The sequence below is a fragment of the Euleptes europaea genome, chromosome 7, assembly GCF_029931775.1.
Source record: "Euleptes europaea isolate rEulEur1 chromosome 7, rEulEur1.hap1, whole genome shotgun sequence".
In the NCBI taxonomy this organism is placed as follows: Eukaryota; Metazoa; Chordata; class Lepidosauria; order Squamata; family Sphaerodactylidae; genus Euleptes; species Euleptes europaea.
The window spans coordinates 10,544,545-10,787,673 of NC_079318.1; the positions used below are offsets into that span (position 1 = coordinate 10,544,545).

Here is a 243,129-nt window from a genome sequence, read left to right on the forward strand (position 1 = left end):
CAAGCGCAGATCTAGTGGCCGCACAAAGCTCACGAAAAGGGGCGGGCTTCTGGTCGGAACAAAAAAAGAACCCTTAGCCAATAGCCGCCCCTGTGGGTGGGAAGACGTAGGAGAGGGAGGAGACATTTGCCAGGGTGGGTGGGGAGAAGAAATCTGACTCCAGGGAGTTTTTCATGGGACCCTCCGGCAGAAAGGGCGGGGCAAAGGGAAAGATCGTAGCAACACAGGTTTGAGTTGCTGCTGGGATGCTGCAAATTTTATGGGCCAATTCACGGCAGCTGGGAAAAATCAAAAATAAGGTCCGGAGCAACAAAGCATGGAAACCGCAGCAAACAGCCATGAATAAATGACCACAGATAACCTCAGCCTTTTATGCATAGGTTGCTTCCGTCATGATCGTCCCCCCCACCCAATTACTCTGGCACTTCGTTTTCAATATGCACGTCTTTCCTGATCTTTAGAAGTAATTTTGCTGTTTACCCACGTTTTCCCCTCGTTTTCTGAATGCTGTTTCTGGCAGCATCCAGAAAATGCAGGGGAAATGCAAGGAGAGAACAAAGTGACTTCTAAAGTTTGGGAAAGATGTGCATAACGAAAACAAAGCCCCGAAGTAGTTGGGGGGGGGGGGTGATCGCTGTGGAAACAACCCATGCATAAAAGGCCTTCTGTTGTGGTTTTCTTTGGAAAATATGCCATTTTTCCTTCTTAGTGGCAGTGCTCAAGTGTTTTTGTTAGACCGAAATTTATAGAGCGTTGAACAATATGGTGATGTCACTTCTGGTGATGTTCCTAGCCAGAAATGACATCACAGAATTGTGCAATGCTGCTGCTGTCCCCCCATTTCTTCCCTTCCACTCCATTGCCCACTGTCCTCCCCATGGAGGGGACGGGGAGTGCTGGAGGGGGTTTCCCCACCAGTACCATGAATCTGGCAACTCTAATTGGGAGGCAGCAGACCTCCGTCTCTTGTACACACAGCATGCCTTGGAATGGATCCCCTGAGAATGGTGCACTGTATCAGTCTGGAAACAAAGCATGCAGTGTTCAGACAAGCACTCCAGCTAGTAACCAGGCCTGGTCAGTTACAGACCCAACTTTGCCCTAGGGGATACCAGATTTAATTCTGAGACTGGGCTAAATAGCCATAAGATGCAAAAGCCTGACCCTGTAGCACAAAGAGCAACTGTGCAGTGTGGCGAATTTTGAGATGAACTTTGCCAGGGAACATCAAGATGTTCTCATCAGTAGGTTGCCTTTTGCATACAACTGAGGGAGTTTGAGCAAGTTAAGTTAACCTGGTGATCATGTCAAAAGTCACAGCATGTCTGGTTGGTAGTGGGCACTGCCAAATCACTCTGGCCCTTTGAATTAGGCACCTTGTGACTCCTGCTTCCTACTGTGATGAAGCAGCCACAGTAGGAGGGGCAGACAACTTCTTAGCTGAAAACAGCTGCTTGGGCCAATTTCACACTTAATTGTTTGCTATTCAAGAATGGATGAGCTTGCGACAGCAGTGGAAAGCCCAGGCAGCAGTGATATAGTTGGCAAACTCATTATGCTGTGGATTTCATGAATGTTAAACAGAATCTGAGAGATGTATAAAAGCCTCTCAGTGGCACAAAAACAGACTCCAAGTAGTCACCAGACAATAAACAAGAGCCTTATTCAGGCAAACTTTATATTGTCCAAACGCAAGTGTCCCTTTGATACACGCACAACAGATGCTTGAGCGCTGGGCAGTTGGTGTGGAAAATCTGAAGCAATTCTCCAAAGCAGAGGGGGCAGCTGTTGCATGCAATTGATCAGAAGCAACTAACGAAATATTACTTTTAGTTGATCAACTGGCTTTTAAGTGATTAAACAAGTCCAAGAGCTGCCAGTATTATAGAAAATCCAGAAAGGCAAATGGAAATGGATTGCAACAGAGCGCTCTCCAGTTCAGTGGCCTGCAGTGCTTGCTGTTAGGGGGGAATGGAAGCCATGACAGCTTTCCCATGAGAGGAAGAGGGCATCAAATACAAACTGGAAGGGGAAACTATCTTGAAGTTTTGGGTTTTATCAAACCTGGTACAGATTTAAAACTATGGCCTCTAGGCAGAGCTGGTTGTGTTTGGTCATTCCTCAAGAAGGCAAAACAGGAATTTAGGATAGGATGAAGCCTGGTAGAGGAAGGAAACCAAGTTGATCACCATAGTTTTTAGTGGGTGGAGATCATCCAAGCATGACTTATTTCAGAAAAGAATCATCTGGTGGATATTGGAGTGCCCCTCTTACTCAGCCAAAGCTGCTGCAGTGAGAGCACAACGAGATCCACGTCCACTGCAAAAAAGCAGGGTTTCCAGCTCCACTTCATTATCTTTGCATTTTGTCAAAGAGGAAAACTGTTTTTCATGTGGCTTATAGGATTTATTTCCTCTCTATTCCATGAGAAATGAAATTGCTGTAAGGGTAGAAGTACAGTTAATGAAAACGGAAGGCCAGTCTCAAAGAGTTTTTGAAGGTTGAAAAATAGTTCATACTTCTATACTGCCAAATTAGGGTCATGGATTTTTTTTTTTTTTGGTAAATTTCAGGTTTGGGTTTATTGGGCCTGATTGTTTTAGGCAAACCTGTAATAAGCCAAATACTCATACCGGTAAATATGGGTATTCAGCTTATTTCCGGATTTACTGAAAAAATTCAGGCCCATTATAGTCTATGGGGATTTCCCCCCGAAGCTCCTGTGGGGGCATTTTTGGAGTCACCAAATTTGGAGTGTGGCTGCAAGAGACTCTCCTTAGACAGTCACCAAAGCTTGGTGAACTTTGGGATAGGGGATTCAATTTTATGGGCCCACAAAGGGGTCGCCCCCATCCTCCAGACATTTGCAAGCCGAGCTGTCCATTGGTTTTCAGGTGGAAAGAGCCAATTGGCAGGCTGGCACCTCAAAATCTGCGGGCTCCCTTCGTATCTGGGGCACATAGCATGATGTCCATGCAGATTAGCTTCCAAACTAAGAAAAACAGCTTAAATGCAAGAAAAATAAGGCACGGAAAACATTTATTTTGGTGGCAAATGACATACTGTGAACAGTCCTTTATTATAGTCATCAAAAGTCTGGTTTCAAGAGGTGTTCACAGTGTGGGGAAACGAAGCCACTATTTGGGGCGACCTACTTTTTGAAAGCAGGTTTTCATGGGGGGGGGGATGATATCAAAGCCAGCCGAAGTCTTGACCACATGGGGCTGTTCTGAAGGAGACTGCTTATCCATGTGGGTGAGAGAGTCTCCTTTGGAAGCCTGGTGGTATAAGCAGCTGTCAAAGCCAGTTCTTTTTAGTTGGAGGGTACATCCCTCCCGAAGGGACTGGGTGAGCCCCATCTTTTAAATAACCCTTATGCTTGATCCAGATTAACCCACTGAAAGGTGGTGGTTGGTCAGACCAAGTTGGCTCTGATTACACAAGCCCTACCTCAAAAGAGCCTCAACTATGGGGACCTAACAAAACCAGTCAAATATAGAAAAATGGGAGAAAGCACAGAGCCATGCATCTGAGCAAAGGTGAACACCCAAACCTGAAAACTCTGAATATTTATTCGGTTTTTTGGGAATCGCCTATTCAGCTTCAGACAGATTCCTAGGTTTTGGAATTCGGTCTACCCAAAACCCTAGTATTGCTGAAATGGCTAATTTCAGGTTTATTTTCGGTTCGGGTATATCGATATGCACAACCCTATGCCAAATTCATGTTTTGAACTGAACAAAAGATGAAAGGTGTTCAAAAGTGTTCAAAGCAGGGTCAGAAGTTTGCATAGAATCTGTGAGAAATCGAAGTTTAATTTTCTCAGGCAGTACATCCATTGAACATATCTATATCCATACACAGATCCCCAAGATGATTTCACAAGAAACTCATGCCAGCAGGAATCCACATTCCAGTTCTTTGGTTCTTTCCAAAGACTTACCTTCAATCTACACAAATTGGCCACATAAAGCTTTTGGTTACACGTGTGTCGGTTCCCCAGATGCCAGGCATGCTGCATCTCCAGGAGGGCAACAGTCCAGCCATAGGCCATAGTTTGGTAAAGTTCAAAATACAGGATTAGAAGTTTACATAGTCAAGAGATTGTCCCTGGACATAGGTTACCAAGCTCCTAGTGGGATCTGAAAATCGCCCTGCTCACAGCTAGACAATACCATATTTTGGTATTTTATAAGCTGTTTTCGATCCCCTTGGGGAGAAAAGCAGAATAAAAATGCCTAAATAAAGATACAATATAGCATGAAAGTCACAGGTTGCTAAAGCAGGATCCACTAGAGAGACTTTAAAAAGTCTCTTATACTAACTTTCCAAGAGTGTTCCACAGCTGACCTTTAGTGGAAGGCTCTAAGGGCCAAAGTGGACTTTGCAGCATCCTTGTGGCCACCGCAAGGACACTGCTGCCATTTTAAAGCAGTTTTAAAATGCCATGAGGGCTCTCATGCCTTTTAAAGTGTAAAAACAGCTGTGGGGGTGGGGAATGTAACCATTTTGGCACTTGATAAGTTGAAAGTGGAGGAAACAAGAGTCCCTCAGCCTGCTGTGTTACAAACCAGATCAGGATCAAGCCCTTATGGCATTTTAAAATCACTTTAAAATGGTGACAGCTTGGCGGCTACAAGGATGCTGTCCCATCTAGCTTGGCCCTAGGTTTCCAGCTCCTTCGGAAGAAAGATAGGAGGTCTGCACAGAGGCATGATACTTTGACCTAGACAAGGGGAGCATAATCAGTGGCATGAATAACTAGAGATGAGAAGATAGAGGTGCACGTATTTGAGGAGAAGTTTCCTCCCTGGCTTCCAAAAAGTCCTATTAAATTTCAGAGATGGCAATCATGTGAAACCCCGGCCAGGGGTGATCTTAACCACTGGGCATCTGGGGCAGTTGTCCCAGGCCCTGTGCTGGAGGGCCCACTGGCTCCCTGAGCCAGCTGCCCCTCCTACTATTGCCCTAAAGCCCCTGCCACTGTGGCAGTAACTTCACTCAGCTGGCTAGATCTGGCCACAGCCGAACCCACATGAAGCTTGAGACTCCAGAAGCATAGGCAGGAACAATCAGCTGTAGAACGAGGGGCGGGAGGGGGGACACGAGCCAGCAACCTGAGCAGGCCTGAGGTTGTCTACCCAAGTCAAGACCCATGTTGTGCAGGGAGAAGTGTGGCAGGCAGGCAGGCCAGCTGACTCTCCCTCCATTCTTCTCTCCTTTGGGGGAGAAGGGCCCTATTGCCATGCCACACTGCCCAACACTGGGGGGAAGGCTATCAGATTAGGGGGTGGGGTCTGCCCTCCCTGATCTTGCCACTTTGTCTCAGGTGGGGAGCACCACCCTACAGCCATGACTCCTGAGGCTCTGGATTTGTGGTGGCAGCCTGGGGGAATGGAGCCCCCAGTGATTATGCCCCTCAAGATCTGAAGACCACCCTTGGAACAGAACTATAAACAAGGGTGTGGCTACCTTGACATTCCCATCACAACTTCCAGCAACAGAGAGCCTAGCAAGAAAACTCCCTGGGTTAAATATGCCCTAGAAGAGTGATGGCGAACCTTTTAGAGACTGAGTGCCCAAACTGCAACCTAAAACCCACTTATTTATCCCCAAGTGCCAATACGGCAATTTAACCTGAATACTGAGGTTTTAGTTTAGAAAAAAACAACTCATACATTCACATATTTTGTGTTAAAAGAAAAACACAATAACAGAGCTTTCAATGATACAAACAACTTTTTATTGAAAGGTAAAAGTTTGCATTTGGCATGCATCTCTCCAGGACTCGTCCTCTGCTCAGCCACCAGACATTATTGTACATAAGGAAACAATTATACTGTGCCTGAACCTCCTCAAGAAGTGCTTGAAACTGTCGACAATTCAGAGCACGGGCCATGATGTAATTCACCATTTTTGTGACATCTTTGAGGACATTGTCAAAATATTTGAACAATTAATGTGATTTTTGCTGTTGTGTGCATGCTGATAATTTGTCTACCCTTGGCTCATACTTTGTAAGTTTGAGAGCAACACATGCAGCACTCAGGTCATCTGTTAGCCTGTTTCTGGTATCAGATTTGATATAATTCAAAGCTGAAAACAGCTGCTCACAAGCATAAGATGATCCAAACAAAGTAAGGAAAGCAATCCCAAGTGCTTTCATTGACTTAAAATTATTTGGCAGAGAATTCCACACTTTAAGGATTTCATTTTCAGAACTAACTGTGCTATCCTTTGTCACCCCTTCTATCTTCTCAAGTGTTTCACGCAGGTCATAGAATTTATTTTTCCAGACAGAGCTTTCTTGAAATTCTATTAGCTCCATTTCCAGATTTTCTAAATCTAACCAGTGTAGGCAGGAAAGATCAAGTTCTTCAAATTTGGCTTTATCTGGAGAAGTAAGAAAACACAGGGTTGTCTCCATCTTACGGAACTGTAAAAATCTGTTACTAAAATTCACCTTTGCAGCTGCTACAATGCTAGAAAATTCCTTGTAGATTTCCTGATGGCTTGTAGGATTGTCTGCAAATGTTGCAGAATTTTCTAAATGCTTTTTTAGACAGGTGGGGCCCCAGACAAACTGAAGACGGGCGGGCCCCGGACAAACAGCTGAGCTGCCCTGCAGCTCAGCGGAGAGGGGGGGCGTGGCAAGGTGCTTGGCCACAGCTTCCCGGTCCAAACTGAAGATGGGCGGGGCACCCCGACAAACAGCTGAGCTGCGGCCTGAGAGAGAGGGAGGGGCTTGCCCCGGGTGCAAGGAGAGGGAGGGCGCCAGCGCAGGCTTGGGGAGCATGGGCTTGGGGAGAAGGAGCACCGCCCTCAGGCCCTCACCACGGCAACACTGCACTGCCCTAGGCAGACGCGAGGGGTCCGTGCGTGCCCACAGAGAGGGCTCAGTGTGCCGGCTGCGGCACGCGTCCCATAGGTTCACCAACACTGCCCTAGAATAATCCCAGGGTACACAAGCGAGTGAAATTGTTCCTCCTTTCTCATCTGCAAGTGTAATTCCACTGAGAAGAGGATTTGGTTTCATGCCCTTGCCCCACCCCACTCCAGCCCACCAACCCACACAACTGGTTCTCTATATAGATTCCATAACCTCAGGAATTATATTTTGAGAGGTCAGAAGGGGTTGCAGGAACAGAGAAGAGTGTGGGGAAATGTCTTTGCATGGATGGTTGGGGGCATGCCAGCGCCGTTAACATTTATGTAGTGCTGCTGCTTGTTCTGATTTCAGAGTGCTTCACATAATGTCTGCAGGATTCAAACACTAAAAGAGTTATGAGTTTTGTGGGGTCATGTTTTTATTACGTTTTACTTTCTAAACTGCCTTGAGCAGGCTCTCTGTTGTAGAGATCATCAATCAATTAATAAACACTATCATCCTATTTTCAAGGGTGTTGCGAGCTTTTCGTTTTCAGACAGGCCCCACCCCCACATGTCATGTGGCAAAGTGTTTTTGACACTGAGAGAACTCGTTTTGTGAGACGGTATGGGTATAAAAGAATAAAAGCCAAAACTCCTACAGGGCATACCTTACCCGTTAGGTATACCTAAAGTAACTCTTTGAAATCTGGCCTTTATCTAAGCAACTTTTACAGCAATCTTGCCAAGTAGTCCATTCTCATCATCTTCATCATCATATGCTAGTAGGGTTGCCAGGTCCCTCTTTTGGGGCAGAGCCTGAGGAGGGCGGGGTCTGGGGAGGTGAAGGACTTCAATGCCGTAGAGTCCAATTGCCAAAGCAGCCATTTTCTTCAGGTGAACTGATCTGTATCTGCTGGAGATCAGTTGTAGTAGCAGGAGATCTCCAGCTAGTACCTGCAGGTTGGCAACCCTCTATGCCAGGCTGAGGCTTAATGGCTTGCCTAAGGCCCCCATGAAATGACATTCAGACCAGGGTCTTCCTGATTCCTACCCTAATAGCCACTATACGATACTAGTTCTGTAATAGTCACCAAGGTATATCTTCCACCCTTCTTCTTGTTTATGATCTATCCCCCCACCCTTGTGCTTCTTATTCTGCTCTTGCCAGTGCCAGGTCTTGAGCATTTTTCAGAAGTGGGATGTGAAATTAGTAAACACTTTATTTGATTCAACATATGTTAAGGAAGTGGAAACAGCTGGGTGCTCAAACACGCTGAAAGGATAGTTGGCAAGGCAGGCTGTTATTTGAAGGCAGAGGGGTCAGTGCCGCCTGCTTGCGTAGAGGCTGATACAATGCCAGGCCTGGAGTCTTCACAATTTCTCTGATCAGTCCCCCCGGCCACCCCGCCTTTGTTCATTGTAATGTGACTACCAGCACATTTGCTCGCTGTGATCAGTTACGCAGAGGGCTTTGCCTTAGTTTCTCCTCCACTCTCCATGCTTTTCTTTTCCCGTTCTTTTTGAATGGCTGTCACCTTTGTTTGGGGTATCAAGCAGACACAATAGCTGTGAAAGGGAAAGAAAAGGCTCTCCCGTTTCACTTTTGTCTCCAGCCCATTCAGCTCTGATATAAATCAGAAGGGGCAGGGTCCCTGCAAACACTGGTCCAAAGCAAGGGAGGGGGGGGAGAGAGAGAGAAAGCATCTGGGCCATCCAATCTGTGCCAAATTCAGAAAAGCAAACCAAGCATGAATTCAGATGAGGAGACTGAAGTATTGGGACTGGGGGGAAGGGAAGTGGGATGTCAAAGGTTACTCAGCAAATGGGTTGACTGGTCTGGTGGAATAACAATGGAGGAAAATTAAACGTCCCCCACCCCCAGGTTTGTTTTTAGCATGGGTGATTAAGAGAAGTGGGAGATTCAAGAATGTCTTGACATGAAAGGGGGGGGGGGAGTTTCAAGTGCTGTTACTGTGTATTTTTAACAAACCTAATGCCAGGGAGAGGGCCCAAGAGAGTCTTTTAACCTGAAATGTGTATTCTGCTCCATATAGTTTTTTTTTTAATATTCACATCACACTGGCTCAACATGACATCATTTGCCTTCAAGAAACCTGGTCTAAAGACTTACTGTCTGTAGATCACTGGTTCCCAACCAGGGGTCCGTGGACCTCCAGGGGTCTGCGAGAACTAAATTAAGGTCCGCGAAACAAAGTTATAAACCCATAATAAATTAATATTTTCAATTAAAAGTTCTCTATTATAAAAATATATATTCAAATATTATTCTAAGTTTAATGTTTAACTAACAGTTATAATTAAAGTTTATTTTCAAATTCTCGGAATTTTTATTTTGAACCTTGGGGTCCCTGCGCCGAACAAAAAAGTCCTAGTGGTCCCTGGTCAAAAAAAGGTTGGGAACCACTGCTGTAGATAGATTGATCAACCTTTCAGCTACTTCAGGAGAATGGAAAGGAAGGGCTAAGGGAGGCCCAGTTCTTATAACAACCCGATTGTCGGTATCGGTCACCCCGCTGACATCATATGAACACTGGGCACAGGCCGGCACAGTCCCACTTAGGAAACAAAACCTCTTAATCATAAATGTTTATTTACGTTCTTATGACACCAGACAACGGGTACACAAAATTTGGTCCACGTTTGAGCTATATTTAGACTGGCTGCTCCTGTCTTCCTTAAAAGCATCTCTTGTGATTGCAGGAGATTTCAATGCCAGACTTGGACCTTTTGACATCTTATCATTTGCTTAGCTATAATGTGTATTTAGAAGTAGGAACGTGACAAGATAGTGACCACCTCCTAACCACCAAGATCCAGATCTTAGTATCCATAATCTATCAGTATGCATTTCTGAGCCGTTTAATGATGTCTTAGAACCAATACCAAGTTACCGAAGTTTAGGTTGGTCTGAGAAAGTACCTTATCAATGCCAAAAAGTATTTTACTTCAGACAAAGCAGCTCAGCTTTGAAATGATGTGATTTTGGCCGATTCTACATAGTGATTTCATCATGCCAGCAAATTACACTGATGTATACAAACCTAAGGAAACCTTATGATCATAGCATCCAACCATCAAAGAAAAGTAAATCGAAGGAATGGTTTGATGCAGACTGCTATGCAGCGAAAAAGTATATGGTGGCCAAATTTCAGCAGAATAAGCCAAGTAATGCATCCACAATTTCTCCTGAGCTTAAAATCTTAAACCAGTGCTATAAAAATATTTTAATGGAGAAAAAACAAATAACACAAAGGGACATCTGGACTAGGATGAGCCAAGCTTATAAATCAAATAAATCATTGGTTTTGGGGCACCTAATTAGGGATGAGCTCCATTTAGAACCTCTTAAAATAAACTTCAATATTTAATCCCGCCTTTGAGAATCTTATTTCCATATTTCCATATGCTCTATTTCTCTGACACAGCCACAAACATATGTTTTGAGAAGCAATTATGAACCCTTCCGGCATGACTACTGGTATCAGTTAACTAAGTTAAAAGATTAATTAACTGAGATCTAGTAAGGCTCCTGGGAACGATATCCTCAGTGGTGATAAAATTAAATATTGATTGGTGGGCCCCAATGCTCGCTGCACTTTTTACTCATAACAACCATTCTGCTCATATCCCCAAAGACGTAGGCCTTGCAATTATTGTTCCAATATATAAGAAAGGAGAAAAGTCGAATCCTGCCAACCAATTAGCCCCCTTAGTGTCTTTAGTAAACTGTACTCTAGACACTTATATTGGACATTTCTCAACTGGTTGGATAGAGAAAAAATACTGATAGATGAACAGGCAGGTTTTAGAGCTGGTTGTTCCACCATAGACCAGTGCTTGATTTTGCATCATCTTGCAAGAAGTATTGCTCTGAGACTAATGGGGCACTTCATGCTGCTTTCGTGGACTTTAAAGCAGCTTTTGATAGTATCCTCATGCTTTGGGCAAAGCTCAAGAACTTCTCAACAGACCGAGGACTTTATATACTTATCCACTTGCTCCACAAAGGAAATTCCTTAGAGGTAAGATGCAGTCCTCAAGGCCACCTTTCCAATCAGATACCTCTTGACAAAAGAGTTAAACAGGGTTGCATTCCCCACCCCCAACTTTTTAATTTTTACATCAACTCCCTGGTGCAACACTTAAGAAACCCAAGTTTCCATTCTCCAAAACTTGCAGATAAAACTATTCCTGCTCTATTATATACAGATACTCACATCACTGACTTTGGAAATGTTAAAGGTTCCTTTATTGTCACATGTGAAAGACCACTAAAGGGTCTAGCTGTGTGTGTGTGTGAAGTGCCGTCAAGTCAGAGGAGGGCTTGGCCACAAGGATGAAGATCCCTTGTTCTCTTACTGGGAGCTGTCTTGCTCCTGAGCTCCATTGCAATGGTCGCCATGACAGCTTACTTGTTTACTCTGAAGTAAGTCCCAATGAGTTAAATGGGGCTTGCTCCTAAATAAGCATGCTGGAAGAGCAACTCAACATTCAAGACAGGACCTGTGTTAGGGGCAAAAGTAAGTGTTGCCTGTTTTATTTTTCCTTCTGCTTGAACGGGCTTTAAAAGTTCACTTGAAACCAGTCACCTCTCATTTCCGGTAACGAACGAACCCAAGCAGATAAGCATCCTGTTGCCTGTCAAGTGTAAATCCCCTGTAATGTAGGTCAAGCAAACAGATATACTTGGCCTTAATTAAAGCTGGCAACAAGGAGCCACTCCACTGACATTGTTCCCTGCATCTTTATTACAGCCATTAAAGGTCTGAGCCAACTGGGAAGCTCAGGGTACTCTGGCTGAAAACTCTGCCCCAATTATTTCATTACAGTGCGTGTTGGTTCTTGTCTTTATCACTCACTATTTCCAAAAAACCTCACACACTAATCACATCTTTAGCTACTGTGTAAGATTCTGTAACTTAATGCTATGTTTCAGAAAATAAAAGAAGGAAAGGTGAAATACAGCACAGCACAAAACCTTGGATGTCTTCCTCACTTGGGGTTTGTGGTCCAAATGTGAACAGTTCTTTGTGTTTACTGCTCCAATAAATTTACAGCCAGAGCACTTGCCCAAAGAATTGTCTGCAGGTCTGAAGCTGTTCATGCCACCTCCTTCAAAAACCTACACTCTGTGGCATTGAAGTCCCTCCCCAAACCCCACCCTCCTCAGGCTCTGCCCCCAAAATCGCCAGGTATTTCCCAGCCCAGAGCTGGCAACCCCAATGCTGGGAGTGGTGGTGGGGGGCTGGCGGGCTGCAGTTAGGATATCAGGAGCTGCAGCAGACCCAGCAGCAGCAGCTGCCACAAAGGCCACCTGGTTTGGACCGTGCCTGGGAGAAGGCCGTCCTACATTGGGGGCAGCCACAGAGGGCTGCTTGTTGCCGATGCCACTGCGGGTGGCCCCGCAAGGCCCACTATAGTGGGCAAGGATGGGGGCAGAGGTTCCTTGGCCCCTGGACAGCCCCACTACTGCCAGCTACCATGGTGAAGATGGGGGAGGCAGCCTGGGTCCCAGTGGTGACTGCCCCACTGTCGGGAGTTTCCCAGAATGCAGCGGGAGTAGTTGTAATAGCAGGAGATCTCTAGCTAGTACCTGGATGTTGGCAACCCTAAGTGGGGTTGGGGGGTGGGGCTGAGTCCTGCTTGAAATGGGAGGGGGTATTAAACCCTTCAATGTATTTTTTAATGTTTTCAGATTTTTCTGACACCCCCAGCAATGCCCTGAAGTCATTTCCAGGTGCATGAGGAGTGACATCAGTGCATCACTGGGGATGTCATTATGTCACTGGCAAGGACCCCCACCCATGGTAAGTGCTCTCACTGGTGGGTTCCTCTCTCCACCCATTACCCTAATCTTTCTTTTGTCTTCACACATGAAAACATGAAGCTGCTTTATACTGAGTCAGACCATTCATCTGGCAAGTTCAGTATGTCAACTCTGACTAGAAATGGCACACTCCAGGTTTTCAAACTGAGGTCTTTCACATCACCTACTACCTGATCTTTTAAACTGGAGATGCTGGAGGTGCTGAGACCAGCGAACCGCAGCTCTTACCTCTCCAACGTGGTGTAGTGGTTAAAAGCAGTGGTTTGGAGCGGTGGAGTTTGGTCTGGAGAACTGGGCTTGATTCCCCACTCCTCCACATGAGTGGTGGAGACTAATCTGGTGAAGTGGATTTGTTTCCCCACTCCTACACATGAAGCCAGCTGGCTGACCTTGGGCCAGTCACACTTTCTCAGGGTGTCTGTTGTGGGGAGGGGAAGGGAAGGAGATTGTATGCCAGTTTGAGTCTCCCTTAAGTGGTAGAGAAAGTCGGCATATAAAAACCAACTCTTTCTCTTCCTCTTCTTCTTCCAGCATGGTGTAGTGGTTAAGAGCAGCGGACTCTAATCTGGAGAACCAAGTCTGATTCCCAAAGCCTCCACATGCAGCCTGCTGGGTGACCTTGGGCCAATCACAGTTCTCCCAGAACTCTCTCAGCCCCACCTACCTCACTACGCGCCTGTTGTGAGGAGAGGAAGGGAAAGTGATTCTAAGCTGCTTTGAAACTCCTTAAGGTAGAATAAAGTGGGGTATAAAAACCAACTCTTCTTCTTCTTCCTTGGCTCCGAAAGCCACCTACAGTTGCCTCACCGCATACCCTGGTCCTTCCATGCATCGCATCGTAGCTAAGTTATAGCGGCACTCGGTGCCTCATTTTCCAGCCTGTAAAATTCAAATAGTAATGCTCTTTTCATGAATTTCACAGGTGCCGTTAAAAGAATGAAAGAGATAAGGATCAAACAGCACTATTTATAATCACAGGTAGTGAAGTTATCTCTAAGCTACAGATTGTTTGCTGGAGATACATGTGGTCTACATTGATAATAGTCTTGTGAGCCATATTGTTAAAGTGTTTTCTTCATGAGCTTGGCACGGCATAATAGATTCTTTCACGTGTTTTGAATGTGAGCCTCACAGACACGATTGCCAGGTTCAAGGCCAGAGACCAGTTTTGTTTGCCAGAATGTGTGCAAGAGAAGCTGAATGGCAGCTAAACACCGACTTGCATTTGAGGAGGAAAATGGGGATCTCATGCACGGTGCTTATACCTGGATCCATATACCAATGTCTATTTAAGCTACGGATGTGTCAACGAAGCCATTATTGCATAGACATCATAAGCTTCCTGTGCTCTCTATTGCAAATGTAACCTATCTTGTAGATCCCCCACCATTGCAGAAAGAGGGAGAGGAAAACAATATGCTATCTTTTGAAAGAATATCAGTCTGGGATCATTTCTTCAGAAGAGTGAATTTAACTTCCCCCTTAGATTATCCAGAACTGTTCCTGTTTTCCTATTGTTTCCTGTGGCAAAATTAGTTCTCTTTTGTCATCTGAATAGATGCAATTTGGAGGGGGTGGGGCGGGCACACATTCACATGACACATTTCCTGCCCTGCTGCTACTGTTTGTGTAGCCTGAAAGGCATATCTCAGGATATGTCTTTTCCAGTTCCTCCAGCAATTCTTTCAGTCTTATGTCCTTGAATAACTAAGTAAACGTGTTTACAACTTTTTTCAGCAACTCCTGCTTAAGCAAGTGGACTTTTTACTTCCCGCAACAAGGACTGTAAGGGGGGGGGGAAACCTATGGACAAACATTAAGCACATAGATGGTAAGGAAGTAGGAGAGAACTCCAGTCATTCCTTGCATAAAGAATTGATGAAAGCTAATTTTGCTTGGGACCGGGCCAATTCAGTCAAAGATGTGTTATTGTTCCCCATCAAATGAAAGAGAGATGGGGCTTAAAACTCCTGTGTACAAATTGTTGACGGCATCTCCATGAACTTGCCAAGTACTCATTCATCTGCCTGTTTGAATCTTGTTTAATCAGGCCTTTCCTCTTCCAGCTGGACCACTGAGTACCCCTCCAAGCAAACCTATTTTGTCCAGATTGGGCTTAAGTATTTACACATTAGTGAATCTGGCATTGACATAACCTCACCTGGTGATGATGAAAAGAAAAATAGTGTTGGGCATCATCCGGACACTGATGAAACTAAAATTGGCCTGGATGACCTCTCTCTAGTGATTCCACGTGTACATAACAAAAAGCATGAGTGACCGAACTAACCACCCTACAAGGAACCACACAGGGTAATTCCTATGAGGAGTCCCCTCAAAACTAACATCCGGACTCTGCCTCCTAGAGGGTAGTGGAACCACTGAAAAGACATGCCTTAACCTAAATTCTCGAAGATGTTCCAGAAAAGTGCCATGGTTTCTATTACTGAAACCCCCCGAGAGATCAAGAAGGAGCAGAGTCACATTTGCTGCTTCTTTCTTAGATGATCTACAAAGGCAACTTTGTTCCAAAACCTGGCTTAAATGCCGAAAACCATAATTTGATATCTCTTTAGATAATACTATTTTAATTCTGCCTACATTTCTGTGGGTGGAGGGAGTGGGGTTTTTTTCACTGACTCCCCCTCCTGCAGGGGAGCCTCTGTTCCTCCCGAACTCTTCCTGGGGTTTCCCAAACCTCGAGGAACAGTATTTCGGGGGTGGGGGTGGGGCTTCCATAGGACAGGGGAATCAGCAAAAACCACCCTCTCCCTATACCAAGGGAAATCTATGGGAGATCCAAACCTTTGGTTAGTGTGGCCTTTAAATTTTTATCCTTCCTTTCCTCCAAGAAGATCAGGATGGCATATGTGGTATTCCCTACCTCTATTTCCACAACAGCTCTGTGAAGTACACGAGGCTAAGAAAACATGACTGGCTCAAGGTCAATGACCTTTTATGGCTGAATGAGAATTTGAACCAGGATTTCTCAGGTCCTAGTTCAACACTCAAATCACTATATATACCACACTGGCTAACAACTGTTGTCTAAGATGTTTTAATCCTTATGATGCCAGATAAATTTATTATGTTTTAGCTAATTGGTTTTATAGTAAGTTTTGCATCTATTTTATGTAAGTCACTTTGGGGGGCTGTTGGTTGAGATGTAAAGATGAAGATAATGGTGGGTTGGGATAATAATGAGCTACTAAACAGCATTATTGTTGCGAGGGCTGATCATGATAATAATTATAAAGCATGCAGCCTGTTACAGGTCAAAGCCCATCTTTTAAATTAAGCCTTTGACTTAATTCCTTAGTATGTATCATCAACTCAACTGAAACCAGGAATATGAAACAGTATTTGCTTGTATGCATCCATTATTTGTCCTTGCTTTTGCTCCCTTTGTGTCTTCTTCCTTCTATTCCTTCTGTGAACTTCCATATATTAATTAAAATTGTTAGCTCCTTAGGGTAAGGTCTTTAACTTATGTTACTCTATAAACACAAATGATTTATATATACATGCATAACTTCAAAATGCTGTGTGATTGACGGATGATTTGAATAATCTAGTAAATGAAACCATAACCAATCATTCTGCACTGGAAGGATATCTCTCAGGAACCACTCTGTATAGTTTCCATATTTAGCTCTTGCAGGGATTTTTTTCCTAGCAGGAAACCCCGGTCAGACATATGGCATCTGATCTTAGGGCTTCATAAAACAGAGCACTAGATGCAGCTGCATTTCCATGCCCAGATTAGAAAAGTTTAGAAGCTCAGCATTTCTCACAGGGCTTTGCCTGTTCTATTAATATCATGGCACGTATAGAACAATAACCATCTTCTTGGCGCTGAACTTAGCATCATAAATTTAGAAGTATCTAGCCTATACTATCATTTTGGTTACTGCCTGAAGATTAGCATAAATACGTATTATTATTGGTATTCATCATTTTAACAGTACTCACCCATGGACACAACTCTTCACAATTCTCTCATTTATAATATTTCAGTATTGAAAATATTTGATCTCAATTATTGTTGAGTAATAGAACAGGGCGGATCCATTCCAATCACACTCCAAGGAGCCTTCCTCCAGTCTAAGGTCATTTATGCATGGTCGCTTTAACCTCCTTTAGTCCCCGTTTCAGCCAGGATCAAAGTAACCCGGTTTGGGGAAAACCATATGCATTGGCTGTAATGATCAGGGACGAAACTGTGTGCTAATGCTGGCATGAATACAGAAAAGCAGTCTCCCAAGTTCAAATCAAGTCCCACCCCTTTAAATGCTGCTCTGTAATTGGCTGACTTCGCAGTACTCACCCTGAGAGAAGATTTCCTTCCCACCCAACTGCCACATAAAAAAGCATTTTAAGAACAAAAAACAAAAAATGGAGGGGGAAGAAGGGGGGGGGAGAGAAATCCAAGCCTCGTTTTTAAAAAGCCTCTTTTTTGCTCAGAAAGAGCTCGGAGGAAGCAGGAAGCACTTGAATCCCTGCCTCTTTACACACTGCTTTGTGATTGGCTGTGAGAGAAGTCAATCTTCTGTGCTTCCCCTGTTTGGCTATCTGCATGCTGCCTTGAAGAGGGGTTTGGGAAAGGGTGGGGTGAAGCTTAACCCGAGAACGGAGTATGCACGCTCTGTGACTCTGGAATGAGCCAGGATGAATGGCTTAATTCGGGCCAGAAGAGGAATGGGAAAAGCTGGTTTTGTTTTGGGTTGAAACAGCATTGAGCTTCCAAGGAATGAGGTGTTGTGCATACTGAAAAATTTGACCCTGGCTGAAACAGGGATTAAAGGAGGATAAAGCGATCATACATATATGACCTAAGAAGACTTTCTTCAACTTAAGTGGCTCTTCCTCCCCAGAAAAGCCACTTAAATTGGAGGAAGCATCCTTAGGCTGGAGGAAGGCTTCAAACTTTGCTCAATTGAGTTGAAGGATAGGGGTAGGATCTACCCCACTATTTCAAACAACCAGCAGTGGTGTTCCTTGAGTCGAACTAAGTGTCTTCCTTTCCTTTGACAGTACTTCTATATCATTAATTTTATTAATACAGTGGGAAATACTGTCTAGCATGGCAGTCTTGTCACTTCTGCCCTAACAATCAAGCCAGATCCAACCGTGCTCACAGTGGGGCTACCACTGCCATCAAACCCTTTGAAGCCCTTAGCCAGGTCTTGGGCATGTCCTGTGGCCTCCCTCTACCCAGAAGCCTCATGGAGGGACCAATATAGCCTCCTGAGCCATTTCTGTCTTGTTACTCCCGTTCCCCACCCCCAGGGTCGAACTTCCCAACATCTGACAGACAGACAGCTGTCAAAGGGCTAGCTTTCAGTGTGTGCCTGAGGTCCAGCTGCCATTGATCAGCTGGCTGGTATGCACTGGTATACTGGTTAAGAGGAGTGGACTCTAATCTGGAGAACAGGGTTCCCCCCCCCCCACTCCTACACATGAAACCAGCTGGGGGACCTTGGGCTAGTCACAGTTCTCTGTGTACCCCCCCCACACACACACCTACCTCACAAGCTATCCATTGTGGGGAGGGGAAGGGAAGGTGATTGTAAGCTGGTTTGATTCTCCTTAAAAGGTAGAGAAAGTTGGCATATAAAAACCAACTCTTCTTCTTCATCCCCCTCCTCCTCTTCTTCCCCCTCCTCCTCCTCTTCTTCCTCTTCCTCTTCTCCTCTTCCTCCTTCTCCTCTTCCTCCTCCTCTTCTTTTCTTCCTCCTCCTCCGTCACCCCACTGGGCGTGGTGGATGCTGGGCTTGACCCTGTGGGGGGCTGAGAAGGAGGTGCTGTCTCCCCAACAAGAGGCTCAAATTAGACCAGATGCTGTAAGATCAGTGACAGGATCTTTAGCATGTTTTATTCATTACTCAATAGCAGCTGTGGAGAAGAAGTTTGTATTTGTGGGGGAATGGAGTGTACTTGTTCCACTTACATGGTTTTCCCAGTTGCAAATGCCCCCCCCCCTTTAGCAGCCGTTTGGCCCACTGGGGGAAACATAGTGGCAACATAAGGCACTTCCCCCAACCTCAACAAGGCAGATAGCGCCACTGAGAGGCCCAGAAGATATTGAGGAAATGGTGGGGAAAGAGTTAAACCTCCCTTCCTGCAGTGCAGCTCCAATCAAAATCAGCTCCCCCACCCAATTCTGACTATAATTCCTAGGTATAGTTTGACCTTGAGGAACCAGGCCAGAGAAGCAGCTTTGGTCATCTGATCTCTGCTAAGTTGGTTTGTGGTCATCTGTGTGATGGTCCTGCAGTGTGGCAGTGAAGAGTCCACAAAAACATAAGAAGTGACCTGCTGGATCAGACCAGTGGCCCAGAGTCCTTAAGAACATAAAAACATAAGATGAGACCTGCTGAATCAGACAGGTGGTCCATCTAGTCCAGCATCCTGTCTCACCCAGTGGCCAACCGGTTCCTCTGGAGGGCCGTTGGATCAGAAAGGTGGTCCATCTAGTCCAGCATCCTGTCTCACACAGTGGCCAACCAGTTGCTATGGAGGTACAACAGCAGGACACAGAGGCTGAGGTCTTCCCCTGATGTTGCCTCCTGGCACTGGTATTTGGAGGTTTACTGCGTCTGAAAGTGGAAGTTCCCTTTAGTCACTATGGCTAGTAGCCACTGACAGACCTGTCCTCCATGAATCTGTCTAATCCACTTTTAAAGTTTTCTATGCCTGTGGCCATCACTACATCCTCTGGCACTGAATTCCTAATTTTAATTACTCATTGTGTAAAGAGGTATTTCCTTTTATCCATCCTAATTCTACTGCCCATCAGCTTCATTGGATGCCCTCAAGTTCTAGTATTTTGGGAGAGGGAGAAAATGTACTTTTGTCAATTCTCTCCACCCTATGCATCATTTTATAAACCTCTATCATGTCCCCCCCTTAGTAGTCTCCTTTATAAACCAACAAGTTCCAGACTCTTCAGCCTTTCCTAATAGAAATGTGCTCCGACCCGTTAATCATCTTGGTTTGCTCCTTCTGCACTTTTTCCAACTTTGCAATGTCCTTTTGAGATAAGGTGACCAGAACTGCACACGGTATTTCAAGTGAGGCCATGCCATAGATCTATGCAGAGGCATTGTAATATTGGCTGTTTTATTTTCAATCCCTTTCCTAATAATAGGAAACTGATGCAGAACACTGGGTTGACACTTTTATTGCGCTATCTACTACGACCCCAAGATCCTTTTCCCTCTCAGTTTCAGCAAGTTCAGACCCCATTAGCCTATACTTGAAGTTGGGTCATTTGTTCCAATGTGCATCACTTACCAACACTGGACTTCAGTTGCTACATTATCACCCACTCACCCAATTTGTGGAAATACTCCTGGAGCTCTTCAAAGTCAGCTTTGGTTTTCACCATCCTGAATAATGTTGTGTCATCTGCAGAGTTGGCCACTGTACACCTACAGTTCTAGGTAATTTATTAACAAATTAAATAGCACCAGCTCTTTGTGGGACCCCACTGCTTACTTCCCTCCATTGTGAAAACTATCCATTTATTCCTACTCTTTGTTTCCTGACATTTAACCAATTTTTTAACCATAAGAGAATTTGTCCTCTTATCCCATGACTACTAAATTTACTCGAGAGTCTTTGGTGAGGTACCTTGTCAAAAGCCTTTTGAAAGTCCAAGTATATAATGTCTACCGGGTCACCATTATCTACATGCTTGTTCACTTTCTCAAAGAACTCCAAAGGTTGGAGAAGCAGGACCTCCCTTTGCAGAAACCATGCTGATTTTCCCACAGGAGGCTTTGTTCCTCCATGCGCCCAACAATCCTGTCTTTGGTTAGTTTCTACTAATTTGCCTGGGACAGGCTTTAGGCTCTCTCCTCAGGCAAGCTGCCATGGTAGCTTAGAGGTAAAGCTCCTGGGTCCTTGATAAACTTCTGGTATGTTGTTCGAGCTTGGTGTTGTATAGAACCTGGAAGTGACATGTGAACATCCCCCCGCAAGGAATTTCAATCTAGAAAATAAAAAAGGGGGATGACCAGTGGTTGTCACAGATTCACACATTTATTATTATCGGTATGCTAGGAATACCAACCTGTTAGCAGCAGCTGCTGTGAGCGAACTTTTGGTCCTTGGTCATGATGAACTAAAATGTGGGGAAACGTTGGGGACATTCCCAGAGCAGAATGTGACATATTTACTCATTAAATGTGTTCCATACATTGATGTAAACAGCTGCTTCCATTTGTTCAAGCTGCTTTGTATAAATGTTCGGTATTCTCCTGCAGTGCAACAGCAGTATCTCATTAAGGGACAAAGAGACATGGACTAGGGGGGGGGGGAATCCTACAGGCAATCTGAATGATCGGCTTTAAAAGCAGCTCTTCCGTGTACTTATTTAGCAGATTTGGCACCCCATCGGCAGTAGTGAGTGGTTTCAAATTCCACTCAAGTTGTTGCCAGATTAGCATTTATACAGTGTGTCTTTTGGAGAAACAGTTTGGAGTTTGGCTCGACTTTACACATAAGCTAATGCAAAACACAATCAGCTTGAGTGCTTTCATGTGAGCGCCTGATGAGAGGCCACAACTGCCAAAGGCATGTGCTGTCTTTTTTGCTTTGCTTGGTAGGGGAGAGCAGGCAAACAGTTACTGGAAATGGAGAAATGTCTCTGTGGGATGATACGGTGAAAGAATGTTGCTTTCCCCCACATGATGCTGCTTAAGGCTTTCATAGGGATCAGTACGCTTGACTGAGTCCTACATTATCAATGTATTAGGAGTGGTAGCGGATCTTGGCATCAGTCTTCTTCTCTTAGGTTAAATGGATTGTTAGATAAATATAATGACCTGAAATGGTGCATACAGTCGTTATCTGTTTATTCACTCAGTGAACAACATGAATGCCAATATATAAAAAGAAGGTTGGACCAGAACCAACGGGTTAAAATTAAATCAGAAGAGTTTCCATCTAGACATTAGGAAGAATTTTCTAACAGTCAGAGCGGTTCCTCAGTGGAACAGGCTTCCTCGGGAGGTGGTAAGTGCTCCTTCCCTGGAGGTTTTTAAGTAGAGGCTAGATGGCCATCTGTCAGCAATGCTGTTTCTATGAACTTAGGCTGTTCATGAGAGGGAGGGCATCTTGGCCATCTTCTGGGCACTGTGTGTGTGTGTGTGGGGGGGTAGTTGTGAATTTCCTGCATTGTGCAGGGGGTTGGACTAGATGACCCTGGTGGTCCCTTCCAACTCTATGATTCTATGATTCTAACTATAAATCAAACATATAAACCAGCCAGTAAAAACAGAGTAAATAGAAATCAATGGAACCATACATGGCCACAATATATTTTTTAAGTCTTACAGAGCTTACAGTAAAAAAGAGCGAGAGTCCAGTAGCACCTTAAAGACTAACAACATTTCTGGCAGGGTGTGAGCTTTTGTGAGTCACAGCTCACTTCTTCAGATACTTCAGAGCTTACAAAAGATCTTCAGACTTGGGCTTTAATGAGCCTCTAGGTCAGTGGTTCTCAACCTGGGGGTCGGGACCCCCAAGGGGGTCGCGAAGTGTTTTCTGGGGGGTCGCTGCGCAACAGGTGGTAGTACCGTTTGCTTGTTTGTTTTAAACTTTAAAATTTAAAGTAATTATATATATGGATACCCTGGACTGCCAAAAAAAACAAATGTGTTTTCTTTATCCTATTGAAAATGTCATTTATGCAAATTTATGCAAATTTATGCAAATGTGACAAGGGTTGCAGGTTACTTGGCAATTGTAAAAGGGGGTCGCGACTCGAAAAAGGTTGAGAACCACTGCTCTAGGTCATCTTCAGCTGAAGGGCCAGTGTTGAATGAATACACTTTTTGTAACCTCACATTTCTATTTGGCGTTTTGGGTACTAAACTTAAATGAACATTAACTCTTAGGACATCAACTAAAACTGGTTTATCAGTCTTTCCCTCTTTCTTGAGGGATAGAGAATGGGAGGGTGGGATCAGAATCAAATGGAAAACTCTCAGTGTATCATCAAACTACAATTCCCAGGATTTTTTTGGGAAGCCATGACAGTTATGTTATATAAAATAATATAAACTTGTAGCATGTGAATATGCCCACAACAGAACAGTGTGGGACAAAAGAGTGGCGATGGGCTTCAGAGATGCTGGTCTGAAGTCCTTGTTCTTCATCTTCAACTCCACGGCTACTTACTTCAGACTCAGTCAGCAGTGCTTCTTTTTGTTCTTTCATAAATGTCCTTTCGATGCACAAGTGCTGAGATCTGCTGCTGGCTTCTCTGCTCAGTGATTATTCTGGGGCTGGTGTTGTATTTTCAGGTTGTTCTTGCTCCCTGTGGGTGTGCCCTGGACTCCTCTGCAACAATTATCCTTGATGAATGCACAGACGCCTACTAGTGATGGGAGTGATCTCTTCCAGACATGCCTGCTGACTAAATCTAACCCAACAAAGCAGTCACGAATCCAACAGATGTTTCTGCTTTCTTCCTCATCTGGCCAGTTAAAAACTTTTATGTCTTCCAGTCACCATGGCAATTTAACATCTTCCCCTCCTGAAAAATGAAGGTTAGAATGACCCTTTCCTCGGACAAGAGACGAACATACATTCATCACTGGGTGACTCAGGCATATGAGTTTAAAACTAACACAGAACAGAAGTTGTATATGGTTGGTTTAGGACAATGGCAAATTTTCCTACCCTTCCAGGAATGGGAAGATCCCTGACCCTGATTGGTGGTGACGGGGAAAGGATGAAAGAGAGGCTGCAGAAAATGTAGCTCTAAGGACTGCCTGCCCCCCATGCAGCAGTTGATCTCCTCACTGCTCTGTAGAGGCAAAGGGTGAACACAGTGGTGAAGGTTGCCAAAGAGGCTCCCAAACCCTCCTGAGACAAGCTAGAAACAGTGGCGGGGGGGGGGGGGAGCATGCACAACCTGCTGTGATAGCTTCAACAGGGCCTGGGAGGGGACTGATGAAGCTTCGTGACGGTCCAGCGACACATGCAATGGGAGCTTTGTGCCTCCCAGATGCACACTTGACTCTTTTCTGTTTGCAACGACAGCAGGCAGGGAGACAGGGCTGTAGCCTCCTCCCCTGCTGTTTTCACACCTTCAGACAGCCCCATTGAGCAGCTAGTGATCCCACTGTAAAAACCACGTTTCACAAAGGAGCTAATTGCAGGTTCCAGGGCTGTTTGCAACAACAGCAGGGAGGAGAAGCTACAGCTGATCCTGTCTGCCTGCTGTAGTTGCTCACAGAGAAGGGCCGGTGTGCGTCTGGGAGGTACAAAACTCCCCCTACATCTGTGCTTCAATCTAGCCGGTGTTTTAAAAACAGAAATGGTAGCTATTTGGTGTGTGTATGTGGGGGGGGGGGGGACAGTTGAGGTTTGAAAGGAATTTTTTTTTTTTGCAAAGAAAAAAGACAGGCACGCTTTCTTCGCCCGTCTCCTTTCCAAAGCTAATAACAGTTGGGGGAAGGAGTCAAAACTGTGTTTCCAGTAAGGTTCATTCTGACAGTCTTTGCTCATTCCTAGCTCAAGGCCCTAAAAAGGAAGTGTTTCTAAATTCTATCATTGCAACATCCCAATAGGAATTCCAGTAACTGTGTATGAAGGTATTCTAGGACAGCGGTTCTCAACCCTTCATATCTTATGTCCCACCAGTCACTCAATAAAGAACGTGGTTCCAACCATGTTAGAAACTAAAAAGGCCACTTTTTCTTTTTTATATAAATATTTTTATTGACTTTTAACAATAAGTAAGTGTACAAAAAGAAAAAAGGAATAGGGGGGAAAAGAGCAAAAAAAACAAGCAGTAAATTATTCAGCTAATATTTAACAGTATAGCGCTTTGCGCTACCCTCAAGATTTTTTTTTATTAATACAGTTATTTTCTAATAAAGTGGATAAAAACTCCACCTTGGGTCTATTGTAATTCTTGAAGTTTTATTATTATTTTTTTGTTGCCATATAGTCATAGAAAGAAAATAGAATTTGTCTCTAATTTGCTTTTGATTATTCATTTGCAAGGATTCAGTCAGATGTGCCATTGTTATATATTCATAAGACTTATCCATCCAGGTCTCTATGGTAGGAATTTTGTTTGTTTTCCATAAAGATGCCAATACTACTCTTGCCGCTGTGATTAAGTATTTCAGCATATTCTGTTGATCTTTGTTAATATTCTCCGGAGTTTTACTTAGTAGAAATAATTTGGGGTCATATAATATACCTTGACCGATAATGAAAAGGCCACTTTTTCAAGAAAAACATGTACATGTTTACAGGCATTCTGTTATATTTATCACATATGGAAAGTTTTAAGAATATTTTTTAAAAGGAGCAGCACAATAGATAATCCCTGGCAGGTGGAGTCATAAGGAAGTGGCACTTCAAAAACACTTGATGAGGGTCAGGGGGAACAAGAGATTAAGAGAACATCCAGTGCCCAGAGTTACAACTAGCATGCCAAATAGTAACAAATGGGTAATCCATAACAGGTAGGGTCTGCAGGAAATGGCATGCCACACTTGCAGGTAGTCAGGGAGACTGAAAGAATTCTTTGTCATTGTTATGAAAACCCTGCGTCCCACCAAGACTACTGCAGGGCACCACCAGTGGTAACCACACCACCAGTTCAGAACCACTGTTCTAAGAGACAATTTCATAATCTACTTAATATCAATAAAATAATAAGAATAAATAACTGATTAATCATACTGTAATGTTATAATTGCATCTCACTTTTATTAAAAACACTCTGCTTCGAGGAATGGATATGTCATACAAATAGGGTTGCCAGGTCCCTCTTCTCAACCGGCGGGAGATTTTGGGGGCGGAGCCTAAAGGTTTGGGGAGGGGAGGGACGTCAATGCCATAGAGTTCAATTGCCAAAGCGGCCATTTTTCTCCAGGGGATCTGGAGGGAGGGATTCAAATTTTTCTTTCCAAATTCGTTCCTTCTCCAACTGTAACACTAAATATTGCATTTATTGTCTCTTATGCCCCTGCCAATTAATTTATGTGGGCCCTAGCATTAGACCTATTAAAACACGGATATTAGAGCATAGGTCCCGCATCAGGGCGGGCATAACTTCTGCGCCGGTCGTAGAACACTTCCTCCACTTTAAACAGTGAGAATGACTTGAGATTCTTTGTAATTTGGAAGCTAAATCCTAAGAAATTCAATAGAAATGACAATGAAAAGCTGTTAAGGTGTAAAGAATCATACTTCATACACACATTGAACACCATTACTCCTCATGGGTTGAATTTAGAAAATGATTTGTCATGTTTTTTGCAATAAGTGTGATATTTCTTTAAGGCACAGATGCATCAGCTGAGTTCTGCATTTCCCACACACCTGCTAGGTATTTAACTTATGTGCTTTGCAATAGAAATGAAGCCTTTTTCTGACCTTACCCTTAGAGGAAGGAACTTTGAATTTTACCCTGCTTGGGATATTTTGATATTGCAATACTTTGGCAACCTTACCCTAAGGGGGTTGTGCAACATGGATGATAACATAGGAATTTATGAGACTTCTGTTATGTAAGTAAAAAAATTGTTATATATTTATTTATTGATTTTTAATGGTGCTGCAGGAAAATAGCAATTGTTGGATGTATTTGTTGTGATATGCAGGAAGGACTGATGAAGATTTGAATTTTGAGACTTCGAAACGATCGTATCCTCTTGATGAACTTTTGTCCATTGATATCCTTTCGTCCATACAAACCTGCTCCTGTGTAAAAAGAAACATAGAAAGATTATTGACTGAAGCGTACTCACCCTGTTTATTACCCACTTTTTGTGTCTGATGCATGTTGCGTTTTGTATGTTGATGATCAACGTGACTATTTTTGTAATATATATGTGTGTAGTCACAATAAGAATTTGTTGATTTCTAATAATATTCGCCCCTGTACTGATTTTCTTATCCCCTGGATATTTGTACAGAGGTGTCTTTTTTCCTCCTCCACTACCTGGCACCCCTATATACAAAGGTGCTTCAGACAAAGTCAACTTCGCTGAATGAGCACCCATGATGCCCACAAGCCATGTAAGGACTCTGTGTGTGTTTGTTTATTAGATTTTTTATCCCTCCCTTCTTTCAAGGAGCTCAGTGGTACCCTCTCTAAATATAGCCTGTAAGCCAGGTGAGGCTGAGAGAGTGTGACTGGCTCAAGATCACCAAGTGTGTTTCATGCATGATTGCCAACCCTGGGTTTGGAAATGCCTGGAGATTTGAGAATGGAGTTTAGGAGAGTGGGGTTTAGGGAGGGGAGAGACCTTGGTAGGGTATAATGCCATGCTGTGCTCCTCCCAAAGCAGCCATTTTCTCCATAAGAAGTGGAATAAATGTTATAAATAAATAACTATATTATTTGCGGCTAGTATGCCAGATAAAACAGGTAAACATAAATAATAAGCAATTTATGTTGTCTGGAGATCAGCTGTAATTCCATGAGATCTCCAGGCCCCACCTGGAGGTTGGCAACCCTAGTTCCATGGCAGAGTGTGGCTTTGAATGTGGGCCTCCCCAGCCAAGATATGGGAAACATAAGATGGCTATTGCCAGTGGAACCATCCAAGAGTTCAAAATCTTCATGTAACTTGTAACCAATCTGCTGCTGAGTGAAGAATCAAGTGTTCATATCACATCACATGCACAGACTGTGGACCACCACACCATTTGAATTCCATGTTTACATTTCTTCATACAAAATTTTGTTTTTCTTTGAAGAGAAGCAATCGCTTGGCATAACCGTGGTCTGGCAGGTATAATCTCAGACCCTGAGTCTTCCTGGTTGTTGTCATACCCCTTATGCTTTTGATTTAATCGCCTTTTTTGTGTGAACGAAAAGGAGATGCATTAGCACAATTGCAGCTGCACTTTATTGATTTTCTTAAAATTCTAATATGTAGTGTCAAGATTGTGCAAATCTACCAAGCAGAAATATTTGCAGAAGGAACAGGGAGGACTGGGGGCAAAGAAAAATAGTACAAAGTAGGAAGAGTTTGGCCACCTAAAATCAGTCATAAGGGAAACTATTATTCACACCTAGCACCTTTCGCTGAATGTAAGAGCCTTTAACATTTTGAAAGAGAAAAGCTATGTCTCCAAAGAAGATAAAAACAGAAAAAAAGTCTTCTCTTTTTTTAAATAGTCACTGCAGTTTAGAAAATCTGCCAGCGCCTACAATAATGCCTGATCTACATCCAGCAGTTTGTCTCCATCTGCAGTGCATGGAACATACCTCTGTCATTTTAAGTGCAATTTTTGCCCTGTTCTGCTTTCTTTGTTAGAGTGATATTGAAGTTTTGGCTTTGAATCATACTGAAGTCTCAACAGAGAAAGATGTCGTGTGTCTGGATTTTGAATCATGATTACACATTCCTGTTTATGTGTGGTTCATTCAGAAATTCCTCTGGACTGCCAACTGGTATATTTTCTGAACCAAAAGAGTGCCAAAGGACAGACAGACATATTAACGTAGATCAGATGTTTGATCTCATGTGCACACATTTCTGGAAGTGGAGACTAAAAACTGACTACACTGTGCCTTAATCGAAAACATACAAATATGATGGACATGTAAATCAGGCAAAGGAAGGATGGCTGTTTGGCGAGTTAAGAAAGAGAAGATGTAAGGAACCTTTTATATGTACTTGTCAAGGAAACATCTGTTTTGGTCATTTAGTCAGAAGTATTGCCCTCTTTTAATAGTTCTGCAAGTATCCAGATTCCTTCTTAACTAGGAGGGAGCAAGTATATGAAGGAAAAGCTGATGAAAATATGGTAACGTCAATTGCACAGGGGACCTTTACCTTACCTTTACACAGGAAATAATGTTTTCTGTGAGAACAGGGTCTCTTGGAGTGTTACGGTATCCTGAATTACACAGACTACATGATGAGAACAAGGAGGAAATCTGACAGCCAGATATCCACAAATACAGCTGGAGCACCTGAAAAGAGCAAAGTTGAAGGAAAGTAGTTGTATAGTTGATAGAAATCTGGTTATCGAGTTCACATTTAAAAGGTAAGAAGGGTAGCAGAGCAAAAACACAACCTGAGTCCAACAGGAGGTAGGTGATGATGGGATGTGGAAAATAGAAACAATTGAAATATACAATTTTTCCTCTTTCAGGGCCAACTAGATGTAATGGGGAAACAGTTGGTGAAGTTGCCTTGGGGCCTAATCAAAAAGGACATCCAACTAGCAAACCCTTCAGCTTCCAAGAAGGAATATGATCTAACCAAGAGCTAGCCACCTGTTTGACAACATCACTGCAATCAGCACAACAAAGTAGATTCCTGGTGGAGGTTGGGAAAACCCTTCAGAGTAACCTCAACCCTCATTCCTACACAAAGATGCTGCTGAATAGTATCCCCCTGGGTAAAATAATTACATAGGTTTAATTCAGTGACAATAAGCTATTAGATCATTAGATCCAACGGATCTGGCCAACTACCATCCAGTTTCAAATTTACCATTCCTGGATAAGGTAGTGGAGAGAGGTGGCTGAGCAGCTTCAGGCATTCCTGGATGACACGTCAGCTCTCGACCCATTCCAAACTGGCATCCAGGCCAGCTATGGAGTGGTGAACACTCTGGTTGCCCTCATGGATCATCTCCATTGACAACTGGATCAAGGCTGGTCGACACTGCTGTTGTTACTTAGTGGCATTCAACATGGTCAGCCATGATCTTCTGACCAGCACCTCGCCACCATTGGACTTTGAGGGACAGCCTTGCAAAGGCTGATCTCATTCCTCCAAGGTCAAGGACAGGAAGCCCTTGGTGTGTGGGATTCCTCAGGGGGTGATCCTCTCCCCAGTGCTTTTAATATCTATGTGACCCCTTATCCAGCTAATCAGAAGTTCTGGGCTGGGATATCATCAATACCAATATGCAAATAACACCTAGCTTTATCTGTTGATGGATGTCAGCCAGGGGTTATCCCTGATACCCTGGTTGAATGCCTGGAGGCTGTAGTGAAATGGTTGAAACAGAGCCGACTGAAATTAAATCTATCAAAGATGGAAGTCCTATGACTGGGTCAGAAAGGGATGGAACAGGAGAGCCTGATCCCAACCCTTGATAGGACACAACTGGTGCCATTTTCGTCCATCAGGAGCCTGGAGGTAATCTTGGATACCTCCCTCACATTAGAGAGGCAAATTACAAATGTGGCTGGGATGACTTTTTTCCCTTTCACCATGCCTGGCAATTAGTGCCCTATCTGTCCCACTCCAACCTAGCCCCAACGATCAATGCAACAGTAACCTCCAGGTTAGACTACTGTAACTTGCTCTATGCACGGTTGTCCTTGAGGTTGCTGCAGAAACTGCAACTGGTCCAAAATGTAGCTGCATGGATCCTTACAGGGACCCAGTGGAAGGCACACATGCAACCACTGCTCTGCCAGTTTCATTGGCTCCAAGTTGGTTTCTGGATCAAGTTCAAGGTGCTGGTGCTTACCTTTAAAGCCCTAAATGGTCTGGGGTCTTTGTACCTTTGGGACCACCTCTCCCATTACATCCCCCCAAGAACATTACGTTCTTCGACTAGCAATCTCCTGGTCATCCTTGGCCTAAAGTCTATCTGGCTGTCCTTGGAAAGGGTCAGGGCCTTTTTGGCAGTAGCCCCTCCCTGGTGGAACTGTCTGTCTGAAGAGACTCAGGCTCTGAGGGACCTTGTTCATTTCAGCAGGGCCTGTAAGACGAGATGTTTCACCAGATTTATCATTGAGGTCAGCGACAATTACCATCTGACCACTGGCCCTGCGCACTGGCCCTGCGCACTGAACCCTGCCCCTCCCATTTCCATTTCATTACATCTCCATTCTTAGTTCATCCTTGGTTATCTCTATTATCTGGGGTTCTTTATTCTATTCTTATACTCCACTCTACCAAGGGAAGGAGAAGACTGTGTACTAGCATTGCCATTAGTACAAATGATTTTGGAACATGGGATTTAATCAAATTTTAGACTGACTATGGTTGTAAATTGTTGTTGCTGATTTGTTGGAATTGTAGTATGTTGTTGCTGAATTGTAACCCACCATGATCCCTGCTTTGGTGGGGGGAAGGTGGGATAGAAATATTGTAATGTTGCTGGATTCCAAAATAAGAGACCAAAGGCATGAGGAGTAGTTCAAACAGCTTTAATCTGAGAAGCAACTCCAACAGGTTCATGCAAGCATTCTCATCTAACTGAACTGCCTATGTGAACATGTGACTTTAGGGAAGGTCTTCAAATTAACACACCAGACTAACATAATGGAACGTCTTGAAATTATAAATTATATCACAACAAATATGGTTAAATAAATACATAAATGATTTATTAGTCATATTGCACTCATGTGGGAGGCATTTTATGATATTTATCTTCTGAGGTAGGTAGCAATTATCTCACTTTAAAACACAGTGAATAGGAGCGACTTGTCTCAGGCCACCCAGTGAGTCCATGGCTGAGCTGGAATGTGAAACCTGGCTTCCTTGGCTCAGCTTCAATGCTCTGTCCATGATGAGTGACCACCCTGTCTCTCATAGCAGTTAGTGGTTTGGGTCTGGAGTGACAACTGGAGACAAGAGATGGATAGGGTAGCTCTGGGGAAACCTGACCTGTCCTCCAGACACTGAGCTCTAAAGTTAGCTAATGGTTCTAGTGTTAACTGATCTTAGCTTATACAATGATTAACCTGTTTGGGGTGTAATTTACACTTTCTTTTTTAATTTTTATTATTATTGTTTTTTAGGGTACAAAATTAAAAGGAAAATAGGGGGAGAAGGGAAAAACAGTAAGGAGTAATATTACATAGTTTGCATACCTTGTAACCCTTCTACAGTTTGGAACAAAACTTTACATTTAAGTCAGGTGTTTCCTTCTTATAAACCATACTAAATTACAGCATAACGCTTTTCATTTAAATCAAGTATTTCTTTTTTTATAAACTATTGACCATCTAAGGCTCATCAAGTTATACTACTTTATATCTTTTACTATTCTTCTACACTTAACTATAACTCAAAGTTGGTACTTTTCATGATAATATTATAATCAAGTCTGAAATGAAAACACTGTCAACCATACATAATATAAAACAGTTGCCATTTCTGTTGGTGCTCTTCATTCTGTTTTCCTTGTAATTGATTAGTAAGCCTTGCCATTGCAGCAAATCCCATCATTTTTGTAATCCATTCCGTTAGTTTAGGCGTCTCTTTATTTTTCCAATATCTTGCAGATAAAACCCTCGCTGCAGTAACTGCATACTGAAAAAGTTCCTTCTGAATAGCTTGGAGTTGAGTTGGGATCATCCCTAGAAGCATGAATTTGGGATTAAAATCAAATTCCACCTGGAGTATTGCCATAATCTCTTTGTGAATTTGCTTCCAATATCTCTGGGCCTTTTTACAAGTCCACCATTGATGATAAAAAGTCCCTTCAGCCTCTGAACACTTCCAACAACTTGCTTGATTAGATTTGTACATTTTTTGTAAGTCTTTAGGTGCAAAATACCATCTGTAGAACATTTTGTACCAATTTTCTCAAACGTCCTGGGATCTTGAAAATTTTATTCCAGTTTTCCACATTTTCTCCCATTCACACATTGGAATCATTTCACCAAAGTTCTGCATCCATTTTATCATACATGTCATGACTTGTTCCTCAGCTGTCTCCATGTCTAACAACAGCTTGTAAATTTTTGAAAGTAAGTGATCTTGTGATTTCACCACCAATTGTTCAAAACTCGTTGGTTTATCTGATGTTTGATGGTCTATTTTTAGTCCATGTACAACTTGATGATATGCCAACCATGTAATCTAATGTTTTCTTCTCTTAGTTCTTCGATTTAGTCTGGCCATCTTTTTCATTAAATCTCCGTACGTCAGATAGTCATTGGATTTTTTACTCGCGAAGTCCATGTACGCTTCCATTGGAGACATCAGTTTGGGTGCTCTCGGACTTACCAATGATTTTAGTGAATTCCATATTTTTATCAAATGAAAAGTTGTCGATGTTTAGGTATTGTCTTTAAAGCCTTTGACCATAACCAGTAGTGAAATTCTTTTTGCAATAAAGCCTTTTCCAGCCTGATTTCTCGACTCTCTGGTTGTAGTATCCAATCTGTAACAGCCACAAGTGCGGCAGCTTGATAGTATAAAAGTAGGTTGGGTAATGAAAGACCTCCTCTCTCTTTGGCATCTTGTAAAACCGCAAATCTGACTCTAGGCTTCTTCCCTCTCCAAACAAATTTGTTAATGATTCTTTGCCATTTGGTTAGCATCGTTTTACTGATGTCAGTTGGAAGTGTTCGAAATAGAAAGTTCATTCGCGGTAGGACATTCATTTTGATTGTTGAAATGCGACCTAGCCAAGAAATTTGGAGTCTACCCCATCTTTCCAAGTCTTTTTCAATTTTGGTCCACGTCTCTTTATAGTTCAGATCAAATAGTGAATCATTTCCAGTTGGGATTTTGATTCCTAAATACTTAACACTTTTTTTCGGAGTTGAACATTGTAAGAAGTCTGAAAGCTCCCATTTTTCTTTTTTGGACAGATTGAGGAGAATCATATTGGTTTTTTGTCTGTTTAATTTATATCCTGAGAAATAACTAAATTGGTCGATTTGATGTTTTATTTCTGTCATAGAGGATTTTGGATCTTGACATATCAACACCACGTCATCTGCATAACTTCTGATTTTGTACTCCTGGTCCTCGAATTTAAGTCCTTTAATTTTGTCACTTGATCTTATTTTGTTGGCCAAGGCTTCCATGGCTAAGTTGAATAGTGGAGGTGATAGAGGACAGTCTTGTCTTGTTCCTTTTTGGATTTCAAATTTGTTAGTTAGCATTCCATTGATTAACAGTCTTGCGTTCTGTAATTTATATATTCCCTTGATTGCCGTCAGAAATTCCGTCCCACAGTCTATTTGATGTAGTACAGCTATTAAAAATTCCATGACACGTTATCAAACGCTTTTTCTGCATCCAAGAATATCACAGCCGTCTTCTTCTTACTGACTTTAGTGTAGTTCATAGCTGCTAGTACCACTCTCATATTATCTCTCAATTGTCTTTTGGGGATAAATCCTGTTTGGTCTGGGTGTATTATTTTGTGAACACATTTTTTAAGTCTCTCAGTTAGAATAGATGTTAGAATTTTATAATCCACATTTAATAAAGATATGGGTCTGTATGCCTTTGGTGATTGTTTCTCTCGTTTGTCTTCGGAGATGAGCGTAATATGAGCTTCTTCCCAGGAACTTGGTATTTGACCTTCTGAGATTATGTCATTGTAGACTCTTTTGAGATGTGGCATCAATATATCTTGGAATGCTCAGTAATATTTTGCTGTCCAACCATCTGGGCCTGGAGCTTTGTCTAACTTCAGTTTTTTAAAAGCTTCCACTATTTCATGAGTTGAAATCCTTTGATTTAATATTTGCCGGTCCTCATCTGAAAATTTCTGAAAATTGGCAGTGTTGATGTACTCTTCTAGTCCTATTTGTTCAGTATCTGTATTTTGCTAAAGTTCTTCATAAAAAGTCCGGAAAATATCATGAATTTCTTCTTTGTTGGAAAGACCATTTCCCTTTGAGACCTCCAGAATTCTTCTCCTCTCCGATTCTCGCTTTAGCATACTCGCTAATAGTTTACAGGTTTTATTAGCTTGTTCAAAGTATTTCTGTTTGACAAATCTGAGCTTTTTTGCATTTCTTCGGATACTTCCTTTGCAATTCGGAGTTTCAACTTGGAAATTTCTTGAAAAATCCGTGAATCACCTGATTCATGATGTTCCTCTTCTAGTTGGCGTCGTTGTTGGTATAGGTTATTTAATACATGTTCTCTTACTTTTTCAACTTAGATGTTATTGCTATTAATTTTCCTATCATGTAAACTTTGCTTGCATCCTATACAATTCTTTGTGCTGGTCCAGAAGTCATGTTCATCTCAAAGAAGAATTTCAAATCTTTCTGACGTTCCAAAATATCCTTCCTTAAAAGAATATTATCGTTCATCCTCCATCTTCTTAACCCTATCCTGGGACTCAGCAAGTTTAATTCCATTGGATTGTGGTCCGCATAAGTTGCAGGTAAAATGTTGACTTCCCCCAATCTGTTGAGCAGGGTGCTGGATACCCAAATCATATCAATTCTGGAATATGTTTTGTGTCGATTAGAAAAGAAAGTGTAATCCTTTTCCTTCTGATGTTTATATCCCCCAATTAAACCACAATTAAATTCAATTTCTAATTCATCAATGTTCAGAACTGTCACTTTTAAAATACTTATACCATGATTAACCTGTGTGGGATGTAATTTACACTTTCTAAATGAAACTTAGGGACAGAGCATGTGCCTTGCATACAGAGAGGAGTCTGGTTTCAATTCCTGCCATTTCCAGTAGAAAATAAATAAATAAAAGGATCTCAGGCAGCAGGGCTGGAAAAGAGCTGGGTCTGAGTGTCAGAATACGGCATCTGCCATATCCCTTAAGTAAGAGGTGGGGTGTCTGATCTTGACATCTAAAGGATTATTCAACCAACAGGAGCTGAACTTTCCTTCCTCCTCACTTCCCTGACATCTGTTACTTTAGGCATTTTTTTGCCCAGCTCAGCTTGGTACTGGAGCTGGGCTGGAAGAAAAGTACAAGAGGTGACAAAATAGGGGGAGGGAAGGCAAAACAGGGGGAGGGTTCACTATTTTGGATGTAAAAATCACACACACACCCCTCCCTATTCTTGAACCACAAACACATGAAGCTGATCCATGAAACAGAGTACTTTTCTGAATTTGACTCTCAGGTTCAAGAAAGTGAGCATAAGTTTGCAAAAACATTTAAGATTGAATATCTTAAAATGGAAACAATCTGAAGACGCCTTTGGTTGGCCTAAGCAAGAGCAATGTTTAATACAAATATTTTATGCACTATCAATAGAAAGTTTCTCGGGTACATTTGATTTTTCACTCATTTAGCACCAGCCCCTTCCATTCAACTTCAGTTCTTTTAAAAAACTTGTTTTGAAGAAACAGTTTGTTTTAAACTAACGTGCCCTTCTTCATATGATTTCCAAGAAATACATTATAAAGCAGATAATTCCATATGGATAGCCCTTTTGGTCTGAAACAGCAAAACAAAACAGGAGTCCAGTGACACCTTAATGCCTAACTCAATTCATTCCCGCATACGCTTCTGTGAGATCCCACTTCATCAGATGTAAGCTGGAATTGGCTTATGGTGGAATAAAGTTTGTAAGGCTTCAAGGTGCCACTGGACTCCTGTGGGTTTTTTTTTTTTTTAAGCAGCTTCAGCATTTTTATGCATGTATTCAAGCACCACCCAACTTTTTGTGCTGCTCCTGCTCTCTCTTTTCTAGGATGCTTTTTTTTTTTTTTTTTGCCTTCCCAATCTCTTATCTATCTGCTTGGCCCGGTTTAAAGCTATGTGTTCAGCCCCATTCTAAAATTACTCATCTTACACACAGACAGAGAGTCTGTCAGGCGGGTGAGCACCTGGAGATCATTGAATGCAGCCTTGTGGGTAGCTGCCAGATGTGTAGATTGCTTTCATAGCCATGGTGTTCCCATCTTTCTCTACACTCTATTATCAGTTTGTGCATATCAACCTGTTCTGTATTCCCTCTCTGTGTTTTGCCTTCACTACACATCAGCTCTTCAAAATTAGAAATTCCTTTTCTTTTTTCTTTCCAGTCCAATTTTACTCTCCTTTTTCTCTCTACCCATGTTTGCCATACACAACCAGCCTGACCCTTCCATTTCTCCGGTCTATGTTTTCTACTGCACTTCACATCATTCTCTTACCCATGTACTCCGGTGCCAAACCAAAGAGTTTTAATTCCACATTAAAGCTATTCTCTCCTTCTCTTTGGGATGCACCAACAAATTTACCAGTGTGCTTAAGGTCCAAGCCAACCTTATTAGTGACTTAGCTAGCTGGCAAAATCTTATTCTCTTCCCAAATGACTCACATCAACCTAACCCCTTCACACACAAGGGGCAAATCCTACCACTTCAGACATCCTCACTTAAAAATGTAACTGTACCTATTATTTAAACAGCTGAAAGTTAGCATTTTGGAAAGACCTTTACAGATTTCAACAGAAACTCATATCCCAAGATTCACTGCTAAGTTTAGCAACAATAGCACAGTGAATGCACAATGCTGTCTGGAATCTTGGCTCTGAACTGTTGTAGCACACAGCTGCTGCCACCTCCTGAGTCAGACTCAAAGGTTCTTTCATTTGAAACAGCAAGGACTGTATTATGATGCTAGCCACAGGCTCCTTTTAATCGGGTTGCCAGCTCCAGGTTGGGAAATACCTGGAGATTTTGAAGCAGAGCCTCAAAGGGCGGGGTTTGGAGAGGTGAGGGACCTCAATCCCACAGAGTCCAATTGCCAAAGGGGCCCATTTTCTTCAGGTGAACTGATCTCTGTCGGCTGGAGATCAGTTGTAATGGCGAGAGATCTCCAGCAACCACCTGGAGGTTGGCAACCCTCCTTTTAAAAAATAGGCATTCCATCTCTCAGCTTCCTTGTACCACTGCTGCTTGTCTGTATTATGTGCAGCTGCAATGCCCTGACCTGGATGGCTGAGTCTAGCCCGATCTCATTAGATCTCAGAAGCTAAGCAGGGTTGGTCCTGGTCAGTATTTGGATGGGAGATCACCAAGAAAGTCCAGGGTTGCGATGCAGAGGCAGGCAATGGCAAACCACCTATGAATGTCTCTTGCCTTGAAAACCCTACGGGAGTCAATGTAAGTTGACTGTGACTTCACAGCACTTTCCAACACCATGCACATGAAATACGGGGACAGACAACTCCCTCAGGGCTGTTTTGGCTTGGGAAAACAACATAGTGGGAAGCAGGAGCCACAACCTCCCTCATGTTGTGGTCCTGGCCTCCAGCAGTCCTGTAAAAAGCAGGTCCCAGCAGCTGTTGTGTGGCTGAGGGGAAAGCTAGTCAGGTCTGGAGAACTCAGACACAACTTATTTTTTAAAGTATCATGTAGTTTGGCCCTTAATTGGATGTGGAATGAAATCTTGCATTTGGTTTGTGGCACATGAAAGACTTTGGCCAGATCCATAATTCACCAGGAGCCAGCAGCAGAAGTGCAGAGGGAGGAGCAGCACCGGTCCTTCCCATCTGCCATCTGAACAACTTCCTTTTCAGAGGCCAAATACACAAGATGGCAGCTGTGGTAAAGCATTCCGAACATACCCAGATGAGCACACTGGTTCGAATTAATCATTATTATTTAAAATGGAAGAATGCAGAATGATGTTGTAAGCTGCTTTGAGTCCCCCATGGGGAGAAAAGCAGAGTATAAGTATCCAAATAAATAAATAAATAAAAACATGTGAGTCAGGGCATAGCATGACAGCATCTGGGGTGCATCTACCGGGGACATAATTTGTTGGTGTGCTAACTCTAGATGCCAAATGTGTTGATGCGTCATGGGAAACACATGGAAAGTGCCTTTGTCCATGACCTTAGTCCTATCTTTCAGTCAGAGGACCCACATGAGCTGCCAACTATGTGCAGACCCCATTTCTGCAATTTCTTCCCAGAATGGGATGAATCATGTGAAGTGAGTTTCCCTGGCTCATGTGAGTGGTTATCTGCATGGTGGATGATAGGGTCTTCCATCTGTTTCAGAGTTGGTAGAAGTGAATACATGCACAAGAGTGCTGAGCTGGATTCAGTCTTGAGATAGATGGGGCACTTGCAAATGTTTTAAAACCCCTGAGGCAATAAAGTGTTCCCAGACCTTATTGCTTTATCCCTCCTTGCACTTCAGTGCATCCAACGCTGTTTAGTTTTTGTCATTTAGGATCAACCAGTTATGAAGTTCAGGGGTGCTAGTGGCAACGTTCTTGCCTCCAGCCTCTTAGGGAAGTACAATGAGCTATTTTTCTCCTCTCTTAAAATGGTGGAAGGGAACCAGGGAATCAGTATGTTGAAAACAGCCCTGGTGTAAAAGTAGTCCGGCTGACAACACAAGAAAGGCTTTGTTTTGTTGGGCACACCAGAGCCAAGAAGCTGATGAACAATTGAGAAGCCATGCAGTGAGATAATGTTTTTAATATATCCGTACAGCATCTTACACATGCTTGCACTTATAGCCATTTCTATACAATGTACACATACAGATATCCATTAATATCACAACAGCACATTTAACAAGAAAACTGAAAGTCTGGGAGAGAGATTAACAGCAACATACAACTGCCTGATGTATTCTTCCCAAACAAATCTGCACAGATTCTCAATAATTGTGCTTGCCAGATACAGAAAGTTTCCATAATAGTGGAATTAAAATCAGTCCATTTTCCATACATGGGGCTGTTCTGTTTACTCATTGAACAGAAGGCAAAGCCTAGCTCCCCTCTAACATTGGAGGCACAGTACCTCATATCAGTGAAATTTGAGAGCATGTCTAAAAATTCCACTGGCTTTGTATATTTAGTGCTGAATTAAAATACGAGGTCTCTTTGTTCAGCTGAACCACATTCTGGGCTCCTACAAAACTTGATGCTTGCCAAGACTCTGTGTCACTGAAACACTAACTAATAAAAATGTGAAACTTCCACCAGTGAAGTATTTTGAGGATTCAAAACAATAGCCTTGATCTAGCACAAACAATCTGCACCCTATGGATCATTTCCACAGTACTCAAATCCATTGCTCTGCACCCAGTAGCCAGGGTTATACATATGGCTCAGATGTAGGGTTGCCAGTTCTGGGTTGGAAAATATCTGGACATTTGTGGGTGGAGCCTGGAGAGGGCAGGGTTTGGGGAGGGGAGGGACTTCAATGGGGTATAATGCCATAGAATCCACTTTCTAAAGTGGCCGTTTTCTCCAAGTGAACTGATCTCTGTTGCCTGGAGATCAGTTGTAATCCCAGGAGATCGCCAGCCACCACCTGGAGGTTTGGTAAACAAAGGTTAGCGTGCTGTAGGATGCTCAGCAAACTAGAAACAGCACTTCACAAAGCTAGACACAATGATTATAAAGCAGTGGAATTTAATAACATATCCACCACTGATAGTATGTAGGCAAAAACATGTGTTGTTAATTATTGCCTTAAAAGTAATGCCAAAGAGAGGACTATGCCTTGTTACAAACAAATAGCAGTATTATAGGTAAGTCCATGAAAGGGGGTGCCAACCTCCCTTTCTTCCACAGATATGCTTCTTGAGAGTAGCAATTCGGTAGTGCAGTTGTTCTCAACAGAAGCCCGGTGATCTTTCTGTTTCAGCGATTAACGCCTTCTTCAGGGACCAACGCTGGCTGTTATTAACATTCTCTGCGTTGGCCAACATACTCTGACAACATGAGTACAACTACTAGCATGGACTCTCCCTTTCCCTCTTAGGGAAATGAAATCTGGGACAAGTCCTGAAATGGCATTCTTGTTTCAAGTAGTTAGCTGTTTAGGGGACCGGACTAGGCCTAAAGCCCCTTCCAACTCCATGATGCTTTCTACTTGGGTGAGCCCAGTAAATGGCTTGCTTTCTCTGGCAGGCATATCTGGTCTGGCCTACTTATGGTTCTCCTTATTTGACACAGGTGACTTTTCTGAGAGTATATATCTGGGTCAGACACAGTCCTTTGTCAGAGCAATGATCCTCAGATACAATGATCCTTCCCCTAGGCTTGCCACGATTTTTTTTAATTGATTTTCTATTTATTTATATTTTAGAGGATACAAGCTTGCCACGATTTTTAATGGACAGGCTCTCATGCCTTTCATAGCCAAGTGACAAGCAAAAATGCAAGAGCTGGAACTTTGCCTAGTGGTGTGGAAAGCTTCTACCTTTGCATTTCTGTCTATCATGCAGCTGCTAAAAGCATGGATGGTAATATTCTAGCTTTATATGCCAGTAATGTTCTAGCTTTGGATTTCCTGCATGGAGCAGTGGGTTGCACTAGATCACCAAATCTACAACTTCAATGTTCATTAAAAAGATGGCAATCCTATTCTCAATTTGTCCTCCCTCCCAGTCTACTTCTAGCTTTGTACTATTCTGCACTTGCTGTTTCTTTGAATACTATAATGCTGGCTCTAATTCTCCCTTGTTCTAGGAACTGTATGATCTTCCCAGCTCTTGACTCTGGATCTTGCTGACAACACCCTCACCTGTTTCCTGTTACAGTTCTCTGTGCTTCCTCTTGAGATGTGATCGCTCCTAAGTATTGACAAAGTGACTTGCACTTTCTAGGCAGTGTGGAAGTATGCATGCATCACCCTCATGATGATACTGCATGAGCTTTGCATGTGTTTGGAACTCAAGCACTCGTCTTAGAGGAAGTGTGCAGATTCTCCCTATCAAGATTACCAGGAGGTACAAAGGACATAAGGATCACTTGTACTTCTGCTGTGGCTGCTTTAATATCCAAAGTTGTTCATACCAGCCACTCCCCCCCTAGCTGATCCTTGGGGGTAGGAGATACAAATGTGGGAGGTCCCTGAACAATGCTGTGCTTCCAGATTTTGGGGTGTTTAGTATTTTGGTGACTTTTTAAAAAATTGAACATTTTCATATGTTCACGCCACTTTCTTACATTGGCCCTTGCTTTGCCTTAATATTCAGCCTAAACTTCTGAATCCTCAATCTGCAAGGCTAAAATTCTGCAAAATGTGCCTGAGTGTGAAATCTATTTATTGCTATCACAACATCAGGACTGCAACAGAGAGGTGAGCCCCCTAGTAAGTGAAATATGCATTCGTGGTTTCATTCAAAGTTCCCGTACCATACAGAAATTAACAACACATTCAGGCCAGAGAGATTTTTCATGTCATTTTTATGTCTGTTCTGTTGGCTGCAAGTAAGTTCAACTATAAAGACTTTCCTATGTGTGTGCCATTTTTCTGAGCCAAACTGTTACAAGGCAAATTCATTCCTAACACTACACAGCTTTGAAAGAGAGTCACCATAACATCAATCAGATGTGATGAAAATGTCAAGAGGCTCTTAAAATAAATTTTAGCCATCTAGAGCTTTGCTTCTAGGTCAGAGGATTTGATGGTTCACTAAGCGGATTTGAAAAGACTAGGGGGAAAATATAAATTGACCTTGAAACCTGTTTATATGAATTGATATGGAGTGAAATATCATTCAGCAGCAATCCATTATTTTTCATCCTTGCAATTGTAGTTATGTTCCAAGGAGACCTTTAATAACTGCTAGTGGGAAACTTGGAGTGGGAAACTTGTATCTAAACTTGGAATTGAAAACTTGCATCTAAAACCAGCATAGATTCAAAGGTTGGGCCACCTAGACCTTACTTCCCTGTTGTTCCTACATATTTACTGCATTTTTTTCCTGCTAAAGACACACAAGCACAACCTGTAAAAAGTTGGTATTTCTTAATATTCATTGTTCTTATTTGTTTGCCCTGAATTTTCTTCAGCCTTACATGGTTGTATTATGCATAAAATCAAGCCCTAATGTCACACAATTTAAGATGGTCAGCCACAACATAAACTTTAAAATTGTCCTCATCATGAATCTAAGGATTCTTTCAAACTATCATTTCTAATCTCTGGGAGGAGGAAGAAGAGGAGGAGGAGGAGGAAGAAGAAGAAGAGTTCTCTACCTTTTCAAGGAGAATCAAACTGGCTTACAATCGCATTCCCTTCCCCTCCCCACAACAGACACCTTGTGAGGTAGGTGGGGCTGAGAGAGTTCAAAGAGATCTCTAACTAGCCCAAGGTCACCCAACTAGCTTCATGTGTAGGAATGGGGAAACCAACCCAGTTTACCAGATTAGAGTCCACCGCTCATGTGGAGGAGTGAGGAATCAAACCAGGTTCTCCAGATTAGAGTCCACCGCTCTTAACCTCTACACCACACTGGGCACATTGCCAGTGTAATTCTAAAAACTCTATCTGGGATCAAATCCCAGTAAAGGGCTTGAGTACCTTTCCTATTAGGAAAGGCTGAAGCATGGAACTTTTCAGTTTAGAAAAGAGTTGACTGAGAACATGGTAGAGGTTTATAAAATTATTAATTGGGTGGAGAGAGTGGAGAGAGATAACTTTTCTTCCCTCTCCCAAAACACTAGAACTTGAGGGCATCAAATGAAGTTGATGGACAGTAGGTTGAGGGTGGACAAAATGAAATATTGATTTTCTCAATAAGTTATTAAAATGTGAAATTTGCTGCCAGTAGATGTAGTGATGACCACAGGCATAGATGGATTTAAAGGGGCTTAGACAGTTTCATGGAGGACAGGTCAATCAGCGGCTACTAGCCATGGCAACTGAAGGGACTCTCTAAATCCAGAGGCAGTAAACCTCTGAATGCCATTGCCAGGAGGCAACATCAGGGGAAGGCCTTGGCTTCTATGTCCAGCTTGTTGGCCCTCCAGGGTAACTGTCTGGCCAGTGTATGAGGATACTGGACTAGATGGACCACTGGTTTGTTTCTTATGTTCTTAAGCCCCATTGAACAGACCTGAGTAGGATTCTGAGTAAACTAACTATAATTGCTCTCTTAAAAGTTTCTTATTTCAGTTCTGCCTTACTTATTCAGTCAATAGAGTTGAGGATCATTATTTTCTTTCTCGAGACAAACCTTGTGATTTGTTCCCAACTCTGCCTGCTATTGGCATACCATATAAATGCAGGCATATTCACACAAGCAACCTCTTTTACTCCGTCCTATCCTAATCCATATTTCTGTTCCATATTCTAGCAAGACAGCTAGTAGACAAAGACTACACTTACTTGAAACTGACACTTTCCAATGAATGTGGTGCTTCCCATTAAGTATGCATATGCCTGGGGTATAGATTTCCCTGCATCAGGAAATGTGCATTCTCTCCTTGTCAGTCTTGAGATAAAAGAACAGATAACATACAACTGGAGATTTGATAGATCCAAGATCAATCAGATTACTATATTGGAGATAGCAAACAGGGCATGGAATTGTGTGATATTTTAGCTACACTACTGGCTATTTTGGATCACTTATGGTTCTCTGTATTTATCTAGGGAACTGTATTTATCTAGGGAACTGCAAACTCCACATTCCAGAAATAATAAGCCCTGCTATTGGTTTCGCATTATCAGTCCTGGACTAAAAAATAGATGCATCTGGAACCTGATGATGCTGGGAGTTCTTTACTCTTAACTGATGACATGAGCAGGATCTGTGTCAGGTCTTTCATATGCAACATCCTGTCAAGTCTGTTTGACAAAGGTGAAATTTAATATAAAGGATTTTTTTTTTTGTAATGGGGAAACTATTGATAGGGCTTGTAGAGATGTCGTGATTTCTACAAGATTCATCCATGACGCCATGAAAAATAATAGTTCCCAATTGGGGAGTATTAAATTGTATAAATATTTATTTTTCAGCAAGAAAACATTTCCTGTTTTTCTTATGCACATCCCGTCACAGGAAGTCGAGCTTGCCACTCAAAAGAGGGTGCTATCTTAAGTCTGAGTATCAAGAAAGGACTGGTCTGATCAGCTGTCCCGAAAATGGCAAGGCTATTCCACATCATTATAATTGTGCTATGAAATATGCAGCTTTATTATACCAAGAATGCCAAACTGTGGGGAAAATGCTATCCCGATGGATATCCACAAAGAATCAAAGGAATTGTGCAACACTTCTGTGCATCATAATGGAGCGAACATTGCAGCTCCCACACAGGATGCAGGTCCTGGAATCTCATTGAATAATGAAGGATGTGAACCGTGTTCACATGTTCCAGTGAACTCATGGACATCCTGCATGTACAGCTGTTTGTAAGAAATGCACATTCACTTTACAAATGAAACTGGGGAGCAGTATCTGGATAGATGTGGTGTTTAAATCACACCTTCAGCTACACATTTGCTGAACATAACATGAAAATTACTCCACACACATACAAAGAAAAATTGAGTGTACACTGTACACAGATTCACAGGAACTTGTGACAGGGCTGCGATGAAGGAAGTAGCATTGGTATTTTTAATGATTATGTAGAATTTGCATCCATTTGCAAAGTGATAATTTTGGAGGGTAGCTGTATTGGTCTGCAGTAGAACAGCTAGATTTGAATCCAGTAGCACCTTAGAGATGAGATTTTTAGAGCTTTCAAGATTCAAAACTCTCTTCATCAGATACCTGATAACTAGGGTTGCCAGGAAATACATGGAGATTTTTGGGGTGGAGCCTGAGGAGGGTGGGGTTTGGGGAGGGGAGGGACTTCAATGCCATAGAGTCCAATGGCCAAAGCAGCCATTTTCTCCAGATGAACTGATCTCTGTCAGCTGGAGATCAGTTGTAATGGCGGGAGATCTCCAGCTACTACCTGGAGGATGGCAACCCTACTGATAACTGATGAATGAGCTTTGACTGTCGAAAGTTTATACCCTGAAATACTTGTTGGTCTCTAATGTGCTGTTGGACTTGAATCTAGCTATTGCATAGGCAGAAAGAGAGTTTCCAGAAACAGCAAATGCTGTGTAGAATCTTCCAAACACTCCAGTCTTGTATTCTCTTTTTCTGACTGCATCATGTGTCTGCTCACCATAATCCTTAAAACTAAGGCAATAATCCTTACATATTTTAGATTTGGGAATCATCCAATGCACATAAAACTGGCTTTGAGTAAATTCTTTCAGGCTTCTGCTTTGTACTTACAGCTGGACTGTGATCACTATGGGTAGGAATCTGTACTTCCAGTACTCTCAAGGAGGACCAGGATAGTGTGTTAAGATGGTCCCATTTAAGTAACAGAAATACCTCAACCTGTATGCATTACAGATTTTCATTTGCATCATATGCCACTGTTGGTTTTCATGATTTTGTAAGGACTTTTACAACAACTAAAAGTCTACAGCCAAAGTATTGTTTGGTTATTTCAGATCAGCATGTGAACTTCAGATTTCTTCCACTCCCGCGCCTTTATTCCTCTTCTCTCTGTCATAATTTGCCTCCCCTTACAGGTTGTTGTTCTCTTTGAATTATTCCAAATCTGTCCATTAGTCCTAGAATCTGCCTCACCCCAGTCCCCTTGACCATCTGCTTCCTCAGGCTCCTGCTTCTCCCTTCCTTGACTTTCTGTTTCTTCTGCCCATTCTCTCCAAGGCCTTTCTCCCTGCCCTGTCCTTCTTCTGTAAAATCCAAGATGCTTGGCCAAAGGTAACCAGAAACGACTAAGGATCAGAGCAGTTCAGCCAATGGCAGTAATAAAGTTTCCTTCCTCCCCCACACCTCTGTGACATTAGGGCAGCTGAACCAACAAAAGCCACCCCTTTACCACCATTCATTTAATTGTTCCTGGTGTAACTTATGGCACTGACTACATAGAGATACGGGATTTCAGAAGTTATTAGTTCCTTTGTGAATTCAGATTGGTAAAATTAAAGCTTTGACTGAGCAAACTATTACAACATTCAAAGAAGTCAGTGAAGCAGAACCAGGTACGGCTAACTATTTGGACTTCAGTGCTGAGGAAATGGAGCAGAACCTTTCTCATTATTATATCAATTATCCAGTATGCCAAGGTTTTAAAAAGCATTTCTCTAGCAGTTGTCAGAATATGCTGTTGCCATGGCAATTCAGAAATAGTAGCCAGGTTGTTTTTTTAAGCTCCATTTTTTCCAAAATAATTATTAGGCTATCCTCTGAAAACATTTCATAAGGATACAAATTATTTCTGGTGGACTGGAGGAAGATATTTAGTAGTTTTCAGTGTTTTGTAATCTATACAAGTGTCTGTAAGACAGGGTCAGTATCAGCCCCCTACTGTGGACTGGGAGGGAGGAGGGAGAGTGGCTTGCCTAAGGCTATGAGCAGACCAAATATTATATTTGTGCTACCTCCCCTGCCTCCCATGGGGCTTGAGAGGGCTGGGCACTCCCTCCGTTGTGCTAGGCACCATTCCCTCCCCACCCCCCGCCACTTGAAGCTCAGATGAGCTGGGCCCTTCTGCTATTGGGCTGGCCTGGCTCAGGGAGCAGGTAGACCACTGGCCCACCAGGAGACACCCTGATGCCCATAATGGCCAGTCTGCCCCAGGGATTACTGTTTTCTTTTTTTTAAAAAACTAGGAGCCATACAAAGCGCTTAAAAATACTGGCCTTGCCCAGTGGACTAACAATCTAGTTTAGACACACACACAGCATCTAAAATTAAAATAAAGCTAAATATTGGACAGGGAGAAGGCAAAAAAATCACCAGACTTGCTAGCAAACAGAAAATAATGTGAAAGGCATTTTTAACAAGTAGAACCAAATCAGCGCAACTGACTGTTGCATAGAGAAATGGGTGGTTTGACCAGCAACAAATAATGCAAAAACTAGGGAGAAATCAGAGGAAAAAGCTAGAAAAGCAATGGACTTTTGAAGATAAATAGAATATTTAATTGAAAAGGAAAGGGGAAAGGGGAAAAGGAACGGAAGTCAAAAAGTGGATAAATGTATTCATATCTGCGTACTCAAAATTAAGCTGGACAGTAGAATGCAGAAACTAGAGGTTTAAAAGAACACTAGAGTAATCCAATCACAACAAAATAAAAGAACAACTCCAACTATGGGCAGAATCAACAGAACAAGAGAGGGGACACATTTTAGCAATATTTGATGAGTGAAAACAAGCGCTTAATGAAATCTGAGAAGAAAGAAAAGGATTTAAAAGCATCAAGAGTTCTACGTAAGAGAACGTGAAGTGATAACATCAGCAACAAACAAATAAAACACTGGGAACATTTGTTGGGAAAACCTGAGGAACGTGATGGATACATTATACTGCTGTTTGAGGGAGAAAGGCATAATTCCCCAAAGGGTCTTAAAACCATATCTTCTCATGAACAGCTTTAGGGCTACTTTATCCTGTTGGCAAAGTTCAAGAGTGGCCTGCTATACCTTCATTATTTAACAAAAAAAAAAAAAGCATCCTTGAAAAGCCAACAGATCCCAATTCATTCTTGCTCCTTACTCCTGTGAAGGCAGCAAACGTGGACAAGGAACTGATTTAGTATATTACCCTATATATAATATATTATATATTATATAATATATTATATATAATATAATATTATCGGTATTACTCATTATTCACATGGTAGTTTTAAACAATTAGATTAATGATATTGAAATGCTGCAGTGTTGAAAAGCATCACTGACACTATAAAAGTGCAATTTCAACAGTGTTCTATTGTCTCAGTAGACCAAAGAAAAGCTTATAGTTATACTCTGAGGTGTTCCCTTTAAAATGCCACTGGAAACTATCATTACAATGATTGCCCAAAGTCACTATGTGAGTCAGTTACCTATGGGAAAAGGTCATTTACAATTGCACTTCATTCTAAAAAGTACAGTACTGAACCTTTTTCTTTATAAGAGGTTTTTAAGTCCTTTGCTTTTAATGGGAGAGATTTAAAGACTTGCTTATAACTTCCTACTGAAATAAACGAGATTTAAAGGCTGCATTCCTATGTACACTTACTTGGGAGTAAGCATTGTCAAACTTAATGGGAGTTTTAAAAAAAGTAAAAAAAAAAAGATAAAGGTGCAAGCACCGGATCATTCCTGACCCATGGGGTGACGTCACATCCTGACGTTTCCTAGGCAGACTTTGTTTGCGGGGTGGTTTGCCAGTGCCTTCCCCAGTCATCTTCTCTTTACCCCCAGCAAGCTGGGTACTCATTTTACCGACCTCGGAAGGATGGAAGGCTGAGTCAACCTCGAGCTGGCTACCTGAAACCAACTTCCATTGGGATCGAACTCAGGTCGTGAGCAGAGCTTGGACTGCAGTACTGAAGCTTACCACTCTGCGTCATAGGGCTCTTATAATGGGAGTTACTTCCAATTAAATGTGCTTAGGAGGACTATACTGAAAAACAGTTAACTTTGTCTGGAAAGTTTATACAAATTGTTAAGAAGGCTTTCATAAAGGGCATCGGTAAAACATTCTGGGTATATCTAAATGTGCAGGCCAATCCTATCCATGTTTACTCAGAAACATATCTGAATTATGGGACTCTCATACAGAAGCTAGAAGGCAGGCAGGCACCCCTTATTGTGCTTGGATCTACATCCATATAAGTGCCCCACCCCATCTCCTGCTTCCAACTGCTATTGCCATCACTGATAAGGAAGCAGGCAGCTTAGGAGCATTCTTATTGAATTTTAATTGTCATTTGATTTTTGGGAGCCATTTGGGATCCAGTTGTGGCAGGAAAACAAGATTAAATTTTACAGGTCGTCATCATCATCTTATATTATTCTAATAGTGAAATCAGCCAAATCTTTGAATGCATAAAGCCGGTGACCAGAGCTGTAAACGGGCAAAACAGGTCTTTCTACAAACCTGAAAAGACCCCTAGGTTTGCAGAAAAATATGAAACCTAAAAAACAATGCATTGGGGTTTTTAAAAACCTGAAAATGATCAAAGGAGCGCCTGTAGCTTTAATCAATGAATTCCCTCAGTGGCTGTTGCTAGGCAACCACAGCATTCCAGGCTTCAGTTTCTGTGAGTAAAAGGTAGGGGAGGGGCAGGGCCCTTTTCAGGAATATTTTGGCATTTCAGGGAGGACTCACTGGAGCCTAGGATTGCCAGTTCCAGGTTGGGAAATTCCTAGATATTTTGTGGTAAAGTCTGAGGAGGGCAGGGCTTGGAAAGGGAAGAGGTCTCAGCAGGGTACAGTATAATGCCATACAGTCCACCCTCCAAAGCAGCCATTTTCTTCAGGGGGACAGATCTCTGTTGTCTGGAGTTCAGTTGTAATTCCAGGGGATCTCCAGGTCCCACCTGGAGGCTGGCAACCCTAGGCCTGGAAGCAACCTCTTGGTAACTTGATACCACCTGACTTCCATGACTCAACTAGGCCTGGCTGCTTGCCACTGTTTAAAACCACCCTATGAAAGTCAGTGTGGTGTAGTGGTTAGAGCTTCAGAGCAGGGTCTGGAAGGCCCAGGTTTAAACCCCCATCTTGCTGTGGAAGCTCTCTGGATGATTTTGTCACATACTTTCAGCCTAACCTACCTCACAGGGTTGTTATGCAGATAAAAAGGAGGAGAGGAGACTAATGAAAGCTGATTTGGTCCCCATTGTGGAGAAAGACCATAGTTTTCCAAAGTAGAGGCTGTGGGGGGTGGGAGACAGAAAACTTAAGACAGAGGGGCAGCTAAAAGTAGGTTGGCTGTTGGGTGGGAAGGAGATAGGGTTGCCAACTCCAGGTTGGGACATTCTGGGAAATTTGAGGGGTGGAGGGTGGGGAGGGTGGGGTTTGTGTAGGGTATGGACCTCAGAAGGATATAATGCCATAGACACCACCCTCCAAAGAAGCCATTTCCTCCAGTGGAACTAGGGTTCCCAACCTCCAGATAAGGGCTGGAGATCACCCAGAATTACAACTGCTCTCCAAATGACAGAGATCAGTTCCCCTGGAGAAAATGGCTGCTTTGGAAGGTGGACTGTATGACATTATACCCTGCTGAGGTTGTTTCCACCCCCAAATCTCACCCTCACAAGGCTCCACCCCCAAATCTCCAGGAATTCCCCAACCTGGAGCGGGTAACCCTAAGGGGGACTGATCTCTGTAGTTAGGAGATCAGTTGTGATTCCAGGAGAGCTGCTGCCATCACTGCTGCTGGGTGGGGGGGAAAGAAAGCATCACCACTGCTGCTATAGGAAGGGGAGAGGAAGCCGGTGGGAGGCCGGGAGAGTAATGGGGGGGGGGCAGAAAGAGTGATGGGGTGGGGTGGCAGAAAGAGAGAAAAAGTGACAGCATGGAGGAGAGAGATAGTAAATTAATGGGTGGCAGGAGGGAGAAAGAGTGAGAGACCAAGATAAGTAGTTGAGACAAGAGGAAGCAAAAGTGGGGGCAATGGGATAGCTGCTCCTGCGAGTTTCTTGTGGGCTCCCACTTGTCTATATGCTAATAGTCAAGTTGGCCAAATCTTTGGCTACTTAAATCCAGTGACTGGAGCTGTGAATGGCAAGACAGATCTTTCCACAAACCTGAACGATGTTCCAGGTTTTCAGAAAAATCTGAAATCTAAAAAACACAAAATGGGGAGGGGGTTAAAAATCCAAAATGATAAAAGGAGTGCCTGTAGCTTTAAGCAAAGGATTCCCTCAGTGGCTGATGTTAGTCAGCCACAGCTGACTTGGTTCTGTCAGACTTGGTTCTGTTGGTAAAAGCAAGGGTGAGAGGGCAGTACTCTTTCCAGGCCTATTTTGGCATTTTAAGGAGGGCACCTTGGGGCCAGGCCTGTAGGCTTGCCAGCTCCAGGTTGGGAAATTCCTGGAGATTTTGGGGAGGGCAGGATTTGGGAAGGTGAGAGGACTCAGATGAATATTATGCCATAGAGTTCATCCTCTAAAGCAGTTATTTTACCCAGAGAGACAGATCTCTGTCATCTGGAGTTCAGTTGTAATTCTAGAGGATTGCAACCCTAAGCTTGGAAGCAATCTCTGGGTGACTTGATACCACCTGACTTCCATGGCTCAACTAGGAGGGCAGAAAGAGGAAATAGTGTGGGGATGGGGATACAGGGGAAGGTGAGGTGCCAACCCACAAGTGTGCCTGGCCCAGTAGCCACCACACAACTGGGCCATACTTTTCCTAGGTAGAGGCTGGGCGGGGAGGGAGAGGGAAATCTGAAGACAACGGGGCAGATAAATGTAGGTTGGCTGTTGGGTGGGAAGGGGAGAAGGAAGCAGGAAAAGAGGAGAGGCTATGGGGTCTTTCGGGAAAGAAGAAATAATGGGGGAGGGGGAAATGATATGCCTTCTGCAAGTCCTTGTGGGTTCACACTTGTATATTCTAATAGCAAAGTCAGCAAAATTTGAGGATGCTTAAATCCAGTGACTGGAGCTGTGAATGGACAAGACACATTTTTCTGTAAACCTGAAAATACTCCACGTATGCAGAAAAAATCTGAAACCTAAAGAAATACACTAGGTGGTTTAAAAAACCCAAAGTGATAGAAAAAGCACCTGTAGCTTTAAGAAGTCCTTTTGCGTTCCCACTGTTCAATGGAACATAGTCACAATAAATATACACAGGATTGCAGCTCAGTCCTATACATGTTTACTTGAAAGCTGGATTCGCTTTTTACTGTGAAGTAAGCAGATAAAGGATTGCAACTCTTTTTGAGCTCATTGTTGACCAGTTCCAACCTCTGACACATTTCTGAAGACTTTGCAAAGGTGAACTTGCAGCAGGATACTCCACTCTGTTAATCATTGTTGCTTCATTTCTATAAAATGCAGTTTTCTTGGGGCTTGCTGATAGTTTCTGAAATATCAAGAGAGAAACTTTTTCTGCTTTGGATGCTTTTGTGGAAAACCGATGACTAATCATATCTTCTACATTAATGTGGGTTTTTTTTGGTGGTGGTGGGATCCTAAAGGACCATAAGCACTGAGAACCTTGTACCAAAAAAGCTACAGCAATATCTTAGGTGAGAAGTGGAAATGGGTTTTTCCCTGCAATTTCACTCGTTAACTAACCAGACAGTTACTGTTGATGTTCATCAAATATAATTGAAGAAGCTGATTATATGAAGACCAGAAGCCAGTAAGGGAGGGATGTATATGTAATTGCCATGCTGGCCTTCCTCTACTATGGCCCTTCTTCCAATCACCTTTTCACCAACACAAAAGGACTACATACATCTATCAGAGATGTCTGTTGTCAGGCCTGGATCATCAACAAGTAACTGCTGAACTATACAATGCCCTAGTTAGTCCAGCGCAAATGCCACAGAGATGTCACAATGATGTAGCCATTCTTACACCCACTTTACTCTGCAGAATGGTTCATAAAATTATGTAGCTAAAGTGAAGCATCTTTTAATCAGAGTCTCCTTCTGAGATAGCTTTATACAGGAAAATGTCAGGCTTGGCACTATTGGCCTTGTTATCTGAGGAAGGAGAAACAGCTGGAAACCTTGACTTCTTGCTAACTGGATCTTGTTTTTCTTAATTTTTTTACATAGTAACAGCTGATACAATAAGTCATAATCATAAGTCTTCAGGTGTTTCATGGGGGGGAAGGCCCTCTACTTTTACAGCTATACTGTTATGGCCAGATGATATCCTGGGAACCACCTGCATGCCACCTTGAGGATTATGATAGATTGTGTATGTGTGTGCATAGAGAGAGAGAGAGAACAAAAATAAATAAATAGAATGCAGGGGATCCAATTATCTGGCCAAGCAATCACATTCCTCAGTACAGTTATAGCCTGACTCATCATGTATCTCCAAAGTCTTAGGCAACAGTCTCTCCATACTCTGCTGTCAACAATTCTTTAAATGTGGAGGCCACCTATCAACATGGAATGCTGGTTTGCCAGGGGCTATTGACAGGGTTGCTCTTGGAGTCCCTTTTCTCCTTCAAGGGAGGTACAACCCCCTTGGTTTACCAGAAAGCTGAGGGATATGATGAGCTAGTGCTGTTGGTTGGTCGCTGAGCAGCTGCAGCGGTTCGTGGATGATGTATTGGTCTTAGACCCATTCCAGTCCGGCTTCCGCCCTGGCCACGGGACAGAGACGGCTCTGGTCACCCTTGTAGACAATCTCTATAGAAAGCTGGATCGAGGCGGGTCAGGGCTGCTGATCCTTTTAGATCTGTCAGCAGCCTTCAACACAGTCGATCATGATCTTTTAGATCACCGTCTCGCCGGCATTGGGATTCGGGGCACAGCCCGTCAATGGTTCTGCTCCTTCCTACAAGGTTGGGGACGAAGAGTGGCACTTCGGGAGGAGGTCTCGCAGCGGCACCCTTTGGTGTGTGGGGTGCTCTAAGGTGCGATTATCTCCCCTATGTTGTTTAATATCTATATGCGCCCCCTTGCCCAGCTGGTTCAGAGTTTCGGGCTAGGATGTCATCAGTACGCTGATGACACCCAGCTTTATCTACTGATGGACGGCCATCCAGACACTGCCCCGGACACACCTCCAAAAATGCCCCCACAGGAGTTTTGAAAACAATCCCCATAGACTATAAAGGGCCCAAATTTTTCAGTAAACCCGAAAATAGAGCTGAAATACAAATTTACCTGTATGGGTATTCGACTTATTCCAGGTTTACCGAAAATATCGTGTCCAATAATTTACTGAAATTTACCGAGTTGTTGTTGTTGCACAACCCTAATCCTGGCTAAATTTGCCTTGGCAGCCATGTTAGAAGCCAGCAATGCCTTGCTTTGGAGAAGGTGAGATCAAGGCTCTCCTCAGGTTATGCTAATGAGTGGCCAAAACCTTGGCCGGGAGACTGATTCACTGATGGGCATCTGCATGCCGACCCACTGCTGCAGGGGCTTGAAAAGCCAGGCACCTACCTTGGTTTATCAAGGTAATTTAATCAGTAAACACAACTTTTCCTGAGTACAAAATCTAATTACTATCAAGAGGCTAGGTGATCTGATTACCTTTTGCTGATCTTCCTTGACTTCCTTTTGGTTTGCCAGACTGCTCCAGGCATGTAGAAGCCACTACCCTGCCAGCCCCTTTGTCTACCCTGCCTGGATGCAATCTACTTTTGTCACCTTTCAGGGGAGCCCCTACCCCTTAAATCAGAGCCAGGAAATCCATAGATTCCCATACTGGATTCACCCTAGAGTTGCCAACCTCCAGGTACTAGCTGGAGATCTCCTGCTATTATAACTGATCTCCCGCCGATAGAGATCAGTTCCCCTGGAGAAAATGGCCGCTTTGGCAATTGGACTCTATGGCATTGAAGTCCCCCCCTCCCCAAACCCCGCCCTCCTCCGGCTCTGCCCCAGAAACCTCCTGCCGGTAGCGAAGAGGGACCTGGCAACCCTAATTCACCCTGAATCCCTGTACCTTATTTCGTTGAACTTCTTTTGTGCTGGCTCTTGCAACTATTGCTGCTCTGCCAGCCAAAACCATGCAGTCTTACCCACATGCACAGAGGCTGCTGTCTCCACTTTTCTTTCTCTAGGACTTGGGGGCATTTACTTGCTACACAGGAGCACCCCTCCACTCCCTTATTTTACTTTTTCCTTGGGATCTTTGGAAGTTCTGCCTAAAGCCTCTACTCTCAACCTGTGGATCATCGAAACAGGCAAAGTACTCTAAGTTAAGGTGATTTTGGTATCCTGGGACTTGTAGCTTTAGAGAAAATGAAATGGCAGAAATGGAAATATTTCTGTATTTAGCCATGTGTGTTGGGGGTGGGGAAGCAGAGGCCTGGGGCTCCAATGGTAGATGTTTTTGATTTTGATATCCTGGGACTTGCATAGGATTGCCAGGTCCCTCTTCGCCACCAGCGGGAAGTTTTTGGGGTGGAGCCTGAGGAGATCGGGGTTTGGGGAGGGGAGGGACTTCAATGCCATAGAGTCCAATTGCCAAAGCAGCCATTTTCTCCAGGGGAACTGATCTCTATCGGCTGGAGATCAGTTGTAATAGCAGGAGATCTTCTGATAGTATCTGGAGGTTGGCAACCATAGACTTGCAGTGTTAGAGAAGAAGAAATGGAAAAGATGGGACTATGTCTCTTTAGCCATTTCTTGGATCTGTGCATTGGTACATTGGGGGGGGGAGACAAAGCTCATTCCCCACATATGGAGATTATGTGGTCCTGGACCCTACTTCAACTAGACAAATCCCATATTTTCAGGTCAGGGTATCTGACATGCCAGTATATACTGTAGGTTCTGAAATGCATTTGGAGATTCATAGTGAGTATCCTTTATGTGAGTAGAAGAGTTGTTAGAGTGTTGGTCTAAGACTGGGGAGACCAGAGTTCAAATCCCCACTTAGCCATGAAGCACACTATGTGACGTTCGGCCAGTCATACACTCAGCCTAAGTTATGAGGAAAAGAGAGAGGGCAGGGGGAAGTATTTCCTTTCATACACAAGTTAAATATTTACTCAAATTGTCTCAGTGAAGGAGTTCATGACACCTTCCCTCTTAAAGTCCTCTTTCTTTGATTAAGATTCAGACTATTACAAGTGAAAAAATACATTTTGAAAACCACATGATTAAATGTTGATGGCATATGGTTTTTGGAAATATAAATAATTTCATATTGAAATAATTTAATATAGATTACTAAGTATGGGCCTAGATCAGGTTTTCCTCCCATGACCCTGGGACTAATCTTTCCGGGGGCTTGGAAGGGGTTGCAGAAATGAAGAGGGTTACAGGGAAACCCTGTGTTCCATACATGGAAGAGTGGAATCAAAACCACTGATCCCAAAATCTACATTGTTTACTGACTAGTTCAGGGGTCTCAAAACTGCGGCTCCAGAGCCGCATGCGGCTCTTTGGCCCGTTGAGTGCGGCTCTCCGAACTTGGTTCGGAGCCCCTGCTCTTGCGCCCGCTCGCGCCGGCAGCCAGGCTGCGGAGCCGGCGCACCTGAGAGAGAGAGAGAGAGAGAGAGAGCGGGAGAGTGGGCGTGCAGTCTCTCCCCCCTCCCGCCGCCATGGAGAATGGCCGGGTCCCCCTTTCCCTTGCCGTCAATGGTTGGGAGGCTAAAGCCTCCCCTCCCCTCTAGCCGCACGATTGCTGGGCGGGCGGCTCGGCGGTTCCTGGCTCCCCCGCCTATCAGCTGTTGGGCGGGCTTCCTTTGGTAGACTTGGCCTCCAGCTGAGTCCCATTGGGATGCCATGTCTACCCACTGGCTTTCTTGGCGGTAGACCTGGACTCCGAGGAGGGGAAAAAGTCCCCCTTCAGAGGCCAGGTCTACCAATTGGCTTCTATGGGCCTCCAGAGGCCAGGTCTACTGCCAAGAAAGCCAATGGGTAGACCTGGCCTCCCAATGGGACTCAGCTGGAGGCCAGGTCTATCAATAGGCTTTTATGGCGGTAGACCAGGCCTCCAGACGAGGACTCCGGACGGGGAGGGGGAAATGGCAGGGACTTACAATTTAATTTTTATCAATAAATAAGATCACTATTAAGTATATCAAGTTTTATTCAGTGTACCTATAGTTTAATTAAGACTTAAAACTTTAATTAAAGTTTATTAAGTTAATAAACAGTGTACCTACCTATATAGTTTAAGTTTAAGAAATTTGGCTCTCAAAAGAAATCTCAATCGTTGTACTGCTGATATTTGGCTCTTTTGACTAATGAGTTTGCCGACCCCTGGACTAGTTGATAGATTTTTTCAGTTTACAGTGACGCAGAGGTGTGGCTCTAAACACCTGCTTGACAGTCTAGCAGAGTAAATATATATGTACTTTCACTTGCCAGATAGTTCCTCTGAGAAATGAAACCATTAACTTGCATGCTATGAATAATGCATATCATACAGTTTGATTTGTATGAAACGTATTGTGTCTATACTATAATTATTTTCCTGGGTGACAGCCTTAACACTTACGGGATATGTTTAGCTGTGTTGTTCAGCAACCTTTCTCCCAGGCAAACCTGCAGAAGAACAATGATGGGCATCCTTAAGAACCTGGATGGCGAGTACGTTTTCTATATTAATTAAAGTGTTTCTTTCCTTTTGTTTATCATTTTATGTGTAGTGTTTTTCATTTACTAAAGAGCCAGTGTGGTGTTGTGGTGTAAGTGTTGGACTAGGTTTTGGGAAGCTGAGGTTCGAATCCCTACCCTGCCATGGAAGCTTGCTGGATGACCTTGGGCCAGTCACCTACCTCACAGGGTTGTTGTGGGGGTAAAATTGAGGCAGACGAGAATGATGTAAGTAGCTTCGGGGGGCCCTTAGGGAAAAAAGCGGGATATAAATAAAGTAACTAAATAAATTTACAATACATCTTTACCATATACAGAATACTTATTAAGATAGTTATCTGGATAGCAGAAACACTCTGATCCTAAGAAAATAACTGGAAGTTGATTTCACTGAAGTCAATAACATTTGATATAATTTCCCCTTGGTGGAATTAACTGTAGCTACAGTTCACAATGCCCTCATCAAGCTGGAAAAATTAGTTACTACCAATCCATCCATAATAACAACGCTGTCAGAGCGGTCCTTCCTGAAACAATACAGAACGGTCACTTTGGGCAGTGGTTCCAGCTATGTCATTCCTGTCTCAATTTTCCTTGTATAGGTAATTAATACTGTATATACTCAAATGCAAGTCAAGCATGCCATCAACAAAAAAGAGGAGGTAGTGCAACTGCAAATAAGGCCTGCCTTCTGATGGCCATTATAGCAAAAGAAATACCATATTTTTCTGTAATATTTGTGAAGGAGTATTTGTGGTCTTAAATATATGACTTGAGAGTGCTATTGCCAACCATGTGTTTTTGGAAATTCAAATGTTGGTTCGTTTTTGTTTTATTATATGCCGACTTTTTCTACCACTTAAGGAAGAATCAAACCGGCTTACAATCACCTTCCCTTCCCTTCCCCACAACAGACATCCTGAGAGGTAGGTGGGGCTGAGAGAGTGTGACTAGCCCAAGGTTACCCAGCTGGCTTCATGTGTAGGAGTGGGGAAACCAACCCGGTTCACCGTATTACAGTCCACCGCTCATGTGGAGGAGTGGGGAGTAAAACCCGGTTCTCCAGATCAGCGTCCACCACTCAAAACCACTGCTCTTAACCACTACACCACGCTAGCTCTCTATCAAATGTTACAGAAATTATGTGAGGACCATTCTTTGTTGTAATGTGTGAATCATCCCTAAACCTAAAGGGCACTTGAACATGTTAGGACACCCTTACTCTCCAGATAAAGAGCAAAGAAAATGTCATTGAATAATGTGGGAGATACAGGTTTTAAAGATTTTTTAAAGCACTTCTGTGCTGTAATACCAGGAACTGGAAATGAGTTCTTCTACTATTCTACTAGTGACAGTGGCCCGTCTGACTTGGAAGCACCTGTTGGTATCGTTTTCATGAAGCAAAGTGCATTGTGCGCTGGAACAATGCCTGAACAGGGGACTGAGAGCTCTTTTGTGAACTTTTAAAAAGAACGAGTGCAATATGGCTGTAAAAAATAAATCTGGCTAGCAAGTAGCAATACTCCAGCAATAGGATGTATAGCTTCTATTTCATGTCCCTATAGAATAAGAGCAACAATGATGTTTGGAAGCTACTCTTGGCTATTTAGCTAGAGATGCATACGAATTAATACTGTGATTCATATATTCCATGAATAATACCTAGCAGGAAGGTCATACCGATAGCTGATGCCTAGAGAACATCTGAGAGTCACAGAAGGGTCAAATAAGAGTTTCAGAGAACAGCCAAGAGCGATATGACATAATTGTGTGTCTGTTAAAATGTGTTAAAGTGGCAAAAAAGGCTCCTCAAATCACTCAGCCAACAAAAAATTGCTTTTAGTTTTGCTACATTTCAGCTGAGGGATTTGGAGAAAGGTAGGCTTATGGGCCCCACTCAAAGATACATTTTCACATATTCTAAGACAGACTGGATCTTGCACATGGTTTATTTCTTTAACCTGTATTTTATATAGGGTTGCCAGGTCCCTCTTCGCCACTGGCGGGAGGTTTTTGGGGAGGAGCCTGAGGAGGGCAGGGGTTGGGGAGGGACTTCAATGCCATAGAGTCCAATGGCCAAAGCGGCCATTTTCTCCAGGGGAACTGATCTCTATCGGCTGGCGATCCGTTGTAATCGCAGGAGATCTCCAGCTAGTACCTGGAGGTTGGGGAACCTAATTTTATAGTTAAGCAAAGTGCATCTATTACATTGTTCTCAGAGCACATAACATTAACATCCAGACACCCCTTATCTCTATAGGGCAATCTCAAAGAGACTGACCATTACCCTGGTCAGATAATTACTAGATTAGCCACCTTTTCTACAGGGCCATGTGAATGATCTGGTTGCTTCTGCTGTCAGTGATTTTTTAAATGCAGGGCTTTGATGCCGTTTTGATTCCTGAGTCTATTGGACTGAGAGCTTCTTTTATTTTGCTGAAAACCTTCAGGGTTTTCATCTTCTTAATATTATCCTTAACACCATTTCTTTACCTCTTCAGACTGGACCTTAATTGGGAGGGGTGGTGGCTAAAAGCTGAGAGGGGCATTTAAATACTGAAATGACTCTATTACTCTAATAAAGCACAGTACCCAAAGAAGAGTCTATCTGGATATAAGGCATAAGGAAACTATACAGAAGGTTTAGGGAGCTATCCTAAGCCCTGTCTTTGAGGCTCAAACTACACATTATGTTTAACATATGGTCCCAATAGGGACTTACATCAGGTTGTCAGTTGCAAGTTCCTCATGGCAACTCCATTTAGATGCACCACAGGGGGCTGAATAATGCCCCCAGTGCCATTTCTGGTCTGGAAAATGGTGCAGGGAAGGGTGCAGGGGCCCTTCTTCCCCCGTGCTGCAGTCCTGACCAGAATCAGGCCCATGTGGTTCTTCTAAATTGAGTTGCCATGGGCAACTTGTGGCTGCCCTATGGCTGAAAGTTTCCCATGGCAGTCATACGTAAAACATAGTGTATAGTTTGGGCCTGAATGTGTTCGGACCATGTTGGCGAACCTATGGCACGCGTGCCGCAGCCGGCACGTCGAGCCCTGTCTGTGGGCACACGCAGACCCGACGCGTCTGCCTAAGCTGTGCCGTGTTGCCGTGGTGAGGGCGCTGAGGGCGGTGCTCCTTCTCCCCAAGCCCATGCTCCCCAAGCCTGCGCTGGCGCCCTCCCTCTCCTTGCACCGGGGCAAGCCCCTCCCCCTCTCTCTGTCTGTCAGGGCGCCCTGCCCGTCTTCAGTTTGGACCGGGAGGCTGTGGCCGAGCACCTTGCCATGCCCCCCTCTCAGCTGAGCTGCGGGGCAGTTCAGCTGTTTGTCGGGGGCCCCGCCTCCCCCCTCTCAGCTGAGCTGGGGGACAGCTTAGCTGTTTGTTGGGGCCCCGCCCATCTTCAGTTTGGACCGGGAGGCTGTGGTGGAGCACCTTGCCATGCCCCCCCCTCTCAGCTGAGCTGCGGGGCAGCTCAGCTGTTTGTCCGGGGCCCGCCGTCTTCAGTTTGTCTGGGGCCCCGCCCATCTAAAAAAGCATTTAGAAAATTCTACAACATTTCCAGACAATCCTACAAGCCATCAGGAAATCTACAAGGAATTTTCTAGCATTGTAGCAGCTGCAAAGGTGAATTTTAGTAACAGATTTTTACAGTTCCGTAAGATGGAGACAACCCTGTGTTTTCTTACTTCTCCAGATAAAGCCAAATTTGAAGAACTTGATCTTTCCTGCCTACACTGGTTAGATTTAGAAAATCTGGAAATGGAGCTAATAGAATTTCAAGAAAACTCTGTCTGGAAAAATAAATTCTATGACCTGCGTGAAACACTTGAGAAGATAGAAGGGATGACAAAGGATAGCACAGTTAGTTCTGAAAATGGAATCCTTAAAGTGTGGAGTTCTCTGCCAAATAATTTTAAGTCAATGAAAGCACTTGAGATTGCTTTCCTTACTTTGTTTGGATCATCTTATGCTTGTGAGCAGCTGTTTTCAGCTTTGAATTATATCCAATCTGACACCAGAAACAGGCTAACAGATGACCTGAGTGCTGCATGTGTTGCTCTCAAACTTACAAAGTATGAGCCAAGGGTAGACAAATTATCAGCATGCACACAACAGCAAAAATCACATTAATTGTTCAAATATTTTGACAATGTCCTCAAAGATGTCACAAAAATGGTGAATTACATCATGGCCCATGCTCTGAATTGTCGATAGTTTCAAGCACTTCTTGAGGGGGTTCAGGCATAGTATAATTGTTTACTTATGTACAATAATGTCCGGTGGCTGAGCAGAGGACGAGTCCTGGAGAGATGCATGCCAGATGCAAACTTTTACCTTTCAATAAAAAGTTGTTTGTATCATTGAAAGCTCTGTTATTGTGTTTTTCTTTTAACGCAAAATATGTGAATGTATTTTTTTTTCTAAACTAAAACCTCAGTATTCAGGTTAAATTGCCGTATTGGCACTTGGCGATAAATAAGTGGGTTTTGGGTTGCAGTTTGGGCACTCGGTCTCTAAAAGGTTCACCATCACTGTCTTAGGATGATGACTGAGCCCTATGCTCGTGTATTCTAATGATACAGTGACACATTTTGAATATACACCAGCATATCTGGAGATGTCAGCAGCACCAAGTCACACCGGTGCCACGCTGGCACTGAGGTAATTTTGAGCAGCGTCCTGTGTTTTCTGCACCTTGATGTGGAATTCTTTTTTTTTTTTTAATCCCCTTTGCGGAGCAAGCAGGACACGAACCAGCTTGTTGGCATTAGGGTCTTTGGGTTGGGCTGTCAAAAGTACCTTTTTTCCTGAACTGTCCTTTACACACTTCTCACTCTATTTATCTATTTCAAGGAATTTGTTTGCATTAGTTTGAGGTAAGTTATAAGGGCTCATGAAAATGGCAAATACATTTTCAAAGTCTGACATATTTATGGAAGTAGAGATGGCCAGAAGGGGGTTGTGCACCATGAAGTTTCTTGGTGCCTCACATTTTCAGTCTTTTATTTTGCCTGTATATATAATCTTTCAGTACAGCCCCCAAAGCTAGACAAAACCACCCACCTGGAGCACTCAGCCATCCCACCTCCACAATGCAAACTGCCTTTTTTCAGACATGCTTTAAAGCTCCACACCCAACTGCGGGTTTATATTATATACAAAATATACAGAAACAAATGACGTGAACCACTGGGGTACTTAAAAACCCTTACAGTTAATCTCCCAACCACATCTACTAGTCTATCATAAGAGAGGACCAGCTGCAAAAGGCATGTTCCTGTGTCTTTAAAAGTTGTCTAAAAATAAGAATTTCACCAACTAAACTTAGATGGGCCATGAGATCACTTTAATAAAGTTCAGAGTTGAAGCCACATGATCTAATAGGACAAGTCTTCATATTGTGAGCTTCGGATAAAGGACCCACTTAACATAAGCAGCAAGCCAAGTGATTAACTGGCCCTTCATAAGGATTACACGAATTGGCACCCAGTGAAGTCTTTCGAACTCAGTGGGTGTAAGTGCTTGCATCATGCTCATAAGTATCATACAACTGACGGGCCAAGTTCATATTGCTAAATGGGAAGAAAAGATCCATATTTGCAAACTTGGAGGGATTTAATAAATCTACCAGAGGCAGCATAAATCATATTGCACCCCCCGCCCCAAACGCTTGATAAACTGAAGTGGAATTCAAATGAAATGCTGTGGAACCTCAAATTACTTGCAAGGTATGAACAGATGGTAGTAATTTGTCCCATTCATTTCAGCTCTGATTTTAGCCATGTCCTTGCCACATTTTAATATCCTAAATTCCGATACAGGAAGCCTGAACAATTGCCCGTTTGATACTTCGAAGGCCATAATTTTCAGCCCTTCCAAAGGAGATGGGGAGAACTGTTCAGGACTTCCTGGCACAGAAATATATAAAGCTGCCTTATACCAAGATAAGTAAGGTACAAATATTTTAAATAAATAAACAGCTCCTGCAGTCTAACCCAATATTATCGTACGTTCTGTGACTGGGAGCAGTTCTCCAGAGTTTTAAGTAGTGTTTCTCTCCAGCCTTTGTGAAATAATGGGAAATAATGCTAATGAGCCTTGTGTTCTACTACTGAGCAATGAACTTAACATTAATGCTCCAGGAAATAAATCTGACTTTTAGATTAGTGTGTAGCTATCACGAATCCATGTAGTCCCCTACCAAAATCCATTTGCAAAGGCAGGTTGCCATCTGTTTGCTGTGCAACATGCCAGCCAGAAATTCAACAAGCATAGCCTTTCCCTATCTACGCTGGGAACAGCTGCGCTGTGGAACAATCCCTGCCTGTCAGGCAGAAGACTTCTGAAGGGGGCGAGGGGGGGACGAACAGAACCTGCACTGAACTGAGGTCCTATTGGTATAGGGTTTCAGGCATATCTAATATACATAAAACATCCGTTCTTCAGCACTTGAACTGACTGGGCTATGGGCGATGACTGTACTCGGAAAGATGGCTCAAGCCAAGGGCCACCAAAAGGCAGCGGGCCCGAAAACCAGTGGCGGACAGGGTCTAATGCAGGGGTGGGGAACGTCAGGCCCGGGGGCCGTATAAGGCCCGCAGAATCATTTGGTCTGGCCCTTTGTGGGTCCTGGCAGATCTCTAGCTCAGAAGGAGCTAAGACTGGCGATCCGCCCCCTCCCATGGGCAGGAATAGCCTCTATTCAAGGCGGATGTGAGTTTGTTTTTCTGAGAAAAGGAACCTTCCCCCCCCCCCCTTAGCTACGGAGCTGCTAGGACCACCCAACAAACTGTGTCTTGTGTTTGCTGCCTTGCCTGAATCTCTTGGGCCCAGCTGGGAACTCTGCGTGGCAGACACGCGGAGCCCTCTCCGGTCCTGCCTTGTGGCTAAATGTTTGACCCAATACAGCAGACTAATTTTCAAGTTGATAATTTTGCATGGCCCTCGGCGGAAAAAAGGTTCCCCAGCCCTGGTCGAACGATATGGGCTGCCAGGAGATAGAGGGGGCCCGCCCCCCAACTCGAAGGCGATCGTTTCATTTGGATTAATTGGGATGTTTCACGTCTTGTCTAATGTCCCAGGGGGCCCCCCCCACGCCATCAGGGGCCCCCTCGGCGTCGGGCCAGCGCCCCCAAGGGCCGGTGGGCCAGGGGCTGGGGCGCGGGGCCCCCGAAGGGCAGCGGCTGCGGCCTCGTCCGCGTCCCCATGGCCCCCCTCGAGGCGGCCCTCCGCTCCTCTGGCTCCGCAGGCCAGCCCAAGCGGCGGCTCCGTCTCCTCCCCGCCCTCGGGGGGACTCCCGAGGAGGGGCCAGCCCGGGGACGCCGGCGGCGCGCTCGCGGGGAGGCTTTTCCACGCCGCCGCCCCCGCCCCTCGGCACACGAGCAAGGGGGCGAGGCGGGGCGGGCCGCTCCCGCCGGCCCCTCGCGTCCCCTCCGCGACCCCGCCGCCTTCGCTCGGGGCCTCGCGGGTGGGTTGGAGCGCGCCCGCTGCCCGGCTCGGGACCCGCCCGGGGGAAGCCCCTCGCCAGCCGGCCGGCTCGGAGGGGCCGCCGCCGCCCCTCGCCTCCCGGTAAGAGCTGCCGCTTTGTTCCGAGGGCGGCGCGCCTCGGGGAGGGAGGAGAGGGGGGTGCGGCTGGAGCGCTCCCGGCGCCGGGGTGGGCAGGGGAGCCGCTCCGGCCCGCTCCGGCCGCCGGCGAGGCGCTGGGCTCGCGGGATCGGGCTCCACCTGCCGCGTCCCGGCGCCGCCGGAGCTGCCCCATGGATGGGCGAACACGCACGGGGGCCGGAGCCGCCTTTCTTCCCTGCTCCAGCCAGGAGGCAGCCAGGATCGAACGCGCGGACGTTCTTCCCTGTTCCAGCCAGGATCCAGCCAGGATCGAACGCCACGAACGTTCGAAGAACGTTCGTGGCGTTCGATCCTGGCTGGATCCTGGCTGGAACAGGGAAGAACGTCCGCGCGTTCGAAGAACGTTCGTGCGTTCGATCCTGGCTGGAACAGGGATAGAACGTCCGCGCGTTCGAAGAACGTTCGTGGCGTTCGATCCTGGCTGGCACAGGGAAGGACGTCCGCGCGTTCGATCCCGGCCGCCTCCTGGCTGGAGCAGGGCAGAAAGGCGGCTCCGGCCCCCGTGCGCTTTCCGCCCCATTCCCCCGCTGGGGAGGCGAGGGGTTGTTCTCGCAGCCGCTCCCCGTTGCGAGGAGGAAGACCAGGCGCGGGGAGACCTCTAGGAAAGGAGGGCAGTCGAGGCCGGGCCGGGCGTTTTTGCGCCCTGGGCAAGGCGAGCTCCTTGCGCGCCCGTCCCCACAATGGCTAACCAGTTTTGAAACACAGGTCTTGTCGGACAAAAAACCGAAGCGCAAACTGCTTGAGAAGATGTTATGATTCATTCCGTCCCATAGCATGGTTGGGGTGCTGCTCTTAACATCGATGTGTCGTCGGTTGCCTTTCTTTCAAGAAACTGATTTGTTGGAGAAACTGCGCCCCGGCGCCTCCCCGGGGGTCAGGAATGAGCCGGTGCTGGCACAGGGGACCTTTACCTTTTGGTTCCCAACCTTTTTTTTGACCAGGGACGACTAGGACTTTTTTGTTCGGTGCAGGGACCCCAAGGTTCAAAATAAAAACTCCGAGAATTTGAAAATAAACTTTAATCATAACTGTTACTTAAACATTAAACTTAGAATAATATTTGAATATATATATATTTATAATAGAGAACTTTTCATTGAAAATATTAATTTAAGTATGGGTTTATAACTTTGTTTCGCAGACCTTAATTTAGTTCTCGCGGACCCCTGGGAACCAGTGTTTTACAGGCACCCCTCTGGGGTCTGCGCCCTAGGCGACCACCTAGTTCGCCTAATGGTAGCACCGGCCCTGGGTGTTGGGGGGGGGGCGTGACTGAGTACACTTTCCTCCGGCAGGAGCCCCTCGTTCCCCTGCCTTCTTGACTACTTTCCAGTATCTTTCATCCTATTAGGTCCCATAGAGATGGGTGGGTGAGGCAAGGCTCACTTTGAAACAGTTGATCCGCCAAAGGGGCGATCAGAAAGGTCAAGTTGTCCCCGCCCATTAAACACTCTCCGTATTAGAAACAGAAACCGGCTGGGTTCAGAAGATCTCTTATCTTTTGTTACCTGAAGAGACTTGGCAACCAGCAGAGAGGGAGGAGTTATTTTTTTTAATCCTTTGGAACCGTGTGTGTGTGTGTGTGTGTGTGTGTGTGTGTGTGTGTGTGTGTGTGTGCCATAAAGTTGGCAGGTGTGCCATAAAGTTATCTTGAGGCCCTACACAGAACTGAAGTTGCAGTGGTATAAAGAGAAAATGTGTGGGTCTGAATGCATGAAGTGGCTTTGTATTGAGTCAGACCCTTGGTCTGTCAAGACCAGTACTACCTACTCTGAGTGTGTGTGTGTGTGTGTGTGTGTGTGTGTTAAGTAGCAGCCATAATGTAGGGTCTCTCTCACTTCATCTACTACCCGATCCTCTTTAGTGAGGGCTGCTGGGGACTGAATTCGGGACCTTCTGTTTGTAAAGCAGATGCCTTAATACTGAGCCATGACCCTGCACCTTTATTTTATTTTAACTCCTCCTCTCCTGCACTTGCAGTGGTTTGTTAATACTTCCGTGTGTGGAGGTTGTCCCTTTATCCATTTTATTGCATGCAGATGTGCTGTCAAGCAACAGATGACTTTAAGTGCCTAATGTGAGAGCATGTGGCTAAATTACAAGCTCACATCCCTAAGATGCATGAATGCGTATACTGGTGTACAAATGCTGTATGTGGTTGTATGATGTGGAATATCAAGTATGTCAAACAATGTTTCCAAAAATAAGTAAATGTTTTCTTTTTTATGAATGGCAATTATTTAGCTCTGAGCATAGGTATGGAAAGTAAATACCTGGGATATTTTGACATTGTTGAAATTTTTGACAATCAAACAATGCTACAATTCTTCTTGAAAGGACCATCTCCTTCCATATATCACTGTGTGTCAACTTTGCTGTCCTACCACTTTGCTGTCCCACCACTTACAGTGGCCTGTCTGGTATTGACCAGAGCCCAGTCCTTTTCCATCATGGCTCTGTGGAATGGATTCCCTGAAGAGTTGGGGCCCTCCTTAGAGATCTTCAGGAGGAGATGCAAGACCTGTCTATTTGCCAGGGCTTTTGAGGGAATTTGAATTGGCAGGCATCTTTCGAAGGGGGAATAGATTTGGGATTTATTTTGTTTTTGTTTATAAACTGAAAATATTTTAATAAAAATAATCTAAGTACTATTCAAAGTGTTATTTTAGATGACCTCTGTGATTTCTGTTCTGTTCAACATCCTGCTAGTGGAAGTTTTTCAAAAAGAATGTCTAGCTTCTGGAATTTTTTAAATGGAAAAAAACACTCCAGTCTGAACAGATGCTTATTTTAGCTTCTGATGAACAACACCCATTAATTTATAGTGATTGTATAACTGATTTTTTCCTCATGTAATTCTTTCTGCACAAGTTCAAAAATCTGTTTTATGAGGCCTGTGTTCTAAACAAGACTCAACTTCCAACTCTGCTACAATCATATGAATAAAAAATATATAAATACTTTTATGAGAAGTAAGTACTGTGCCCGCTTGTGGGGGCAACTTTTTTAAACAAGACCACTTTGGGATCTTGTTCAGTAACATATTATGAATATTCAGTCCTATCTTGTTTAGCTCCATAAAAGTGTCACTGCTGCTGGTATTAATTGCTGCTATAAAACTACATCCAATGCCTGATGTTATCACTCCTCTCAAAAGCACCGAATGTTACCAAAGGACAATATATCATTCACAAGTGAACTTAGGTAGGCCTTCTGACTTCATTTTGAGGACTCTTTTTCTAGGTTGTGCTTTGTTGTGTTTTCACTGAAGTTGTTATATTTTTCATGAGGGAAGATCTTGCATTTCTTTAAAAAAAAACACTGCAACTAGGTTATCATCGGGAGCTAGGCAGAACATGCACATCACTCCCATTCTGCAGTCACTCCATTGGCTGCCTATCAATTTCAGGGCTCAGTTCAAGGTATTGACTATTGCATACAAACCCGGTTCTCCAGATCAGACTCCACCACTCCAAACCACCACTCTTAACCAATACACCACGCTGACAACTTTGCTTATCTGAGCAGGTCCTTCTGCAGGTACCATCCTGCAGATGGGGAAAATGGATAACCACCCACCCTTGTGCATTCCCTGTTGTGGCCCCCACCTCATGGAATGGTTTCCCCAATGATGTTAGAAAGGCTTCCACTCTCCTGGCCTTCCACAAACTATTCAAAATGGAATTATTCAGGAGGGGTTTTTGTATACGTAAATAGAAAAAGATAAAGGCCCCCTGTGCAAGCACCGGGTCATTCCTGACCCATGGGGTGACGTCACATCCCGACGTTTCCTAGGCAGACTTTGCCAGCGCCTTCCCCAGTCATCTTCCCTTTACCCCCAGCAAGCTGGATACTCATTTTACCAACCTTGGAAGGATGGAAGGATGAGTCAACCTTGAGCTGGCTACCTGAAGCCAACTTCCGTTGGGATCGAACTCAGGTCATGAGCAGAGCTTGGACTGCAGTACTGCAGCTTACTACTCTGCGCCACAGGGCTCCTAAATAGAACTGTTCTGTGATGAAATGCTCAGAACGTTGCATAGGTAAAGGGATAGGGAGTGTGACCCACCCCACCTGTCACTCTAAATATGTTCCAGACTAACAACCCATTCCTGAGGGGGAGTGGATCTGTGGCAACCAGGAGCGGCACTACCACGCTGCCTCCTCAGAGTCTTCATGGCCGCCACAGAGAATAAAAAAGCCTTTTTAAAAATAAAAATGGGGGAAATGCCCCCCTTGAAAACAGCGGGCCTGCAACACCCAAAAAGGTGTCATAGCCCTGCAACAGCAGCGAGGGGCGTTCCTGGGCTGGAAGGGGTTAGGAAGCTGACTAAAGTCAGTTTTGCCCCGGAAATGCCCTGGGACAGCCCCCCCCCCCCGCCTCCACCATTCTCTTCCAGTATTTAGTTCCTAGAGCGGATGCGCTGGCGGGGGATGCCCATGTAGCTCCACAGCGCCCAGGTGCTGACGGCAATGCCCTCTGCACCAGCGTAAGTGCCCCTTATACTGTGATAAGGTATAACCGCCTCCAAACGACTCCTTCCCCCAGGAATGCGCTCTGAGTAGTTTCCATGCCACTTATCGTATCATGTTTAAAAGCTCATGCTTTATTTCAGCAGTTTGAGATTTCTGTTTGTTTTCAGATTTCTGCAGTCCAAACCCTGGTTTATTGCTCATTGAATGCCCTATTCTATTGATTGTACTTGGTTTACATTATGTAATTCACCAGTAAGAAAGGCAGACTGTAAATAATCAAATAATAATAATAAATGGAGAGAACTTGAACAGGTGCAGAGAAGAGAAAAGCTAATCTGCTGAATTTCTCACTGTTAAACTGCTGTTAAAACCCCAGGACAGAAGGTGACAGTCTTCGTTTTTTAGGAATTTTTGCTATTCTTGCAGCCATCAATGTGTTTTACTGGAAGTGAAGCCTAGGTAGAGTTAACATCGGACTGGGCAAAGGTCATTGATAGTACTATCCCTCATATTACACTGCAGCAATAAAGTGAATTATTACCATAATGGTGTTTTAACATGTTCTCAGAAGCAAAGCTCTTTCTGGATTTCAGCCTACTAAGCTGCAGAATGTTTATATGAAATAGATGGTATGACTAAAACTTTCATTAGCTGAAATAATAACACTTTCATGTAGCACTTCTTATGCATCATATTTTAATTCACCTCCTTCTCTTGAGTAGCTCAGGATGGATTAAATGATTTTCACAACAACCCTGCATTTCTTAATGGATTAATGGCAGAATGGGGATTTGAACACAGATCTCTTCAGTCCTTTCCTGACACTCTGAGTACTACATGAAACTGGTTTCCTAGTGTACTGAGTGCATTACATTACAAGCCTTACCCTATGGACACGTGAATGAGATGATGCAAGTAGGTGTTATTCTTTTGACAAATGTAGAGCTGTGTTTGGTTCTTAATGTTACGTGGAAGAATAGAATGTGGGAGCTGCTTAACCACTTTTTTTGTCCTTCCTGTGCATCTGTAATAGAGATGATCTAACATGAAGGGTTCCTGGTCTCCTGAAGGACATGGTGCACCCCATTTGGGGGGTTTCCCCCGCCCCCCAGCTGAGTCAGTTAAGAGCCATGGGGGTGATACTAGATATACCTTCTGCTGGAGAAGCAAGCAAATGCAGCTGTTAGAAAAGGCATTCTGCCAACTTTGCTTAACGTAGAAGGTGTCTCCCTACATTGATTTGGCTGATCTGGCCACATGGCTAGACTACTGTAATGCATTGTGCAAGGGTCTACCCTCAAAAACAACTCAGAAACTCCAGCTGGTACAGAACACTGTGGCCTGGCTACTGTTGGTTCAGATGCTAGTTTAGCCGTGAACTCACTTGGCGGCCTTAGAGAGAAGCCATGATCTCTTAGCCTCACCTGGCATGTGAGGGTAATAAAACTAACATATCTTACACATGTTTTGCAAGACTTATTGAGACAATGTATATAATCTACTTGCTTGTAGTATTGATTTAAGACATTTATGTTCTGCTAAATAGAGCCCAAGGCAGCTTCGAGAAATTAGGAAATGTGCTATATACTGTTACTATCATTATTTACTGTATATACTCGTGTATAAGCCAAGTTTTTCAGCCCCAAAAAAGGGCTGAAAAAGCCGAACTCGGCTTATACGCGGGTCAATACGGTAGGGGAGGGGAGGAGGGAGGAGAGAGGGGGGAACTTACTGTCGCCGCCGCCGCTGGGCCCGCGCCGCTTCCTGTTGCCGAGACTGGTCTGGGGCGGCCTCCTGCAGCTGCAGGGAGGCTGCCCCGGGCCGCGCCGGGCCGCACCGCCGCTTCTCGCCGGCCGGGGAGGCCCCCTGCTGCTGCAGGGAGGCTGCCCCGGGCCGCGCCGCGCCGCTGCTTCTCGCCGGCCGGGGAGGCCTGGGGCGGCCCCCTGCAACTGCAGGGAGGCTGCCCCGGGCCGCGCCGGGCCGCGCCGCTGTTTCTCGCCGGCCGGGGAGGCCTAGGGCGGCCTCCTGCAACTGCAGGGAGGCTGCCCCGGGCCGCGCTGCGCCGCTGTTTCTCGCTGGCCGGGGAGGCCCCCTGCAACTGCAGGGAGGCTGCCCCGGGCCGGGTCGCGCCACGCCGCCGCTTCTCGCCGGCCGGGGAGGCCTGGGGTGGCCCCCTGCGGCTGCAGGGAGGCTGCCCCCGCCGGGTCGCACCGCCGCCGACGCCAGACCCGCGCCGCTTGCTGCTGGGAGCCCAGGTAAGCCTGCGGGGGGGGGGGGGAAGGGGGAGGGGTTATAAGCCGACCCTCGGCTTACATGCGGGTGCCTAATTTTTCCCCATTTTTGGGGAGAAATTAGGCACCTCGGCTTATACGCGGGTCGGCTTATACACGGGTACATACGGTATTCATTAATTTTGTTATGTACTTACGAATTGCTGTTCTTAAACTGACAGATGCTAAAACATTTACTGAAAATGATTGATTGATGGGTATTCTTCATGTCTTCCTTCCTTTTGATAATGAACAGCCTTTACTGATTAAGGGTTGTGGTTCAAATTTCCACAAGCGCTTGTGGTCCTGGCCTCCAGCTAAATTTGTAATGGAATCCTGTTCGCTTGACATGAAGTTAAATCTGGAAGTAGCAGACAGAGGGTGTTGTGGCCACAAAGCAGAAGCAGACAGCTGCTTTGAGGTTTATGATTTACCTGTTTATTTTCTGTTGCATTCAGTAGTTAAGTATTTTTATAACACCGTGGTGATGGAAAGTGCCGTCAAGTCTCAGCCAACTTATGTTGACCCCGTAGGGTTTCCAAGGCAAGAGATGAACAGAGGTGGTTTGCCATTGCTTGTCTCTGTGTCGCCATCTTGGACTTCCTTGGTGGTCTTTCATCCAAATACTAACCAGGGCCAACCCTGCTTACCTTCTGAGATCCAATGAGATGGGGCTAGCCCAGGCCATCCCGATCAAGGCTATAACACCATATGTTACTCTTGAAAAAGAGTAACTCTTGTGACTCTTGAAAAAGTACTTGAAATTTTTTTATAGGTGGGTTAAATTGTATGCATTTGCATATTTTATAAAGATTACCACATAACAGATATTATTGAGGCCTAACAGATTGTCTTTTTTAAGTTGGCAAAGTATTAGGAAAATTTAATCTAATTTTAGGAGTCAAATCGTATATCCATTTTCAGTCCTAGGCTATTTTCAGTCTTTGGTGGAGCTCTCTTTATGCCAGCTGACATAGAAAGTGGAGGTGGAGAAACAACCATTCTGGTATTTCACCCCAAGCACAGTGTTAGTGATAGTGTTCAGATGACTCCTTCAGCCTCCATCTTTTCCTACCAAAGAAAAATGTGTACCCAACCAAATATAAGTGTCCAATGTTTATCCTTGCTGTTGATTTTTCTCTATTGCCCTCCTTGGACAATGCTGCCTCAGAGTATGACTGGGAACATGTGCTTGATTACTTCAAGTGGGAGGAATTGCACATATGTAATCCTTATGGCTTAACATGTTTTAAATAAATAAATGTGCTTCTCTGAATTTGTGGTTCATCTCCAAGTGTCTAACGTTTTGAGATTTGTAATTTTTACTCTTAAAGAATACCAAGTAGCCGCTTGCAAAACTTCATACCTTCCTTTTGAAAGCTAAGCATTAAACTCCCTCAGAGTCAAGCTTCAGTTTGATTATCTACAGAATTTCTGTATCTCATCCATGGTTCTTAATGCCTAAAATGTCCTAGGTGTATTGCACAGGACTAACTCAAACACCTCCACATGCTTCAGTGGTTGCTCTGTCATTATTACTAGAATCTTTATAGTCATGCTGATATTTATGCATTTGTATGCAAAGCTTTAAAGGAAACTCTGTAAGTATAAAAATGCATGGCTTTGCCATGATTCTCTTTCTTTTAATATTTCTTCCAGGGCATCTTAGTCAGGCCCTGGTACAAGGAGTGCTGTTTTCTTATGAGAATCTTTCATGTATTAGAGGAGCCTTAACTAAAAAGTTCTAAGTAAAAGAGAAAATGTGTTAAATCTACACGCATGCAGAAATGGCTTTCAATGTGTGCAAGTTTTATTGGGTTCAGTGTGTGCAAGTTTTATTGAGTTCTTCAGAATTTCATGGATACTTAGTAAAAATAATGATTGGGCACTGAGTTAATAGTTTACATACGATACCAATATTGGCTGTAATGGTCAGACAACTGGTAAGCATTACAGTGAACACCATAAGCCCTGTACAGATGACCCATTTGTGGATTTTCTCACCATGTAGGAACGGGGAGTGCAGATGAGCAGCTAGCTCTGTCTCTGTACATTCACCAAATAGGGAAGGGGCATATAGGAGGGTACTTCTGCATATTTGCACTGTGCAGATGATTTGGTTTATGCCTACTTATGCTCTCAGCTACTGTTTCTGAATTAATGCATGGATGGGCCTTCTACACAGAGCTATGTGTAGAGTGGCCAACCTTCCAGGTGGGATTGGATTTCTCCTGGAACTACAATTGACCTTCAGACTACAAAGATCAGTTCCCTTGGAGAAAATTGCTACGTTGGAGGATGCATTCTATGGCATTATACCCCACTGAGGATCCCATCCCTTCCCAAATTCTGTCTTTCCCAGGCTCCATCCCTAATTCCCAGGAATGTCTGAACCAGAGCTGGCAACCCAGGCTACATGCCATCTGTGTACACATGATTTTTCTTTGTATGCATGTTAAGTAGTGCTGTAGTGGTTAAGAATGCTGGTTTGGAGCGATGGACTGTAATCTGGGGAACCGGGTTTGATTCCCCACTCCTCCACATGAGCGGTGGAGGCTAATCTGGAGAACCGAGTTGGTTTCCCCACTCCTACACATGAAGCCTGCTGGGTGACCTTGGGCTAGTCACAGTTCTCTCCGAACTCTCTCAGCCCCACCTACTTCACAGGATGTCTGTTGTGGGGAGGGGAAGGGAAGGTGATTGTAAGCTGGTTTGATCCTTCCTTAGGTGATAGAGAAAGTCGGCATATAAAAACCTATTATTATTATTATTATTTTCATACATAGGGTTGCCAACCTCCAGGTAGTAGCTGGAGATCTCCCACTATTACAACTGATCTCCAGCCAATATAGATCAGTTCATCTGGAGAAAATGGCCGCTTTGGCTATTGTACTCTATGGCATTGAAGTCCCTCCCCTCCCCAAGCCCCACCCTCCTCAGGCTCTGCCCTCAAAATCTCCAGGTATTTCCCAATCCAGAGCTGGCAACCCTATTCATACAACATGTATACAGCAGAAGGTGAATGTTGCACTATAGGTCTTATTATCAGCTTTGCTTTAACTTTCTGATAGTAACCACATGTTGGAACACATTGATATTAAAGTTATAGCCAGGAATTAAATGGGAGTGTAGATTAATTTGTCAGTTTAATACACTGACATCACATCTGTTGGGAGTGGTTAGGGATTCAAGAGGTTATTGAAGATTGGGTAGAATTTAGAGAAACATTTTTTAAGGCCATGGAATCGAATTATATTGCATAACCTAGATTTTCTGGGTGGTCTTGGCTTGGTTTCTTCTTAACCTATGAAGTGAAAAAAATCTGACAGACTGGTATTAAAAATCTCAGTAATCAGTGCAAAAATGTACAATCCTTTTGGCACTGATATTTTGGTCCAGAGCTGCAATAGGTTGTGCACAACAATATGCACTTTGGGTTCAGGATGCAGTGTGTGTGTGTGTAAAGTGCCGTCAAGTCGCAGCCGACTTATGGCGACCCCTTTTTTGGGGGGTTTTCATGGCAAGAGACTAACAGAGGTGGTTTGCCAGTGCCTTCCTCTGCACAGCAACCCTGGTATTCCTTGGTGGTTTCCCATCCAAATACTAACCAGGGCTAACCCTGCTTAGCTTCTGAGATCTGACGAGATCATCCAGGTCAGGGCTCAGGATGCGATAGGTTGCCCTAAATCAAGGGTCCCCAACTCAGCCAAGTAGCAGAGGAGATGTCAGCAGCGATCTTGTGCCATGATCTTAAATGTATTAGCAACAGTCTGCAAATGCCAGATACACTTGTGCAGGAGGAGGGATAACATGTACACACAGGAAACTGCCTTATACTGAACCAGAGCATTGGTCCATCAAGGTCAGTATTGTCTACTCAGCGTGGCAGTAGTTCTCCAGGGTCTCAGGCTGAGGTCTTTCACGTCATCTCCTACCTGATCCTTATAACTGGAGATGCTGGGGATTGAACTTGGGAACTGCATGCCAAGCAGATGCTGTATCCCTGGGCCATGCCTCCCAAACAAACATGAAGCTGCCTTGCACTGAATCAGATCCTTAGTCCACATTTTCACCTGTGTAACACTATTTCCTGTTGCTAAATAGCAAACTGTTTTTTAAGAATACTGCATACACACATAAAAAGTGTATTGGCCCTTCTGGTTTGGAAACTGCTCTTCTGACAAAGGGAAAACTGGGAGTTTGTGTGTGGAGGTGAGCAGAAGCCCAGTTCTGACAGTTTGTAGTGAGCTGATTATTATAGTGGAGGAGTGGGCAGGCACCTCCCCTCCACCACATAACCACAGTAATGTGTGATATGAATGCCCTAAATCAGGGGTCCCCATTGGGGTCCCCGTGGGTGCCATGGTGCCCACCAACATCTTTTCTGGTACCCACCAAGTGTTTTTAGGAAGTAGGTTGGACCAGGTAGGGCTTTTGCCCAGCAAGGCTTCTGAATGACTATTGGAGATTTGATTGGCTTTGCATTTTTTTAAAAATGTTGCTTTGGCAGCTGCTGCCACCACAGCACAAGGATCTACACTGTGTTACTGAAGTAAAGCTGGGGCAATCATTTTGTGGCTGGCTCCACCTCCTGTGGCAACTGACCATGCTGTGTCCAAATTCCAAATGTGCTGGTTGACCTGAAGCCAGTCACACACTTCCAGCCCAATCTGCCTCAGAATGCTGTGAGGATAAACGGAGGAGGATGTAAGCTTCTTTGGGTTCCAACTGGGGGGAAAGGTGGGCATGCATGAATTAATATCAGTCCCTTCCCAGTGTTACAAGCTTTATTCTCTTCAGTAGTGTTTGCAATTTGCAATTAGCTAGAGGACTGACCCCTCCCTGAGACTTGTATTCAACACCAGTCTTTGTATTATACGAAATTATTTTGGTTGCCAGCAATTCAAAGAGAAATTTGAATTGCTGCTTGATTAACAGTGCAACACTGTCTTCATGTTTCTGACTTTTTGACGACAAAAGTCAAAGTTTTTGCAGATTAATTGGATGTTACCAGTCCAACTTTTGCTAACAGCTCTGCATCTACATTGTAGTTTTCTATTAGGATTTTTTGTAAATCTCCGGACTCCAGTACTGGGCTTCTTTTGCATTTTATATGTAGGTGTTAGTTTTCACATCTAAGAAAATGTGCACTGCCAGTTCCCAAACATCTAAAGTAATTAATGTTCTTTGTAAAAATTCATGTAACAATAAACTCGCAAGGGTGAGTATTTATTAAATACAGCAAAATAAAATAGGACTCCAGTGGCATCTTAAGGACTAACAAAATTTACTGCAACAGAAGCTTTTGTGAGTCAGCGTCTATGCTGGAATACATTTTTGTTTGTTTTTAAGGTGTCACTGGAGTCCTGTTTTATTTTACTCCTAAAGAGTAGACATGACTACATCTAGAATACTTAAATATAGGTGATTTCAGAGCACTTGTTGCCATACAGTTTTCTATAAAATCATATAGACTACGTGATCATACAGCTGTTGAAAGTTTGTATTAAAGCCTCTCAAGTATAGGGCATCAACAGAAATCAGAATCTGTCCTCTGAAGAATGACGCTTAATTAACAAGTTGACCTAGTTTGCACTAGTGGCAGATGTTTCTTCCTGCAGAGAGTAGGAATATTTTAATGGAGGAACAATGCAGGGTGAATAAGACCATGCAGAGAACATGTGGCCACTTGTGTGGGTGGGAATGAAAGGGACAGGAAACTGAACTATTGGCTGCGTAAATGCTGGGAGGGACTTCAGGATAAGTGAAGGGGATTTCTTTATTTCACTATTCTGGTGATCCACCTGGCTTTCATCATGGATCTCCAGGCAGTGTACAGATGGTTCCTTGGCATACACATCCAGATACTGAGTATAATGATCCAGACCTGCTTATATCATGTGTTTTTCAACCATAACTTCCCATGCCCCCTTGGCATTGAGCATGAATAATGTACACGAGGTTTGGAGAAATAGATGTAAGGCTTTGGCTGTGGGGAGGGGGCTGTGCTGCTCCTTCCTAAAGTGAAAAAAAGTTGTTTTTTGGGGGGCTGTGGCTCAGTGGTAGAGCCTCTGCTTGGCATGCAAAAGGTCCCAGGTTCAATCCCTGGCATCTCCAGTTAAAGGGACCAGGCAAGTAGGTGATGTGAAAGACCTCTGCCTGAGACCCTGGAGGGCCACTGCTGGTCTGGGTAGACAATACTGACTTTGATGGACCAAGGGTCTGATTCAGTATAAGGCAGCTTCATGTACAGAACAGATTTAGGGTTGGGTCAAGTGATCTATTAGAGGATCTTTCCCATGTTCCCTTCCTCCCACAGCAGTCCTTTTTGATCCAGGGCAAGTTTATTCTTGGGGCCATAGGATCTGCATGGGCTAATAGTCCTGTGGGTTGGGAGGGGAAAGGGGATGAAATAGCTTTTTCTGTCTGTTCTTTAGCACAGCTGCATGGTCAGAAGAAGAGGGGCAGGGATTTTTTGCCCCCTACCTTGCTGAAGCCTCTCAGCCAATTCCACCTCTCCAGGAGCATATTTTCCAGGGTTGGAAAGCACTGCTGTGGGAATATCCCCAGCACTTCCATCCATGGCTGGATTCAGCCATTAGGCCTGTGTAAGTAATCATAGGAGTAGGGATGTGAGCAGTTAGAAAAAGGGGATGAGGGGAGGAATTGGGGAAGAGGGATTGGGGAAGAGGTGGAGAATGTTGAAGTGTGGTGAGACTGTGCTGGTCATGGCAGATGTCAGGACATGGGTGTGTGGAAAACAGGAGGCGAGAAAGAAGGGCAAAGAAATAGAATCTCATTTATCCTGTGAGATAACAGTAATGCTCCATCTTCTGCCCTCTCACCTGGAGCCAGAGATCATGTAGGAAAGCTGAAGCCTGGATAGTCAGCTCCTGTTGAAGGAAGCACTGTGGCAATAGCATTGCACTAGATGAATAGTTTGTCTAGGATTGTAATCTGTCTTTTGCTGTTATTTCATGCTATTTAGTGCTATTTCATGCTAAATATGAAAAATAGTGTATTTCTTTACAGCTAAGGGCCTTGGAAAGCTTTAGTGAACACAAGGATGGATGACTGCTGCCTTTTCCCTGTTTGTGGGTTAACTTCCTTGGAAGCAGGTGGCTGGCCACCATTTTAAGCAGCATGCTAGGCAGTATAACTGGAGAAAGTTTACCGGAGTTTCACAACTTCAGATACAAGAATGGCTTTCTTAAAGCACCAAAAGAACTCAACAGATTTTGTCTTGTGTGTTGTTAGACATATAAACATTTTCAAAGGTCTTTATAGTATGTGTATGTGTTTTTAACACTCACTGTGGCACGCTTTGCTTATACTTTGTAGGTTTGTATAGTTCTCAGGCAGGAAAGGGGGGGACCCTAGTACTGTAATTTACTGTTTAAAACAGAAAAGAGGCAACATTTGTCTAAAAACAGGGTTTTTTTGCTTGTTTATGGCTTAACGAGAACCATACCAAATAGACTGGTAGATCAGTAGAGACTCTGTTTATTCTGGCAAAGGAAGGACCACTGGGAACACCTTCCTAGTCTGAAAGCCTCGTAATGTGTAGGAGGCCCCTGTAATGTTCCCAGCTAGCAGAATGCCTGCAGTATTTTGCCATACGGGAAATCAATTGCAGCTGGATGCACACAGTTTTCACTCCCAAGTATATGAACACACCTTTTTAGTGTTCTCCTGATTTTTCCCCCTCCCTGTCCAGACCCATATGTTGAATAATGATTTGAAAGACGTGGAAAGAAAGATCCTAAAGGCTTCTTTCTAAGGTGCTGCTGCCCTGAAAATAATTGATTGGGTTGGGGATAATGCATCTTATGAGGTTCAAAACACATGTGACTGGAAAGCAGAAATTTGTATTTTTTTATTTTATAAAAGGAAGGATACAAAAGGGAAAGGGGGGGGAAATAGGGGTATCCACAGTGCAATTGAAAAGACAAGGATATAGAAATAAGTCAAACAGATTGCATTGCCATGTTATTCAGCACCATAGTACTATCAACTAGTTACCCAAGTAGTAAAAGAAATATTTAAGCGATGCTAATCGTATAATATGGTCAAAAATGATTGCCTTATCACATCTATCAAACATTTTTAATATCTCTGCAATGAAAATCTAAATATGAAATTGAATTAACATAAGAACATAAGAAAGGCCCTGCTGGATCAGACCAAGGCCCATCTAGTCCAGCAGTCTGTTCACACAGTGGCCAACCAGGTGCCTCTAGGAAGCCACTAACAAGACAAGTGCAGCAGCACCATCCTGCCTGTGTTCCACCGCACCCAAAATAATAGGCATGCTCCTCTGATACTAGAGAGAATAGGTATGCAGCATGACTAGTATCCATTCTAACTAACAGCCATGAATACCCCTCTCCTCCATGAATATGTCCACTCCCCTCTTAAAGCCCTCCAAGCGGGCAGCCATCACCACATCCTGGGGCAGGGAGTTCCACAATTTAACTATGCTTGCTTGCTTGTGCATATGGTGTTTGCTGTGCATATTCTTGTGTTCTCTCTCTGTATATGCATATCCTTAAACAATTATTAATTAATTAATTATCCTTAAACATTTCTGATGTATTCCTCAATGTGTATATTTCTAAGTATTTTACATTCCTCCATGGTGCCAACCATTTTGACTAATGCTAATATACGAAGGGAGTTACACGGTAGGGGAAAAACATACGTGATAGCAAAGCACAATCACCATGTAATAAAGAAGCACATGTAAGTTAATTAACTTGCCAATTTAACAGGCTTTTTTCTGTAAGCTATACCATCTACAAAAGTTATCATTCAAATTATTTATTGCAGATTCAAAAAATCCAGAGTAACAAATACAAAGTATTGTATAAACTTAACTGTCATATTCTGAATAATATGGCTGTGCGTAATTGTTGTGATTATCAAAGTTCAAAATAATATGGCTTATAAATAATACATCATATAAAAATAACAATCTTGTCCTAAATTTAGATTTTTCTAAAGTCTCTTGAGTACTCAGCTTGCTGGGGGTAAAGGGAGGATGACTGGGGAAGGCACTTGCAAACCACCCTGTAAACAAAGTCTGCCTAGTAAACGTTGGGATGTGACATCACCCCATGGGTCAGGAATGACCTGGTGCTCGCACAGGGGACCTTTACCTTTTTAAAGTCTCTTGAGATGATGATATGGGTTTGTTAACTGTTATTATTATGTCAGCAAAAAAATGTTTATTTTGAGTTATTGCTGTTTTTTTCTACTCGCTTGCAGTGTTATTTCTGCAGCTTTTGGAAAGAGCTTCACACACTAACCTCAAGGTGGGGCCTGGAGATCTCCCAGAATAACAACTGATCTCCAGCTGGCAGTAGGGTTGTCAGATGCCTGGTAATTTATGAGGAATGTGCTAGAGTGTCCCCGTTGCTTCTGTGGTAAACATGGAAGTGACGTTATTGCATGTGTGAATCACCCCCCAGCCTCACCACAACGAAGCTCCCGCTGGTGGCGAGGGGGGGCCTGGCAACCGCAGCTGGCAAAGATCAGTTCCCCTGGAGAAAATGGCTGCTTTGGAGGGTGGACTCTGTGATATATCCCAGCCTGGAGTTAGCAACCCTACACACAACAGAAGCAATCCCTGAGTCAGTTACCTACCAAACATTACTATGCACATAAATAACCTTGTGATTCAATGAAACATAATGCAGAGGGTAAGAGTTGATCTGGCTGGATAAAAAGAGCACTATCCATATGCATAATCTAAAATCCCAGCAGTTCTTAGTTTTATAAATGTTGCTAAAGGCATATTCATAGTAGAGTAAAACAAGTTAACTAAAGAAAACACGTCAGCTTGCTTTTTAGTTGTAGGGAAGTCGATTGTTCTTTTCCTGTGACATTTTCTATTGTTACAGTCAAATGATGAGGGAAATGTGTACATTTCCTTTTGTATCCAATAGATAGAGATTCTTAATTGGGGACAGCTGATGTTTGCTGACAGAAAGGAAATGGGTGGACATTTGTGATTATTGCACATCTGTTGTTGTTATTAAGCATCCTGTGTGTTTGTGGAATTTCTTCAAGATATCTTTTTCAACAGAGGTGCACATGTTAGGTTTTGGTGATATAGGTGTGATTTAGCACATAGATTTATGAAGCATAAATGGGTGACTTAATTATGTTTTATTAGATGGCCCTAAAATCCCATATTGTATATACAGATACAGGTACAGATTTATTGTATATAGCCAAAGGCCATTACAATCAAGTAGACAAAATCAAATCAGAAAACAGTTAAAATCAAGTACAAAAATAAATTTAAATCAAACACAAATATTGTCCAGTTTAACTGCAATGCAAATAAAACAGTTAAAATCAAGTACAAAAATAAATTTAAATCAAATAAAAATATTGTCCGGTTTAACTGCAATGCTGGCTCAAATTTTCCTGGCCGCTTGGGCATCAAGAGACATATTGTAAGTAACAGCAGAGTCAGTGTCAGACAGGAGAAAAAGAAAGCATCTCCTGATCACTAAAACAGCTAATCTTGGATAAAAATGAGGCAAGAAATTTAGATCTGGGTTCATGGTACAAAGAACAATACAACACGTAACGGGGGAGGTCCTCGAGTTCTGAGGATCCGCAAATACATAAGCAAGAGGTCATCGAGATTTGGGCATAGTGTCCGGCTAACATAGCTGTTGGCATGGTCTGAAATCTTATTGATGTAAAAGCGGCTCTGAGCTTGAACGCAGAAATATTGGAGGGACTCTTTCATGGTTCCTATTAAAGAACTTAAACCAGGGTGAAAATTTAGACTGGGAGATCATCTGGCCATCGGATGCGGCATCACACCTGAATATGTAGTCCCTCATGGTAAAACCTGGGATAGGGACACCCTGTGAAGCAAGGCTTAGACTTACTTGCAAGTGGCACGGGACCCACACAGCAGGCTGCCGTCCAAGTGGGTCCCACATACTGCCATCTCAGGCTACTTCCAGCAGGTGGGCTGGGAGTAGGATGCATCGGTAGGCAGGCAGGTCTGGCAATGCCTTGCATCCAACCCCTATGCAACGCCAATGCCTGATGCTTTAACCAATAAAGTTGTGGCTATTTCCATCCCAGCTACTGTCTCAGCGTGTTTAATTGTATGCTAAGGTCATCATAGTATTAGGATCATGGGGTGGTTATTGCATGACAAGAATGGCCAGGGTTGGGGGGCTGCAGTAAGTATCCCGCTGAAAGACACTCCCCAATTCGGCACTATGCCGGAAATCATTCGTGATGGAATAGCGAATGAGAATGTTATAAAAGGTTGACCAGGCCCCATCATTTGAGAGCATCGTCTCAAAGCTAAGATGGCCAAGTATGTTGGTGGAAACTTTACGATGCTTTCTTCAGTATTTTAATAGGTCAACATGCATGTCGGCTCATATAGAGGGTAAGGCAAGTTCTGCCCACATCAGAGCTGCAGAGGTTCCTTTAGGTAAAGCAAGGATTCTCCACATGAAATCATTTTGGATAGATTCCAGGCTGGAAATCAGACGATCACTCCAACCCCAAACTTCAGTGCTATATAATAGTTGGGAAATAACTACTGAATAAAAGTTTTATAGCTGGAACTGTAAGAAACCCTCCTTTTGCAAAATAAAATCTCAGAATAGCACCAGTTGATCTCATGGCTATTGATATTATTGTTGTCAGATGCTCCTTCCATGACAAGGATTAAGTGAAAGTTATCCCAAGATATTTGAAGGTACTACATTGGGCCAGCAATACCAGCTTAGGCCTCTACTAGTTGCCGGTAACTCCCTCCACCAGTTGCCGGGGGGGGGGGAGGAGGGGTTGAGAACCCTGAATTTATGGAACTCGAGTTACTTTCCCAGTGTAGAACAGGAGTGCTGCATGGAGACATGGGAGGACCATGAAAGCCTCACATACTGAGGAGGAAAGAAACAGGGCTTAACTGAATCCTACTAGGATCATTTCATGCCTACGTTAAGAAGTATGTTAAGAAGTATTTTATCCCTTAATATTCTCCTAAATTATATGTTCAAACCCTCACCAAATTGTAGTGGAGTTCCTCAGGGATCTGTGCTGGGCCCTGTGTTGTTCAACATCTTTATAAATGATTTGGATGAAGGAATAGAGGGGATGCATATTAAATTTGCAGATGATACTAAATTGGGAGGGGTAGCAAATACGGTCGAATACAGAGCCAAGATACAGGATGATCTTGACAGGCTGGAGAATTGGGATAAAACTAATAAAATGCACTTCAACAAAGACAAATGTAAAGTTCTGCATTTAGGTAGGAAAAATCAAATGCATAACTATAGGATGGGGGAGAGTTGTCTGAGCAGTAGTGTGTGCGAAAAGGATCTTGGGGTCTTAGTAGGCCAAACACTGAACATGAGTCAGCAGTGTGATGCGGTAGCTAAAAAGGCAAATGCAGTCTTGGGCTGCATCAACAGAAGTAGTGTCCATATCATGCGAAGTGATGGTATCGCTTTACTCTGCTCTGGTTAGACCTCACCTAGAGTACTGTGTTCAGTTTTGGGAACCGCAATTTAAGAAAGGTGTAGACAAGCTGGATTGTGTCCAAAGAAGGGCAACAAAGATGGTAAGGGGTCTGGAGAACAAGTCCTATGAGGAAAGGTTGAAGGAGCTGGGTATATTTAGCCTGAAGAGAAGACTGAGAGGGGATATGATAACCATCTTCAAGTACTTGAAGGGCTGTCATATGGAGGAGGGTGCCGAGTTGTTTTCTGTTGCCCCAGAAGGTCGGACCAGAACCAACGGGTTGAAATTAAATCAAAAGAGTTTCCATCTAGACATTAGGAAGAATTTTCTAACAGTTAGAGCAGTTCCTCAGTGAAACAGGCTTTCTCAGGAGGTGGTGAGCTCTCCTTCCCTGGAGGTTTTTAAGAGGAGGTTAGATGGCCATCTGTCAGCAATGCTGATTCTGTGACCTTAGGCAGATGATGAGAGGGAAGGCATCTTGGCCATCTTCTGGTCACTGGGTGTGTGTGAGGGAGGTAGTTGTGAGTTTCCTGCATTGTGCAGGGGGTTGGACGAGATGACCCTGGTGGTCCCTTCCAACTCTATGATTTTGTGATTCTATGATTCTATGTCTTCTTCTGTTTTTATAGTAGTTTGATAACACCAAAACACAATCTGTATCTTCTAAACTCTGATTCCCAGGATCTGTTGCATTCTAGCATGAACAGGTAATGCAACCCTGGAAGGAGCTTGCAGATAAGAACAGATTTAAGGGCCTGCTCTCTATAGAGAGGAAACCAGTAGGAGGCTTAATGTGACCCTCTGTAATGAGATGAGCCCTTAGAGGGGTACTTGCAATATACAGATGTGCTCTGTCCTTTTGTCCCACCCTAGTCATCATATGAAGTCTACAACAAGTTTTTATGATTTCCTCCTCAATATTTTCTCATGGATGTGAAGAATAGGGTTATGCATGACAAACATAAATTATTTTGTAAGGAAACAGATTGAGACAGCTATGTACTGAGGGTAGAAAATCTTCCTTCTGCAAGTGGAAGTGCAATTTTTGTCAATTTAGGATTCCCATCTCAGATTCCAATATCTCATTCTATGATGTTCTGGTGGACACTCATATTCCAAGGGAATATTGGGTGTGGCCATGGCTCAGTGGTAAAGCATTGGCTCTGTATGCAGAAGGTCCTAGGTTAAATCCAGTTAAAAGGGTGATAATACTGACATTAATGGGCAAAGGGTCTGATTCAGTATAAGGCAGCTTCATATGTTCAGCTGCTCTTGGGTGAATGCAAGGGTCTGCAGAGGGAAGGAGGCAGGAAAGATAAGCGCTGTGAGCAGAACTTCACTTGTAGTCCTTTGCATCCGCTGTCTTGGAAAATCTGTGTTCCCAAACCTCTCATTTGCCAATATAATAATAATACAGAGGGTGGGGATTTACAGGGGCAGGATTATCGGAATTCTCCCTGGAAAAGCGCTCCCCAGGCCATTTTCTGCCTAACTCAGCTCACAGTTGTTTTCAGAGCCTAAGTGGGGAAAATCTATTAAGAATCATCTGTAAGGGCATCTGTGGGAGAAAATAGTTAGTGTTAGACTAGGAACAGGGAGATCTGGGTTGAAATTCCCACTCAGTGGGTGACATTGGGCCAATCAGCATCTCTCAGCTTAACCTACATAGGTTTGTGGGAATAAAATGGAAAAGGGGAGAGCCATATGTGCCACCCTAAATTCCTTGAAGGAATTGGGATTTGGAGGGCCGTCTATGCTTCCATTATAGTCATTTTATATATTTCCTTTCCTTAGATTTAACAGCCATTGGCTATTCATCTACCGGTTCACACTTTTAAAAAGGGGGAAATAAAATTTAATTTTTGCTTGACAGTTTAAAGAGAAAAGTTGCCACATCTCTCACACAATTGACCGATCTACTTGCCAGCAGATAACGCAATATCCGCTTCTCAGAAAGTGTTTTTAGCTGTTTTATCCAGGGAGTGATATATTTATGTTGTGCAGTGTTATTTTGTGGACTAGGGGAGTCTATTTGATCCAGACAAAATGGGCATTTGCATTCTTCTGCGATAATTTTATTGTATCGCCCTGGTATCTCGGTTGAGTCTAAGGCATTACATCTCACTAAAAAGAAGTCTACATTTATGGATTTCTAACCAGCGGAAAAAGTTCTGTTAAAGGGTATCTGGAAGAAGTGAGGTGAACATTTAAGATTTGCATCCTTAAACACTAAGGCTGATTATGCATGCTCACTTTACCCTTCTTTATTCCCCGTTTCAGCCAGGATCAAAGCTACCTGGGTTGGGGAAATCTCTATGCATTGGCTTGAATGATCAGGGAATAAACTGTGTGCAAATCGGAGGCATGAACACAGAAAAGCAGTCTTCCAAGTTCAAATCAAGTCCCACCCCTTTAATTGCTGGTCTGTGATTGGCTCACCTCGCGAGAGAACATTTCCTTCCCCCCAGACCCAGCTGCCACATAAAAAAGCATTTTAAGAACAAAAAACAAAAAATGGAGCCATTTGAAAGAAGGGGGGAGGCAAAATCCAAGCCTTGTTTTAAAAAGGGCTGGTACAAATTGCTCTCCTTTGCAATCATCTTATATCTAATAGTCAAGTGTGACCAACCTGTAGATACTTAAATGGGCTGATTGGGACCACGCTGACACCACACAGATACTTCTAAACCTTTTAAAATTACATTGGTGTTTAAATCCCCCCTAAATAATGAGCATACCTACCTTCTGTCCTGTGGCAGTCTGGGAGCCACTCCTGACCGTGGTGGTGGAGTCTGTCTGCTGGGTGATGGGGATGGTGGCAGGCTCAGCAACCAAGTGGGGGTAGGGTAGGATTCCCCCCAATGAGTCCCACAGGTCCCCCCTTGTATATTCTAATAGTTAACCCAGCCAAATCTGAGGATACTTAAATCCAGAGATTAGAGCTGTAAATAGACAAGACAGATCATTCAACAAACCGGAAAAAAATGCCTCAGGTTTGCATAAAAATCTGAAATCCTTTTAAAAAACCCAACAGGAGTGCTTGTAGCTTTAAGAAATGGATGCCCTCAGTGATCATTGCTAGGCAAAAGCAACCGTTTTGCCAGCATTCCACCAGGCTTGGTTTCTGCCAGTAAACGTGAGGGGACAGCCCTTTGCAGGTGTCTTTTGGCCTTTCTTTTTCTTTCTTTTAAAATTGTGCTAGTAAACCATTTATTAAAAAGCATGTGTATACATACATGCATAACCTATGCGGCTCTTTGCCTAGAATGTGGACAGAATCTAATGATTACTAAAATGTGGCTTATTACTATCAAGTATTGGCTTTGCCTTCTGTTCCACTCAAATCCTTATAGTTATGTGTTTCAATTCCTGTTAGACTCTAATGACTCGAATTGGATCTCTTATATAGAATCAAAAATAAGGTCCCTCCGCATCACTATAGATCCCCTTTTTCTACTTACCGAATCTGCAACCTTTTTAATTATAAGAGCCAATTTACTTCAACATGAGCTCCATTTATTATATGAGTCTGCTACTAAGACGTGCTCACCTCTTCACCATGGAATATTCCCTAAATCTGGTGAAACTGCCACGTATTTATATCAACTGTACACTCCAGAAGTGCACAGGTCTTTCTCTCTAGCCAGACTTAATGTATTACTATCAGCCTTACTAACTGGTCGTTATACTGGTGTCCCCCTTCCCGATAGACTGTGTCCTTGCTCTATGGAAGAGACGGAAACCATTCAACATGTTCCCTTTTGGTGCCCCCTGTATCACAGATTACGATTAAAACTCTTAAATACTAGTTTGATACAGGTGGAGGGATTTTCTAACTGTTTAAAGGTTCTCACTCTTCTTAATAACCAGGACCCTAAAATCATAGAAATTGTGGCTAATTTTTTTGTTGGTTTGATGGCAATTCGCTCTGCCTTTTAATAAGTTATGTTATGTCCTTACTGTACTTGGATGAATGTTGGATATGCCAATAAAGGTATCTGAACTGATACATGCATAAATACATATTTATACCATGTTTTTCTCAAAAATTCATGGCTGTTGACAAATGTCAATATGTGGTAATATATACAATAAAATCACCAGAAACATACATCAAGTAAATACCACCAACCAATAATAAATTCATTTCAGTTAAATCTCCAGGCAGCCCTCAGCCAGATGTCAAAGCTGCCTCATCACAGAACTCTCTAAGAGAGCGTGGCCTGGTGCACTTTCCTAAATGTGTCCATTGAAAAGTGACCTCTAAACCTCCTCTGGAAGACCATTCAAAAGAGGAGGGGTCATAACTGAAAAGGATCAAACAGCAAATGGAGGAGAAGTGAACAACTTTATGGAAGGGCAGTGGGAGCAGGAAATAACCATAGAAGCACAATTATCTCATGGGTTTAACACACCTATGTGCACATATACTGGCAGATAGAGGAACTCATTACTTAATAGTAAAACAAAGAAAGCTTCCTTCCCATAACTGCAAAGGGTGTTCCAGAGCTGGTGACCAGCAATGGTGTCTGGCTTTCCTAGCACATCTTCTAAGCAATTGTTAGAATTTTACTCCTAAACATCCAACATAAACCACTTCAAAATATGTTCGTTTATGTATCAGACATGTACTTGGAGAATCTGAGCATGTCTGGGCTGACTTGTGAGAATGTAGTCATAAAAGCTGTTGTTAGTTTGGGATTTTACAGAGAAGTGTAATTTTTATGTGCTCTTGACTGAAAATGACGTAATTGGGAAGTGACCCCAAAGATATGTTATACACACTTCATCATTTTTAGTGGCCTTTCAAATGCTGAAACCTGGCCTCATGGGCTTTTGAACTTAACTTTGCATCTGTTGACAAGTATTAAGCTGTAGCTAAATATTGGTCATGGCACCAGCCAAGTAATACAGGATAAACTGGTAGAATTAATTGAGATCTAGTTGAACAAGTGTTCCTAAAATTCCTCTTCATTCTTCTTTTCAAGTATGTCTGTGCAGGATGAACTTCATGCTTTGGCTCTCTGCAGACATATTTTTAATTTAATACTATGTGCCTATCACTTTAATGTGTACAAACATCCTCACATCCTTCAATTCAATAGCTAAAAGCTATTTATTTTTGTCACGCCATGATGAAGAAGTACTTTTTCCATCTGAATTCATTTACTTAATTTATACTCCTCCACCTTTCTCTCCAATGGGGACCCAAAGCAGTGTACATTGTTCCCCTTTCCTCCATTTTATCCTTACAGGAAGGTTATGCTGTGACCAGCACAAGGGTCACCCAGCAAACTTCTATGGCAGAATGGGGATCTGAGTGTGGGAACCTCCCGGATCCCACTCCAGCACTCTAATCAATATACTTCACTAGCTCTTAATTAAAGTATGATACATGCATTGTTTAAATAAACGGCATGTATGGGAAAGCAAATCTTTGAGGTTTGAAGGCAATACTCTCCTTGGTCCACTAATTCTAAGGATGCATAGAATGAATCTAGCACAAAATGTCTAGCTCATGAATTCAACAGATATTATTGGATATCCAGATACCCATACAATATTTTAATTTGCCATGCAAATCTAAATTATTATTGCATGTGTATGTTTTGAAACTTATTTCAAAAGCTACCAGAGTAGTAACTGGATGCACAACTGCACAAGATACGATGCTTAAAGCTTTCCCCACTTACCGATATTCCATTTGAAGTGTCTCTAATGGAACTAAAATTTAGGGTCTTGGGAAGGGAGCCTTTCTTTGCCATTCTCCATTGTGGTACTTGTACATCTATTGCTGGATTATGTACACAGGAAGCATTGATGGTGATGAGAATGTCCCACATACGTTCACCTTTAATGCAAATGTATCCCCTTGCAGCCTGACATGCCCTTACAACCACTGCAAGACAACTTAGAGGTTTTATTTCCTCTCAGCCTTCTCAGTTCTTTCCTGCTGCAAATCTAGATTTATTAATTTATTGCATAAAATATGTACATTTGGACTGCCACCTCCATTGACATGAACAGAATGATCCTTTCGCCTATGGTTTGTATGTGTATCAGAGAACATATAAGGCTCTGAGTTATATTGGCCAGATGTACTTTGCCAGCCAGCCAGTAGCTATTAACAATTGGCGATGGTATTGAAGTATGTATCTATCATGTTTTAATAGAATTTGTTAACTACAAATTCATGGGATAGAAATATTTAATAAGTACTTACTGAGATGAATGGTCACCAGCAGAATTTATATTTAAATGCATTAACTACTATGCTGGTGCTATATATTCTCTTTCCCTCCCTTTACAGAATTTTATGGCCTGGCTTCAACATGTACTTGAATACTTGGTTGGAATGGTGTGATGTGGATCTTTAAAGCAAAGGAAATGAAACATGAATCTTTTAAAAACAGTGACTAAATACTATTTATCAGTAGAAGTATTTTGAAGCATAAGAAACTAAACATCTGGCATCCTCCTTCTGAAAGAAAAGTTATATTTTCCTCTTGACCCCTTGTAAAAAGTAAATATTTTTCTACAAGTTTTATTTGTAAGATGTTGAACATGTGGCTGAATCAAAGGGATGTCATTGTAGCCAACATTGTTGAAGTATCATTTTGCTTTTAAAGTTGTGCCAGTGTGTCCACAGCAACAATGACATTTCCACAGAAAATGAAGGGATAATAAATTTAAGTTCATATGTGGGTTAATATCCAATACTGCTGTTCTGTACTATGGGGAGCGATTGTACTATATCTCCTCTGAGGATCCACTAAATGTTCCAAGCAGTAATTGCCTTTGTGTTAACTCCCAGCCGTCAAAGAACAATTATATAGTTTTTGGACTCATCCAGTAGATGGTTGTTATCTGACCAGCAAGATCTTTAAAAGCAAAGGTTTAAAGTACCGCAGTCAAAACAATTCTGGCTATTACATCTGACTAAAGTATTGACCATTTGGTGAAACAGTTACGCCAAAACACATATATGACTGGGACTGAGAACTGTGATACCTCCTTAGAAGAGTTGAGATATCAGTTTAAAACTTGGGTAAAGGCATGTAGAAGGTCCCAGGTTCAGTCTCCTTGTGCCCTCCAATCCCCTCCTTCTGCCACTGCTAGATAATTTTTTAGCCTGCTTAAAAAAATGTAGTAGTGATATTGTTTTAGTATTATGGTTCTGTTGCAATGTAGCAACTATCTTTTTTAAAATTGGGGGAAAGCTCTACTGATGGAAGGAATGTTAAGTGCGAGGGGGATACTGAGGGGAAATGGCACTGATGTAGAGTCATCCTGTCCATGCAGTCAGCAAATCCACTTTGACTCTGTTCTTTCTGGTAAGATGTTCAAGAAACATCAGAGCAGACAAGGGGAAATCACAGGAGAAGATGGAAGGATAATGATTGGATAATGTAATGAGGATACTCTCAAAATACCTGATCCAATCTGAGAATCCTGGGCCATGTCCGCACTGCACGTTTGCAGCTCCGAATACTGCGGGCTTTCCCTGCATGTTCCCACTTCAACTCACCCGAAGGATTCCGAGGACGTCTCCAGAGCGCAATTTCGCCGCGTTAAGCGCATCCGCTTATACGGCGAATTAAAAAAATAAAGCGTCCTCCACACCCGGTGCCATCCACTTCCTGCTGCCAGCCAACCCCCACATTCCCCCCGCCTCCCTTACTAACGCAGGACCAATTCCCATCCTTTCTTGGAGCGCCGACTGGGCATGCGTGGAGAGAGTGCCGGTCTGGGCTTATCAAATTCAGTGGAGAAAGGCGGCGTGGTGGGAACAGAAATTTAAACTCGTCTTGGATGCTTTCGTACTGGATGCGTGTAAATTGCGAGGTAAATTGCTGGTGCGTTCACGGGCCTGGTTGAGTACTTGTGTAGGTACTGTGCCCTCCAGTAACTTTGTTCTATAGACTATATATCATATATACCCCATAGCAGAAGCCATATTAGTCTGTTACAGCAAAATAGTCATGTGACAAAAAAATGTTAATGGCATAAGCTTTTGTGGTTTATAGCTATTTCAGCAGATATATGAGGCGTCTACTCTGTTTGCAGGTGTAATCATACGTGTGTATCAGTAGTATGTGCATGTAATATGTTATTTACAACAATACATGTGTTTAGATCTCTACTGTTTCTTATCCTCCTACAGCTGTTAGATTAGCCTAGAACATAAGAACATAAGAAAGGCCCTGCTGGATCAGACCCAGGCCCATCAAGTCCAGCAGTCTGTTCACACAGTGGCCAACCAGGTGCCTCTAGGAAGCCACTAACAAGACAAGTGCAGCAGCACCGTCCTGCCTGTGTTCCACCGCACCCAAAATAATAGGCATGCTCCTCTGATACTAGAAAGAATAGGTATGCAGCATGACTAGTATCCATTCTAACTAACAGCCATGAATACCCCTCTCCTCCATGAATATGTCCACTCCCCTCTTAAAGCCCTCCAAGCGGGCAGCCATCACCACATCCTAGGGCAGGGAGTTCCACAATTTAACTATGTGTTGTGTGAAAAAATATTTCTTTTTATCTGTTTTGAATCTCTCGCTCTCCAGCTTTAGCAGATGACCCCATATTCTAGTATTATGGGAGAGGGAGAAAAACGTCTCCCTGTCCACCCTCTCCAAACCATGCATAATTTTATAGACCTCTATCATGTCTCCCCTTAGCCGCCTTCTTTCCAAGCTAAACAGCCCTAAGCGTCCTAACCGCTCCCCATAGGACAGTTGCTGTAGTCCCTTAATCATTTTTGTTGCTCTTTTCTGTGGTGAACCTATGGCATGCGTGCCAGAGTGGACACTCAGAGCCCTCTGTGGGCACGCACGCCGTCGTCCCAGCACAGAAAAGCAGCCCCAGCAGCAGCATGAGAGGCAGTGGGAGGGATCCCCCGAGCCGCCTCATGGTGGCGACCCCTGCCCGCAGCCACGGCTCTTGCACCGGGCAGCCTCTCTCCTCTCCTTCTTTTGTCAGCCACAAGGGGAGGAGTGGGGGGGAGAAAGTTGAGCTCCCTGGGTCCTCTCGCCATCGCCAGGGCACCTGTGAGCTTCCCTCTCTCTCCCCCTCGGCGGTGCAGGGCGACCTTGCTGCGGCCGCCCCCCAGGCGCCGGGACCGGCCAGGATGGCTGGTGGAGTGTCCGGGCTCTCCTCGAGCGGGAGCCGCCGCGCCTGCTTTGCGCCGCCAGTGTCTGTCCTGCACGGCGCGAGCTGCAGCGAGACTGGAGCTGGCTCCGGCTGCCTGCGCCACCCCTGGCCCTCCCCTTGGAGGAGGAGTCCCGCCGGGGCAACCTCCGCCTTCACCCAGAACTGCTGCTGCTTGCGCAGCCTGGCCAACTTCACCGAGGCTGCAGTAAGTGGGCGATCCTGAGGTAACACGGCGATGTTGCCTTGCTTTCCCGCTGTCACAGGGATTCCTCCTTTGGTACGATTGCCAAAGATAGGACTTTTTGGAGGACTTTGATTCATAGGCACTTAACACACACGATTGCCAACCTCCAGTTGGGGCCTGGGAATCTCCCGGGATTACAACCGACTGCCGCTCTACACAGATCAGTTCCCTCCCCAAACTCTGCTGTCCCCCAGATCTCCAGGAATTTCCTGGCCTGGAGTTAGCAACCGTATTCAGGTTAAATTGCCGTGTTGGCACTTTGCGATAAATAAGTGGGTTTTGGGTTGCAGTTTGGGCACTAGGTCTCTAAAAGGTTCGCCATCACTGGCCTAGGAGGTGGTATTGGTTGTTTGTCTTGTGAACAGTTACAATGCTTGACTTTGTGCAGCAATGTCATAGACCAGTGATGGCGAACCTTTTAGAGACCGAGGGGGCTCTGAGTGCTCCCTCTGGCACGCGTGCCATAGGTTCGCCACCACTGTCATAGACTCTGCTATGTGCATTTCACTGGTGTGTTTTTTTTAACCTCACTATTGGTTGTTGTTTTGTTCTGCCACTGAGGACAACATAAGTTGGTCTGCTGTCCTCCGTTTTATCCTCACAACAACCCTGTAAGGTAGGTTAAGCTGCGAGATCATCCAGTGAGCTTCATGGCAAAGGAGGGGATTTGAACTGGGTCTCCCAGATCATGGTTGGACACTGTAACTACTATACCATGTTGGCTGCTGATAGTGACAATATATGCCCATAAATGCCATCCAAAGCAGAGTTAAAAGGTAAAGGTAAAGGCCCCCTGTGCAAGCACCAGGTCATTCCTGACCCATATGGTGACGTCACATCCCGACGTTTTCTAGGCAGACTTTGTTTACGGGGTGGTTTGCCAGTGCCTTCCCCAGTCATCTTCCCTTTACCCCCAGCAAGCTGGGTACTCATTTTACCGACCTCGGAAGGATGGAAGGCTGAGTCAACCTTGAGCCGGCTACCTGAAACCAACTTCCATTGGGGTTGAACTCAGGTCATGAGCAGAGCTTGGACTGCAGTACTGCAGCTTACCACTCTGCGCCACGGGGCTCTTAAAAGCAGAGTTACATCCTTCTTACACAATATGTACTTATGGCTTCGAGAGAAATGATGAAAAAAGAAAGCACAAACTGATTGCAGATTGGGTCACAAATGGACACACAGACGTGTGCCTGTGCAGTTATGCCCCACTGTTCACTGAAGTTTTTTTTTAACTTTTGTGGGTCTGCTAGAATTGGCATTAAATGTGTTTTTTTCCCACCAGTGTCCATGAGAAGAAAAAATCTATGCTGAAAGCTAGCAGAAAACTAAACTAACTTGAAGTTTATAAGTGAAAATGTGAAAGCATTTGCCTTAATTCCTTTGGAACTGACATACACATTTTTACACTGAAAAATGTTGGAAATAGAGAGTTTGTTTTCAGTAGATGGTTTGAAGGCGTTCATATGAGTTAAGTTTGAGAGAATCAAAGCCTTGGTTAAATGGCCGCCCTTCCACGCTGAAGTTTTGTCGTTGTGGTGCTTGGCAAGCTGCAGATTCAGCAGAAAAACCTCTGCAGACCACAGTTGCCATGGAGACTAAACTCTGTAGGTTACGGCCTACAAGAAGTCGGCTATCTTCTTTCTGAGGAATGCTGCTGCTAGTAGGGATAAAAGCCTGTTCAGTGAAGTCCTGCAGGGAAATGAAATGGCCGGCATTTACTCAGGCCTGTGACGGCATAAAATATGTGTGTGAGTCAAAAGAAACCATTTGTGCATCATTAGGGTTGCCAACCTCCAGGTACGAGCTGGAGATCTCCTTCTATTACAACTGATCTCCAGCTGATAGAGATCAATTCACCTGGAGAAAATGAACGCTTTGGCAATTGGACTCTATGGCATTGAAGTCCCTCCCCTCCCCAAACCCCGCCCTCCTCAGGCTCCGCTCCCAAAACCTCCCGCCGGTGGCGAAGAGGGACCTGGCAGCCCTGTGCATTATCATAGTTGTCATCATGCATGGAGATGCAGAAAATGGATGGCGGCTACGTTGTATATCTTTATAACAAATGTTCCCAGAAGGTGTATGTTTCTTTTCCTTTTATCAGCAGTAATATGTTGCTGTTCAATCATCTACGAGAGAATGAATTCTGATTGAAGGGAACCCTTTTTTCTGACTGTTGGTGTTTCTGGCACCATAACATCATCCCACCTCTACTATAAGTTTTTTTTTAAATCCTTAATTGGTTCCTTGGCTCACAACCATCCTGTTCCTGATGACCTAGTTTTTAACTGCACTGTTATGCACATGAGTCATGTTTAAAGGGGACCTACCCTGGAGTGTCTTGGCAGAAGTACATGGATTGTTTATGAATACAGTATGGCATTACATAATGTGGCCATAGTTCTCTGTTGCTGTGCACTATGTAACATTGTTCAGTAAGGCTTGGCTGGGAATAACACATTCAAAGAACTTATTTGAATACACGCATTCTTTATTTATACAGCACTTGAGAAAATCTCTCAGTGGTGCCAACTACTGCCAAATCCCTGAGTAAATACAGTACAGGTCCTGTAAAATGTACTGTTTCCTGGGAATGAGGGAGGGTTTTGTGGACCTTTGCAATACACTGTATTGCAATTCAGCCTAAAGGCCGAAGGGTTGCATTATCATCTATCATGTATCTCCAAGAGTTCCCTAATTTGTTACAGTTAACCTCCCTAAGACCCAGAAATGACTTTGGATACCTCAAGTGCATATATTGTAGACCAGGGGTGTCAAACTCAATTGTTACGAGGGCCGGATATGACATAAATGTCACTTGGTCAGGCCAGGCCTCGCCAGCCCAGATTGGGACTGGGGGTTGGGGGTGGCTGCCTCGGCTGGCTCGGGGGCCGGGTAAGAGCTGTCCAGGAGTTGGAGCCAGACTGTGGACCTTATGTTTGTCACCCCTGTTGTGGACAGAAACAGAACTGTCTGCTTCAAAGACTTCCCTTGAAAATGCTTACATGTGAAGCTGCCTTTCCTAACTGCATGATGGAAACTTCTGTAGTGTAATGCTAATAGGTTAGTATCAACATTTTGGTTCCATTTCAGACCCATGCAACTAGATTCTTGACAGTTGGCGTGTGATATTTACATACCCAACCTCAATATTACGTATACTGTTCCTTTCAAATATAAAACAGAGACCTAAATATGAGGCGGTTTTAAAATGGGCCCTATCTATTTGCAGAAAATCTCATCTGATGGGTAAAGAATTTAGCCAGATGAGCAATTGTATGTTCTTGTGTTTAAATGGATTAGCATGGATGTAAATGTGCCCCCTCCCCCGAGCCTGCAGTTCCTAATAGCCTGCTATTTCATTTTTCTTGATTGGAAAGCTGCAGGGAAAGCTGTTTTTTTTTTTTTTTAGAAAACTGATCTAGTGCTGTTACTTTGAGAAATGTAACTCTGGCTCATAAATGGAATTAGCAGCCTGACTTTTGTACTGTTAACCTCTTGCATGAGCAATTTGTAGAGAGTGAAGGAAAATTGAGAAGAGCTTTTGTAAATGAGAAAGTCAGTAAGCAGGCATGCTACACTGGCTGGAACTAGAGAAAAAGAAAGAACTCTGCCATAGCATAGATATATAGCAGGGTCTCCTTAAACACAGATGATTTGCTCTATCCCAGCACTAACTGCATGGGTTAGTTTTTTTCCCCTTTTTTTCTGGAGCATCCCATGACATTGTCCCCACATTCTCCTTCTGTGGTTTTCCCTTCTTTGCTCTGGCGTTCCCAGAACCTGCTTTGATCCAGTGTTTCTGGTCCATGTGGGTTAGACTGCATGTGGACAGGGAGATATGGATTGGCAAACCTTCCCACATCCAGTACCTTATTCCCTCACATTCTTCACTCAGTTTGGAAGGACACCTATGTTTGATAAGATGGTACAATTGCTGAGAGAAGTACCCACATTAAATTACAGGTGGAAGGTAGAACAGAAATACTTAGATGTTGTACAACATTGTTCATGAATATCCATAGCTGTATCTGATGATATTCTTGCATTTTTAGATGTTGTTGCACAACATTGTTCACAAATATCCATAGTTATATCTGATATTACTTCTTGCATTTGTTCCACTTGAACATTGAGTCTTGAAGGAAAAACAATCTCATAATTTAATTATAGAATAAGGAACAGATTATTTTACTCTTTCTCATACATTAAAGACTAGGAATTAGTTGCGATCTAAGGCAGATTCTCAGGACTGTTTTGGATATAAGTATACTAATAAGATCACGTTTGCAAACATGTTGGGCTCCTCTCATGGGCTAGTGAGGCTCCACACTGTATAGAGAGTCATGCTTTCCTACTCACTCCCTTTTTAGAGAAAAATCACTTCATCAGGGGGATCTATAGTATGCATATTTCACAGGGGTTTTCTATTTTGTCGTTGTTTAATGGTCTTGTGAAGTTGAATCCCCCCTTCTCAGTATACGTAATAAATGCAGATTAATGAATTGACTATCTCCAAGCCAAGTACCATTACTACTAACTAATTGAAGGCAGAGAGCAAATGCATCTAGTTAATGAAAATTTAGTTTTGCATGATTTCATCTGAATACCTAATCCAAGCCTTGTTGTCCTGGTAATATTTAACATAGGGCAACCTGTTAATGCTGCAGCCCTGCAGGAGCTAAGCAGGACTGGTCTGGCAAGAGCCTAGATGCTGGCCAAGAGATGCCGTGTACACCATTTGGAGTTTTGTGATGAAAGAAAGGCAGGCCATAATGAATGTAACAAGTTGATGCATTCAAATGCTATATTCAGTTATTACGAGGGCCAATTCCTGTGATCGTGGAAGAGTATGCTGGTCCAAAAGCTTTGTCGGATAACATGCTCATAGTCAACATGTGCTGACATTCTTGTGTGCTGTGGGCCTTCCCCTGGTGTGCTAGAGGCTAAAATCTGGTGATTCTGAAACAGTGAGATTTTCTCTAGCATTTAAATTAATTTTTACCGTATTCCTTTATATATTGCTATTGTTTAGAGCTGCAATCGCAGCAAATGTTCAGAAACTCATAAGTCACCTTGACCTGGCTGATCTATATCCCCTGAAATCTCTTTGTTTGGTGGGCATGACTCATTCCATTCTTTTTATAATGTGGAAGTACACCAGTAACAAAAGTCTATCTGTCAAACCATGTCTGATGTGTTAAAATTCTGCACAATTACACTTCAGGTCATTGTTTCTGGAAATGCCTTGTGACTGACACACAGTAAGATGGTACTGGCAGCCAACCATTTTGGCAAATGCACCTCACATTGAGGTTGAATCCAGAGAACTGTGAGCAGAAGAAAAATAGCCACTAGTGCTATATTATTGATGCTTGTGCAAAGGTTCACACAGTGATGTGACAGGTAGGTGCTGTTGCAGTTCTCATGCCTTGGCGAGAGGTCGTGCAGAATTTTGCAAAGATGAAAGAATATCTTTGGATTTAGTTTCACTTTTCTTATGCTGTGTTGAAGTGTGAAGGGTAAAGCTGCCATTCTGTGAATGGAAGTTACTTTGCTTGTATAGGAAGACATCTTTGGTGTTAACCCATTGTGTGTCACATGGTCACTGTAGTGCTTGCCATAATATGTATGAGCATCCAAGTGACTTGGTTTGGATTTGTATCTGGTTCACTGAGTCATGGAGAAGGCAACAGTGCAGTGTTAGAAAATGAGTCAGGCATGGTGGCATGACTTTGGCTCACAGACCCTGTCCAACAGTGCTGCAAACCTGCTGGCTGGTTACTCATACTATAAAACATTGATCTGGATTTCTATTTCACTACAATGAAATGGTCATTTCTGCCATTAATATAACACAAGAATAGTGCAAATACATTATTAAGGAGATTTTCTTTCCACACTCACAATTGCTCTGTCCGCTTAAATAATATGGTATATAATAACACATTTGTCTGAGTTATCAGATTTTTTAAAAATCCATTATATGCAACTAATGGATTTCTATAACTATATGTAAACTTGTGAAATAGCTTTAGGCAATCAGAATAATTTAGACAAGCCTGTAAAACAGTCAACTGTAGAGTTGCCTACTGTCCTAAATTTGTCAAAGCAGTTTGTTCTGTATGAACAAAAAATCTATTTAAAATATATACAAGAGAACAGATTGTAGAAGCGCACTTAGAAGTGTTTAGAGGCATACTTTAAAGACAGCTAATGGTTTGTTAGAATTTTGCAGGACTGAAAAATGCATTGAACTTCCAAGCCTTTTTTTTTTTGCCATCAAGTCACTGCTGACATGGCAACCCTGTAGGGTTTTCAAGGAAAGAGATATACAGAGGTGGTTTGCCATTGCCTGCCTCTGTGTTGTGACCCTAGACTTCCTTGGCAGTCTCCCATCCAAATACTAACCAGGACCAACCCTGCTTAGCTTCCAGAATCTGATGAGATGCAGCTAGCCTAGGCTATCTAGGTCTGAGCCATTATTTTCACAATGAAAAAGAAGTATGAGTCCAGAGAAAGACAATACTGTAGTTTTAAGATAGTTGAAATTGATTTGAGACCTTATTCTCATCCTATCCCTTTTCACACACAGTGATCCTTCTTTTCAGCCACCATATCTCAAGTTAACTTTACAATTGACAGTTAGCATTTACTGTTACTGTGAATAATGCAAATAGCATTATAAAGTCCTAACCAAATTTGAAATCCTTAGTGCAGTCACAATAGTCCCCATTTTAGAGACAGGAGATGAGAGATAGTGGCACACCGTGGCTTGAATCCAAATTACTGTAGATGGAAGGGAGTTCATGGAAGAGATGTTTTCCTAGTTGTCCTCTTTCCCTCTGAAAAACTGATTGTGAGGATCAGGGGACTCTTGGGAACAGTGAGGGATACAGAGCGGGAGGTTGTAGTATGCAGGGGGAATTGTGGATCATGCAAAAGTGGGAGGGATTTCCACAACAGCAGGGGCAAATTCGGCTGATTTTCTTCTTTCCACTGCAGCCTCCTCAATACATCCCACATAAGGCCTGAGGGGTTCCCAAAACCTCAGGTGAAGCCTGGGGTGGGGACTGGAGACAAAGAAGGATTTGTTACATCCCTTGTGTTTATTTCAGTCTGGACCCACGCCATTGTACCCAGGAACAGGATGGTGCTGCTGCAGTCGTCTTGTTTGTGGCTTCCTAGAGGCACCTGGTTGGCCACTGTGTGAACAGACTGCTGGACTTGATGGGCCTTGGTCTGATCCAGCAGGGCCGTTCTTATATTTAACCCTTTTTCCCTGATATTCATGTTCAAGGGTCCTAAGTACGGTTTTTAAAGCAGGTTCTATGAAAATCTGACCTATTGATGAATTTATAATCAGGATGCTAGTCTCTACCCACAGTAACACCCTCTCTCTTATTTTAACATCTTCTGTTCCCCATTCAAACTCCATAAAAAAACTTTACATGTGGAATGAATCAGCAGGTGGAAATTTAGCAACTCTGCTGGTTTCACCATCCTACTCCATCCAGGTCTTCTTCCTGTGTTATCATCCATGATGCCTCTTGAAGTTTTCACAGATCAGTCCTGAATATTGCATAATTAGAAGCTTCCTGCGCCCCTTCATGTGAAATGAGTTGGACTGGGTCTCTCTCTCTCTCTCTCTCTCTCTCTCTGGTGGCATGTTAAATAGTCTTGGAAGCTGATTAAATGGCTGGTATAATCCCACTGACTTTATTGGAATAACAAGTGTTTGTATTTCTCCTTTGCCAGATACAATGAATGAGTCAGCAAAGAGCCAGTTCTCAATGTTACAATGATCTTCTCTCAAGTTTTTAAATAGACTTTTGCTCACGCGTAACTATGAATGCTGCCAAACCAAACAACCCATCATTTCCTTGTTCCTTTAATTGCCAGTACAGGCTACTGTTCTAAAAGGTTTGCCATGCTTCTTTTGTAGCCTGTAGCCAACTTATTTAGAAAACTTCACGAAAGACCATATGACGCACCCCCCTTTTAACCCTCTTTAATACCCCACTCTCTCAGCCTGACTGAATATGCTGAGGGAAAGTGTTAAGCCTGAACGTATTTGTGAGGAGATTATTTTTCTTCTCCTCTAGTCCCGCACTTGTATTTACCTCAGAGAGAAATTTGTCACAAGATTGGCACAGGGTCACCCAGGAAACTGCCAGTCCTAATGGAGTTTTGAACCTGGACCTTCCAAAATGTGAATCATAACATCGTACTGGCCATCCTCTAATAGCGAGAGTTGTTCTTCAGCATTCAGTTTCTCTCCAGATACTCTTGAAATTGGGGGGTGGGGTGGCACATGCATTTAGTTTTTATTGTAGATACATATAAAATGCATATTCATGAAAACTGAGGCTTCATGCAGCATGCCGCTTGTCACTTCATACCCTGCAGTTGCTTCTGTATTTTGAACTGTTGATATCTTGTTGTAGAACAATTAGCTAAGATGTGAAAATACTGAAGCCAATCTGTTCTTGTGAGTTTAATGTCTTTAACCCAAAGAACAAATACTCTGTTGGCTTTTACGTTGGTGGAAGTCAGTGTTGCAAATAAATTAATACAGCGTGAAACAGACAGACAGAGCCTCCTTCAGTAGTGTGAAATAGTATAGGCATGAGGGAGGAGAAAGAAATTCTGTGTGCTTCTTGGTATGCCTGTTCCAAGGTTGTCCTTATTGCTGTCTGTGAAATATTGGAGGATATAATAATACAGTTTTTAATGAAAACTAAACACAGAGGCTGCAATCCTGAAAGGAGGGGGCTAAGCTCCTTAGAAGCCAGCATGACCCTGTGCCAGTGTAAATGCCCCTTGCACCTGGGATAAGGGGCACTTACACCGGCACGGGACAAACACGCGGGTATTGGGGAGCCACAGAGCTGCACCAGCTCCCGCTGCCAGCACAGCCATGCCAGCAAGGAATTCCCAGAAGGGGAAGCCCACAATGGCATTCCTGGGGGCGGGGCTGCCTTTAGGCGGCTTCCTAACCCCTTTCGCACCGGGAATGCCCCCTCTCGCAGCAGCGTGGCTACTCCACCTTTTTGGGGGGCATAGCCCCATTGATTTTCCTCATTTATACTTTTTTTAACCGTTTAAATTTCTTTTCGGCAGCCGAGAAGCCTCTGAGGAGGTGGTATGACTGCACCGCTCCCGGCCACTTCGGATTTACCCCCCCCTTCAGGAATGGGCTAAGAATGTTTGTTTAATCTAATTATATTTTAGGAGAGATATAAAATGTGAGGGTATACCATTGTTCAGTATATAAACATGCAGTGGTAGCAGTGGCCCTTAAAATGTGATGTGTAAATTATAACAACCAGCCATATATTTATCCAGGAAAAGCTTCATTCAGAGTTTGAGAGACTCTCTTTCTAGAAAGCGTGCATGTGTCTACACATTAATGCTTGAACTTGAAATCACAACTGTAACATTACCATGTTTGAAATAATAGTTTCCCCAAAAGCTGCTATTATAAATCAACACCTTCATTTTCTTTAAGCAAACTGCATGTTGAAGATTTGGATGGCATTTTGCCACAGAAAGTTACTCATTCAATTGTTTGTTTCCTATAAATTACCTTCAGCTTCAGTGTTTTTCAGTATGCAGGCAGCTCCTAATAGGTGTGCGCTCATTTTTAATGTGTGACCTTGAGTTTAATCACTGGAATGAATTAGACTGGCCAGGCAATTAAAATGATCTTAAGAAATAGGACTACCCATATCATTGTTTCACAAACCGCCTTCAGTAGAGTTTTTCGTTTTGTTACACCTCACAGATAAAAGAGTTTATTTCCCCCATGGGGGAGGGCAGTTTTGACTGAAAAATATTTCCCAGAGGGAGAGGGCTAACACCTTTCCCCCTCCACTGCTCATTGTACTCTCTCATGGCTACTGCTTTTAGTTTTTCAAACAGCCACTGGGAGCTGCTTACGTGCATCTTTAAAGGAGCTCAGGGTCTGCGGTGGAGGGTGTGACCATTAGGATCTTTTGCTCTCCAGTGGAACTGCCACCCACCGAAAGAGGGGTAAACTGTAGCCTTGATTGACTGCTCCAGAACAGTTCTAAAACTTGAGTGGGCTGAGTTGAGGGTTGACAGAAGGGAGAGTCTTCTTTGCACAGGGGGGAGAGAGAGAGAGAGAGAGAGAGCTGTGCAAGTTCCTTGTCTCCCACAAGGCAACTTCCTTTCCTTGGCCTTTCTTGAACATGAAGTTGCATGAGCAGGGCTGGTGGACAAGGGGGAAGGTTCATTTAAACAGTCTTTAGCTAACTCAAAATTTAGAATACTTTTCTAAGCTTTCCCAGTGAGGCCAGGCCTAATGCCTAGGGCTTGTAGTTGAAAGCAGACATCTGATAGGATGAGAGCAAGAGTCCAGTACAGGGCTGTGCCAAAAAAAGATTATCAGTATTTTTCAGGTATTGTTTTATCAAACCTGGAATTTTTTGAAAAATCCAGAAAACCCAGCTTTTTGGAAAGAAAATTAGGTTAATAAACCTGAACCAGAAAATACCAAAAATAAACCCAAACCTGAAAAATGAATTCCATGCTGCCCCAGTTCTCTGGAGCTCAGAGAATCAGGGCGACATGAGTTTCTATCAGATCCGTGTTGCAGGCTACTGGACTAGAGGTGTGCATATCCTTCTCTGCGGAAGAAGGCCCGCAGCACAGATCTACATTAATTCCCAATCTCTGGTTGTTTTTTTTACTTTGGTAAATCAGTATGCACAATCCTAATCTAGTAGCACCTTAAAGACTAACAAAATTTCTGGCAGGGTATGAGCTTTCATGAGTCACCGCTCAACTGAATCATAGAATCATAGAGTTGGAAGGGCCCACCAGGGCCATCAAGTCCAACCCCCTGCACAATGCAGGAGATTCACAACTACCTCCCCCCTCCACACCCCTAATGACCAGAAGATGGCCAAGATGCCCTCCCTCTCATCATCTGCCTAGGTCACAGAATCAGCATTGCTGACAGATGGCCATCTAACCTCTTCTTAAAAACCTCCAGGGAAGGAGAGCTTACCACCTCCCAAGGAAGCCTGTTCCACTGAGGAACCGCTCTAACTGTTAGAAAATTCTTCCTAATGTCTAGACGGAAACTCTTTTGATTTGATTTCAACCCGTTGGTTCTGGTCCGACCTTCTTGAGCAACAGAAAACAACTCGGCACCCTCCTCTATATGACAGCCCTTCAAGGACTTGAACATGGTTATCATATCCCCTCTCAGTCTTCTCCTCTTCAGGCTAAACATACCCAGCTCCTTCAACCTTTCCTCATAGGACTTGGTCTCCAGACCCTTCAACATCTTTGTTGCCCTTCTCTGGACACGTTCCAGCTTGTCTACATCTTTCTTAAATTGGGGTGCCCAAAACTGAACACAGTACTCTAGCTGAGGTTTAACCAGAGCAGAGTAAAGCGATACCATCACTTCGCATGATCTGGACACTATACTTCTGTTGATGCAGCCCAAGACTGCGTTTGCCTTTTTAGTTACAGCATCACACTTTTTAGTTACAACATCACACTACTGACTCACTACACTGAAGAAGTGAGCTGTGACTCACGAAAGTTCATACCCTGCGAGAAATTCTGTTAGAGTATATTCCTGACCTTAGCCGGCGGCCAGGACAAAAGTCTCGTTGGAGGCCAGGAAGGGCCTTCGGCGGCATCTGGGCCCCCCATTCCGGTATCCAGGTAACTTACGCCAGCATTTGTGGCCTCAACGCCGGTGGGAAAGCCCAGACGTCAGTCGCTGGCCGCTGCCATGGCAGCGCCGCCCCAGGACACCGACGGGGCCTTCCGTCCGAACACCGGCAAAGGCCGTGCCTGCATTCCGGGAGGTGTTCCCGGGGCGTAATGACGTCCCAAGAGGCGTTCCTGGGGTGTTCCAAGGCTGGGTTGGGGGCGAGGCCGCTGTTAGGTGGCCTCCTAAGCTGTTTCGGCCTGGGAACGCCCCCCCTTTTTTAGCCATCTCCCATGCAACCCTATGTGGGTTGCACGAATTTTTTGCCCTGGGAGGAGGCAGCGCAGCTGCGTTGCCTCCTAAACCTGGCGCAGGCATTCTGCTCAGGAATGCACTGTTAGTCTTTGAAGTGCTACTGGACTCTTGCTCTTTTCTACTTCTACAGACTAACACGGAGATTAGATTTGATTGGATGAGAAAGACATTGCATGTAAATCAGGATTTCTTATTGGGAAATTTCTCTGTAGCAAAATTGAGAGGTCTGTGTTTTCTTGTCGTTTGCTCATGCTTTTGTTCCTATTGTGCACATTCCATCATATAACTGAAGTTCCAGTCTGTGAGTATATTTGCTTACTATGGTATGTGATCGTGACTCCCTCTAGTGACAAAGCCCTGGGCTTTGTGCAATCAGCTTTTCACTCATTATTATACTCATATCTGCATGTGATATAGAAAGCCCAGCTTTGATATCTGTTCTGTATACCTGTTCTGTTCACCTTCAGTTATCAGCATATAGCAATAATAATAATAAACTTAAAGAACACTGTATCCTGTGTTGCATATAATTGACATTGTATCCAGTGGTTCTGTCTTAAGTACAGCAGTATGAGAGTTGTATTTTTAGACAGGGCAGTACCCATTTAGACTGAGAACAAAATGAACCACTTTACAAAGCTCTTCCAGTGTAAAATGCCATCGCGTTCTGCAAATGTCACTCCATTATGAGCTAATTATGGCCTTTCTGAGGGCCATTAGGTGGACTTACTGGTATTGAATTTTATGAGATTTCCCTGGTGATAGTGATGGTAGCTGTCAAATATAATATTTCCATAACAAAGTGAATCCAGATAAGATTTTTCTTCTGTTTAGTCATAATTTATATGAACCATTAACCAATTTTTATCATGCCAGTACTCATGGCATGATTGTGGTTTTTGTTAAATCCTCTCTAAACTTAATTTTTGGATGGATGGAACAAGTATTGCAAATTTCACAGAGTCCTCCTACCCCTTATGACTTTTGTTTTATTATTTGTTTGGTTATAACACATCATGCACAGAATATTCTGGAAGTTCTATATTTCATAACAGCCAAAAATAATAATGGTCGGTGCCAACCCCAAATCAGTCTCTGAATGGTTTAAGATGATGACTAAATCTCATCCTTGCTTATAAATGGGAGGTAATCTAGCATATCTGGAGATGTCAGTGGCAAACCTCTCTGACACCAACTCAGAATTGGGTGATATCATCATGCCATGCCTTTGGTAGAACAGGGCTTAGCTGGCATGCGGAGCCTCCAAAGCCATGTACCTGATGATCCTCAGCAACCAAGAACCCTGGCACAGCTTTAAAAATCCCTGTTGAACATGCAGAGAGAAAAAATTCAACCCCCCCCCCAGCTCCCACTCTGCTCCAAAGCCGTAGTGTAGTTTAGGGTACCAACTAACTGCACCCAATCACATCCCTCATAATCTATATTCTCATAGTGAAGTCAGCCAAATCTGAGGATACTTAAATCCAGTGATTTGAGCTGTGAATGGGCAAGGCAGATCTTTCTACAAACCTGAAAAACACCCCAGGTTTGCAGAAAAATGTGTAACTAAAAAAAAAATACATCAGGGAGTTTAACCCCCCAAAATGATCAAAGGAGTGCCTGTAGCTTTAAAAAAATAGACTCCCTCAGTGGCTGTTGCTAGGCAACCACAGCATTCTAGGCTTCTGGGGGTTGAGTAAAAGGTGGGGGGGGGGGAGACAGGATCTTTTCCAGGTTTATATTGGCCTTTCAGGGAGGACTCATCGGAACCAGGCCTGACAGCATCCACTGGGTGACTTGACACTACCTGACTTCTATGACTCACCTAGGCCTGACTGATAACTATTCTTCAACAGCAGCCACCTTATGAAAGCCAGTGGGGTGTAGCAGTTAGAACTTCAGAGCAATGTCTGTGGGGGGGCAGGTTTGAATCCCCATCTGCTGTGGAAGCTCACTGGGTGATTTGGGACCAGTCACATACTTTCAGCCTACCCTTCCCCACAGGGTTATTGTGAGGAGAAAAAAGGAGGAGAGGAGTATAATGTAAGCTGCTTTGGTCCCTATTGTGGAGAAAGGTGGCATAAATGAATTAAATAATAAATATAGCTGAAGATGTGAAGCAGTTAAAAGTTAGGTTGGTGAATGGCTGAGAAGGTAAGAATGAGGCAGGGGAAGGGGAGAGGAAATGGAGGTTGCGAGGAGGGGGAAAGGAAATAGTGCAGGAAGAGGGAAGTGAGGTGAGAAGTGAGGTGCCCCCTCACAAGTCCTTGAGGGTTCCCTACAATGCAAGTGGGCCTGGCCAAGTGGCCTGCACCGTACAACTGGGCCATAGTTTTCCTAGGTAGAGACTGCTGCATGGGGGGGAGGGAAAGCTGAACATAGAGGGGCAGATAAAGGTAGATTCGCTGTTGGGTGGAATGCAGAGAAAGAGGCAGGAGAAAAGGAAAGGATATGGGGGATTTCAGGGAAGAGAAAGAAGAAATAATGGGAGATGGGAAATGAGATGCCTCCTGCAAGTCCTTGTGGGTTCCCACTTGTCATTATATAAATCTCAGCCTGCATACTTATAGCTGAGATGGTGGAGTGTGGGACTACATCTTTCTGGTCTCTTACCAAGTAGACTCAGAACACTTTGGGGAAACTTTGGTGATGGGAACCCCAGAGAGAGGACACTGTGCACAGTAAGGGAGCACTTTGCACAAGGAGGCAATGAGGAGAACGAACATTGTTGTGACATATCGCTAACACCGCTCTGTTCCCATCCATTATAGGTATTCCATTTCAGGACACCCGGTGGGAGCCTCCACTCCACTGCAGGGACAGCGCACCCTGCTTAGATAAGTGAGAGGGGAATCCCTGCCTCAGCCTGTGACTGTTGCCACATACGCCCTCCACATAGACCTACTCTGTGCTATGCCTGAACAACTCTGCCTCTCTACGAATTATTATCAGAATGAATGTACAGTGGATAAAAGGAGAGAGTTTGCATATGTGCTGGCACTACATTACTAAACTACTAAACTGTATGACTACAGTTCCAGGTGACCTTCCAACTGTCCCACTCTAATCTGTGCTGCTGCTGATCAGACTCCAAGGATGCCTCACAGGAGTGGAGCTCCACATGCAGTTCTCGGGGGGGGGGGGGCTTGGGGGATACTCCAGTGTTTGCACAGGTACAGTCTTGCAAGGAGGAAAGGAAATGTTGCTGGCCTGGTGCTTATGGGGAGCAGGACTGAGCCCCCTCTGCCTCCCTGGCCTGACCCCCCCACCTGTGGCAGAGCCTCCCCCAATGTTCTGTGAGCTCTAGTCCCGGGATACTCCCATAAACAGACTCAGCAGGCAGATGTCCTATGAAAAGCTGATTTATTAGGAAAGTTCAACGGAAAACAGAAGCTATGAATCAAAAGGATACTAGTGAGGATCAATTGTACAGTGCATGGCATAAATAGATAATCAAAAGACAGATAACCCAGGGTACCATGGTAACCCCCCTCCCAAGAGCGACTTCCAGAGGTTCCCACGAAAGGAGTCAAAACACTTAGGAAAAGGAATAACACATGCCTTGGCTGGCATCAGGCTCACCCACAAAAGACCATTCTCAGGCGATGCCTGACATGTTCCCCGGACCTTGATTTGCACTAAGGACAGAGATAGTAGCTGGATGAAACGGCCACAACTTTATTGTTATAGCAGTAGGCATTGGCATGGTATTGGGGTGTGATCCTTAACATCGGCCTACCTGGTGCAGGCCGATGTGCAGACCTCCCTGCCCTCCTTGCTGGGAGCAACAGAGATGGCAGTATCTGAACCCACATGGACGGAAGCCAGCTGTGAGGTTCACTGCCACTTGGAAGGAGGCCTCTACTCACTTGCCCCCGAGTTGGGCAAGCCCCACTTGCTCCCAAGCTGGGCAAGTCCCTTGACAGCCCCCAAAGTTGGACTTGCTCCAATCCGTATCCAGGCCTCCCCCAAAATCCCTTATTGGGATCCTCATAGTGGGGTGGGGGAAAGGGGGCACGCAGGCCAGCTTTCCCCAAACTGGATCTGGCCTATGCCAAACTGCCAACACAAAGTTGTGACAAAGAAACGAAACACTGAACGAAGGGAGGGTGGGTGGGGAAAAACCCGGAGCGTCTGCCGCCAGGGCCCATCCACCCCCCCCAATGGCGGTGCTGCCGGACCTGGGCAGCAACACCAGGTCTGGCACACTGTCGAAACCCGTTTCCCCTGCAGCCACCCAGGCCCCCATTGGCCTGTTCAGGATCAGGGCAGGGCAAAGCAGCGCGAGCGGAAGCGCAGGACGCCTCAGGTCCTGTGCCTCATGCTTCTCTCGCGCTCTCTGCCATTTCGTGGTGGTGGGGGAGAGGCCTGCTGCAGGCTCCCGGCCGCCCACCTGAAGCTGCCGCTGGACCCTACTGGCTGCGGAGCAGCTCAGGTCCCGCTCCCAGCCCAGGCCACCAAATCGGGCTTTTCCGGTGAGTCAGGGCCTGCTATTCCTTCTGGTTGTGCATACTCCCAGATCACAGCTGGTGTTTAATAGGCAGCGTGGACTGTGTGGAAGGGTATGGATGAAGTGCACAAGATGCTGGGATTAATGGGAGTGGTTGGTGGTAATGAGAAGAAGAAGAGTTGGTTTTTATGTGGCAACTTTCTCTACCACTTAAGGGAGACTCAAACCAGCGTACAATCCCCTTCCCTTCCCCTCCCCACAACAGACACCCTGTGAGGTAGGTGGGGCTGAGAGAGTGTGACTAGCCCAAGGCCACCCAGCTGGCTTCCTGTGTAGGAGTGAGGAAACAAATCCAGTTCACCACATTAGCCTCCGCCGCTCATGTGGAGGAGTGGGGAATCCAACCCGGTTCTCCAGATCAGAGTCCACCGCTCCAAACCACCACTCTTAACCACTACACCTCTGACCACAGCAGAGAGATAGTGTGTGGTGGAGTGCCATCTGAAAGGATGGGTGTATAAGGCAGCCAGTTGGTGTGAGCAACCCAGTCCAAAATGGTTGTGTTTGACTGGACAAAATTTCAACTCTGAGACTTCTTTGTCTGTTTCCTGGCCACACATGGGCCTTGAATCATTTGGATATACTACCTCTGCGCTATGCCATTCTGTACAGCCCTCCCAGCCCTGCTATGTATTGACACCAGGGAAATTGGGGGACTCCTAATGTACTATGTGACATCACTTCCTTGTGTGAATGTGAGATTAGACAACTGCTCTAGAGTGTATGAGCCGTGGGTTTTAGACCAGCCTTTAGGCCTTTTGGTTTGCTGCTGTTTAGCCTGTTCCTGACCAAAATATGAGCTTTGCCCAAGGCCACCCAGTGTCCCCTAGTGGGATCTGAACCCGTTGTCCCTGTTTTAGACATGGTGACTTTCCTCAGTGCGCTAGTAGGGAATGGATAGGATGTCTTTTGTAAATGTGCAACTGAGTGTGTCTTGTTGCTGTGCCAATATCTGCATTTTCCTTGCTTGGCAAAAGATTGGTACTGTTGAGCCTCATCTATTTCTAGACCTGAACCCTTGCACAAGAGAAGTATTCAGTGATCTGTTAGGGTAGCCTCTGGTTATAGAAGCGGGTGAGTGCTGTGTCTGGAGAAGCTATGTGCCCTTCCAGCGTGGTGTAGTGGTTAAGAGCGGTGGTTTGGAGCAGTGGAGTCTGATCTGGAGAACCGGGTTTGATTCCCCACTCCTACACATGAAGCCAGCTGGGTGGCCTTGGGCTAGTCACACTCTCTCAGCCCCACCTACCTCACAGGGTGTCTGTTGTGGGGAGGGGAAGGGAAGGTGATTGTAAGCTGGTTTGATTCTCCCTTAAGTGGTAGAGAAAAACCAACTCTTTTTCTTCTTCCCCGTGTGCGGGGGTGGGGGGGACTAGAATCCATATTTGCAGAGTATGTTCATGCCACAGTATGTCCTGGTCATGTTTCAGAGCTCCTTCAAGTGGTGGAGCATGATGTGTTCCCTTTGTTCCCTTCCTCACGTTCAGCATATAGGCAGCAATGGCCTGGTATCAGGGAAGTGTTCCTGTGTCAGTATGTTATGGTTGGCTGTTTCTGTCTGCTTGTCATGTGTACATCACCAGCACATTGCTCCATGATTGGTGGCTTGTGCCAGAGTTGCTATATACTCCAGTGCCATTGCTATTCTTTCTGCACCGTAGATTGGGATCCTTTTTGGAAATTTCTTTTCTGTTGTGCATGGCTATGCTATTGACTAGGTGTGCTGAGATCTTTGCTGTGGAATACTTTATTAAGATGAATTCAAGTTTAATGTACCAACATCACGTCTACTGAAATATAGATTGGTGTTGTGGTGATGTATCAGCAGTTAGGGTTTTAAATGAATTATTTCAGTTGTGTTGTGAGGGTTTCTGGTAACATAATGCTTTCAAAGCTGAGGAGAGTGTTGTTGGCAAGGAAGATTAATTGAAGTCTGAGCGAATTGCTACTTGATGTTGTTTTTACATCTCTCTAAAATTAGTCATGGAAGTTGGCAAGTATGAAGATGATTGTCTAAGATTTCCTGGCACTTACTAGATCACTTTTATTTCTGTTTCAAAATGTTTATCTCCTTTCCCCACTCTATACTTTACACTGCAAAATGATCACTTAATATTCCACTAAGGTTTAGGTTAATGGGGCAGTTATCTATCCATTTTAAATATCAAACTGTAAAATATTTATAGTCTGCTGAGGCTGATTTCATTGTAAGAACACCCTTTGTGCTCTTGCCTCAGATGAAGCTCCATTTTTCAGTGCCTTCCCTTTTAATTTTCAAATCCTTTGTGTGATTATCTGTTTTTCCCTTTTAATTATCATACCATTTGTACAATCTCTGTGGAGTCATTTAGCTTCTTTAAGATCCTTTCTTTCATGCAGTATAAATAACTAGTGCTCTTTATTATGTTGCTATGATATAATTTATGAAATGCATAAACACAAGCAATGTGATATGCACTAATTGAACAGAATGATAAAGTATGCTTGCTAAGATCTTAGAATTAGACCCTTATGTTCATTCAAGCCAGCTGCTAAGCATATATAAACTCTCTTAATCTGTTTTGCAAGATATAGGAAGGTACACAGCATTTTGTATTTGATGAATTTCAATATTAATGAAGAACAGGTGTCCCCAACCTGTTCGAGCCTGTGGGCACCTTGGGAATTCTGACATAAGTAGGGTTGCTAGCTCTGGGTTGGGAAATACCTGGAGATTTTGGGGGCGGAGCCTGAGTAGAGTGGGGTTTGGAGAGTGGAGTGACTTCAATGCCATAGAGTCCAATTGCCAAAGTGTCAATTTTTCCAGTGTCAATTTTACACTGACCTCTATTGGCTGGAGATCATTTGTAAAGTGGGAGATCTCCAGCCACCACCTGGAGGTTGTCAACCCTAGGTGGTTAGCACAACCACAAAATGGCCTCCATGGGAGGTGGAGCCAACCATAAAATAGCCAACATGGGAGGCAGAGCCAACCACAGAGGAAACCCAAGTGCAGGGGCAAAGAGAAGTAATTAAAAACACACTGAGAAAAGAGGAGTGAGAGAAAATTTAAACAACCATTGTCATGCTAGCTGCCACCAAAACAATGTTATTTTAATTTGTATCTGGGCCCATCCACTTTCTAAAAACACTTGGTGGGTGCCAGGGAAAGTGATAGCAGGCACCATCGTGCCTATGGGCACCACTTTGGAGATTGCTAAGGTAGAACCCCTAAGTAATTTCTACAGATTTCATTGGCAGTCCTCCTGCAAGATTTCATTGACAGTCCTCCTGCAAGCAGGGCTGATGGTGGATAGCTTGGGTAGACACATCCACAGCGATGTTAAATGATTAATTGAAATAAAGAATGTCTCTCTTCTTGACTAAGGCCAACATAGTAGTTCTCTGTGCACTCACTTTTTTGGGAAAATATTAAGTGCAGGTTTCAGATGTTTTTGACCTTTCTCTATAGACTTGAAAATGCAACAAAGCAGTTGGAGGTTTCCAGATCCTGAATGTATACAACATGCCGTAGTTTTCCACTGACGTTTCCAATATTATTAACATGGCAAGGATGGTGGAGATGATTCAGCATTGGCTTTTGTCTCTAAAGTTGCAGTCCTGTGGAAACATACTGGGAGTAAGTCCCACTAAATTCAGTGAGAGCCAGTGTGGCAAAATGGTTGGAGTGCCATACTAGGATTTGGGAGACCGAGGTTCAAATCCACACTTTATCATGGAAGCTTGTTGGGTGCCCTTGGAACAGTCACACACTCCCTTGCCTAAACTACCATACAGCATTGTTGTAAGGATAAAATGGAGGAGAGGAGAATGATGTAAGCTACTTGCGGTCCCCACTGGATCTGCTAGCAGGAGTAAGATAGCTATAGTGCTGTGGCATTGCTCCATCTGCATTGTAATGGGCTTTGGGGATACAAGTTGGTGGTTAAAAGTACATTTGATTTTGAAGGGCTGTATCAAGTTCCGTAACTTGGCCTCTTGCCAGTCTTGTTTTAGAATAACTGAAGTGACAGAGCAGTCCATTTTGGTTCACGTTTGTGCCAATAAATTGTTCTTGTCCCAGTCCAACCCTCTTAGAACCCTGATTGTAAGATATTAATTTTATTTAATTATCAGTTTTCCAAGCTTCATAACACAGCCCATAGAAGTACACAATCTGGTCTGAAATCCTCTAATACCTAGTTAAATTGTATGTTTTTTAAAAGTCATTGTCTACTCCACTCAGGATCATTATTGTTTGATTAAGTTCACAAAGTGTTCATGGTAGCATATATTTATTAGCTGTGTTACTATATTGTTGAGCGGAATGGCATTTTTGTGGGGGAGGGGTATGCTGGAGGTGAAATAGTTTGTAATCATATCCCAAACTTGTAGAAAAGTGTTCTTTTGCTCCAATGTACTGGCCTCAGTATGAGAATAGTTTCCTTTCTTTATGTCCCTCAGGTTTCATTAAGCTGATCTCAGTTGAGATGCCAGATAAAACACCAGAGGGTAAAGAAACGTTACCCAGGAATGAAGGTTAGTATTGTGTTCTTGAGAAATCTTGCCTTTTCATTTTCTCATATTGCAAGAAAAGAAAATATTAAGCCTTTTTTTGTATTAAAACATTCTTTTTGATAGAAAAGTTTACCAAAATGTAGAGTACTTTATGAATATATGTGCAATTTTGTACTTTAATCTGTGAAAAGTGAGATGGTACAATTGATATTTTGTTTATTATGAATGTGCTTGGTTTGTATGTGAGAAAAAAATTAAAGCTGTGGTATTTATGCTTTTTTTGGCACTGGAATCCAGTTTGACTGAACGGTAATGAAAGCATTTGTGGTTACATCAGGTAGTCACATTGTAACAGATGGTTCAAATGTGGATTGTGTAAATCTCAACACAGTAAAGCAGCCAAAACAAAGTAAACATTAAACTCTGTTAGCATTTGTATATTGGTCTGTAATTTATTGGTTTGCCCTTCTGTTTTACAAGGTGGTAAATAGAACAAAAGTTGTGTGTAGTCATAGCAAACAATAAAATTTGGGGGTATTATGAAGATACAATATTCACAGTATAAGTATACTGTTGATACTTTACTAGTTTGGCAGTAGATTGTTATGGAATGGAATGTGCTTCACTTTATTAGGAGGTACAGAGGCATTATACATGAAATAATGCTAATGAGGGTATTGTTTTATTGGTCAGGACCAGGGTATGGGATCTGCCCTGGCACCATCTACCATCTAGTGCCGTGTTGGCGAACGTATGGCAAGCGTGCCGCAAGCGAGCCCTCTCTGTGGGCACACACGGAGCCATCGCGTCTGCCTAGGGTTGTGCCGTGTTGCCGTGTTGCGGTGCTCCTTCTCCCCAAGCCCATGCTCCCCAAGCCTGCGCTGGCGCCCTCCCTCTCCTTGCACTGGGGCAAGCCCCTCCCTCTCTCTCAGCTGAGCTGCGGGCCGCAGCTCAGCTGTTTGTTGGGGCCCCGCCTGTCTTCAGTTTTGGGGCCCCACCCATCTTCAGTTTCTTCCATTCTGCTTTCCTAGGTAGGTATTACCACATTGATTGCTCTGCCTTTTTTCTTTTTATCCCTGCTTACTCTGTCAGCTTCTCATCATCCCTTACCATCCAACTGACTCTCTTCACCCCATTCCAACTGCCTTTTCAAGCATCAACATTGTTTTTTCCCCCCTTACAGAATGTTAAGCGCTGTGTTGACTCACCTATATATCTAATTCTGAACTTGGTCCCAGGGTGCAGCTGTTTTAAAAAGGGCCTTTACAGAGACAACAAGGTACTAACTTCTCAGCTGAACCCTCCCCTCCACACCAGGTACAATTATCTCCTAGCAAGGAAAGAAGACAGAAAAAGATTTGTCTACCAGGAACAATAGCCACCCAGTTGGGGAGAACATTTTTAATTGGGAAAATGAAGAAAGTTAATATCCTCCCAGCCCAGTGTGGTCTGTCCCTATGGCTGCATTTTAGGGTGAAAAAACCATGTGGAGATCTAGTAATGGATCTTCAACCTAATGTGTGGTTTGGCCTTTAGTCCTCTTGGTTTCAGTCTAAGAGCTAAATAGAAGAAAATACTTTTCTCCCCTTGAAATCTATAGAATTCAGAAGTACTTGAAGAGCTGGGGATGGGGGACATGGTTCAACGGTAGAACACCTGCTTTGCAGTGAGTATACAGTACTGACCTTGATAGACAAAGGTCCATGAAGCTTCAGGTGTCCCATGTGGCTGGTACTACAGTGGCTTTGTTCTCAGACGTGGGTCATATCTTTGATCCTCCTGTCATGCCAGGATGTATCTCTGTCTGTCTACCTAGCTTCCCCCAAGCCTCATTTCTAGAAGAAATTTCCAACTCTTTCTAGAACAAATCATCTGACATCTGCCAGTTTTCAAATTTCACTGTGCCTAGCTAAACATGGTAAGCCCCTCTCTGATGGGGATATTATCAAAACAGCCATGTTGTCTGGGAGTAATTCCCTTTTCCATGATTTCCCAAACAAGGATAAAATTATTCAACGCATCTCTGAGATGCCACTTAGCAGAAATACTGTTAAAGATCGAGTCCAGCGCATGGCAAGTGATGTTAGTCAGCAGCTCACCACTGACTTACAAAAGACAGCCTGTTACTCCATGTGCTTGGATGAAAGCACAGATATAAATAATCATGCAAGTAGTATGATTTTGCATTAATTTTGCATTATGCTGTTGGTGACATCATGAGAGAAGAGCTGGTGAAACTGGTGTCTTTGCCTAAAAGAACACAAGGGATAGATATCTACAATGCTGTGATGGAGGCTTTTTTGTCACAAGACATAAGACCAGAAAAGTGGTTTCAATTACTAGTGATGGGGCACCTTCTATGGTGGGGGCAACATCTGGTTTCATACAATTCTTTGATAAAGAAACAAAACATCAAGTCATTCAGTTCCATTGCATTATACATCAAGAAGCTCTTTGTGCCAGGGACAGCAGCAAAAAAATTGATGATGTCCTCAAAGATGTCACAAAAATGGTGAATTACATCATGGTTCATGCTCTGAACTGTCGACAGTTTCAAGCACTTCTTGAGAGGTTCAGGCACAGTATAATTGTCTACTTATGTACAATAATGTCCGGTGGCTGAGCAGAGGACGAGTCCTGGAGAGATTTGTAGCCTGCTTGGTTGAAATTAGGCTGTTTATGAATGAAAAAGGGCAGGAATATCCACAGCTCACTGATATGGCCTGGCTTACCAACCTCATGTTTTTACAGATTTTACACAACACTTCACTGTACTAAACAAACAACTACAAGGCGTAGGGAAAACAGCAGAAAGGATGTTTTGTGATATCAAAACATTTGAGAGAAAACTGCAGGTTTTTGAAAGAGACCTTGAAAGTGGGCAGCTGAAATATTTTCCAAAACTAAAAATGCATTTAGAAAATTTACAACATTTGCAGACAATCCTACAAGCCATCAGGAAATCTACAAGGAATTTTCTAGTATTGTAGCAGCTGCACAGGTGAATTTTAGTAACAGATTTTCACAGTTCCGGAAGATGGAGACAACCCTGTGTTTTCTTACTTCTCCAGATAAAGCCAAATTTGAAGAACTTGATCTTTCCTGCCTACACTGGTTAGATTTAGAAAATCTGAAAATGGAGCTAATAGAATTTCAAGAAAGCTCTATCTGGAAAAATAAATTCTATGACCTGCGTGAAACACTTGAGAAGATAGAAGGGATGACAATGGATAGCACAGTTAGTTCTGAAAATGAAATCCTTAAAGTGTGGAATTCTCTGCCAAATAATTTTAAGTCAATGAAAGCACTTGGGATTGCTTTCCTTACTTTGTTTGGATCATCATGCTTGTGAGCAGCTGTTTTCAGCTTTGAATTATATCAAATCTGACACCAAAAACAGACTAACAGATGACCTGAGTGCTGCATGTTTTGCTCTCAAACTTACAAAGTATGAGCCAAGGGTGGAAAAATTATCAGCATGCACACAACAGCAAAAATCACATTAATTGTTCAAAAGCATGCCAAATGCAAACTTACCTTTCAATAAAAAGTTGTTCGTATCATTGAAAGCTCTGTTATTGTGTTTTTCTTTTAAGGCAAAAGATGTTAACGTATAAGTTGTTTTTTCTAAACTAAAACCTCAGTATTCAGGTTAAATTGCCGCATTGGCACTCGGCGATAAATAAGTGGGTTTTGGGTTGCAGTTTGGGCAATCGGTCTCTAAAAGGTTCGCCATCACTGATCTAGTGTATTTCCTCTAAACCCTGAATCCTTGCAGAAAAGTGGGATGTGAATACTTTAATAACAAAATAGATATTTTATAATAAATTAACCATATAAGACAAACTAGCCTGAGGTAAGCTCTGTCGCCTCACACTGATTTAGTAATCTGTTATCAATCCACCAAATTGCAAAAATAATTTTATCATCCATTAGGTGTAGGTGTATGGCAAAATAGTTGCCTATAACCATCCTCTTTGTGTTTAGAATGAAAAAAGGAAGGAATTGTACTCTCAATGTATTCCTCCTTTTCTGTACCCCAACCCCTTCATCTTATAAATTACCTCTTAGTCATTGTTTCTCAGACTGGAATGCAAGGACCCCTTACAGTCTGTGAGGGTATTCTAGCAACTTGTAAGGAAAGTTGGAACTCTCTGCTTTAGGGGGACAGAACTAGTTTCCCCCTCTTTTGAAGGGCAGTAACTCGTAGAGTCACCTTTATCCATTGTCACTTAGCATCCCAAGGGTATGCAGTACCATGTTGTTCATCGCAACTTACTCCCAGGAATGTGCCTCTAGGACCGTGGCCAGACAGTGTAATCCTAAACAGAGTTACCCTTGCTAAGCCATCTGAATTCAGTGGACTTAGAAGAGTATAACTAGGGTTGCCAGGTGGCTGGTTCCGGTGGGAAATTGCCCACCAATCTACCTGGCTGCAAGAAGCCACACACATGTGTGCGATCGCTGCCTCAGCCCCGCCCCAAAAACCTCCCACCCGTGGAGAGGGGGGACCTGGCAACCCTAGGTGTAACACTGCTTAGGATACCACTGCAAGTCACCTATTTCAGTGCTGGTTCTGTTGTTATAGTTTCATAACAATGCTCAGGGTATCAATTACTGTTTTTCACATTTATATTATTTTCTGGGATTTGAGGTTTGTCCTCAGTAGTTATGAGAGAGAATGTATATAATTAGAACCTGGATTTACTAACAGAACACTGTTACTAAGAGGAGTAAACAGGGTTTCAAAATATTGTCGAAGGCTTTCACGGTCAGAGTTCATTGGTTCTTGTAGGTTATCCAGGCTGTGTAACCGTGGTCTTGGTATTTTCTTTCCTGACGTTTCGCCAGCAGCTGTGGCAGGCATCTTCAGAGGAGTAACACTGAAGGACAGTGTCTCACTGAAGTAACACTGAAGGACAGTGTCTCACTGAAGTAACACTGAAGGACACTGTCCTTCAGTGTTACTCCTCTGAAGATGCCTGCCACAGCTGCTGGCGAAACGTCAGGAAAGAAAATACCAAGACCACGGTTACACAGCCTGGATAACCTACAGGAACCAAGGGTTTCAAAATATTTGGTTATCGCCAGTTTTTCTATATATTCTGGGAAAATTTGTTTGAAAAATTGAAGTTCTTTTCTTTACAGTTTCTGTAGCGTGTGTTGCTGTCTAATAAGCTGCTATTTCAAAGCCCTACTATTTAGTTCTTGTTATAACAAAGACTTGGAAGCCCCTCCTGTTCCTTCTGGTTTACCCCCAGGAGGTTGAAAACACCCCACATTTGTCCCATGCCTCTGCTTAGTGACACTGCCCCTTTCCATTGCTCCTGAGGGGTGCCCAAAACAAACTAGATATCTGTTGCCACCAGTGACTGTGAGAGTCATTCTCCTGCTGGACAAAGTTGTACATCTAGCACTCTGTACCTGCACTGCTGTTTAAAGGCTCCCCCTAGTTGCAGTGCCTGCCCATCTCACTCCGCAAACTAGCATGAGGGTAATTTACCACAACCCTGCACATTCCAGCTATTGACCTCCAGGAATGGTGAGCTGACCCACTGCCCCCTCCCCATGACCACATTTCAGATAGCAAGACAAGATAGACATATTGTTTTTTCAGAGATGAGTGTGGTGTAGTAGTTAAAGTGTTGGACTAGTATCGAGGTTCAAATGCCCATTCTACCATGGAAGCTTGCTGGATGACCTTGGCCACTTACAGGTCTTTTATGCATGGGTATTTCACTTACCATCACCCCTCCGTTAACTTCAGGTCTTTGTGTTGATTATGCATGCCGTTTCCGTCTGTCAGAGGTTGCCTCACTCTCCCCCTGCATTTCCCCACATTTTGTCCGCATTTTCAAATTCGAGATAAAACAGGTCTCTGAAAACGGGGGCAAAATTTAGGGAAATTCAGGGGGAGTTCGAGGTGATCTCTGATGTAACAGCATACATAATCAGCATAAAGACCCAAAGTCGTTGGATGGGGTATGGCGCATGAAACAGCCATGTACAAAACTCCACACTCTCTCAGCCTAAAATACCTTACTGGGTGTTTGTAGTTGCTGTTGTTGTGAGGATAAATTGGAGGAGAAGAAAACAATTTATGCTGTTTTGGACCCCCATTTGGGGAGAAAGACAGGGTATAAATGAAGTAAAGAAATACAAATAATTGTGAGAAAAGAGTAAAAAAGCTGGCTAGTGTGGCTTGGTTGTTTTCTTCCCATTGTTTAAAATGTGTTTATTAGATTTTATTAGTTGATTTTCAGCAAAAAAGTTTCCAGAGCAGCCTACAAAATGGAAACACACATTAACATTAACCTACATCACTACTCTTTTAACAGTTTCTAGTGGAATGATCCTCTGACCTGGATAGCCCAGGCTAGCCTGATCTCATAAGATCTGGAAAGCTAAGGGGGGTTGGCTATGGTTAGTGCTTGGATGGGAAACCACAAAAGAGGTCCAGGGTTGCTATTCAGAGGCAGGCAATGGCAAACCATCTCTGAACTTCTCTTGCCTTGAAAACCCCATGGGGGTCACCATAAATCATCTGCAACTTGACAGTACTTTGTACACCCATACACACACACACATGTACAGAGTGGAATTATTTTTGTTTACATCTTGCTTGCCTCTATGATTGGTTGTAATTAACCTCTTGGCTCATCACTTGAATCTAGTTAATTTATTTGAATTTTCCTAAATTACACCACACTGAAGGAAACAAATATGTTTAGTACTCACCTCCATCACCATTCCATGGTTTAAACTACAACATCCAGAATTCTCTAAGAGGATGATTTGGTGTTGTATTAGTAACAGGTCAATGGAAATTTTATTATGGATTTTAACTGGTATTCTAGAGTTTGCCTGCAGAAAAATACAGGGACGATTTATGATGCTTGCTGCCGCAAATGTTGAAGCAGCCCTAGAGCACCTTTATAATAACAGTGGATAGTTTTATTAGCTGTCTTACAGTGCATTCCTTAAGGGGGGGCAAATGCTCTTAGGAGCTGTCATGACCCCTATGCCGGCATCCGTGCCACTTGCACCATGCAAACTGGCATGGACACCGGTGTAGTGACTCTAACGCTGGCCCTCTAGACCACAGCAGCAGCGTGGGGCTTGGGTGCTTGTGGGGCCTCCCACCAGCATTCTCCCATCACAAGGACCCGCGCCAGCATCCCAGGAGGCATTCCCAGGGGCATTTCGGTGGGGGGCAGGCTGGAGCTGTCATTAGGCAGCTTCCAAACCCCTTTTGCCCCGGGAACGCCTCTCAGGATGGCAGCGGTCTGGCACAGGCCCACTTTCCCTGGTTTTATTTTGGGGTAAAGGCTTCTTTCCCCTTTGTGGCAGCTGGGAAACCTCTGAGGAGGCTTCTCAGCTGTGCTGTCCCAGCCACCGCTGTTGCCCCCCCCCCCCGGAGTACACTGTTAAGCAGATAACTGTTCTTAATTGTATTTTTATTGTAGTAACTAAACCAAGAGGGTTATAATAATTGAACAAAGTGTGTTTAGTCTAACAAACTAGTGTCTTATTGTGATAAAACACTGTTTCATTTTGTAAAATATTAAAAATTATCTTAAAATAATGTTTATCAAATTACTATTGGGTTAATGTGAACATACATTGAAATTCTATTGAAACTTGGCCCTTGAATTGAGGATCTCTGATGAGCAGGTAAATTATTTGTTCTTTTGTTTCCTCTTCCATCAAGCCCTTATCAGTCAACAAAAATGACCTATAAATGATACAGATCTTGCTTAGCTTATGAAAGGTGAGGTTTTGTGTCACTGGAAAGCGTATTGTGTGCAAGCACATGAGAAGTCTATGCAAAACATTTTTAATGAGGCTTAGGTATCTCACATTTCTTTACAGTAGCTCAGAAAGCCATTTTCTCTTGCCAACAGCAGTTTACCTTCATCTTCAATGGAATGAAAGTATGATTGTGAATAGAGCTGTAAGAGCAGATTATTGTTATGCAATGTAGCTCAAGGTGTCTTTGATCCACTCAGTGCTTTTTACTTACTGGGGTCTTCTTTCTTTTCTAAATCTGTTGAACAGAGTGCTTCGGTTCTCATGTGTTTTTTTTAAATGTGTACACCCTAAGATCACTTCTGTGGCGATCAGGGCAAAGGCAACATGATTGGCACTGTACTATACCAGAAAGCTTAATCATCATATATTTTAAAAATGGCAGCTGGATTCCCTGACATTCTAATAGAAGCTTGCAGGTTGTAAATATAACCTTTCAACCTTAACTGGGCCAGGTACTCTGCCATAGTGTTGTGCTACCCCATGCCAAACCTGAATGGTATTTAAACAAACAACTTGTTTAAAAATGGGAAAAACAAGGAGTACAGGTCTCAAGCATTTGGTTAACTAAAATATTTTTACAAGGCTTTTACATACATACACTTTAATGAAAGGAATGGATTGCTTGCCACCCAGAAGCTGCATTTCTACCCATAGTTCTGAGGTTACAGGGAATCTGATGGTCAAATAAATTTATCCAGCATGTTGGGACAATATGAAAAACTGATATGGAACTGAAGTCCAGTTTTAAGGTGCCATGCAAAAAAGAACTCACAGCCTGGCCCCTTACAATGGATCCTTGGCAAACCTCCTAGTCATTGAGCAGCAGCAGTGTCTGTTACAGCAGGAAATCCTGACTTCTTTCTTGGTGTATTTGCTGCCAGGCTTCTTGAACAGCTGTCTGGTTTGTGGGGCTGGAGTAAGCTATCAGGTTGTCCCTGTTCTCATGGTAAACCAGAAAGAGATTTTAATGGTATTTTTAAAAAAATCCAAGATTTTGCTGGGTATTTGGATACATTTCAGTTTGAATATAGTTTTTAATATTACTTAGTGAGCAGTTCAAGAAGTCAAATGTATTAAAATATTTTTCCAGTAAAACAGTGGGCACTAGTTTTTGGGATCTTCAGTTCCTGTTCATAGGCCTAGATGTCTGACATTATCAATTCTATCAGTCATGATCAAATTCAAGGTTGGTTCCAGGTTTTTAGGGGCCCTGAGCTGGGTGTCCAAAAAATCAAAGCACACAGCCCAGTCACCAGATTCAACAGAGAAATCAACAACTACATTAAGATAGCATCAATCAGATGTTGTTTGAAAAAGTACCATTTTGCATGTTCCCCAAAACTACAAGGGAGAAGGAGCATTTAGACTTAATGCACTTAGACTTCATGCATTTAGACTTCATGCACGGGACAAGAGGACCAGTGCATTGATGCTATGACGAAGGGGGTATGAGCCCTCACTGAAGCCAACCACACTTAGAGGATAAAAGGGACCACCAGAAGAGATCCGTGGGCTATCTGAGTTGGCAAGTGGATGTATGTATGGAGAGGTGGTCCTTCAAGTGTGTGGGTCCAAGATCATGAATGGCTTTATAGGTAAAAATGAGTTGAGCTCAAGAATACACAGGTAGCCAGTGAAACTGTTTTAGTGTCAGCATAGTATGCTCTTAGTGCAAGGCTGCCTTGGGCTACTGTACTTCTCACCAGTTGGATTTTCAGAGATAGCTTCAAGGGCAACCACACAGAGAGCGTGTTACATTGGTCTAACTGAGTGGTTACAAGTAGTAATCCTCTATCCACCAAATTCAAGTCTTAGTTCTACCAAGTTAGTGACTTCTGGAAAGGAAAAGTCCCAACCTGTAAAATTGTCACAAAGTTCCACAAAGTTCTTGCAGAATTAATTGTAAACAAAGAGAGTAAAAGTGCCGTCAAGTCACACCTGACTTATGGCAACCCTGTAGGGTTTTCAAGGCAAGAGATTTACAGAGGTGGTTTGCCATTGCCTGCCTATCCATTGTGACCCTGGGATTCCTTGGTGGTCTCCCATCCAAATACTTTCCAAGGCCACCCTGCTTAGCTTCTGAGATCTGATGACATTGGGTTAGCCTGGGTCATCCAGGTCAGGGCAAAGAGACCCCCCACACACACACTTTTCATGTGGATATTACTCCCTGCGCCATAGTGCTGCAGTGATTGCAGGTAGATCATTCCCAAGCTAAACCTTCTCCCTTGTTTAAAAGGAACAATGAGCAGCCAGTCTCAGGATTATGTGAAAGGAGAAAGGCTGTGTGATAAATGTAAGGCTAAAACATGGAAACCGCAAGGTGGGCATCCCCCTTCCTCAGTGATTGTAGATATTATACACTTGGACTTTCTAAAGGCTATTGGTGAGTTCTGCCACCAAAGACTCCTGATTAAGTTTAACAGCCACGGGACAAGAGGGCAGGTTCTCTTATATATTAAAAATTGGTTAAAGGACAGGAAGCAGAGAGCAGGAATAAATGGACAGGTCTCACAATAGAGGCAGTGAGCAGTGAGATCCCACAAGGATTGGAATTGGAACCAGTGTTACCGTACCTAGTTTGTTTACAGATTATCTGGGTGAGCAGCATAGAAACTAAGTTTGCAGATGATATGGAATTTTCAAGAAGAGGTGAAAACCAAGGCAGATTATGAAGCATTCTGGGAACACATGTTATGGATTGCACAGGCTGGGTCTGGGGACCCTACCATGTATCCTGTATAACAGCCAAATGAGACTTGCAGGTACTCCTTCATTCTTATGCAGTGCCCCATTTACATTTCAACGGCGGCATCAGTGATGAAGGAGCTTCAGCCTCCTTCCCCCCCCCCCCATTCTGTTTTACTAATTTGCAAATGGTGCAGGGGGTGTGCTATCTGGCCTGTTGAGCAAATGCACCTGTGACACGTCAAATGAAATTCAGAGTTGGTGAGTGTAAGGTGATGTATATCGAAACCAAAAAAGATTTTAATTTTCTGATTAGGATCTAAATTTGCAGAAAATGGAGCCCTGTATCTTGGGGACAATGAATATATGTACAGTCCATGTACAGTGTATTTGATTTTTCTTTATACATCATTGAATAATTCTCATGTTACATTCCTCCAGGCCTACGGTTGAGGGCAGCAATGGTATGTTGTCATAACTGGCCTCCCCCCCTTTGTTTCTCTGTTCCATCGATTTAGGGGTGGGGCGGTTGCCATCCCCAGGCTCCCGTATGTGAAATCGGCACAAATTGGCAGTTGAAGATTTTTAATTTTATCTTTAGAGTTTTATTGAATGCATTTGATTATATGTGATATGTACATTTTGACGGATGTGAGCAACTCTGAGCCCAGCCTAGGTCGGGATAGAGAGCAGGGTAGAAATTGAAACTGTACATTTATCCAGGAACTGGTCTGTGGATTCATTTGTAAAGTGAATGCACGTTGGCTCTTTCTTGTAAACAGATATACACATGTACAAGCAGATTGTGTGTTCACTGCAAGGGCGGACTGGCCAATAACTTACAAAGAAGTTTCCTAGAGGGCCACTGGTGGCCAGGAGAAAGCATAGTCAAGCTCTAGCTACTCTGCTACGTGGCTCTGACCCTGCATCAGCAATGGTAATTGTTGTCAGTTTACCAGTTGCCCTTTTCCCTCACTGCTGCCAGTTTTCAGGAGGGAGCAATGGGTGAGCTAATGCCGGCTATTTGTACTGCTGTGCTCAGTGACCCCCTTCAGCATTGGCTTGTGGTACCACAGGGGGCGCTCCGCTTGGCTTGCTTCAGGGCCGTTTTGACTTCCCAGTCCACTCCTGGTTCACTATAGTATGTGAACAGTGCTTGAGAGGAAAAGACATCTTGGGGTTATAGTAGATGCCTCAATGAAAATGTCGATTTGGTGACTTGTGGCAATGCTGAAAAAGTCAAACTCCATGCTGGGGATTATAATAAATAATAAAAGGGACTGTGAATATAATGGACTGGAAGCTGGACTAAATAGTCTGGTGCAGTAGGAATTTTCTTAAATTCTTGTACATTTAATGTGCTAATTTCAGAACAAATTAGGGTTGCCAACCTCCAGGAACCGACTGAAGATCTCCTGCTATTACAACTGATCTGCAGCCAATAGAGATCAGTTCACCTGGAGAAAATGACCACTTTGGCAATTGGACTCTATGGCATTGAAGTCCCTCCCCTCCCCAAACCCCACCCTCCTCAGGCTCTGCTCCCAAAATCTCCTGCTGGTGGTAAAGAGGGACCTGGCAACCCTAGAACAAATATAAAAATGTTTATAATATTGCAACCATTGCTGGGTAGGGCAGGACCAATAAAATCCAAGTAAATACTTTCCTAGACACATCAGGTGCTAGTATTTATACTGTGGTGCACGAAAAGGAGAAGAGCTATTTGAGAAATTGAGTAGGCTGAAAATAGCAACAGTTTATTTAGCAGCATGGTTGCTAAATTAGACTTGTTGTAGTCTTTTGAAGACTTATAGAGTCTATTAATGACTTAACACACAATGGTAACCATGAGTTTTGGCTGGCTGTTGTCCAACTGGAGTCCAGCATTCTAGTCTGCTGTGATCTAATGGCCTTTTCATCAGACATACAAAACCCACATGACCTGTGAGTTTAAAGTGTGTGTGGAGGTGGGGGTAAGGAACTGGATAATCTCAACACTGAACAAAAAGATCAGAAAACAGCAACACTGTGTGCTTTCCACTTGGTTAAATTATTGTCCACTCTCAAAAGGAAGTGGGCGTGCTTTCAATGAAGTGTTGAAATTTAGGCAGCAAATCATTTGGCCATGTGTATAAAAGGCAGCATATAAAAGGCAACTATAAAAGGCAGCATGTAAGTCCTGGGCACTGCATTCAGACCTTTGTAAAACTACTGTTATTCTTAGCAAAAATCACCAAGTTGGATCCCTTCCTACTAGGGTTGCCAACCTCCAGGTGGTGGCTGGAGAGCTCCTGCTATTACAACTGATCTCCAGGCGACAGAGATCAGTTCACCTGGAGAAAATGGCCACTTTGGCAATAGGACTCTATGGCGTTGAAGTTCCTCACCTCTCCAAACCCAGCCCTCCTCAGGCTGCACCCCTAAATCTCCAGGTATTTCCCATCCTGGAGCTGGCAACCCTACTTCCTACTGTGGGTACAGATTTAAGAGACTTTGGGAAAACCTTGATTTCTTCTTTATCTAAAGCACTTCTTTTTAGGCTGGTTTCCTGTGAGGTCCAAGAATGAACAGGCCATTCTTGAGCTGGCGGCGGCTGGGGACAGTGGGAAGGAGACGCTGCCATGCCACCTCCTAAGCCGTTCCATGGCTGCTGAAAGACAAAAAAAAGCCTTTAGAGGCTTTTTTTTGTCAAACAGGGCCTTTTCACCCCATTGAGAAAAGCGAGGCTGCGCCAGCAAAAAAACTAGCACAGCCTTGGTCCTCTCGCCACCAGCGTACCCGGGGCGAATGAGGACAGGAGGCTGCCTAACAGCAGCTCTTCCCCTTGGAACGCCCCCGGAACCCCTCCTGGGATGCCTGGACGCCCCCTGGGACGCTGGTGTGGGTCTTTACGCCAGTGGGATGCCGCTGGAAGGCCCTGCCAGCGTCCTGTGGCGGCAACCAGTGTCTGGCCCTCCCCTCCAGCATTGGGACCATTTACAGTGGCGTAAGTAGCCTGTCAGGCTCAGGCGTCTGTCCCTAGCATCCCATAAGCAAACTCATTCAGGCAGGTGATCCTGAAGCAGTAATACTTTATTAGGAGCAAAAAGGCAGATTAAAGAAGCTGACTGCTTACATGCAGGTGAGGCTAGTAATGGCGATGCATTGATTGGTTACATGTTTAAAAGCGTTACAGGCTACGAAGGTAAACACGGCTAAGCATCCCCGAGATAAGGATTCCCAGGACAGGAAGACTAAACATCCCCACAGCTGTGGGAAACAAGGCGAGGGAAACTGTACACAGAGTTTACAGGCATGAGAATCAAGGACTTGTTGTGTAGTCAGAAGCTGGCCTGCTCATGTCAAGAGCTTTTACCCTTGCTAGCAGCAAAGGCCTGAGATAGCCTGGACGCCGGTGTGGAGGGCCCCAACGCCAGCGCAGCGCTTTCCTGGCCTCCTAAGGGCTTTCACCCTTAAAGGTCAGGAATGCGCTGTAAACCACTTCACTTTTTTGATTTAATTAGATTTAGCTTTAATGTTATAGTGTTATATGCTCAGAAGCCTTGGATTTTTTTTTTAAACAATGGGTTACCTAATTCTCTTTCTCTGCCTATTGCTGTCCCCTCTAATTAGGCAGCTCAGGTCACAAACTAAAACCAGGGGTGAAAAATAGGGTGATGCCCTTTGCTGACTTCAGCTCCAATTCCTGCCTTTATTGCTCCCTGTCTTTGGGACAGGTGTGCTGGGCAGACTTGCACTATGGGCAGTCTCCCCTGCCTTTCTGACTTATTCCTACGTCAGCCACCAAACAAGCCTGCCCAGGGGAAAAAGCACTTCAGCAGCTCAACACAGTAAATTTATTTCAGGGAAACAGCGTAAGAATAGGGAAGACCTGAACCCCATCCCCTTCCTCAGGATGCTTTTTAAACATATAAATAAGTTTTTCTAGCAAGCTTGGTGCTGAATTACAGAATATAGAAATGACATAGCTGTTTTATTCAACAACGCAGTTGTATGTGTGCCTTCAAGGTGTTCGCCTGTCTCCATTCATAGGTGGCAAACCTTTTTTGACAGGCAGACAGTAATCCTTAAAGCACTCCAACATGTCAGGCATTGTTGAAATGAATGGAGTTGACACCAACTGATGGGTTTAGGGACTGGATCCTTATTAGCGATAGGTAGTAAATCCATGTAAGATGATACATATCTCAAAGGGAGACTATCAAGTATCTCCTTCTAAATATAGTCTTGAATTTACTATGTTTACCACCTCCTTAGCAGCCATTTAGATGTGTACCCAGTAGCTCAACATAGCCTATGCTGCTCTGTGTTCCATGTGTTGTTTTCTGAGAGTAATGTCACATGTTACAAAACTGCTGCATGGAAAGGTGTCTCTGAGTAGTAAAAAAAGGTTGTGACCTGCTTCTAGATTGTCACATGTGATGCATGTACAGGCTCTTTTAAAACCCTCTAGACATGTGATGGTAAACTGTGGGGTGGGCAGCATGTGTACACCAATTAGTGACATTTCCTTTATGAAAATGCCTTCCATGTATGAAGTTTGTAACATGTGAAGTGAGCCCTGAGCAAGACGGGTTCAGTGTGTTTTATCATTCCAAGCAAGATGTTTTGTTTTGTCCCCCTACCCCTTCCCTGCCAGTGCTTCCTAAACAGCAAAATGGATTAATGGAAAATAATCTACAGTTTCCTGGGAAATTATTTTGTTTCTAAGTTTTTTAGCATTAAAAATATAATACTTATTAATGCATTTCAAAGAAACATAACTCTACAGCAGAATGCATTTTAACTGCGTATTGTGGCACCTCAAATATTAAGTTTTATTGTATTGTAAATAATTGCTGAATTAGAATTTCACAGAAGATTTCATTTTATTAACCATGGCTTAAACCTACACAATTACATCTGTTGTGAATAGTTACTGTTTGTATGTTTTTGTACCCTTAAATTTTGTATAGAAATGTCACAAAACATCCTTTTTGCATTTCTTGGCTTTTTAATCTCTCTGTTTACAAATATTCCCTCTATATCAATTCGTGTAGCTATACCAATCTCTCTCTGTCTCTCTTTCTCTATTCACACAAACGCACACATTTTCCTTTTGAAATGAGTAAAATGCTTTTAAGAAAGACAGGATTTACTCACGAAAAATATATTGCATAAAAAAATTGAGGACGTTTTCAGGTTGTTCAGTGGAAAAATTGGGACATTTTGGGGAGCATTGGGGGAAAAAACTCCACTGACATTTTCTTTTGGAATGAGTAAGATGTTTTTTAAGTCGTGGTTTTACTCAAAATGTGTAGCATGAAAGTTTTTATATAAGACTATCTCCACCATTAGATAATAATTCCTTATGTCTATGTGAATAATTTTGGCAACAATTGTGTGTCTGTGTGTGTTTGTGTTTAGTTTCATCAAGTTGCTTCCATCTAAGTGGCCTGGGATCTGCTCCGGGCCCATCCATGGTGGTAGCAGAGCCCTGCTGCAGCCAGGCTGGAAGGTGGAGGGAGGGGAGATGGGATTGCCCCCTGTGAGTTTCATGGGTCTCCACTTGTACATAATAATGGGGAATACTATGCCATGAATTATTTTGATCACCAGTGACACATCATTACACTTACAGCGCATTCCTGACTTCAGAGGATGAAAGGAAGGGGCTGTGCCGGCATGGCCCCCCCCCATACTGGCGTCCGGGCTATTTACGCCACTGTAAGTGGCCCCAACACCAGCGGGGAGGCCTGGACGCCGGTCTCTTGGCGCTACTGTGATGTAAAGTCCCACCGGCGTAAAGTCCCGTGCTGACATTCCGAGGGGTGTTCCAGCATTCCTGGGGCGTGCTGGAGGCTTTCAGCCCAGCACACTGGCGGTGAGAACAGTGGTGCTGTGTGCTGTGTATGTACATAGTTGGCAGACAGGCAGGGGAACGGAGGAGCTTGAGTCTTGGATGAAGGATCCTAAACCCTGCACACACGATTGGCCCCCTGCCGGCTAGCGCCATTGGTCCTAAGCTGGCACGCGCCATTGGTACCCGGGGTTATTACCCCCTATCACGGATCGGGGGGGAGTGGCCGTGGGCTGCCAGGGTAGCATATAAGCGGGGCCATTTCCACTGTATGCCCAGTTCTGTTCTGTTCTTCAATAAACGCGTTGTTGTTGGAACTCCGTCTCGACCTCATTTGTCCTCCCCATGCGGACTTAACAGTAGCGACGAAGGCTGGTAGGCAGTCCGGCTTGCTACCGAAATCACTCTCGCTGAAATCTCCGTCGATTCTCTACGACCTCATGGTGCCCGGTAGGCAGTCCGGCTCACCTTGCTGAAATCCTTTCGACATACTTGAGACGCAACACCTCGCTACCATGGCCATCCAAGGATCCCTGGAAGCTTTCGACTCCGCCAATCCCAGCGGAGTGGGAGAGCTACGCGGACCGGGTTACATGCTTCCTGGACGCCAACAACGTTGAGGACGCCGGCAAGAAGCGCTCACTGTTCCTCAGCATGTGTGGGCCACGGACCTTCCAGCTCGCTCAGTCCCTGCTGGCCCCCACCAAGGTGATCGAGGCGCCATTCGCCAAGATAATGGCTGCGCTGGGCAACCATTTCACGCCCAAGCCAACTCGCCTCGCTCACCGCCTGCCGTTCCATCTCCGAGACCAGGAGTCGGGCGAGTCCGCTGCCGACTACCTCACCGCCCTACGCCACACGGCCCAGCTCTGCGAGTTCCTGGACCTCCATGGCTCCCTGCTCGACCGCTTCGTCTTCGGCCTCCGGAACGAGAAGGTGCGTCACTGTCTCATCGCCAGAAAAGACATCACCCTCACGACGGCCGTCGAGGAGGCCGCCACTGCCGAGGCCTCGACCAGAGCCGACTGGGGGGGGCAACTGGTGTGCCGCACCTCCTCTACCGCCGCCAGCGACTGTCCACTACGAGAGCGCCAGCGACGAGGACGGCGAAGCAGAGCCCCACAAAATGGCCCCTTTGAGATCGTCACCGTTCATAAGCCGCTGCTGGGCCTCTTCATCCCAGACCGACAAATGCCACAGATCCTGTCACCCCGGATGCTCCGCTGGTCTATTTTTTTAAACGCTTATGACTTTCGCCTGCTGCATCGCCCCGGGATGTCCATCAGCCACGCGGATGCCCTCAGCCGCCTGCCGCTTGAGGGATCCGACCCCGACCCATCCCCAGCGTACAATGTGATGCTCCTCGAGTCTCTACCGGGATCTTGTAACATCTGTGTATGCTATATATGTGCTCTGTGTATGCTATATGTGCTACATATGATTTATGGAAGGTTGTAACATCCAAATATACAGCCGCTTCAGCCAACTAAGAGATATCAGCAGTAACGAGTTCCTCCCAATGTGATTGGATCATTCCATATCAGCTGACCGCGGAAGTAGTGCCGCAATAGGCACGGAGCGAATCATAACGATCCCCACAACATCGCCTACTTTCGAGTAAAAGGAATTGCTGCCGGCATTTGGACTTTTCCGGGGGGTGCTCATCATTGTTAAAAGGTTCTGATTAGTTATATTATGTAGTGAAGCTACACGGTAAATCTTGAGTATATTCAGAACTTATAACTTCGTTGTTGTACACGAGTTTATGATAAGCTAAGTGCAAGATAAAGAAAATATTTTGGGGGAAAAACTGCACTTAAAGTGATATTAGTGGCTGTGTACTGAGTTTTTCTCCTTAGGTATAGATAAGTATAGATCAGTACACCTACTTTTTCATAGAATCTCCAGGTAATAGCTGAAGATCTCCTGCTATTACAACTGATCTCCAGTCGATAGAGATCAGTTCACTTGGAGAAAATGGCCACTTTGGCAATTGGACTCTATGGCATTGAAGTCCCTCACCTCCCCAAACCCCGCCCTCCTCAGGCTCCACCCCCAAAATCTCCCGCCAGTGGCGAAGAGGGACCTGGCAACCCTAACCCTTCTAAAAGCACTGTGTATTGAAGGGCATAGATAGGTAAGAGGAAAATGTTGATTTCCTCTTACATTATAAGTACATAATCTCTTGTGTTTTAAAAACGAAACAAAAGCTTTTTTAACAAAGCATGTAGCCTTTTGATTTCTGTTAGTGCAATCCTAAGGGGGGGGGAGCCCTTAGGAGGTGGCGTGAGCCCATCGTAAATGCCACTTGCGCTGGCTAAATGGGCATTTATGCCGGCACCAAGCCACTTACGCTGGTGCCAGGGAGCAGCACAGCCGCTCCATGCATGAGCACCAGCACAGCCATGGTGCCAGTGTACCTCTGGTGCAGGAGCTCACACTGGTGCCAAAGGGGTTTTTCCCAGGGGTGGGGCTGACTTTTGTCAACTCCCTGAGCCCTTTTGCTCCAGGAACACCCCCTTTTGCCAGTGTGAACTTACGCCAGCAAAAATGGTGGCGCAGTCCATGCAGCTGCATAGAGCTTGGGGAATTTTCCTGCTCGGTTTGCTGGCTGCGCTGCAATTACCCCCTTCTACATTGTGCTGTATGTTTTACAACAAGGTGAAAGTTTATGTTGCTAGAAAAAGCTCAGGTAACTATGTGAAGAAGCTTATTTTGACTAAGGAAAAAGGAATGCTGAAACATGAATTGCTTTTTCCTATCTTTAGAAAAGCATTTCACACAAAACTAAGACTGGTTTTAGGGTTGCCAGCTCCAGGCTGGGATATTCTTTGGTTGTGGAGATTAGGGAGGGCAGAATTTGGGGAGGAGAGAGACCTCAGCAGGGTATAATGCCATAGAGTCCACCTTCCAAAGCAGCCATTTTCTCTAGGGGTAACTGATCTCTGTTGTCTGGAGATAAATTGTAATTCTGTGAGGCCCCACATGGAGGATTGCAACCCTAACTGCTTTAAATAAATTCCAGCTCTTTCCATATTGAAGTATTTTCAAGAAAAGAATGCTTCTAAAATTGTTTGTGTCCTCCTAGCAGTACCCACAGTAGCCGTATATTAAGAAGTGCCGATTGCTTTGGAAAGACGGCAGTAAGGCTCTGATAAATCTTAAATTTAGAGAGATTACTGTAAGAAAATACTTGTGTTAAGCTTAACTTTTTTTTTAATTGGCTCCCTGTGGTTTGAATTAGTTTGAAAGGGGGAAATTGCTGCTTGCTGACAAAGTGGGAAGGCAGCCAGCTTTGATGTTTTATAAGCAATAAAATAGTAATAGAAAGGGTGCATGTTCAACTGAGATGGGTCAAACTAGTAAAATATATTTTTGGAGCAGTCAGCAAATCAGGCTTGGGGGTACAATGCTTTTACAATTATCCAAGCACTTTTAAATTGCAAATTTGGGGGGAATAAAGGAGCAAGGTAGTTATATCCTAACATAGCTGGTCATTAACATTCTTGGTAAATCTCTACACTGGATTTTTAAAAAGAAAGAAACTCAAGCCACGCTCCCTATGTGTTAGGTACATGCCATACTGTAGCAACTGAAAATCTTAAAAAGTTTTATATGTTAAATAATAGTAACAATTCCTAGTTGTGGGCTTTGCGTGCCAGAGTTATTAAGCATATATCTTGTTATGCCATTCTGATAATGAATGGCTACTGTTTATTTACTTGTTATATTTTATTCCCCCTTTTAAACCAGCTGTTGGTGAACCAAAAAAAGAGAGTAGCTGGTGGCGGAGAAACTGGTTTTAAAACTTGCAAGTGGTGATTCTGCGTTAAATCATTCTGGATCAGATGCGTTTGAAGCTTGCTTTGTTGTGTTATCATCATTTGGAAAGTGAGTCTCCTAGAATAAAACAGAGAAGTCCTGTGTCTCTGTGTTCTTCAGAAGTGCACTTTTCTCTTAGAACTAAGGACATTGCTACATATTTAGGGTTGCCAACCTCCAGGTACTATATACAATTCCAATAACATTCAAAATACATAAATTGCAAATTACAGTTCCGTATACACATACTTTACTTGTCACTTTACTTGTACTATGCCAGTTTTGTACAGTTCCAGACTATCAAAACAGATAATGTTTCCGGTACAATTCCATTTCGCTTATTGCTTCATCAGTTTTGGAAATCCTGTTGTGCCAGCAAAATTGGTTCTTATTCCAGTTTCAGAGGAATGTGCCTCTCTACTTTTTATGGATGGCTGATTGCACCATCTCCAGCCGACAGAGATCAATTCACCTGGAGAAAATGGCTGCTATGGCAAGTGGACTCTATGGCATTGAAGTCCCTTCCCTCCCTAAACCCTGCCCTCCTCAGGCCCCGCCCCAAAAACCTCCCACCAATGGCAAAAAGGGACCTGACAACCCTATACATATTGATACCCAACATGTGCATGTATGTGCATGTAAACATAACACGCTGCCAGACAATTGCCTCATCATGTTTTGGTGACATGTTTCTAATTCCCTCACGAATACCTATAATCTGAAGAGTACAGATGTGGAATGGCCTGGGGAGTGGTTGGGTTCTCTGGGCCAAGCTTGTTTGGAGCCAGATCCTCCTGCCTGTGATGCAGCAGGAGTAGGGGCTACAGAAAAACCAAGATAGGACTTGATGTGACTTGTGGATTTCTAGTTGGTCATCCCAGGATGACAAGGATTGCCGTAAATGTGTCAAGTGCATGGATATACCTGTGCTTAGGCTTCAGAATTAGCAGCTTTGATGCACTTCTGCTTTTCTTTTGAGGAATGGTAGTTCTCCAACATCCTCCCCAACTCCCCTTGCATTATTGAGGCTAGGGAAGGGTGCCAAAACTCTAAACTGCAGCATTAAGGCTTCAGATATTGAAAAAACACAATTCATTTAACAATGCAGATATCTGCCAACGGAGCACTAAGGAGCTCTTGCTGAACTTTGCAGTTCTTAAATTGGTAGCCTTCTGTTCGTCCTTGTATCCCTGAATAATCTGTTCTTTGTTTGGGGGTTGGTCCTACAATTCCTTACAACACTAACTATTATTTGAAACGTTATTTGAGGAAAATGGGGAATGTGGGATAAAAATTCAAGTTAGAGATGGTGAGGTAATGTTGCTTTTTTTAAAACATTACTTCTGTTATATCAGTGTCTTATTTGTGAAGTGGCACTTTATATGGAAGGGAAGTTCCATTTTGTATGACTTGGAAGTATTAAATCATCACTTAAAATTTTCCTAAAATCTCTGTCTTTTGATGTTTTTAATTCCTATGGAAACAAGCATAAACAAAAACATTAGCATCTGCTTTCACATACATCAGGAGGTAAAAAGTTCAACAACTTCTATCTTGACTATACACGTTACTGCTTATTTTTCAACTGAACTTGCAAATTCTGGCATGTTTCCTTCACTCTGAAGATATTTAATTATTGTGTTTGGCAGATGGACTTTGATACACTGAATAAACTAGAATTCTAGTTCAACTAATTTCAATTTAGGAGTATTTTAGTCCTCTGCCAAGAATCAAAATTATGAATTATTGTGTAGGCTTTGTATTTCAGCCCCTAGAAATCCCATTGTTTCAAAAAATTGTTTAGTGTCAATGCTTGACATATTGGTTTCAATTGGCCCACGTTGTTAATAGTTCTGGCTCCTGCAAAATTCAGACATGATGCATCTTACTCTTTTGTTAAAGGTAACCAGATGTTCTGAAGCTTCAGTTAAAATACGTTCCTTCTGTTTTGTTGACCATAGTGGGCCATGGACTTTGTGAAGCAACTGCAAAAGAACTATCGAACTATAAAATCCAGTGGCGTCATGACTTTTGTTAGAATTTCAGTTTATGCAGTATTTGATCTTAGATTTGCCTTCTGAGGGGCAAATACTGCTGTACCTGGCGGTCCTGTGTATGGTCTGTGACAGGCATTCAAGATTATTCTTAATTTCTGGTATCTGCAAAAAATAGTAATTCAAGTCATAATAGGCATAATAGGAGTGGTTCTAGGCTTGCTTCTGATCTCCAGGTGCCCTGTTGCTGGGTTCACTGTCATGTTTGATAATTACTTTCTTAACTATGATTAAAGCTTATCTTAGTGGCACATTTTCATTATGATGTTATTAATAACTCATTTCTGAAGACATGCTAACTGTATTTATAGCCAAACATTCTTGCTCAGAAGAAAAACTCAGAAGAAATTCAGTAGGACTTCATTTCTTGACCATATAGGTTTATTGTTGTTGCTGTTTTACCAATATGTGCTGCTTTTCTTCTTGTCTTTACCATTTGGTGACCTTTTAATTTTGGTAAGCACTTGATATTTAGCAAATTATTTTGAAAAAAATTTCATCTTGAAACATGCAATTTCTTGAAAGTACCGGTAGTATTGATGTAACTTTTCATTCTAACATAACTTAAAAAAAAAAAAAACCAAAAATCCAAAGAGGCTGAAGTTCAACCTTTTGAATTTATGTTATCAAGCTAGAGTTTTTGTTTGTATTGGCCAACATCAATATACAGAAGTTTATGAAAAATGCATGTAAAATATGGATGTCAGCCATTGTAATTGCTACGTTCTTAAACTGTATTTGTTTCCTGTAATGTTAGGTTACTTTCTGCTAAACTTAAGTTTTATACCATCCTACGTTCTTATAATATATAATGATATTTTATTTTTATTGTAACAGATGAGAAGAATGAGATATTCTTGATATAGCTTTGTCCAGTGAAACAGATGGTCAGTGAAACAACAGTGGGCTGTTCAGTCCATTTAAACTAAAGCTTCTTAATTCGTTAACACTGGTATAGGATTTGGGTGGTGTGGGTACTTTCAAGGGAGAGATATTAGTGACAGAGTGGGTCCTGAGGTTTTCAATATTATATTAACAGCCCATTCCTGAGCTGGGAGGATGAAAGTCCTCAGGAGGCACACAAGGGCCCACGCCAGCTTCTGATCTGCTTGTGCCGGCGCCTGGGCCACTTGTGCTGCCAAGAGTGTTATGGACACTGGCATTGGGGCACTCATGCTGGGGCACTCATCCCTCCCAATGGTCAAGTCCATGCGCTGTCATCCAGGGGTGTGTTCCCCGGGGAATTTCGGAGGCGGAGCTGTCAATAGGCAGCTTTCTGACCCCTTTCAGGATGGGAATGCCCCCCTCATGCCTCGGCGGTGCTGTGCCAGGTTTTTGCTAGCACAGCCTTGCTTTTCTCTATGGGGCTATTTCCCCCTGATATGCCTGTATTATTGTATTAATTCCCAAGGACAATAACACAGTAGGAGGTTGAGAGTTCAAAGCAGTTTGTTTATTAGGCCCAATATATGTACCGGGTGAGAACTGCCCCAAATGCTCAGGACAATTCACACCAGAACAAAGGATTGCAACAACGTTTATAACTTTGGGTCAGGGGTGTTACCATTACGTCGATTTACTGCACATTGGTTGTCTACTTCACTTTAATTAGCATAGCGTATTAGATATTGGCTGAAGCTGTCTCTAAGCAAGCACTAGGTCTAGAAACACATTCCTAAGGGTGTAGGTAAGATGCTGTTTTTCTCTACTGGTGAACGGCCGTACCAGGAAAGCAATGTAGTCTTTTATTCTGGCAGCTCATAATGGCGTCTGCCAGACTCATGCTAACTTAAATGATTACACATTCGGGCATCTGTTTCAAGGATCAATACGTTACCCCTTATACCTGGAGCTGCATGTCAATTACATACATGTGCTTTCACATGGTATTGTGCTAGATGCTAACCCTTATATCCTGGGCTTAGCATCTTTATAAGTGCGAGTATGCGGACTGAACATAAAGCATACATTTCCAATACATTTCCCATAGCATATAATTATTTCAGGCATTACACCCCCATTTTTCTGTTCTTTTTTTAAAAAAAAGGCTTTTTGAAGCCTTGTGGCGGTCGTAGAACTTCTTTGGAGGCACCTCGGCTATACTGTCACCAGCTGCCGCAAGGCTCAGGAATAGGCTGTTAGAGCAGTTGTAAGTGGAACTTTGTAGGTGGGATTGGATAGTTAATGAATGTAGATTTACATTCAAGTGAAATTTCTGAAATTGTGATATTCATCCCTATGGAGTGGAGTCAACAATTCACAACAGGGGTTAAGAAAAGGACTACTTTCACCCATTACTACTTTTAAGGTGTGGTTCTGCTAGGTTTTTCCTGTCTCAGGAAGCCTTTGCTGAAGAAAGAAGGAAAAGATAACTTATCCTCCAGTTTGCTGTAGAGCAGTAAAGAGAATTACAATTTGTTTTAAACATGAAGTCTGAAATAAGACTTGACATTACTTAGATTAATTAGCTGGGTTTAAAAATGCTTGTTTTTCTAAACTTTCTGTCTAGTGAAGACTTGCATATTTCAGGTCATTTCTGGGATATAAAGTTTTGTTTGTGGGATTTTTTTTTTTTTGTTATTGCCTGTCTTTTAGAGACTTGCAGCTCATTCCTGAAATTGCAGTGTGCGGAGTCGGTGGGGAAGAGGCGCGGCGACACCTCTTCCTATGCTGAATCGCACACTCTGCAAAACAAAACAAAAAGCAGTTTCGCAGCTTTTTTTTGTTTTACCGGGGCCTTACGCCCCATAGGGAACAGCGAGGCTGCTAAAAAGCAGGCGCAGCACCGCCGTTCCCGGCGCTGGAGGTGAGGGCCGAAACAGGATAGGAAGCCAACTGCCCGGCTGCTCCTCCCCCCGGGACTCCCCCAGAATCCCCCCCCCTGTGCCAGCGCGGCCTCTCTACACCGTGATCCCGCAGTGCTCTGCTGCTGGTGGGACTGGCCTCGCCGCCAGCATGTGTTTAAACATGCAATTACATGCACTTATGCTAGCAGCGAGGTCACGCCTCCTCCTAAGGAGTTTTGGCCCAATTTTCAGGAATGTTTGGTTTAAAAAATGAGTTCCCCTGAGAAAATGGATGCTTCGGAGGGAGCATTATACCCTGCTGAGGTCCATTCCCAAACCTCCAGAAGTTTCCCAACCTAGATTTGGCAACCCTACCCCCCCCCATCCCCACCTATAGCCTGGGGAAGCTGGGAACCCTGGTTACAGTCCCTGTACCAATTGAGCACTTGCACACCTGTGGAATACATCTCTTGAGCTGATATATATATATATATATATATATATATATATATATATATATATATATATATATATATATATATATATATATAAATTTAAGACATGTTTCCATCAAATACAATGAGCACAGTAACTTTAAAATAATCATAATTCTTTGATCACGTTTGCTGAAAGTTAGAAATATTCCTACAATCCCTTATGCTGAACTCTGGATGTCTTCCATACAGTGAGGGAAAAAAGTATTTGATCCCCTGCTGAATTTGCCCGTTTGCCCTCTGACGAAGAAATGACCAGTCCATAATTTTAATGGTAGGTTTATTGTAGCTGTGAGAGACAGAATAACAACAGGAAAAACCCCAGAAACCCAGAAGACAAAAGTCAGAGATTGTTGTGCATTATAATGAGTGAAATAAGTATTTGATTCTTTTGCAAAAGATGACTTAGTACTTGGTGGCAAAACCCTTGTTGGGAATTACAGAGGTCAGACATTTCTTGTAGATGGCCACCAGGTTTGCACACATCTCAGGAGGTATGTTGTCCCACTCCTCTTTGCAGATCCTCTCCAAGTCAGTAAGATTTCGAGGCTGTGTAGCTACTCAAACCTTTAGCTCCCTCCACAGATTTTCGATGGGATTAAGGTCTGGAGACTGGCTAGGCCACTCCAGGACCTTAATGTGCTTCTTCTTGAGCCACTCCTTTGTTGCCTTGGCCATGTGTTTTGGGTCATTGTCATGCTGAAATACCCATCCTCGACCCATTTTCAATGCCTTGGCTGAGGGAAGGAGGTGCTCACCCAAGATTTGACTATACATGGCCCCGTCCATCATCCCTTCGATGCAGTGAAGGTGTCCTGTCCCTTTGGCAGAAAAACACCCCCAAAGCATAATATGTCCCCATCCATGTTTGACGGTGGGGATGGTGTTCTTGGGGTCGTAGGCAGCATTCCTCCTCCTCCAAACACTGCGAGTTGAGTTGATGCCAAAGAGCTCGATTTTGGTCTCATCTGACTACAACACTTTCACCCAGTTCTCCTCTGGGTCATTCAGATGTGCATTGGCAAACTGCAGACGGGCCTGTACATGTGCTGTCTTGAGCAAGGAGACCTTGCGGGCTCTGCAAGATCTCAGTCCTTCACGGCGTAGTGTGTTACCAACTGTTTTCATGGTGACTATGGTCCCAGCTGCCCTCAGATCATTGACAAGTTCCCCCCATGTAGTTCTGGGCTGCTTCATCACCGTTCTCATGATCATTGCAACTCCACGAGATGAGATCTTGCATGGAGCCCCAGACCAAGGGAGGTTGACAGTTAGGGTTAGGGTTAGGGTTGTCACCTTCTCACCAAGCTGCTTGGCAATAGTCTTGTAGCCCAGTCCAGCCTTGTGCAGGTCTACAATCTTGTCCCTGACATCCTTGGACAGCTCTTTGGTCTTGGTCATGGTGGCTAGTTTGGAATCTGATGGATTGATTTCTTCTGTCGACAGCAGAACCCTAACCCTAACCCTAACCCTAATCTGGCTGGTTGATAGGGGATCAAATACTTATTTCACTCATTATAATGCACATCAATCTCTGACTTTTGTCTTCTGGGTTTCTGGGGTTTTTCCTGTTGTTATTCTGTCTCTCACAGCTACAATAAACCTACCATTAAAATTATGGACTGGTCATTTCTTCATCAGAGGGCAAACGGGCAAATTTAGCAGGGGATCAAATACTTTTTCCCCTCACTGTACCTAAGATATTCGTGTTTTACAGTGTTTTATTTCTCTTGTTCATGTTGGTTTATTTGAAAGTATTACTGGGACATATGGAACACTTAACAGCAGCAATTTAACAAGTTGGAAATTGACCCAACGTTGACATCACTCCAACTACCCATATATCCTAGCTTAAATTTACCACAGTTCTCTTTAAATATGACTGCAGGTTTAAAAGAGAGAGAAAGAGAAATTACACAGACTTCCTATAAGAAAGCAAAATTCTCCAAGCTATACATCTGCTTTCCATCTTTAACTACCTTTTTAACTACAGGTTAAAACTGAAACGTTTACTAATGCACTATAGAATACAGTCCTCACTGAAAGATTTGGACGACATCTATCTAACTGTAATTTCTTTTTCCATGCAATAATAGCTTGGGGAGTAGAAAACAGATTAAGACTGCTTCAGCCATCAGGCATACTTTCTCTTCATTCATATACCCAATCAGCTTTTGCTATTCAAGAGGTTGTGTCTTGAATACTGAACCTGTAAATGCATTTCTTAGGATCTGTGAGCTTACATCATTCCCATCTTTGCTTCCTAGTTTAATTTTTATGTTGGCATTCTTTCTGATTTAATTTTTGTATTGGTTCTTGAAATAATTTTTAGTCATTTTAAGATAATTTAAGATCCAACTTTGACACCCCCCAAGAGTAGCATCTTCTTGTTGCCTACTCCATTTTAGGGTTGCCAATCTCCAGGTAGTGGCTGAAGATCTCCTGCTATTACAACTTATCTCCAGCCGATAGAGATCTGTTCTCCTGGAGAAAATGGCCGTTTTGGCAATTGGACTCTATGGCATTTAAGTCCCTCCTCAAACCCCGCCCTCCCCAGTCTCCCCCCAAAAAACCTCCCGCCGGTGGCAAAGAGGGACCTGGCAACCCTACAACATTTCCAGTAAAATTCTTATATTCTTTTTCACAGAAGATTTTCCCCACAGGTGCAAGGGAGAGCAGTATATTTGACCTTTTAGATCATAAGACTTTTTGTGATAAGCTTCATCAGGGAATCTCAAGCAGAAACCTCTCTGGCTCCCACCTTAAACCTTGTTCTTCTTCTTTCTCCTACGTACCGGTGTGGCCTTATTTTCTTCCCAGTATTTTCTCACAGTACATCAAGTTTACCATCAAGTTTACCATAGGGAACATCTTAGCCACAGAATCTTCAATATTGATTTGCTTTTGAGCTCTGTTTTATTTTTGACATGTTTGGGTTGTGTTCAGAGATTTTGGGAGGAAGTTGTTCCTTTTTGAAATATATTAACATGTAGTGCACTTATGCTCCTTCTTTATGCTTATGAATTTCAGCTGTTGAACGGATTCTAAATTTTCTTATTTGTCTAAAAAGCAAAATAAAAAAATACTTAAAACGCACATATGCACGCTTCTTCAAACTTTGTGCAGGGGTCCATTAATTTTTAAATGAATGTCTTAAACATGAACTGTGCATGGAGGGGGAATCTTTACATTTTATAGGCTCATAAGATGTTTGAGTGAAAGTAGCTAGGTAGTAGGCACTTAACACATAAACATGTATGTGTTAAGTGCCGTCAAGTCGCTTCCGACTCATGGCGACCCTATGAATCAGTGTCCTCAAAAATGTCCTTAGTCAGCCTTGTTCAGATCTTGCAAATTGAGGGCTGTGGCTTCCTTTATTGAGTCAATCAATTTCTTGTTGGGTCTTCCTCTTTTCCTGCTGCTCTCAACTTTTCCTAGCATGACTGTCTTTTCCAGGGACTCTTGTCTTCTCATAATGTGACCAAAATATGATAGCTTCAGTTTAGTCATTTTAATTTCTAAGGTCACTTCAGGCTTGATTTGATCTACAACCCACTGATTTGTTTTTTGGCAGTCCACGGTATCCGTAACACTCTCCTCCAACACCACATTTCAAAGGAATCTACTTTCTTCAGTGTCCAGCTTTCACACTCATACATAGTAATAGGGAATACGTCCCTCCCCTCTCCAAACCTTGCCTTCCTCAGGCTCCACCCCCAAAATCTCCAGGTATTTCACAACATGGAGCAGGCAACCCTATGTGGATCCCAGGCATCTTACACAACTCCCCTCTATCTCAATGGTTGATCCCACTGTCTGCAATTTGCCACAACTGCCCAATGTTCCAATAACTTCTTAAGGCTTCACGGGGTATAAAAGTGTTTTCCTGTGGCCTCTTGTATGTGTCAGTTGCCTTTTATTACCTGAAGAAAGACCCACCTCCCTATCTTGATATTACTATTTCCCTTCTCCAGTTTTACTACCACTGTGCCTACTGGTGAGTTTGTGGTTTAAAGATTGTGGTCCCAGTATCACTTTTGACTGAGTCCTGTCCCCTCCTAAGCTTGCAACCCAACCTTGAGAGGATGTTTGCAAAAAGCAACACAATTCTGTTACTTTGCCAGGGCCGTGGTAAAAGTGGAAGCTTTAGCATTTGAATTGGGATGCTAGCAAGAGAAGACGCTTACTCATCTTTAATCATTGAAAAGAGTAAAAGTGCTGCAGAGCTGCAGGCTTAGAAGAATTTTCCCAGCAGGCTCTATTTCCCTTTTAAGCCTTCCACCACTTTGAGGCCTGCAGTGATGGCTGGCGGCCAGCAGTAGTATCAAAACTGCAGCTTTAAAATCTAAAGCGGAGGGTGGCTCTTAGCCACGTTAATCTTGTGTTGAACACCTTTCAGAGAATAGCCATTTAAGTTGTTTCTTTGGGGGAAATGCATTAGCGATCCCAGGGGTGCACTCTTCAGGATTTGGATGTTTTACCTCGCTTTGCAGATGTATTTCTAGGCAGCAGCATCTCTAGGTGTAAAAATGTCCAAGAGCAGCCTTAAGCCAATTACCATTTGTAAAATGAACAATTGATTTAATGGAGTGAAGGCAGGCAAGGCTTATGCATTCATCCCTGTGAAAAATGAACTGGTTTGTTGCAGAGGAAGCATCTGGTAGGGTAAGCAGCTCTTTTCTTGTACTCCCTTTCTTTCTCATAGCCTCTCCTGTCTCTCTCTTCTCATTTTATAAATCTTTACGTGTATGTCCTTATTTCAGTTTTGCAATATATGTATATTTTGAGCCTTTTGAAAGGATTTTGCTCATAGATGAACATGTTACGAAACTTCATCTTTAGTGTCTTGTCACAGTATGCTGTCTCGCTATTTCAGTTACAGTCTGCACACTTGCTTGAGAATAAGCCCCACTGAATTCAGTGGCCTTACTTCCAAGGAAATGTACATAGGTTTGGGCTAGAGATATGTAAAAATGACATCGTATTGCTCATAGAATAAAATACTTGTAGTAAGAACGGTTACAAATATACTGTTGTTTTCCCCCCCTAAAATAGTAGAGTTTAGTGTTAGAAGAGTTTAAAGAAAAATGCATGATCAACTATAAAAAGTTCAAGTAAATAAAGTTAAGAGGAACCTGATTGTTTTCCTGAAATCTGTATTTCAGTCTTCAGGTAATGCTACTTTGTAAACCGTTTTCAAAGAAATAGGGGCATAAAATAAAATATGCCCCTATTCCAACGAAATAGGGGCAGGGGCATAAAATAAAAGCTTTCCCCCATATGCATCAATGTAATAAGAATTCAGTATTTTGGGTGAAAATGTAATGTGGAATATATATTCCCTTTGTGGGTTTATGTAGACCACCCTCAGAAGAGTGCAGTCAGGGGGTAGATGTGGGTCTGCGAGTGCCAGATGTCAGACCACCACTGTGGCCCTCCGTACTCAGCTGCAAGATCCACGAGGGACCCTGAGAGGCTTGGCCAAGGTCACAGCCTGAGCATGAGGCAGACAGGGATGCATGAGCCTCTAAAACATCGGTCGTTTCCGCTCAATTCCTCTTCATTTAATTTGCCCCCAAAGGCTAGTTTCCTCCTGAAAGAAAGGGGGGAAATTATTTTTAATGATTAATTTAATTTTTAAATCTATACAAACTAAAGCATGTATTACACCATACAAAGACTGAAGAAGAAAAATAACATCTCTCCACAACTGATTCAGATACTTGTAATCAATAGTGGGGAAAGAGAGGGCATTTGATATATACCAAACATAGGGTTGCCAGGTCCCTCTTCGCCACTGGCAGGAGGTTTTTGGGGCGGATCCTGTGGAGGACAGGGTTTGGGGAGAGGAGGGACTTGAATGCCATAGAGTTCAATTGCCAAAGTGCCCATTTTCTCCAGGTGAACTGATCTCTATCAGTAATAGCAGGAGATCTCCAGCTAGTACCTGGAGGTTGGCAACCCTAACCAAACAGTAGCTATTTGTGCTTGAGCAATTAAAGATACTGTGCAATGAAGTCCTGATACACTGTTAATTTAACTAGGTTGCCAAAGCGGCCATTTTCTCCAGGTGAGCTGATCTCTATCGGCTGGAGATCAGTTGTAATAGCAGGAGATCTCCAGCTAGTGCCTGGAGGTTGGCAACCCTAACCAAACAGTAGTTATTTGTGCTTTGAGCAATTAAAAATACTGTGCAATGAAGTCCTGGTACACTCTTATTTTAACTAGGTTTAAAAGTTCTTGGACTTTTTGTAGCAAATCTTTTTTCTTGGGTTTAAATGTTTCCTCCAATGACTTGCAGCTATAAGTCTCACTGCTTGTTAACATATATTTAGCAGAAGCCTCTGCTTACTGTAGGCTCTTTTCGCATAGGGGATTTTCCCCACATGGAACAGAGGGAACCCGCAAATTATATGGGAATTTATGAGCATGATTTGTGGCCTTCTTGGGGCTTCCTCCTTCAAACTGGATCAAAATAATCTTACTTTAATCTGGTTCAAAAGTAGAGTTGCCAGCTCTGGATTGGGAAATACCTGGAGATTTTGGGGGGCAGAGCCTGAGGAGGGCTACCTGCTAACTACATACAGAACGTTAACACACAGAGTCAAACATCCCAGGAGAAACTGCATGCCATACTCCTGTTTCCACTCATACAATAAACACACAGGTTATAGTAAATGTACTTTACTGAAGAGAGAGAGTAAGTACCAAGCAGCTACAGCTGTGAATGCTAATGTAGATGGGTTGAATTTAAACTAGGGGAGGCTTTGCTTCAGGAAATACTGAGGTAAGGTGCTTGTGTAAACTACTTTGTGAATGGAGCAGAGGAAAGTAACATCTAGATTAAATTAGTGCAATGTTGAAGAAAGTAGACTCCTTTGAAATGTGGTGTTGGAGGAGAGTGTTAGGGATACCATGGAATGCCAAAATAACAAATCAGTGGGTTATAAACTAAATCAAGCCTGAACTGACCCTAGAAGCTAAAATGACTAAACTGAGGCTATCGTATTTTGGTCACATTATGAGAAGGAAAGAGTCCCTGGAAAAGACAGTCATGCTAGGAAAAGTTGAGGGCAGCAGGAAAAGAGGAAGACCAAACAAGAGATGGACGGACTCAATAAAGGAAGCCACAGCCCTCAATTTGCAAGACCTGAGCAAGGCTGTCAAAGATAGGACATTTTGGAGGACATTGATTCATAGGGTCGCCATGAGTCGGAAGTGACTTGACGGCACTTAACACAAACACACACAATGTTCTCTATGTGGGGCTGCCCTTGAAGACTGGCCAGAAGCTGCTGTTTATACAGAATACTGTGGCCAGAATGTTGACAGTAGTGAGTCATATGGACCATATCAAATCTCGTTCCATCTACGCTGGCTCCCAATTTTCTTTAGGGCTCAATTCAAGGTGCTGGGCAGACTAGGAACTGAGAGTGGGGAGAGTATCAGCTGTACAGCTGGCTGATGGCAAGAGCAGTTTTGTTTTTGAGAGGCTCTTGCCAGACAACTTTGTAGGCAGGGTGGGCAGGGTGTGTTGGCAAGAAAACAAATCAGGATTAAGCTAGGATATCACATTCATACACAATATGAAACCGTAGCTGGAACAAAGTGTGGGTAGTAAACTAGCTTTGTATCCTGGTTTAAGGTGCTTAAACTAACTAGAGTTAGTGTGATGGCCTGGGTTCAGATGACCATTTAATTATGGCTACTTTAGTTTAAACGTGGTTTCATATTACATCTGAACATACTTTATGATGTGATGTGGCAGGGATGAATCATCACGCAGAGGCTCTCAGTAGTCTTCAGAAAATGATAATGTACTCTAGCCTTCTGAGCCATTATTTTCTTTGCTTCAGTTCAAAGATGACTTCTCTTTTTTAACGAATTATTCAATGTGTGTAACTCTTGATCGCACATTTGGCATTGCATGGCCTAATAGCACTATTAGCTCTGAGTGTACGGTCTCCCATCTTCATTTGTTCCCAGGGTGGCCAGCTCCGGATTGGGAAATACCTGGAGATTTTGGGGGGTGGAGCCTGAAGAGGGTGGGGTTTGGGGAGGGGAAGGACTTCAGTGGGGTATAATACCATGGAGTCCACCTTCCAAAGTGGCCATTTTCTCCAGGTGAACTGATCTCTATCAGCTGGAGATCAGTTGTAGTAATGGCAAATCTCCAACCACATGAATAGAGAATAAAACTGCTGATATCATACTGCCCTTGTACATGGTGAGACCACACTGCCCTTGTCTATGGTGAGACCACACTTGGAATACTGTGTACAGTTCTGGTCACCACACCTAAAAAAGGATATTACAGAGCTTGAGAAGGTGCAGAAAAGAGCAACCAAAATGATTAGAGGACTAGAGCAACTGTCCTATGGGGGAGCGGTTAAGACGCTTAGGGCTGTTTAGCTTGGAAAGAAGGTGGCTGAGGGGAGACATGATAGAGGTCTATAAAATTATGCATGGTTTGGAGAGAGTGGATAGGGAGAAGTTTTTCTCCCTCTCGCATAATACTAGAACACGGGGTCATCTGCTAAAGCTGGAGGGTGAGAGATTCAAAACAGATAAAAGGAAGTATTTTTTCACACAACGCATAGTTAAATTGTGGAACTCCCTGCCCCAGGATGTGGTGATGGCTGCCAGCTTGGAGGGCTTTAAGAGGGGAGTGGACATATTCATGGAGGAGAGGGGTATTCATGGGTATTAGTTAGAATGGATACTAGTCATGCTGCATACCTATTCTCTCTAGTATCAGAGGAGCATGCCTATTATTTTGGGTGCGGTGGGACACAAGCAGGATGGTGCTGCTGCAGTCGTCTTGTTTGTGGCTTCCTAGAGGCACCTGGTTGGCCACTGTGTGAACAGACTGCTGGACTTGATGAGCCTGGGTCTGATCCAGCAGGGCCTTTCTTATGTTCTTATGTAACCACCACCTGTCACATAGATTGAACACTTCAATTATACCTGCCAAATATGGAAAAACAAAGAGGGAGTTTTTGGGTCTTTCCTCTGATCCTGAAATCTTGTCATCCATTTCTACTACTTCATCCCTAAAGAAATAAAAATAAAGAACCCAGGCTAGATATTTCACCATTTAGGCCACATTCTTTAAAAACCCAGAAGCATTTAAATGGCTTCACATTGCTTTGTTTGAAGTCTGACCAAAGTCTTAGGGCTGGTGGTCAATGTGTTACTGACATCATGTGAAAAATGCTAAAAATAGTGCCAGTGTGATGACTTAACCCCTCCTGCTTTGAACATAGCATTTAACACTGCAATTTCTACTTCATAGTTCCTTGTCACAAGGAATATTGTCATGCCATCACCAGTAAGGGCAAATTTTGAATCGATTGTTTTGCTGGCCATTCTCAAACAGAGCGGACTGCTTCTCTTCAATCCTGCGTTGCCTGGAGTAATACAAAAGAGCTCAACCTTCTGCTGGTGAGCGAAGTCCAGCATAACAGATAAATACACACACACACACATATATATAAACTCTTAACAATGTAGAATTTTTAAAAGTGTTTAAAAAAACTGTTAAAAAAATTCTGATAATTATCAGGCTGCAGCCCACTGTGTCCAGGTAACGAGGGCAGCTTGACCTTTCTGTGTGGCCGACATTTTTGCTGCTATTCATTTGTGCTAGAAACTTTTTTGTGAAAGGCTTTCTTGTACCCACCCATGGGGTAGAGAAGCAGTAGAATGTAAGGAGCAGGGAGGCACTGAGGCACTTGAAATGTATTAATAGAAGCTTAGTGGGAACCATCTTTAAAGATAAATTCCTGTTAAATCAGCTGAAATGGGCTTGTATTTAGCTAATAACCTCTCTATGCCAGAGCTGCCTTTGTTCTTGCAATTCTGTGAACACTATTGTCAATAAAACTCGCATTCATCGATGAGTTTAAGCTCTTGCTGGCTTTGTAATGTTTACAGCTCTATTTTCCTGACACCTGCAAACCGTGTGCAAAGATTTATGTTTTCAGTGCTCATTTTTCCTTTTTGGATTCTGAACATTGTATAGGAAGTGCTTTTTTAAAAAATGCCAGTACTTATATATAAGGCTACACTGATTTCTACCAATCCCCCCCCCCCCCCCCCCGCCCAGGACTTGGAAGAGCTTTCCAAAAGGTCCTGGTACTCAATACCAGTGTGTAAAAACAAACCAAAACCCTGGAAGGTCATCTGCAGGCTAGCCATGGAGATATATTTGCCAGCTTTTGCCATCCACAAATATGAACTGTGTCTGAGTATTCTCACATTAATGGAGCCATTTTTCTGGCTGCTGCCCTAGGTGTAACTCGGAATAATATTATAAAAAGGTGAAGTCAAACATAGGGATACATTTCTCAGTTGACGCCAGCATTAGTGTTGACCGGAGTTTGGCCTGGCTCTGTGTTGTCTAATCTTTGAATATTACACTGTTGTATGCAAAATAATTGGTGGGTGCTGAGGAAGGGATGGAACAAAACGTACCTTATTCATTGAGTGGAGCAACCATGAAAATCCTCTTCCTTTTGGCTAAGGTTGTGATCTTTCTTGGAAGTTACACTGAAATCTATGGGGTCAGCTAAATGGTTTCAAGATTGCCTTGGTAGTTAGATGAGTTAAATCTGTCAGTTAAGATCTCGCCTTCCAAGTCCTGCTCTCTGTGAAGAGGTGTGGTGGCGGCGACTAAAGACAGGGCCTTTTTAGTGGTGGCACCTTGCACTTGGAATGCCCTCTCCCATGAGGCTTGCCTGGTGTTTATGTTTTACCTGAGAGAAATATCTGGCTGTCCTTGACCAGAGACAGGGCTTTTTCAGCCCTGGCCCCACCTGGTGGAACTCTGTCAAACAAGACCCGGACCTTGTGGGACCTGGCTCAGTTCTGCAGGGCCTGCAAGACAGAGATGGTCCACCCGGCCAGTGGTTGAGGGCAGTGATAGTTTTACAGCAGCTGGCCTCCCTTTCATTTCCTTACTGCTCCCCATCTGGCATAATCTGGTTTCATAAGGGAATCATTGTTAGGGTGCCGTTGTAGTTAATTTGAATTTTAAGGTATCTATCTATCTATCTATCTATCTATCTATCTATCTATCTATCTATCATCTATCATCTATCTATCATCTATCTATCTATCATCTATCTATCTATCATCTATCTATCTATCATCTATCTATCATCTATCTATCTATCATCTATCTATCTATCATCTATCTATCTATCATCTATCTATCATCTATCTATCATCTATCTGTCTGTCTGTCTGTCTGTCTGTCTGTCTGTCTGTCTGTCTGTCTGTTTTTTTAATGTATAAATTATGGTATTATGCTGCCCTGAGCCCAGTTTATGCCAGGAAAGGGTGGGGTAGAAACCTAATAAAATAAATTAGCTATATATTGTTTGGCTATTTTATGGACTGCTTCTAGCCTGGGTGCTGGTTTATGGATATGTTTAGGCTGTTCAGTGTTAGTTTTAGGGTGCTTTTATGCTCCCAGTTTGTGTTTAATATTGTAATTTATATTGGTGTTTTTTTTAATTTTATGGTATTTTTCCTCGTGAGCCACCTTGAGCAGGTTTCTGGAAAAGTGGAATGTTCATGAGGAGGGAAAATCACCAGGTGTTGATTTGTTTCTATGGTGCTTCCTTGAAAACACTTTTAAAATTATCTGGTTTCCCAACAGGTGATTTCGAATGCTCTTAATCACAGTTAACAGCGGTAAAACATAATACAAAACTATGGTTAAGGAAGATGGGGGGATCTTAGCATGTGAGATGAGAGGCAGGGTAATAAGGAGTGATTCTGCTGCCCAGTTCCAAAAATTAAACCATGATTACTGTTTGGGAGATGTTTATGCCCCAAGTGAGTTTTTTCTTGTAATTATTGTTAAAAATCTCACTGTTGGCGATGTTAGTTCAAGTTAATGGTAAATATTTATTTGCTTTTAAAACGTTGTTCTAGTATTTGGTGAAACTGTATTTACCAAGAGGTGTGAGATCCCATTTTCTAACCTGAAACTAATTAATGTATTTAGAAAATGTATATGTCCCCTCTCCAGAGACCTGCTCGAACAATCTATGAAGTAATAAAGTGACCGCTTTAAATCATTTTGTTGGTCATCTTTCAGAGGTAGCTTCCCCAGTGGATGAAATATTATTTGTATGTCCCTTTCTTTATATGAAGGAAAGAGATGCTGAGAACTATTTAAAATTGTAACTCAGTGGTATACGGTTAAATCTGTTTGTGGTCAGTATTTTTAAGGCTTTGAACCTGAAATCAAGTAATATATCAAAATGAAGGGATGGAAGTAAGTGGGAAGCAAGGCTTTAAGTCAGAAAGCCTAGCTCCTGCAAAAAGAACAACTGTGTCCTAAACAGGCGATCACAAATGTTGACATTACTAAACAGACATTATTAGCTGTCGTTACCAACCTCTCCCCTCCCACTAACTCTTCCAGAGCAAGAAGGGGAGAGGTGCTTCACTTGAGGATTTTAAGGCAGAAGCAGTGAAAATCTCTTGGTGCTTCCAAGAGTTTCCAAAGCCTTGGGCAAAATGAGTAATTCACTGTCCCTCCTTTCTCAAGGGGGAATTTTTCAGGGAGATTTCCTGCGCTTTCGAATCTGATTTGTGTCGGTGCAAATTTTTGGTTATTCATTGCAGGTCCGCATTTTCCCAGAATGAGCAATAAAAGCCCTGTTATAACTGTGGCAACTGAAACCACTTTTGAGCCGTCCTTTCCTGTTGGCGCGTGTTTTTTTGTCTCAGAGGTCCATGAAGAATTGTTTGCTTCGGTTCTGCTGCCCCTGCCCGTGACGTCTACTTTCTCCTCCCCCAAGAACGGTGATTGGCTGGGGGAGTTTCGCGCTTGGACAAGAATAACACCCCTTTTGCTGCCTGCCTGCCTGCCTAGAGTCCTGGCACTTCTCTCCCTCTGTCCCGGAGGCTGGTGGGCGGGTAGGCGGTACGCCTTCCCTGCCCCTTGCCCGGGATGGGCCTTGGAGCTGGGCCCACACCTCCAAGCCCAGGGGGACATTGGACAGACGGCTCCAGGGGGAGACCGGCGGGGGCACGCTATGTGCGCCTCACGCGCTGGGGGTGGTGGTGGTGGCAGCTCAGTCTAGGGCAGCTGGACCCGTGGGGGGATGTTCAAGGGAAGGGGCTGTTAGCCCCTCTACCCCAGCGGGGAGGTTTTTTTTTTGACAATTCGGATGGGAAAAATGTGCATCCTGGGAGCGGAAAACCCAAGGAAAAACTGCCTCCTATCACTCTTCTGAAGAGGGGCAGCCAGTCTGCTCTGGGTCTCCCTTCTCTCTCTCGATGCACTGGGGCCAGATCAGGGCCGGCGCACAAGCCAGGGGTCTTCTTTCCTCTCCCCCCCGCCATGCACACTGGCTGGATCGGGGCCGGGACGCAAGCCAGGAGCCCTCCTCTCTCATACAATGCACTGGGGCCGGATCATGGCCGCAAGCCAGGGGCCTTCTTCCCTCTCCCCCCCGCCATGCACACTGGCTGGATCAGGGCCGGAGCGCAAGCCAGGAGCCCTCCTCTCTTTCACGATGCACTAGGCCGGATCAGGGCCGGCGCACAAGCCAGGGGCCTTCTTTCTTCTCCCCCCCCCCCGCCATGCACACTGGCTGGATCGGGGCTGGCGCGCAAGCCAGGAGCCCTCCTTTCTCTTACGATGCACTAGGCCGGATCAGGACCGGCGTGCAAGCCAGGGCCCTTCTTTCCTCTCCCCCCCCCCCCGCCATGCACACTGGCTGGATCGGGGCCGGTGCGCAAGCCAGGAGTCCTCCTCTCTCTCACGATGCACTGGGGCTGGATCATGGCCAGCGCGCAATCCAGGGGCCTTCTTTCCTCTCCACCCCCGCCATGCACACTGGCTGGATTGGGGTCGGTGCGCAAGCCAGGAGCCCTCCTCTCTCTCACGGTGCACTAGGCTGGATCAGGGCCGGCGCGCAAGCCAGGGGCATTCTTTCCTCTCCTCCCCCCCCGCCATGCACACTGGCTGGATTGGGGCCGGCGAGCAAGCCAGGAGCCCTCCTCTCTCTCATGTTGCACTAGGCTGGATCAGGGCCGGCGCACAAGCCAGGGCCCTTCTTTCCTCTCCCCCCCCCCACCATGCACACTGGCTGGATCAGGGCCGGCGAGCAAGCCAGGAGCCCTCCTCTCTCTCACGATGCACTAGGCCGGATCAGGGCTGGCGTGCAAGCCAGGGGCCTTCTTTCCTCTCCCCCCCCCCCCCGCCATGCACACTGGCTGGATCGGGGCCGGCGAACAAGCCAGGAGCCCTCCTTCTCTCATGATGCACTGGCTTTAATGCAAGAGGTTTACAGTGGCCATTTATGCACGGGAGGTTTTTCCTTGGATTTGCTGCTCTCTAGTTGCACCCTTTTCCCATCCAAATTCTCAAAACTCAACAATCAGTCCCCAAGAAGAGTTTTGAGAATTAGGATTGGGAAAATGTGCATCTAGAGAGTGGCAAATCCAAGGCACACCTTGGATCCAAGGCACACCTCTTGGCACATGGATGCAATTCCTGCCCCCCCCCCATCCTGTCTTTCATTAAAGGGCAATGGGTTCCACACCTATAGAAAATAGAGGGAAGCTTTGAGGAAAGCGCTGCCTTGGCCCCCCCCCCCATATTTGAAATTTGACAGTTCCAAAAGCAGAACAGAGCAAGGGTGGAAGAAAAATGGAGGAGACCAGAGGGACTGGTGCTTGTTTTTTGCGCTGGGGCTGGTGAACCGCATGAGGTAATCTGCTGGGCGGAGTTGGGACGGAGTTGGGGGCAGGCATAAACAATGAGCTTGTTGGAAGGGGAGGCCTCCTGCAAAAGGGACAGACCAAACCGTTGTCAAATACAACGTACTTTGTTCCCATGAAAAACCAAAACTACAGATTATTGACGGGGACAAATTGCCGCCATGAAAAAAACATTTAAATCGGGTTTTTTATTGGTCCGTGGCAAAAGAGAAGCAAAATCTACCGTGAAAAATGCCCCAAGGTCTCTGTGCATGCAAGAGGGCTGCATCTCCCATCTAGCATGATGAGACTTCTTCCTTTTTGAGTGTGATGCAATGACTACTTGTGTGATGGAGCAGTCTTTCTTTGTGCTGGGCATCCAAGGGCAGGTGGTAGCCAGAAAGTGATGCATAAGCACCATATTGATCTGGCAGCTGTATCTTGGGTCTAAATCTACTATGAGATTGAATGTGAGATGCTATTAAGTTATGTACCATGTGATTAGACTAGGGCTACGCTATTTATCTTTCTTCCTGGACAATTATATTGTGCTGTAATGGAAAAGTTGAATAACCAAATCTGAGGATACTTAAATTTGGAGCTGTGAATGGATAAGGAATATCGTTCTACATACCTGAAAAGGGCCCCAGGTTTGCAAAAATAATAATAATGTTAAATATAAAAAAATACATTGGGGAGTTTTCAAAACCCGAAAAATATAAAAGGCGCACCTGTAGCTTTAAGCAATGGATTCCCTCAGTGGCTGTTGCTAGGCAACCATAGTATTCCCGGCTGGGTTTCTGTGAGTAAAAAGGCAGGGTCCTTTCCAGGCCTGTTTTGGCCTTTGGGGGAGGCCTTTTTGGAGCCAGGCTTGTAGGGTTGCCAGCTCCAGGTTGGGAAATTCCTGGAGATTTTGTGGTGGAGTCTGAGGGAGAGCAGGGTTTGTGGAGAGGGCTCAACTGAATATAATGCCATACACTCTTCAAAGCAGTCATTTTCTCCGGGGCAGGGGGGGAATCTCTGTTGTCTGGAGTTCAGTTGCAATTCTGGGAGAGCTCCAGGCCCCATTGGAAGTTGGCAACCCTAGAAGGAGAAACAGAAGCAAGAAAAGGGGAGAGGACATAGTGGTGGAGGGGGAAACGAGATGCCTCCTGCAAGTCCTTGCGGGTTCCTACTTGTAAAATATAATGATAGAATTACCAAGCACAATTGGAACCATTTTTGAACTATAAGAAAAAAGAGATGACAGTTTTCAAATAGTATTGTGTCAAGCATATTAATGTCTCAGAATGAAAGTCAGAAAAAGGCATTTGCTGTAAACATGTATCAAGTATTGTTGTTTTGAGCAATACCTTAGGTTGTAATGCAACAGCAAAAAACTTTCTTCGTTTTTCTTTACATAAGACTCTGCAGTACGATGTTTAGGTTAAATAATCACTGTACTGCATTGCAGAGAGTTATTAATACATTGTCCTGCACTTTGGGAAAGATGTCAGAATGTCCTTTAAAAGATCCTGAACAGAGTATGTAGTACATTTATGTGTTAAGGTTACTGAAGGAGGAAACATAATACTTGCAAGTCAGGAAATTAGACCACAATATTCCCTTAATCTTTTATAATTGATTAATATTTAAGAAACAAATACAGTTTTGAAAGCATGGTTAATTTTTATTGCATAATGACACTCAACCCTATATTTTTAGAATGTTTTAAGCAAATGTCTACCTCATAAAACTTTGTAAAAACGTTACAGAAACAAAACAAAAAAAACATTTTAAGTAAAAATTTGCAGGCTAGCTCTCCAAAATGTCTACTCCCTCCCTCTGTGTTATTGGTGCCATATATTTTTTGAGAGAAGTCATGGGTAAGTGGGAATTTCTCACTCTGCCAGTTAGGCTTTTAATGCTAAGCCTGAAATATAATAAATATTCAGTGTTCTACATTTTTTGCTTGCCTCTGACTGTGCCACCTGGGCTACTGAAAATTAGCATAGTTGCTGAATGGCTTGCAGAAATTATATTAGCTGAATCAGCATATTTGACACCTAAAACAAACAGAATAATAAGAAGAGTTGGTTTGTATACCCTTCTTTTGGTGTTACCACCTTGATGTGCACAGAAACACAGGCTGGCATTCAAAGGGAAACGTAACGTTTTTCTTTGACTAGAAATATGAAGTTCTATTTAAAAGTAAGATAAATATTGTAGTTTTTAGAACAAGGGAGTCTTTCCTGGTTTAATTTTTTTCCTTTGAATCAGAATTTCCACAGGACATTAACAAGTGTTAAATTTACCAAGCAGGGGTGCATGTTTAAAGTCTGTGAAGATTTAATATGTATTAAAATGATTCTTAGGATATGCTTTGGCTTGATCACACTTAGGCCTGCATTCCTAGAAACCACAGTCAGTATGTAATCCATAAAACTAACCAGTAGACCCATCAGTCTGTCTGCCTTTTGATAAAACATGCTCTACAAGAGCGTAATCCAAGATGGAGATCTTTTACATTCAATATGGCTGTGCAATATTACCAGATAGCATAATTATATTTCTGTATTTCCATTACACAGACTAAAATTTTATGTTCTGAAATTATGCCTCATTAAAATGTGAGCAAGTTGTTTCCAGCAGGGTTGCTTCCACATGGAGGCTTTGCTTCATATTATCTCCTAAACTGCAGTGGATTTTTTTTTTTTTTGGTCAGGGGGAGGAAGCTTCAATACAACATTGCCATGTAGTCATCCACCCTCTGGGTTTCCCAAACCTGCTTTGGTATGATCTTTCCTGGAAGATCATGCTTATATTATATTGTGGGTAGCAGGTATAGTTTTTTGCAACTCACTGTCCAGCATGGTTGCCTCCCCATTTCTCCTTGCTCCCACCATTCCCCCCTCTGCCAGTAGCCTTTTTAAAAATTGGTAATAGCTACATTGCTATAGGGGAAGTACAGCATAGTTATATACCTACTATTTTTTTGTAAAGCAAGAAGCCCATTAATGGTGGGGGTGGGGAATGGTGGGTGCAAGATAAAGCATGGAGAATATCTCCTTGCAGAGGTTCCATTCCCTCTGCAAATGTCTTTGCATTCGCAGGGGCAATAAGAGTGGAAGCAACAGATTTCTAAAAATGCCCAGTCAGACAGGGAATGCAGTTTGAATCAGTGATGGGATAAGAGAGGGTTTGTACTTTCCCAATCAACTACATTTGTCTTTGCTTTGATTACTTAGAACAGGGCTGGGGAACCTTTTTTCTGCCAAGGGCCATTTCGATATTTATAACATCATTCGGGGGCCGCACAAAATTATCAACTTAAAAATTAGCGCACTATATTTAATTAATTAAACATGAATTTAATTAAACATAGAATGGTCACAATGCAGACCTTCTCATATCAAAAGATATACATGCATACAAATCCAATAACCATACACTAACATCTTATATGTGCAAATCTAAATGTCCTATACAAGGTTTGTACTGCAATGAAACAATCCATATGAAGTCCCAATGTGGCTGCAGCCTAAGACTGAGACCATTTCAATATGCACACAGTGTCCAGTCCAAAGGTTTTTCCATCGGGTCAAGCAGGGGGGGAAGGGGGGAGATGGCAGCATGGGTTTCGGGTGGCCGGCAGGGTTGTGGCCAGGGGATCGCCCCGCCACATGGGTCACAGGTGAGCTGGGAGGGGAAGGAAGGTTCAGGGATGGCATGGCCAGAGAGCCCGCTTTACCTGTTGGCCTCGGGGGAGAGCAAGGGGTTCAAGCCACGGTGCGGCCAGCATGCAGCCCAGCGATGGGGGAGACGGCGGCAGGCGCTTTGGGCGCCCCAGCAAATTCAGGCTACAGTGTGGGGTTGTAGCCGGGGGATCGCCCCGCCACACGGGTCAGAGGCGAGCTTGGAGGGGGAGGAAGGATCGGGGACAGCATGGCCGGAGAGCCCGCTTTACCTGTTGGCCTTGGGGGAGAGTGAGGGGAGGGCCGCATAGGAGCCCACCGAGCCGGCGGAGGGGCGCAGCGCGGCCAGTGGCAGGCCGGCAAGGGGGGAGATGGCGGCACGAGGTTCGGGCGCCCCAGCACCTTCAGGCAGTTGGGCTGCCAAGAGAACCAGCCCGGCCAGGCACATGTTTTGTCTTTCTCTCTAGGAACAGGAAGCGGGGAGACTTGAGAGAAACGCCCCCGTCTTGAGTTTTGTGCGCCTGTGCTCCCGCCTGCCAGCAAAACCGAAGTGCCGAGAGGAGGGCCTGGCTAGCAACAGCTATCTCCCTGGAGCTCCCGGCCTCAGCAGGCAGGCCGCGGGCCTGGTACAATGATCTAACGGGCCGCATCATCAGCATACAGTAATACGGGTATATGTACTGATCCTAATCTGGGGCTGTGGCCATCCACTGTGGACAAAAAAGGGGCAAAATCATTTACAAAGAGATTGAAGAGGTGAGGCGGCAATAAACATCCCTGTTTCACCCCTTTATTAATTAAAATCGTTGGGGTAAGTCTTCCAAAGGGAGAGCATCTCACTTGGCAAGAAGTATCTGAATATAATCTGTTTATAAGAAATATCAATCTCTTGTTCGGGATCATCCGATCAAGTTTCTCCCAGAGTAAGGTTCTCGAGACAGAATCAAATGCCCCTTTTAGATCTAAAAATGCAACGAAAAGCTTACCCTTCCTTCTTTATGGTACTACATTGTATGTTCAGTTGAACTTGCTAGTTTGCATTATTTTAAAAACACTTAAATGTGTATGATGTCTCATGTTTTAGCTTCTATTTTTAATTAATGTAGGCATTGTGTGACATTTATATGCAAGGCTGTCTTGTGCTTTTGCCAAAAGACTTACAGTGCAAATTTCTCATTAAAAAATTAGTATTAGTGTTCTACTCACTACCTTTTCTTTACAAACCACTTCAACTATAAAAAATGTTGCTGTTAAATTTGGAAAATTTGCAGATACTTTAATATACCAAGGATTTCTCAAGTTACTGGTCCAATAAAATACATCACTTTGTCTCCTTTATTCTCTGCCATCAGTGTGGCATTGACATCCTGCTCACATACATTCTGTATTTTTCTTAGTGTTGTCTAGTGTGAATCAGCGGTTAAAGGAAAGCAACCAAAATGTTTTTGAGCTGTTTGATGTGCCCCCCGCCCTGCCAGCGCTATGCCTAAAAGAATAGTTTGCAGAGGGTTGCTCAGTGAAGTGTGCATTTTAAAGTTACCCACAGTGGTGTCTATTGTCCTGTGCCTGAATTGAATGATGTCATGTTTCATTTAAGGCTCTTAGCCATGCCGAGGACTGCATTTGGTGCGGGCAGTGAGAAAGTTGTGAATCAGGTTTCTGTGGAGCCTTTTGTGTTAAGGGCTTCGATAGCGAAAAGCTGACTCATGCAAGATTTCTACCCAAGGAGCTGTATAGACTAGTAAGACCTTCTCATTTTACCCGAGTGCCCCAGTGAAGTAATTTTGGAGCTGCTGGAGTCGGAGAATGCCTTTATCTTCAGTTGCACAGGTAAGCGGCAAGTTTTGAGGGAACGTAAAGAGAGGAGAAGAGCTTGTTTGTTTTCTCCTTAAGGAGCTGGAGACATTCCTCAGTGATGAGGTCCTGTCGCAGAGACTTTTTCCTCACAACAAGCACCGATTCGGGACTGTAGCTTACGACAGGGCATGACAGAAGGCTGTACAATATGGTATGATGGCACATTTGAACTTGGAAACCGAGGCAAACCGGCAAATGAGTCTCTTGCTGTCCATAAACTGAAGCTGCTGTAGAAACCTCGCTGTAGCATTGGGGGGGGGGGGTAGGAATACCATAATATTAAGTGCTTCACTGGCTGCATTTGGTAGTTATTGAATGATTTACTATACATATAGTGTCTCAGCTTTAGAAAACAGGAATATATGCATAGCTCTGTGAAAAATTCAAGTTTTTCTTGCCCTACTTGAATTCTTTGGAATAACAATTAGTTTTTAAAAATACATCTGAGCTATCCATGCTGCTTATAACTATTTTCTACATCTGAGCTATCCATGCTGCTTATAACTATTTTCGGATGACACTGATGTTCTAACAGAGTACCTTAATTGGTTATGTTTCTGTGACAGAAACAGGGCAAACTGTGAATTTAATTAACAATTTTCTTGACCAAATTGTTTGTCGTTCTTGTCCAGCAACATGCGTCTATATGAACGAATGCTCAAATTCATAACATATTTGTTTTTTGCATTATGTTTGATTTCAACATATTTTCAAGAAAATTTTCTAACTCTGTATTTATGATCACTTGACTTTCACTGCTTGAAACTTCTTAACTTCTTATTAAGAACAGGAACAAAGGTAATAATCTGAAGCTCAAATCTGATTGCATATAGCATAAATATGTCAACTGTTTTGGAAGTATAAATTCATATTAAGTTAGTGGAAATTTTAAAGTTCAATGTTTGATAGGTGAGTTGAACACAAAAATCTCCAGTGACAGCACATCAAAGTATATAGCTAATAGTTATAACAATTAATATATGAAATATAAATGGGTGTGAAGTTGAAAATTTGTCATTGTTGGGTTTCTCAAACTGTGTTATAATATATTGGTCTCAGAATGGAAAAATATACATTTGACTGTGGTCTTTGAAATGTACAGGAAGAGAGAATCTCTTCGGTGACTGTGGGATATACAGGCAACAAGACAGTTCAAGTTATGGTTAAGAATAGAAAGTACAGTATGGCACATTTAATTTAAAAACTTAATTTAAATTAACATTAGATTAACATCTGTGGGAAAGTTCTTGTTTTATATGTGATCTTGTAGCTTGTGGTATCTAGTGTTATACTTAGCCTGGCATTGTAACACAATCTCTGTGGGTCACTTTTTCGTTAATTAAAAGCCTCTTGGGGTGTCAGGGAATAGGCCAGACAGGGTGGGGAACTTAACTACATTTCTGGAAAGGTATGAACAAGAAAGGATCATGTTGCTGAAACACATTTCCTTATGAGTGTTGATAAACATACAATTATCCTTCTTTCCAGTGCTTGGCTAGCACAAATACCGCCCCTCCCCACACACACACATATACTTAGAAGTATGAAAATATGCAAAGCAAGTGTTTCTTTGTCTTATTTTAAATACTGAAGAACAACAACATGTGACATACGGCTGCTGACAAAAAAGAAGCCTTGTGTCAGATTCTTCTCTTTTCCTTGTAACGTTTCGTAGGATTTGTGATGCCTCCTTCCTCTACTACTGATAGCCAGTGGTGTGGAGTGGGGCATGGAAATAATACTGGTAAGTCTAGCTGAATGTTACAGGAGACAGGTAAGAACTCAGCCAGGCTGTTGCTTTTGGCACTGTCCTAATATCAACCATTTAGATCTGCCTGTGTACATTTTCTGTGGAATCTATGGGTTATAGAATCCCTGAATCTGAAAGGACTTTGAAGATAATCTAAAACAGCTACCTGTTCTTGCAGGCTTATTGTATATTTATTTGGATTCTAGCTCCCCCTAAAGGCTCATAAGGTATAACCATTTGTAAAAAAAAAATTGTACAAAATATAGTTGCCACTAAATTCCCAAAAAACCCAGAATTCAGCTGCAGACTTTAATATCCAGCCAAGCTGGTTCTGCTGTGGAACTCAGGAATCACTTACTACTTTCATCACGTCAAGCCTCATTAGGCGTGCTCAAAGGCAATCCAGCTGGGACAAAAACTGTGGACATCAAAAGCATGTGCCAGGGTTCTGGTTGCCAAAAGCCAGAAAAAGGCAGCTTTTTGATCTCTGGGCTAGTTGCCAGTTTCCCCCCACAAAAACCAGAATCTAGCCTTATAGTTAGAATTTTGGAGTAAAAATCTTTTTCACTTAGGATTCTGGTTCCGGGCTGTGGCTTGGAGGCAGGTCCAGAGGTACACTCACTAACCCCCTATCATCAAAGAGTATCAGCCACCCATGATATCTGGCCCCCACAGATACAGGACAGTACTGCATACACATACAGTACACAGAAAGCCAGAAATAACTCACACAGAGCAGATAGACAAGCAATAGAACTTAGAAGGAGATAACTCAGAAAAGTGAGGCAGGCCACAAAATACTGGTAAATTCTTACATGCACTATGTTATCAAGGAATGTAATATAAAGGCTTGTATCATAATGCTAGGCTTAGCAAAGTTTTGGGTAGAAGAGCCAGGTCCATTGGAGGAAGTCTCCTGAGGCTGGAGGAAGGATTCAAATGTTTCTGAGCAGAGTGGTAGGACATAAATTATTGATAATACTTCACTAAACATTTACCCACTTTACTGATGGGGACATTTACACACTTTACAGATGCTGAGGCTAGAACTAAGGAGTATAAATGAATTCAAGAAAGCAGCTGCAGCACAGATAATTCCACTCAAGAAAGTAAGCTAACATGTCATCATACACATGCGGTCATATACTGTGCTCCCTTTCATAGGTGTATTCATATATGCACATGCACAACCATTCTGGACAGTACACAGACAGAACATATAACATGTCTGTTTGGAACATACCTGTGCCTCTCATATGTGGCTGCATCAGATATTACACCAAATAATGTGGCTTGACATTTAGCATTATGTGACCAAGCCTCAGTCTCTCTCACTGCAGTTACCCCCCATCCTTCTGTTTCTGGTTGATGCTTGCCCACCAAACCAGGATTGCAAGTCATAATCAAACAGAAGTTTGCAAGTCTGATTTGGAGTGCAGGCACATACCATAGCAGCCAATTATGATATTAATGACAGTTGGCTTCAAACAGGAAGAGAAGGGGGAATTGCTGTCAGTGAGGTAAATGTGTAAGCCCAAGGCTTGCTTATGGTTTGGTATTGTAATTGAATAGTTGGACAGAACACACAACTCACAACATTCCTCACATTTTTGCACAGAGGGCACATACAACCACACAGGAAAAATACACAATATATTGTATAGAAGAAGAAAAGAGCAAGAGTCCAGTAGTACCTTAAAGACTAACAAAATTTCTTTCAGGCTATGAGCTTTCATGAGCCACAGCTCACTTCTTCAGATACAACTAGAATGTGAATCCATGTATCCTTAATTAGAGAAAAGTGAATTAGACACCCAATGACAATAACATGTAAAAGTCAAAAGTAAGTAAATGACATTAGCAGGCGTGATTGGATTAGGTGTGATATGAAGATTAAGTGTGATATGCAGATATGGATATGTGATATGGATTAGGTGTGATATGGATTAGGTGTGATATGCGTGGTGTGGTATGCACCATGTGTAGTGGTCATGGAGAAATCAGCATTGGTAATGAGACAAGAATCCTAGATCTCTATTCAATCCAGGAGAATGGCGCTTCATTATTAGTTGTAATTCATTGAGCTTCATTATTAGTTGTAATTCAGCAGTCTCCCTTTCTAATCTCCCTTTGAAATCCCTTTGTAAAAGAACTGCTACTTTTAAATCAGCAATTGGATGTCCTCCACTGGTTTCTGAATGTTGTGGCTTCTGATGTCAAACTTGTGTCCATTTAATATTTGTCTCAGGGACTGGCCTGTTTGTCCAGTGTAGAGGGTGGAAGGGCATTGCTGGCACTTGATGGCATAAATCACGTTAGAAGATGAGCAGGAGTATGAACCTGAGATACTATGGCTGACGTTGCTGGACCCAGTGCTAGGATCTATATGAGAGCATATATTGATCTATAGCTTATAGAAGTGTGTCTCAAACATCTTTTTTTAAAGTCCAACTTCTGAACATTTGCTGTCTTCTGGACCCAGCTCCAGTAATCTCTTCTGCAAACATCCTTGCACACAACTGTGGACATGCAATCCACTACTGCATGCGAAAATCTGAGTGGTGATGTAGTAAACATTCACTGGCATTAAAAGAGAAATAGAACAAGAAGTCTGTAGCTCCCTCCTAAAGCTGTGCCTGGAAACAAAGCATTGGTTCTTTCTGAACTGCCTCCTTTCCAAATTGCATTGGGGTGATGGGAAATGAAAGTACCACCATCACCACAAATCTAGCGTGTGTCAGTGAGTGTCCACTGCTAGAGGGCATTTAGTCTGCTCAGTCTGCCCTGGATGTGGCTGGTGGGACAAATTACCCCCAAAATAAGCAGGCTGCACGAGTCACCAAGATGAAAGAAGGCAAAGACAAATGCCAGTAGTGCAGCAGGAAACTGGGGCTTTTAAGTATTCCATCAATAAATTTTCACTTTCCGCTGCACCTGTCGGCATTTGCTTTTCCTTCTTTCATTCTGTAGGAGAAATGGAATTTCTCCTTTTCTCCGTGGACCTTTGTACCCCTAGAGCAGGGGTGGAGAACCTTTTTCCTGCCAAGGGCCATTTGCTCATTTATAACATCATTCAGGGGCCATAACCAGGTGTAGATCTCCCGGCGCAGGTGGGGGGGAGGCTAGGGTTGCCAGGTCTCCAGCCACCACCTGGAGGTTGGCAACCACAGGGGAGGCCATCCAGAGAAGGCCTGGAGGGCACCCCCACTCCCCCTCCCTCCCAGGAGGGAGGGCAGCCAACGGTGGGCCCCGAGCAAACGAGGCGCCGGGGGGGTGAAGCCCGCAGCCAATCCTCAGGGAAGGAAGGGGGGAAGGAAGGAAAACAGAGAAATGGAGGGGGAGAAAAGGAAAGAAGGAGACAGACAAAGAAAGAGACGAGGGAGAGGGGGAGAAAGGAGAAAGAGTGACAGAAAAAGAGAGAAAAGCCTTCCCCCACACACACACACACCTGCACACGCCGACCCCACACAACTGGGCCCCAGGCTCCCCACCTCCCCCAACACACACACACACATGGCAGCACACACAGCCCCGTGCGACCGGGCCCCAGCCTCCACGCCCTTCCACCCCCCACCCCCCGAGTCCACAAAAGGCCCTCCAAGCGCAATCGGCTCCCACACGCATGTTCCGTCACCGGGAGCCACCGGCCTCTCCCCTCCCTCGCCGCTTGACAGGCAGCGAGAGGGGCTTACAGTGTGCCACGGCGTTCCTGCATGCCGCGACTGTAGGGGGCAGCCTTGGGAGAAGTGCCCCTCCCCCTCCCCCTCCTCTCGCCGACCAACAGTTGATGAGAGGAGGCCCAAAGGGCGCCGTGGCCCCAGGAACACCCTTGGGGAGGGCCGCGCTGTACTTGTGAAATCTAGTCCTGCAGCAAACCCATAAACAGACTTCAGCAGACAGCAAATCCACGAAAGCAGTTTTATTGGGAAGAATTGACAGGTTTCAGAAGCCATATTCAAAAGGATACTAGTAAGGGTCAAAGGCAAGGCAAGGCACATATATGGGAGAGCAAAAGGAGATAACCGGTTACCCAGGCAACCCCCCCCTCCAACAGGCAGGAAGGAGCACTTGGCGATTCCCACACTATGGGAACCTATGAAGATTAAACACGGTGCATTGACTGGCCTTGGACAGAATAGCACAACAGCACCTGGAAGCAGCACACCAGCATTACCGCATACCATCCTCATGGCCTGCTCCTGACATTCAGCCCCCCTAAAGACCCCCCTTCACCCTCCCACCGTGGGTTTGTGAGGGTAGGCGGCATGGAATTCTTGTACCAAGCGGGGGGTGGAGACATCACAGGTGCATACCCATTCATCCTGGGCAGGACCAAAATGTTTCCAGCGGACCAGGTATTGAAGGGTACCGTAGCGAATGCGAGAATCCAGTATTTTAGCTACTTCAAAATGCTCCTCCCCACCCACCATTTTAGGCACTTCTGGTTGTGGCTCAGGATGCCTTTTTTGGGAAGGAACATACAGTTTTAAAAGACTGACATGGAACACAGGATGAATTCTTCGTAGAGACTTGGGCAAGGAGAGTTTCACAGTCACTGGATTAATAATCTGGGAAATGGGGAACGGACCCACATACTTGGCACTGAGTTTATCGCATGGGCGGGTGGATCGCAGGTTCTTGGTGGACAGATAGACGAGATCCCCCACTTTGCATTCCATACCGGGGGAGTGATGTTTGTCAGCTTGAGTCTTGTACATCCGTTTGGCTCGTTCCAGATTTTTAACCAGCCATGGCCAGGTTGTTTGAATAGTATGTACCCACCCGGCCACGTCAGCTCCCCCCCCTCCCCAGAAACATCAATATGACCAACAGGGCCAAACTCTCTACCATGGACAATCTGGAAAGGGCTGAACCCTGTGTAGTGGTGAACCGCATTATTATAAGCATGTTCAGCAAAAGGCAAAAGGTCTACCCAATCATCTTGATGGTAATTAACATAACAGCGCAAATAGCATTCCAACACCGTAATCACCCGCTCAGTTTGACCATCCGTTTGGGGATGGAAGGCACTAGACAATCCTTGTTCCATTCCGACCAATTTGAGAAAAGCCTTCCAAAATTTGGCCACGAAATTTGAACCCCTGTCCGTCACTATTTTGCTCGGAAAGGAATGGAGACGGAAGACATGTGACACAAAGAGGCGGGCCAATTTCAGGGCAGAAGGGATACCTGCGCAGGGTACAAGATGCATCTGTTTCGAAAACAGATCAGTAATCACCCAAAGAACTGTCTTTCCCCCACTAGGGGCTAGGTCCGTCATGAAGCCCATTGAAATTACTTCCCATGGTTTAGAGGGGGTCTCTAACGGTTGTAAAAGTCCGGGCGGCTTGCCCTGGGGTCGTTTGGCCACTGCACATATGGGGCAGCTGCGGATGAAGGAGTCCACATCTGACCGCATGCCCGCCCACCAAAACTGTCTCCTTAGCAAATGCAATGTCTTGAGAAATCCGAAATGTCCGGCGGTCTTGGCGCCATGAACCAAACCCAAAACCTCCCCCCGCAACACTTCCGGAACATACAATTTAGAATCCTTGTACCAAAACTCTCCGTGTTTAATTAGACTAGCCGGAAGGGTCTGTGAGGAAAGTTCTGTTTCATAACTGCGAAGAAGAGTCTCCTTAAAGGAAGCAGTTAGTCCTTCCACCCCCTCCGGAGTTGTGCCGGGCAGCTTAACCGGGGACGGAGCCGACCCAGGCGCAGGGAGCGGCTGAACGGGGCGCTCGGGTCCCCGCACCTCGGGAACCGTGGCTGAAAGTCGCACAGGCAGAGGAGGAAGCGAGGCAGGCGGCGCTGCCGGCTCAGCTGGGCATGGGGCTTCCCCTCCCACCGAATGCGGCGGCGGTGGGGGTCGGGTCTGAGAATGAGTTTGCACAGCCAAAGTGGGCAATAGACCTCGTTGGGCAGGGGTGAAGAGCGCCTCTGTGGGCCGATCAACTTTGGTGGGATATTGGGGAAGTCTAGATAAAGCATCAGCCAATAGATTTTGCTTCCCTGGTACATGTTTCAGGACGAATCGAAACTGGGCAAAGAAGCCCGCCCAACGCACTTGTTTCGCGGACAGTTTGCGAGCCCCTGTTAAGGCTTCTAGGTTTTTGTGATCGGACCACACTTCAAAAGGCACCTTGGAACCTTCGGAAGCGTCTACGTGTGCTAGGAATGGTTGATTGCAGTCTGGGTGCTGCAAAACAGGCTCGGATGTAAAAAACTGCTTAAGACTATTAAAGGTGGCTTGACACTGGGGGGTCCAATCCACCCGGGCTGTAGTCCCCTTTCCCTTAGTCTTAAGGAAGTTCGTGATAGGCAGCGCAATCTGAGCAAAATGTGGGAGGAATGCCCTGTAAAAATTTGCAAACCAGAGAAGTCTTTGGACTTGTTTACGAGTAAAGGGTGGTTCCCAACCGAGCACCGCTTGCACCTTTTCTGGATCCATAGTCAGTCCCTGGTGCGAGATAATATATCCTAGGAAAGTCAATTGCTTCTTGTGGAACTCACACTTAGACACTTTAGCATAGAGCTAATTGTCTCTGAGATGTTGCAACACCTCTCTGACCAAGGCAACATGCTCATTCATGGTTTTAGAGTAAATGAGAATGTCATCTAAATAAACCACCACTCCTTTGAACAGCAGATCATGGAGAATTTCATTAATGAGTTGCATGAAGACCCCCGGGACCCCTTTTAATCCAAAAGGCATCACCATAAATTCGAACATCCCAAAGCAACTGGAAAAGGCTGTCAGAGATTCATCCCCCTCCCGGATTCTGACTCTGTAATAAGCCTCAACTAAGTCCAATTTGGTGAAAATGTGTCCCTCCTTCAATTGTCCCAAGAGATCAGAAATGAGGGGGATGGGATAGGCATTCGTTTGAGTAACAGCATTGAGTTTTCGAAAGTCAATGCACAAATGCAAATCTCCTGTTTTCTGACGCACAAAGAAAGCTGGTGCCGAATAGGGCGCGGTGGAGGGTCAGATGAAACCACGAGCCAAGTTCTTGTCTAAGAACTCGCGGAGCACCGTCCGTTCTGTAGGGCTCATTGGGTAATTCTTACTCTTTGGCAGTTTTCCATCCCCCACCACCTCAATAGCACAGTCCGTCCAGTGGTGGGGGGGGGGTAACACATCACACTCCTGCACATTAAATACATCCGCAAAGTCCTGATATTCGGGTGGCAATTGGATCAGACTGGAGGTGTCCGAGGCCAGGGCAGGAGTTGGTTTGATTACCGTCTTAACAGCCACTTCATATCGGTGTAACTCACATAGCGGGCTATTGAACATTAAAGTCTCAGCTTCCCAGTCTATGGAGGGACTGTGTCCTTTGAGCCAATTTGCTCCTAACACCACAGCGTATCAAACATTGGGCACAATAGTAAAGTTGATTTGTTCCCAGTGGTGGCCAATTCCCACTGCCACTCCGTCAGTGCGACGGTGTACTGGGCCCCCCCTGAGATCACTGCCATCCATTTGGGCAAATTGAACAGGTGCCGGCAAAGGGACTGACTTCACTTGGAACACCTTAAAGGTGGTTTTGTTAATTAACGAGCGGGCACATCCAGAGTCTATTAAACCCCCCCTCCAACAGGCAGGAAGGAGCATTTGGCGATTCCCACACTATGGGAACCTATGAAGACTAAACACGGGGCATAGACTGGCCTTGGACAGAATAGCACAACAGCACCTGGAAGCAGCACACCAGCACTACCGCATACCATCCTCATGGCCTGCTCCTGACAGTACTGCGCCTCCGCGGCTGGGCCCTGGAGCTCCCGAGGGCCACGGAAAATGTCCTTGGGGGCCGCATACAACCCCTGGGCCGGACGTTCCCCATCCCTGCCCTAGAGGTACTCTTAGTTCCCAAAGGGAACCTGTTCCACTTTTTGAGAATCACTATATGCCCCTTTCAGGCATGCGCACACCACGCGGAAACACGTGTCCTAAACCAAATAGTAAGTGTGCTCTAAGCCTCTCCAATTCAGTTCTTGGACAGTCTGCCAGCAACAGCAGCAACCATCTCTGTTCCTTCATCAGCTGGCACCAGCAGCCAGTTCAGCATAGTTACCCCCGTGAAGTTCTTTTCCTCTTCTTTATCCACTGTGTCCAAAGAAAAAAGTTACCATTTAAATAGTTTAACATGGAGCATAATAATAAAAACCCAACCCCTGTTCATCTTTCAGATAGTGGGTCAGAAAGCAAGAAAACTAGATAAACTATTTTATTTTAGGGTCAGTTGATAATCTTACAAAGTGTGTGTGCTTAAGTTGGCAACCTTTAGATCTGGAAGTCTCTGTGCCTGTTGAAGCCTGCATGGCAAGTATTCCACCTCTGTGCCCTCTCAGGCGACTCGATGTGGGTGGCAAAGAGGGTGCAATTACCACTGTGCAGGCTGCAACAGGTGCAAAGGCCTCTATGCTCTGGAGCATACTAACGCTGCCACTGGGTTGAGAAATATTCTTGAACAAGGGGCTTTCTTTCTCAGTGTACAGCTGCATCTTTGAAGAGGAGTAGGCGAAAGACCTGACCTGGGTAGCCTCAGGCTAGTCCAATCTCATCAAATCTCAGAAGCTAAGCGGGTTGGCCCTGGCAAGTATTTGGATGAGAGACCTCCAAGGAATACCAGGGTCGTGACGTGGAGGCAGGTAATGGCAAACCACCTCTGAATGTCTCTTGCCTGAAAATCCTATGGGGTCGCCATAAGTTAGCTGTGACTTGATGGTACAAAAAAAAAGGGGAGAAAGAACCTTGAATCCCCTCTTAACTGCTATCATTTTCAGATATAAATTTGCAATATATAAATTCTATGACTTGTGCTGCAGGCTTCAACTTTTGCCTTGATATTTGCCAAAGTCATGTTGAAAGCTTTAAAAAGTGGTGCAAATAATTGTCATTCTTTTTGGGGAACATAAAATAGTGGGAAGATAAATAAAATGTGTATTGTGGAATTCTTAGCAAGCCTCAACTATGTTTTTTCAATTCTAAGGATTGGTTTCATTTTAATTGACCAAGTGCTCTTTTTGTTTACTGTGCATTAATGAACAGTGCAGTGTTAACAAAGCAAACATGACTTACTGGTGCATTCAGGTTATCTGTAAGTGAGACAACCTATCAGTGCAACAGGAAGACAGACTACCAAGTGATTGAATGAAACGGGAACTCTTTATGACCCAGCTATGGCAGCTAATCAGGTGTCCTTTGTCACAGATCTTTTGCTATAAGTCTTGTGATAAATTAGCGGAAGGCTTTTCCAGTTATCTTGTTTATCCAGGTTCCAAGCCAATCCAAGTCAGCATGGCAATATTCTGTTTTAGTGGGTCTTTAACATTGATAAACATATACATATTTCTTTATCAGAAACCCAAGGAAATAACCTTTTTTTTTGCCAACTAAAGAAACTCTATACAATACTAATTGTGTGAATAATCTTCAGCAATAAGATACTCGAATTATTGCTGGACTGTTTCTTTGCATGTACATTTTTAAAATCAAAGCAAGTATTTAAAAATGTGAAACATTTCTTCTATAGATTTTGAATAGGTTTAGGAGTTTACAAGGGTAACTTGGAGGTTATACCAGTATATGCTGTAACTGGAGTTCCTGAATATGTAAGAATATGTAAGAGCTTCCCTCCTCTCACCTCTTTCCCAAGTGGGAAGAGAAAACATAAAGCAGGTTGTGGGTCTCACTTGTAATGTGTAGTTCTGGCCTTTTAACAAAAAAGGTTCTCAGGCTGGTTGTCTGGAAGGTTTTCCTTTTCAACATAGACAGGTACTTGCTACAAGATTGCGAGTCTGTGGGAAAGGATTGATGGGAGAATGTGATAAAACAAGGGAGGGAATCGAGCAAAACGAGAAAACTCTGCATATGTAATAATAGCTGTATAAAGAATTACATGGACACAAATGGAGATAGATAGATAGAAAAAGGTGTCTCACAGAAGAAAAAAATGAGTTAGCAGTATCATGCTGAGAAATGCTGATTAGTGGGCAACAATGTATTTCTCATTTCCTGACAGCTTAAGTCATTTCTGCATGGTCGCTGTAACCTCCTTTATTCCGTGTTTCAGCCAGGATCTAACTTTTCAGTATGCACGATATCCCATTACTTGGAACGCAAAACCAACCCGGGTCCTCCCGTTCCTCTGTTAATCCGACTTTTCCCCTTCCCTTGAGCTCGGCCCGGTTCCAAGCAACATGCAGATGGCAAGCAGGGGAAACACAGAAGATTGGCTTCTGTCACAGCCAATCACAAAGCAAGAGGCGGGGATTCAAGTGCTTCCTGCTACCTTGGAGCTCTTTCTGAGCAAAATAAAGGCTTTTTAAAAATAAGGCTTGGATTTCTCCCCCCCCCTTTCAGATTGCTCCATTTTTTGTGCTTAAAATGCTTTTTTATGCGGCAGTTGGGTTTGCGGGGAAGGAAATATTCTCTCATGGGGAGCACTGTGAAATTAGCCAATTACAGAGCAGCATTTAAAGGGGTGGGACTTGATTTGAGCTTGGGAGACTGCTTTTCTTTACTCATGGCTCAATTAGCACATAGTTTCGTCCCTGATCATTCAAGCCAATGCATACAGTTTCCCCCAAATCGGGTTACATTAATATGCAATGAACCCAGGCCCAACCAGGGAGATCAAACCCATGCATAAAAGGTCTTACTTAACATTGTCACTGTTTCTTTTATAGGCAGTTATTTGTGTATTTTAATATCAGTTGGTTGCTATTTGCGATGACAGTGGTAACAATAACAGCTATTTCTTTTCTTTTTTTAAAGATGGCTGCCACTTGCCTCTTGGTGAGTTGCCTCCTGTAATGGTGGGCGCCACCCCCAAGGCACCAAGGACAGACCTGCACAGAGAGAACAGACAGCTCCGCTGCCGTGGAATCCAGACCATGGAACTGTCAGACAGCGACCGTCCAGTCAGCTTCAGCTCCACGTCGTCTTCGGCATCCTCCAGGGATAGTCACTGTTCCTTTGGCAGCAGGACCACTTTAGTCTCAAACAGTCATCTCGGTTTATTCAACCAGGACAAGGAATCAGGGGCTATAAAACTAGAGCTGAGTCCAGCCCATCAATTTCCCAACAAGGAACTACGAAAAAATAACCTTGTAGAGCAACAGACCGCTGAGGGAAGTCTGGGAAGAAGGCAAAGTATGCCACGGAAGGTGGAATCCAAGGAAACTAGCAGAAACTGTGTCATGTCCCTGATCAGTGAGCCCACCAGTCCAAAACTCCTGTATGTGGACAGAGTAGTCCAAGAAATCCTGGACACAGAAAGGACATATGTCCAGGATTTGAAAAGCATTGTGAAGGTAAGTGGGTCTATTTGTGACTGCTTGCGCGCACGCGCGCGCACATACACACACAGGTAATCTGCAAAGAGTTCAACATGATGAGAACACCACAAATGTATGGTATTTATTGTAAGGCTTGCATTCAGTTGCCATTGCTGTGGGCTGAGCAGGCAGCTTGCTGTGGTGTCAAGGGATAAATAACTGTTTCCGTAAATAAGAATACTGGGACAGCTTCATCTGCTTATGTAGGCCTTGTCGATGATAGGAAATAAGAATTATTGGTGGCTCTAATAACAATAAAAAGCTCCAGTTTGTTAGCTAAGTAGCTCTTTTCTGGCCTTTTCAGGGTTCTTGAATTTCAAAAAATCGTCTGTATAGTTCTTAGATCAGGGCTTCTCATGTCCTCTGGTTCCACATTTAAGAATCTAGCACAAATATGGTACCTTGTACATTTTTTGGGAGGTTTGCATTATTTTCTACTGCCTTTTGTCCTAGCAAAACCATCATGGACATGCTGTAACAGTGCATTCCTGAGAGGAATGCCTGCGCTGGGCTTAGGAGGCAACGCTGCTGTGCAGCCTCCTCCCAGCGCAAACATCTGTGGGAGATACGCCATCTAAAAGGTGGCGTATCTCGCCAAAAATAAAAAGGGGCGTTCCCGGGCTGAAAGGGCTTTGGAGGCAGCCTAAAGGCGGCTCCATCCCCAGCCTGGCGCTGGAACGTCCCTGGAACGCCTCCCAGGACGCTGGCGTGGCCTTTGACGGCATTCTGATGCCGGCAGAAGGCTCTGTCAACATCCAGGCCTTCCCACCGGCATTTGGGCTGCTAATGCCGGTGTTAGCAGCCCAGACGCCGGCACGGGGGCCCAGACACAGGTGCGGCGTCTTCCTGACCTCTTAAGGGCTTTCTCCCTGGAGGCTCAGGAATGCTCTGTCAGTTTTATAATTCACTGGAGTAGGTGAAAAGTTCTCCTACCTTTTGGGCACAGCAGTGGGTGACAAGTATGAATAACCAGGTGAGTTGGAACGTCATCAGTTGTCCCTGCCCATGGATGCAAGATCTGCTGAGTACCATTAGTACACTAATTGCATCCACATTTGCCTTTGTTAATGAGATTTTGAACATATAGAACAGTTTGTCAAAATGAGAGACCCTGTAGTGATGTACAGACTTGTAGGGGAGCTATATTCATTTAATGCTGTATTGGTTTGGATGCTTTGGCATCCCTGTCCAGCACAGACTTATCGCAGCGACATAGACATAATCTGCAGTAATAATGTGTTGCTGTGGGCAACTCGCTGTGTTAAGTACATTGCTAATCCGGAAAAGCTAATACTGGTCTGATGATGACACACAAAAGCAGACAGCGAGGAAAAAAAGATTACCAAGGTTTTATAGATAAAGGCATGTTTTTTAAAAAAAATAATCCTCAGAAACAAGTCCTTTCCTGCACAATTGCTTTAGGTTCTAGTTTTACACTTAAATCTTCCATGCAGAAAACATATTAGAGGTTCTTCAGCAATTGTAATAGAACACTAAAACAAATAATTCTTTTTGTGGACAGCAGAGTTGGTATTAAGGGAGTAGCTGTTTGGTGGTTTCAGTCTTTTCTGTCTGGTTGGACACAGAGTTTCCACCAGAGGAACAGAATCAGAGGAGTAGGATTTGTCCTGTAAAGTGCCACAAGGTTATTCTGTTACCTATGCTTTTCAACAAGGTTGCTGAATTAGATTGTCCATAGCTTTGGGGTTGGGTGTCATCAATATGCAGGTGACACCCAGCTCTGTAGTTCATTAAATGAACCTATAGGTTCATCTGTCTCGGCTCTGAACCAATTCTTTTAAGCTTTGTTTGTACATTGAAGCTGAATTCAGACAAGACAAAGGTAACACTGGTTTGTATGGTTGATGTTTGTAGTAAAGAAGTGAGGTTGGCATTTGCAGAGCAAGTTAAGAGCTTGGGGAGTTCTCATAGACCCAGTCTTGGTGTTTGAAAAATAGGTTGGTATAGTGGCCAAGATGGCCATCTATCAGCTGTATTTGGTTTACCAACTCAAACCCTTCTTAGACTTGGCTGACCTGGCCACAGTAATCCATGCTTTTGTAACCTGGAGGTTGGACTACTGTAATGCACTCTACGTTGGGCTTTCCTTGAAGGCAATCTGGAACCTTCAGCTGGTTCAGAATGTGACAGCCCAATTATTGGTAGGGGCTAACCAACAGGAACACATTTCACCTATTTTAAAATGTCTATGTTGGCTGCCAGTTCCAAGTCCAGTTCAAGGTGCTGGTTATGACCTTCAAAGCACTTCACAACCTAGGGCCCACGTATCTCAAGGCCCATCTCTTTCCATAATCCCCTGTGCACCAACTCTGGTCCTCAGATTGCAACCTACTGGCTGTTTCCCCACTTAATGGAGCTTGCCTGGCATCAGCCAGTGCCTGTGCCTTCTCTGTTGCAGTTCCCACTCTGTGGAATGGTCTCTCTGAAGAAGTGAAATTTTCAGGAGTTACATCAAGGCCATTTTATTTGCCAGGATTTTTAATGGGGTGTAAACTGTGGGTATCTTTTGGGGGGGAATGGTTATTTGCGGTTTTATTTCATTAGTTTTAAACTGTGATGTTTTAAATTATGATTTGCTAGCCTCCTTGAGCCATGAGGAAAGGCGGGATATAAGTGAGATAATCCCTTCTGCTCCTCTGTGCTGTGGTCCCAGTCTAGATGTGGGTTCTCTCTGGCTTTTATCTATCAAGAAGAACTGCTAGAAAGAGCCACTCATGGATTTCCTAATGTCTCGTGTACTTTGGACTGCAGATAGTGCCACTCCAGTGTTTAATTCAATAGAAAATACAGTCCCATGGGTCTGTATTTAACTGTAGTTTACTGAGCTGGGGAGAAGGAAATACTGAGGCATGGGACATGAGGCAGATGTTTAATAATGCCATAGCCAAGCCTGTGTCCAGGAGTACTATGAATCTCTGCTGCCTGTGCCACTTACAGCACATTCTGCCAGTTGTTCAACCATGATTTAGACCCTCCTATCACTTGAACCTGTAGGGTTTTTTTTTTCCTTATTTGTCTTGCATTCATATACTTCCCTAGCTCAAGGATTTAGGGAAGCTCTGAATGGTGTTGAATGATACTGTGATTTAGGCTTATCTCCCTCATGGCCCTAGTTCCCATGGCCTCCCAACATCCTTCCTGTCTCCTTGAAAACTGAATGAGTGATTTTTCTTATTCACCCTGCTGATGTGTGTGTCACCCACTTCCTCCACAACTCTAATGTTTTCTGTTAAGAATAGCATATGTGAGCGCAGATCCAGGATTCACCAGTCTTGTGTTAAGAAAGGAGTTCCAATAAATCCTGAGACTGAAATGTTCTCTTGCAGAGATTCTAATGGGGAAGAGGGATAAAAAACCCAAAACAAAGCCATGGTTTTAGCCTTGGGCTATTATACTTCTGCACAGGTGTGTCTAGCTGTAACTCTTGCAGTATCCTTTTTGTACCTCTTCTGTTTATTTTTGTAGCATAATTAAGAATTTGAGTGGCAGTGCTCAAGTGGAAGGTGAATGGGGTGGCAGGGAAGAAGGCTGCATTTCAGGCTGTTGTCAATGTGCCGAGCTTTTAGTTACTGATGCTAAAGATACCAAAGGTATATCTATGAAGCAGATTCTTCTTAATTTAATCTAAAATAGTTACACTCCTTGTATCTCCAAAATTCTAATTCTAAGATTAAAATAATTAAAATACCCATGCCTAAAAACAACACTGCCCAAACCCAATACATTTTGGGAGAAAACCTAAGCAGGTCTACTGAGAAGTAAGTCCCATATTATTCGGTGGGGATTACTCCCAGGAAAGTGTCTTTAGGATTTGTAGCAATTGTGTGCCCTTAAGGGACCTTAACTGCATTTTACTATGTCCAGAGCAATATTTTACACAGTTGCCATAACAAAATGAGGTTTGGCTAAATTGTTCCTCCTGCCTTCGGATATGCAAATGTCTCCCCTTCCCAAAATAGGGTGGATAATGCAGCTGCTGCATTTTTGGGGGTATGTTGTCCTGGATTATGGGTGAGTTATTGCTATAAGGAATTTTCTTTGTTCACACAGGATATTTTGTCCTGGCTAGTCTTCGAGCAGAACAAACAAATGCAGGGCTGTTGAAGCTGCCCTGTGGAGATTGGTTTGACGTTGTCAGAAACCTCTGAAATGTTAAAGAGGCTTTACTTTGCCTTCCTGTAGGCAGTCATGAACATGCTGAGTTTTTTTTTTGACAGTAGTATAATCAGCAAGTAGCTAATTATAAGTGTGATGACATTCTCCATGGTGTGATTAAAGTATTTCATATCACCTGGGAAGGGGAGGGCTGCTATTGTGCCCATGCAATCCAGTCTCCCGACTTGCATTTTTTCTTTGAACACACAAACTCCAAAAGACTAGGTGTGCACTTGTTTTTAAAAGCCAGAGGGCCATATCACATATGCAGAGCTAGGCACAACTACTTTCCAAGGGAATATGGGCCTCAAAAATACTTGCTTAGGGCGTCCTTGTGTTCATTTGAAAACTTTATGACAGAATGCAGACTGATAGGTATGTGTTTCACCATTTCCTTTAATGCTTCTCCATCCATTGTGTGCTGTTTTTAAAAGGCCCCTTTCCCCTCCTTGGGCCTGTCCCCTCACTTCTTGTGTGCAAACCCCGCCCCCAGGTCCTTCCACTGTTGGATGTAATCATGGTTAAGATGACATTGGCTATGGTTCACTTTTACCAGCTTCACATTCTGATTAAAAGTGAGCCCCCATGTTAGTGCCAACCATGACAAATATGAATGCTGCTGTAGTTCTTAACCATGGTTGAGACTAGTGAGTAGTATCCTGCCAGTGACTTTGTGGATCATAATCTTCCTTGCCAGATGTGGTCTGCATAGATTGAAACCACACCCTTCCAGGTTAGCATGTACCTATCTGTGGGCAGAGGGCACATCTTCCTCCTCTGTTGTTCTTTGCTTAGCGCAGCAATCATGGCCAAGTACAGCTGGGGAGAGGTAACTGCATCCCACCAGATCTCCTGTAATGTGTCCAGTTTGTTCCTTGATTGTCTTCACAACAAATATGCAGAATCTTGTTTTTTGTTTGATATACACTAATAGCTTAAATTAATTTTGGATAGTAGTGACATCTATGCCACTCTTTTCAACCTAATTGACAATTTTAAAGTCTCCAACTATAATCACTCCCAACTGATTTTGAAAACTTGAACACTCAAGACAGATTGGTACATAATTCTTCAGTAATATAAAAGTACCTTCAACAGATACTGATTTTATACTTTCTGCATGAAAGAGAGAGATTTGAACTCCTCCTCCATTGAGCTAGAGAACTGCCCAGAAGATTAAGGCTATTGTACCTGCTCTTCTTGTGGCAAAGGGACAGATCATTCAGCCACACTCTGTTGACTGAGTAGCAAATGCTACTGTGAATGCAAATCAGTATAGATAAAAGGGTGGGAGTTAATCTGCTTCACCCTTTGGCAATCTTTTCATCCTTTCATTGGGAAGGAAGGGAAGAAAATGTATAAAACAATGCATCGGAATCCCTGTAACACAGCTGAGTGGTTGTACTATTTAGAAAGATGGTTGGGGAGGGAACATATCAATAATGTAACATTTAATTTTGGATCTAGAGTTAATACCTGGGGCTATTGTCTGTGGTCCTAATTGGTTACTATACTACATGAACAGAACTGTGGAAAGTGTCCTAGGAAAAGGCACATATCTTCTCCTATCTGTGTGTTCAGAGAAGGAAATTAACTGTGCATACTATCCAGCTGACATTGGCCCCACAATAATTGCAACATCTTCCGTTTATATTGTAGTCTAAAGCAGTCTGCATGTGTTCACCATGTATGAAAAGAACATCTGATGCCCATGGTAAGAATAGGGTTACCACTGACCAGGTCCTGGTAGGTAGTCTCTTGCTTTTCACCACCACATCCTACTTTTTCCTCTTGGCAACAATAGAAAAATGGGGGTAGCAGTGTTGCTAAAGCCATGACAAGGACAAGGGAAAGGGGGGGAAAAAAGAAAGAGGAAAAGCAGGAATGGGGGGAGAGGGGTGCGGGAGACCAGCAGATGTAGAACCTTCACTGTTCTCAACCATAGGCCTGGCAGTCTTACAGGCTCTGTGGAACTGAGCCAAGGCCTGCAGGACCAGGATCTCTTTTGACAGAGTTCCACAGGGCCGGGGCCAGGGCTGAAAAAGCCCTGCTCTTGGTTGAGAACAGCCAGACACTTCTTGGGCCAGGGACCACCAGAAGATTGTTTCTGGTTGAGCATAATGCTCTTTGGGGGTGTAATGGAAGATGCAGTCTCGAAGATATGCTGGTCCCAGATCATTTAGGGCATCAAAGGTCCAATGCTGCAACAGGTTTTAATTGTTGTTTCTCTGTTTTCACACGTATGAATTTGTTTTGGTTTTAATTGATTTGCTGTTGTGTTTTTATAATATTCTGTTTTTCATTATAAGCTGCCTTGGTGGTCCTGAATGGGCAGAAAGGTGGGATATACATTTTGTAAACAAACAAATAGGTGGAACTCCTTTGATGAGCCCCCTTGGCATGCCCAAATGGTAGTATACCTATGGTAGAGCTCAACTGAAAGCTCAAAATGCAGGTAGAGGTCCCAAATTTTCAGGGTAGCTAGAAGGGACTCTCCTTGCAAGAACCCCCAAGTTTGGTAAAGATTAGGTCAGGGGGTCCAGAGGTATGGGGTCTGGAAGGGGTCAGCCCATCCTCCTTTGAAATTCTTTGGCAAAGTGGCTGTGTTCAGAATCTAGTGTGATCTTTGCAATGTATCTTTGCAAAGTTTGCCCCATGCCTCCATAGAGATGCAATGTATCTATGTATCAGACAGTCATCTCGGTTTATTCAACCAGGACAAGGAATCAGGGTCTATAAAACTAGAGCTGTCCAGCCCCTCTTACTACATTGTGTCTCTATGTATCTCTATCCAACAGCCCTAATCTGGAGTACTGATAAAGAGAAAGGCTGCAGAATAAGACTTCTCTCTCAGGGGGTTACCGCACTTGTATTCCCAGCGATGTATTAAGAGTTTGAAAATGTTATAAAAAATACTGTTTGCACTTTCTATGTATTCCCAGCGATGTATTAAGAGTTTGAAAACGTTATAAAAAATACTGTTCACACTTTGTTTGGCCCCTTTAGCTGTGAAGACGTCTTCCAACCATTTATAAGCTGTGGTATCCAAAAACCCTTTTAAAGCAATGTTTTTTACAGCATTTTAAAACTTAATACATCTCTGGGAATGCAAAGTGCGGTAACCCTCTCAGTCTTACACAGTTGGCTAAAACTGTGTGGTGAACAATGTGAGAAGCAGTAACACTCAGTTATCAAACAACTAGTGCTAAATCCATCCTGGTTCCATGAATCGCTTTAGAAATTGCAGGGGTTCTTTTACTCTCCAGAAAAGGAAGTAAATGTTTGGCTGTAATTTCAGGAGGCAATAGGGGTCACTTATTCACACAACAATTACATTTAAAAAACCCCAGCATTGTTTTAATAAATGCTTTAGGATTGTGTAACATTTCATTATGTCTGTTGCTGATTTGTTATTAGGGAGTTTCCAACCTTTTATTATGGCTTCAGATTATGACAGCTGTTGTTACTTTGCTATGGCAGTTTTCAATGACCCACTGTGTGTGTGTGTAAAGTGCCGTCAAGTCACAGCTGACTTATGGCAACCCCTTTTTGGGGGGGGTTTCATGGCAAGAGACTAACAGAGGTGGTTTGCCAGTGCCTTCCTCTGCACAGCAACCCTGGTATTCCTTGGCGGTCTCCCGTCCAAATACTAACCAGGGCTGACCCTGCTTAGCTTCTGGGATCTGACGAGATCAGGCTAGCCTGGGCCACCCAGGTCAGGGCCAATGACCCACTGGGGTTAAAAAATAAAAAACAGAATAATCAATTGAAAGTTATAAAAAGAGCTTCATGGTTACATCGATCATTGTCCACCAGGGACTTATTGTGGAAAATCATAGTTTTATTTGTACTTCCACTTTTGGTTGCAGGACGAATTTCTAGACTTATTAAATTACCAGGCTTAACCAGATATAACTATCTGGGAATTATTATTTTTCTTTTTATTGAGTTTTGTGATCCCTCAAAGTTGGCTTCATATGAAGCTGGTTTCTTCTTAGGTCAAATTCTATTAACATCTTTCAGCTCATCTTAGAAACAGATACAGTGGAGCTATGCAGATAGGACCAGATTTTATTTTCTCACTTTATTGCACAGAATTTAAACTTGCCTTCCCTGGAGTGATGGGAGGAGGGAGGAACCTCTCTACAAAAAAAACTCCTACAAAATATACTTGGTTCACCAAATGAGGAGGTAGGAGCAACCCTTACATCAGTGATGTTCCTGGCTAGTTACAGTGTTTCATCAAAATTGCTGCCACTCATTTGTATGAGAAAAACCAGTTGCTGTATTGGAGAACTTCACTGCAGTGGGATAGAACTTGCTCACTGCCTGTGTTTCTGGGTAGTGATACAGTCTCCATTTGAGAGGGACCTCATCAGGGCCAGATTAGGACATCCTGAAGCCCTGAGCAATAAGAAATCCAGCACATATTTTGATAAATTTGCTTTACTAATGACTCATTATTTTAATATCCACAGCCATCCATACTCTTGTGATGTATTAGCCCATTCCAAAACACCTTTATGTCTGTAATATTTATGTTTTTTGCTCAATCAGCACAAAGCCCAGAGCAGTTCCTGGGTCATCCTGCCTTAAAACACCCAAACCTGTGTTGAATTGCAAACATGATTGAGATGGGAATATGCAAATTGTTTTGAAGCCTTGCCTTAAAATTAGGAAGTGATAATGCTGGGTGAATGGATACAAGACTGGAAATAGGCAAAGTTTTAAATGATTAGCAGGCTCTATGGAACACTTCAAGGTTGGGAAACAGAACTGTGAAAAGTACAGTTTCTCTGGTAAGTTTCAATCCTGTAATTGAAAAATAGTTTGTATACTTATTTAAAAGGTTACATTTTCTATGTAAATTTTCTGTGTTCTTGGGGCTGAGTACTTTGGATAAGCTCAGATAGCTTTCTACATCTTATTCTGTTAAAAGCAAATATGCATTAGAATTATAGCTGGAAATGTCCTGTCCTGTTTTGTACTCATTTTTCACTTGTTGGCCCAGGGTGCTGTATGTGTAGCAATACTTTCTGCTTCCCAAAGCTTTAAAAATCTCTGCTCCAAGGCATCTTGTGAGTGAAAACAAAAGGTCACTCACAGTTTCAGGAAGCCCCAGAGACATTGTTATAATGACTTAATGTACAAGCATATTTAAGGGAACAGACTTCAGGGATGAGGTCATAAACTGGTGAAGGTGGAATGTAAAGAAGGGCTGTAGATAATGTCTGCTGGAGAGTTTAGATGTCATGAAGTTTAGTTGTTATAAGTCTCCGACCTGTTAATACATTGTGTTTAATAGGGCCATATTTTCTAACCAGGGCAAATTCTAGTTTTAGCAAGGGTATATTAAAAAGGAAAACATGTTTGTAAATGTGGAATGTTAATACAGGTCATTGAAGAAAACACTTATGGGAAAGGCATTTTTTCAGGAGGGTTTAAAATGTGGATGCTGGGAAGTGTTGGTTACAGGTGATACTGTTATTGTGGTATACAATAACAATCTCCTTTATTGGCATAAAATCGAAACATGGGGTGTCTGTGGTTTATTGTTCATTTGTTCTTTCGTTTCCTCTCCCCCATTTTCCTCCTTCTCCTTTTTAAAAAGAGTAAACAAAAGGGATGGCGGTGGAGGGTAAGCTTGCCAAAGTACAGTTATAGGTTAATTTGACCCACTTGTTGGAGATAGAATGATAGAGTTGGAAGGGACCACCAGGGTCATCTAGTCCAACCCCCTGCACAATACAGGAAACTCACAACTACCTCCCCTCTACACCCCCAGTGACCCCCATTCCATGTCCAGAAGATGGCTAAGATGTCCTCCCTCTCATCATCTGCCTAAGGTTATAGAATCAGCATTGCTGACAGATGGCTATCCAACCTTTTCTTAAAAACCTCCAGAGAAGAAGCACTCATCGCCTCCTGAGGAAGCCTGTTCCACTGAGGAACCGCTCTAACGGTTAGAAAATTCTTCCTAATGTCTAGATGGAAACTCTTTTGATTTAATTTCAACCCACTGGTTCTGGTCTGACCTTCTGGGGCAACAAAAAACAACTCGGCACCCTCCTCTATATGACAGCCCTTCAAGTACTTGAAAATGGTTATCATATCCCCTCTCAGCATTCTCCTCTTCAGGCTAAACATACCCAGTGTGAGAGATCCCCCTCTCTGAGTTTGCTTCTCCAAATCAGTTGCTCAGACGTTGATACAGAAACAATAGATTTATTGAAGCCTTCAGGAGATGAGACAGGCACAGGTAGAAAGTTGCAAGTGAGGGGCTATACGGGTTTACAGAATATATTGACTCCAGGGCACTGGGGCACTGGGGTTCACACTTATTGTTATGGGAAGTTACAAGCTTGGCATAATACAAAACATCAGACGGATCCCAGGAAGTCTGGTGCGGCTATCACACTTCCAAGGCCGCACCGGCCTGAGGGAGTACTGGCAGGAAGAACAGCGGGGGGGAAGATACATGGGCCATCAGGCCTGGCGCCTGAGACCAGAAGGTGTGAACTGCTTTTACGAGTTCACTGATAACACCGCAGGTGATGGAAAGCAGAGACACAAAGACAGAGACCCTCACATTCTGCCCCCCTTAAGGCCCCCCTCCGAAAGGACGAGGCTTATCGGGATAAGCGAGGTGGAATTCTCGGACCAAGCGAGGAGCTGCCATGTGGGGTGCGGCCACCCATTCGTCATGAGCGGAGCCAAGGTTTTTCCAGCGAACAAAGTAAAACAGTTTCCCTTTCTTCCATTTGGAATCTAAAACCTTGGATATTTCCAAATGGGTATCCCCTCCTACTACGGTAGGAATCTCATGAGCGGGAGGGGGGTGGAACTGGGGAGCTGCTACATAAGGTTTGAGGAGGCTTATATGGAAGACTGGATGAACTCCCTTGAGAGTCTTAGGGAGACTCAGTTCCACGGTAACCTCGTTGATTACTCTGGTAATGGGGAAAGGTCCTACATAACGGTCGCTCAGTTTTTTGCAGGGGCGAAGAGAGCGGAGGTTTTTGGTGGACAGATAGACTTGCTCCCCCACCTTGAGTTCCCACCCCGGAGACCGGTGTTTGTCTGCTTGTTCCTTGTACTTGCCTTTTGCCCTTTCCAGATTTTTGAGCAACCATGGCCAGGTGGATTTAACCACCTGAATCCACTCCTGAAGATCAGGGGTAGACTGGAGCTCTGGCGAGACGGGGGCAGAACCGAAAGGGCCAAAATCCGTCCCGTATATTACTTGGAAGGGACTAAAGCCGGTAGAGGAATGAGGCGCATTGTTGTACGCATATTCGGCAAATGGCAGCAGGTCGACCCAGTCGTCCTGGTGGAAATTTACATAGCAACGCAAATAACATTCTACTACCGCATTTACTCGTTCCGTTTGACCATCCGTTTGGGGGTGATAGGCGGAAGAAAGGCCCTGTTCCTCCACTCCCATTAACTTTAGGAAAGCCCGCCAGAATTTGGCAACAAACTGGACCCCCCGGTCGGAGAGGACCTTCCTCGGGATCGAGTGTAGCCTGAGGACGTGCGTGATGAACAGTTTAGCTAAGCCCTGGGCTGAAGGAAGACCTGCACATGGAACGAAATGAACCTGTTTGGAAAAGAGGTCTGTGATAACCCAGAGAACCGTTTTCCCCCGACTTGGAGGTAGGTCGGTGATAAAATCCATGGCGATGACTTCCCAGGGACGGGAGGGGTTCTCAAGCGGTTTGAGAAGCCCCGGGGGTTTTCCCATCCGTTTCTTGGCTGTGGCGCAGGTGGGGCAGCTGCGCACATACAACTCTACATCAGATCTCATACCGGGCCACCAGAATTGCCTTCGAACCAGGTGAAGCGTTTTTATGAAACCAAAATGACCCGCTAGCCTGGCCCCATGTACAAGTCCCAATACTTCTTTGCGAAGGGAAGATGGGACATATAGTTTCCCCCCTTGCACCCACCAAGTGTTGGTTCGTTCCAAGCCAGTGGGGAGGAGATGGTGCTCCTCCTCCTGTAAGGAGGCGTCCCGGAGTCGCTGTTGGAATGCTTCCGGGATACCTTTGAGCGTAGGGGGGGTCTCCGGTTGGCGGGCTTGGGATCGGGTGGTGACGGCCAAGCCAGGGACTTCCCCTCGCTGTTCGGGAGTGAACAGGGAGTCGACGGGGCGATCGAAATCGTTGCGATACTGGGGAAGTCGTGACAAAGCATCAGCTAGGGCATTTTCTTTGCCAGGGACATGTTTGAGGGTGAACCGGAATTTTGCAAAAAATTGGGCCCACCGAATTTGTTTGGCATTGAGTTTTCTAGCTCCCTTGAGAGCCTCAAGATTCTTGTGATCTGTGCACACTTCGAACGGCAGCTCGGCCCCCTCCAAGAAGTGTCTCCATATGGTAAGGGCATGTTTGACCGCTGCTGCCTCCTTCTCCCAAATGGCCCAGTTGATTTCGGACTGGGAAAACTTCTTGGAGAAGTAGGCGCATGGCCTCAACCGTCCCCCCTCATCCCTCTGCAATAGGGCCCCGCCCATGGCTACATCCGAGGCATCCACCTGCACCACGAAGGGCTTGGTGCAATCCGGGTGAGCCAAAACGGGTTCGGATGAAAAAAGTAGCTTTAAACGTTCAAAAGCTTGCTGGCACTGGGGAGACCATTGCAGACGGGCTGAGGGGAGTGCGGCGCTAGCCCCCCTGTCCTTGGTACGCAACAGGGCAGTGAGGGGAAGCGCAACTTGGGCAAAGTTGGGAATGAAATTCCGGTAAAAGTTGGCAAACCCCAAAAACTGTTGAAGTTGGCGGCGGGTAGTGGGGGTTTCCCAGTCCCGCACCGCCTGGACCTTGGCGGGGTCCATTTCCAACCCTTGGTGGGAAATCACATACCCCAGAAATGTAAGAGAAGGTTGGTGGAATTCACACTTGGACACCTTAGCATACAGTTTGTGCTCCCGCAGCCGCTGGAGCACTTCTCGCACTAGGCGCACATGTTCTTCCATGGTTTCAGAGTAAATAAGAATGTCATCGAGAAATACCACCACCCCCCGAAACAGTAAATCATGCAAAACTTCATTAATTAATTGCATAAAGACACTCGGAGCCCCCGAAAGTCCGAACGGCATGACCAGGTACTCAAACATCCCAAAACAACTGGAAAAGGCCGTTTTGGGTTCGTCTCCTTCTTTGATGCGAATGCGGTGGTAGGCTTCTACCAAGTCCAGTTTGGTGAAGATTCGGCCCTCCTTTAATTGTGCTAGAAGGTCAGGAATAAGAGGGAGGGGGTAAGCATTAGACTGGGTGACTGCGTTCAGTCTGCGAAAGTCAATACACAGTCTTAAATCTCCCGTCTTTTTCTTTACAAAGAAAGCTGGGGCTGAATAAGGAGCCTTGGAGGGGCGTATGAAACCTCTCGCCAGATTGACATCCAAATAGTCTCGCAATACAGTCTTTTCACTAGGGCTCATGGGGTAAACCTTTCCCTTAGACAGTTTGCCTTCTCCTACAATCTCGATGGCACAGTCCGTTTCTCTGTGGGGAGGCAGTTCGTCGCACTCTCTAACATCGAAAACATCAGTAAACTGCGAGTACTCAGAGGGTAATTGAGGAGAGACAGGGGCGGGGGACCCTACCAGTGCGGCGGCTGGAGTTCTGAGTACCCGTTCCTTGTCATGCAACCCACAGGGGTTTTCGGGGAAGGAAAGCACCCGTTTAACCCAATCAATGGAGGGATTGTGTCCCCTTAACCAGTTCATCCCTAACACCACAGGGGTTACAATAGGGGCGATGGTGAAATACAACCGTTCCCAATGTTCCCCCACGGACATAATCACGGCTGCAGTTCTGTGGGTCACAGGGCCCCGTTTAAAGTCACTCCCGTCCATTTGGGAAAAACGGAGGGGTCCCGGAAGCCGCTTGCGCCGGACACCCAACTTCTTGGCAGTTTCCTCATTTATCATGGTGCGGGCACACCCCGAGTCGACCAACGCGGGAACCTCTAACGGGGGACCCCCTTTGGGTAGGGACAGATGAACACGTACAAATACATTGTCCTCTTGGGCGCTTACCATCGGTGGAGCTCCTTGCACAACGATAGGGACGGTCTGCTGCGGAGCCCCCTCTACAGCAGACCGACGGCGTTTTTTGCCGGCTGTTCCCACTCTTCCTCCTCGCTGGAAGAGGGGGACGGGGTGGTGGCTTCCGGGGAGCCGTCCGAATCAAAGACGGTATTTGTAATCCGGGACCCCGATGGGACCGTAGAGTCGGATGCCCCATCCTGGGGGCGCGCGTGGAGAGCGGAGGGTGCGCCGGAGCGCCGGCTCAGTGGTCCACTTCTGCGGCGAGGCTGGCTGTCGGCGGCCGGTTTCGTCGGCTCGGCCTGGGTTTGGCGGGGGGGGGTCGGACGGCCTGAGCGAGAGGGGCATTGCGATGCAAAGTGACCCTTTCCCCCGCAGATCAGGCAGACGCCGGCCTCGAACCGCTTGCGGCGTTCCGCGGCCGAGAGACCCCCGCCACCCCCTTGCCGGAGTTCCCGGCCACGGTCACCTCGGGGCCTGGGGTCTCGCCCAAGCCGTTGCTTGGACAAGTTCAGGAGTTGTTTGCGATTCTCGATGTCAGCAGCATGGCGAACCCAACCTTCCACATCCGGGGGGTTCCCTTGCATGAAGGCCCAATGTTGGAGGTCTGGGTTGAGACCCTCCCTGAAACATTGTACCAAGGTAGCTTCACTCCAGTCCAGAATTCGGCTAGCCAGTGACTGGAACTCACTTGCATACTGCGCCACCGACTTAGTCCCTTGGCGCAGTTGCATCAGGGAGGCTTTAGCCCGCTCACCCAGAGTCGGGTCCTCAAAACGGTTTCGGAGTGCTACCATGAACTCGTCCAGGGTTCGCAGCACCGGCGAGCGGAGTTCATACTGCAACACCATCCAGGCAGCCGCCTCCCCTTGCAGTAAGGAAGCCACGTACTGCACCCGGGACTCCTCAGAAACGAAGGTTCGGCCTTGTTCCCGCATAAAAATGTCTACTTGGACCATAAAAAAGGTCAACTGGTCTCCCGACCCGTCATACGTGACTTTCAGGTCCCGACGGGCCGGGGGGGCAGGGGTTGCGGGCGGAACTACCGGCGCCCCGTCTGGGGGAGCACCGGCTGGAGGTTGCAACTTCAGCGCATCTAGGGTCGTGGCCATCTCACCCATTACGCGTTGCATGATCTCCATCTGCTCCTGCATAGCCCGGCGGTCTTCCTGCCACTGCTTTCGTTCTTCCTCCATGAGGGCTTCTTTGCGGGCCGGGTCCCCTTCGAGTCCCGTGCTGGGGAAGGCCAACCGGCGATCCTTCGCCGCAGTCCGCGAGAGCGACCAGCCCTTGGGAGAGTCCAGCCAATAAGTAAGCCCCCGGGGACGTCCGTCCCGATCTTGGTCGGGGGCGCGATCCTTCGGTTTCTTTGGCTTGGCTCCCTCCTCCTTCGGGTCCGGCTTCTCCGGCTCGTCCGGTTCCTTTGGGGCATCGGGGTTAGGGGTGGTGTCCTCGTCGGCTGACATTCTGTCCAAAGCGGTACAGCTGCAGTCCGAGAGGCAAGGACTTGCAACTTAATGTGAGAGATCCCCCTCTCTGAGTTTGCTTCTCCAAATCAGTTGCTCAGACGTTGATACAGAAACAATAGATTTATTGAAGCCTTCAGGAGATGAGACAGGCACAGGTAGAAAGTTGCAAGTGAGGGGCTATACGGGTTTACAGAATATATTGACTCCAGGGCACTGGGGCACTGGGGTTCACACTTATTGTTATGGGAAGTTACAAGCTTGGCATAATACAAAACATCAGACGGATCCCAGGAAGTCTGGTGCGGCTATCACACTTCCAAGGCCGCACCGGCCTGAGGGAGTACTGGCAGGAAGAACAGCGGGGGGGAAGATACATGGGCCATCAGGCCTGGCGCCTGAGACCAGAAGGTGTGAACTGCTTTTACGAGTTCACTGATAACACCGCAGGTGATGGAAAGCAGAGACACAAAGACAGAGACCCTCACACCCAGCTCCTTCAACCTTTCCTCATAGGACTTTGTCTCCAGACCCCTTACCATCTTTGTTGCCCTCCTCTGGACACGTTCCAGCTTGTCTACATCCTTCTTAAACTGTGGTGCCCAAAACTGAACACAATACTCTAGGTGAGGTCTAACAAGAGCAGAGTAAAGGGATACCATCATTTCACGTGATCTGGACACTATACTTCTGTGGATACAGCCCAGGATCCGATTTGCCTTTTTAGCTACTGCATCACACTGCTGACTCATATTCAGTGTTTGGTCTACTAAGACCCCAAGATCCTTTTCGCACACACTACTGCTCAGACAAGTCTCCCCCATCCTATAATTATGCCTTTGATTTTTCCTACCTAGATGCAGAACTTTACATTTATCTCTGTTGAAATGCATTTTATTGGTTTTAGCCCAATTCTCCAGCCTGTCAAGATCATCCTGTATCCTGGCTCTGACTTCTACCATATTTGCTACCCCTCCCAATTTAGTATCATCTGCAAATTTAATAAGCATCCCCTCTATTCCTTTATCCAAATCATTTATAAAGATGTTGAACAACACAGGGCCCAGGACAGATCCCTGAGGAACTCCACTAGTCACTCCTCTCCAAGTGGAAGAGGAACCATTAACAAGCACTCTTTGGGTGCGATCTGTCAACCAATTACAGATCCACCTAACAGTAACAGGATCTAAACCACATTTTCCCAACTTACAAGAATATTATGAGGAACCTTATCAAAAGCCTTACTGAAATCTAAATAAACCGTATCTACGGCATTCCCCTGATCCAGCAAGGTAGTAACTTTATCAAAAAAGGAGATAAGATTAGTCTGACATGACTTGTTCTTGAGCAACCCATGCTGGCACATTCTAAATAAGGTAAAGTGATGCTGGAAGGTTCAGGCCAGGGCTCAAAGAACCATGCAACTAGTTGCAAGAGAAGGAGGGAGTTTAACTTTTCAGGGGAGTCGCTGTGTTGGTCTGCAGTACAAGAGCTAGATTTGAGTCCAGTAGGATCTTAATGACTAGAGAGATTTTGGGGGTATACTTTTCTTTGAGTAGACTCTCCCCATTATGCATAGTAAAAAGCTTTTGAAATCGAGCATTTCAACAACAATTTGTTAGGTAGCATTAGGGTTGCCAGGTCTGCCACTGGTGGGAGGTTTTGGGGGTGGAGCCTGAGGAGGGTGGGATTTGGGGAGGGGAGAGACTTCAATGCCATAGAGTCCAATTGCCAAAGCAGCCATTTTCTCCAGGTGAACTGATCTCTATCGGCTGGAGATCAGTTATTATAGCAGGAGATCTCCAGCTACTATCTGGAGGTTGGTAACTTTAGGCAGCATGGAAATGAGTTTTTAAATTGAGAGTGAAAAAATCCATTCAGCATCTCAAGGTGAGTCTGAAGTAGCTCTCTGGATTCCATATAGGAGAGAATTACAACAATATTAGCCTGCTGGTCTCTAAATCAAGGTTCAGAGTTTCTGGGACAGACTGTGCCATAATTTACCCAAATTCTGCAGTTTAGAAAAAAGTATCCTCAAATTTTCTGAACTGCATTTTTGAGGAAACAAATATTACATGTTAAACCTATTGCCAATAACGGCAGCCTTGTTTTGGGTGTTTCTCTTTCCCCCTTGAAACATGTAACAGTGCTTGGCAGGTGGCCCAAAGTTACTGAGCATTTTCTTTAACAGCAGACAAATGCATGGAATAGTAGCAGGGGAGCATGTATCATAATGGTATCTAGATGTAAGATAGGCTGAACTTGTGGGAACAGATGGAGAACTTGAGATTGAGCTGGCTTTTTCAGCAGCAGCCTTTATATTGTGTATTTCCACTCATAGGTGCTATTTACAAAGCCCAAATAACACACTTTCAATCCACTTTCAATGCACTGAAGGTGGATTTTACTGTGTGAACTGGCAAAATCCACTTGCAAACGATCGTTAAGGTGGATTGAAAGTGCATTATTTGGGCTGTGTAAGTAGCACCTTATATTTGGGGTGCATGTATCTTGAATTGCTACTTAATACCACAAAATACAAAGAACAGCTGCTTTAAAACATTGCCATTGCAAACATCTCAAGCTATTGTGTCGCCCTTCCTTGTGCTTTTCTCAATGTTATATTTTTTTATTTGTGTGTGTTTAAAAATGATCCAATAACACTTTTTAAAGTACTCATTGTTAATGTACTCTATGCCATTTTCCCAGATAGTTTTTTTCATTGTTGCTTTATCTGATTTTCCTGTGTGGGATTTGAAATGTGGTTGATATATAACAAATATCTTCATGGTCTAGATGCCATTTCCCAATGTTCCTTGATTTTAGTGCTACAGAATATTGTGTTGTCATTGGTTGAATGCCACTGCAAGTTGTCTGAACCCTTAGGCTAGAGATCATTATGTGTTTTTGTTAAGATTATTCCAGCTGTTTACAGTTCCATTATTGTTTTTCCTTCCTCCTGCAGTGTTTCTTTATAAATGTTATGGAAACACACTAGCTTTTTTGTTACACTAAATAGGATTTTACATTGTTTTTAATGTTGAGATACCTGGAGACTGGTTTACACATTCACTTGTAAAACCATGAGAGATGGAAACGAACCATTATACTTCTAATGCACAAATATGACCTGAATATCACCCAGTGTCATCTTAAAACCAATACTTTCCAGTGGAGTCAGATTCCACATTCAGGTGTTGACTAAATAAGTGATTCACATGCCCATATGAATTGTTAATGGAATTGGGTAAGCTAAGTCTTCAGGAAATGAAAGTAATTGTGGAACAATTAGTTTCTGTGTACCTAGAGTGGTGGTTTTCGAACGGTGCTCTGAAAACCAGGGGAAGCTTACCAGATGACCAGTCGGTTCCACCACTGTCGGACTTTCACTGCAGTATGTAGAGATATTGGAATGTGGGGTGCATTCGAAAGTACATGGGGGTGACAGGCCCCATGGGCCCAGCCAGTAGCTTGCCTGAACAGAGTGTGTATCCAGCCAGGACATGCTCCAGAAACATCTAAATGAATCCTGTGGCAGGTGCAGGGGTTGTCCAGCAAGGGAATTACTATAGAAAATAACCTCAAAACCTGTAACACTTTCTTTGTTCAATTACAGCTGTCTTGTTTACACAAGAGTACATAAAATGTAGCCTACACATCTTATCTGGCAAGCAAATTCATTTTGGCTGTAATATATTCCAGTGTAGCAAATGTTGAATTTCAGTGTCCCAGGTGGACACTGCAGAAGAACAGAGGCCCTATTCTTTTACAAACTGGCAACTGAGGCCTTAGTATTTGCATTGTGTTTTGGAATTTTAAAAATGTTATTCAGAATGCTATTTCAAGTTAGCATAAGCAGAGTCCTGGAAAATATGAGTATCTGTAGGAAATCTAGGTGCTTAAATTATTCCTTTCATTTAAAAGATCCCTTAATATAGGAGCATGTCACTGACCTTATTGAGTAAATTAATGGAGATAATTAAGCTGTCACTGTTGGTGAAATCTGAATACATTTGCAGCTTGAAAAACATACAGGGTACAGTCAGAGCAGAATAGCTAAACATTCTGTCTTTGGGTTTATTCCTTTGGTATTGGTGAACAGATAAGCATTGTTATCTTCCATAATAGAATGACTGTTCATTGTAGGCTTACTGAAGGGATTACAGTAATACAAAGTGAAACTGATCTGGAGGAGACTCAACTTGCACAATTAAAGATAGTTCCATTTATTGAGGAAGAATAGAACAGCCATCTTTAAGACATCCCTTTTATTTATTTCATAGGATTACCTTGATTGTATCACTGACCAATCCAAACTCTCCTTGGGGCCTGACGAACGATCAGCTTTGTTTGGAAACATAAAAGATATCTATCATTTCAACAGGTGAGTAAATATTCAAATAAGTGAAAACATGTAGGGAAACCTGGAATTAAATCTTTCATGATGCTTCCAGCATCTTCAACTAGAATAGTCTGTGGTATGAACAGAAAGTATACACAAGAAGTCTAGAAGACGTGACCATGGATCCCACTGACAATTTCTTGGAAGTTGTTCATTAACTTTAAGGCCGGCCTGTATAGTAGGACTTGGAGCAAATGAAAGACAGCCCAGAGCAAGACTGTGATAAGTATTCATGCATTTACCTGTTTCCTTTATGCCTATCCTGACTTCTCTATGGTGAGAGAGGGAGGGAGACTAAACCAGACCAAGTCTGTTCTTTCCCTTCTCCAGTGCCATGGGATGAAATAGCAATGGAAGCTATGGAAGTGCTCTTGAGTTTCCTTCTGTTTCTAATTTTAATCCAAGAAAGTATGTTCTGGTAAATAAGATTCTCTCCTACTTTTGTATGGCTTATTTTAACAACAAAAGACTTTCTGTTTCTTTTTGACACTTTCTTTTGTGGTTCACCTTTTTTAGATGACTATCTATGTTGAAGAAGCAGGAGAAATCTAATTTTATTACCCACTTAACCCATTTTCAGATTTTGTATGGAAGAAGATGGTACAATGCACATGCTTACCCCATCTTTTCCACTAAAACAAGACAGTCTTTATTGTTTTATGACACCCCTAAAACAATACAATGTGTGTGCACACATACACATATCCTTCTGGTCTAACCTATTAAACTTATGACAAGGCAGCTGTGTATTGCCATGTTCCTTATATAGCTAATATAATTAAAGAATGCTGGGATACAAGGTCAAGGATCTTGTGTTGGCTTTAGTGGGAAGTGCTGCTGGCATAGATGACACTGTTTTCACTGGTTGGCAGGCATATGGCTTTGTCCCCTTTTTTCCTATGTATTCAGCAGTTAACATTTGCTATTTCAGCAGGTATATCATATTGAGTGATTTCTCCACTCTGATCTCCATTTAACATCTATTAGAGTATAGTCAAGAGACGTCTTTGTTAAATAACTCCAGGGGATGCATGTGAAAACCAAGAATGATATTAAAAAGATAAAGTTATATAAAATAATTGCCCTCTTGAGTGGTTTTAGCTCCTGGGTTTTGACTGCTTTCTGTGTATTGCATTTCTCTTTCTGTTAGTTCTTGGCAGCCTAAAATTCTCCAAACTCAGTGCAAACATGTAAAGACATTTATAAAATGGAAAGCCAGAGTTGGCACATTAACTCCTAGCTATTACTTGCTATTTTGTATTTCATTCACAAAATAATGCTCTACTAGAGAAGGATAGATCATTTCAGTTATTCTTCCATAGTGAGTTGGTTGTACTGAGACATGAACAGAGACATATTTTCCCGTCACAAGCTAATAGCAAGAATGCTAACACAAAATGCTTTTTCAGTGACATCATTCTGCGCCACTATCTGAGGACAGCATTAGTGCATTTCTTTTCAAAGGAAAGGGCCTATTGACAAGCATTGGGATTAAACAGGCCACAAATTTAAAACTATTAATTTAGCTGCCTTGGACATTCTCTGAAATGAAAGGCAGAATATAAATATTTTAAATACATAATAAAGCAACAGTGTATCTACATGGATGATAAGACAAGCACAGAAGGGAATCAGTAACCCAGTGTAATGCGATGCATGTGCATCCAGATGAGAAGACCCCTGGCACAACTCCGTTGACCCTTAAGTTAGTGGCTATATGTTACCCATTCCCCCTACTGGGGAATTACCAGTGAGTGGGATTCCTACTGGAGCCAACCCCAATCTTGTAATTCCAGGAGATCTCCAGGTCCCACCTGGCAGCTGGCAACCCTACATAAGGCTGGATGCTTCCGAATAAAATAGTAGTTTATTGTAAGGAACTACATGTTGCATAGGAAAAAGTAGAGACAGTTTAGATTGCCATCTGCCTGTGTTAAGATGTATGGAAATAGAAAGGAACACATCTTGCTCCTATGGTAGTTAGATAAAGAAGAGGGACGGGCAGCTGGAAGGAAGGAAGTTTCTCTAAGAATAGCAGTCTAGGGCCAAAACAGAGCAGATCAAAGCAAAAAGATGTAGAGAGTCCTGACCTCTCTGTCTTTTCAGCTTTGTTGCCCCCTCTGAGGAGACGTTGCCCTGCCCATTCCTCCCAACAAGGGTAACTAGCTACTGGGTGCTAGAAGCTGAGCGGGACAGGGAGAGACACATGCATAGGATCATAGTGATGCTTTGTAGCGGAGCAGTTGTGTGTGGCACAGCCAGTCTTTCTGGTAACCAGTAGCTGCAAGAGCTATTTACCACTATGAGTGAGTGCGTTTTAACATAATGTGGTTTTGACAACAGTAGGAAGGAATTAGGAAGAATCATAAAAGGAATAGGCAAAATTTTGGTTACAGAAAATAAAAATCTTAAGTGAACTTTTCCCTTTAGGAAGAAACAATTTTACTGGAGTAACTTTAAGTTAAAATAAAATGTACCGGTAGCTGATATTTTAAATAGAGCCAACATATGTTTAAAAAGACTTCTAATTTTTTGTTTGTTTGTAAAAACTAGCGAACTTTTGCAAGACTTGGAGAACTGTGAAAATGACCCTGTGGCTATAGCAGAATGTTTTGTTTCTAAGGTAAGTAATATAACTTTCCCCTTGATACTAATCTGCAGTATAGTGCAGCTTAGCTTCTGGTATACAAAAAATGAAGAATTTCTCTATTTGCAATAGTCTACAACTGATAACTGATATGATTGATTATATAAAACTTGGAAATATAAAATAGTGTCAGTAAAATAATGATGCTACAGACTTTGAAAAACTTCATACACACACACCATGGCCAAGCCTTGCTGAATAAAGAACAATGCAAATGAAGCCACACAGTTTTAGTATTTGGGGCCAATTTCCATTTTCTTCATTTAATTTTGCTTTGGTTGTCATCCACCTGCGCAAAAGCTATTCAAAGGAGTGGGAGCTGTGTCATGGTGCATCTGTGCCTCAATTCATTATAGCCTTTTCTGAATTTCTTTCATAAAATTGCCAAGATAATTAAAATTGATTCAAGGGAATGAATTGAGAGTCATCTCTTTGAGTTAAAGCTATCTTTTTGAAAGGCCCTTGATTATTTTTGATACTTTCATTAGTGATATTTTCTTTCTGAATTGCTGTAAAATGGATTGAGAGCATTTTGACAAAACTACTTTTAAACATTTCCATAGTTACATGGCCAGTATTTAAAATTAATGTGCAAAATAAAATTGAAAAATGAGGTAATGCATAGTCTTATAGAATTTCATATAAATAAGAATAAAGGTAAAGTCTTGGTCTAAATGACTACATGTGGGCGTGTTTTCCATTCCTTAAGTTGTGAATATGACGCTTTCTTATACTGAGTCAGACCATTTCTCTGTCTAACTTAGTGATGTCTACTCTGACTGGCAGCAGTATACCTGCTATCCAGAATCCATTTTTAATTGGAGATGTCAGGGACTGAACCTGTGATCTCCGACATTTAAAGCATGTGCCCAATCACTGAAGCAGTAGAAGAGTTGGTTTTTATATACTGATTATCTCTACCTTTTATGGAGAATCAAACCGGTTTGCAATCTCCTTCCTTTCCTCTCCCCACAACAGAACCTTGTGAGGTAGGTGAGACTGAGAGCTCTAAGAGACCTGTGACTCGCCCAAGGTCACCCAGCTGGCTTCATGTGGAGGAGTTGGGAAACCAACCTGGTTCACCACATTAGAATTCGCCACTTATGTGGAGGAGTGGGGGAATCAAACCAGATTAGAGTTCATCACTCCCAACCGCTACACCATGCTGAGCTACAGTCCCTTTCTAACAGGTTCAATGCAGATTGCTATATCTGATTTTTTTTTTTTGCCCTTGAGAAAGGCAAATGAGAAAGAGGTGTTTTAGTCATCACCTTTATCATTTATTTATTTCTGGGCTGTCGTCAGGGGCATACCCTGAGGTGGGGCATCTGCCAAGGTCTGTGGCTTCTGGCAGGATCCACTTTATTAGAGTGGCTCTCCCAGTCTCACAGGCCACTCAGTGCCTCTGAGGAAAGGGCGAGCAGGTGACTGTGAGCATGGGTGGTGCGAGATTATGAATGGATGAGGAATGACACACAGGCAGGCAGGGAGATGTGGGGATGGAGGTGTGAGTGTGGGTCCTTGTGGTGGGCAGAGGAAGAGAGATGGGCCTTTGGCACTCTCTTCCCAGAGTCCCTAAAACCTGGAAACTGCCCTGATTTATTTAGTACATTTTTATTGCTCCTTTCCTCTAAGGAGAGAGAGCCCCACGGTACAGAGTGGTAAGCTGCAGTACTGCAGTCAAAAGGTCTGCTTATGGCCTGAATTCAATGCCTGGTAGCCAGCTCAAGGTTGACTCAGCCTTCAATCCTTCCGAGGTCAGTAAAATGAGTACTCACCTTACTGGGAGTAACGTGTAAATGACTGGGGAAGGCAATGGTAAACCACCCCATAAACAAACCCTAGTAAACATCGGGATGTGACATCACCCCATGGATCAGTAATGACCCTGTGCTTGCACACGGGACTACCTTTACCTTTTTTTCCCCCTCTAAGGAGCTTAGGGTGGCATCTCTGCTCCTCCATTTTACCCACACTGCAAACTGGATTAGATTGAGAGAGAATAACTGGCCCAAAGTCACCCAGCAAGCTTCATGGCAGTGTGAGAGTTCCCAACTCCCTGGGCTAACTTCGCAAAATCACTGCTCAGGCTTGAATGCAGAAACAATAGATTTATTGAAGGCTTCAGACAGATGAGACAGACACGGATTCAAAGTTGCAAGTGAATTGGCATAGCCGGGTTACAAAATATATCTATTCCAGGGCACTAGGGTTCACACTGATGTTATGGGAAGTTACAAGATAGATTGGTGCAATACAAAACATCAAACGGGTCCCAGCAAGGCTGCTAGGGCTATCAGATCTTCAAGGCCGGACTCGGCCTGAGGGAGTGCTCACAGGAAGCGCGGTAGGGGAGGGCACCTGGGAAAGACAGCAGAGGCGCCGGGTTGCGGGGAGGTGTGAACCGCTTTTACGAGTTCAAAGAGATAGGCAAGGATCAAAGTGGGGAAGGGGAGTAAAGAATACCAGACCCTTACATTCTGCCCCCCTTAAGGCCCCCCTCCCGCAAGGTCAGGAGGACGGGGCTTATCGGGATAGGCGGTGTGGAACTCTTGTACCAGGCGGGGGGCAGCCATGTGTGGGGCTGCCACCCATTCATCGTGTGCAGGTCCCAGATGTTTCCACCGGACAAAATAGAACAATTTTCCCTTTTTCCATTTGGAATCCAACACTTTAGACACTTCCAGATGGTTGTCCCCTCCCACAACCGTAGGAACCTCAGGTTTCGGAGGGGGGTGGAACTGGGGGGCCGCAACGTACGGTTTGAGGAGGCTTATATGAAAGACGGGATGGACGCCCTTAAGGGTCTTTGGAAGCTCGAGTTCCACAGTGACTTCATTGATCACCCGGGTAATGGGAAAAGGGCCCACATATCGATCGTTGAGCTTTTTGCAGGGTCGGAGGGAGCGCAGGTTCTTAGTGGAGAGATAGACCTGCCCCCCCACTTTGAGTTCCCAGCCCAGGGATCGATGTTTGTCAGCTTGTTCCTTGTACTTGCTCTTGGCACGTTCGAGATTTTTGAGCAACCAGGGCCAGGTAGACTGGACCACTCGTGCCCACTCCTGGACCTCAGGGACTGTTTCGAGCTCTGGGGTGACGGGAGCGGAACCAAAAGGACCAAATTCCGTTCCGTACACTACGTGGAAAGGACTGAAACCTGTGGAGGAGTGGGGGGCATTGTTATAGGCGTATTCAGCAAACGGCAGCAGATCCACCCAATCGTCTTGGTGGTAATTGACATAACAACGGAGGTAACATTCGACCACTGCATTTACCCGTTCCGTTTGACCATCAGTCTGAGGGTGGTAAGCTGAGGAGAGACCCTGTTCTTCCACCCCCATCAATTTTAGGAAGGCTCGCCAGAATTTGGCGACGAACTGGACCCCCCTGTCGGAGAGGACCTTCCTAGGGACCGAGTGTAGTCTGAGGACATGAGTGACAAACAACTTAGCCAATCCCTGGGCCGAGGGGAGTCCGGCGCAGGGAACGAAGTGGACCTGCTTGGAGAAAAGGTCCGTGATCACCCATAGAACCGTTTTACCCCGGCTGGGAGGTAGGTCGGTGATAAAATCCATGGCGATAACCTCCCAGGGTCGGGTGGGGCTCTCCAGAGGTTTTAGTAGTCCAGGGGGTTTTCCCATTCTTTTCTTGGCCGTAGCGCAGGTGGGGCAGCTGCGCACGTACAATTCTACATCGGCTCTCATACCTGGCCACCAAAATTGTCTTCTCACCAGGTGCAGTGTTTTGACAAAACCAAAATGACCCGCCAGTTTGGCGCCGTGGACCAGTCCCAGAACTTCCTTGCGGAGAGAAGTTGGGACGTAGAGTTTCCCCCCCTGTACCCACCAGGAGTCCCGTTGCTCCATGCCCGTAGGGAGAATCTGTTGCTCCATTTCCTGCTGGGAAGCGTCCCGGAGCCTTTGCTGAAAGGCCTCCGGGATCCCTTTGAGCAAGGGATTCTCTGGCAGCCGGGCTTGTGACCGGGTGGTGACAGCGAGCCCCGGGATTTCCCCTCGTTGTTCAGGGGTAAAAAGGGAGTCCACGGGGCGGTCAAAATCGTTGCGGTACTGGGGAAGTCGGGACAGGGCATCTGCCAGGGCATTGTCCTTTCCGGGGACATGCTTGAGAGTGAAGCGGAATTTGGCGAAAAACTGGGCCCACCGAATTTGTTTGGCGTTGAGCTTCCTAGCCCCTTTGAGGGCCTCCAAATTTTTGTGATCGGTACACACTTCGAACGGAAACTCGGCCCCCTCCAAGAAATGCCTCCAGATGGTGAGGGCATGTTTCACCGCCTCCGCCTCCTTCTCCCAAATAGCCCAATTGATTTCTGACTGGGAGAACTTTTTGGAGAAGTAGGCGCAGGGTCGCAGTTTCCCTTCCCCGTCCCTTTGCAGTAGGGCCCCTCCCAAGGCTACGTCGGAGGCGTCCACCTGAACCACAAAAGGCTTAGTGCAATCCGGGTGGGCCAAAACCGGCTCCGACGAAAAAAGCACTTTAAGCTCGTCAAACGCCTGTTGACAGGGGAGAGACCACTGCAAACGGGCCGAGGGAAGAGCGGCGCTCGCTCCCTTCCCCTTGGTACGCAAGAGGGAAGTGAGGGGAAGGGCTACCTGCGCGAAATTGGGGATGAAGTTGCGGTAGAAATTGGCGAACCCCAAAAACTGTTGTAGGTGGCGGCGTGTGGTGGGGGGTTCCCAATCCCGCACGGCTTGAACCTTTTCGGGGTCCATTGACATAACCCAGGAAGGTGATGGAGGGCTGGTGAAATTCGCATTTGGACACTTTGGCATACAGCTTGTGTTCACGCAAGCGTTGGAGGACCTCGCGAACCAACTTAACGTGTTCCTCCATGGTTTCCGAATAAATGAGAATGTCATCCAGAAATACCACCACCCCCCGAAACAACAAATCATGTAAAACTTCATTGATTAATTGCATAAAAACACTCGGGGCCCCAGAAAGTCCGAAAGGCATAACAAGGTACTCAAACATTCCAAAACAGCTGGAAAAGGCCGTTTTGGGTTCGTCCCCCTCCTTGATGCGGATGCGGTGGTAGGCTTCCACCAAATCCAGTTTAGTGAAGATTCGGCCCTCTTTCAGTTGCGCAAGAAGGTCATCGGTGGAGCTCCTTGCTCAACAACGGGAGCGGTCTGCTGAGGAGCCCCCTTTACAGCAGACCGACGGCGTTTTTTGCCGGCATCTCCCACTCTTCCTCCTCACTGGATGAAGGAGACGTGGTAGTTGTAATCCGTGACTCGGCCGAGTCAAAGGCTGCATTTGTAATCCGGGGTCCCGATGGACCAGTGGAGGTGGAGGCTTCCTCTTGGGCGCTCGCGTGCAGCGCGGTGGGTGCGCTCCGGCGTCCAGGAGCGCCGCTGCAGCGTCGAGGTTGGTCCTCTGCCGGGGTTTTCCCCGGTTCGGCCGGGGTTGGGCGAGGGGTAGCTGGGCGTCCGGAACGGGACGGGCACTGCGAGGCGAAATGGCCCTTGCCACCGCACACCAAGCACACCCCGGTTTCAAAGCGCTTGTGGCGTTCGGCTGTGGAGGGGCACCCCGGGGTTCGGGAATCCTTGATACCGCCGGGCCGGTCCCCTTTCGGCTTCGAGTCGCGACCGGTGCGCTGTCTGGACAGGGTCAGGAGCTGCTTCCGATTTTCGATGTCGGCGGCGTGGCGCACCCAGCCCTCGACGTCCGGGGGGTTGCCTTGCATGAAGGCCCAATGTTGCAGGTCCGGGTTTAGTCCCTCCCTGAAGCACTGCACCCGGGTCGCCTCGCTCCAGTCCAGAATTCTGCTCGACAGAGACTGGAATTCACTCGCATACTGCGCCACCGACTTAGTCCCTTGGCGCAGTTGCATCAGAGTGGCCTTAGCCCGCTCCCCCAGGTTCGGGTCCTCGAATCTGTTGCGGAGAGCGACCATAAACTCATCCAGATTCCGCAGCACAGGGGAGCGGAGTTCATATTGTAACACCATCCACGCGGCCGCTTCTCCTTGGAGAAGGGAGGCCACATACTGGACCTGGGACTCTTCCGAGGTGAAGGTCCGGGCCTGTTCCCTCATAAAAATATCCACTTGGACCATAAAGAAGGTTAACTGATCCCCCGACCCATCGTACGTGATTTTCAGGTCACGGCGGGCCGGAGCGCTGGGAGGAGCGGGAGGAGTCGCCGGCGTTCCATCCGGAGGGTTGCCGGGGGGAGGCTGTACCTTCAGCGCGTCCATAGCGGCTGCCATCTCACCCATCACGGCTTGCATGGCATCCATCCGCTCCAGCATAGCTTGGCGTTCCTCCTGCCAAAGCCTCCGTTCCTCGTCCATCAGGACCTCTTTACGCGCGGGGTCGTCCACGAGCCCCGTGCCGGACAGTCCCAAACGGCGATGCTTCGCCTCGGTCCGGGAAAGCGACCAACCCTTCGGAGAGTCCAGCCAGGAGTTAAAGGTGTTCTTGGGCTTCGTGCCCAAGCCCGGTCCTGGGTGTGGGGGGCCGGGTACCTTCCGCCTGGCATCCTCCTCCTTTGGGTCAGGTTTCTCCGGAACCTCGGGTTTCCCCGGTGAAGCCGGGGGGGAAGAGGGATCCTCGTCGCCTTGCATTACTGTCCCTTAAGGTACAGACGCAGAGCGAAAAGGCAGTGACTTGCAACTTAATGTGAGAGTTCCCAACTCCCTGGGCTAACTTCGCAAAATCACTGCTCAGGCTTGAATGCAGAAACAATAGATTTATTGAAGGCTTCAGACAGATGAGACAGACACGGATTCAAAGTTGCAAGTGAATTGGCATAGCCGGGTTACAAAATATATCTATTCCAGGGCACTAGGGTTCACACTGATGTTATGGGAAGTTACAAGATAGATTGGTGCAATACAAAACATCAAACGGGTCCCAGCAAGGCTGCTAGGGCTATCAGATCTTCAAGGCCGGACTCGGCCTGAGGGAGTGCTCACAGGAAGCGCGGTAGGGGAGGGCACCTGGGAAAGACAGCAGAGGCGCCGGGTTGCGGGGAGGTGTGAACCGCTTTTACGAGTTCAAAGAGATAGGCAAGGATCAAAGTGGGGAAGGGGAGTAAAGAATACCAGACCCTTACAGGCAGACTGGAACAGGCTGGGAAATTCTTTATTGCCTCAGTGTTGAACATTAAGGTTGAGTTTTGTTCAACCTCCTCACTTCATGCAACTGACGTAGCCAATATACACTGACAGGGCCCCCTCCTTAAAGCTCCTATTAGGCCTACCACATGTTATCAGATTCCCATATTTCATAATATAGGACAATCATATGTATAGGTTTTCTGCTTTCTGTATTTGTGCAGGAGACCTTGATTCTGTTGAGGATAGCCTCGTATATGTAACATAAGTTATTTACTGTAGTTACTGATGCTTTATTGTAAAAGAATTTCTTTGATGGGAGATTTTCTTTTTCTATTTTAATAATTTATTCTGCTTCCAGGGTTTAAGAAGTCTTTATGGGAAGGGAAGATGGAATGATCTGCTATTGGTAGGGTTGTCAGGTACCCCCTGGCAACTGGCATGGGATGGGGGGGGGGAACTTACTAACAGCAAACTAAGGCCTAGGCCTCTGTTGCCAGCAATGTGTTGCTTTCACTTCCGGCATACATTGGATGTATGTCATCATGCCACCGGTAATGTGAGAATGCTCTAGCCTTTGAGCAAAAACTCTATAGTAGAAGCCATTTTATCATGGAGCTTTTGCCCAAAAACCAGAGCTTCCTCACATTGCTGGTGGTGAGATGGTTTCACTTCCAGTGAATGCCAGAAATGAGAGCAATGCTGGCAACAGAAACCTTGGCCTCAGTTTGCTGCTGATAAGCCCCCCACCAGCCATCTGTGCTAGGGGGAGGGACCTCAAAGTGGGGAATCCCTGCCCCCGGCAGGGGTCTGGGAACCCTAGATATTGCTTGTTGATGTGATGGGGATGGACTAAGATGTCTTGAAAAAAGGTCATTAGACTTGCATAGGTGCTAGTACCTGTGCCTCCCAGTCATTGGAATGATTTCTGAACATTAGCCCAACAGTGCCAGCATGGTTTTTCTTCTGATAATCAGAAACTTGCATTTCTTTGTGTGTTTTTTCTTTTGTGGCTTATTTAAAACCATAGCCAGAATTTTCTGAAAACTAAAGTCTCCATCAACTATAGGGTGGCCCCTGCACTCCTATCCCCCTCAGTGCTCAATGTGGCAGTGGGAGCAAAAATGGGAAGATAGTGTTGCACGAAGTTACAACTTTGTCAGTTCTGGGTGAAGTCTCAGATGTGGTGTCACCATATTGGATGATGCTCTAGGTATTTCCCCAATCTTTATGGTATTTAGTATAGTGATTGGGGGAATTCTTAGAGTGTTGCTCGATGTGGTGACCTCACTTCCAGGTCTTTACCTTCAAAACAGATAAAAGGAAGTATTTCTTCACACAATGCATAGTTAAATTGTGGAACTCCCTGCCCCAGGATATGGTGATGGCTGCCAACTTGGAAGGCTTTAAGAGGGGAGTGAACGTGTTCATGGAGGAGAGAGCTATTCATGGCTACTAGTAAAAATGGATACTAGTCATGATGCATACCTATTCTCTCCAGGATCAGAGGAGCATGCCTATGATATAAGTTGCTGTGGAACACAGGCAGGATAATTCTGCTGCAGTTGTCTTGTTTATAGGCTTCCTAGAGGCACCTGGTTGGCCATTGTGTGAACAGCTTGCTGGACTTGCTGGGCCTTGGTCTGATCCAGCATGGCTTTTCTTATGTTTTTATATGTTGAACAATGCTCCTCCTCCTCATGCTCCACCTCAGAAATCTTGTGCAATTGTTAGGCTTACATGTGGTAACCCTAATCAGCTCCCCAATTTTGTGTTTGAAGGCAAAGCTGTGATACTCTTTGGGACAGGAAGTGAGGGAGCAGAAGTGCCTGCAGACTGTAGTAAAGTGCTCTTTCCAGGCTTGCAAGTTTGCCAAAGTAGTTCTTTGGGGCTTACTGGCAATTTTCTGTTCTGTAACCCTTTGAGATTAAAGACCCCAGAATCAAGACTTAAGAACTGTGGCATAGACATTCCATTTATTCTTTTTGCCTAGGCAAGAGCTCTCCCCAGCTACTTTGCAAGCATAATGATGGGTCCCAGTTAGTGCTGAAGCTCCTGATGGGTGAAAGTTCTATCTTTAGTTTGGTTCATTGTTGCATTTTAGAAATAGAGAAAGTTATTTTGGTGGTTTTGAGTCTGGTTAATTGTTTTGGCTTTTGTCTCTAATTCTAATGATTGGAACTTTCCCCCTTTTTATCTGCTGAGGCATTTGAGCTTGAAGTTCTCTGCCTTTACTTAGAGAGGGTGTTTAGGAACGTCTGATGGGAAATCTTTGACTCCAAGTACTTAACCCATGCAGGTTCAATGGAGTTAGATGATTTAGACATTTAAAGACAGTGGTTATTTTTCAGCCATGTTGAAGTCTGGCATTGGGCAGTCTGGATATTAATTTCTTCCATATCTTCTCCCCTGCCTTCTCTTCTCTTCACTTGTACACAATAGTAGTAGCATCTGTAAAGGCATCTTTTTTAAATATGGATTTATACTTTATGGTTTTCCTAAGTACTACATAACATTATCACTTGCATAGGTTGAGGACTATTGCATATCTCACATTGTAGATTTAAGGCTATCTGCTGGCCACCATCCATGTTGCACAGCTTTTGTTGAACATCAAAGGTGCTTCCTACAGATGTAAGCATCTGTGATGTTAACTAGAAATGCAGGTTTGATGGACAATAAACATGCCAAGTATATTATGGCATGACTTTCTTCTTTATGTGTGGTATCTACTTTGCAAAAACAACACCACACCTTAATTCTAACTTTGATAGTCTGTAAAATATTCTGCTTTGGCCTGTTATGCAAGGGGAATGTGGATTGGATCACTGGCAAAGGTCTTGAATATTGAAGTGGTGCACCTGGGCGGCAAGCTACAGATGTCAGTAGGGTAGTGAAGGTGTGCCAGTGAAGTTGTAGCGTGTGAGGCTCTGAGTGGAAAATGTGTGTTCGAGAGGGAGGTGAGGAAAACGATGACACTGTCCATGACTCCATCTACATCAGCAGGACCAGTTATCTGTGAATTGGTTCAGTGCTGCAGCCACAAAGCATAAATATGAACTGTGAGGCATCTGTGCCCCATACAGCCTATCAAAGAGCAAGTGTGGAGCTAGAAACAACATAGCTGTGCCACATACTGACCAGGAGAAAGAGACTGTCATTCAGGCACAGCAACATAGCCAGTCCTTCTGATGTTCATATTCCACAGACACAAAAGAAAGAGAACAGTGACCTGTGAGAAAATGTGTTGTTAAAAAGGGCCCACACAAAAATGCTATACCTTCACAGATCATAAAATGTGACTTGACTAAGGACAGGACTGGATTTGGCCGTTAAAATGGCCTCGGAGCAAACTAGGAGCTCTAGGCTGATCCTGCATTGATCAAGGGGTTGGACTAGATGGCCTACATGGCCCCTTCCAACTCTATGATACTATGATTCTGTGAACTGCTTAGCCCTGGCAGGAATCCTGTGGTTTGGGCTGCACCAAGTTTACCCATTGCCTTCTCCCACAGAACAGCTCAACTTTAACCTAGGCTGTGGTGGTGCAGGAGGAGGCAAAAGGTGAGTCCGTGCCGATTGTTGCCACCAGTAGCTGTGTCCAAGCCAAGTGGTAATCCCTGCAGCACTGGCAGTGCTACTGAGGCTCAGCTTGGATTGCATCTGGCCACCTACTTTTATATTAGTACCTACTTTTATATTAGTAGCTAAATAATTGAAACTATTGTGTTGGTGATGTAGACATTTTTGTAAGAGAGCGAAAAGTTTTTTAGGCCTAATTTAACGCATAAGTTGCCTTGAGTCTCATTGAGAAAGGCAGACTCTGTGTGTGTGTGTGTGTGTGTGTGTCGCCAAGTCACAGCTGATTTATGGAGACCCTGTAGGGTTTCCAAGAGATATTTGGATGTGATTTGCCATTGCCTGCCTCTGCCTGGGCTGAGAGAGTTCTGAGAAATGAGACTGGGCCAAGGTATCAAGGCAGACTATAAATCAAGTAAATAAATTAAATAGTTTGTAAAATGGATTCAGTTGTATTTATAATATATGCCTGTATTTGTAATATATGTGTTCTGTAGTAAATAGTATAAAACACAATTCTTATGACAGCTCAAAAAAATTTCCATTCATGGGATGGCATTTGTAGTTGTGGCTGTGAGAGATCAGCATAGTTGTGATTCTTTGTATTGTTTCCTGCTTTTCATATTTGTTTGCTTTAAATTCTTATTTACTGTTTGGGTATAATGTTAACATTGAATCCTACATTTGGAGATGTTGTTGGAGGGCTTTCATCTTTATTATGAAAGATAAGAGTTATGAGAGTCTACTGATTCCATCGGCTAATTACAGACTGTAACGTCTGTTGGAGATTGTGGTTAACTTGATTACTAGTTCCTTGCAGGGGTAGATTTCTGCCCTAGCTGTTTACTTTAAAGCACGTACATTTAATAGGTTGTGATGCAAGTTTTTGTTCCTCGGTGAAGAGAACTACGTGAATTCAAATTGGGAAAATGATGAAGTATCTAGCTATACATCAGCAAAGTTCAGCTGAAATGTTTCATAATTACTGGCTGGACTGTTATCTGGTAACAAGGCAGGCTTTTAAGCAGGGTGAATGGTTTTACTGATCTCTTTTTAAAAAGTCAGATAGCCTGTTTTGACCATAGCACATGCCAAAATGCTTATGCAAATGTTTTCCTCAATTAGGGGCTCGTTCACACAAGAGTGAGCAGTCTTGGCCAGAGGCAAATGTAATAGGTGAATTAAGTAGGGTTACCAGCCTCAAAGTGGGGCCTTGCTTGCTCTTGAAATTATAACTGATCTCCAGACTACAGAGATCAGTTCCCCTAGAAGAAATGGCATCACATCTCCACTGAGCCCCCTCCCTTCTGCAAACTTTACCTTCCCCAGGCTCCATCCCCAAATCACCAGGTATTTCCCAAGCCAGGTATAGCAATACTAGAACTATATGAGTATGGATAGCAGAAGCAATTTGTCAATACTTTTTTTTCTTAGCTGCAGTCATGGGAGTTGCTGCTGCTTACAGCCATCCAATTTGTACATCACCGTTTCCGTTCGGTATGGTGTGTGTGTGTGTATAAAGTGCCCTCAAGTAGCAACTGGCTGGTGGGTTTTTCAAGGCAAGTAATTAAGCAGAGGTAGTTTGCTAGTTGTATATCGTTTCCTCTGCAGAGTCTTTCTTGGAGGTCTCCTTTCCAAGTACTGATCCAGCTTAGCTTCTGAGATCTGATGAGATCAGGCTATACTATAGCATTCCACATCCATTGGAGACGGTAGTAAATCAAAATGTATTCTGTGAAACAGCCCTTTTATGTATTTCCCTGGAATTCCAGAATTTCTGGTAGCTGGTGATTTGCTAGAGCAGTTATGAATATGGGCAAACTGCTGTACAGAGAAATGCTTTTAATCATGTGTAAGATGTTTTGTTTTTTCCCCTTTTGAATGCTCAAATACATCAAAAATTGCTCCAAATCTTAGAATGATGAGAAAAGGATGTTACGTTTTGAATACCAAATACATATGACTTTTTTGTTTTCTGGAATAAGATAAGTTGTGCGGTGAACTGTAAATAAAAGCTTGGTGTCTACATTTTTCAAGCAGACTTGTAAATACCACCAATACAGCTTGACTCTTATAGGCAAGAATGGTCTCTACGAAACTTAACAGACTTCTTTATTTTCTCTTTTCAGGCCACATATGAATACATTGCATATTTATAGGCTGGTAGTATTTTAAAAATTGTTTAAAGTTAGTAAGGCTTCAGAATTTCTGAGAAGCTGTGATAAATGCAGATACTAAATAAGCTTCCCCTCCCCTCTTGTACACAGAGTGAAGATTTTCACATATACACTCAGTATTGCACCAATTACCCAAGGTATGAGTATCTTTTGTGTCCTTTTTTCCTTTTCATTTTGTACTTTGGGAAAGTGTTGAAGATTTCTACTCCGCTCTCTATCCCAACCTAACATAATGAATGTGATCATTTTTGTGCATTTAAACTAATCCACAGACATTGAATTAACAGCTAGTTTGTTAACAACAGCAAGACAACGCATTGCCATGTGGTAGAAAGCACATGAAGCCTCTGTGATTGGATAGTTCAGAACTGAAAAGTGGATCATATGTCTGAATTAATCTGTTGGCACAGAGACTCATTCAGTCAGATAAATTTATTGAAAGGTGTTCATTTTTTAATGACATGGAATGACAATGTTAGTGATGATGTTAGACCATTTATATTTGTAATGTGATATGAATGTAATATTTATGAAACACTGACAGAAGGTACCATTTTCTCAGGTGCTTTGATAGAAGGGGCAACGACATGCAGAATGCTTATTAAGTGTAACGATCGCATAGTCATCCCTTTGTGGACTGTACAGTTGTCAAACGTGATGCTTTCACTTATCCTCTACACCAGGGGTGGGGAACCTTTTTTCCGCCAAGGGCCATTTGGATATTTATAACATCATTCACGTGTCATACATAATTATCAACTGAAAAATTAGCCGACCAAGCCCCAAGCAGGCAGCTACCCCAGGTGACCCCCCCTGGCACGGGCAAGCAGGCAGGCATCCAACCGGTGGTGCACTTGCCCACCTGATGGCACAGGATGGTCTGTTGCACCAGCCGGGTGTAGCCATCCAGCCACACGCCGGAGTTGCTCCTGCTCCTCATGGTTGGGGCCGGATTCTACAGCTGGCTCCTGCTATCTCCGCCTGCAGGGATGAAATGAGGACACACCGGCTAAGAACTTGCCCCCCTGCAGGGATTCTGGCCCTGCCCCCTTTAACCCCTCCATTGTCTCCACTTCCGCCCCCAGCCCTCTTGTAGTACAGAGGGTTAATACAGTTTCTTGGGCAGTCCTAGCAGTTCCATAGCTAATGACTCTTCTGCAAGGGGGAAAATAGGTTCCTTTTCTTGGCAAAATAACCTCACATCTGCCTTGAATAGAGGCTATTCCTGTCTGCGGGAGGGGGCAGATTGCCAGTCTTAGATCCTTCTGAGCTAGAGATCGGCCAGGACCCACGAAGGACCAGACCAAATGATTTCGCGGGACTTAAATGGCCCCCGGGCCTGACATTCCTCACCCCTAAAGTGATTTCCACTTAGCAAATGCATGACACTTGTAGCAGTCCAGAGCAGGCAATTCCACTGCTGTCGGATGTATGGATTTGAAACTATGGTTTTCTGTGCAATGAATAGAGAACAACTTTAAAAGCTTTGTGTTATTCTTCCAGGTCTGTGGCTGTACTAACAGAATGCATGAGGAACAAGTCTCTAGCAAAGTTTTTCAAAGAGCAACAAGAAGCCTTACAACATTCTTTACCTTTGGGATCCTATCTGTTAAAACCCGTCCAGCGAATACTCAAATATCACCTACTTTTGCACGTATGTCGTCATTTAAGTTCTAGTTTGAATCTTCTCTCCTTGCACTTTTGTATTGCCCTTCTTTCCAGAGCAAAACTGACTTCCTCACAACAAGCCTATGAGGTAAGTTAGGCTGAGAAAAAGTGGCTGGCCCAAGTTCACCCAAGCATGATGACATAGTGGGAAATGTTTTTATTTAAAATATTTATATCCAGCTTGTCTCCTGACCTATGGGACCCAAAACATCTTACATCATTAAAAACCACGTTAAATCTAAAAACCATTGATTCAGAAATATCATACAGATATAAAGACAGAAAAAGCAAACCATTACTTATTGCTCATCACACTGACTGACCTCCAGTCAAGAATTACTAAAAGCACATTGGAATAGCTCTGCTTTATAGAATGTGCAGGATCTTTGCAAGATTGGAGTGGTCTTGCATTCTCAGGGAGTCTTTTCCATACTGCAAGTAAAGTGAAGCTCCAATGTGTCCTTCCTTAGCTACTTTGCTATGACTTTCAGACACTGTCCTAATACAGAGATGGCAATTTCTGGTTGCTTGTTGTGAAGTATAGCTGGATGTCAGCAGCAAATTGATGACACTCCACACCAAAGCTTTGGAAAATATTTATGTCTGTTACACAGATGTTCATTGACATCAGTACAGACCCCTGCAGAACACCACAGGAGGGATTTTGTGCTGCAGCTTCTAGATCTGAATCCAGATCTCCCAGATCCTAATCTGACACCCTCATCACTACAGCACACTGGCCCTCTTCTACCTTCTTTCTACCCTGTCACCTCCTTTGGTACCTATTGTTAAGATGTACTTTTTCCTTCCCATTACCACCCACACTGTCCTTTCTCTTTGCCCTTTCTCACCCCTTTCTACTTTTTCTTCCTTTCTTTTTCTCCTTCCTGCCCCCATGACTGCCACAGATCCTTTTGTGACACTCTGGTCATTTATTCACGGGTCGCTTTAACCTCCTTTATTCCCTGTTTCAGCCAGGTTCAAAGTAACCCGGGTTGGGGGAAACTGTATGCATTGGCTGGAATGATCAGGGACAAAACTGTGTGCTAATCGAACCATGAATACAGAAAAGCAGTCTCCTAAGCTCAAATCCAGTCCCACCCCTTTAAATGCTCTGTAATTGGCTAACCTCACGAGAGAAGATTTTCCCCCCCCAAACCCAACTGCCGCATAAAAAAGCATTGAAAAAACAAAAAACGGAGCAATCTGAAAGAAGGGGGAGAGGAGAAATCCAAGCCTCATTTTTAAAAAGCCTTTCTTTTGCTCAGAAAGAGCTCTGAGGTAGCAGGAAGCACTTGAATCCCTGCCTCTTTACACACTGCTTCGTGATTGGCTGTGAGAGACGCCAATCTTCTGTGCTTTCCCTGTTTGGCTATCTGCATGCTACCTTGAAGAGGGGTTTGGAAAAGGGTGGGGCGAAGCTCAACCCGAGAAAGTTGTACGCTCGCTCAGTGATTCCGGAATCAGCCAGGATGAACGGTTTGATTCGGGCAAAAGAGGAATGTTTCAAAGCCGGGTTCATTTTGCTTTGAAACAGGGTTGAGCCGACAAGGAATGAGATAGCGTGTGTTCCGAAAAATTTGATCCTGGCTGAAACAGGGAATAAAGGAGGCTTCAGCGACCATGCGTAAATGACCAAAGTCTTGTTTAGATAATTCAGTTCTTTACTGGGATGACTGGTAGGTGCATGAGTGTGCGTGTACACATGGCATGAAACAATCTGAACTTCTAACACAGGAGTACTTGTGGTAAGTAGATGGTCATTTTTTTAACGCAAAGGTTTCATTCCGGAAAGGTAGCCATGTCGGTAGTCTGTTGCAGCAAAAGTAACAAAGGAGTTTTATAGCTCCCTAAGACTAAGATTTATGATGCCGTAATACATTTTCATGGGCTAGAGCTCACTTCATCAAATGCATGATCACTTACTGCATCAGACTGCTTCAGTTTTACTACAGTCTGTGCTTCTGATGTCAGTGGTTAAAGAATCATGAGTGATATAATTTAAATTAAAAACAGTTGTATGTTTCTCAGCCTCTAGATGGTGAGAGCAGCTGGAAATGGAGGTCAGACCAGATTTGTGTGTGCGTGCATGATGGCAAATAAAGTAAATAACTTTATAGCTTTGTGATATTTTCACATTTTTTTATTCAATTGTTTTTATAATATGCTTCCCATTAGATGACATTGATTAAATTTCAGGACCCTCAGGTGTTTGTGGATTCTGTGCTGGCTTCCAACATTAGTGCCTGCTCATTGTTGAAATTATGCACGCAGTATTTAACTTTTTCCTAAAGTGATGAGTGTTCTTCTATCTCATGTACTTAATTGATTGTTACATTATTTTGCCTAATAGCCTAGGTGCTATGTAGACTTCCTTGAATGAATGAGTGAATGAATGGCCTTGGCCTGGCCTGCTCCCTGTAATGATCAAACTGGAGTTTTGTCGCCAGAATTAAAGGCAGGTGCATCCAGACACCAAATGACTGATTCACGATTTCCATCAAGTGTGGAGACATTCTGCCTTTGCAATGCAGCTGTGATGATGCAGTTGTCATAAGACAGGCTTATATAAGTTGCAACCCACAAAATCAAACAAAACCTGTCAGGCATTTATGACAACCCACCAGAGTGACCCACCAAGCTGGTTTAGTTGCTGCACTCTTCCTAAAGACACCGGGAAAAGTGAAGAGCTTTTCTGGCTTCTGGGCAGAAGTGAAGGGGAAGATGGAGGGGATGGGTGGGTAGGTAGGACTGGAGGCGGGGATATTGCATCCAAGATCTGCCACCTGAGACAACTACTTTACTTAGCCTCATTGCAGAGTTGGCCCCCCTTAGCTTCCTGGGAATCAGGGCTCAAATGGAGACTTGAAGGAAAGGAAGAGCTTTAAAAGAAGAGGAATGTATGCTATGAGTTGACCACCAGTGGTAATGTGGGGCTGAAAGAGATTCTCTCACACACAGCCTAAGGATTGGTGGAAGTCTGTGCTGTTGGAATGAACCTGCAAGAAACATTTTAGACCAACTAAACAGGTTGTCTGTAGCTGGAGGGGGCAGCTGGGTTTCACCTATTTAATGGATTGTACCTGCCAAATTGTTTGGCTGCAAGCCTCTGGCAGTTTATAAATTATTTTGTTCTTCATTGGCTTTTTTTCCAGGAGATAGAAAACCACCTTGACAAGGACACTGAAGGTTATGACGTGGTACTCAATGCTATAGATACAATGCAGAGAGTGGCGTGGCATATTAATGACATGAAGAGAAAACATGAACATGCTATCAGGCTGCAGGTGAGTTACGGATGCTTCCTGGTTGTATTTTAGATTTCTCCTTGGCTTTTGCTTAGATGTATTTAGCAACAGCATTATAAAATATTGTGTTTATGCCTTTATCTGCATATTTGCAGATTTCTTTTTCAAATGTGGAGTTTAATCTTGTTGTATGCTTACATACAGTACCAGTGTGGTGCAGGGCTTGGAGAGTCAGGCTAGCATCTGGGAGACCCAGGTTTCAATCCTCACTCTGCCATGGAAGCTTGCTGGGTAGTTTTGGGCCTGTCATACACTTTCAGCATAACATACCTCACAGGGTTGTTGTGAGTATAGAACAGTAGAGAGGAGAACAATATAAGCTGTTTTATTTCCCTATTAGGAAGAAATGTGGGTTAGAAATAAATTGCATCACATGGTATTAGGGGATTTTTTCTGTTGATGTGATCAGCACTCCTGTAAATGCCAGGGTTGACCTCTGGAATGAGGGAATGGTTTGGGCAATTGCTCCCAGGCACCCCTCTCTCAGGCTGTAGAGCCCAAGCAGTCCATTGGTTTACTGAGGGGCTGTGGATGATGCAAAGACAAGGAGGACAGCTAGAATGACACTGGGGAGAGACTCATGATGAATCTGACAAGGCATGGGCTAGAGCTCATTTTAAAATATACTCTGCAGCTGTGATGGTGGTGAAGAAAGAGTATTTCTCTGCTACTGTTGCATCTGCACATTGTAGACCTGTGGAACTCTTCCGAGTGGAGTCTGAGCTGGAGAACCGGGTTTGATTCCCCACTCCTCCACACAAAGCCAGCTGGTTGACCTTGGGCGAGTCATGCTCTCTCAGCCCCACCCACCTCACAGGGTATCTGTTGTGGGAAGGGGAAGGGAAGGTGATTGTAAGCCAGTTTGAATCTTCCTTAAGTGGCAGAGAAAGTGGGCATATTAAAACCAACTCTTCTTCTATTGGGGCCTGTTGGGCTCTGGCCTTACAGGAGGAGGTGGAGTGCTCTGCAGCCCACTGTGTCCGTTTTGCCCAGCACATTGCAGATAAAATCTCTCACATCCATTCCAGCTTTGCTTTAGCAGTGATGGATCATATGGTCCCAGGGTGCCTACATGTCCTGTTGTGTGGGATACATAGAATCATAGAGTTGGAAGGGGCCATACAGGCCATCTAGTCCAATCCCCTACTCAGTGCAGGATCAGCCTAGAGCAATGATGGCGAACCTTTTAGAGACCGAGCGCCCAAACTGCAACCCAAAACCCACTTATTTATTGCCGAGTGCCAATGCGGCAATTTAACCTGAATACTGAGGTTTTAGTTTAGAAAAAACAACTCATACGCCCAGCAAGAACTTGCCCCCCATGCACGCTCTCCAGGAGCAGAGGGCACCAGTTCTGCCATCCCGGCGGCAGTTTCCCGGCAGGGCAGTTTCACCGCCTTTGCCCATTCCCAGGAGCTGAGTGTGACCAGGTGAGCCCTCTGCACGCGGTGCCAGGCAAGGCAGGACAGGAGGCCGCGGGATGCAACGAAGGGGAGGCGGGCAGAGAGTCCCTTACGGGCCAAGCGACCCCCCCCCCCCCAAGCCTGGAAACCGCTGACTGAAGCTCCAGGCTGGGGGTGGGGGGGCAAGGCTGGTGGATTTGGGGACTCGAGGACAGGCTCGATGGATGAAACGGCAAAACGGCGCAGACAGAAAGGTGCCGCTCATTGATTTGCCTTTTCTTGGCACATGTGGATAAGAACATAAGAAAGGCCCTGCTGGATCAGACCAAGGCACATCAAGTCCAGCAGTCTGTTCACACAGTGGCCAACCAGGTGCCTCTAGGAAGCCACAAACAAGACAACTGCAGCAGCACCATCCTGCCTGTGTACCGCAGCACCCAACCTAATAGGCATGCTCCTCTGATACTAGAGAGAATAGGTATGCAGCATGACTAGTATCCATTCTAACTAATAGTCATGAATTGCTATTATTTTTTGCCTGGCCAGACCCCATGGCCCTCGGAGACCCCTTCCAGTTTGTTGCGGGGGCTGCACGGCCGTCCTCTCGCAGAGGGGCTCCTGGCTGCTGACTTTGCGAAGGCAGACCGCCCCCGAGCCTCCGGCTCCTTGGGGCGCCACCCACAGGCCACAGCTCTGGGCTCAGAAGCGGGCCTAAGCAGCGGGGGTTGGCCAGGCACAAAAGCCCGGCCATGGGAGACGCAGCTGGCGCCCTCCGCCCCACAGGCAGCTGCTCCGCTCGCCCCTTCTGTCCTTCCCAGGGCCATGGGGGGGGAGCACAGGGGCCACCCACAGCAGGTGGGGGCCTGCAGAAGGGCAGCGCCCATTCTTGCTCCTCGCTTGGGGTGGGCCCCTTTCTGCTGCCCTCGGAAGGCCCTCGCCTGCTCCGGAGGGGAGCCGGCCTGCACTGCAGCCTCCTCCCCACCAGCTGCCCCGCGAGGGGCGCAGCACAGCATTCCAACGGGCAGGGGCGTGAAAGGAAGCGAAAGGGCAATGGGGAAGTGGATGCCGCCGCGGGTTGGTCTGTCCGGCGGGAGCAGGGCAGCGGAAGGGGGGGAGGGGAGGACAACTTGCCCGGCTCCCAAATCCTTTGCAGCGAGACACGCAAGTTGGTCCTCCCCTCTCCCACCCGTCCTCTTCTTTTCTCCACCCCCACTTCTCTTCCTCATTGTTGGCGCTAAGCTACAGCCTCCCCCATCCGAGGTGGAGATGGGAGGGGCTGAGCCGGAGAGGGGAGCGGGAGCCGACAAACAGCTGAGCTGCAGCTGAAGCTCAGCTGAGAGAGGGAGGGGCCCAGACGCTGACCCGGGAGGCCTTTTGGAGCCCAGGAAATGCAGGACGGGAGGCTCGGGAGGGGGCAGACGTTGCTGCCTTGCGCCCGGCCCTCTCACGCAACGGCAGCGAGCCACTTACCCCCAAGTGCCGGCAGAGTGGGCTCGGCGTGCCAAGTCGGGCACGCATGCCGTAAGTTCGCCAACACGGGCCTAGAGCATCCCTGACAAGTGTTTGTCCAGCCACTGCTTAAAGACTGCCAGTGAGGGGGAGCTCACCACCTCCCGGGGTAGCTGATTCCAGTGTTGAACAACTCTCACTTTTAAAAAAATTCCCCTAATATCCAGCTGGTACCTTTCTGCCCATAATTTAAACCCATTATTGTGAGTCCTATCCTCTACTGCCAACAGGAACAGCTCTCTGCCCTCCTCTACTTTTCAGTTTGTTCAGTCTGAGGATGTGGATGGGATTCTTGAAAGTGTGAGACCTACCATTTACTTGTACAACCCTTGCCATTCCCAGTTGATTAAATCTGCCAGGGGGGCTAGTGGACTGGGTCTGGGAGGTTGCAAATGCCTCCCTGAGAGGCATTTGCTGAGCCTTTCCACAGCAGTTGAGTTCTATTTTGAGTTCTAAATTGCTGTGGAAACGTTCAGCAAAAAGTAGCATTAGAGTAGGACCTGGGAGACCTAGGTTCAAATCTACCCTCTGCCGTGAAGCTCACTGGGTGATCATGGACTTGTTCTCAGCCGTAACCTTCTCTACAGAGTTGTTGTGAGAATAAAATGAAGGAGAGGAGTACCACATATACTGCTCTTTGAAGGAAGGGTGGAAGAAAAATGGATAGAATGAGAGATGCCTGTTCAGGTAGCTCACAAAAATAAATCATCAATGCCACTTCTAAAAAGTACATATATAGTACTACTGAGATTTACTAGATTGATAATCTTGGAATTATAGAAAAAGTATTTGTAATAGGCACCATAAAATATAGTTGAATGTCTGACAAAAGGATGATTGATCTTGATACTCTTAATTTCTTTCACGTTTTACATTGGACACCTGCTTGTACTTGAGGAAATCCTCTGGGTGCCACATTCATAAGGGTCACATAAGCATGCATGAAGGACTTCCATGATCATGTCTGAAAACCTTGTAAGTTGCTTTGTGCTACAGTATTATACATAGTAAATGGAGACAATTGGAGGACTTGGGCCCCAAGTGTTGGCAATCAACAAGTATGCAAGCTAAAAGTACATTGCAGATTGGCAGAAAAAGTTCCTGGCACTTTCCTGCTCTCATAGGCTTCAAAGACCCTTTGATCACAAATGCTTTCCCTCTCCTGCCCATATTCTTGCCACCATGGTATAATGCTCTTTCCCCCTTCCTGTTCCTTTCCATACATTGATCACCTTCCTCACTCATGTTGGACCTTTCGGCCTACTAAGTCTTGCAGTGACGTCTCTCATACAGCATGCCTATTGGACCATATGAAGGTCCCTGTGACAGTGGTTTGTGTGTCTGAATTGGCTATCTTACATTATAATATTACAGTCTGTGGAATGTTGACTAGTTTACCATTTTCTCATTTTATGACAAATATATTTATATGGTATTGTATGATGAGATGGTTACAATAATATTCTTATAGAAGAAATGCTTTTTTACTATCTAAACTATTGAAGGAGTATGATAGTTGCTGTATCATTCTGTGGGGTTTGCCACATGAAATTATGCCATGAGGCAGTATGTTTAATGTGTTTGCTACACTATTCCCCTTCTTCCAGGAGATACAGAGCTTACTCACTAACTGGAAAGGACCAGATCTTGCAAGCTATGGGGAGCTGGTATTAGAAGGAACATTCCGCATCCAGAGAGCGAAAAATGAGCGAACTTTGTTCCTCTTTGACAAACTGCTGCTTATTACGAAGAAGAGGGAAGAGACGTTTACCTACAAAGCTCATATCTTGGTATGTTAATTGTACTGGCTGAGGGAAGGGTAAGAAGCATCATATTTCAGGGCAGAGGAAGGAGTCTGGATGTTTATAAATGTTCAAAAGATAAATATCAAATGCATTTATTTGAACTGAGTGACCCGATGACCAGATTTTCTGTCATGGTTCCCTTCTCTCTGTTGCAGTGTGGTAATCTCATGCTGGTGGAAGTGATACCAAAGGAACCTCTTAGTTTCAGTGTCTTCCACTACAAAAATCCCAAGATGCAGCACACTGTCCAGGTACTTAAATACGATACTATGCCAAAGTGTGTTCCAAAATGTGACATTTTGACAATATGTTCTATGCCTATATCCTGTGGACAGCTGCTAGAGTTTGTACCACATCACAGCTGGAGTCACTGGGAGATGGATCCTCCCAAGCACTCTACCAGTGTTTCTGCCAAAATCTGCCCTCTGTCCATGCCTACCATCATCCTGTCTCTAGCCATTACATCTATTTTGTATTTTCTATTTTTGTGCAACAGGCTAGATCACAGCAAGATAAACGCCTTTGGATTCTTCACTTGAAGAGATTAATTCTAGAAAATCACCCTGCCAAAATTCCAGCTAAGGTGAATAATTATCCATTTACTTTGTAAGATGTGGATTTTTCCTTATACATTTATTCTAGCTCTGTACATGGCACTCCTTCCTTTGGATTGCAGTGTGTCTGGCTTCATGAAGACAGCTCTGGGTCAGACATTGCAGCCCTCCGACACAGTTGGAAAGTGTTTTGCTTAATCAGCAGGCCTGCAATAGGGAGAGGAATTGGCCTTGTGTGCTTGAGGTTGTGCATTCTTGTGGTCTTTTACAGTGTGAGGGTGCATTCTCCATTCTCCAGCAGTTTCTAGGATGCTGCAGTCTAAACTGTTGGGAGAAGCGCCGCCTCCTGGACGCAGGCAAGATTGTGAAGATTTTTTTCTGACTCCAGTAGAAAGGGCTTCCTCTCTCTTTCCCAGTTCTACCCTGTTTGATTCAGTACAAAGGAACCTCACAGGTGTGTTCATGTGTGGAACTGGTCCTGAGTTGTGTACAGATACAGTCCAGAGGACATTTGTCCTAACTCATTGCGTTTTTATCTTGATCCTGTAGTTACGCTTCTGCAGCTCATATACTCAGTTTACTGTTTTGTTCAAAAGTATTTTTGCATGCAAAGCCCCTTCACAATTCTTATCAGTCCTCATAACTATCTTGGGACAAATTGACAAATTCAGTCTTTTCTCATAACTATTTCTTAAAAATACAACCTTATGGATGGAAGAAGGGGGTCTTAGCTGCTGCACATTCATAGCTAAGCACTGGACCTTATTTCATTTCCCTGGAAGTCCAGCTGTCTTGAATTGTTATAAACTGCTCCATTTGGTTGTAGAAGAAGAATTCATTTATTTGTTTAGCCATAGGCCATTACAAAATACCCTTACATATGTACAAAAAGCCCAAAAAAAGGGATAAAATTGCATCAATATACATTTCCTGGATAAAAACTAAGATCGCACTCATTTGCTTTCCTATACAAAAATTTTCTTAATAGCTTCAAGAGCTCTGATCTTCCTGGCTGCAATAGCAAATTGAGACATTCTGAAGGTGACATGCGAATCAGAGTCAGAGAGTAAAAAAATTTTTTAATCAATTTCAGAACAAAAATTTACTCCCTTCAAAATTCCATTGAAGACTTTGGCTCTAGGCTCACTAAACAACAGACATGATAGCACATAATGAAAAATGTCCTCTGGTGATAAAGATTCACAGATACAAGTGTGATGTTCCTTTGTGATTTTATTGTACCGCCCTGTCAGAAAGGCTGAAGGCATGGTCTAAAATCTTAGGGAGGTGAAAGCCACCCTAAGGTTCTGAGATGTGAGGTTAACTAAATAGGAAGATCTAAGATGGTCTTTGTTATAGTTCTGGAACCAGGGGGGAAATTTAGACTCTTGGATTGTTACTTTGTCAATTAAGGCATCCATCCTAAACACCCCAATCACCAAGTAAAGATTTATCTGAAGCAGAATCTAAAAGATCATCAGGTATAGAGTAGCGGTGATAAATGTTATTAATGTGACTCTGGCGGGCTTGGTCTTTTGCCAGTAAGAAATCAAAAGCTTTGCCACCAAACCCTTCTGGCCTGATAGTCCAATGTTTTTTACAATGTTTTATTATAGCGAGATGTGCATGGGCCCTGAGAGATGGGAGACCTGTTTCGGCTCTTATCAGGGCTGCTGGTTTACATTTGGTTGTAAATCCCTATGTATAAATTGGCAGATCCTTTGTCCTTGGATTGTAAACTTTTGAGAAGCTGAAACAGTGTTTTTGGTGCTGAATTGTAGGGATCACCCAGAGCCAAATAAACTGACTTGTTTGAATATCACATCAAATATTGCTGCTGCTGGTGATGTAGTCCTAAAAATATTGTTCCTATTTGTGAAAAGCTATGATCCTAAGAATTATGTCTGTACTCTGCTTCTAGAGTTTTCAGGTGTGCATAGAATTAGGATTGCTCTGAGGAAATTTCTATCTTTCCTTTACCTGTATGCCATTTAAGATGAACTTGCACGAAATTACCAAATGCCTGTTCATCTCAGTCCACTGCTTAATATTTACTGTGTCTTCTGTATAATTGCATTTCTCTATATTCTTATCTACTAAAGCAGCTTTCAGACATCTTCATAGGATCAGGAGCTGAAGATAGCAGAATGTACTTGCATCTATAGAACTGATATAAAGGGAATCTAGCCCCTGGTATTAATCCCTTTCCTAATATCGGCGGAAATAACACTGTTCAAACAACTATAGCTCCTGTGGTGTCTTAAAAGACTCACAGATATATTGCAGTGTAAACATTCAAAAGAATCATAAACTACAAATTGGATTATAATTTTTAAGAAAGGAAGAAGTTTGTGATTATAGGATGTAAAGGAATTGTTGGTGAAGCTGTTGAAGCATGACATTGATGTGCGGCTGGGCTTTTCTAAGGCTGAACTCTTTGATCTCTTTCATAGCTGAAGCTGTACATGCACAACACCTAGTGGGAAAATGTATGAGCTGTTTTTCTAGGCATGCAGACTTAAATGATTTTATGCTATCTTGGTGTGGTTCCAAACCAGTCAGTTGTGATGAAGGGACCATCAGGAATACATTCAGTTATAATGCTGGTTCCAAGTGACACAAATAATTATCTCTAGTTCGGCCTCTGTCCATTTCCCCCCCAGAAGCCTATTTGTTGCTTCCCCCCCCCCCCCCCCGCCCTCCTATTGTGAAACAGAAGCACAATTCTGTGGCGTGGATGGCCCCTTGCACAGCACTTCCCTCATATTCTTGAAATAGCATGTTTGACATGGTTCAACTTTAGAAATGTCTGGAGACCTGCTTTGGCTTCAGCTTGGAGGTGTGCCATTAAGTAACTCCCTGCTGTGCTGGTAAACCCCTCCCTTTCTTTACCTGCAGTCTCCACGCAGTGCAGCAGCAGCTTTTGTTCTTCCTGCAACAACAACAACAAAAGGCACTATAATGATGTTAAGGAATAGCACTATTTTTCACTTGCAACATCTGGGCAGTCCAGTCACTTTTTTTCTTCTTAGTTTAGTTTTCATTACCGAATATACTCGGGTATAAGCCGACCTGAGTATAAGCCAACCCCCCAAATTTGAGGCCAGAAAAGGGAATTTCTTATTGACCCGCATATAAGCCGAGGGTCAATAAGAAATTCCCTTTACCGGCAATGCTGCGCTCTAAAGTGGCGGCCGCCATTTTAGAGGGCAGGGCCCCTGCCCCAGGTCGCCCTCCAGCCGGCCTCCTGGGCCCTCCCGACCCACCCCAACCCACCCCGACCCCAGTGCCATCCAAGGGGGGGAGGGGGAAGAGCCCCTGAACCCCCTACTCACCCGGAGAGGCGGTGAGGCGGCGGCGGCAGCAGCGGCGGCGGTGGCAGCGCGGCCTTCCTGGGCCGGCAGGAGGCCCCTCCAGGCCCCTGCCGGCCGGAGGAAAGCGCCCGGGCGCGTGGGCGGCAGCGGTGCGGCCGGCAGAGGCCTCCTGCCGGCCCAGGAAGGCCCCTGCCGGCTCTGTTAAAGATATTACCTATCAGGTTGCGAGATTCTGTGCCATGCGCTATAAGGCAGAAGAAGCTGTTATAATGACTTTTCATGTTAAACATACTATTTTACCAAGAGTTGATGTAACTAAATTTACGTTTTATTGAGCAAATTTCAGACATTTTGTTTTTAATTACTTATGATATTTCTTTTTGTGGAAGCTGGTCTTTGACCGTAATAAACAAATGTATGTATGTATTATATCTATAACATTGATGACATCATTAAGAATTAGTGTCTTTTTTCAATTTGTGGCTGAAGGAGAAATTTTAATGTGAGAGGGAGAACTTGGAGTTTCTAACTGGAGTTAGCTGAAACTGGGGGGACTCATAAATTGTTCCCTGGGAACTGGATATCGGATTCGTGGATTTTTATTTATTTATTTTGCTTAATAGAAATGTGGGGATGGGAAAGTTGAGAGATTGTGCTATGAACAAATAGTTCAAATTGGCTCATGTTTTTTTAAAAAAAAAGGTTAACAGAGGCATATCTAGTCTTCCCCAGTGATGACAAGATAATCTAGGGGATGAATGATTTCAGTGGTACAGTACCCACTGATGTTTGCATCCTCTATTGTAATTCCACATTCAGCTAATACAGTTTTGACTGATTGGAGCAGAATTGCCACAGTGTGGTGAGAGCTTTGCCTTATTAGGCAATATGTACTATGTGTATGGTTTGTTCTTTCCTAATTTGTTTTTTAAAATAGTCCATTTTATGGTACAAGTGAGATTGTTCTAAATGTCTTAGAAGTAAGTTTGGGAACACTGTACACATTTGCCAAAGTAACATGTGATCATGTCCAGAATCAGATACTAATGAAGATAGTATATGCAGTTTTCATTGAATCCACACAGCTAATCCACAATTTTTTTGTTTTATAGGCCAAGCAAGCAATTCTTGAGATGGATGCTACCTGTAAGTGTGTTTTTTTCAACAGTTAAGAAAGTGTGAGGAAGAAAGAAATAGTATGAAGGGAAAATATGCAGTAGGCATCTGGGAACACAAATATTAGCTATCACCAAGTTTCCTCCTGTTAGGTGACACAGTTGTGATGCTGCATTGTCACTGAAGCCTGGTAGGCTTCAGTTGATGGCGTTGTGCAAGTCACTATCATTTACCTTCAGTCCCTACCTGCAGAATGTTGATGACAACGCAGGCCTACCCTACAGGTCTGTTGTAAGAATTACAGAGATAAAAAGTATGTCTCATTTAGTTTGGCCCAAGCTGCCTGATGCTTGCTTGTGGTGTTGCCGCTGATTGTAGTGCATACAAATAGAGTGAAGATAACTTGTCAAATGCCCAACATGTTTACAAATTTTACATCTCTAGAAGGGAGACCGTACCCCCATTTCATAGAGATGTTTGTCCACAATCATATAAATAAGTCCTATGCTGGGCTGGATGGACCACCGGTCTGATCCAGCATGGCTCTATACTTTATATAGAGTGTTTTCTTGACAATACAGAAAAATGTTTAACTGGATGAATGATGTTTATTACCTATGCTGCCCCAGGCCTAATGCTTAATTGCAGTATAGGAACCTGTAGAACGAGTTACTGTTACCAGGGCTGGGTCAGAACTCAGCTCAGTGTTTTGGCTGCCTTTCTTCACTTCAGACCTTCCTAGGGTTGTCTCCTTTCATCTTTTGTTTTGTCCATCTTCAAAATATGTACTGCCACCGCTGTTTGGCTGCAGCACCACATTAACATGCCATGCTGTGTAATTATATCATCCTGCTCTACTGATTATGAATGATGAACTTACCCAACCATAGCTAAGGTGAAACTTCAGTTAGGAAAAATATACTTAAAAAGCCAGTTAATGTAATTTTTGATAGCAGCAATCCTATAATCATCCAGCCAGTGTAACTTGAGGATAAGACTGGATTGTAAAATAAAGTTTGGTATTTTTCCCCCCACAAAGGCGCTCTACAAATAACATGGGAATGCAAGTTAAGTAAGTTTGCAGAAACAATGTGAAGCACTTGCGTTGTTCTTAGGGAGAATATCTTTTCAAAATGGTCCATCTGATGTATCAAATTAATCCTTAATTACTACTGTTTCTCCCATTTCTTTATAGATCACCCAGGATTCCATTATAGCCCAGAAGGAGAAACTAAAGCACTGAGTAATTCTAAAGAAGGAATTGCCCCTCAAAGGGTGAGAAGGAAATCAGGTAATTACAAGGCTTGCTGTAATATTTTTTTAAAGCTCCAAAATTAAACTTTTTAGTCATTTTTGGCAATAGTCAAGAAATGAGATTAAAGATATTTAAAACTGAGTTTAGATATTACTATCTGGATTAGTCAAGGTTAGGAAATAGGCTTGGCTGCTATTCTCACTAATAGTGCGAACCTGAACAGAGTTCCCTGCCAAGGCAATTGACTTCAGCTGACTTTAAAAGAGTGAAACTGTGCTTAGGATGTCAAGTCGCTTTTGCTGACACCTTGTCATAGAGTTCCATGTAAAACCCAGTTTTGTACGTCCACAGTATGTCTGCTTCCCCATCCACCGGTGCATGTTGAACACTGTTGCATAATGTGACTGGTATGTGTATGTTTGTACATTTTTAAGCTGCTTTTCTCCCTGAGGGGGATCCAGATCAGATTACAGAAATGTCCAGACCATCTAATTTCAACAATATAATGTAAACCAATTTACAAATCCTGGGTGGGACCTAATCACTAGGCTGGCTGTTGTAGGCCCAGACTGTAGGCCACAGGCTAAGAGCCAAGGACCAAGAACTCTTTAGGTTTTACTCTTCAACTTGTGTACAAGGACTTGTGCCTCTGGCTAAACCTGGACAGAAGAGAAAACACAGCTAGCAGCATTGGAGCAGCCTCTTTCCAACTTACTCCTTTGCTGGAAATGTCTGGCACAGCTCAGGCTTATCTTAATTAACCATAATACTAGGGATTTCCATTGCTCTACATACAGTAGAGTGACACTGATATGCTATTGACAGTGCCAATAGAGGAGAGATGGTGGAGAGATGGACAGGGCTGTCCCTACCATGAGCTACAGGTATGTCCCATTGAGATGAAATGGAAGTGACATTAGCTTCGAGGATGTTGAGATAAGAAGGGGAGATCCTTAGACCTCATCATCCACACTTTTTGCCTGCCTTGATTTCGTGTGTTCTTAGGCTTGGTGGGGCAGCTAACCTGTGAAAGCAATTGGCATTGGGCATTAAGAGTCTTCCTTTTGCCCTAAGTCTTAAATCCTCCTTCTTCACCTCTCTTGAGTCACAACAGCAGATTGCTATATGCAGTGATTTCTTTCTAGAAGATAGTAGTGTACCTGAGTTGTTGTTTTTATTTTTTTTCAGAACCGTCATCCAGAACCCATAAAATCATAAAGCCAGATGGTAAGTAATAGTGTCAAAATATGGAACTATAAGTACCTACCATATCATGCAACAATAAATACTTAGCACATAGAAGAGTAATTGCATGTAAATCTCATTAAAAACTGTAGTCCATACATTCTAGAGCAGTAGCTAGATAACTCCGTTATAGCAACAAAGCCATCAACAGTAAGGGGGAAAAAAGACATTTCAGTCTCCCGGTGAACTTGCAGTTGCCCTGCTACAAAAACAAGAAAAATACTTTAAAGGGAGTCTCAATGTGAAACTGCTGGATTCCCATTCAGGTGATATTTGCACAAACTGATACTTAGCATTATTTGATTTTTTTTATTTTTTTAAATTTCAGAAATGGATCCAGACATACAAAAGGTAAGCTATATACATTTCCCCTCTATGAAATGGCACTATTTGTTATTCAGATCCATAATACTGAATTACTTTAGTTTTAGAGGTTTGTATATACCTTGTTCTTCCTATAATAATCCCAGTGGTGTCTACCCCCTCAGATTTACACTTCTACTTTTTTTATACTGTGCACAATTTTAACTTCTTTTTTTTACTGTAAAGGGCACAGGGCTAACTTGTGCCTGTGGCACAAAATACAAATGGTTCCTTCACATATAAACATTAAACAGTCTGGGGCATAATCCGCCAGGGAGCTAAGCAATCCGAACTGAAATGAAGGGGATTGAACAAGAATGTGATACCTTATGCTCCAAGGCTCAGAAGATCTGTCTGTCAAAGGGCACATTCTGTAAGAAGTGCTACTACTACGCACTCATGTGCTAGTTCCAAGCCCACAGGGTACTTGAAGATGGTTGCTTTGCACTTAATTGACTTTTGCCTCTCAGGGTTATGGTATAAACCACTTGTCCTACTCTGAACGTTACAAACTTGGTTTTCTAACCTTTATACAAATAAATATTGAACTTGGGCAACTGTGTATACAGTTTTCATCAATTTGACCGAGCTAACAAAAATCGAGGAGGGGAGAGAGCTTTTTAGGATGTTCTGCAGGTTTGTGAAACAGCTGGGGTTAATTTCTGGTAAAAGACATTAGACAAAACTGACAAGCTGTCCTGAGGGCTGGACCCAAGGATGCAGTGGCACAAATTCATGCGGAGGAAGAGGAGGAATAGAATAATAGCTTGGAAGAGGGGCAGTATGAACCTATTGTTCAGAGAGATAAAATGTGTGTGGGTTGTGCTAGAGAGAAACAGGAACAGATGCAGAGGTGGTGAAGTGTGGTGTTCCCTGCCATCAGCCACCTCAGCTGAATCACCAATAGGAGATTGCCTGAAAAACTGCTGATCCTGACAGCAGTTGGAACCTGGTCATCTGTATTAGCATAACATAAGAATGGAGTGCTCAATGTAAAAACATACATTTTTTTCCAAGCGGATCAGTATTGAAGGAGCCCTGCTGTCTCAGGCTGAAGTTCTTCTCAGTCCCAGGAAAAGGCTTTCATTGAATCACAAAAGACTCGACTCTGGTGAAGCAGTCTACAGTAGCGATCGAGAAGATAACATTCTTACAGGCATTACAGATCAGACAGATGCTGATGATGAGGAAGAAACTGAACAGGTAGCCTTCTTTGTTGTATGGAAGTGAAAAAGAAATTCAATGCTATATAGTAGTATAATTGGGTACAGTGGGTTGCATCAAACATACCTACCTAAAAGATATGTAAATAATATTTTTCTTTTAGCCACTAGAGCCTGTAGTGATCATTAGTGATGATTGACATTTGTAAGAGACATATTCTTTATCTATTACTAAATTTTAATATCCAAGCGGGGACATGCAAGGCCCACAAGAGGATTTTTACAAGGTAGCAGTAGGTTTCTTCATTGGTACACCCTGTCCAAACCAATTACCTTGAGCCTGATGCTGCAGCTGGGGACAGGGAGGGAAGTACCTTTGGGATGGCTTTCTTCCATTACTAGTTCCAGGTTAGGAAGGGAAACAAGGGGCTAGTCTTTCCACCTGTCTACCTATTGTGTTTTTATCCTGCCATTCTTCCAAAGAGCTCAGGGTGGCGTACATAGTTCTTCCTCCTCCAATTGATTCTCATAACACGATTTTGAGATGGATTAGGCTGAGCGAGAGTGATTGGCTGAAGGTCATTTAGTGGACTATGTCACTGAGTGGGGATTTGAATTCTGGTCTCCTCCCCCGGGTTAGCATTTCCAAGCACAAAATCAAACAGATGTGGTAGAAGTTTCCTGCAAATAGGGATCACCATCCACTGGAAAATGGTTAGATAAATTGTGGGACTATGCATTGATGGCAAACCTGAACAGTTTCATAAGGGCAGAAGAAAAAAGACAAATGTTGAAAAAATGGCTTTCCATGCATTAAATTTTTTAACAGTTTTAAGGTGCTGTAAAAGTAGAAAGGTAAAAAGTAAAGGTAGTCCCCCTGTGCAAGTACCGGGTCATTACTGACCCATGGGTGGCGTCACATCATGACATTTACTAGGCAGACTTTGCTTACTGGGTAGTTTGCCATTACCTTCCCCAGTCTTCTACACTTTACCCCCCCAGCAAGCTCATTTTACCGACCACAGAAGGATGGCTGACTCAACCTTGAGCCGACTTCCATTGGGATTGAACTGAGGTTGTGACAGACCTTTGACAGTTGTACTGCAGCTTTCCACTGCGCACCTCGGGGCTCACTAAAAGTAAAAAACACCTCACATATTCTGGGAACCTTACATGATGTCATTTATCTTTAACTTGTTAGTATTATTGCATGAGGTTTTTTCCTCATGTTCGTCTTTTCTTACTAATATTTGTGGAATATTTTAAATTTATAGTAACAAACCTGGCAGTGCGTTCTATACAAAGTTACTTTGTCTAAGTCCATTGATATTAGTGGGCTTAAACTGGAGTATCTCTATGTAGAATTGCACTGTAAGTCATTTATTAATGTTTCCTGTTTATTTATTTTTAAATATTTCAGCAGCTTCATTTACTAATTTGAATTTTATTTTGCAATATTTATTAACTCAGTGTACTAATACCACATTTTCATTTCTTTAATCTATGCAGATTAAAGGGAAAAAGGGAAAAAGTTTAAAATAGGGATGGCTTCACAACTACTCAGTTTCAGAGCAGCAGCATCTTAAATATATTCAGTTTCAGAGCAGTGTCTTCTTAAATATTTTTCTTAGAGCTTACCATCTACTCAATAAGCAAATGTACAGTCATTAATGCTGCATATTTTGTCGAAGGCTTTCACGGTCAGAGTTCATTGGTTCTTGTAGGTTATCCGGGCTGTGTAACCGTGATCTTGGTATTTTCTTTCCTGACGTTTCGCCCGCAGCTGTGGCAGGCATCTTCAGAGGAGAAACACTCCTCTTGTAAAGTAACACTCCAGACACTGTCCTTCAGTGTTACTCCTCTGAAGATGCCCGCCACAGCTGCGGGCGAAACGTCAGGAAAGAAAATACCAAGACCACGGTTACACAGCCCGGATAATCTATAAGAACCAACGTTCCATATTTTGTTTACTTTTTCTGACCCAAAAGTGTGTAAAAGGCAGCACAAAGCTCTGTAAAATATTATTTAGTACCTGATCATTGAACTCTTCTACTGATCAGAATTAGTTTGGGCTGAGAGGTTTTCCGTTTAAAGGACTTTGCATCACAGCAGAACCTTTTTTTCTTTTACAGCAGAGCACACAACAAAATTCACAGCAGAAATCAAAAGGAGGCCGAAAAAGGCTTAACAGTCAAGTTGTTGAAAATGTAGAAAAAAGAAGAAGTGTTAATCTCAGCAAATGTGAAATTCAGGTACTTAAGCGAGCTATGGGTGACCTTTGGCCAGTCAGACTCTTAACCTAACCTACCACACAAGGTTGTTGTGAAGATAAAATAGAGAATGGGAAAATGACGTAAACCACTTTGGGTCCCCTTTGGGGACAAAAGTGAGGTATAACTGAAGTAAATTAACTAAATAAAATTTTATTGAAAACTGATTTTTTTCAATTGAATCTATTCAAGGGCATGAAATCTTTGCTGCTTCGTTGTTTTCAGTTTTCCTCTTATGCCAGTTTTTTGCTGCCTCAAGCATTTTTCTGGAGAGATTGCTAAGAAATAGTCCAACTAAAATAGTTTTTAGTTATGGCTAGTTTAAATAGGAAATTATTTTATGTTTTATCAGTAGGTATTTCATGTACTGTTGTATGATATCTTAAGCAGTTTTAACAGTGAGAGTATCCTATGCATAGTTTAAATAAACAATATGCTCTTATTTCAAATCTTTGTAGAACTCCAAAGATTCTGCAGTTGAAGAATCTTCCCAGGTGAACACCAGCCTTACATTTTCCAGCAGTGGAGGCAGTCACACATCGAGACAGTTCCCACCACAAAACAGCTCATTTATGATGAATATCTTGGGGAGGACAGCGGCTGTAAGAAACATCTGGACAGACCATCAAATTCGGCAAGCCTTGTTCCCAATCAGACGCCCCACTCAAGAGGCTGTAGAGGATGAAGATGATTATCAGATGTTTGTGCCGTCTGTATCTTCATCCAATTTAGCTTCAGTTGCATGTGAAGAGAGGGTCCCTTCAAGTCGTCCTTGCAGTTGGCATGTAGGACTAGCTCATCAAAGCGAAGCCTCCAGCTCTAACTCTCACAGAATTGTGAGGCGGGCCAGCAGTGCTGGTGAAAGGAAAACCTCTCCATGTGGTCCAAGATACAGAAGAAGTGACCTCAGCCAAAAAGTTTCATGGAATGAAATAAAGCATTCTAGGTCTGACATGGACAATCTGCAGGCTTATCCAGAATCTTCAGAAGAACTGACTATTGATGACATAGATCATGTCTATGACAATATAAGTTTTGAAGATCTGAAACTAATGGGTCTGGTTCGGAGGGATGAATCTGATCATTCACCACAAGGATCAGCAAGAGACTCACTCTATGAGACCCAAGACCAAGAAGTTGCCTTCAAGAAAAGAGAAGTCCCTCATAGCAAGACCACCATTCCTCCTAACCGAAATGAAGCCATGCCTAGGAGAAACTCCCCACCCATAAGCTCTCAAGATCTAAGAATAAGTGAGGAGAATATCTATGATACCATAATGCTCCCAGAACAGTCGTTGCTCAATTTCAAATGTGATCATCTTAAGTGTTCCAAAAAGAGGAGTTTTCTAGGCCTCGAAACAGATTTTGCATGTTGTGACCATCTCCGACAGTTTGTTTCTGAGGAAAGTCTCCATTTCAGTGAGGATGAAAACCCATATCATTATGTTCCATTAGATCATGACTATTTGAGCTTACAGGATAGCTCCTCAAATTCTGACTCTCTCTCACATAAATCTGCTGCAGATAAATTATCAGAGGAAGTAGATGAAATATGGAATGACCTAGAAAACTACATCAAGAAGAATGAAGAAAAGACACGTGACCATGTTCTTGCAGCTTTTCCTGTCTCTAAAGATGACATAGATAATACACATTCAGGAACTACTTGTGAATTGAATAAGGATGTAGAACATTCACTGTCTTCTCTCTCGCTGCCAAAAGCACCCATTTTCCCCAAAACTCTGCCCAACAAAGTAGCCAGGTTAAGTGAAGCCAACTTTAGGTCTGAAGAGTCAGCATCCTGTAAAGCAAATTCACAATTAAGTCTCAACAGATCTTCCTTCTCCAATGAGATAGCTTTTGTAGATGGCCTCTATGAATCTGCCAATCGCTTTCTATGCAGTGCAAATGCAGCATGTGCTGACAATGAAGTGGATGCAGTGGATAAAACGAAAAACCGTGTCTTCATGATGGCAAGACAGTACAGTCAAAAAATCAAAAAATCAAATCAGCTTTTGAAAGTAAAGAGCTCAGAACAAGAACAACTTTTGAGCCAGCAACAGAAACTGAGGCACAAGGACTTGGCAGCCATTTTGGAAGAGAAAAAACAAGGTGGTCCTGCCATTGGTATGATAGCATGTTTTATTTTTCCTTTCATATAAATAAATCTCTTGGATAAATCAAATGAGATTGCTTTTGCTCAGATCTAGCACAAATAAGACTGGTTAAGTAAATCCGTGCATCTAAGCAAATAATTATTTTGTGTGAGTAATGGGTGAAACTGCTTTGTATTAATAATAGTTAAGTTAGGCTTAAACCAATGGCTCTCTAACTGGGCATTATCTGTGGTCACAGAATATGCACAAGAGCACTGCCATGCATTACACTCATTAGTGTAGAGGTAGTATTTTGGTAGCTATATTGGAGAAGCCTTCACAGTGCTTGTTTATGTATGTATGTATGTATGTATGTATGTATGTATTTCATTTATACCCTGCCTTTCTCACTGGGGAGCCAAGAAAGCTTACATTCTTCTTCTCTCCTTTATATTATCCTCACAACCCTGTGAGGTAGGTTAGGCTGAGTGTGTGTGACTGGTTCAGAATCACCCAGCAAGCCTCTGTGGCAGATTGAACCTGGGTCTCCCAGATTCGAATCCCCCACTCTAACTGCTGCACCACCTGGCTTAAATATATTCCTTATAATGTAACTACTATGTTAGTAGATTTGGGGGATGTTCTATATTTCTTTTCTTTTGTTGCTTATGTAAAGAATACACCAATATCCTATTTCCCTCCAATTGCCTGGCATTCTGCTGTAGGCAAAATCCCCCCTCTCAAATGCTTGAAAAATATAGAGTTCCTGAACCTTGTATCTTTTGTGGGGGAAAGCGGCTTAGGAAAGAAGGTGATTTTGAGCAGACAAATGGATGGGAAGGAAAGGCCCTGTCCTCCCCCTGCTGGTAATCCAAAGCTACCTGCAGTAGTCCAATCTGATAGACTGCCACAATGGAAAACAATCATGTAAAATGTAGTTTCACCTTGAATGGGGACTTCGAAACGCAACTGGATCGACTTTGCATTCTTGTCTGATCCACTCGTCCCGAGTTGAGCCGGCTTCGCCCGACCGCTTCGCTCTGCTTGGTGATTCTGTTTGGCGTGTGATCACTTTGTGCAACTTCACTTTCGCCTGGTGACTCTGTTCAGCACATGATCGCTTTGTGCGACTTTATGCTGTAATTTCATTTAGGGAGTTGTTTGTTTTTTACTCCTTTATGAACTTTATCTCCAGGGTTTATGGAGATTGAGACTGCATATTATGTTTTGTGGTGTATGAAATTGGCAAGAATTGAATGCCTGTACTGAAATGAATGTGTTTTTCTGTTGGGAATTTGTTAGTACTATTCTAGTGCTTTAGTAAAATTCTTGTTTTGAATAAATTATTATATGTCTAAAATAAGTCTTGAATATCTGTATATTTGAATAATTGATCTTTGAACATTGGAGGCTTTGTGCTGTTTATCTATTTCAGCCATTTCTAATTTGCCAGCATAGGTTTGCTATTTTACTATTAGCTTGTTTCTATATAAAGTCTGAAGTTAAGGATGCTTAAAAGATGCTGAGAAATGTGGATATCAGGATAATTTAGCAGAGCAGAAAATACAGCCAAGGCTCAATGAATTCATAACAGTAAGGCCCAACTTAAACGTGATGCTGCGGAGAGCAGAGAATTCGCTGACAGGTGTTTGCAGTAGCACAGTGGCTTGTTTAAACAAGACAGCTGTGTTTAATGAGCAATGCAGAGGTCTGTAAAGTGGGTGAGTGCTGCTCTGCCATGCCAAGAAAATGCCCGTTGTTGCTGTGCCATGGGCAGCAGCCCTGTTTAAGCATGACAGTGTATGGGTGCAAAATCCCATTGAGGAGTTCTTTTGCCTCATGATCACATATAAACACAACAGAAGGCAGACGTTATGGATGAAATGAAACTGATGAAGTATTTATTACGAAACGGCTGGATTGCCTCTGGAGGATTGGGCCATGTTTTGAATATTGTGTTCTGCATATATTTGTCTTGTGCCAGGACTAAGGTGGTTGCCTAGACTTGAGGTGCTTGACTTTGTACAACTTCATGGACTATAATCGGCACTTGTCATGATTGAATCTCATTGATGTAAAATATTTTAGATAGTTATACAGTAGGTATTTGTATGTAGTTCACTTAGGTTTTGTTTATTAATACACTTTGATATTTTTTTACCACGTTTATACTGTATATTTGTATTAGTGGCTGCTCTATGCGATTTTTGACAATATCAGAGAGTGCATAGTTAGGTGTGTTTTTTGCTTGTGCACATATAAACCATAATTTATTAGAAGCGGTTTATAAAAGTTAAAATTATTTAAAAGCATTAAAATAGCACAATGGCATTTCCTGAGATTGATAACTGTAACCACATACCAAACGCGTTTCGGCCTATAGGGCCTTCATCAGTGGTTAATTAAAACCCTTTGTTAAACCTGCACATATTTACAGAAATACACTAATGGATACAAATACAAACAGTTCAAACCCAACCAGGCATGTGTATATGTTGTAAATTCTATACCCAATTACTCAAACATCTGGTATAATAGGTTCTTGTTGTAATACTGGATAGTATAAGTCTCTCAAATACTATGTGTATATACAAAGACTTACCGTATTGTCCGGCGTATAAGACGACTGGGTATATAAGACGACCCCCAACTTTTCCAGTTAAAATATAGAGTTGGGGATATACTCCTCCGCAGCCGAGGCCCGCCCCTCGCGCGCTCCCCTGCTGCCCCCCTTCGCTCGCCTTTTGCACAAGGGCCGGGAGCCGGGCCGGGGGGAGGCGTCGCCTGTTCCTGGAAGAGCCCTGCCTGGGGAGTTGGTCACATTCTTGGCCGCGCTGCAAGAGTGGAGCCAGACGCACCAACGCGCAGGCGGGGAGGGAGGGAGGCGGGGGGTGAGGAGGAGGAGGAGCGCGCAGCCCGCCCACATTCGCTCAGCCCCAAACCACCCTCAGTCTGGGCTGGAGCGCGGCGCGGCTGCAGTCGCGAAGCCGGAGCGGGTGGGCAGGAGCCAGGAGGCGGAGAAGGACGCGGGGAGAGCAGCCGCCCTGACCAGCCGGCCGCCTGCCTGCCTTGGGCTGCCGCCGGAGCGCGGCTGAGCGCTTCCCTCCATGCGTCCCGGCGCGCCTGGCTCCGACTCCCAGCCGGGCAGCAAGCGCCCTCGCCGGGCTCACCTCCCCTCCCTCCTCCGGCGGACATGGACAGAGCGGAGGTGCTCCCCAGGCAGATTCTCCAGTCCGGCTCAGAAGTTTCAGCACCCACCCTATAAGACGAAACCCGGGGTATAAGACGACCCCCGACTTTTGAGAAGATTTTCCTGGGTTAAAAAGTCGTCTTATACGCCAGACAATACGGTATATATATTTTCTTTTCACCCAACCTTGGGTACCCAGCTTTTGTTTTTAGGTTGGGTTTTATTCCCCTCCTTTTTTTCTTCTCACACATATAAACCAGCCATAAATCCCTTTTAAAATAAGTGGGTATTATTTCGGATTAATAATTGATGGGGCTGCCAGTGCCTTAATGGTCTGCATGTTTCGTTGAATGTTCATACAGTGCCCTTGCATATTAAGCAGCACAATCTGATCAGTTATCCTTCTTTCTCCTTTTCAGGTGCCAGAATTGCTGAATATTCTCAACTCTATGATCAGATTATATTTAGGGAAACCTCACCCAAAACACACAAAGCCACTTCTCGAGAAGCATCAAATGTAAGATATTCCTCACCAGTGTCAACATCTCAGTTAGCTGCTGAGTGTTTGAGAGCAGAAGATTGGCTTTTGCACTCAACATACAGCAATGGAGAACTCTCTGATTTCTCTGCCTGGCCAGAAGGCACACCATCCCTGAAGTCCAAAAGCTCTTCTTCAGAGATGAGTGCAAAACCGCGCACAAAACAGTTGCCTGCGGCCTGCTCAGTGCCTTCCCTTCAGACTCCTCTCCACCTCCTTGTTCCTGCACAGAGATGGAGCGCTATTATAAGTCAGCCCAACAAAGAGAACTTGCACTACAATCATGTTTATAACTCTTTGGGGAGAAAAGAAAGCATTGAAAAGGCACAAACGTACAGCCGGTCACAATCTTCATCCTCAATTGGGATCAGCGCTTCTGGAGAACCAATTAATTATCCACATGGAAAGGACAAGAAGCCGTTGCATTCAAGCAGGAACTTTATCTGTGACCAGTATCAAGAATCAGTGCCTGCTGTCTCTCCGGGACCTGCAAAGTGTGATGAGACAAAACAGATGTCTGAGAGCTGCTCAGAAATGATTCTGCAAGATTCTCAAAAAATTCTTAGAGTTAACAGAAACATGCTGTCAAATGCACAAATAGCCACCCAGAACTATTTTTCAAATTTCAAAGATACTGAAGATGGTGATGATGATGATGATTATGTTGAAATAAAATCTGAAGATGAGGGGCCTGATTTTGAGGCTTCCCACAACCAAACAAAACTCTTAGATCCAAAGATAAGTGCCCAGTCTTCCCCTTTAGAAGATCATGGTGGCAAAAATATGACTGTGGCGTCTGCCAAACCGCTAGACCCTTACCTGACCACAAATAGTGATTCAGATAAACTGAATGACTATCTATGGAGAGTTCCATCTCCAAATCAGCAGAATATTGTCCAGTCATTACGGGAAAAATTTCAGTGTCTTAGTTCAAGTAGCTTTGCTTGATATGTTCCGAAACATTATGCTGCCTTAATGTTGGTGAATAGGAGAATAGCCAGTACAGGCAGCATATAACGTAGTAGGGTAGCTCTCCCCCCACAACCACTTTAGAAAATACAAGGCCCATTTTGCTGAGACAATTTAAGTGCCCAGATTACTGTCAAGTAACTGATGGATCATGCATTACAGAGAGGATTCTGGATTGCTCTTGCTTGCATCCATTTTTACCATTTCCTCATCTATTGAAATCTCAGCAAGGAATGCAGGTGAGAGCAAGTTGTATCGGTCAGAATCTCAAATGTTGGGGAAATAGCACTATGAAACAGCAGGGGAAAAAAGTTTGTCATATGCTGCAAATATTTCAGTGGCATATCTTATCATTTTTTCAGTTGTATATAAAATAATCTCAGGTTTACTTGCTTGTAAGGCCGTACTTAAACATTCATATACTGAGGTGTGAAATGCTGTGACAGATGTGCTGGCATTGGACTCCGTTATGATTAAAAATTTCTCCCTTTCTCTCAGCTAAACAGCTTTCCAGTTAGCTTTGAGAAGTAAAATGTGCAATTGTGGTACAGACCAAAATGGAAACGATGGGATCAAGCTTGTCGGCATTTCTGAAGTATCGTTCTCGGATTCAAGTTGGCCCAGTAACTGGAAGACCAATTTACCTGTCTAGGAAATGCCCCTTTCAGGCATAGGTAGTGCTTATACTGTACTTATACTTCACAGCATGGTGTGAATCTGGCCTGTTAAGCTTTAGAGTCTTTGATTGGTTTACTTTCATTTGAATATGCTGAATACATTCCCTTCTCTTGGAGATGTGGTGTGTTCCATTTATCCCATGGATATGAGTAGTCACTTCCTGTTGCCAAGGCTGGTGTTGTGATATCCTGAGACATAGCTTTGGCTTGGATTACTTGAAAACAATAGTGCATGAACCCATAGCCAGTTTTCAGATGAAGGAAATAAACAATGATGTACAAAGTGATGTGTGCTTCACTGGTCAGGGGTTCTTTCTTATGCACCACTTCTATTTTCACTCTAGCAAAAGCACAGTGGCCTTCACAAGTTTTACAATATCCGTGGTTGCACTTACAGGTAATTCTGTTCTGATCCTCAAAGTGGCAAGTGTATATGCTGTTCTACCGAAGTGAAGGTTGAAAGGTTTTGTGGTTACTGAAATATGTTGAACTGTGTACTATAAATGCTTTTGTGGTATCAAAAATATGTCAAGTATTTGGGGCTTTTCTTTGCATTCTACCATGAACTTGTATCATCTTATGTCAAAGCTGTCTTCATTTCAGTGGAAGCCCCTGGAGCTAAAACTGCATCTAGTGTACGTTTATGTAATCTACTGAAATTAGCAAAGGTATGCTTTTTATTTAATAAAATATAAAGTACTGTAAATAGTAACAATAGAAATAATTAATGTGTTAACATTAGCACATTTGATCTCTTTGGATTAGAGGAGTTATGTTAACCTGATAAAATATAGCCAATGGAACCAAATGGAGGGAAATTATAATATGTAGCTTTTCAGCTGACAAGTATAAATACGTTTTGGGTACTATTAGCTTTTCCGGTGGGGAAGTAACCAAGCAGCTGAAACTCAACACAGTGCTGAACCGTTTCTGAGAATGCAAAGGGAGTTGTGGTTTTCAGCTTTTGATGAGAAAATTAGATTTAGAGAGACCAACCTTCTCTCTAGTTCTTGTGCCTAGGTAGCTTGATCTGCATTGCTACCATTGTGTTACCAATTGCCAAAAAACAAACAAACAGTAAACAGAAATCTACCCCAACAACTAAAAAAAATTACAGCTTATTTAAAAAAAATATGCAGCCAACATAGCAAAAGAGTGCCACAGTTTGCTAGGTGTGAAATCTTCATATGTAAGTAAACAGTTGGTGGTACCAGGCCCTTTCTGAAGAAAATGAACAGTTTTATGTATATTTCTTCATTCTACTAAGTTTTGTTCTAGAAAGTTTAATTTACATCAGTCCTACAAAACCTAGGGGAGGAAGAAAGAGTTTGGATGCAAAGCCATCTAAAAAGAACAAAGATGACAAGCAATTTTCTTGGCTATTAAAAATATCCAGATGTATTTTTTTCAGCCTCAGGGCATTAAAAATGTGAATTAAATCAAAAGTAAGTCACTATCTCTTGGTACACAAAAGGGTGAGTCCATTTGTGGGTGCTTCGTTAAGACTGCCATTCATTTGGTAGTCTGAACAAAACACCATTTTGCCACCTGTCCCAAGAGCTTTGCTGAGCAGTTACTCCATTAATTGCTGCACACGGCACAAAAGGTGTCATATTGGGGGGGGGGGTGCAGCTATTTGAGAAGATGGCCTAACATCAGCAGTCAGTTTGCAGCAGATGGATCCAAGTGACGTGTTGCAAACTGGTTGTGTTATTTCATGTCCATAGTTACTATTTTCCAAGGCTGATTCCTCACTTCTTCTGAAAAGTTACTGTACATCTGTAACGATAGAGAACAACTTGTAGAAGGTTTATTGTAACCATGTAATGTTGCTTGTAATGTTCCACGGTTACCAGGCTGGACCCTGCTACTGCTCCCTTAGGATTTCCTTCCACTGAAGGAAGCTGAACAAAGTGGTATATCCCACCATGTGATTTCAATGCTCTTCTGTATTTGTTAGCAGTACTTGTCCACTACTACAGTCACTTGTTCTAAATGGGTTCACATTATCTGTTTCCTAATTTCTGCATATCATTTGCTAGCATTTTATGTGATAGCTGGGAGACAGAACCTTTATGTTGCACTTTTTAATGACCCATTTTGTAAGGAATATGTAAAAATGTACGTACATATAGAAGACTTCTTAAATAAAACTTTTTCTGATTTTTGTTATGCTTAAAAGCAGAGTTGAAAGCATGCCAAACCTAAATATATGTAAGTAAATGCTGTTTAGGAAAAAAATAAATATTAATTTGCAGCAAAACTGCAGTGTGTTTTAATAAAATGTTTGACATACTGTTCAATGTGAGAGTTTTGCCACATCGTGACTGTTGATTTGTGCACTTTTTTCACTGCTTCTGTTATTTAGTTAAAGGGGTAGGTCAGGTGCAGTAAACATTAGCCTTGAGATGTGGATCCAAAACAAGATACGTGTTCTGGCACCTTCTCCCCCGTAATGTCACTGTGCAACAGCTGTTCATATTGTATTTGATCCCACAATACTTGCTGCTGCAGGAGAGGACGCCTGAAAAAACTATACTGGAGACCATCAGAGCAGTATGAAATCACACAGGGCTATATACAGTAAGGCTTTATAGCCCCCTCCTCCTTTCAACAGTGGAAAAGCTGGTGCAATCCGCCTCTTTTGTTTTTACACTCGATGGCCCCAAAGCTTCATCTCAAGAGAACATTGCTAGGAAAGGTGGTGGGCAAAAGCTTCTACTGCCTTGTAGGACACCGACAACGCTCCAGCCTTAGTGTGGTTACAGATGACACCAAGTGGTTTCCCCCCTTTTGCTTCTGCGATGCAAGCGTAAACCGGCTTAAATACTAACTTCACAATGGTTAGCTAACTATTGAGCACACACTACTGCTGCTGGGGGAACTTCAGCTGGGCACCTTTTGCTATAAGAAAAGTCACTATAACTAGCCATCCTACTGCCTGTTAAACCTCTTTCTTTTAAGGGTTCCTTCCTCATGTCTGTAAGGATTTAAAAAAATGAACTCGCAACTGTTGTCAACTTCGTGTCACTTTTTTCCCCTTTCAAACCTTCACTTTTTCAGAAGCAGAGGGGAAAGTCTGATGAGGTCACTTTTTGCTCTATCAAAAGATAATGCAGGCCCCAGCTCTGAAGGGGAGGTTGCCCATATTTTGGTTTTTAAATTGTTGGAAAAAGTCACTAGTACGTAGGAAAGTAGTAAGTGGAAGAGGGATTTTTTTTTTTTGAAAGGCGACTCAGTGCAAAGAAACTTTAGTGTAACTGTTTGGGAGAAATATCTGGATTTTAATGAGAACATGGTGTTAATACCAGAAAAAAAGGCACAGAAGCATCTGCTGTTCCTAGCAACTTGGGTATATCGGCCATAAGGCAAGAACTGGAAGTAGTGCTGTTTACAAACACCATAGCTAAAAACCCAAACAAGTGCTTTTGTTACCGTTCCAGTTTCCTTGTGGTTGCTTTTCTAAGCACTTGCAGAAGTTGATACAAAGATTGCCAATTGTTCTCTTCCCTTTGAATGTCCCCATCTACGAAAATAGAGAACACCAGCAACTATTCAGCATGGTGCAGTGGTTAAGAGTGGTGGTTTGGAGCAGTGGACTCTGATCTGGAGAAGCCAGCTGGGCGACCTTAGGCTAGTCACAGTTCTCTTAGAGCTCTCTCTGCCCTGCCTACCTCACATCTTACTCATTTTAAATCTCATCAACCCTGAGCCAGCGTGGTGTAGTGGTTAAGAGCAGTGGTTTGGAGTGGTGGATTCTGATCTGGAGAACCAGGTTTGATCCCCCACTCCTCCACATGAGCAGCAGAGGCTAATCTGGTGAATTGGATTTGTTTCCCCGCTCCTACACACAAAACCAGCTGTGTGACCTTGGGCGAGTCATGCTCTCAGCCTCACCTACCTCACAGGGTGTGTGTTGTGGGGAGGGGAAGGTGGTTGTAAGCTGGTTTGGTTCTTCCTTAAGTGGAAGAGAAAAGGGCTCTTTCACACATGCCAAATAATGCACTTTCAATGCACTTTGTAAACTGGATTTAACTGTGAAATGGCAAAATCCACTAGTGAATGATCGTGAAAGTGGCTTGAAAGTGCATTATTCAGTATGTGTGAAAGAGCCCTTGTCGGCATATAAAAACCAACTCTGGCCATTTTTGCATGGTCAATTGTGGTGCTCGCTCAAAGCTCTTTTTTAAAATGTGACATTAAAAATGCCTTTTCACGGTCCTGATGCAAAACAAGTTCTGCTCCCCCCCCCACTCGCCTGCTCTTTTGTTTCTGTTTGTATAGCCATTAGCATATGCATGGCTAAAGTGCCTCTGTTGTTTTGCATTGTTCCTTGAGGGTGATTCTTCGCGGCCAACACCAAAGGCCGGGTTAAATGGGCTCTTTGGTAACGCCAAGCAGGTAAGCACCGGCTTCGCAGTCACTTCCGGAGAGGCAGTAATGTAGTGGTAAACGGGTTCGTGGGGGAAATAGAGACCCGAACCGTTATTTCAAGAAAACAGTTTATTCTGGCAGCTGCGACCCAGAGGCCCTAATGGGCAGAAATCTCAGTCCCGATCATACTGAGGAAGGGATATTTATCTGAATTCAAGATATGACAGCCATCAACATTCAGGGCATATCTGACAGCACTACAGACAGAGGCGGAAGTATAGTAACAGTTTCACCCAGTTCTTGTTATGGTTCACTGTAACCCTACGTGACTCTTGCCCCAATTCCTAGCACACAGACACACAGGCCATTTATTCACGGAAGGTTTTGCATTGGATTTGCCACTCTTTAGATGCACTTTCCCCCCATCCATATTCTCAAAACTCAACAATAAGCCGCCATGCAGAGTTTTGAGAATTCAGATGGGGGAAATGTGCATCTAGAGCAGTGGTTCCCAACCTTTTTTTGACCAGGGACCACTAGGACTTTTTGGTTCGGAGCAGGGACCCCAAGGTTCAAAATAAAAATTCCGAGAATTTGAAAACAAACTTTAATCATAACTGTTAGTTAAACATTAAACTTAGAATAATATTTGAATATGTTTTTTTATAATAGAGAACTTTTAATTGAAAATATTAATTTATTATGGGTTTATAACTTTGTTTCGTGGACCTTAATTTAATTCTCGCGGACCCCTGGTGGTTCATGGATCCCCTGTTGGGAACCAGTGATCTAGAGAGTGGCAAATCCAACGCAAAACCTTCCATGAATAAATGGGCACAACAGAGACCCCCTGCCCATGAATAAATGGGCACAACAGAGACCCCCTGCCCAGCAACAAGCTATTCCCTGGCTGTCCTAATACACGTCAACACATTTACAGAAAGGAAAAGAGATTATCTGATATCTGATGTTACTGGCTACGATTTTATCTTATCGGTTTTAATATTTATGACCACTGTTCGTATCCATTGTAACAATGTACATGCCATTAAAGGTTTATGAATGAATGAATGATTATTACAAATTGCAAAACCAGTGGATCTTCCACAGTCAGGGGGAGTCTACCTTGCCGTCTCACGGTTCAGCCTGCAAAATTAAAAAAAAAAGAAAAAAAGAAATCTGCGGGGCGATTCCGCCTGGACGGCGCGGCCAATTCCCCGGCAGCCACGGCCCCCGCCGCTTTCCAAGCTGGAGGCCCCAAGATCGCCGTCGGGTTCCCCTGCAGCAGGACGACTGTCTAGGGCACTGGTTCCCAACCTTTTTTTGACCAGGGACCACTAGGACTTTTTTGTTCGGCGCAGGGACCCCAAGGTTCAAAATGAAAACTCCGGGAATTTGAAAACAAACTTTAATCATAGCTGTTA

General features: G+C 43.9%; 1 protein-coding gene across 1 annotated transcript; it reads left to right on the forward strand.

The window, feature by feature from the left end:
* The first annotated feature begins 114,405 nt into the window (after positions 1-114,405).
* PLEKHG1 (pleckstrin homology and RhoGEF domain containing G1) lies at positions 114,406-236,640 on the forward strand. The gene is made up of 18 exons (XM_056853198.1): positions 114,406-114,475; positions 172,744-173,282; positions 193,283-193,383; positions 195,955-196,024; positions 208,979-209,025; positions 210,392-210,542; positions 213,712-213,843; positions 218,384-218,566; positions 218,737-218,832; positions 219,078-219,164; positions 223,562-223,595; positions 224,761-224,856; positions 226,009-226,047; positions 226,394-226,416; positions 227,446-227,631; positions 229,727-229,843; positions 230,320-231,988; positions 235,567-236,640. The coding sequence occupies exons 1-18, from the start codon at positions 114,427-114,429 to the stop codon at positions 236,631-236,633; spliced, it is 4,686 nt and encodes a 1,561-aa protein (XP_056709176.1). The 5' UTR covers positions 114,406-114,426; the 3' UTR covers positions 236,634-236,640.
* Positions 236,641-243,129: the final 6,489 nt, after the last annotated feature.

Bases quoted from the DNA above. Each gene is read 5' to 3' on its own strand.
- PLEKHG1 (XM_056853198.1), top strand. From the start codon at position 114,427: ATGCCAGATAAAACACCAGAGGGTAAAGAAACGTTACCCAGGAATGAA. The intron at 218,567-218,736 runs GTATGTTAATTG...TCTCTGTTGCAG, and splicing joins CCTACAAAGCTCATATCTTG to TGTGGTAATCTCATGCTGGT. The intron at 226,048-226,393 runs GTAAGTAATAGT...TTTAAATTTCAG, and splicing joins TAAAATCATAAAGCCAGATG to AAATGGATCCAGACATACAA.